Raw genomic sequence first — 288,358 nt, 5'->3', positions numbered from 1 at the left:
CTTTTTCTTCCTCATGATAAGAATAATGAGATTTTATCTATTTTTTACAATATTTAATGAGGTTGTTTATTCAATATTGGATGTGTTCATTACGGACAATAGAGTCCATCTAATTATAAGTAAATTCATTTTCTACTAGGATGCACTAATACATTCTGTCCTTTGACGTGTAATAGATGATGTTATCACTTCCATTTTTGAATTATAAATACACCCTGTTCTCTTTACTAACCTGTCGGCCTCTCGGAATTATATATGACATTTTATCCAAGGGTTTTAGCTTACTTATATTTTTCCAAGGCGACATATGAAATGTCTTGTGTATATACATAACCATAGCGCTAAATCTAGGCTTATCTAGTTACTCATTTACATATATATTTCCTACAAGTATTAAAACTAACTTTTTTGAATCCTAATGCTTTGTATTAGATTTACTAAACTCTCCACATTTTTTGCTTAGACATATGAGTGCTGTAAGCCTTACGTTGACCTTTGCCAAAACCACTATATCTATGGTGCCTTCCCACATATGTATTTATATATTTTGTTGGGATGCATTTGCCTAATTTATATGATGTGGTAGTTTTTTTGGAGTCCCTTTTCATTCTGTATAGTTTTCAAGTTGTAATGAATGTGTAAGGGTTATAGTTGCACGCAACTTATTGATACATTTCAAATAAATGGGATTTTTTCTTATTTATCAGTGGTCCATACATGGTTAACCATTCTCTAAATGCAAGCCTTCATGTATGCCCATAAACTATGTATAATTCCACTCTTTAACAGTTATGGTGAATCTTAGCTTGCATGTAAGATAGTTAACTAAGGTTGGCCCATGGTGGCACACTTGTAACTCTTTATGGTCTATACTTGAGCTGAGCCCACCTGACTAGTTGTACTTGATTTGATGTAATGGTGCAGAGTTTTTCATAATGATCTAAGGGTGGAGATCAGTTAGTGTTAGTCTAATAACCTCTCCCTATTCTCCTCACCATGATTTAAGTATTTGTTTAGCACCGGGATTTGACAAAGTAGGATGCTTTTTCTTCTCTAGGCATTATATGGTGAATTTTTCTCTCTTAAACTGTACCTTATTATTATTAATGTTATGAGGCTTACAATTTCATTTAGATCATCCTTACTGGAGCAAGTATGTCAAATTCATTGATGGTGACGATCTATTTCTCTTGTGCCCTTCGTTTTGTATGAAATAGTCTTTTTATTGAGACTTCAAATGTTTCCTTTCAGGGATGGTGGTCAAGGAAGCCATGATTTTAAACCAAAGAACTAAAGTAGAGGTACCTTGGGTTTTTTAATTGCTCCTCTACAAGAAATTACGACTCTATTTACTTTTTACTTTTTGGTCTAGGTTCTAGATTGTTGTGCATTTTTCATTTTCATTTGATGCCTCCATATTTTATGTAAGGTTTTTAGTGTCACTATCTCTTTTCAATTCCTTTCTATTTATCCTCGAAATATTCATGATATTAATAGCTTCTTTTCTTTCCTCAACATCCAATTTTAAGATAAATGGGTGATCTTACTCATTGTAGGTATATGGACTCTCAACGCATTCCCTCAATTATATCTCAACTCTTCTATTTTTTTTTATTAAAACCCCCTTGTGTAGGAAACATGAGAAATAATATTCCACTTGCAAGTATGCCCTTGAGGTTTACGAAAAGAAAAGTTATCAAAAGGCTTATGGATTCTTATTTTTTTCAACACCTTGACGTTTACTTCATTGTCTCTAGGTGAGTCTACTTACATTCCCCACTTTCATATGCCTAAGATTCAACCATGATAATTTGTAAGCCGGGTTTCAAAACCCTATACAAAGTTTCTTCTAAATAGGTTATTATCGGATTGTATTCAGTCCTATAATGGTTTTCCTGTTTTTACCAAAAGCATTATGATTTTAATTTCTTGGTTATGATTGAGATTTAAACCTTGATGAATTAATTGTAATGAATGGGATTTATTTTATTTTATTTTATATGTTCTCCCTGAACACATTCATAATTTGTTTGTTGTTTTTATAGTTTTTCTCTCTTCTAGTACATGTGTTAATTCTAGTACGATGCATGTAAAACCTTTTATACTCATCTATTACATGATTGGTAACAATTCTATATAGGAACAATTTATTATGAACTCAAGGTCTCTCTAAATATTTCCATGTTCTTTCATACTTCTACTAATCTCGGTATGCATTGGTTATAGTGGCATTTTCTATTAATTATTAAAACTTCTTTGGAATTCACAGTCCTTACTAGGTTAACTGTGTTATATAAATTCACGATATATTTTATGGTCAAAACTTTTCCATAAAATCCTTAACCATTTACCTATAAAATTGGTATGGTTGAATTGTACTGGCCCCATGCATATTCTTTTCCTATGATTTTTTTTTATTTATACTTTGCCCATTTTTGGTTTGCATTGTACCAGCTCACAAAAATATAGAAAAGATAGATGAATTCCTTAGAAATAAGCCTCTTCGAGGGGGCAACCTCCTTTACATTACACAAATGAAAAATTATTAGATGATACAAATGACAAGACCTCATTTCTATATATAGGAGTCTAAGGGGTCATAATATAATCAAAGCCGAAATAACAATAATAATTTAAGGGCACAATAATAACAATAATGGATTTCCATGGGGCACAATAACAGAAATATGGGAATACATGGGTACAACAATATAATAATGGGGTTGTAGTAATAATAATAATGGGTTACACTAGTAGTATAGGGGCCTTCATGCCCCTCTCCTTTAAAAGGTGTTGTCCTCAATGCTTGAGTAGTTATTGATGCTTCTGTATAAAATTGTTGTCCTCCCATGTGGAATCTTCAACGGGTAAGTCCTTCCACTTGATGAGATACTCTGAAGTTGATCGATTTTTTAGTTGTCGCTTTCTTGTTTCTATGACTGCTCCAGGTTCCAATATGATTTTTCCTTCCTCTTCAAGTTCTGGTAATATTGTTTGAATTGGGACCTTGTGCAACTTTTGAATGAGTGGCCACACTTGTTCATCCTTCTTCCATGCATCCCTTGTTCCGTTTATCTAATTTGGTTGGATAAGAGAAATATCACAAAACAATGCTTCCACATCCTCTTCCTTTCTTGAGAGTACATCTGCAACAAAATATTTCTTCCCTTTTCTGTAGATGATGTCAAAGTCATAACCCAAAAATTTGTGACCCATTTTTCAGTTCTTCTAAAGATAATATTTGTTCTAAAAAGTATTTAACACTATCATGATCCGTTTTTACCTTGAAGTGTCTTCCCATTGGGTAAGGTCATCATTTCTTAAGTGCATGTAGTATTGCCAACATTTCCTTCTCTTAATTAACTTGCTTGAGATGTAGTCGTAAAAAACCCTAATCACCTATATCAAAACTTTTCTCACTGCGATGTTGATCTACCTATTGTTTCATTCAATTCTGCACCAAAGTGGCATTATCCTTTAAAAGTTGGAGAACTTATTATTGACGCTTGATGTGATCTTTCACTACTTCAAGTTTTTTCTTCTTGATATGTCTTCTATCTTGAGAGTTTGAGGAGTGGTAATTTCTTCCAATGCTTTAGAAGATATGGTTGGATTCATTTCTTGATTCTTGATGTCATCTTTCACTTCCTGAACACTTCTCTTCTTGATATATCCTCATATCTTCATAGTTTGAGTTGTGGTAATTGTGGCCAATGCATTACAAGCTATGGTTGGATTCATTTCTTCTTTCTTGATGTGATCCTTCACTTCTTGAAACCTTGTCTTTTTGATATTTCCTTCTATCTTGAGAGTTTGAGGAGTGGTAATTCTTGCCAATGCTTTACGAGATATGGTTGGATTCATTTCTTCTTTCTCTGCGGTTGGTTCCTGGTGTATATCCTCTTCTTTCGATGTTTCTTGATCATTTTCTTGCTCCTCTTCATAATCTATGCAAAATAATTTCTTCTGAGCACACTTATGACCTTTAGTGCATTTGCTATCACAATTGTAACAAAGCCCTTTTTCCCTTTTTTCTTCCAACTTTTGTGGTGTAAACCTTGTAGTTTATGGAAGGCTAGGAGAAAAACACTTCCATAATTATAGTCATGGGTGGTGGGATTCCTTGTGTCCATAATTTCGCTTTCAATTTTTCTTGCCCACCTGAATGCGTTCTCCAATGAATCAAGTTCCCAAAGGTGAACCTCATGTTGAATGTTATCCTTTAGAGTACTTATGAAGACATCAATCCTTTGCTTCTCTAGAACATCATTTACCCTTATATTCAATTTTTGAAAGTCCTCAATGTGCTCTTCCATTGAACACTTTTGTTTGGGATTTACTAATTGGCTAAAGAAGGTGTTTCTCTTTGTATCCTCATAATGTGCTACCATTTCCTCCATGAAAATTGACCACGTAACAAGTGGTTTATGAGAACAAAGCCCTTTGTACCATAAAAATGGATCTAGTTCTAAATGTGAAGATCCAATACATACCTTTTGTAAAAGTTTCACCTCATGTAGATCAAAATATTGCTCCATCTGTAGTATCAAATTTACCGGATCCTTGCATCAAACTTCCTCATATTTCCTTTTCTTTATTTTAGGAGCTTGATCCTAAAACGACTGTAACTCTATAATTTTGGATCTTCCATTTCTGAAATTGCGACCTGTAGTATCCCTCTATGTCCTCTTTCTAAGGCCACCAATCTGATTGAAATTGGATTCTCGAAGAAAGCGTTATGAACAATCTCCCAAGATGACCTGATTATATACCTTTTCAGAAGAGAAAACTTTTATGAAGTGCCACGTGTCACTTTTTTGACCTTCAGATCTGAAAAATATAAACAGGAAACAAAAGTCTATCCTCTTTCTATAACTTCTTATGAAATTTTAATCTGATGCTCAGAGAGACAGTTATGACGATTTTCCAAAGGTCAACTATTTAGGATGTAACTCGGGAACCTGCGGAAACCCTAAATGTCTCAGATTATATCTCGGAACATATAGCGAGACAAGATCTGAAATTCAGACCCAAGCTTCACCACGATATTTTTCAAATTGGTTTTATTTTCAGAGTTTTAACCTTCATAGAATAGATATTATAGCCACAATGCCACGATTACCTATTTGAGATGAAATTCTGGAGCTTGCAAAAACCCTAAATTCCTTAGATCATATCTCCAAAAATATAGCGAGACAAGATTTTATATTCAAAAAAGTTATAGCAAAAATTCCACGCTGACCTCTTTGAAGTAGAAAAGCCCTAGAATCCATAGCTCTGATACCAAATGTTATGAAACCAGCTCACAAAAATATAGAAAAGATAGATGAATGCCTTAGAAATAAGCCTCTTCGAGGGGGAAACCTCCTTTACTTTACACAAATGAACATTTCTTAGATGATACAAATGAAAAGACCTCCTTTCTATATATAGCAGACTAAGGGGTCATAATATAATCAGAGCCAACATAACAATAATAATGTAAGGGCACAATAATAACAATAGTGGGATTCTATGGGGCACAATAATAACAATATGGGAATACATGGGTACACAATATAATAAGGGGTTTGTACTAATAACAATAAGGAGTTACACTAGTAGTATAGGGGCCTAACATTTCAGCAATGGTGGTCAAGGAAGCCATGATTTTAAACCAGAGAACTGAAGTAGAGGTACTTTGGGTTTTTTAATTGCTCATGTACAGGCAATTATGACTCTATTTATTTTTTATTCTTTGGTCTGGGTTCTAGATTGTTGTGAGTCTTTTTTTTTTTCTTTTGATGCCTCCATATCTTATGTAAGGATTTTAGTGTCACTTTCCCTTTTAAATTCCTTTCTATTTATCCTCGAAATATTCATGATATTAATGGCTTATTTCCTTTCCTCTGCATCCAGTTTTGAGATAAAGGGGTGATGTTAGTCATTGCAGCTATGTGGACTCTAAATGCATTCCGTCAATTTTATCTCAACTCTTTTATTTTTGTCTATTAAAACCCCCTTTTGTGGGAAATGTGAGAAATAATATTTTACTCGCAAGTATGGACTTGATGTTTACGAAAAGAAATGTTATCAGAAGGCTTATGGATTCTTCTTTTTTTCAACACCATGATGTTTAGTCCAGTGTCTCTAGGTGAGTCTACTTACATTCCCCAATTTCATATGCCTAAGATTCAACCATGATAATTTGTAAGCATGGTTTCAAAACCCTATACAAAGTTTCTTCTAAATAGGTTATTACTAGATTGTATTCAATCCTATAAGGTTTTTCTTGTTTTTACCAAAAACATCATGATTGTAACTTCTTGGTTATGATTGAGATTTAAACCTTGATACATTAACTAAAATGAATGGGATTTTTTTTTATTTTATATGTTCTCCCTTAATACATTCATAATTTGTTTGTCGTTTTTATAGTTTTTTTCTCTTCTAGTACATGCATTAATTCTAGTAAAATGCTTGTAAAACTTTGTATAGGCATCTATTACATGATTGGTAACATTTCTATATAGGAACTATTCATTATGAACTTGAGTCTCTCTAAACATTTCCATGTTCTTTCCCAATGCTACTAATCTAGGTATGCATTGGTTATAGTGGCATTTTCTATTAATTTTTAAAACTTCTTTGGAATTCGTAGTCCTTACTAGGTTAACTGTGTTATATAAATTCAGAGTATCTTTTATGGTCAAAAATTTGCCATAAAATCCTTAACCATTAACCTATAAAATTGGTATGGTTGAATTGTACTCGCCCCATGCATATTCTTTTCCTATGAAGATTTTTATTTATTCTTTTTCCATTTTTGGCTCGCATTGTATATATATATATATATATATATATATATATTACATTATGAAAAAGAAACTAGTTTTAAATCGTAGTTCTTGCTTGATTTGTGACACTGCCTATCACACTGACTATTTATTTTAATATTAGTTGTATACCTAGTGAAATTACCTTATTAGTATAATTAACGTATCCTTTCATTTTGTGCCCTTTTATTTTTGTAGAAAAATGGGAGCTCTACAAATTTTCAAGGGTCTCAATATACCATTAAAAACTCATACTACCATAATATACCTTTTGTCTGCTTGATTGGTGGCACACTTACCTTTATCCACATAAAGGTTATCTCGTTATAAGACAATGTTCATGTTCCTAGTACTCTTTAGAATATGTGTACTTTAATACATTTTTGCTTTAGTATCTAAAAGATATCCAATAAAAGAATTTTATATGTACTTTGTACTGTTTACCCTTATTATCACCAATCGCATAACTTCATTTCATTTCTCTTATACTATTACTCTTAATATATCTCTTTAATTTTGAAGGATGTATGACTGCTCAAATCTATACTCCGTGTAATTCAGTAAAAGGATACATGAAATATAAAACAACACTTTTCTTTATTGGCTTATCTAGCTATGATTTACAAATATAACCATATAACAGATTAAGGAGTAAGAAGTTGATGGAATTATCTAGGTTTCCTTTTTAGAAATAAATGGTTCCATCTTGGATATACATATTCCATTCATATATCTTGAGTGAAATTCTTAAATAATCTAGTTTTATGAACTAACTACTAACTTGTTATAATTCTTTGTTTTTCTAGGTGTAGCATATTTGTTCACATTGATTATTTTTCTAGTAGAAATAACCCCATCATAAAAATAAGTATGGTTTCCTAAAATATTCTAGACTTTAGCTCTCAGCCCTTACTTTCATTTTATGCATGCTTTCAATCCTTTTGTTATATTCATGATTAGATTAAAATGTTAATAAGACAATTATCTCTAATACTCATATTTGTGCATACTTATTTATACGAGCTAAATCCTTTCATATGAGTTAACAACAATCCAGTACCCTAGTTAGTTTGTATATGGAATAGTTCAATGGCTATAAGTCTTTCATGCATGCACATCCCATCTTCAATTATGATTTGAATACACAATAGATTTATACAATTTTGATACGTTCATGCATACTTTAGTTGTGATACCATTGACCATTTTCTTCTTATTCATCTATTCATTCCATACCCAATAAACATCATTAGGTTTATATATATATATCCAATTTTGAATATTGTTAATGGTGCTCGACCTGCCAACATGTCACCGGATCTCCGTGGTAAGTAGTCCCAACTAGACCTCAGACTGTTTGGGCTAGGAGTCTCAATAGTGGGAAGTAAAGTAATGCCTTGACTGTGATAACATGCAAAGGTAAGTGTGATATCTTTTTCTGAAGAAAGTGTGTGATCTTACAGCGAGTGAAAATCCTGTACTAGTACGTAGCCTGAAAGGAACACACAAGATCAATGACATCACAAGCTGAAAACAGATAGTTCACAATCCAAAGTGACGAGTTAAACTAGAAACACGAATTCAACAAGATTTATACAATTGTATACAAGATAGTTCATACAAATATGTGTGATTTAAACAACATACATTGCTAAAGTAACCAGAATAGTCAAACTACAAGAACACCATTGACAACCACTAGCCCCAATAGTGGAACATTACAGTCAACACCACCTACTCCTCCAAAGGGATGTACTCACTCTATGCTATGGAGAAGACAAGGACCATCACAATACCCTCCAAGCCCCCTCTAAGCAATTCCTAGCCAAAATTTTGGCTCCAAAAAAATGTTCCACGAGTTATGAGGTTCTATTTATAATAAAATGTGGGGTGACCATTGACATTCCCCTTTGTGACTCTAGCACTACCCTCATAACTCTTCAACTTCCTTACATATAACTCTCCACATTACATATCATTTTTTTTATTCCACTAATGACACTTTGAATTTCACTTTACATCATGTTTAAAATAATAATACATTTTCGACATATAGCCATGTGGGACAAAAATAGGCTTGAATTAGCTAGATAAAACAAGACTAAGACTCGGACAATTGTGGAAATACAAACTTATCAACATCCTCTTGTGATATTTGGTGATGAACTGATGCCAAGCTTGGTAGTACGCAATGGTGTTCATGTGTTGTTTGATGATGTCTTTCTGGAAATGAACTCCTTCCTCCATTGTGTCGGGGTATACTAATCTGGAACCTATGTCCAATTCATCTTGTAACATGTGCATCTTAGTCCTAAGGATGGCCAGACGGGTGACATATGTCTGCATGTTCTCTATGTTGATCAATTTGTGTTGGTGTCCATGTGCATCGACTCATCAAAGTACTTATTGAGCTACAATTGGACTTGGTTATTCTCTTAGGCTTTGTTGAGTGTTCCAATGGATGGGGTGTCATAATTTCTCACCACAACATCCAAACTCCTGAACAACCATGTGTACGAAGCCTCAACATTGGTGATGAGTAACAGGAGTTCCTCATTCTTCCATATCAGACTCCCGATGCCTGCTTTTTCCAATTCTACCCTTGGCTTAATCATCTTGTGCAAGTGAAGTGGGGCTCCCTAGTACCTCATTGTCTATGTCTGTACATGACCAATAGCGGCATGTATATCTGTGAGTGTGCACGCCATCTCGATGTAAAATTGTTGATGACCATTTAGATGGAAAACTACATTATTCATAGTGATGAACCTATAATAGAGTCTCTGCATGACTGTCTCAAAATCCGACATTTCAGTGAGTATCGGTTTCTTCATCTCTTCTCTGGAGGATCCTGGTGACTATTCCTCTCTCGTTTTCATGCTTGCAATTCCTTATCCATGTACTCATTTTCTATTATCCAAAACTTCACACTTGAACTCATGGCTTTAGCTTAAACATTTATAGCATCACCCAAGGTAGTTGGATGTCGTCGCACATCTGACACAATCACCTGTTCTTCAAAGTGCACATGTGATGCATACTCACATGAGATGTGCACTCTACGTGCATGTACAACTTTGTGTTGTAACTCATCAAAGGCTATGTTGTACACATTTGTTAAAGGATGATCCTCAAGGAGAACATTCTCTCCTTATTCACTTGGGACTTTCTCTGTTGCAGGAGCTAGTGAAGTGTGTGGGGTGACCTCAATTTCTTTTTCACAAGGTTAGTATCCTGATCCTATTCTAGCTGAACCATTTCCATGTCTGTCATTTCTACTATCGATTCGTCATGCAGATAAAGTTCCTATTCCTATGGCTGCTCACCTTATTCATCATCTTTGAATGGTGGATCTGAGTCTTCAATCTTTATTGGCACAATTTGCATTGTCTGAGAGCCTTGCAGTTCCTCCTTTTCCTATTCTTGTTCCTATCCCTGTTGTGCTTCTTTCTCTCTTCTATGTATCTCTTATTCTTCTTTTATCTTTTTCTTTACTTCCTAAAACTTCCTCTCCATCTCTTTCAATCTTTTCTTATCTCTTCTCTTATGTGTTCCTCTCTTGTCGCATTGTCACCTCTTTTCTTGTATCTCCAGAGATACTCTCTCAACAAGTTGATCTTCCGTAAACTTGTATCTTTGCTCCGCATCTACACTTTCAGAAACTTTCCTCTTTCCTTTGTCTTGCACATGTTTCTTGGTTGGTGTTGCTGCCTTGAGTGCTACTAGCCACTCTACTTCCATGTTGACCGTTTCATTGAGCCTAGAAGAGTTACAACAATAGATTCTCCAAGGCTCCTCCTCTAGCAAATGACACAAACCGCGCATCTAAGGATAATAAACCCTCATACAATGGTCCCTGCGTAAGCCATGCAAACCATAGGGATTGAAAATCTTGATGCTAAACTTAAACTTCTTAAAGTCCTCAACCTCAACATCCACTTATTTCGAACTCTTGATTGCATACAACCCAATTCGCAAAGGAAGCATAGGCCATGGTGCCTTCTACTTCGTGTGTATTCCAGATGATAACCCCGTCGATATGTGGTATGTGACCTCCTACATGACCAGCGTGTAGATGAAAAAATTCAACAACAAATTCAGAGCCTTCTCTGCATTGTACATCATGATTAAGGTGTGATCGAGTGAGGTGTACCAATATATGATGTTCAACAACATGTCCATTTCTCCTTGTGACATGCAAGGCAGATCTTATTCAAAGGTCATCATGTATAAAGTGGAAACAAAGTAGTTAGGTAGTCTAGCCATGACTCCTCAATAGTTGCACTCTAAGAGAAACTTGCAATATATGTTCAGAACATTGTTTGAAGATGTCCATGCCCAACCCATGATAGGAAACTATTGACGACCACAAACTGCATCAAGAAGGTAGGTAGACATGAAGAATCATTCTTTCTGACCCTTGGTTAGACTTCGATAATTCAATACATTCACTTTCAGCTAAAGAGCCAACATTTCGAACTAGTTGAAAGGCTTTTCTTCACTTATGATATGATCCAATAGGACCACCCAACTATACGAGAATGTCTCCATACTCTCTTGGCCATATAGGTGACATGTGAGTATGACCAAGATTTGGTAATCCTTCCTAAGTGTCTTTGTCTTTTATATCTAGTTGGGTGTCATCCTGAATTTTGATTTTGCCTTACCCGATGCTTCAAGATGTCTCTAGTGTTCGTGATGTTATTGGAGTGTGTTATGAAACCAGCTCACAAAAAGATAGAAAAGAAAGACCAATGCCTTAGAATTTAGCCTCTTCGAGGGGGAAACCTACTTTACATTACACAAATGAACAATTATTGGATGATACAAATGACAAGACCTCCTTTCAATATATAGGAATCTAAGGGGTTATAATATAATCAGATCCGACATAACAATAATAATGTAAGGGCACAATAATAACAATAGTTGTCTTTTATGGCGCATAATAATAAAAATATGGGTACTACATGGGCACAACAATATAATAAGGGGGTTGTACTAACAACAATAAGGGGTTACACTAGTAGTATAGGAACCTAACATGCTCCTCTCCTTCAAAAAGTGTTGTCCTCAACGCTGCGGTAGTTCTTGATGCTTCTGTATAAAATTCTTGTCCTCCCATGTGTAATCTTCAGTGGGTAAGTTCTTCCACTTGATGAGATACAATGAAATTGATTGATTTCATAGCTATCGGGTTCTTGTTTTTGTGACTGCTCTAGGCTCCAATATGATTTTTCCTTCCTCGTCAAGTTCTAGTAATATTGTTTGAACTAGGACCTTCTCCAACTTTTGAATGAGTGACCACACTTCTTTGTCCTTCTTCCATTCATCCCTTGCTTTGTTTATCCAATTTGTTTGGATAATAGAAATAGCACAAACCAATGCTGAAACATCCTCATGCCTATATTGAGAGTGCATCTGCAACAACATTTTGATTCCCATTTTTGTAGATGATTTCAAGGTCATAACCCAACATATTTGTGACCGATTTTTTTTTGTTCTTCTAAAGATAATATTTTTATTAAAAAGTATTTAAATCTATCATGATCCATTTTTACCTTGAAGTGTCTTCCCATTAGGTAAATTCGTCATTGCTTAAGTGCATGCAGTATTGCCAACATTTCCCTTTCATAAATAGATTCCTTGAGATGTAGCCGTAAAAATACCTAATTGTTTACACCAAAACTTCTTTCACAGCGATGTTGATCTGCCCATTGTTTCATTCGATTCTACACCAAAGTGGCATTATCCTTTAAAAGTTGGAGAACTTATTGTTGATGCTGGATGTGATCTTTCACTACTTGAATCTTTTTCTTCTTGATATGTCCTTCTATATTGAGAGTTTGAGGAGTCATAATTTCTTCCAATGCATTACAAGATATGGTTGCATTCATTTCTTGATGCTCTATGTGATCTTTCACTTATTGAACATTTTTCTTCTTTATATGTCATTGTAACTTGATAGTGTAAGGTGTGATAATTCCGGCCAATGCATTACAAGATACATCGGATTCATTTCTTGCTTCTCGAAGTGATCTTTCACTTCTTGAACCCTTTTCTTCTTCATATGTCATTCTATCTTGTGAGTTTGAGGAGTGGTAATTCTTGCCAATGCTTTACAAGATATGGTCAGATTCATTTCTTCTTTCTCTGGGGTTCGTTCCTAGTGTACATCCTCTTCTTTTGATGTTTATTCATCCTTTACTTCCTCCTCTTCATAATATATGTAAAATAATTTCTTCTTACCACACATATGACCTTTAGTGTATTTTCTATCGCAATTGTAACAAAGCCCTTTTTCTCTTTTTTTCTTCCAATTGTTGTAATGTAAACCTTGTAGGTTGTGGAAGGCTATGAGAAAAAAAACTTCCATAATTATATTTGTGAGTGGTGGGATTCCTTATTTCCATAAATTCGTTTTCAATTTTTCTTGCCAACCTAAATGCCTTCTCCAATGAATCAGGTTCCCAAAGACGAACCTCATGTTGAATCTTATCCTTTACAATCCCTATGAAGACATCAATCATTTTCTTCTATGGAATATCATTTACCCTTATATTCAAATTTTGAAAGTCCTCAATGTGCTCAGCCATTGAACCCTTTTTTTGAGATTTATCAATTGGCTAAAGAAGGTGTTACTCTTTCTATCCTCATAATGTGCTATCATTTCTTCCGTGAAAATTAACCAAGTGACAAGTGCTTTACGAGAAGAAAGCCTTTTATATCATAAAAATTGATTTGGTTCTAAATATAAAGATGTAATATGTACCTCTTGTAACAGTTGAAACTCATGTAGATCAAAATATTGCTCAATCTATAGTATGCAATTTACTAGATCCTTGCCATCAAACTTCCTCATATCACCTTTTCTTGATTTTAGGATCTTGATCTTGAAACGACTGTAACTCGGTAATTTCATATCTCCAAGTTTTCAAATTGCATCCTGTAGTAGCCCTATGAGTCCTCTTTCTAACCCCACAAGTATGATTAGAATTTGATTCTCCAAGAAAGAGTTATGCCCAATCTCCTAAGATGACCTGATTATATAATGTTTTAGTAGAGTGAACTTGTATGATGTAAGACATGTCACTTTTTTGACCTTAGGATCTGAAAAATATACACAAAAAACAACATCTTGTCATATTTCTATAACTTCTTATGAAATTTCAATTTCTTTCTTAAAGAGAAAGTTTGAGTCTGTAAAAAGCCTAACTTCCTCATATTATATCTATGAAAATATAGCGAGAAAAGATCTGTGAATTGGACCCAAGATTCACCATGATTTAGGCTCAAATGGTGTTTAATTTCAGAGTTTGAACCTTTGTAGAAACATTATTATAGCGAAAATATGCCACTCAACCAGACACTTCAAAGGTTGAGATACGTTCTCCAAGACTTCTCTTCCACTCTCCTTTTCCATATTCTACCTGGCTCAAATAGGGAAGCAGACACAAAAGAAAAGCTGGCATGCCTCCTACCACAAGGAGCCTTAAGCAAGAATGATGAAGTACACCGACATGGAACCCGATCCCATAATCTGAAGTAAATCTACACCTATGTAAGGAAAGAAGAGTTGCAACTAAAAGGAATTCTAAATATTGTAATGATGGTTGCTTTGGTTTCGACCCAACCAATTTTACATAATTAATATAACCATATATATATATATATATATATATATATATATATATATATATATATATATATATCATCAAAGGAAACCATACAATAAAGAAATGGAATGGGGAAGCTCTTTTCTTTGTTACACTCCTATTAGATCATAAAGAAAAACAATGGATTAGAAGCAAGTGGGAAGGTGAAGTAGGTGGATTAGAGACTAGTAGTGAAGTGGATTGGAGAAAATCTTTGTGTTAGTTTCCATGGTAGATGGTGTGTCAAATAGCCACCATGAACATGGAATAAGGAGAACATCAAAGAGCTACTCTTAGCATTGGGACGCCATTTAATATCAAAATTTGGTTAAAGGTTTCTCACTTTTATATGATTTAATAGATAAGACATCAAAATTTGGTTAAAGTTTTGGTTGAATTTTATATCTATTAATAGACGAGATATCAAATTTTAACCAAAATTAAGTACATTCCTACACTTTCTTTTGACTTTTAAAGTTTTGATATAAAAGCTTCAGATATCTAATGTTGCCTCGAGACATGTTAGGTCTCAAATAAGAGGTCGAATTCAAAACTGTGGTTAAAATTTTGGTGAAGCCAAATTACCAGCATAAACTTTGTTTAAAATTTCATATGAAGGAGAAATGTTTGGTCAAATAAAGGATTAATTGATATCTAATTCTCTAGCGATCACTAGAGTGCTTGTAGTAATGAAAGAAGGGAATAATAAATGGGAATTGGACTTATTTTATCAGTTGTTCATACACAATTAAATTTTCTCTAAATGAAAGCCTTCATGTATACCCATTGATTATGTATAATTTCACTCTTTGAAATTTATGGTGAATCTTAGCTTGTGTGTAGGATAATTTACTAAGGGTTTCCCATGGTGGCACACTTGTCACTCCTTATGGAGGCTACTCGAGCTAAGCCCGTGTCACCAATCATACTTGATTTTATGCAATGGTGGATATATTTTCAGAATGATATAAGGGTGGAGGTCAATTACGGTTAGTCTAATCGACTCTCCCTATTCCTTTCACTGTTATTTTCGGTATTTGTTTTGTGGTGGGGTTTGAAAAGTAGCAGGGTTTTTTTTTTATTTAGGCATTATATGGAAATTTTTCCTCTATTAAACTATAACTTTTTATTATTGAATGCTATCAACCTTATGATTTCATTTATATCATCCTTACTGGTGCAGGTATGTCAAAAGTTTTTATGGTTGTGATCTATTTGTCATGTGCCCTTCTTTTCCTATGAATTGGTATTTTTATTGAGACTTTGAATGTTTCCATTCAATGATGATGGTGAAGGTGACTATGATTTTAAACCAGATAAATCTAGTAAAGGCACTTTGTGTTTTTTAAATGCCTGTATGTAGGTAATTGTGACTCTATTTATTTTTTTCTCTTCTGGTATCTCTTCGAGATTGTGGTATGTTTTTTTTTTTCATTATATCCCTCCATGTCTTATGTAGGGTTTTCTATTGTCACTTTTCTTTATCAATCCCTTTTGATTTATCCTTGGAATTTTTATACTCTCAATAACTTCTTTGCTTGCCTCTTCGTGCAGTGTTGAAATAAAGGTCGGACCTTATTCATTACAGGTATATGGACTACAAACACATTCCCTCCATTTTAGCTCAGATCTTTTGTTTTTGTTTATAAAATCCCCTGGTGTGTGAAACCAAAGAAAGAATGTTTACTCGTAGGTAAGGCCTTGGGGTTTACCAAAGGAAAAGTTATAAAATGGTTATGGATTTTGTTTTCAACACCTTCATGTTTACTTCGGCGTCTCCGCGTTGGCCTACTTTCATTCCCCACTTTCATATGCCTACGCTTCAATGTTGCTAATTCAAAAGAAGGGTTTGATAACCCTAAAAAAATTTCTTCTAAATAGGCTATTACTGGATTACATTCAATCCTCTAAGTTTTTTCTTTTTTTGACCAAAACCACCATGGTTGTAACTTATTTTTTATGAACAATATTTCGACATTGACCCATTAAATATAATGTATGGGATTTTGCTTACTTTCTATCTTGTCCCTTAACACATTAATAATTTTTTTGTTATTTTTATTGTTTATTATCTCTTATAGAACATGCGCTCATTGTATTACAATGTATGTAAAACACTTTATACTCATTTATTACATTATTGGAAATATTTCTATAGACGAACTAGTTATTATGAGTTCAAGGTCTCTCTCAATCTCACCATGTTCTTCCATGCTTATCCTAATATAGGTATGCATTGGTTATAGTGGAATTTTCTTCTAATTTGTAAAAATTCGCTAGAATTTGTAGTCCTTACCAGGTTAACTTCATTATATAAATTCACGATATATTTTGTGGTCAAAACTTTGCCATAAAATCCTTAAAAAATTACCCATTAAATTTATATGGTTGAGTTGTAGTGGGCCCATGAGTATTCTTTCCCCGAAGAATCTTTTTTATTTCTACTCTGTCAATTTTTGGCTCGCATTGTGTACACACACACACAAACAAGAAAACATATATATATATATATTACACTATGAAAAAGAACTACTTGTCATTTGTAGTTGTTTCTTGATTTGCAAAACTAACCATCACACTCACTATTTTATTTTAATATTAGTATTATTTATAGAACTAGTGAAATTACCCTATTAGTGTAATGATTCTATTCTTTTATTTTGTGCCCTTTATTTTTGTAGAAAAATTGGCGTTCTACAAATTCTGAAGGGTTTCAATATACCATTAACAATTCATACAACCATAATATAACTTATGTCCATTTGATTGGTGGTACACTTACCTTTATTAGCGTAAATATTATCTCATTATAAGTCAATGTTCTTGTTCCCAGTACTCTCAAGACTATTTATAGTTCAATGCACTTCTACTTTAGTATCTAAAAAAAAATCCAATAATATAATTTTAAATCTACTACGTACTATTTACCCTTATTATCACTAGTTTCCTAACTTTATTTCATCCCCCTTATGCCACTTCTCTTAGTATACCTCTCTAATTATGAAGGATGTAAGGCTATTGGAATCTATACTCTATGTAATTTAGTACAAGGAATAAATGAAATATAAAAGTTATCTTTTGTTTATTGACTTATCTAGCTATGCTTTACAACTAGAACCGTATAATAGACTAAGGAATAAGAATTTCATGGAATTCTCTAGGTTTCATTTTCAAAAGGAAATGGTTCCATATTAGGTATACATATTCCATTCGTAGATCTTGAGTGAAATTATGACATAATATAGTCTGATGGATTAACTACCAACTTTTTATAATTATTTTCTTTTTGAATTGTAGTATACATGTTCACAGTAATAAAGTTTCCAATAGAAATAACCCCATCATAACAATAAATAATGTTTCATGAAATATTCTTATGAGAGTTTAGCTCTCGGTCCTTACTTCCATTCTATGTGTGGCTTCATTCATTTCCTGTTATTCATGATTAGATTACAATGTTAATGCATACAGTTATCTCTAATCCGTCAATTTGTTCATACTTCCTTCACTCAAGTAAATTATTTCATATGGGTTAACAACAATCCATTAGTTAATTTAAATATATGGAATAATTCATTGGCTGATAACTCTTTCATGTGTGCATATTCCATATTCAATTCTGACTTGAGTACACAATATATTTATAGAGACTTGATACATGTATGTGTACGTTAGTTGTGATACCATTAACTATTTTTGTCATATATATATATATATATATATATATATATATATATATATATATATATATATATATATAGATATAGATATAGATATAGATATAGATATAGATATATAGATATTTCCCCCGAGGAAAAACCATAATTTTCATTAATATGGTGATGAACACTACATGTTGTATGAGTAGAATATCATGCCAAAAATGATTGTTGATTATATCAATAATCATCATAATGTCTATCAAACTGTACTGAGATACATATACATATAAAGAGAAAAAATATGATAAACTAAAATTCCACGAAGTGTATTCATGAGATGAGATGCATCTGTAATGTGCCAAGTACTAATATGTGATGAGTCACATAAGAAAAGAGCCAAAATAATTTCACTGTGAATCTTCCATATCCAATGTTGAAAAGTCAGATAAGAAAAAAATAAAAAATATGTCACTATGTAGCTGTTGTATCCAGTATAGTGTCAGTGAAAGGGAAATGATAATAGTGATGATGATTTTTCCCGCGATGTTATCTCACATGCCATACACCGAACGCCTGTTACAATCCATCTTTGGATAGCCTATATAAAAGAGTGTTATGCTTCCTGTAAATATGTTGGTAGGAAATGGAATCAAAATGAGATTTGAGAAACATAACTCCATCCAAAATTCCTTTGTGTGTGTCTGTGTGACATGTAGAAATCTGATTAAACCAATCAACTGCCACCATTGAGTCACCAAAAAACTATAGGTGAGAACAACGTTTTTCAATAGAGAATAGGAGGAATAACTTTAAACTAAAAAATTGTGCATAATTATTTGTGCCCTGACCCAGGCCTGCCTTAATTTCAACATGATGAGAGTCATTTAGGTGTATAACAATGCCCCCTCGACATCTTCCATTTTGTGAAGAACCATAAAATTATTCCCAGCAATATGAATTATTAATAGTCTCTACAGTGATGGTGTGAGGTCCATGATTATGCACTTGATTGGGAAGGAGGTTATATGTTTCTAGAATTTGTGTTGTGGTTAGCTCAAGAGAGAAGATATTATCTAGGAAAATATTCTAGTTCTGCCATATCCATATGCCCTAGCATGTAATTAGAGGTATATTACAAACCATTTTTGGTGTTGCGTCGTTCAACCATCTCTACGAATCCTAAGAGATATTCCCCCCTTCCATCTAATGTTTATAGATATACCTTGATATGTCAACATCCATACTTTATGGGCTAATTAACATGTTAAAAATAAGTGTTCTATAGATTCCTCATATTCTCTACATAAAGCACACCAAGAAGGGCCATGCAAGGATCACCTTTTTAGTTTATCGTCAGTAGGTAATTTATTCGTGAGCATGCACCATAGTAGCATACTTTCCTTGGTTGAACTCTTTGATTTTTAGAGGTTCTTCCACCACCAATTTTGTATATCAGGATCCTTTGAGGAAATGATGAATCAATAACTAGATTTGGGTGAATATGAGCCATGCTTAGCGTGAGTCCACAATAAATCATCTTTCTCATCTAATATTGTGATGTGAGATGTAGCCAACACCTCTATGTAGTTATCCCAAGGTTGGTGCCATTGATCTAGGTTTTCTAGAGATCTTGCAGAAAGCTAATGCTGACCCCATATATAGTATATTCGACGTCCATAATCTCATTTAGACATTCGATCATGCATGAAGATCAGAAGGAAACTAGATCCAAGGGGAGGATATGTTGATTTCCACATCTATACCATGGGTCAATCCCAACAAAGACACGGCTGCCTAAGCCAAATCCTTAGGAAAGCCATAAAGCTATAATATTGAGTGATTTTAGGACTTCTTTCTAAATAGTAGATATTTTAGGTATTTGTTTATTCTGTAACATAATCAAATATTTTGTAGATAGGGGATATATGTTTATTGGTCACAACTTCTATCCAGAGACTATGAGTCGTGATTAGTCTCCATCCTAAATTGGCATCCAGGGTTTGTGAGGAACATAACACGTCTTTTATGCCCCAACCACCCCATTTTTTGGGAAGAGAAATTATTTCCCATCCAACTCATTCAAATTTTCCTCCTTCCATCATACCATGCCAAAGGAAACCACCAAAATACCTATGAATGTTATCAATATTTATTTAGGAATCCAAGATAAAGACATCCAAAATAGTGTTGTGGCTTCTAGTACTGATTCAATAAAAACCAGTCTTCGAGCTTTGGACAGCCACTTGTGACAGCAATATTTTTGTATCTTCTCAATTTTTTCCACAAGCCACATCCAATCACATTTTTTATAGTCATTTGGTTTTAGCTGAAACCCCATATATTTGATTCCTTCATAAAGGATCTTAATTTGGAACGGAAAAAAATTGTGAGCAAATGTTATTTCAAGCTCCGAACATTCATTAATTTTGAGGGTAGATTTCAAACTATTTGGTGTCATACATCTTTCCTTGTATAATAAGTTTGAGATATATTTGAATTATGTCAGGTCACTATGCGATCCATCTAGGAAGATCAGTAAATCATCAATGAAAAGTAGGTGTGACAAGAGGATTTCCCTTAACAAAATGTCCTCGTAAGAGATACTCTGCATTTAACTTTTGATAATAGTATGCTAAAACTCTCCATAATCATAGGAATAATAAGGGGGACAACTGGTAGCCTTGACGAAGACCCCTTTCAGCATGGAAGAAATTTCTAGCAGCTTCATTGATTAGGACTGCAAATGATGTAGATGTGATACAAGACATAAACCAGTTAATAAAGGATATGTTGAAACCTTAATGGGTAAGCATCAATTCGATGTAGATCCAACTAGCTCTGTCAAATGATTTTGAAATGTTTATTTTAAGAATCATGCAATTCAGTATTTTTTTCCTTAGACTATGAAGCCCCTTCTGAGCCACCCCAATGGATTCATTTATCTAACGGTTCTCCAAGAAGGTGAATTGTTACTGTGAAATGTGGTGAGATAGGATCGACTTGATTTTTTTGGCTACGTTTTTTACTATGATATTGTATATGACATTACATAATGAGATCATTCTGTAGTTGTCAAATGTAGCCAGGTGACATGACCTAGGAATAAGTTCCATGGAGGTAGATTTGAAGCCTTCATACATTTGATCATAATTTTGACATTCCTCCACTACTTTCAATAGATTACGACCAAGTAGATCATATAAACTCAGGTAGAATTCTATAGGCCACCCATCGGGTCTTAGAATTTTATACTTTTTGAACCATTGTAAGACAACCTCCAACTCCCCACTAGATACAGGTTTCAATAAGTATTCATTATCCTCCTCGCTAGAAAATATAAGTCTTGGTAAATATTCATCATTTCTGCTATAGGAGATTCCCTAAGAGCTGAGTAGAGGGATTGGAAGTGTTGAACTCCCATCATGGCCAAATCTATAAATTTTTATCTTGTATTTCCAACAACATATTTGAGGGACCAAATAATATTAATGGCTTTCCTTCCCTCACATATTTAAAAAAAAAATAGTATTTTCATCCCATTCCAATAGCCATATCACCCTACTTTTAGGCCTCCAAGATTCTTCTTTGGGTTACAGTAATCTCCTTCTTGTCATTTCTAATTGTATAAGGTGTAATTTTGATTCAAATGATGAATATCCCCTCCTCTAGGATTTTCCAACTATTCCAATTCAACTTCAATTTTATTTAGAGTTTCCTTAACTCCAATTTTTTCATCTTTAAATTACAAAGATTCTCGTTAAATTGTGAGGAAATCGATCTGTCGTCCCTAAATTCATAGGAGCACCAATTATCTAAAACCAAATTCCTGAATTCCTCCTCTTTAATCCATGTCACATTCAATTTTATGGGGGATTTAGGCTTATCGAAGTGAATTTATAGCTAGATATAGATAAGGTAATGATCAGATTGATCCCCCAATCCAACCCATTGTTTGAACATGGTGAATTGGTTTAGGAGACTTTCCTTAATCAAGAAATGGTCCACTCTTCTAACGAACATATCCTCTCCTACTTGGTGATTTCTCTATGTAAGTAGTGTCCTAGCCATATCTATGTCAATACAATGGTGGGATTCCAGTAAGTGGGAGAATTAATCAGAGAGTGAATCCACTGGATCATGATTTTCCTAGTGTTCATCCCTTCCAATAGATAAATTAATATCCCCCTAATAGTCAGTCTATCATTTTTCATGAAAGATTTGTCCATAAGATCATTCCATAAGGAGACTTGATTTTGGCAAGGTCCATATTTATTAACAAGCTTAATTTAAATGGAAAATATGTTAGTTGCAACATAATTGTGATTTCCCGATACATTAATATTATTCACTTATTCATAACTGATAAAAATTGCAACCCCCAGAGCAACCCCTCACGTCAAGAACAAAGAAATTCCAATTCCTAAACAAACCATCCATGATATGTTCAACATCTAAGAAAGAACCCAATTTTTTTTAAAGAAATATGATATCAAGACTGTATGACAAGATCAGGTGTTTGAGCACTAGATTCTTGGAGGGGCTAGGTAACCCTCGAAAATTATAATAGATCCACTTCATTAGTGAACCACAGGCAGGGCATTCCTTGCTCTAAGAATTCCTTCTGGTTATAATTGTCTTCCAACAACAATGACAAGGTAAGCCATATTCATGGCTTTGGATATATCTGATTGTCTCCCACGAGTGATTTTAGGAACACTAGAGGGGGAGACATGACCCAAACCAAACCCATGGTCAGAAATAGCTACATGTCAAATATAGGATTTATCAGGGATTAGAGGTTGTATCTATGCCCCTTCTCAGACCCCAAAGAGGTGTCATTAAGAGCAAGTGAGGTAGGTCATTGTACTAGGAAACAAACAGGGATAGTATTGACTAGGTAGGACAAAACCCCAAAATTATTTATTAGAATATTAAAGCGAGTAGAAGAGGAAATAATAGAAGAGGGCATATAGGAAAAAACCAAAGATAAAATTTTGCAAGCATGAGGTAGGTGAAAGAGTAATAGTACCCGAAATAGTGGCAGTTTTAGGTTTGCCCATGCTCAAATTTTCTCCACCCTTGTGCAACCAAGACACAATGTTCAACGAACTCCATCCTTTTGCAGTGCAATCTCTGGTCATTAGAGTTGACCGAAGCTCTACAAACTTTCCAAGGGGACATCCCTCTATTAGCGCTGAGCCCCCAACTGACTGATTTCTGTACCTGTCCTTGAATTCATTTCAGTTGTCCTTAAAAAGTAGTGGGCATTGTTTTCATACATTCCCAACCTCATGACACCAATGACATCTAAAAGGGAAGCCCTCGTAATCAATTATTTAATTGTGAACAACCCTTCTATAACGAAGAATTGGGTTCTCTAGCATACCTCCTGTGCGTGGGAAATTCGGTTGGTCTCTAGATAGGATTAGTCATAGTCCTACTACCCTAAATATTCTCCAATGAATTGAAAAATGTCTTCCATCCAAGGGTGAAGGGGTAGGCCATCCAATCTGACCCAAATGGGACCAACACCCAGTTGCTCTCTCTCTAGGTCGAACATTGGGGATCATCGCCTCAATAAAACGAATGCCGTCTTAATGTTTCAGTAGCATGAGAGTACCCATCTCACGTGTTATTCTCTGTTGAAACTGAAATCGAACAATCCATTTGGCATAGTGAAAGTTGTAGGAAGAGTCTCTAAGACTTGTCCTGAAATTTCATGTGTCCATTTCTTGAGCTAGGAGGAGGAGTAGTTCCTACCGCTAACATTACCAACCAAAACCTTGTCATTCATGTCCATTATATCATCGATTATGATGCCTTCTCCCAAAATAAGAGCCTTGTTTTTATCCTTTACCTTAGGGAATTTTGTTTTCTTGGAATTCTTCTTTTATCCCCCCTCCTTGTCTCGAGAAGTAGTTATACCTTCATCTTGTAGCTTCTCCTCATCAGTATGAAGTGTTAGAGTGGGTATATAGTTGTTGTCCCTATTATACACACCAGCAAAATAAGGACCCTCTTCCCCACCACTATGGTTTGTGGGTTTCAGCTTATTTTTGATGGTCACTAATTGTTGTAGTGTGATGGGAGCCCCATCCTTAAGTATTGTCTTCAAATGGAATACTAACACATTATCCTATGACTTCTCGCTAACCTCACTAGATTGCGTTGTGCACCGAGTCCCTTGAAATTGCATAGTGTAATATTGGCTACTAGGGTTTAAATGAGTCTGACAAAATTTTAGGGATTCTATTGAAAACTCATCTGAGCTTGCTAGCTTTTCCCAAGGTGTCAACCATCCTACATTAGGGTTTTCATGGAGCACCTCATCTCCAGGTTTAGTGCAAGCCAATGTAAAATCTAGCAATCAAGGGGGGAATGGGAAACTAGTTCAATATAATTGATAGAAAATAAAATATTCCCATGTTTGGGAATCCAGATGTTCGTTCCATCATCATCCCCTGATGTTGATATGGAGGGCTTATCTAGATGCAAATATTTATGGATGGAACCTCTCATTTTTCCATCAACTCTTCCTGCATGTTGAATATCCACTCTATCACTGTATAGATAATTCTTTGAAAAAAAAAACTTTTCTTGAGTTGTCAACCGTTTGATAAACTGTGTTATGTTAGTGAATATAGTATCGAAAGCAACATGTCATCATGTGAATCATAATCCCCTCGTAGTTTTAACATTCTCTGCATTTTGAGAACTTCACAAAGTAACATCCCAGGCAGGTATTTCTGATGTGAACAGTGCAAAGGCAAACCCTAACCCTCATCTTATAATGGCCTTAGGTATGGTAATGCAAACCGTGGAGCCATTTTCCCTAAACAACATCGTTCCCCTATTTCTATGAATATATATATATATATATATATATATATATATATATATATATATATATAGATAGATAGATAGATATCCAATTTCGCATACATATAACTCTTAACTCTTGTCGCAAGAGAAAAATTACTATATGTGTGCTCGTGCATAATAAAAAAATAAATAGAATGCTATGATTTTCATCCTCATACTGTAATTTAACTGTAACAATACTACAAGAATTTCACTACCCATGCATGGACATAAATAATATTTCAACTAACAATAAATAATTTCTTAGTGAATATTTAGGAATCTGTGCACGTTCCATCTAACCATGAATTGTCTTCATTAGTTCCCCTTGATCCAAGGTCTTATTACGTTCAGGGATCAACAACCATTTATTCCTTGGTGGTTTATTTTACAAGATTTCTTCCCAATAGATTTTAGCACCATCTTGCTTTTGGGTCTGCCAACCCTTTTTCCTAGGCCTTTACTTTTATTTTTTTCAAAAAAGGTCATTACCTTTTTCCTTAAATCCTTGCTTCCCCCCCACAATTATTTATTCCATTGTCACTTAATATCTTTATCAACCTAAGTGATTTAATATGAACTTTATCTCCAACCATATTAAATCCATTTATTTCTAATTATTTCTCCCATCGATTTTTAGGATATTTTTAGGAAGGGTACATATTGGATTTGACCACCGTCAACTTCTTCTAAGTTGGGAATAAGTCTTCTAAAGTCCAGTTCCATTTCCTGAATAATTCAAAGAACTCAATTTATTAACTCAATTAATAATACAATAACTACATTATGACATAAGTCTCATGAGGGTTTCCATCGCCATTAACCCTCTTAGGGTCCAACCCTAACCCCTTTATTTATGTAATAGGGATGAGCCATATTTATAGTTAGATAAAGAATCAATAAAGACTTTATTAATAATTGTAAGTGGTTGACACGCATTTAAGAAAGTGACCACAGTTAGTTGCAAATGGGCGATGGTATTAGATAGATGGTATTAAGAGAACCATGGTAATGACCCATGGTATTGTATGTATGAATACTATATAAAGGATAGAGACTCACCATTGATGGATATCGAGTCTTATTTTGTAATCAAGCTCTACCCTACTAGAGGTTTCCCCCTCAAAGAGGCAAGGGAACATTGCTTTCATATCTGAATAATAAATTACTTGTTTTTTTTCCCATTTTTTCTGTGTTCTCGGTTGTATCTCTTCGGATGTTTGGTATTCTGGAATTTCTCGTAGGTCAAGACCATAACAAGTGGTATCAGAGCACCTTCCAAGGCTGGTGGTACCTCCATTTTTTCCAGATTCATTTTTAGGCTAGAGACGTGTTCCGGCATCTTTAAACCATGGGATCTGTGATTGAGTTCATAAACCTACAAATTTGGTAAAGCATGCACACAGGAAATACAAGAGGTGATCATGTTTTTTGGACTCCCTTGTAACACCTGTGGGTACCCCTTCGAGTAGTAGTGAATTACATAGAACCGCACACAAAATGCATTCCACATACCCTCTGGGTATATCGTAAGCCCCCTAGGCTCACCTGAAACCTCACTTTAGATAAACCATCGGCCATCTTGCTGCTATAGTACACCAAGAGTAGCACTCGGGGAGATTACTCTCGTGTACGATAGGGTAGTCAGGTAGTACTCCTAAGGGTACAGTTGATCCTCCTTAGTTAGGGCCCTAAAATATTGGGTCAAGTACTATTGTTGGACCCTTACATATATTGCGATCTGTAGCACCTAACACTTCTTTGAGACCATAGTTCCCTCGAATCTCAGAAGATCACCCATTATCTTATTTGCGAGATCAGATCTAGCAGTTGGGGTTTTCTCACTGTCGCAACAATCAGATCCACTGGTTCAGGTTCTACCGCCATAGTACCATTCAGATCTAGCAGTTGGGGTTTTGTTGCTAACGCAGTCCAACTCACATTCAACAGTTGGGGTTTCGCGGACAGATTGGACCATTTGTACAGTGAGGCTTCTACTCCTATAGCTTGGAGCGATTCTCGCGGGACATTGGGTAGGATCAAGTTTTCTGGAATTTGGCCACTACAGGACATTGGGCAAGATTGACATTAGTTTTTCATTGTGCACTTAATTCTCTTCCTAAGAAATTACACACATATGATTTTATTATCAGTGAATCACATTCCTCTTGAATATTAATTACTCTGTGTAATTTGTAACCACAAATTCTTCAATATTTATTCTATTCCTACTCTGGTTATACCGCATTTTCTTTTTTGTACTCTATAATTTAGGGTGCACCACCTAGTAATGTATGAAATTTCAATTTTAAACTTACCTATTGTAATTACTAGGTGCTTGTTCTACACAAGTTTTGTTTCTTGTATTGCATTCTTTGTTATCCAGCTTATGTTACCACTTACTTCATTTACACAATATTAAGTAGGAACTTACTTGTTGTAATGTTTCGTATAACTTTTTTAACGCTTTTAGAACTCGAAGCTATAAAAAAATTATACATCTACATCCTTGTTTAGGGAAATTTATACTCCTCATCATTTATTTGTATCAGCCTTGGATTTATAAAATATTATATTTGTCATATGACTTCCTTGATTATAAGGCATACAAGCCTTATATAATGATAATAGCATGTGAATTCCCATAAACTCTTTTATATAACAAAATAGTCGAGAGAGGGATTTTCACTGTACGCATATCTCTATTTTACATCAGATAGAACAATTTCCCATAATATTGTATATAATAGCAGTCCTTAGGGAATTTATTGCTTACACACTACTAGATACTTGATTTGTAACAAAATAATTGATGGCCCTTATTTATCCACCTTCGTTTAGAGTCCACGTTTAATTCATTCAGTAATCTATTATCTTTGGACAAACTCAATTCCCCTCTTACTTCTATTTAAATCTAACAGGGATATATATACAAATAATTTTATTTTTTATTGTTTTGGTATCATTCCTAGATTTAAGTTAGGGACATTGCTCCTTTTGGCACAACTATCACTAATAAGTTTCTTCACAACTAGACTCAACTTAATTTTCTTAGTGTATCTCACCCTACTAAGGGTATTTTTGGAAAACCAACACTTGAATTCCTAGTACAATTTATTTTAAACAGTGATACATGACGCTTCCCACTTGTGCATCTCACCCCTTATTTATAGCAATAGAAATAATATATTTTCTGCTATCTCTCCTTGTTACACAATAATTTGTCACTGCCTTCATCCCAGTCTTCCTACTGTGTCGTGAGTCCAAATCATTCATGCTCATGCTCTCTGATGTTTCCAAATGACAACCTTTGCCAATGTTTCTACATCATCGCGACTGTTGTCAAAATAGACACGCTGATGAGCGCTCCAAAACAAACCATACGTGGTGTCATCGCAGAAGTACACGTGATTCCCGCGATGGTCAAATTTCATGAGACAACGCGACTGTTACTTCTATTTTATCGCGATGACATGACCTTCTCCATTATGTAGTAGCGACGTCAGTGCGCCAGTACAGCTATGTACCCGCGATGATCCAGTTTGGGCGAGTTTGTTCTAACAGCTAGCCTTCCAGATGACTCCAGACCTGGTTGTTGGCCTTGTTTATGTCGCCCTCCCTTCTCTGGAATGAGTGTTACGTCATTTGTGCTACCTTCCTTGGAGATAAGCTCATCTTCCCACCATTCATGGAGACTCCTTCTCCTATTTAAGCTTTCACCATTGCTATGAGCTGCTAGTTTTTTGGATAGTTTGGAATTCTTAGTCTTTGGAGTGTTGCTGATAGTGTTGTGAGCTTGATAGGTAGCTCATGTGACAAGTGTGGGATTGTTTGAGGGCTTGAGGAAGGTTGTGAAGTGCTTTTGATCTTGTGTGAAACTTGTGGGTGAGAGAGACTTGTATTGGGAGATCCATCTTCAAGGGTGAATGCTTGAGGAACATGCTGGCTGCACCCTCCTGAGAAGGCTTGTGATGTCAAGACCTGGGTTGTAAGCTTACTCTATTTTCATATTTAATACAATCGATGATGTTTTATTATGTCTTGTTTGCAATGTACTAGATAGCTCATGATTTCTTGACATTATGGGTAAATAGTTCTTGTTGTATACGGTTATGTGCTTTGTTGTATTTCCTTGCTTTGTTTCAGGTTGATTACTCTCTAGGAGAAAGAAGCAGAAGCTAGAGCAGCGCAACGTAACTTCATCGACCACTGGTTGAGGTAGGCCTCTAACTCGAACTATTTAAGGAGAATTGTTGTTGATTTGTCCTTGTTTGTGACTAGACCCATTCTAGGGCTAGAGGTGTTGTCTCTGTCCGCAGAGGGAACACTTTCCTGCTTAAAAAAATGGCGACTCCACTGGGGAGCTGGCCTTTGTCCCTTTTTATTTGTTCTTGCCTTGATTTTTTTGTTTCGGTCGCTTTTCAAAAATTTGGGGATTAGTTGTCTATTTCTGGGTTTCCTAGTTTGGTCTGGGAGATGCTTTGTTTGTTTAAAGATTGACTGTCTTGGTTTGGGAGTTTTTGGCTCGACTGTGTGTTGTTGGGAAAAGTATCCAATACGGAATGACCCTATCCCACTCTAAGGGTGATAGTACCTCAACAACAACTGAATGCAAAGCTATTCAAGATTACTTCTTTATGAGATGAGAAAGAGAAGAGATAAAGGATCCACTAACCATTATCTTGCGCTAATGGTTGATACAATCTTCCCTCTTTGCTGCTTGCTCCCAGCTCCTTGCTCTTTCACCCGACCAGCTACACAAAGATCCTGTAAAAGCACAAGAAAAGGAAACTACAAGAAGCATACATCCATAACTGATTCAAGGATTAGAATAAATCAAATATACAAGCATCAATTCACCATAGAGACACATGCATATAGAAGAACCTCAAATACTTTATTAATAGAAGAAGTAAAGTTCTGAGAGTGTTACAACCATAATAGGCCCAATCCAGCAACACCTCCCAGCAGAAAGAAATCTCCTCTTCCCCTCCTTCAAAGCAATCACCCAATAGTTCTATACTCAAACCAACAACACTTCCTTACTTGCCCAAAATTCCAGCCTCCCTAGACCTCATGAGAGAGATCTATATATAGGGTTTTGGAGAAAGGATGAGTCATCTTGAGACTGGCATGAAGCTGACTAGTGTCCTCTCCCACTTTAGTTATTCTTCAGTTCTTGAGTCCACTTGGAGATTCTTGCTTCCACTTGGAGATCAAGACCCTCTTACTTATCACAAGGCGAATTCCTTGACCTAAGTGTCAGTTTGGAAGCTTCCTGGGCAATTGACACCTTGCAGAATGACTGTGCCACTTGGCCAATCTCGCCCAGCGCAGGTAGCCTTCATTAGATTTGACATTCAGCGTAGGTACAGAGTGGAGCAGTTGACATTCAGCGCAGATGCTCAGTGGAGCAGCTGACATGATCCAGAAATAGCCTGTTTTTGAGTGTTTTCAGGTGGATAATTGATTTTTAGTGCTGTGGTTTGCTGACCTTGTTCCTCTAGGGGTAAGAACAACATGTTTAGGGACTTTGGATCCCTCAGATTATTGACATTTCATGCTTCATGCTGTTAGGCACAAAAATGTCTATAACAATTGCCCCCTAAAGTATGAGGTCGTTTATCGGGTGAAATGCTTTATCAGGAGGATCCGAAGTTCATTCAATCGCTGAGAGGTGCCCTGTAATAAAATACAATACAATACATTATTTTTCATTCTGCTTTCATGATCTAGCTGAGGCGGGCATTCCCATGCTCAGCTTTATAAATTCATTTTGGTACATAGAACAGACGATCGTCTGATGGTAGACTGATAATTCTCTGCTGAAATTATCATCCTTTGAGTAGGATGATCATCTGTTGCAATGATGTACATATTAAATGTCTTTATATCTTGAATATATATCGCAGCTCGGATGGATGAAACTAGATCCGGGGTCTTCAAAACTCGTTCGATCTTCACTCTAAGTACAAGTCGATCCATGTGAGAATTGCGTTGAAGTCGAACATGGAAAGTCATCGCTTGATTACCGGTCAATAATGTAAACCGTTAACAAGCGCGAGAGGAATCACCGATAATGATGATGACCCTCAAGGTACTATAGTACGATTCACGTGGTGTGAATATAGGACTTGGCGTCGAACACCACGCAAACTCTTCTGGTCGAAGGTCATTGATGTATACCTATCGCCGGAAGTGAGAAACTTGCCATTGAGGCATGCAAGCTTCAAAGTACTGGGGGGTTTGTTCCTAGACCAACTTCTTGGATAATGAGCTAAAGTCGACAAGAAGCGATCCGTCAAAGGAGGGCCTTAATGAATCCCACATCAATGACACGGAACGGAGCTAATGATTTCAGTGGAGGTGAAAACAATCTGTGAAATATGATTGAGGGTGGCGATCATGGGTGGATGAAGGATAATGTATGGCAGTGGATGGGACCTGGTTGACTCTTTCTGAACACATCTCTTGAACATATAACGACAATGATGTGATGGATCGGTAGAATTACGCCAAATGTGGATGGTTTGGCGAGGACCATGGTGATGAGACCGGTGAATGAAACAACCCAACCCGATGTGATACGGAGGACAAAGTGTCATGTTCAAGAGCGACTTGCTACCATTAAAGCTTTGAGGTTCTCCCAATTTTTCCCTAGTCATTTCTGACCAGTACCTCTTTATTTTTGTCAAGCTTGAGGAGGATAACATATGCTTGTTCGATAACCTACCCTTCGGGCAATCTGTTACACTAAAAAATGTCACCATGACTATTTACAGTTAGGATGACTCTATCAACAGTCATGCTACCCTCTTAGGCAAGTCTTATGCCTTTGCTTTCCATGTCAAACTCCAAAAAAGAGAGAAAGTCTTTCTAAATGTATTTATCTCTGGGGACGCAGGTTCTCTCAACCTTAGCTGCGGGGACGCACCCAATGTTCACAAAAGCTGCGTCTTTGGACACTTAGTATGTAAAGGTGTAGGTGCGTCCCCCTGAAAAGGTTAAAATGCACAAGTTTCATCTTTAAAAAGTCACTTGTGGTCATTTCTAGAGCATTCTAGAAGGTTGTTTGACGTGTATTGAGCGCCTCCAGATGGTTCATGCACTCCTACCAAAGAGGAACTTATCCCATCAATAGGGGAGCTATCCCATCCAAAGAGGGGATTATCCCATTGATGGTGGACCTGATTAACTTCCTCTTGAGCACTATAAATACAGACATTGGGCCAGAAGGAGGGGAGGTTGAAAGCTATACATTCCTAAGAGTAAATGCTACAGGAATTAGGACTCCCATTTAGAAGCTTGTGAGGAGAGATTGCCATCTTTGCTTGTTCTATTTGGAAGTGGGTGAGCTTTGTCAAAGTAGAGGAAGACTCTTGTGGACCCTGGAAGGAGCTTGCACAACACCAAGGCTCAGGTTGGAATGGTTCCTTTTGATTACCTTTAATGCAAATTAGTCCATTCTTCTCAATAACTTGTTGTTTATGAGTTATTTCATGTACTCCTTGGTCTATATGTTGAATATGATTTGTTTTATGTTATAATCAGGTGCTATTTAATGGTTTGACTGTTGGTGATTGCAGGTTTTGGAGAAAGGGAGGAGCTCATCCAGATCAACAAAGCTTGGACTTCTACAACAACGTTTGGACAAAGGTAAGAACAAAACACTTGATTTCTCATATCATAATGCATGTTTAGAGAAGGATAGCTCTAGTTTGTTTTGTTTGTCATTAGAATGTCTTAGACTTCTAGGAAGGTCGGTTGTGTCCGCACTATTGACTGATTCCGTGTGACAAATTGGCGACTCAACTAGATGCATCACCTCAACAAAGTTCACCATCTCAACATCACCAACCTTCTGTTGACCCTTTACCTTCTTCGCCTAATTTTTCTTCCTCCATTTCTTCCTCTTCGCCTGGTAAAATCCTTGATGCTAGTAACCAGGAGGCTAAGAAGAAGAAGAAAGGGAAGAAGAAGAAGAAGAAGAAGAAGCAAGATAAGAAAGAAGTCAACCAACCAACCACGACTGTAAGTGTTAGTGGTGTTGAGGAAAACTCCGACATGCATCGTAAACCCAAGTACCCTTGCAAGCTTTGTAAGGGTGACCACTTCCTTGTCAATTGTCCTGGTATTCTAAAGGTCTTGGAAGTATGGTCAGAAAAATCTCATCAACTTTCCATTGATCCATCAACCAGTGACAGTCAGGTTTCTGGGAAAAAGGGTAAAGTTAGGTTTCCTTGTAAGTTATGCAAAGGGAGTCATCAAACTCACATTTGCCCTCACATGGATGAAGCCTCAACATTGTTGGAAAACCTTACTGTTCCACAACAAGAATTTCCAACTGGTTACCGTAAACTTTCTCCCAACCTACCGTCAACTGACTGAGTGATTGATCTAAATTCAAGTACAGTCGATCACACTCTCCCATTGGAGAGTGAAACTCATGTCACTCAGGTTGATGATCCGTTAGTTGATCAAGTGGTCGATTTAATTTCACATTCGGTCGATCCCACTTTCCCTTTAGAAAGTGAACTTCATGCCGCTCAGGTTCTTCTTGTTACATCAGATTCTTCTACGCCGGGGGGTATTTCACCTATTTCTACAGAACCCCCTCCGAGCACTGAGGTCTTTTCCTTTGATTGGAATAGACTGACAGAACCTCGTCTTCCTTCCTCCATCCCTTTCCAAATCATTGTCAAGGCTGGTGGTAGGGACATACATCGTACTCAGGTAGATGAAGGTGCTTCTGTTAGTATTTTATCCTCAACTGTTTGGAAAGCTTTGGGTTCCCCTCAGCAGACGCCTATTACGCAGAATCTGAAAGCTTTTAACAGAACCATTAGTGAACCTTTAGGGATCCTTCCTAAGTTTTCTATTACCTTGGAAGGTAAAACTGTCTGTATTGATCTTATGGTAGTTTGAGGTCCCTTTTATTTCAATTTACTCCTTGGGCGAGACTATGTTTATGCAATGAAAGTTGTCGTATCGACACTCTTTCGCGTGATGTATTTCCCTCACAATGGAAGTATTGTGACTGTAGGCCAGCTTTCGTTCCCTAGTCTTGTTTCGGCTACCAATAATATGACAACCCTAAATGTTCCTGATTCTTAAGTGGTATCTACCCTGCCACGGGTTAATTATGTGGCAACTGGTCCCATGTTTTCAGTTACCGATGTAAGTGAGCCTCTCACTGTTGATTTAGATCCGGTAATTGGCATGGAAAACTCTATGGGATTACTTGAACACGATGTTCTTATCCCTTTTGAGTCCCTTGACATGTGTTCCTTCCAGAGAACTATTCTTCCTTCTGATGAAGACCTCTTGGAAGCCATGATCAAGGTGTGTCCATTGACATGTCTTTCTTCCAGTCAGAAGCCATGATCAGTGTGTACGAGGATAGTTTTTTCCTGTATCAACCTCGTTAAAAAATGAAATAGGCTGCCTCGAGGAGAGTTCCTTTTACTGTGTCAACCTCGTTAAAAAATGAATCAGTGAGTGTGAGGAAAGTTCCTTTTACTGTGTCAACCTCGTTAAAAAATGAATCAGGTACGAGGATAGTTTTTTCTTGTATCAACCTCGTTAAAAAATGAAACAGGATAGCATGAGGATAGTTCTTTTAACGAGTCAACCTCATTAAAAAATGAATCAGGTAGATTTTAGGATATTTAGGTAGATTGTAGAAAGTAGGATTTTGAGGATAGTTCCTGTTACTGAGTCAACCTCGTTAAAAAATGAATCAGGTATGAGGATAGTTCTTTTCTTGTGTCAACCTCCTTAAAAATGAAACAACTCCCTTTTCAAGTTAAATATTGAAAGTAAACCTTCATTTCATCCAGCCGGTTGAATGCAATGAAGCCTGGGAGGCATTTACCTCGTTTTGCGTCATTATGCTGGGGGCATGCGAACTTTTTGAGCATAGTTCCTTGTCTTGTGTCAAGCTCATTAAAAAATGAAACAAGGGTAGGTTAAGTAGGTAGATTGTAGAGAGTATTCATGAGCATAGTTCCTTGTCTTGTGTCAAGCTCATTAAAAAATGAATCAAGGATTTTAGAGCATAGTTCCTTGTCTTGTGTCAAGCTCGTTAAAAAATGAATCAAGGTTTTTAGAGCATAGTTCCTTGTCTTGTGTCAAGCTCGTTAAAAAATGAATCAAGGTTTTTTAGAGTAGAGTTTTTTGTTAGGTAGATTGTAGAGAGTAGTTACGAGCAAAGTTCCTTATCTTGTGTCAAGCTCGTTTAAAAAATGAAACAAGGGTTTTGAGGATAGTTATTTTCCTGTGTCAACCTCACTAAAAAATGAAACAGCTCCCACAAGTCTTTCCAAGATCTTGAAAGTAAAGCTTCATTCCATCCACCTCATTGAATGCAATGAAGCTTGGGGGGCATGTACCTTGGTTTGCATCTTTATGCTGGGGGCATGTGAACTTATAACAAGCATAGTTTTTCGTTTCAAGCTTGAGTAAACATGAAACCGAATCCGAGCATAGTTCTTTTCCTGTGTCAAGCTCGTTAAAAAATGAAGCAAATCCTCCTCTACTTGAGTCGAGAGATTGACTAGATCTCGTAAATGTTAAGTTGTATATTTAGGTTAGTTATTTCAGTTTTTTGCATAATTTTCTTACAGTTTAGGTCGAGTTTTTCAAATGATCTCGTAACTCAACCTTCATTTCATCCAACTGGTTGAATGAAATGAAGTTGGGGAGGCATGCGCTCTAGCAGTTACACTTAGGGGGCATCAAGCACAGTTTTCTCTCTGTTTCAAGCTTGTGAAAAAATGAAACTACTTTGAAGCATAGTTTTTATTTGTTTCAAGCTTTTGTAAAAATGAAACCTATTTCGAGTCAATTTCAGTTATTTTCAAGACTCGTTAAACTCATGAAAATACCGAGATTATTTTGCTATCTTTCATTCTCGTAAAACAAATGAAAATGTCGAGTTCTTTCCGTCTTTTCCTGCTCGTAAATTAAATTGAAAGTCGGCCATATGAGTACATTTTTATCATTTTTTCCAACTCATTAAAACTTACGAAAAAGTGAAAACCATTAGTACATTTTTATCCCTTTTTCGAACTCGTTAAAACTTACGAAAAAGTGAAACCTCAGAGTCATCTTTTAAGCCCTTTTCTGACTCCTAAAATATGAAAAGATTGCCGAGCGTTTCTTTTACACTCGTTAAAACGGAATTAAAAGACGATCCCCTTATAGCTCTTTTCTGACCGTAAAATCAGGAAAAGATTGCCGGGTTTTTGTCATTTCAAACTCGATACGGAAATAAAACGATGTGTCCTTGATCGCTTTTTACTTTTCAGGTCAGTGACACTAATTATGAAAGTACTCCTTGGTCGCAAGATCAAGCGGTTCCCCCAGGTATTATTTTATACTTTTTCGGGCTTGAGGGACACAAATCTACGAAAAAGTTCAACTTGGAGTCTTCTTAAGTTTTTCAGACTCTCTAAAAATTGAAAAAATCCGAGTTTCTCCTATACTAGGCTCGTTAAACATTTCACAGTAAAGGACCTGTTCAATTACAAACAGGAACGAACCACTCCTTCCTAGGGTCCGAATCAAAACTAGGTTGGACTCATCCGAAGGATGAGCTTATAATCAAGCATATGTTATCCTCCTCAAGCTTGTTAAAAATAAAGAGGTACTTGCCAGAAATGGTGGGGGAAAAGAGAGAAGAATGAGCCTATTTGTTACCTTTTGTCTTAGAAGAAGCTTTATTACCACTCTTGAACACGACACTTTTCATTCACCTGGGTTGGGAAATCCTTTACTTCACAGTTGATCAAACCACTTTGAAAGTCTTCAGCCGGGTTCCGAGGATTAACTTTGAGTCGTTTATCACCAAGCCATCTGTTGTGTCGTTATGTGTTCAAGAGGTCTGCAAGCAAAACTTTCATCTGCAAAATACTTGTCATCCATTTGACCATCCCTGAGTCAGTCCTTACAGCAACATTTCTTCAACTTGAACAATGATTTCGTGTTGCGGGCTTGCCTGCAACGTGTCGCTTTCTATCGACATCAGCACATCATCTAGAGAGATGACTTAGAAATTGTCAGTACCTTGAAGTCTGCATGCACCAATGGCAGGTTTCTCGCCTTTGACGTTAGTTTACATCATTGACTTTCGATCGAAGGATTCCGTCAAATGTTCGACGTCAACTCATTCATTCACATCTCATGGATTGTACTGAGTACTTTGGGAACCATTGACATTACTGGTGGTCTCTCTCACACTTGTTAACAGTTTACATCATCGACTGGTAATCAAGTGGTTTCTACCATGTTCGACATCGACTCATTTATTCGCATGGCTAGAATCGTACCAATTCGGGAAGTAGAAACGAAGACCCTGGATCTCATTTCCACCATCCAGGCTGCGAGGAGTTTTGTATTCATTATCTAAGTAGACTAATCATAAACAGATGGCTGCGCCCATACTGTGTCTACAAAAGTCTATGATTATGATGTGCTGCAAGATCATTCCTGTATCAGAGTAGTTAGTGTATTAGTTAAAGTTTTAATCTGAGTATGGGAATGCCTACCTCAGTGATGATATAATCTTATACATGTATTTTGTGTTGAAAATTGCAGGTTCTGACCAGGCTCTCCATGAGATAATCCTTGAAATGATAAAGCGCTTCACCCTTCCTAGATAATACAAAACCCTAATCTATTTCAGGCTTCGCACTTTAGGGGGCAATCTGTTACACTAAAAAATGTCACCATGACTATTTACAGTTAGGATGACTCTATCAACAGTCATGCTACCCTCTTAGGCAAGTCTTATGCCTCTGCTTTCCATGTCAAACTCCAAAAAAGAGAGAAAGTCTTTTTAAATGTATTTATCTCTGGGGACGCAGGTTCTCTCAACCTTAGCTGCGGGGACGCACCCAATGTTCACAAAAGCTGCGTCTTTAGATGCTCTGTATGTAAAGGTGCACGTGCGTCCCCCTGAAAAGGTTAAAATGCGCAAGTTTCATCTTTAAAAAGTCACTTGTGGTCATTTCTAGAGAATTCTAGAAGGTTGTTCGACGTGTATTGAGCGCCTCCAGATGGTTCATGCACTCCTACCAAAGAGGAACTTATCCCATCAATAGGGGAGCTATCCCATCCAAAGAGGGGATTATCCCATTGATGGTGGACCTGATTAACTTCCTCTTGAGCACTATAAATACAGACATTGGGCTAGAAGGAGGGGAGGTTGAAAGCTATACATTTCTAAGGGTAAATGCTGTAGGAATTAGGACTCCCATTTAGAAGCTTGTGAGGAGAGATTGCCATCTTTGCTTGTTCTATTTGGAAGTGGGTGAGCTTTGTCAAAGTAGAGGAAGACTCTTGTGGACACTGGAAGGAGCTTGCACAACACCAAGGCTCAGGTTTCAATGGTTCCTTTTGATTACCTTTAATGCAAATTAGTCCATTCTTCTCAATAACTTGTTGTTTATGAGTTATTTCATGTACTCCTTGGTCTATATGTTGAATATGCTTTGTTTTATGTTATAATCAGGTGCTATTTAATGGTTTGACTGTTGGTGATTGCAGGTTTTGGAGAAAGGGAGGAGCTCATCCAGATCAACAAATCTTGGACTTCTACAACAGCGTTTGGACAAAGGTAAGAACAAAACACTTGATTTCTCATATCATAATGCATGTTTAGAGAAGGATAGCTCTAGTTTGTTTTGTTTGTCATTAGAATGTCTTAGACTTCTAGGAAGGTCGGTTGTGTCCGCACTATTGACTGATTCCGTGTGACACATACTGCCCCCCATATGGTACCAATCCGGAGCTCAGAGGGATTGTCAGTCCTTGAGGACTAGATGGCCCAAATTGACCTCCTTGAGGATCAATCTGTTGAGTTTCAACATAAGAATTACCGGGTATTAATCCGGATGAACAAACTGGAACAGACCATACTGTCGAAATAGTCCCTTGGTGAACTCCTTCTAGCTGTTGAGAGCTAGTCGGGACAGCTGGTATGCCGGCAAACATCGTTGGGGTGATGGCAGGGGCTTCTGCTGTCACTGTGTCATTTGACACAGTCCTAGATGATGACGGTTGTTCAGACATTTTAAGTCTATCCAATAGATTGCCTAGCAATTCTAAAGGGACTTCCACTTGTGGTGGATTAACTTCTGATGAAGGAAATAGAGTGACCCCGACTCCAAAATGAGTTGGAGTACTTGCTTGCGGATCCTCTCCAATTTCCTCTATCGCAATCAAACCTGGTGGAAGAGGAAGACCGTCAGGTCCGTAAAATATTTCTGGTGCCGAAGAAGTGGTTGCTTCGACAGCGACAGTTGTTTGGGGAACAAAATTTTCTGGACCGGTTACAGATGGAACTGGTTCAGTTACACAAGTATTTGCCCCCAGACTAGGATTAGTATTACTATCCTTCTGTGGCTGTTGAACTTCTTCTATAGAGGCAAGGTTTCCAGAAATGTAAGGAGTAACCGGAACCTCAGATTCATTTGGAACACTTGTTCTAACTTTCAAAGGGGATTTTGAACCGGTTAAACGAGTTCGCTTTGCCTGTACTGTTTTCGATTTCGGGGACAAAGACGGTTGATTCGTAAGCCTCCGCGAACGACGGGGTTTCAATTGACTTTCTTCCATGATTGCGGATTACTCGATCAACTAAAATATTAAAAGGGGAAATTAGTGTTTCCGAATTGAATGAATTTTATTAGACGCTTTTTAGACACAACTTGCTTTTTCACCTTTTAAGAGTCGAGAAAAAGCTAAAGATGACTCTAGTCTCCTTCGATGTATTAACGAGCCTGAAGTGACAAATGCTCGGATGGAATTTTTCAGTTATAGAGTTTGAAAAAGGCCAAGAGAAACTGCTATGGAGATCTAGGGAGAGGGTGTGCCAAACCTTTCGCAAAACCACAGAATACGTTTTACGGTACGAGTGGTCGATCTTCGTGAATGTTGTGTTCACTGCATTGCGATCAGTAGGGCGGCCGACACGGTTTCCTATTGGATAAAGGCTTTATTCCTATAGGGGTCTCCCAATATATACGCGACGGTACGTGGGAGCACAAGTCCGTATTAGTGCCACCGACTCTCAGGAGGAATCACCCACCTTCGTCAAGATCGACAGTCACTACATTTAACGACGCCGAAACACGTCTCTATCTTAGACCTCTAGATGTTTGCGTTATGTTTCAAAGCGTTGTTAGGTTCATTCAATATATTTTAAGTTGATCTTTTTAAAGTTTGCCTTTCAAGGTTCACCACGAGATGTATTGATACAAATTCCTAAATGCAGTCTAAGATGAGAAGCAAGCTTTTTCAATCTTTTCAACTTATGAAAATCTTAACTACTGAGGGAAAAGAGAGACAAAATCTTTTCACACAGATCAAAGAGCACTCACTAATGCACTTTTTCCCTAAATCAACATACAAACTTATATGCAAAATGAAAAGATGCAGGTATTTCTTTTCTCTTTCTTAATGTTGGTCTAATGCAAAAAGAAAGCTGTTGTATAATTTTGAATTCAATTTCAAGTGAAAGCAAACAAGCTTGTCCAAAATCAAAAGACACCTTAAGATTTACTTGTTTCGACACTAGAAATATATGAATTCAAACCATATGACGAAAGCAAAAGCTTAATCAGCTATGAACAGCAAACAAACTACCTCTTAAGATCAAAACGACACTTTATCACAGGTCTAGATCTAAGAGGCCACAGCAAGACTAGTTCACTTTCGTTATGGGAAACTGTAAATGTACAAGAAATACACAAAGAACAAACACAGTTTCTTTATACAACGGAGTCGGAATAGTGACAAGGAAAGTTGGTTTCAGATAGGCCTATTGACTGGTAACAAACAACAAAAAACAAGAGTGAAAACAGGGCAAGACACAGCAGGAAACCCCAGTAGCACAAGGCAAGACTGGTCCAGCGCAGGTGGGACACTTCCTGTTTGACCTTCAGCGCAGGTAGCCCCTTCGGGAACTGCGCTGAAATGTAGACAGCCTTTGTACAGCTTGCACTGAAGAACGAAACTTTCGTTTCTCTTGGTTTCCGGGTCACAGATTGCTCAAAAATTCACAGTTTTTGCTCAAATCAGAAGCTATCAGTCAAGGACACACTAAGGGATGGAAAGGAGGATGAAAAGCTATCACTAAGAGCTTATTAGAGTCCTTGTGGATCAGCTCTTCAAATCATAAACTTGCCCAGAAACTGAGCTAGAGTAGCTGCCCTCTACTTTGTATTTGATAGATCCAAATACAGTTCGGTTCGGTACTCCCTTTGTTTATGAAATGAATAGCAAAAACACAAACAACCAACAAGATACGATCCCCAGCGGAGTCGCCAATTTGTTGTTGGGAAAAGTATCCAATACAGAATGACCCTATCCCACTCTAAGGGTGATAGTACCTCACCAACAACTGAATGCAAAGCTATTCAAGATTACTTCTTTATGAGATGAGAAAGAGAAGAGATAGAGGATCCACTAACCGTTATCTTGCGCTAATGGTTGATCCAATCTTCCCTCTTTGCTGCTTGCTCCCAGCTCCTTGCTCTTTCACCGGCCCAGCTACACAAAGATCCTATAAAAGCACAAGAAAAGGAAACTACAAGAAGCATACATCCATAACTGATTCAAGGATTAGAATAAATCAAATATACAAGCATCAATTCACCATAGAGACACATGCATATAGAAGAACCTCAAATACTTTATTAATAGAAGAAGTAAAGTTCTGAGAGTGTTACAACCATAATAGGCCCAATCTAGAAACACCTCCCAGCAGAAAGAAATCTCCTCTTCCCCTCCTTCAAAGCAATCACCCAATAGTTTTATACTCAAACCAACAACACTTCCTTACTTGCACAAAATTCCAGCCTCCCTAGACCTCATGAGAGAGATCTATATATAGGGTTTTGGAGAAAGGATGAGTCATCTTGAGACTGGCATAAAGCTGACTAGTGTCCTCTACCACTTTAGTTATTCTTCAGTTCTTGAGTCCACTTGGAGATTCTTGCTTCCACTTGGAGATCAAGACCCTCTTACTCATCACAAGGCGAATTCCTTGACCCAAGTGTCAGTTTGGAAGCTTCCTGGGCAATTGAAACCTTGCAGAATGACTCTGCCACTTGGCCAACCTCGCCCAGCGCAGGTAGCCTTCATTAGATTTGACATTCAACGCAGGTACAGAGTGGAGCAGTTGAAATTCAGCGCAGATGCTCAGTGGAGCAACTGACATGATCCAGAAATAGCCTGTTTTTGAGTGTTTTCAGGTGGAGAACTGATTTTTAGTGCTGTGGTTTGCTGACCTTGTTCCTCTAGGGGTAAGAACAACATGTTTAGGGACTTTGGATCCCTCAGATTATTGACATTTCATGCTTCATGCTGTTAGGCACAAAAATGTCTATAACACTGTGGCTATCTTTGAACATCATCACGTTTTTTAATTAAACAGTCGCGTTGTCATCGCGCCACCCTTTTTGTAATTTCCTGTCCATCGCGTTATTACACCTAATAGACACGACAGTTCTGTAAATGGACCATCGCGGAAAAGGCGTGTACTTCCGCGCTGACATCGCATTGTTGCTACGCGTCGTTCTTTATCAGCGCTTTGTTGTTGTGTATCACCCGCGTTGATTGTTGTAGAATTGAATTTCTTCAATTATGCCTCCTGAATCTGTTAGTCTTGCTATCACCTGCTGTTCTCACTTGGTTTATGACTTGTTTTTCACTGTCTGGAGGTTGAAGCACTCTCTTGTGAGTTTTGCTGAGCGAATCTTGCCTTTTTGCTTTTTAACCTAGTTTTATTGTTCCAAGTTTTGTTGGAGCAGCTTTGCTTGGTTTCTTGTTCGCAAAGATTCGTTTGCTGCTTGCTGTTGGTTTGATTGAGCCTTCCCCTTTGCTTGCTTTTGGTTGATTATCTAAGTGATCATTGTTGAACCAATCTTGGCATTGTTTCGATTTTTGTTCACTACCCTTACATAGATTACAATTGTTTGGGGTCAACCGGTTTTCCACATTTGTTTGTTGCTTACTGATTTCTTTAGATTAAAGGCATCAAAATAAAAAAATTGCATCTCATTTAGCATGCGAAAGTGAAAGAAAATTTGCATTTCAAGTTGCATATTGAAAAGCAAATGTTTAGATCTCTCATTAGTAGTATTCATGCATTTTAGGAATTGACGTCTGCTTGCATTGGGTGACTGTGTGTTTCCTTGGTTTTCTTGGTTTGGGAATGATCTATTTACCCTCCTGTAGCTAGGTGTTCATCGAAGAAAAAGGATACTTCATTCATTTTAGCTGCATCCTAGGCTTTGAGACATTACATACGGTAAGGCCTGAAAACTGAAACATAATCCAAGATCAACTTTCAAATGAACTGAATGAACCTAACAACGCATTGGAACATAACACACACATTTAGAGGTCTAGGCTAGAGACGTGCTCTGGCGTCGTTAAACCTAGTCACTTTTGTTTCACTCAAGGTTGGGTGATTCCTCCTTCTGTGACGCAATAGTGGTCTAGTACGAGTTTGAGCTCCCATGTACCATCGAGTATATGGGGAGACCCCACTAGGTTATCATCCTTTATCCATAGGAAGTCGTGTCTACCGTCTTACAAGCCGTAACGCACCCAACACAGCATTCGGGAAGATTGACTACCGTACGGAAAGTCCCTGGTTTTCATATGACTGCCAAGGTGTATATGCAATTTTATGTATTTGTTTCGTAAACCTTTTTGCCTAGCTCTCGAGAGTAGTCGCTTTCGTTCCTTTTCAGACTCCCTAAAGGAAGAGGTCCATCTGAGAACTTGTCACTTCAGGCTTATTAAACATTCGAAGGCAACTAGAGTCATCTTTTTGTCCTTTTCTTGACTCTTAAAAAATGAAAAGGTCAAGTTATGTCCTTGCGTCTTAAAACTTATTCGGCCACGATTCAAATTTACCTGGTTAGATCTTGTTTGTGTTAGTTTGAGTAGGGTTCTTTCTCGTTTTTGATGGCAACCTTCTCAGAGTTTACCAACCCAGGCATCCCCGCTCATGGGAATCCTGGTCATTTCCGTCCTTTTGGAAATGTTGGTGGTCCTTACATGGCAACGTTGTCCTTTCCTAGGCTAACTGTTGGGATGCCTATTTGGTTGTTCTCAACCTCTCTGGTCCCTACCGTCTTAATTGTTGGTCAATCAGTTCCTCCACCCTAACAACATCATGTTGCTTCCAAGGTGGACCTCTCCCCTTCTTCGCCCGTTTCTACGTCGTCATCTTCTACTTCGCCTGGTGAAAGTCTGGATTCAAGTAACCAGGGGGCTAAGAAGAAGAAGAAGAAGACGAAGAAGAAGAAGTCTCCTAAGCGAGAGGTTAAAAGTACAACTCAAGCCGAGCCACCTTTTGCTCCTCCGCGGAAGGTCAAATTTCCTTGTAGATTGTGCAAGGATGACCACCTTCTTCGTGATTGTCCTGGCATTCCTGGGATTCTAGAAGTATGGTCTCATGATCCGGCTCACCCCTCATCATCCTTTGAAGCTCATGGCGATGCTACTTTCTCAACTCACAAAATTAAATAGAAAGGGAAGATTCAAATCCCCTGTAGACTATGTGAAGGCAATCATCCCCTTCACCTTTTTCCGCTCATGGATAAAGCTTCCGCTGTTTTGGAAAGTCTTACAGCTTCTTCACCCCAACTTCCTGTTGGTTATCAGAAGCTCTCTTCTGACCCCCTCCTTGTTGACAAAGAGATAGATTTAGATTCTTCTCTTGTCCAGGCTCCTCCTCCCGAACCTGGCTGTGCCAAGCCTGCTCCAAACCAACCATTGGTCGGAGGGAGTGCTGACTTGGGTTCACCACCTGTTAATTACTCTATTTCGAAGGAGCATCGTGATTCTACTGCTCATGTTCTTCTTGTCTCATCAAATTCTCCTGAGTCTCAGAACGACCCTCCTATCCTTGCTGATCAAGAGGGTCCGTCTTCGTCTCCTATAGTGTAGGGGGGAAATCATACGATTCCCCCACCAAGCAGTTCAGTCATTTCCTTGGACTGGAGTCATTTGAATACATTCTTCCTTCCATCCCAAGTGCCTTTCCAGATTACAGTACATGCCTATGATAAGGCAGTACCTGGCACTATCTTGGATGAGGGTGCATCTGTCAGTCTCATGCCTTTCACTATTTGGCAAGCTTTGGGCTCCCCACAACTTGTGCCAATCGCACAGAATCTGTTGGCGTTTGACGGAGGAACCAGTCAACCATTAGGGATCCTCCCGAAGTTTCCTGTTACTTTTGGAAGAAAAACTCTCTATATAGACATACTGGTTACCTAAGGTGGTCCAGATTTAAGTCTTCTCCTTGGCCGTGACTATGTTTATGCCATGGGGACCCTTGTCTCTTTGCTTTTCCGTGTGGTTTGTTTTCCACACGATGGAAGAATTGTGACTGTAGATCAGTTATCATTCTTTAGTCCCTCGGTGCCTCCTACGCAGTTGTCATCCCCTCCTGGTTTTTATCCACCAGTTGTATCTGCCCCACCACAGATCAACTACGTGGCTACTTATCCTGTACCTATATCCAGTGATGCCGGCGTCATCCATAGTGTCCTAGGGGCATTGGGTTTTGACTTTCGAGATGTTGACCTTCCACCGGGAGTGGCACTCTTGGAAGCCCTGACTTCCTGTTCCTTATGATGAAGTTTGGGCGGAGCATAGTTCCTTCCCTGTGTCAAGCTCCTTAACAAATGAAACTAGGTGCCCGAGGATAGTTTTGATCTTGTGATGACCTCGTTAAAAAACAAAACAAGGTGTCCGAGGATAGTTTTGATCTTGTGTCAACCTCGTTAAAAAATCAAACAAGGTGTTCGAGGATAGTTCTAATCTTGTGTCGACCTCGTTAAAAAATGAAACAAGGAGTCTTTAGGATAGTTCTTTCACTGCGTCAACCTCGTTAAAAAACGAAACAACTCCCTTTTCAAATCGAGTCTTTGATTAAGATCTCGTAAAATACAAGTCGAGTCTTTCATAGATCTCGAGAGTGAACCTTCATTCCATCCACTTTGTTGAATGCAGTGAAGCTTGGGGGGCATGTACCTCATTTTGCGTCATTATGTTGGGGGCATGCGAACTTATAACAAGCATAGTTTTTCGTTTTAAGCTTGTGTAAACAAGAAACAAAATCCAAGAAGAGTTCTCCATGGAACAAGCTTGTGTAAAAAATGAACCCATAGCCGATTTACATCTTGTGATTGTCGTTTATCTGCTAAATTTTGCTAGATGAGCCTTGGTTGTTTCATTCCATCACCACCATCTCTTTGGCCAATCATTTGCTTTCAATTGGTTGTTTTTCCTTTCCTGAGGAACCGTAGCGATGAGTGGTTTTATTAGCCAGCCTCTTGACCATTACATGTTTTGAGCAGTTCCACCATTACCGGAACTAGTTGCTACCCTTTATTCCACTCGTTCCTCTAGGACGAGTCTCCTTTAAGCTCTTTTATGACTCATAAAAGATGAAAAGGTTACCGAGTATTTTTCCCTTTTTGACTCATTAAAGAGAATAAAAAATGGAGGTCCGCTTTTAGCTCTTTCCTGACCATCTAAACATTAAAAGATGGCCGAGTTTCCCTCTTGAATCGTTAAAAGAAACGAGAGGCGATCACCTTTAAGCTCTTTTTTCGACCGTTTAAACTTAAAAAGATCGCCGGGTTTTTGTTGTTTCAGACTCGTTATTGGTTATGAAAGGACATGCTTCTGACCGAATTTTTACTTTTTCGGGTAGAAGTTACTACTTACGAAAAGTACTCCTCGATCATATTGGTCAGGCGGTTCTTTCGAGTATTGTTTTATACTTTTTCGAGCTCGAGAGACACAACTCTACGAAAAAGGGCCCCCCTGGAGTTTTCTTTTCCGTGTCTTTTTCAAACTCTCTAAACATGAAAAAGACTTCGAGTTTCACCTATGTCGTACTCGTTAAACCCTGACGACATTGGAGTCGTCACCATGACGAGACTCGAGCTTCTCCTTCCTAGGGCTCGTTAAACTATTACTAGGTTGGATTCAAAAACAGGTTTATCATTGATTGTCTATGGTAGCTCGTCACTCTTGAACATCGACACTTTTCCTTTTTGTCGGGTTGGGTCATCCATACATCGTCATTTGGCCTTCTGTGGGTTTGGGTTGTCATTCTAGCCTCATTCCATTCGATTCATGCCATCTCCTTTGAGCGTCTGATCCATTGATGCTTGAATGCTGCCAACACCCCCTTCCATAGTCGTGTCACTGATATGTTCAAGAGTATAATCCCTCTATAGTTTACACCCTTGCCTCCTCCTTTGGTACTCTGCTCCACCATCTACCACTTGTTCCTTATCTCGTGTCGTTGATGAGTGAAACATTATGGCCCTCCTACGACGGGTCGTCTCCTGTCAACATCAACTCGTTATCCAGGAGATTGACCTAGAGATCCCCTTTGGTACCTTAGAGTTTGCATGCCTCAATGGTAATTTCTTCGCACCTGATGGTCGGCTTTCATCATTGGTCGTCGATAAGGTGATTCCACGAGTGTTCGATTTCAGCTCCCTCTCTCACACTTCGCGGATTGTACTGGACAGTACCTTGAGAGCCATTGGCATTATTGGTGGTTTCTCTCGTGCTTGTTAACGGTTTTCATCATTGACTGGTAATCAAGCGATATTCTATCATGCTCGACCTCAGTACCTCTATTCGCCTGGCAGGATCTGTACTATGATAGGATGGGTTCAAGACCTCCAACTGAGCTTACACGCGTTCGGGCTCTGTGGATTGGTTTTATGATTACATGACTCATTGATGTATGGCTGCGACCATACCTGAGTCTTCATGGATGGCTGTGACCATACCTTTATTATCATCATGGTCTCATTAGCTGGGTGGCTAGATTCATACCACATACCTATTTCATATGACTTTTGGATGGTTGTGCCCATGCCTAGACTACATGTAATTAATTATCATAGATATCAGTTGTACTTGTGTGTAGGTTCTTCCTGATGGTGTTCCAAGTCAGTCAGTTTCGTAAAGCATTTCACCCCTCCCACTCTCTCGGGCTTCATACTTTAGGGGGTATCTGTTACACAATAATCTTTCACTGCCTTCATCCTAGTCTTCCTACTATGTCATGAGTCCAAATCATTCATGCTAATGCTCTCTGATGTTGCCAAATGACCCACTTTGTCAAAGTTTCTGCATCATCACAACTGTTGTCAAAATAAACGCACTGATGAGTGCTCCAAAATAGGCCATACGCGCTGTCATCGCGGAAGTACACATGATTCCCGCGATGGTCTAATTTCATGATGCAGCGTGACTGTTACTTCTATTTTATCACGATGACATGACCTTCTCCGTTATGCAGTAGCGATGTCAGCACGTGCAGTACAGTTATGTACCCGTGATGATCCAGTTTGGGCAAGTTTATTCTAATAGTCGGCCTTCCAGATGACTCCAGACCTAGTTGTTGGCCTTGTTTACATCGCCCTCCCTTCTCTGGCATGACTATTCCATCATTTGTGCTACCTTCCTTGGAGATAAGCTCATCTTCCCACTATTCATGGAGACTCCTTCTCCTATTTAAGCTTTCACCATTGCTATGAGATGCTAGTTTTTTGGATAGTTTAGAATTCTTAGTCTTTGGAGTGTTGTTGATAGTGTTGTGAGCTTGATAGGTAGCTGGTGTGACAAGTGTGGGATTGCTTGAGGTCTTGTGGGAGGTTGTGAAGTGCTTTTCATCTTGTGTGAAACTTGGGAGTGAGAGAGACTTGTATTGGGAGATCCATCTTCAAGGGTGAATGCTTGAGGAACATGCTTGTTGGACCCTCCTGAGAAGGCTTGTGACATCAAGAACTGGGTTGTAAGCTTACTCTATTTTCATATTTAATACAATCGATGATGTTTTCTTATGTCTCGTATGCAATGTACTAGATAGCTCATGATTTCTTGACTTTATGGGTAAATAGTTCTTTGTTGTATCCAGTTATGTGCTTTGTTGTATTTCCTTACTTCGTTTCAGGTTGATTACTCTCTAGGAGAAAGAAGCGTAATCTAGAGCATCGCAACAGAACTTCATCGACCACCGGTTGAGGTAAGCCTCTAACTCGAACTATTTAAGGAGAATTTTTGTTGATTTGTCCTTATTTGTGACTAGACCCACTCTAGGGCTAGAGGGGTTGCCTCAGTCCACAGAGGGAACACTTTCCTGCTTCGCATTCCTCCTCAACATATTCTCTATTATTTTATTACTAGTTGGTTCCAGTTCTGTGCTCCTCACAATTAGGTTGTTCATCTTCAATTCGCACTTATATCTGATTTATTTGATGCTAATGCATATCTCACAACTGACGGTTGGTGAATAGGCCTACATATTGAACCTACAACTCTGATACCATATGTAACATACCTTGTTTTATATACCAATTTTTTTATGTAAGAATAGTAACATTATATATATTTTTTACAATCTTTAATGAGATTGTTTATTAAATATTGCATGAGTTCATTACGAACTCTAGACTCCATCTGATTATAATTAAAGTATTATTCATTTTCTTCCAAGGAGCACTAATAAGTATAATCCTTTGATGTGTAAAAGATGATGTTATCACTTCCATTTATTATAAAGACACTTTTCTCTCTTTACTAACCCTTCAGTCTTTTAGAATTATATATGAAATTTTATTTAAGGGATTTATCTTACTTATAGTTTTCGAAGGTTACATATGAAATGACGTGTATTACATAGCCATAGCGCTAAAGCTAGGCTTATATGGTTACTCATTTACGTATATATTTCCTACAACTATTAAAACTAAGGTTTTTGAATCATAGTTCTTTGTATTAGCTTTAGTAAACTCTCCACATTTTTAACTTATACACATGAGTGGTAATAATCCTTACGTCGCCTTTGTCAGAACGACTATACGTACGATGCTGCTCCCATATATGTATTTATATATTTCATTGGGATTCATTTGTCCAATTTATATGATGAGGTAGTTTTTTTGGAGTCCCTTTGCATTTTCTATAGTTTTCAAGTTGTAATGAATGTGGAAGGGTTATACTCCCATGTAACTTATTCATGCATTTCAAATAAATGGGATTTTTTCTTATTTTATCAATGGTTCATACATGTTTAATTATTCTCTTAATGCAAGCCTTCACATACGCCCATTGACTATGTATAATTCCAATATTTGACATTTATGGCGAATCTTAGCTTGCATGTAGGATAATTGACTATGGTTTGCCCATGGTGGCACACTTGTCACTCCTTATGGAAGCTACTTGAGCTCAGCCCACATGACCAGTTGTACCTGATTTTATGCAATGGTGGAGATATTTATAGAAATATCTAATGGTGGAAAACACTTAGGGTTAGTTTAATCATCTCTCCCTATTCCTCCCACAACTATTTTGGGTAATTATTTAGCATTGGGTTTGACATAGTAGCATGGTTTTTCTTCTCTAGGAATTCTATGGTGAATTTTCCTCTCTTAAATGGTAACTTATTATTATTTAACATTGGGAACCTTAGGATTTCATTTAAATCATCCTTACTAGAGAAAATATGTCAATTTTTTCTATGGTGATGATATATTTTTCTCGTGCCTTTCTTTCCCTACGATCTAGTATTTTTATTGAGACTTCAAAATTTTCCTTTGAGGCATGTTTTTGAAGGCAACATTGATTTTAAACTAGAGAACTCAAGTAGAGGTACTTTGGTTTTTCAAATGATTCTCTATAGTTAATTATGACTCTATTTATTGTTTTACTTTTTGGTCTTGGTTATAGATTTTGGTGAGTGTTTTTTTCTATTTGGTGCCTGGATATCTTATGTCGGGTTTTTAGTGTCACTTTTCTTTGTGACTTCCTTTCGATTTATCCTTGAAATGTTAATGCTATTAATGGCTTGTGTTCTTTCCTTTGCATCCGATATTGAAATAAAGGCATGACCTTACTCATTTCAGGTATATGGACTATGAACACATTCCCTAAATTTTATCTCAATTCTTTTATTTTTGTTTATTAAAACCCCCTAGTTTGTGAAACCTTAGCAATAATATTTTACTCACAAGCATGGCCTTGAGGTTTAGGAAAATCAAATTTATCACAAGGCTTATGGATTATTCTTTTTTCAACACCATGATGTTTACTTCGGTTTCTCTAGGGTAGTCCACTTTCATTCCCCACTTTCATATGCATGAGCTTCAACCATGATAATTTTGAAGCGAGGTTCCAGAACCCATATACAAAGTTTCTTCTAAATATGTTATTACTGGAGTGTATTCAATCCTATAAGGGTTTTCTTGTTTTTACCAAAAACACCATGACCCTAACTTATATTTTATGATTGATATTTTGGCCTTGACCCACTAGCTATAATGAATGATATTTTGTTTATTTTCTATGTTCTCCCTTAACATCTTCATAATTTGTTTGTTATTTTTGTACATTTTTCTCTCTTCTAGTACATGCACTAATTCCAATACAATGCATGTAAAACATTATTACATTATTGGTAACATTTCTATATAGGAACTAGTTATTATAAACTCAAGGGCTCTCTGAATATTTCCATGTTCTTTCATACTTCTTCTAATCTAGGTATGCATTGGTTATAGTGGAATTTTCTATTAATTTGTAAAAATTGTCTTGAATTTGGGGTCCTTACTTGGTTAAATGTGTTATATAAATTCACATTATATTTTTTTGTCAAAACGATTCCATAAAAGCCTTAACTCTTTACTTTTAAATTTGTATGGTTGAATTGTACTGGCCCCATGAATACTCTTTTTCCCTAGGAATTTTTTTATTTATACTCTGTCCATTTTTTTCTCTCATTGTTTATATATGTTACATTATGAAAAAGAAACTACTTTTAAATGTTATTTCTTACTTGATTTGTGACACTGGCCATCACACTGACTATTTTTTTTTAATATTAGTTATAGACCTAGTGAAATTACCCTATTAGTATAACTAGTATATCCTCTTCTTTTGTGCCCTTTATTTCTATAGCAAAATGGGCACTCTACAAATTCTGAAGGGTTTCAATATATCATTAAAAACTAATACTACCATAATATAGCTTTTTTCTATTTGATTGGTGGTCCACTTACCTTTATCACGATAAAGGTTATCACGTTATAAGACAATTTTCTTTTTCCTACTACTCCCTTGACTATGTGTAGTTCAATATAGATCTGCTTTAGTATCTAAAAAAAATCCAATAATGGAATTTTAGATCTACTTTGTACTACTCACCACTATAATTTATTATCACCAGTTTCCTAACTTCATTTCATTTCTCTTATACATTTAATCTTAGTATACCTCTTTAATTATGAGGGATGTAAGCCTGTTGGAATCTATACTCCATGTAATTTAGTAGAAGGAAATCATGAAATATAAAATTGCTCTTTGCTTTATTGACTTATCTAGCTAGGCTTTGTAAATATAACCATATAATAGATTAATTATTAAGAAGTTCATGGAATTCTGAGGGTTTCCCTTTTCAGAATAAATGGTTCCATCTTGGATATACATATTCCATTCATAGATCCTGATTGAAATTCTAACATAATCTAGTTTCATGAATTAACTACTAACTTGTTATAATTCTTTGTTTTTCAAGCTGTTGCATACTTGTTTGCACTAATCATTTTTCTAGTAGAAATAACCCCAATATAAATAAGGTTTCATGAAATCTTCTTATGAGACTTTAGCTCTTGGTCCTTACTTTCATTCTATGCACACCTTCATTCCATTCATATTATTCATGATTAGATTACAATGTTCATTTATACAATTATCTCTAATCCTTCTATTTATGCGTACTTCTTTCTTTGAGCTAAATTCTTTTGATATGAGTTAACAAAATCCATTACTCTAATTAGTTTATATATGGAATAGTTCATTGCCTATAACCCTTTCATGCATGCATATTCCATCTTCAACTCTGATTTGAATACATAATAGATTTATAAAAATTTGATATATGCATGCTTCTATTTTTTTGATACCATTAACTATTTTTTTCATATTCATATATTCATTCAAGACCCATTAAACGTCATTAGGTTTATATATATATATATATATATATATATATATATATATATATATATATATATATATATATATATATATATATATATATATATATATATATATATATATATATATATCGAATATATATAATTCTTAACTCTTATCTCAAGACATAGATTAATATATGTGTACATTCATAATCAAAACATAAATATAATGTTATGATTTTCATCCTCATAATCTAATTTAATTGTAATAATCCTAAAACAATTTCTCTACCCATGTGTGAAAAAAATTAAAATTTTAGCTAATCATTAAGAATTTCTTAGGGAATATCACGGAATTCGTGCATGGTCGACCCAACCATGAACTATCCTCGGTAGTTTCCTCCAAGCCAATATCTTCTTACCTTTAGGAATCAACAACCATTGATTCCTTGGTGGTTTACTTTATAATATTTCTTCCCAATATATTTTAGTGGCATCCCACTTTTTTATTTGCCAATACATTTTCCGAGGCCCTTTTTTTAAAAGGTTCTTCCTTTCTTCTTTAAAGTGTGCATTTATACCACAATGATTTATTTGACCCTGACTTAGTATATTTCTCCAATTAATTTATTTAATATGATATTTCTATCCCATCATATTAAACCCACATATTTCTAATTATTTATCCTATGGATTTTTAGGATATTTTTATAGAAGATACATCTTGGATGACCACCAAAAAATTTTTCTAAGCATGAAAGAAATATTCTAAACTTTAGTGCTCTTTCTAGATATTTCCAAGAAATTTATTTATTAACTCAGTCAATAATACAATAATTACATCATCACATAAGTCTCATCATGGTTTCCATTGTCAGTAACTCCAATAATTGTTCAATGTATAAAAATAGTAGCTATTTAAAAAGCAGATCCATAGGGGTGTTACATAAAACAATTTAAGAAACACATTTTCCTCTTCAATGCGTGATATGAATATCATCTTATGTAGTATATATGCTAAAATACCAGGGCGTTGCAAGTCAGAAGTTTCAATTTTTTGCTCGAAGGATCGTATTTCTATAATAAAACGCGTTGAATGGAACCAGGTCGAAGTGAAAAGCGGGAGATGCAATATGAACGCGAGTCCATCGACATAGAACCAGCGCTAGAAGACCTTATTGCTTGCTGGGGTCTTGCTATGTCCAAGAAAAATCTGCAACATTTCTTTCTGAATAGCGCAATGAACCCATGTTTACTTGACGAGGCGGTGGGAGAAGGGGGTTTGAAAATAGGAGCAAAGGAAAAAGGTCTGTGAAGGAAACCTTAATTTGAAGGGGCTGCTCCCCAGATTGTCGAGGTCTACGTCAATGAAGAGGTAGGAGGGGGAGCCAAAAGGATCTGGAGAAGAGGGACAAGTGTGAAGACTGGCCTCAGCCTCTGACGTTGGGGAAAAAGAATGGTTGTAATGCAGCTAAAGGCAACAATGACCCTGTTGGTGTTAGGATATTCCGACACATAGGATATAGTTAAGTTCAACTTGGTCTATCATAGAGTTAGGTTAGAGTTAGGTAAAGTGTGTTTCTTTACCGTTGTACATTTTGTAACTTACAATCTGACGGTCACGATATGTAGTGATCCGACGGTTCACTCTCACCTCGGTATTACCGACACTTGATCCGTGGCTTGACACCCGATTGGTCCATGAGTTCTATTTAAAGCGCATGGAGGGTCATTGTTCGGGTAATCCGTGCATGAGAGAAGCTTATGTAAATTTTCATTCTTTGATTAATAAATTGCCTGTAGTACCCACGTTGGGACAGGCCGTGGACTGTTTCCCTCCTTGCACTCTGAGGGTTTTAACCACGTCAAAAATACTGGTGTATTGATTTGAGATCTGGTTGTGAGCGGTGTCCTTTTGGTATTCTTTCTGTGGAACTTACCCTGTAAATTCCTACATGGTATCGGAGCTATTTGAGGGCCGCGTCCGTTGGTGATCCAAATCTGAAGCCTGTAGAACTGCATGCGGCTGTCGTTTCCTAGATCTGTTGTTTCTGACTGCTTTCGGGCCGAGAGGACTGCTCTGTTGCGTTCGGAGCATCTGTTCCAGTGAGGAACCCCTTTCGTTTCATGCGAAAAGGTTTCCGGTAGCCCTAGCTGTGTCATTTTTCAGATCGGGAGGTATACCGTGTTTTTTTTTGCAGTTTACTGTTAATTTCTCTCTGCTTATTTCTGTCTCAGTTTATTTAACCTTTTTTTTAACCGGATCTATACCCTTCATTTCTGCGTATGCTCTTTGCCCTGCGACTCTGTGCGATCTGGGCAAATCTGAAACAAAAAGGAAGGATTTTTCTCATGCGTATGCTCTTTTCCCTGCACCTTAGTGTGATCTCGGAAAATCAGAAACATTGAGAAAAATATTTAGTTTTTCGGCTAAAGCTAACCTTGAGTTTTTTTTTTAAATTTCTAGTTTTTTGGCTAAAGCTAACTTCGAGCCGCAAGGTTCATTTTTCTTTGCATATTCGTGTTGGGTTTTGTGTTTTGTGTTTTGTAGGGAAAAAGAGCTTTCTCAAGGCAAGCACGCAAACCGAGCCCCCCCCCCCCCCGCTCTCTCTCTCTCTCTCTCTCAAATTTTTTGTATAGATCAATTGGTTCAAAGCTATTTTTAGAGAGTAGAGGTCTTGGGTTCAAGTCTCCATTTTGTGGGGGCGGATTTTTTCATTCGCGCACTTTGCCGGCAACGTCAACAAGTTTTTTTTCAAAAAGCCATAACTTCTTCATCCGGAAGCCTTTTTCAGAGCCGTTTTTTTTAAAACCGCCTTTTTTTTCGAGATCTATCCGTTGGTACACTTACTTTCAGCATCTTCAGCTTCAGTTTTAAAAAAAAATGGAAAGTCCATGCCAAGTCATTCTTGACAGCACTAACTACTTCCAATGGGTAGAATACATGGAAGATTTACTTAGAAGTAAAGGTCTCTTCAGAATAGCCACAAACCAAGAGAAGAAACCAATAGATGAAGACAAGGCGGCAAAATGGGAAAATAGACAAGATCAAGCACGTGGTTTGATAGGGATGTCTATTTCTCCTGATCTTAGATTCCACATTGCAGGACTTGAGACTCCTCATGAAGCATTAGAAAAACTTGCTAAAGTTTTTGGGATTAAAAATGAAATTAGATCCCATCAACTTGAAAATGAGCTACTTACTTTGGATCCTAATAATTTTTCTTGCATTGAAGATTTCTTGTCCAAATTCAAGACCCTTAGATATCTCTTGGAAGGTGTTAAAGTTAAGAAAGATGATGGTAACCTTATTTATTCCATCCTTACTAAGTTAGGACCAGCCTACTCTGTATTTGTTTCCACTTTCCATTCTACAAGGGAAGCTTTCATTTGTCAAGGACAAGACTACAAGGCCCCTTCCTTTGACTCCTTTTGTGATTCCTTAATAAGAGAACAAGAAAAACTCTTACACCTTGGTCTTCTTAATCTTGGAAACTCTTCCACGAAATCGTTAGCCGCCTAGCAGCACCCAAATTCAAAGAATCCTAAGAAGTCATATCCTCAAAAGAATGGTCCTAAACCATCTCAGCCTCAAAATGAAAGATCATTTCAGCAAAATGATAAGACCAATAAAAACAAATGGAAGAAGACTGATAGACATTGTAACTTTTGTAATCGAGATGGCCACTTAGAATCTAAATGCTTTAAGAAGATGGAAGCCTTGGAAGCCGCAATGAAGAAACATAACATCCATCTGGAGCCTACTTCAACTTCAACTTCCGGAACGGCACTTTCTGCATGTCATCGTCAATCATCTCAGTCTGGTTATGCATTAAATGTATCTTCTTCTTCTTCTCATTCTCATGAGTGGCTCATTGATTCTGGAGCCTCTTGTCACATGGCCAAAACCAAGCCATGTTTTCTTCTTTGAATGATTGTAACACCAAAAATATATATATTGGTGATGATAGATCTCTTAATGTTGTAGGGACTGGAACTGTTCATCTAGACAATGGTCAGTTCAATGATGTATTATGTGTTCCAAACTTATCCTGCAACCTTCTATCTGTCTATCAGATAACTCATTCAGGTGAAGGTAAAATTGTTGAATTTTCACCTCATGATGTTGTAATCAAGGATCTAAAAGATCCTAAACAGATTCTAGCTACTGGTCTTGCTGATGATTCCAAAAGGTTGTATAAGTTTCACAACTTTGGGTCATCCCATCTTCCCTCAGTATTTGTTGCTCATAATGATGAAGTGAGCAAACTTTGGCATGAGCGGTTTGGTCACTTAAACTATCGCTCCCTTCAGCATCTATGTAAAGAAAATATGGTGACAGGTCTTCCTATGGTATCTTGCAAAGATGGTGTTTGTTCCGGATGTGTACTCGGAAAACATCATCGGGACAGTTTTGACAAACATGCCTCTTGGCACGCCTCAGCCCCTTTACAGCTTGTGCACAGTGATTTATGTGGTCCTCTTCCTGTTGCTTCATTCTCTGGCTGCAAGTACTTCTTAACTTTCATTGATGATTTCTCCAGACGCACTTGGGTATACTTCTTAAAACTCAAGAGCGAAGTATTTACCACTTTTTTGGCCTTCAAAGCATTTGTTGAAAAACAATCTGGACATCAAATTCTTAAGCTAAGAACTGATAATGGTGGAGAATATGTTAAAAACGCATTCATCAACTTTTGCACCGAAAATGGAATTCAAATGCAACATACTGTTCCATACACTCCACAACAAAATGGTGTAGCTGAAAGGAAAAATCGCACCTTAAAGGAAATGGCTAATTGTATGCTGCAATCTAAAGGACTCAGTCTTAGTTTTTGGGCCGAAGCAATTAATTGTGCAAATTATATAATCAATCGTACTCCTACTAAGGTTCTAGAGAATATCACTCCAGAAGAAGCTTGGAGTTCCATTAAACCAGATGTAAGTCACTTTTGTGTGTTTGGCAGTGAAGCATGGGCCCATATTCCAGATGAAAAGCATAAAGCTTTAGAACCTAAGAGTGAGAAATGTACTTTTGTTGGATATTCTGAAGATGTAAAAGGTTATAGACTTATTCCATTTAAGTCCAAAAATGTTATCATTAGAAGAGATGTAAAATTTGATGAAAATAAATCGGCCTGCGAGCCTAGTCCGGCGGATGTGCCACCTCTTCCTATCTCTTCTATCTTTGAAAACATTTCTTCTTCTGATGATGAAAGCGAGGATGATAATCCTCCCCCACCTTCTCAGGATCCTCAACTTCCAAGATGGGTCCGTGCTACTCGGGATGCAGCAGGTGATCTTGCCGGTGATCCTACAGATCAGCGACGTACACGTTCTCAGTTTGAAAGAGCCTCTTCTTTACTGGCTCAAGCTCCAGTAAATCATGATCCTGACACTTTTGCAGAAGCTTCAGGCCATCCACATTGGGAAGCAGCTATGAATGAAGAATATCATTCATTGATGACAAATGATACATGGGATCTTGTTCCTCTACCAAAGGGACGCAAACTTGTTAGATGCAAATGGGTTTACAGAACCAAGTATGGACCAGATGGGAAAATTGATAAACATAAAGCTCGTCTAGTTGCTAAGGGCTTTTCACAGGTTGAAGGCATTGACTACACTGAAACCTTCTCTCCAGTTTCCAAAATGAACTCTATCCGCCTTGTTCTTTCCCTTGCTGCCTCTTTAAAATGGGAAGTCCATCAAATGGATGTTAAATCTGCCTTCTTGCATGGGGACTTGCAGGAAGAAATCTATATGGAACAACCCATTGGCTTCATACAAACAGACTCCAGCCTCGTTTGTCGACTTAAGAAATCCCTTTATGGCCTCAAGCAAGCTCCTCGGGCTTGGTATGCCAAAATGGATAGCTTTCTTTTAGAATCTGGCTTTTCTATGTGTCATTCTGACAATACTGTCTACACCAAGAAAGTGGGCAACTCTCTTATCATCCTTGTTATTTATGTTGATGATCTTATTCTTACTGGTAGTGATCCCAACCTTATAAACCATGTGAAGTCCAGCCTTAAAAAGAAATTTGAAATGACAGACTTAGGACACTTACACTATTTTCTCGGTCTTCAAGTCTTGCAATCCCAAGAGGGTATTTTCCTTTCCCAGTCCAAGTATGCTTGTGATATTCTTCGTCATTTTCACATGGAAGACTGTAAGCCAGCCCCTTCTCCCTTTCAGTCTGGAGTCAAACTTTCAGTCTCTTGTACTTCTCCTGAAGTTGATGCTACCTTATACCGTCAACTTGTCGGAAAACTCTTGTATTTAACCCATACTCGTCCTGATCTTTCCTTTGTTGTTGGCCTTGTTGCTCGTTTTATGCAAAACCCCCGTGAAAGTCATTGGAAAGCAGCTAAAAGAATACTTCGTTATGTTCGAGGTACAGTACAGTTTGGGATTCATTACAGTGCCAAAGCAGCTCCTCTGTTAGTTGGTTTCACTGATTCTGATTGGGCTGGTGACCTTGATGATCGGAAGTCTACTGCCGGTTATGTCTTCACTCTTGGTTCAGGACCTATTACATGGGCTTGTAAGAAACAGGCTGCCATTTCTCTTTCGTCAGCAGAAGCAGAGTATCGTGGTGCCATGGAAGCTAGTAAGGAAGCCTTGTGGCTTCGTCAGATCCTATCAGAGTTTGGCTTTGTGCAGCAGCATCCAACCACACTTTGGTGTGATAATCAAAGTGCCATTCAGCTATGCAAAGATCCAGTCCAGCATCAGCGCAGCAAACACATTGAACTACACATGCACTTCATCAGAAAGCTCATTCATGACCATGTCCTTGAAGTGCAATATTGTCCAACAGATGATCAGGTTGCAGACATCTTCACAAAGGCTCTCACAGAGGCGAAGTTCACTAAACTTCGATATATGCTTGGAGTTCAGGAAGTTGTCACTAAGGGGGGATAGGCTCTAGTGCCTCCTTCCTTCTCCTATTGTGTCATATTTGTAAATCCTTCAATCCTATCCCAAGTTGTTCTTAAGGGGGGATGTTAGGATATTCCGACACATAGGATATAGTTAAGTTCAACTTGGTCTAGCATAGAGTTAGGTTAGAGTTAGGTAAAGTGTGTTTCTTTACCGTTGTACATTTTGTAACTTACAATCCGACGGTCACGATATGTAGTGATCCGACGGTTCACTCTCACCTCGGTATTACCGACACTTGATCCGTGGCTTGACACCCGATTGGTCCATGAGTTCTATTTAAAGCGCATGGAGGGTCATTGTTCGGGTAATCCGTGCATGAGAGAAGCTTATGTAAATTTTCATTCTTTGATTAATAAATTGCCTGTAGTACCCACGTTGGGACAGGCCGTGGACTGTTTCCCTCATTTCACTCTGAGGGTTTTAACCACGTCAAAAATACTGGTGTATTGATTTGAGATCTGGTTGTGAGCGGTGTCCTTTTGGTATTCTTTCTGTGGAACTTACCCTGTAAATTCCTACAGTTGGAAGGCGAACTGAGCTACTTGGGGTAGAGAGGCAGATGCTCATGTTAATAAGAAGCCAGGAGAGGGAGAAGCCAAGAAGGAGGTTTTGGGTGGGAAGCGAAAGAAGGACAAACCTATCAGAAAAAGGGAGGTGCACCCTAGCTGCATTTTTGGAGTGGATTTTCGCATAGATTAGGTGATGGAAGCCTCAGAAACCTTTTTAGTTGGAAGAGTTTGTGGAAGAAAGTTCTCGGTCAACTACACCAAGGTTTTGGCTCATTTAGAATGGAAAGAAGCACCAGGTTAGCCAGAAGAGATCAAGAATCTGGACAGAGGTTTGTTTTGCATTCGATTTGGGCAAAAGGAGCATGTTGAATGGGTGCTAGGAAAAAATTGGAGCTTCGGGAAGAGGCCAATTTTATTCAGAAGATGGACACCCCTGTTTGATGCCGAGAAAGAAAAAATGGTGGAGTCTCCAGTCTGGGTCAAATTAACAGGTGTCCCTATGCAATTCTAGACTGACTCGGCCTTCACTTCGATTGGTAGCATCCTGGGGAAGTTTCTCGACATAGATAGATCATATTTATGAATGCATGATTTGAGTGTTGTTCATATATTGGCAAGTATAAACCCCAGAGAAGGCTTGGCAGATGCTATGATCTTGAAGTATCGAGGTCTAGAGTTTATTCAAACATTGGAATATGAAAACCTCCCTTTCAGATGCCATCGTTGCCATATCTATAGACATCTGGCCTGAGAGTGTCCTCTTGGACACCGTCATCTTCGAAGACAAAGGAGAAGTGGAAAAAATCGGGAGGCAAATCATGAGGTGTTCACACAAGAAGAAGGGGCTTAGACCAAGGACAGCGATCTTAAGGAAAATGCTCAGGGGTTTGGTTGCAGGGCAAGTGGAGGAAGATGAACAGAATCAACCTGGGTTTGCAGCAAGTGAGTCTATCTCAACCTTGCTGCCTTTCTTGGGACGCTCAGTAGGCTCTGAAAAGGCAGGGGCGGCTGAGGCGAGTTTGCTTCTATACCATTCCTTCTCCTCATGCTCTTCTATTGCTTTATTTCAATCATGCTATGATGAGTCTGGTCCTTTCAAGTAGCTCTTGAATGATTTGTTAGACCTGAGGAAGGGTCAAGCATCTTTTGACAGTGTTATCATGGCCATTCCATCCTCTCCTAAGTTGACCTCTATTCCCATGGATGGTATCTCATCTATCCCTCCTATTGTCTGGAGCCCCGAACCACCCTATAATCTTAGACCTTTGGCCAACAAAAAGGGGAAAGGGCTTGTTGTGGGAGGTCTGGAGCTGGACATGGTGTCAGCAGGCCCGAGGAAGCTAAGAGGAAGGAAATCTAATCTGTTGAAGGCAGAGTTGAAGGTTGCCATTGATATTGCTGACGGGAAGCAGATGTCTCTACCAGGGGTGCTTAGAGCAAAGCGGACACCCCCTGATATTTCTCGATGATCATCTTATCCTACAATTGTAGGGGTCTAGCTAGTCTACCCAAAATGCTAGCTCTAAAGGAACTGGTTAGGTCCAATAAACGTGATATTATTCTACTTCAAGAAACTCTGGGGAAGGGGGAAGAAGTTTCAGGTTGCCTCGTAAGGCTTCTTTTGGGCTGGAGCTTCCATGCCTTAGATGCTAATGGGCATTCGGGAGGGGTGGCATTGGGCTTCAACGCGAAGGTACTTCGAGAGATCTCCTCTTGGGGATCAGAAAATGCCTTGGCTGTGGAGCTTTAATCCAATGAACTAAGCATCCCTTTTCTTATTCTTAATGTCTATGGACCTGTTTTGGATCGGGAGACGTTCTGGAACCCCTTCTTTGCTAAATTCAATTTGACACACCGAAATCTTATAATTAGAGGAGATCTTAATTTTTCTTTGGGGATGACAGATTCTCGGGGGATCAGAGCGAGGGCAGATCCCCTTTCTAATTTCCTTCTAAATAAATTGGCCTCTTCTCTTCTACTGGATGTCTCCCCGCTCAAGTTGTGCCCGACATGGAGGAACTGAAGAATAGGAGAAGAATGGATTGGGAAGAAACTTAATCGATTCCTTCTCTGTGAATCACTGGTTGAATCTTTACAGGCTTTTAGACGTTGGGTTGGGGAAGGTGGTCTCTCGGATCATTTCCCTGTCTGCCTGGAAGTGAAGGGAGCTTTCACTAAAATGGGCACTCATTTTAAATTTAATGCCTCTTGGCTCTCGGATGCATATTATATTAGCCTTTTCCATAATACTTGGAGGAAAGATGATGTCAATGAAGATGAGAGTCACAACAAGGTTTTTATGGATAATTTAACAAGGATGAAGGTTGCCTCAAAGCATTGGGCCCTCCAAAAGAAATTGAAGGAAGTAGAAACCATAGAAAATGTTAACTCTGAGATTTCCCTCCTTGAAGACCTAGGTGGTAATGGCTATGGAATAGTAGAGTCTTGGGCTAGACTTCAAGAGTTGGAGAAGGAAAGGAGGAGAATCCTCCAACTGAGAGAGGAAAGTTGGCGCTTAAAAAGTAGAGCGATTTGGTTGTAGGCGGGGATGATAACACCAAGTTTTTTCAGAATTATGCTAAAGGAAGGAAAAACTCTAATACAATTTGGGAAATTAAGAAAGCCAATGGTGAACTAGGTCGCTCTTTTGAAGAGTTGGCCTCATTAGGGGTAAATTATTTCAAGAATCTATTCAAAGTGCCAGAGGAAGTTTCTATTGCAGAAGTTATAAGAGTCGCCCAGTTCTTTCCTAGGTTCATAGAGGAGGAAGGAAATGACCCCATCATGGAACCTGTTTCTAAGGAGGAGGTAGAAGACATTGTCAGTTCCATGCAAAATGACAAAAGCGCTGGCCCAGATGGCTGGTCTATTGAATTTTTCCACCACTTCTTTGAATTCTTTGGAGATGAGTTAGTGGCAGTTGTGGAAGATTCTAGGCCTACAGGAGCAATCTATCAACCATTCAGTGCCACCTTTCTAGCCCCCATCCCCAAATATGATCTCTCGGGCTCTTTTGATGAATTCAGGCCCATTTCGCTGTGCACCTATGTTTAAAAAATTATTGCAAAAGTTATTGCCTCCAGGACAAAACCTTTCCTCTCCAGAAACATTTCCCCCAAGAAATTTGGCTTTTTAGATGGCAGACAAATTCATGAAGTAGTAGGAGTTTCTCAAGAAACTCTTCATAGTCCAAAAATTGGGAAAAAAAGAGGAGCCGTTGTGAAAATTGATTTTTCAAAGGCTTATGACAGAATCAGTTGGATGTACCTTACGTGTTTGTTAACTCATCTGGGTTTCAGGTATGATTTTGTGAGATGGGTTATGAACTGTGTTTCTTCATCATCCATAGCTGTACTGATTAATGGAGCAGCTCCTCTAGTTTTTTTAGTCCTGAACACGGCTTGCGTCAAGGTTGCCCACTCTCTCCCCTTTTGTATTTGCTGGTAGCAGATGGCATCAGTCTTATGATTCATGAAACAAAAATGCAGGGGACTCTCAAGGGTATTGAAGGAGCTGATAATTTTTGGGTCACTCACCTCCTCTTCGTGGATGACATAATTATGTTCAGCAATGAAAGTCTCATGGACTGTAGGACGCTCAAGAGGATCTTGGACCTATTCTTGAAGGCTACTGGTCTCTGCATAAACGAGAGAAAATCCATACTCACATGCACAGGTTTGTCCAGAGAGCTGGTGCAGAGAGTGGAGTTGGTCCTAAATTTTGAAGTCAAATCGCTGGAGGATTCTTTTAAATATCTAGGGTTCTTCCTAAATCCTGATAATTACCGGATCAAAGATTGGAAATGGATCCTTGCAAAAGGCGAATCCAAATTGAAACAATGGAGTTTCAAGTGGCTTTCCAGGGCACGTAGGCTAGTGTTAATAAAATTTGTTCTGATGGCAGTTCTGGTCTATTGGGCTAGTCTGACATGGGTGCCCAAGGGAATTTTATCCTCAATTGATAAATTATGCAGCAGGTTTCTGTGGGTGGGGTCTAAGTCAGAGAAAGTTACCCCTTGGATTACCTGGGATAAAGTGGAATGTCCTAAAGAGTGGGGAGGCTGGGGTATAAAAAATCTTGCATGCTTCTCCCAATATTTAGCAGCAAAGCTCGCCTAGAGGCTCATTTCTTTTGAGAACCTGTGGACCTCTGTTACTAAAAGAAAATATATTAATCCTCTATCATCGCTAGATTGGATTAGATTGCCGCATAAGACTTCCAAAAACTCCTTGGTGGTTTGGGAAGCTGTGGTCACTTCTGTCAAAGTTATAGAGAAGAGTTTGGCTTCGAGTGTGGGCGATGGAACTCAGATCATGCTGGGTAGAGACCCCTGGATAGGATGTACAGAGAGTTTCTCTGTATCTCAGGGGCTGGTTTCGGCTTTAAAAGATAGGGGACTAATCTCTTTAAACTAGGTGGCGGATCACTGAGCTTCCACCATATGGATTCGAGGGTGGATTCAGGGAAGATATTTACATTTGGATGAAGAATGGCTAGAGGAATGGGACTTTTATAGAAGGGACCTCCTTAACTCTTCAGTCAGGCTCTCTAACTCTCCGGAAGAACTTAGATTGGTCTCTACCTATAATGGGCTTTACTCCCAAAAGATGGGGTATAAATGGTTGATGTCTCAAAATGGGTGGGAGAATCCGGCTTGGTGGGTTAAACTACTTTGGAAGTTAAAATGACTAGCTAAAACAAAAGTGTTTTTCTGGTGTGTCCTGCTTTAGAAAGTCCCTACTTGGGATTTTCTTCAAAGAAGAGGGAGGATTCGTCCTGGCTGGTTCCCCCTTTGTAAAGATAGTATCGAATCAGCACAACACCTGTTCCTTTTCTGCCCTTTTAACACTAGCCTATGGGCAAAAATGTTAAGGTTGCTAAAAATTCCTTTTATATGGGAAGGGCAGGGGTTATTGGAAGCTTGGCAGAGGTGGTGGAATGAAGCTTCAAATGAGAGAGATAGATTCATTCCGCTTCTCATATCTTGGGGGACATGGCTTGCTAGGAACCAGGCCATTTTTAAAGATTCTATCTTCCCGATTGGAAGACTGGCTGCAGAAGGAGCTGCTATCTATGATAGTATCCCTGTTTCGTAAGCTCCTCCTACTATCAGAGAGGTTCTTCAAGAATCTATTAGATATTCAATTCTGTGGGCCTACCTTGACGGGGCCTCTGACATCAATGGTTGTTGTGGGGCTGGCTTGATTATTCATTTATCAAAGGAATAGAGTGTTAAAGCTTCTGTTGGTCTTGGCCAGGGTTACAATAATTTTGTTGAGTTGAAAGCCTTACACTTCCTTCTATGTTGGCTTATCCTTAGGAGTTTGAGAGAAGTCCAGATTTTTGGGGATTCAATGAATGTTGTGAAATGGTTCAATGGGACTCAACATTGCAAAAATTTCATGTTGCTTCCTTTGCTTAAAGAAGCTTCTCGTATTAAATGTCATTTCATGGAGATTTCAGTTTGCAATATCTACAAGGAAAGGAACTATGAAGATGATCGCCTTTCTAAAAAGGGTGTTGAACAAGATATGGGATCGCGGACAGTTTTGGAGGAAGAAAATGGGGTGTTTTGATCACTCAAACAACCCAGTTTTGTTTAAGTTTTTGTTTAACAGAAAATTGTTATTGGGTTTGTACATAGTTTGTAACTGTTTCATTTTGCTTTTTTTCTATAATTTTTAAAGATCTTCTACAGGTCTCCTGGGCTATTTTCCTTTAAAAAGGAAGCTCGAGCCGCTGTGGTTTTTCTCAACGGTTTTTCTTATGTTTGAGAATCCTTCTAGTGCTTACTGTGGATTCTCTGAGGACGTTGATTGCCTCGTAGATATTTTGGACTCTCAGCGTTCGTTTGTCTTCATCCCTCTCCTGCGTGTTATCCCCTTTTGGATCCCGGGAGGTATGCGTGGCCAGGACGGGTCATTCTACTTGTTTTCATGGTGAAACTGGTGAGCAGATATGTCACATACAAGTAAAGTCAACTAGTTGAGACTTTTTTTCTCCCTGTTATAAGGCGAAAAATGAGTCCTTCCGAAATGCTCTGCATTTGCTTTGTAACTCTCTGTTTTTAATAGATGGTTCGCTTTTTTCCTGTGGAATATATATATATATATATATATATATATATATATATATATATATATATATATATATATATATATATAAAGTATTTTTATATAGGTTAAATATTATAAATAAGCTATATTTACATAGGTTAAATAAGTTAAATAGCTAAAAAACTATTTATATAAATGTAAAAAAGGGGTTCTTTGAGGCAATATATTAATGTAAAAAATAAAAATAAAATACTACACATAATATTTTCAGAGTGGATTATTTCCAAACGACTCGCTATGCTCTTTAAAAACAAATATTAAACAAATTTGACATTAATCCATGGATCAATATAGTTATTAATCTTAAGGATAATATGAACAATCTTATCACTTCGTGTCTATCATATATAATAACTATTGGATTATGTAACTGCAAATGCGTACTAGGAAAATACAACGTATCTTAAGACATGTGAGACCACATTGATCTTACCCAACTCTTAAGTCTCTAAATATCCTAACATCCCCTCTTAAGAATTATTTGGGTTAGGATTGAAGGATTTAAAAGGTAGAATGGTAGAAGAAATTGAGAAATAAAGTATATTCCATATTGATGAAAATTTCATGGACTCCTAACATAGGTTGATGATTGAAAGCTTTAGTCCCTTAAGAGATTATGAAAATGTTTACAACTTTATCATTTTCAAGGAAAAACAACATTTCAAGAATGAGATCATGAATAAGCTTTATGTTTCACTACATGCATAGCTTAATATCTTTGTTGCAATGGTGTTGAATTAGTTCATTGGTGAGTTCGATGGCACTTTAATTGTCACACGATAGTGTAGTCAAATGTTGTTATTGGAATCCAAATTTTAAGATATTTATCAAATATATAATGATTTTTTACTTGCATTAAATGTTTCTCAATACTCTACTTTTACTTAAGAAAAATCAATATCTTGTTCTTTCTCAAAATCCAAAGTGACAGACTAAAAGAATATATTAAAACATAACTAATAATATACTTTTGGTCATCAAGGTCACTAGCCCAACAAAAATAGTGAAAACAACCAACAAAGGAGTCTCTCCTAAATTGTATTTCGTTCCAACAAAATAATAAACCATTTATATTGGAATATAATATTTAATTCTCTCCAGTGGTTCCCATGAGTTGTTTGTATATACTAGGAAACAAGACTGACAACATATGAAATATCACGATGGATATGAATCATGCTTATGGAAGTCTCGAGGTAAATAAAGGCCCTTAAAACAAAAAAATATATTATTGAAATCAACATAAAGGTAATCAATAATACTAGAGATTATTATGTCAAACATAACGGTACATATTTTTGAAAGGAATGGAAGAAAAACTATTTCTTAACAACTATCTCCTTATAAGATTATTATAATTTCAAGCATAAGCACTCATTATGTGCAAAATCAAATTCTACATCCAACGAGCACTCACACCAAATACTTTTGATAGACCCATAGTGAGATAAAATAAAAATACATGAAAAAATGTGATTATCTTAGATGAATACCCACTCTACATACTTTTGATGGACGAATGGTGAGATAGATTAGAAATAAACATAAATAATGTGTTTCCTTGAAAAGAAACAAATTTATTCATGTATTTCTATTTTAACTCCTATGTCTATCAAAAGTGTGCAAATTATGTACTTATTGGGTGATAATCTCATTCTGCAGCTAATGAGTCATACACTTGAAATTTGAGTAAATCTATAAGTGCATAAGTTGAAAGTATGATTTTAAAAAGTGGTTTTCCGGTAGGAAATATTACATGGATATCTTATTGCTAGTTAAATAATACCTATAACACATGAATTGAGCGATCATTTTGTGGCTTTGTAATTGAGAATAATTGTGCATTTAGGCTTATAGGGAATTAAAAATGGGTGAATAACCAATCCTAGGTGACAAATAAGTGGTAGGTTTGTTCTTGGTGAACATTAATGTTGTTCCAATTTGTTTTGATTCCACCATGTTGTTCAGGTCCCTAGTTATGGAGACTGTTTCTTTTGAGGCACAAGGCATTTGGTAGATTGGCAAAGAGGTTAGGATTATTTCTCACATTTAAAAATTATTAGAACTCCATAACAACGAGATGTATCCATTAAAGTTGAATTGAAACACACTACATATATTCATTATAGAGAAGGGGTCCTTTGTCAAAATACCTTTGATTTGTAATTTATGTTTGGTAGAAACTAGCAAGCTTCTAGTGTCTCTTTTGGAATGATAATTTGTTTTCTTTCTAATCATTGAAAAAAGGAAGAATCACAAACTTTTAACAACTATATTATAATACCTTATCCTTCGAGTAAGTAAATTTTATTCCTCCTCATCTTTATTTTCTCTAAGACATTCCTCCTTATTTACCTTGGCTACTATATATTAAAAGCTCCCTCAACATAAGGCTTATCTGCGTTCTATGACCTCTAGAGAACATACAAGTGTTGTTCATAATAGTAACAAGTAAGCACATAGTAAGGAAGTAAATAATTAGTGTAATTATTATTAAAAAAGGTAACTTGATTTCCTTTTGAAATATTTGAAAATTTTGATAAAATAGCTTGAAATAAATTCTTTTGAAATAGAAACAAATCTCATGTCTCATGGTTAGTCATGGAGGAAATTTTTTTCTACACATGACCACTAATGATATATTAATAATTTGTTGAAACTTGCTTAGAAAAGTTTGGTATACATCAAGTATTTAAAGGAGCTACCAAACAAAACCTTGAATTAGAGGGAGTGCCACTTTTTTTTTTAGACTCAAGATTTTATATTGAAGTGCTACTTCATATTACGATATATTATGTATATAAGATAAATTCTATATAGTTTGTTTTATATTTTGTTGCTTCAAGGTCTGAATATTAGGCTACGCTTATAGTGTCGTGAAGGATGTTGATTTCACACATCTAACTATATGAATAGGAATTTGTTAAATATTAAATGAAGCAACATGGATAATGGATTCAGTAATACCATTGACTATGTAATTTATGTCTTACCATATACTCCTTCATTAGACTTTACGTCAGCTAGTTATATTGATTTTCCCTTGTGTTTTCATCTATTAGCATGCTTTACTAATAAAATATATACGGATTTTCAAGCTTTGAGAAACTCTTTCAACTGTTGCCTAAATCTCCCAATAAGTTGCAGGTTTCGAATGACTTGGAGTGGTGTAATCTATTATTAACATAGATAAGGAAAAACTAGGTTCAAAGGCCAAGGGAATGGCTCTCTAGACTATCTGCACAAGCTAGCGAGCAGGGCACAAGTATGGTTTCTAAGAAGTGGAAATTCATTTACGTGACATTCCTCTATCTTACACAAAGTACAACACACATTATCATGTAATCCTTACTAACTTATTTCATGTTTTCTAAAAAGTATACTATGTTCCCCATTGGCATTGAAGACAAATATATATATGATTTCACATCAATTTGAATGACTTCAAGCTAAGTCATCTTGATTCTAACAAAAAAAATGTATATTTATCCACTTAGACATTAGTTATTTAATTCAATGGTTATTTGAGAAAACAATGATTTAGATAAAAAAAATCCTCTATTAATTAATAATTAATTCACTCTTGGGAGCTATAAAAGATTAATCTCCTCGAATTTTTAATAGGGTGATCGAGAGAGAATTTGGAAGCATGGATGGATGGTATCACTAGGTTTTTTGTGCTTAATGAATATACCTCCACCTCCAACACAAACATCACTATATATAGCTAAGGCAAAATGAATTTATTTGGTGGGGAAATCTAGAATATTAGTTACATCTCAAACCTGACAATATTCCCTTGGAATTGTTCCAGGAAAGATTTTGTTACTTGCCACCATACTTTCAATCATATCAGGTTATATCCTTCCACACATTAGTCTAAGGTAACAAAATAGTGGAGGAATATGAAATGAGGTTTATGGAACTCATAAAACATGTCCCCTATTTAGATATTGATGAATGCCAAGCTGAGAATTTCATGAATGGATCAAACCCTTGAATCAGGGCCATGGTCAGAATGTAGAGACCATCATTAGTAGTGGAAGGAGTTAAATGTTCTTGTTTTGTAAAGGAGAACCTATGGATCAAAAGGGAGATCAAGCTCACAAGGCCCCCATAATAAGGATTTCTAGCAAAAGCTCCCCAAAACTTCTTCAAGGGAAGTAGTTCGAGGCCACCACCTTATGGTGGTAGGTTTAATCCAAGGGGAGTAGGAAAATGGACTCTAGTGGCATATAATGTTGGATATCCTCTTAGGTCCGTATAATACTAGTGCATCCCCCTTATTGTTATTATTTTTCCTATGTAGCCCGCATATTATTATTGTTGTGCCCCATAGAAGCCCACTATTTTTATTTTTGTGCCCTTACAATATTATTTTTATGTATGATATGATAATATTATGACCCCTTAGACCCCTATATATATACAGAGGAGGTCTTTTCATTTGTATCATCCAAAAAATTTTCATTTATATAATGTAAATGAGTTTTTCCCCTCGAAGAGGATAATTTTTAATTCGTTGGTCTATCATTTTGTGATTTGGTTGCATAAAATTTGGTATGAGACCTTTGGATTATAGGGTTTTCCTTCTTTGAACAACTTATCTTGGAATTTTCGCTAGACTTAAGAAGCTATCATTTTTACCATGTAGTGCTGAAATTTCATAGAATTTTGTGTAAATATTTTAGGTCTTTGTTCTATATATTTTTAGATATATGTTCTAAGGAAGTTAAGGTTTTTGTGGGCTCAAGAATTCTCTCTCAAATAGGTGGCCTAGGGAAAATCATCATAACTTTTGTTTTAGTCATCGGATTTGAATTCTATAAAAAATGGCAGAAAGTGCATGGAATGTAGGTTTTCGTGTAGAAATTTTAGGGCTGAAGGTTGAAACAAAGACATGTGGTATCTCAAACAAATTCGCTCTACTGAACGGGTCCATAATTAGGTCATCATGGGATATTTGACATAACTCTTTCTTGAAGAATCCAATCTTGATTAGATTGTTGTAAAATGTAACTAGGTTAGGCCTTCATAATGAAATATAATTATGATCTATGTAAATGATGGAAAGAAGGAAATAAAATTATTTTTGTAATACCTTACTTCATGGGTTTCATGGGCAAGAGCTTTATTTTAGATGGATCCCATTGAGACCCTTAGGATTTGTCAAAGGGTCAATGTCATGTATAAAGATATGTCAAACGCATCCTAGTAAAATAGCCCTCCAAAGACAAGCACATTACTCGTCTTCCTTTTCATGTCACCTTCAAGTCATAGCAACTAACTCATGTGGGCTTGTTATATAGAGATGCGTTGGTTCATAAAATAATTTTGGCTTATATATGAAAGACAAACTGATATAAATAGAAACCTCGACCAAGTTCAAAAAGACAAAAACTCAAACATAGTTTCTCTAATTTTTTCAAATGAATGTAATGGAAGACAAGTTTGGGGTATCTCTGATTCGCATACCATTTGAGTGAAGGCCAAAATTCAGTGAAGAATACAGTTTAATAATTCGTAAGGGAACTCAAATCCCTCTCACATTAAGGTCATAGTGAAAGAGAATAGGTGAAAAGTTAGGATGCCATGTTCAGATAGAAAATGGAAGGACTGCGAGGAATAAAGGAAGGTACATTAAGGATGATCTCAGTCAATAGAAGCTTAGAACTCTTTTTGAGTTTCATATGGGTGCATTACAATGAAAAGAAGAGAAGTAAGTTCGAATCACAGTGTCAAGGATTCATTACTATCACAAGAAAGAAGGTCTTGATGAAGAGTAGTGACTTTGTTTTAGGACTAGCGGGCATTGATAAAGGATAAAACTCGGTTTGCTTGACAAAACACAGTGACCATAGTTCGATGTCAAATGGTGTGAAATTTGAAGTAGAACGAACCGAGGAAGAGGACTTGTGTCTTCGTCTTGGAGTGGCTAATAGGTCAAGGGTCTTGGTCTTGGTATTATTCAATTGGAATCTCTATAAGAAGAATTTTTCTGGGTTTTCCTCTGAAAATGTGAGAGGTTCTCGCCGTGGCTTATAGCCTACATTCTCTGTCTCTTGTCTATTTATGTTTGTTCGTTGGTTACTGTTAGAAGAAGAAGAACACTAATACTCTAAGGCAAATAAATATTCTAACCTAATGAAGTAAAAATAATTAAGAAGTTACTAATATAAGATAAATCACTTCATGTTATGCCCTAATCAAAGACACACACAAGGATCGCGTTTCACAAAATGCATCAATGAAAAGAGAAGGAAATCTACTTAGGAAGTCTTAGGATCATCAGATAAAATATATCTACAAATCAAAGAAACTAAAAATCTACAGTAGCAAGAGTGTTGGATCTTTGAATCCTTAGAAAAAGACCACCAAGTCCCTCATCAAGATATCTACAAAGAAAGGTAGCTCAAAGTAATTTAAAGTCAAATATCACATCATTTTGAAGAAATTTTAAATCCTATAAGCATATCTGATCTGCACTGTGAGGATTCCCTGCTTATCCTTGAAGAAGACCATCTAAGGAAGCATCAATACATATTCTTCAACCACCATCAAAGTGATCAAGTTGAAGATTTCATCTTCACTTGTTAAGTAGGTATCTTTCTTTCTATAATCAAATTGGGTAAAATGACTTCATTGTTCAAGGAGATCTATAAGTTGGTTGGGTCATAGAAATTCCTTGAATAAGGAGGATAGGCACAGTCCTCAAAGAAGGTGAATTCATTGAACATATCAATGGAAAGGTCTCCTAGTAATACAAGTAAAGGGATTCTTATGAAAGGTCCCCTCATATAGAAATATTGGATACATCTAAGATATATATATGATAAGATGATAGAACTATTCTCTGAATACGATAAGCAAGGTCATGACCTACACAAATTGAAGGTATTAAAGGTTAAAGGGTTGTGTTCATAATAGGATAAGATAATCCTCATTGTTCTAAATACACTAACTCATGAACAGGGTAATAGCTTATATGAGGATAAGAAATCTATCCCATTCTACAACTAGTGATTTCTATTCAAGATAAAACAAGATTGATTGAGGATAGAAAGTATTCAGACATTTGTCAAAAGGAAAAGAAGAACATAGCTAATATTCAATGCTATGAGCATTACAGGGAAGATTTTCCTAAGCTTGAGTAGGAAAATAACAAGAAATATAGAGAAGAAGTCCATTTTTCGGAAGAAGTGGAGGAAGCTGAAAGAAGAAAGTCCAAGGAAGAGGAAAAGAATTAGAAGCAAGTGCTTGCAGGAAAAACAGAACAAAATCTATGACAATCAACTTTTTTCTCTTGGTGACCTCATTGAAAGATCAAAGGAAGAAGTCATCTAGGACAAGTCTCATCATCAGTCAAAAGGGAAACATTTACTAGATAAAAACATGCTTATCCTCAAGATTCTATGATGGAATCCTCATAGGAGGATTCACTGATCTACCGAGAAAGAAAATGTTTCATTAGGAACTACAACTTGTGAAATTCATGGATGATGGTGGGATGACATAAAATATGAAGCAAATCTAAGGGTTCAAGCTCTCTTGAAGCTCTCTTCAATCAATGACTGCTGTTGAAAGAAGCCTAGATGGCCTAACGGTAAATGAGCTATGTATGCTTGTATTAATTATTACAAAGCCATGTTGTATGGTTGCAGGTATCATGAATCATACAAATATTAAACATTAGAATGCTGAAAAATTTGTGTCGTCCTACTTGTGCTGGAAGCGGCATCGGCATTTCCCACACTGAAACAGATGCTCTGCAAAGCCCACATCGCCCCACATACAACACTCCATCATGGTTTCTCCTTTGCTTCGTACATAGATTTGTATTTGAGAAATAATTGGGAGTTGAGATTAGATTGATAAAATAATGCGTGGCTTCGATATTTGTTAACGCGCTTTCCTATGTTTCTTCCGAAATGAAAATGAAACATTCGGCCATTCTAGACGTTGATACCTTCGTTTTCGACCGAATAAGTAATTCATTTTATTGTCAACGTTGTCAATTAAAGGTATTATAGTTTTGTACAATTTGACAGATTTAAAAAGTTTGATATAATATTTGTACAATTTGACAGATTTAAAAAGATGTAACCAGACAATTCGTAACAATCCAAACTCTGAGGTAGACCTATTGACAAATTCTAACATTGCATACTATGCTCCTCTAACGTTTACAATGGTCACTGTTGAAATTGGGCCGTAACCATCCGTTAACTTCAGAGTAGTAGCTGATATGGTGTACAACATTTTCTAAGTGATTTCGGGGAAGTTTACAAAGGAGGGGATCGCATTTGCTTAAGAGCGAGACGTCAAACTCAATTAAATAGTAATTTAAAGTTGTTGTTTTTTAGAGAAATATAAATAATGGTAAATTAAAAAAAAAAAGGTTAATATTGTGAAATGCCTATTTTTATATTTTTAGTACATTAATTACTGAAGAGAAGAAGTGGGTGGGCTCAATCTTAACTGAATTTGAAAAATGAGGAATTGACTCTTATACTGTGCTTAAGGACAATTATAAATAATCAAATAAATTTGTATGATTTTTATTGAAGATTGTTGTTGCTCAATGTATCTATATGATTTTTATTGAAGATTGTTGTTGCTCAATGTATCTATATGATTTTTATTGAAGATTGTTGTTGCTTAACGTATCTATAATGATAATATTGATTAGTATGGGGAAGTGTAATAATACGTTAGCATTAATGAAATTTATTTTAAAAAAACTAAATATAAAGATATTTTTGGAATTCACAATCAAACACATATTAAGGTAGTGAGCATACTAGGTGATATCTATGTAGGCAATGGGATATGAAAGGCATTATTACTGTTCCAACTTCACACATACTAACCATAACATATGGCTCACATTTTGAACCTTTTTAGAAATTACCTTGAAAATTAGCTGGGGATAATAGCTCAATATGCATGTGGTTTGTTCAATGATATTTCATGGTGATGATGAAACCTAGGTTAGTGCATATTCCACGTAGGGATCTTTTATCAATTCTTGTTATTGTTTTGGAGTCTCTAATCACTGTATTAGGCTTCAGTGGTTTTCATCTATTCATTAGACATATAAAATTTGATTTTGTGCTCTAGTTTCATGTATCTTCTACATAAGGATCCCTTATCAATTATTGTTATTTCTTTGGAGTCCCTAATTAGTGCATGAGCCTTCACTGGTTTTCATGTATTGATTAGACATAAAAAAAAATTGTGCTCTAATGGTATGCTTATGCTAGTGTTGAGTGTCTAGGGTCATGGTTTTCTTTTGGGTTCTCTTTGCTTGGAGGTTTCATTTATTAGTGGGGTTTCAAATTATGTGGTCTAGTTGTCTTCATTCACCCCATTCTATTATCTTTGGTGCAATCATCTCGCTACATTGGTAATTCTCTTAGGTCTACAATCTATTTCTAAGCAATTTCAGCTCTAATATTTGGGAATTGCTCTTATCCTAATATAATCGGAAAGATACAAAGGTCCTAAATATGACATACATAAAATTTTACTAAATATATAGAGAACATTACAAGCTTGAGGGATTTATAAATACTATTAAAACATCGACCACTATGATCATAACAATGAACATTAATGCATGACAAAAAAAACATTGGTCATGTGCCTTCTCATACATCATAACATGTAAATTCATGTTTTAAAAGTTAAATGTTCCATATTAACAAACATGGTTTGAAATGTCATTAAAATGTCATAGTAGCTCATGGTAGCCAACTTCCATTAATAAATTCAACCTAAAAAATAAAAAAGAATAAAACACTATGAGTTAAATGAGAGAAGATAAAGACACCCACATGTAAGAATCTCATTCTACCAAAATTAAACACTATGAAACTAACAATAACTATGTTATTCATTAACTTCTATGTTAGGTAAAATACTACTTATTTTAGATTTGTTTAAAGAATATATAACAATAAAAATTTATTGGAATGCCAAAAAATGTGACTTGAATTCTCTTCACAATATATGGTCTACTCTCATCACAAATTTTTTTCATAACTCTATTTTTTTACTTTATTGCTAATAAACTTAGCTACAACTTTTCTGTATTCTATTATATTGTGTTTTGAGAATAATTGAAAACTCAATATAGTATTTTTTAATAAATCACTAACAATGTATAAAAATAAAGTTCAATTTATTAATTCTTAACCTAAATTCATAAATCCTTAATATGATTATTAAAAGAGCTCATAATTCATGTCTTTTTGGAGGCATAATTTATATTTAATATTTAATTATGGTGATAATTAATGTTTGATTTATCAAAAATTAAAATTGGTTTATCAATGTTAAATAAGAGATTATTTATAGCTTTGTGTAATTTTATTTATTTGATTGGAAAAAAATGAAAAGAAATATTCTAAAATCACTATAGCTTTAATAACTTTAAAAATTATAAAGCATGTATTTCATATTAATAAGTTATGAGTTCAAATTCAAAAAATAGAATTTATAGATTTTTATAGATTTTAGTTCTAAAAATAAATTTTAATTAAAAATATATTTTTCCCATAAAAAAAATAAATTATTTATAATAAAAATTTATCAAATTAAAAATATATCTAATATAATATAACAAACAATTTAATAAACATGAAATCAAATGTAATATACCTAGTTTTATATATCAATTTTTTTTATATTCTTTTGATAAGAATATGACATTTTTTCTACTTGGTCTTGGATAGACATAGTGCTTTGTTATATCAGTTTTTTTTTATTCCTCAGCCTTATAAGAATAATGACATTTTGTCTAGTGGTCTTGGATAGACATTATTAGGTGCTTTGTTAAGACACTCCTTCATATGAAATCAATTTTTTTTTCTTCCTCAGCCTTATAAAAATAATAACATTTTGTCTACAAAACTTGGATAAATCATAATCTGTTACTTTATTAAAACATTCTTTCATATCAAATCACTAATTCAATTACCTATCTTAATCAAAGTGATATATTAAACATGATAAAAATATAATAAGTCAAAATTTACAAAAAGAAAAAAAAAAAAAAAAAAAAAAAAAAATTATCCCCTAACCTTGTTTCTTAAATCTTCCGTGAGTTCATCAGGGAGACAACCGTGCATATGGTTATAATTAAAGTATTATTCATTTTGTACTCGCACACACTAATAAGTTTGCTCCTTTGCCGTGTAAGAGATGATGTTATCGCTGTCATTTTTAAATTACAAAGATTCCATTGCTCTCTTTACTGACCATTCGGTCTTTCAGAATTATATTTTTCCAAAGTTGACATGGGAAACGACTTGTGTATATACGTAACCATATCGCTAAAGCTAGGCTTATAAGGTTACTGATTTACGTTTATATTTCCTACAACTATTAAAACTAAGGTTTTTTCATCCAAATGTTTTGTATTAGCTTTACCAATTTCTCCACATTTTTAACTTATACACGAGTGGCAATAAGGCTTACGTTGCCCTTTGTCAGAACCACTATATCTACGATGCCGCTCCGATATATGTATTTATATATTTCATTGGAATGCATTTGTCCAATTTATATGATGTGGCGGTTTTCTTTTTGGAGTCACTTTGCAATTTTGGTAGTTGTCGAGTTTTAGTGAATGTAGAAGGGCTATACCCACTATTATATAGCACGGCTAATTTTAAGATATTTTTTTAAGACATAAAAAATTATTTTTTATTTTATTTATTTTACAAATTTAATATTAATCAAATTATCTTAAATAAGAGTCAAAAATAGGTTGAGATAAAAATATTTTAAGACACTTTTATTTAAGACAAAAATATTTTACGACAAAAATGGTTAGAGACAAAAATATTTTAAGACAAAACTTTATTTAAGACAAAAATAATTTAAGACGAAAATATTTTAAGACAATACTTTATATTTAAGACAAAAATAATTTAAGACGAAAATATTTTGAGACAAAATTTTATATTTAAGACAAAAGTAGTTTGACACAAAAATTTAAAGACAAAAATTTATATTTAAGACGAATAGTGTAAGACAATTATTTTAAGACATAAACAATTTAAGACAAAATTTTATATTTAAGACAAAAGCAATTTGAGACAAAAATACTTTAAGACAAACTTTATATTTAATACAATGACCACTTTAGATCAAACATATGTTTAATACAATTAACAATTAAGACACAAACATATCAATTTAAGATGATATTATCTATTTACAACTAAAAAAGTGACTGTGACAGTGTGCCCTAAGTCGGTCACCCTATAAAGAACTATTGTCTTCCGCCTATACTGAGGTTGTTATTTTACTTACCATTCATATTATCTTATATAAAGACAACGATTTTTTGGGCTCTTTTTTTTGTGGGGTAGTCGACTAAGAAGAACACGACAAGTTTTACTGACAAGATTTCTCGGACATCAATTCCTCTTCTGTCCCTTTCATATATGCTGATACGATTAGAGACAAATTGTCTATTATTGCATTCGACACTACTACATGGAGGGGGACTTTAAGACAATTCTTTAAGAGAAAAGAAATAATTTGTCTTCAAAATCTCAATATGAGGCGATAGTAAAAAAGGTAAAGGTAAAGGATTCGGGGTCTGTCTACTAGCATTCAGTCAATGGTTGGTTTACCATAGTTGTGAAGTGATAGTCAACAAAGGAAAAGCATTCCTAAAACACATAGCCACGGGGTAGGTGACACAGATCAAGGTTCATGTGAAGAACCTTTATAAGCTAGATGTGCAAGAATGTGCTACATTAAGCACTAAGGCGGAGAAAGTGAAGGTCGCGATGTCGATGAACTTTGGCACAAAATACTTGGTCATTTCTATCATGGTACCTCGAATATTATAGAAAAAATAACCACTCACCTCTCTCAAGAAGCACTTAAGCAATATGATATATGAAAAGGATGTACATTACAAAAATACATAAAATCCACATTCCATGATCAGGACAACAAAGCACATGCAGTCCTAGAAAATATCCACTATGATGTTTATGGACCTTTCTCGACAACCTACACTGTCACACAAAAATATTTTGTCATTTTTATTGATGACTTCTCACGGAAATGTTGGATCTTCTTCACGTGGAACAAAGATGAGACATTCTCTGAGTTCGTAGAATTCAAGACACTAGTTGAAAACAAAGCTAGGAAGAAGGTGAAGGCTCTGTTGTAGAGGCTGCAACACCCTACAAAATTCTGGCCTGCACTTAAATTTCAGAGCCTACTATGGATATTGTGATCAATTGTTCCTTATTCACTTATTAGTAAGTTGATGATCTTAAGCTCCCCTTTTTGATCTTAAGAGTCATTCATGCTTTTATCTTTACATAGAATGTGTCATCTTTGGGCATGGGGGTAATCGCTTGTCATGCAAAGGGAGGTTTGTTTTGCTTCATAGGGAAATATTTATGAGAATGGGTTGTCCTCACCACATAGACATGTTTAACACTCATTTTACACACTCTTACACGAGTGTCGCCTTTATCCTCCCAAAGTCTATAATCGGAGCCGCACTTGTTGTAAGCTGCCACAAAGGTTGTCGTATTAAGTGAAGTATGTGTTATATGTTTTGGATGGTCTATGTTGTATTGATAAGTTTTCAAGTGTGTGATCATACTGAAGTTTTATCATTATTCACATAAGTTCCATTGATCATACACTTAGCTAAATTTCGGAGTTTCCATAGCAACCTAGCCTCATCCAACTTTCTTGAACTACACACTTCACATATGTAACCCTCAAGCTTTTATGTTGCTTGTTCGAACCGTGCAATGCGCAGAAATCCCAACCTCCCTTACCATTCAAAAATGCGCAGTGGTTTCCTCCAATGTCCTTCCCTCAGCCAGAACCCACTGCCACCAAAAACTGTGTAGTTTTGTCCCTTGACTACCCAGTCTACCTTCCATCCTGAAATTGCATAGATGTGTCCTCCCAGGGCCTCGTCCCATAGTAGTGCCTTACATCCTAAAACTGTGTAAATGTGTCCTCCCAAGGCCTCTTCCCGTAATAGTCACTGCCCATTGAAACTACACAATTATGTCTCTCACGGGCCACGAAGAAAGATGACATGATAGATGAATCTCAAGGAGCTGAGGAGAAAAATAAGTAGACCAAGAAACCAAAGGTATGATAGAATATTAGGACCACATGAAGATTCCATCTGATGCATAACCCTATGTATGCTAGGTATGGAAAACAAAGCACATCTTTTGAAATACACCTCTTAATGTAGATTAAAAGTTTGCTTATCATTGTCGTATCATTCTGTCTTCAATGACATTTATGGTTGCAAGAACTGAAAGTCATTCCATGTGTTTTCTCTACGTGTCTTTCTCCCTTTCACTTGTTTATTACATAGCTTAGAAGATGAAGAGTATTACCACTTGTTTATTTAAGCTACTGAGATTGTGACCAACATGATCTTATGACTAACCAGGCACGATGCAAGGCATCTTAAGTGGGATGAAAGATGTTTGATAATATGTATGTAGTCAATACACTCCTCTGCATTACTCCTTTGCATTAACCCTTACTTTGTATCTTGCATGTACCCTCACCGCTTGTCAGATTTGGCTACTTGCTACCAATAGTCTCTTAGCTCTTTCATGACAAAGCAGGTGAAGGAATTTCCTTCAACCTGATTTCTTCAAGGTTCTTCATAGAAATTATAGAGCTAACAGAAGGAGATGTGGAATCTCACTATCAAACTCTTGAAAATAATTTGCATGTTCGATCATATCTAAACAATTAAGTTACCACTCGACAACATTGTCAATCTTGGAAGACGCAAGAAAGATCACATCTCTAGATATTATAAACTTCTTATTCACTTCATCATAGAGATGGTATGCTTTGGAGGTATGAGTCTCCAAAGAAGATATATTTTTGACTCCTTGCACTGAGTTTTTTTATCTGTTCCTTACGTATGAAGGCATAATATGAGGAACCAGAAACCCTGAGATGCCTCACTGAAGGAATGTGGCCATACAACATTTCATAGGGAGTCTTGTTTCTAATAGCAAGAGTTGGACACCTATTATTTATATACACAACACATAGAACCACATCAGCCCAAAACCTTATGAGCTTAACATGTGAACTATGCCAAGTTCATAGTGAAAGTAATACATTCCAATGAACTATCTGTTGAAAAATGCAACAAGAAATTCTCAATTTGATTTTTCCTTGATTAAATTGAAAATATTCAAATTTACACATCACGAGACAACTTGGATGATGTTAACTTGTGTGAAATGGCTTGTGTCACCTAGTTTACTCAATAAATTCGAGTTGGAGGAGTTAGAGTTTACTTCTGCATATGTGATTGCTAACTTGTAGCAATAAAGGTCAAGTATCTGAGGTTTTTGTTAGTTAAACTAGTTCTAACTTTTGGAGGAACTAGTGGAAGGTCATTTAAGCAGTGGGACTTTAGTCAAACTCGGTGATCATCTAGTTAACTAATCAATCAACCCAAAATAGGTGGAGAATGAAGAGAGGTCAAGTTCCCTAAGATTGGTGGAGATTCGAAGGTAGTTTTAATTTCTTGTAGCTCACACAGTTGCAAGAACTTGCTATAACCATAGTGGAGGAGGTAGCTTGATTAGGAGCTTCTTGTGAAATTAGAGAGGGAATGATTGTTGGTAGCATTAATAGCCTACCAACAATTTGTTTTGCACCACACTTCAATGTTTTTGGCATGGTTTTTGAGGGTGGATAATTTTTTTTATGCTTTTTGGTCATGCACGTCCTCACTAAGTATCTTGGGAGGTCTGTAATAGTTCCTTGCATGCACATCCTCACTAAATATATTTTGGGATGTCTGTACTAGGTCCTTGTAAATTTCTGTTTGCCAAGGCTTAACTACTTATGATTTTAGGCGCTCACAAGAATTTGACAATTTATGGCACTTTCCAAATCACCATTCCTAAAAGGATCCAACAAGACGACTTCAGAGGAAGATGAGAAGGGAAAACCGTTATTCGAACTAGCCTAGAACTAGTGGAATTGGTTGGTCCCAATGGTTTTAGAGTTGTACTAGTCTAGTTTGGTGGTTGATATTAGCTAAGGTTGGTCTTGTATTGAGCTAACCTTAAAACACCAAGTTGACTAGTTCTCTAATAAACTGATAAATTTTGAAGAATGTAGTGCAACATAGCTAATGACCACCAAATAATATTTTTTTTGTAAAAAATACTCAAAAGGAAAGGAAAATTATTAACTCGAGGGCCCTATAAAACCTAACCCTAGTAATTAATGGTAATATTTAATTTTTAAAGTTAAAGTAAAAGTTGACATTCTCCTTAACTTTCCTTTTTGAAAAGGAAAGATAAGGATAATGTCAACTTTTACTTAAATTTTTAATATTAACACTAATTGTTTCGAGTTGTTTCAGAGTGGTTCCAACTTCATTCAATTTTGAGAAATTCACATTTTAGATCCCATTCAAAACTTAGTGGTTATTGTTTGAACTGCTTCTTTATAATGAGTCCTAGACTTTGACTTCCAATTTTTCAGGTGCAATTATTGCATAATCATATTCCTAGTGAGACTTTGCAGCAGAAGTTGATCTTTAATCCATTGCAAGATCTTGACCTAGCTTACGGAACCATTAGCTACCCCTCCCAATTTGCTCCTGAACGTTGAAATTTTCTTTTTCAGTAGACATTCATTTTATCCATTAGATCATTTCTTCCACTATGACCGTCCAACAACACTCGTGCCAGCATATGCTTAACAATCAATCTCATCTTTATTGCCACCTTATAAACACTCTTAAATATTGTGTCTCCAATATAAAAGAGGAAGAACCAAAAAGGGCCTTCTTGACCCTCTTCACAACCCACAATATGTTTAGCTTCTCTCTTGTGCTTACACTCTAGTCTTCTCACAGCTTCAGAATGGTGAATCTTAAACACAGTCTCTTGATGTCCATTCAGGGAAGCATAATTCACCCTTTCTTTGAACCAAATTACCCCCCTAACATTCCCTTTACCTTTACATGGAGGCATATATTTTCCTTTTAGATGACTGTTAAGCTTCACATCTCTATTTCACCTCCCTCTCCTACCCTCATGAACCTGATAAGCTGGATTTAAGCAATCTCAATGTATCTAAGATAAGAAATCCATCCAACTGGGTATATTGAGTTGAGAGCCTTTTAGAAACTAAATCCATCCCTCCACAATGATATATCCCTCCCCAACAATGTCATCATGCTGTGTTCGAGATCTATCATTCCTGTGATCACTATAAATTTTTGAGTCCTTCGCTTACATATTTGGTAACATCATCATTCAGATCACTTATACATTGTTGTGTTGTCTCTCGCGTTATGATTCCATGTAATGGAAATATCTCCCTAGTAGGCATGAGTAGCCAAATTCAGGTTCTTATTGAACTCTTGCGTTAACATACTTAATTTTCATTTTGACCTATTTGGTTTCAAATTCTTGTGTGGTTGGTTTACTGGTTGACAACTAGCATTCACTAAGTGGTTATTGATGATCATAGTTAGTCTAGAGTGAACTTTGGAGTTTGACTTGAAAACCAAACCCCAAGAATAAGCAATTATCATGGAACATTTCAGAGCCCATACTAGTGGAAGACCAATTGTGTAGTGGGACTTTAGTCAAACTCAGTGATCATCCATTTAATTGATCAATCAACCCAAAATATCTAGTGCATGGAGAATTCGAGTTACCCAAATATGGTGGAGATTCCAAGGCAATGTAACATCAATTGTAGACTAGCCTTGAGTGTACAGATGTTGCATGTAGTCACATGATCAACCTTGGGAATTTCACAATCCATTTTGTAAAAATTCCTAAATAATAGTGGCCTAATTTCTCAAGGAATTGCGTAAGGAAATATGGGCTCAAACCGAGATACAAATTTACTAAGTTTGGGTTATAGCTTCTTAGTGAGATGAGAGATAGGTTATTCAATTGCAAGTTGTGCTCAGTTGAGCAAATAAATTGCAATACATTTCTATTCATCATATTAATGCAAGCAGAGATTGGGTTTTTTAGCATATTTCTTTCCTCGGGAAAAATTATGTGTGCATGTGTGTTATTTCTTATTGCATGTATGAAATTTTTGTTCTAAATTGTGAATTAACTTTGAGAGAGCAATAGAGTAGGTTTGTGTCATGTAATTTTGATTAAAACTTCATAAGTAGTTGCAACTCTACACCATAATTTCTACAAGGATGGTGGAGGCAAATTACAACATATTTGTTAGTAGACAAGATCCCTACTTAAAAGTATATATGACAACTTTTGTGAGAAGAAGACGTTGAGTATAAAATATTGGATTGTGGAAGAATTAGTCACAAAATTGACAAGGGCAATAATTTTGGTTGCAAGTGTGGAGGTAGATGGATTAAATGTGATTGTGTAGGTAGACGAGTCACAACTACTCCTTTGATATTTGTCAATGATGTGTTAATATTTGGTAGATTGACCTCTTTTGATCGTTATTTGCACTCATGAATAATAATAAATCTCATACGATTTCTTCTTACTGAGAAGATGCATTGGTACTAGAGATTTATCATATTTTTGGTGTTATCTCCAATGCATTGGATGCAAAGTTTGAAAATCTTAGATTTCTGCTCCAACCTAATTGTTATGGAATTAAGGATTGGAGTTGACTTATAGGGAAAATCCACTGTAAACATTTATCATGGGTAGAAAGGTGGCTCTCCCTAGGAGGCAAGTTGATTCTAGTTTGAGCAATCCTTCAGAGAATCTCTATATATTTCCTTCATATTTTTGCTCTGCTTAAGAATATCAGTAAATGTATATTTTTGGCTTCATCTTGGCATGAGACAATGTGTTGTAAAGGACAGAGTGGGCTTGGTTGTTGTTTACTATGTATAGAGGGGATATATAGCCAGACTCATCTATTTCTTTGATTTTCCTCAGAAAAACCATTTTGGAATGGTGTATTTAATTTGTTGAATTTACAGGAATATTATAACTACTCTTTTGTGGTTGATTGTAGACTGGATTATTGAATATAAAACATTTGGACCACTTCCAATATACATTGGGGTTTTGACACAAAGAATGCATTATTGTCCTGAGCTCCTTTTTTGTGATACATACACGTACATCCTTGTCAAAAAAAGCTAAAAGCCTCCCTGAACTTAGACATAACCTCCATCCCATATTCCTTTAGTAGATAAAACGCTTCTCTCATTTTTTGACCATGCCAATCTACCCTCCATCGCATATTCACTCATGAGCCCTGTGTAAACCACCATTTCATTCAAGGATGGGGAATTTGATGCGTACTCTAACCATATCTGTTAGATACTTTCCCCTTTTCTTACTTATGGTTTCTTGCTTATTCATTCATTGCCAAACACTATACCACTAGTTCTAAGAATCTTGTGGATACTAACACCACAATAAATGTATATTTTATTTTATAGGAGACCGGAATTGTATATTTACCTTTGGGACACTCCAAAAATATTTTCATGCACCTCTATGGCCTTTATGACTCTATGACCTTAATTCCCATTCCATGTTCATCCATGTGGATGCACTTTATGATGTTCTACGACAACCTAATGTCCTTGTCAACTTCCTCTCATCTTCCTTGTCATATTTTCAGGGCTTGTGTATCCAACAAGAAATTTGGGAGATGAATGCCATCAAGGTAGAAAATCAAGGGGGTTTCAAGTCATTTATTTAGGGCTCCCACTAGCATAGTCCGACCATGTGATCCACCCAATCCCTAAGTTGTGGTCTACTGCTATTTCAATTAATTATTAGATGATCATGGTGGGCCATAATTCCAGGTTAAATATTACGACTCTTCATATAATATTATTGGAGATACTTGAGGAGACATCTTTTTGGCTAAATGGTTAAGGGAGGATTTTGACTTCAATATCAAACCATCAACCATATCCTTAACATATCTAATCAAAAATCAAGAAGACAACTGAGGTAAAGCATGGGCATCCTCTCTTGCCCACGTTGTTCAGGATATATATCAACCTATGAATGCCTCTACACTCCACCAACTATGCATCAATAAAATTTTGGGTTTCCCCACTGTCCTCCAAGATGGATACATGTTGTCCCTGCATTGTGCCTTTGATTACAGAGTGGCTAATAATCATAGTTTATCGTGGATGATTGTCATTGTACATAACATCCATGGTCCAATTCATTTGTTTGGTGCCCAATGTTGGTGAATCATTATATTGCATCATGGTAGCATATATTTCCTTTTTTAAAGCAAAAATATATTGAAAATAAATTAAGTTATGTATCATGCAAATGTTCAATATTGTTGTGTTGTGAGTGCTTTGCATATTATATGTATCATATATCTATAATCACGTATTTAAAGCCTACTTTAAGAACTAAAGGAAGAGGTGCAAGCCCTTGCCATAAGGACTGCCACCAACTCCTCTTCGCGTAGAAAATTTTCAAACATTAGCCCATAAATCAAATACATGCCCTTGTTTCCCTAGTTTGGAAACCCTTGGATGTTTCTGACAATGAACTCCTCCCAACCACTACTTTAACCATCTATTGAATGCCTTTGATTGGTATGTGTAAATTATTTTGATTGATTCTTGGAGAGGTGTGAAATCTAATTTTGCATGACATGATACAAACACCAAATTTAACCCGTGGTAGCCAAAATTTTAGCCTTACAACTCTTTCATCCAATATTACATACTTCACTAATTATTCAATGGGTAATCTACTTAACAATATATTAAATATTAGAAGGATTGATATTAATAGAAAAAATAAGAATAGTATTTAATATTAAGTTATAATGCAGGTAATTGCCAAGTTGACATATTCTCTGCCTTGGAATGTGAGTAGTCAGCTTGAGTTAATGTCCGATGTTAGTTTTAAAACAATTAATATAAAATTGTTTAAGAGAACTCACATAGATATATAAGTGCTGAGATGAGAAATATGATGCAAAAATTTACTCAAAAGTTCACATTGTAAAAGAGGTTTTCACTTATAGTAATATGACCCCATTCCTCCCTTGATAGATCCATGGTTAGTATATTTGTCCCAATATAATAAATGTGTTTCTCTTTTATATTATTGAATTAGGTTTCTTCAATAATCATGTCCTTATTGTTAAGGGGAGATTGTCTTAATGTAATTGTTGTCATAAGTAGTGTGATAGAAGTAACAATGGGAAACTATATCTATATATTTTTAATACATGTGAAAAAGTAACCCCTAATTTATCTATGTCCATGGTAGTGAAAATCTATTTGTTATAGTGGTAGCTCAATTATTTGTCATGTTAGTATGAGTAGTGGTACCTTTTGGTCATTGAATTATGTTTAGTGGATATAGTAATAAATGTTGTAATTTAAAAATATTAATTTTAGACTACATTTACATCACAATGTGATACTCTATAATTGTACCAAAACTTAATAGTGAAGACATGATAAGTAACTAGATGTATTCAACAAAATTTTAATGCTTATCACTAAGTATTTGAATAATATTTATAGTGCTAGCTAAATTGGGTAGTATTGACTTACTTTTAAGATTCACATAGATATCATCATAACCCATTGGTTTCGATACTTGATTATTTGAAAATAAATGCTAGTTAAATTAGGTAGTATTGACTTAGCTTTCCAATATATATACATAAGAACATTACTCATTGGTTTGATACCTTAATTAATTTGGTTTTGGCAATTTGTATTCATAAGCATATACAAGAACATAGAGGGATTCAAGGAATAGTGAGGGTTTCTGCAAGGAACAAAGGAATGAAAAAGATTGAGAAATTTTTGCAGATTCATGAAGATGGTGACAGTGCCACACCAATGCCACTTTGTTTTTGTTGTGCTAAAAGATGGATAGAGAATTGCCTCGATTTTTTCTAGAGGGATTCTCTAGACGGCATGAGAAATTTGGCTTTTGGGAGGAATTGATGGAACACAATCTAGTGGTGGGCCTAGCAGAACTACTCCATTCTCTACTTGATTCCTACCATGACTTTCCATTATGAATCCACTGGAAAATGGTGTTGCATCTTCATCAACCAAACCTTCCTCCACACTGCAATGAACCAACACCTTTGCTTCTACAACCAAACCTTCCTCCGAGTTCTGTTGTGCACTCCGTGGCATGGCAAGATATTTTTAACCCCACACTGTACCCTTTGTCCCCACTCACACACACAAATTGAACTGGACAGACATCGAGAATCACAAAATGATACCCTTGTCGATCCCTTTATCCGCGCCCTCCATTCATTCCCATTGCTTAAATCGGATGCCTTCCCTCCTATAAACGTACAGGCATGGGAAGTGGCCAAGCACAGCACAGCATCACTACTCTTAGAGGCTCTATACCTGGTTCCAAGCTTCGAGAATTTGGGGCTTTAGTGGCTGATACACCAGGTAAGTGCATGCCCTATTTTCATTTTGCTATTCTTCTTCATTTAATGCTAGTTGCTTTTTCTTCAGCTGAGGAATTTAAATCTCATGACTGTTGTGGGGGCACTTGCTGCGGGATCCTGTGTTAAGATATTTGTCCGGGATCAGTTTTTTAGCCGAGATTTATCTTAACATTGCGTGGATGGCCTGTGTTGGAAACCCTAGGCTGTTAAAGTTTTGAAGTTTGATCTGTTTTGTTTCGAATGGGTGGATCTTACATGGAAGGAATGCTATCTTAGGATTCTGTAATGATCTTTGCAAGTTATATTTTTTGTCGTTGTTTCAGAGCTTTCTGTCGAGAGGGCTCTTTAATGTTTTTTTCCTATTGTAATGAAGTCAGTTTACTCTTGCGGGATAGGTTGTATTGTAAATCTTATGAGGTCTTTGTATTGGGAATTTGAGTACATATTTAGTCTAAGATTTTGTCTGATTTGATGGGTTTGTGTAAGGAGTTCAGAGAAACAAGGTGCAGACATTCTTTATATCAGGATTTGGTGTATAAACAGTGTGTATATGTCCATCCATTTTATGTGGCGCAGAGGAATGGATGTATGCGCATCATTTAATGTTGTTGTCTGATTCGATGAAGTTGTGTGAAAAGTTTGTGGAAACAAGGTGCACACATCTTTTATCGCGATTTGGCATATACTCAATGTGTATACTTCTGTCCATTTTATCTTGCACTGAGTGGATGTATGCCCAGGGTGTCTTTCTATCCTATTTTTATGTTTCATTGCAATTCCTGTATACATGTTGTACATCCACCATTGTTTATTGATGCGGGAGCATCTAGCCCAAAGGGAAATTATTGTAAATAATAGACATAGGGGTCATGCATTAGTTTCCTAAACTCCAAGTTAATTAGATATTCTCAAAATAAATAAAACTAGGAGAGCTTTTAGGCATAAAGAAGTGGATATGGACTTTAAGTGATAAGGGTAGCTTTTCTATTTTAGAACAGGGAAAAAGATAAAAATATGCTTTTGCCATATGTATGCATTGCATGAGCTTTAGTTGAGTGATTTTTAGATCATGCTAAGTTAATAAATTAAGAAGCCTCAAAGGCATTGGGTAAGGAAGGAAAGTGTGAGTGTGAGGAGTGAAGAAGTGAGCAAGGATTCTCCTTGGGAGACTTCAGGCAGTTTGTAAAAGGGCCATAGATTTGTATATCTGGCCATGAATGTAAACCTCTTGTGAATATTTGTTTTATGTGAATATAAGTATGATTTGCATGGACATGATTGTGGTTAGTGAATTCTGAGATATGGCATCATTGAATTTCCTTTGGTATATGTTTAACTCGGTGGGCAGACAACGTTTAGATGTTTAATTCTTGTATTGAATGGTGGATATCGTATTTTTCCATACGTAATTACTAGGTGTGTTAACTGTATTTTGCGGTGGCACATTGGCCCTCTTGGTATGGCGAGAGCGCATGTAGTTTCGGTAAGCATCGGATGCCTTGCTGAGACTTCTTAGCCGAAGGCGCATGCTATGTTGGCCAGGTCCATATTAGCAATCGAAATTATAGTCTGTCTCTGCCCAAGACCCATCTGCGTTGAAAGATCTTTTAAAATCTCTGGACGACGTTCCCTTTACAAAGGTTCTTTTAGAAATGAGGGGTAGCAGAGTAAGGAGCGATTCCGGATTGAGAGCAACCTTATAAACCGCATATCTATATCGTATAGTCCGGTAATTAATAAGTTGGGAGCGTACCAAGGACCAAGCAATTTAGGAGCTAAGTATTTTAAGGACGGCTCGGAAGCGCGAATTCCTTCGGCGATTGCGTGTGTTTGTTTCTCAGAGCCGAACAGTAGATTCGTCAACCTGCGATTGCAATTTTAAGATTTTCATCGATCCATTTGTTTCCTGATGTTCAAAGTTGCGTTTCGGTCCTCAAATAATGTGATCTATGACTGTTTAACGGTGCATATCGAAGGTGGATAATTCATTAATAGAACCGACACGGAACTGGTGACATATATCTGTTGAGAAGTCATAACTGAAAGTGCTGACATATTTGGCCACGAATGTAAACCTCTTGTGAATATTTGTTTTATGTGAATATAAGTATGATTTACATGGACATGATTGTGGTTAGTGAATTCTAAGATATGGCATCATTGAATTTCCTTTGATATATGATTAAATGAATGGGTGGACAACGAATTCAACGTTGTATATGCATGTTAAAATGTTTGACTTATCCGCGCCTTATTCAAAGCTACTACAATCCTATGATTATTCTGTGTGCGTGGTAGAGGCCCGCACACCACAGCAACAAAACTCCAATTTGCTGGCCATATAGTCTGAGTTGCAACTTGTAACAGCTGACTGTTATATACATATATAGTTCGATTGCAGGATTAAGGCGTGGGAATATTGGAGGCGAATATATAGAGTGACTAGTCCTTGAGAGTTGCGCCCATTTCAACATTATCGTATATCTTTAGTGATATTGCTGACTTCTTGCATGAGTGGACGCAGATGAAGAGCATACAATTTAACATATGTGTAGTTTTAAATCTGTTATTTACGACGTTGGGCTGAGGATTTATTGGCCAACATCGTATCGTTTGGATAGCCGACAATGCTATCGATGTGGTTGTGGAGTTTTGTAACGATTCAAGGGCATCTTCTCTCGCATTGAATGTAGATCGATGACTATATTGCATTATTGGCATTTAAATGTGGTTGAATGAGAACAGTAAGGTGCACTCTATTAAAGAGGTCTGTTTGTTTGGCGACTGCACATTATGCAGATTGCGTGCGTTGACCAGAACTGTATGACAGAGGCATGGTAAGCCGATACATGGTATATGCATGGTGCCCCATCTTTTATTTAAAATTAAAGGCGATATCAAAGCAAGGGTCAGATTTATTTCTTTTAAGAATTGTGTGAAGAGCCTACGTATTAACCAAGAATGAGTTTTATAAATCATGAAGGTTACATTATCATGAAACAAGCTTTTATATGCATGATGGGAAAAAGATCCTGGTAGTAGCGGCTTGGGAGTGGCCTGGGCTGCATTAGGTGGTATCAGAGCTAGAATAGAATAGTTATGGTTGAAGATTCAAGTTTTTTTAGTTAAGTTAATTGCATGTGATGAATGAATGTTGGATTTTGGAACTGATGAATATTGCAGCACAGAGATGCAGTGCGGATGAGGAAGTGAAACAAGATCAACAGGATCTTGAAAGGTGAGCTGACAGGTAATAATTGTCTCTGGTTTAAAGGTTATGCTTGATAATTTGATTTACAGGCATAGGGAAGAAATCTCAGCAGGAAGAAGCAGATCACAGCTGGAGTGCACTGATAAAGGAGTCGAGCAAAGGATTCTAAGTGAATGTGGCACAACCTAAAGATTCAACGGAGGTTGAGTAAAGTTGCAGATGAGAGAAGCTTACAGGAGCAGTAGAGGATGCTCGGAAGGTTCCAGCAGAGGACCAATGACTACCAAAAGACCAGATCCGGAGGGAGGGATTGGTGAGGTAAGTGGCAGCAAGAGAGTTTGCTGTGGTAGAAGCTTCATGCAACTCATAGGTGAGGAACTTATGGCGAAGGAGATGACTACTAAAGGAGAGAGCAGAGGTTCAGAAAGAGGCCACAGAAACAAAGAGAAGAAATATGCCAAGGCGAATGGCATAAGACAACAGTTGACTCAGGAAGAGTATGAGAAAGAGAAAGCTGAGATAACAGTTCATCTTGAGCTATTGATGGAGTTGTTACGGGAAAATGAGAAAGACCAGAGATATGTTTTACTGATGAGCAAGAGAGTGAAGTGGCAGAGGCTACAACAGAGAAGAGATTTACAGATAAGCATGCAGTTAACAGAGGAGAAGATCATTGATGATTTCTTGAGTTAGTGGGTAAAGCCAAACCAGCTGGATAATGTAGTTGATACTTTTGATATGGTTACGGGAGCTGAGGAGGATGTGCAACCTTGTGCAACTGTTACAGCACAAGAGGAAGTTCGTGTGGATGCAGAAGAAGCGGATCAGTCTGTAGCGTGGATAAGTAAAGCAACAGTTGAGGCTGTTGAACTCTGTGATTTTCAAACTGACAGATTGTGTGTGAATGTAGGGACTGTAAGTGATGATGAGATGCTGCAACAATGCCATAGAGAAATTGCATTGTTAGAGTACTGGTTGGAAAATCCAAGATATGAAAAGGAGATTGCAGCATAAGAAAGAATTCAGTACAGTGAACGAGAGCAGAAAGATATCCTGGAGGTAGATGGTAAGAAGGCGAGACTAGCTGACAGTCTCATGGTAAATGCGAATCAGCATACTGATGTGCTGACAGAGAAGTTAGGAAGAAACTCAGAGAAGCATATTGAAGTGTTGCCAGAGAAAGCCGAGGAAAAAGTTGCTGATGAAATTGCAGATGAACTTGCAGGTGACAAGCAAATGAATGTTGCAGGGGGACAGGAAGTTTGGGAGGCAGCAACATTCATAGAAACGGCTAGAGCAACATGTGGAGCGACACTAGCAGCAAAGGAGGCACTGATGCCTTATATTTTTTATTCTAACAATTGTTTTGTGAGTACAGGTCTTACTGAAGAAGTTGGAGAAAATCTACTGGACAAAGAAATTGAAATGATGAGGCGGATGATGATGAAGGAATTCCGGAAGAGACCAGCAGCAGTGAAACAAAAGAGAAGCAGCAAGAGGAAGACAACAGAAGATTGCAAGAGTACAGCTAGTGGAGCAAAGCAGCATAAAGTGTGGAGACCTGGAGAAGAAAACATACAGAAGCAGCGGCAAGTGCAAAGTTACAACACAAGATATGGGATCCAGGCAAACATGGAGCTGAACACATGATCAGGAGATCATGAAATTTTTCTACCTTGGGAGTATGATGCGGGAGCATCTAGCCCAAAGGGAAATTATTGTAAATAATAGACATAGGGGTCATGCATTAGTTTCCTAAAATCCAAGTTAATTAGATATTCTCAAAATAAATAAAACTAGGAGAGCTTTTAGGCATAAAGAAGTGGATATGGACTTTAAGTGATAAGGATAGCTTTTCTATTTTAGAACAGGGAAAAAGATAAAAAGATGCTTTTGCCATATGTATGCATTGCATGAGCTTTAGTTGAGTGATTTTTAGATCATGCTAAGTTAATAAATTAAGAAGCCTCAAAGGCATTGGGTAAGGAAGGAAAGTGTGAGTGTGAGGAGTGAAGAAGTGAGCAAGGATTCTCCTCGGGAGACTTCGGGCAGTTTGTAAAAGGGCCATAGATTTGCATATCTGGCCATGAATGTAAACCTCTTGTGAATATTTGTTTTATGTGAATATAAGTATGATTTGCATGGACATGATTGTGGTTAGTGAATTCTGAGATATGGCATCATTGAATTTCCTTTGATATATGATTAACTGAATGGGTGGACAACGAATTCAACGCTGTATATGCATGCTAAATTGTTTGACTTATCCGGGCCTTCTTCAAAGCTACTACAATCCTATGATTATTCTGTGTGCATGGTAGAGGCCCGCCCACCACAACAACAGAACTCTAATTTGTTGGCCATATAGTCTGAGTTGCAACTTGTAACAGTTGACTGTTATATACATATATAGTTCGATTGCATGATTAAGGCGTGGGAATATTGGAGGCGAATATATAGAGCGACTAGTCCTTGAGAGCTGCGCCCATTTCAACATTATCGTATATCTTTAGTGATATTGTTGACTTCTTGCACGAGTGGATGCAGATGAAGAGCATACAATTTAACGTATGTGTAGTTTTAAATCGGTTATTTACGACGTTGGGCTGAGGATTTATTGGCCAACATCGTATCGTTTGGATAGCCGACAATGCTATCGATGTGGTTGTGGAGTTTTGTAACGATTCAAGGGCGTCTTCTCTTGCATTTAATGTAGATCGGTGACTATATTGCGTTATTGGCATTTGAATGTGGTTGAATGAGAACAGTAAGGTGCGCTCTATTAAAGAGGTCTGTTTGTTTGGCGACTGCGCGTTATGCAGATTGCGTGCATTGACCAGAACTATATGACAGAGGCATGGTAAGTCGATACATGGTATATGCATGGTGCCCCATCTTTTATTTAAAATTAAAGGCGATATCAAAGCAAGGGTCAGATTTGTTTCTTTTAAGAATTCTGTGAAGAGCCTGCGTATTAACCAAGCATGAGTTTTATAAATCATGAAGGTTACATTATCATGAAACAAGCTTTTATATGCATGATGGGAAAAAGATCCTGGTAGTAGCGGCTTGGGAGTGGCCTGGGCTGCATCATTTACATCTAGCATGCAACGGGGTTACTGGTCATCCCTTTTGTTCAGGAGTTGGAGCATACAAAACACATGCATCTATTTTAGTTAGTCTTTAGCGAATGTCAAAGTCTCTTCATACAAATGCCCTCACCATTGCTTTATTGAGGCTCACAAGTGATGATGATCAATATTTTTTTCTATTAATCTTAGACTACCATCATTTCGAAACATTTTTGAGGTGCTACACGTCTAATCCATGAAATTGTATATATTCGTATCGTTGATTTTGCTAGAAATCTAAGGTTGCTAGCATTTCCATGCAATTTTGATTCTACTACAATTCTAATTCATGTATACGTTGTATATATACACCATTTTTGACATCCAACTCGGTAATAGGTATATACAATTGTTACACATTCGTTCTTTTTATGAGATGGAGCATGCACAACATATGCACTCATCTATTTCCTATCATCGTTTTCTAATGCTCGAGTCTTTTCATACAAATGCCCGTGCTATTGTTTTATGAAGATCCATAATGATGTATGATCAATGTCTTGCTAGAAATGTAAGGCTACTGGCCATTTAAGCTTGTTAGCTTTAGATAGTAGAACATTGAATATCTCAAAACTCTCTGGACTTACTAGGCAGCAGGGTATGACACTGATACAGACCATATATTCACTTTTTCCAAATATGCAACACCTCCCATCTTGCAAGGAAGTACTGCTACAATTTGATTATCTTCTTAAAAGAATTTTCTGGAGTTAATATCAGTTTTTCCTGCTCCTGACATTATCTAAAATAAGTTGTCAGGTTTTTATTTACCATGGATCATGTGTTTAATTTCCATTGATTTCATTCCATGCATATGCAATGCAGGCCTTTAAAGTAATGCCTACATTGGTTTTTCTCTTGGGATTATGTGTAAAATAAGTTTCCAGATGCACCTGTTTGTTCTGAACTGTTTGTTGCTCCTTTTTTTGTGAAAACCTGGTTGTTCAGAACTAAGTGCACATGAAAGTTTTTGTGTGCTTAATTTGCCCAATTTTTCACATCAAAATCCTTAAATTACCCTTGAAGGCCTGATTTTCTAGTCTTGCAAATGCTACAAAAATCAGACTTCGCAGTTGGCAGGGGTAAAAATTTATACAATGTTTTGCATTATACGTTTGCACCTGTGGTACTGCTAAAAAAGGCTTCACAAGTTATATGATGCCAACTTTTTCTCATAGCAGTTTTGCAAATGGTTTTTATTATTCTGGATTGAAATGAAAAAGTAAACCTCTGGCTCATGTACCTACTTTTTATTTGGCTCTGCTTTTACAGATCAATGTCTTACAATGTTTCCAGTTAGCCTACTCTGTTTTCATTTATCAATTTCTTATGCTTTGTCCAGTTATTATTTGGTTGCTTTCATATATGTCCTTGAAATATTCTTGGATTTTTATCTCATATACAAACATAAGTTTTTTGTTTTGATCATTTGTGTAATTCACCCAATTGTAGGTCTAGTCAACTGTAATATGGCAAGGGTCAACTGGTAGGCCTGTTACACATTTAGTTGAAGCGAAAACACTTGTTTCACTATATTCAAACATGACTCCACCTAGTGCTGATGGTCTAGCAAAGATACATGTTCCACCTAGTGCTAAAGGTCCAAGAAATGGAGGAGAATCACACTTTCCTCATCCACCTCTGAATGAAAGGATTCTTTCATCTCTATCACGTAGATTTGTTGCTGCACATCCTTGGCATGATCTTGAGATTGGTAAGTGCTAAGAACCTTTTTTGCCTCATTGTTTGTTTTGTTGATAATGGCCATGATGTGGTGTCATTTGTAACTTTATAATGATCACTCTGGATATAGCTTATTTATGTAACATTCAACTGTAGGGGGTACTTGCACACATAACAAAAATACATTGATTATACATTATATTGATCATCAGGAGGTGTCTTCAATACTTAAGTGGTTTACAGAAAAGCTAGCACACCTATCCTTGCATGCAATCTGTCAGTAATTATTATTTGGTTCTGAAAAGAAATTTATCCATAAATGCCTTTATCTTGTGATTTATTGACTCTTTACCAGTTCAATGATAGATTACACTATACTAATGTCTCTGATGCCCATGCAATGTAGTAATAATTAGTCTCCTAGATTTTTTCTTTGGTTTTTATTTGGGTTGGTTGATATAAATGTGAAATTCAATGTCTGGCTGCAGGACCTGGAGCTCCTTCGGTGTTCAATTGTGTAAGTACCTAGTATCCCTCTTTGATTTTTATAGAATGTGTTCCTTGCTTTGAAGGATAGGATAAAGCCTAAGGTGTGATCACATCAATCATGCTATGTTTTTTTTTTGTTCCCTTTTTAACTAGAGCTTGCTTCTAGGATCTAACACCTATGTGCCTTTGAAAAACATGATTGTCTCCTGTCTGTCATATTCACACTCTCAAGCATGAGCTGGGAATATTTTTATAAACATGGTGGAACAAGTAATCAGCTCCTTACTAAACTCATAGTAAAATGTTGTCTATATAGGAAAAACCTAGTGGGCAGCTTGAAAGGCATATCGCATTCAAATAGTAGAAATGTGTGATCACATCAATCATGCTTTTTTTTGGTTCCCTTTTTTAACTAGAGCTTGCTTCTAGGATCTAACGCCTCTGCGTCTTTGAAAATATGATTGTCTCTTGTCTGTCATATTCACACTCTCAAGCATGAGCTGGGAATGTTTTTATAAACATGGTGGAACAAGTAATTGGCTCCTTACTAAACTCGTAGTAAAATGTTGTCTATATAGGAAAAACCCAGTGGGCCACTTGAAAGGCATATCACATTCAAATAGTAGAAACATGTTATCAATTTACCACATTTGAATAAGCTCATATCTCTTATCCAATTTACCTATTTTAACATCTTTGTTTCGTCATTTCACCTATAATCATGCACTTGGCAGAGTTATTATCTATTATCTGATTTACCTATTTTAACATCTTTGTTTGGTCAGTTCACCTATAATCATGCACTTGGCAGAGTTTTTATCTGCTTGTAAGATGATATCAAATATTGTTTTGTAGCTCATCCACAACTTCTTTTACTCCCAAGCGCTTAGTTAGGAGCCATTACTAACAATGATGCTGCTACAACTGTTGTTTTAGTGCTTACTTGATTGCAATTAGGGAAGCTTGTCTAAATCTTTCCTTGTTCTCGCAATAGGCTATCATTGTTTTATATTTTCATGTAGAAATTATAAAATGTATTAGATCTTCATCTTACATAGATAAAAGGTGGTTGGGCATTACATTGATTGGCCTCCTTGGATATGTAGCTTTTTTGTTATTAAAATTGTATCTGGGACGAGCATTTTGTTATCTCATTATTTTTCTGCTCTTGATAGTGTGCCCAAAAGTATGCCCTTCATATCTCTATCCCTGATACTTTGCTTTTGTGCTTACTATCGCTGGCCTTTCCTCACAGAGCCCTTAGATTAACCCTTTGCACAGTGTTTCAACTTTTCATTGCTAAGCTTGATAGAATATGGTTTCTGATGTCCTAGACAATGAGCTTCTTATAGGTATGGATAATTATCTCTGTTATCTCATACATAATCAAGATTAGAAATTATATTTTATAAGGATTCCAAGGACCACAATTAGGCATGATCATACATGCTATTATCCAATCCATGATTTCATTTCACTTATCATTTTTTGTTATTTTTCGATACTCAGGTTGTGGAAATTGGGAAGGGGAGTAAGGTGAAATATGAGCTGGACAAAAAAACTGATCTGATCAAGGTAAGCTTTATTTATTTTGAGCCTTTGAAATAAGTGTTGTTTTTGTAAGTAGTTTTATTGGGTACCATATTTTAGGTTAATCTTTAATTACGTTTTTATTCTGTAATCTATAAATGCAGGTAGATCAAATTTTGTACTCATTAGTTTATCGCCATGTGCAGTAGAGAGTTCTAGAATCTTGAATTGTCAAAGGGAGAACTTAGAAGTTGGAAATTAAATGACCACAGCCATTCCGAAAGACCATGTGAAAATAAGGTTTTCCACAAACCAATTAACTCTTCTAGAAAAATTCAACAATTCCAATTTAATAATCCTATAGGCCTCTCTTTGTACCTTTTGGGACAATTGCTAGTAAATATAAGCTAGAGGCATTCCATGCCCTTTCATCGGCTCACCTTCTGAGGTTTCACATCTCGCAGGCATTGCAAGCCTTTGTATTGTTCAAGCCTCCTCTTGGTTTTTTAATAGAATTTGATCAGATTGGTTTTTCTTTTTTTGTGAGTATCAGACCTTGTGAGGTTTGATAAGAAATTGCAAGAAATGGAGAATATCCATTCTGGTGTAAATCATGTTTCATCAAAGGGTCTTTGGAGATTTGTGCAGATAGCTTTCTTCATGATCAGAAAAGGCCTCACCTCCAAGTGCAAGATGCTCATGGACATGCATCTGATGATGGAGAGAGGCAAAGTCTATGGAAAAGCTTGAGGAATTTGGTGTTCCACCATTCCAAAGACAGTAGCAACCAGAGTGGCTTTGGGCTTCAAGAATATGAATTCTCCTGTAGCAATAGCCCTGCCATCTTCAACATGGCCAAGAGAAAACATCACTACTTTCCCACACATATGCTTCACTTTCCATGCATTCATCCACATCAATTTGAAGAAAAGGAAGAGCCTAACACTATTGTTCTTCCCAAGTTGGATCACAACAATGAATACTTCAGCAAGGATTGCCTTGATCATAACAAGTTGCCTGCTCTTCAGAGGCTGAGCCCTTTGTTGTCTCCGATGTGTCGAAGGATCTCGAACTCGTTCAGTGAAGATAATGACCATCAGGTTGACAGGCATGCTGAGGAATTCATTGCTAAATTCTATGAGCAACTGAAGATGCAGAACAGGATGTCTTTGCTGCAATACCAGGAGATGCTTGACAGAGGCACAAGTTAATTACTTTATTAATGAAATTCTTCAATACAAGGAATATAGAAACGAATAAGTAGTTTTTCTTTTTCATTAACCTGTGCTGGATTTACGTACCACTACTTAATTATAATGATGGCTTTGGTTATACCTTAATTACAATGTTGATTTTGATTATTGTGATACACTTGGTTTGGTTATTCTCTAATTATAACTTTGGTTTTGATTATTGTGATGTGCATCTTATTGGTTCATCGTCAGGACAAGTTGAAGAACCAATCCGGATTACTGATTTAGAGTGTGCAGAGACTCCAACGGCTATATTGCCAACGGCTAATTTGACCTTGTAACATTTCTATTAGCTAAAACAATTAAATTATATCTAAGATTAAAATCATTTAATCATATGAGTATTAAATATAATGGTCATATATTTATTAGATGATCTATAATTATTATTATTCTACTATTATTTAAGTATAAATAAACGATACTCTTAGAATTTAGTTATCTTAAGTAAAATTATGTTAATCTTAGAATTTAGTTATCTTCGGTCACCTATGTTTATTAATGAATCCATATTTATTTAATAATTCATAATACCAATAATAAATAGAGTAGAATAAAGGGAATAACAATATTATTGCATATATATATTTATTTATACTACTATCTAATTCTCTTTTCTAATGGTCATTGGGAAACAATGTCTCCTTTAATATATAAATAACCGAATTATATTTATTAAATACTCAATATATACTCAATATTCTATTATTAGGTAAATATACTATTACTTATAAGGTTTAAAATAGACATTAGTCATATGTAATCAAATAATGGAACCAAAAATCTAATCTAATAAATCCAATATTATCATAAACGGGACAAGGTTAATACCCTAAAACTAGGACTAATCCTCATTTAGGGAAAATCCTCATTTTAGGGAAAATCCTCATTTTCCCTAAAATCCTCATTTAGGGAAAATCCCATATGATTGTTGAGTATTAATGTTGATTGAGATTCTGCAAGTTTTAGTCAGAGATTTTGTTCACTCTTCTAATAAGAGTTTTCAAATACTTCCCATCCCACTACAGAGAAAAATAGGTGATGTACTTTCATTTTAAAAGGGTTTGAAACTTACCTAGTATTTTCACTAGTATTCACGACATTTTTGGGCTTTGATTGGGAACAAACAGTGCTACCAACCAAAAATAGAGATGGTATCATCATTAAAATTTATGCTTATATTAAAGAGTATATTGGTTTTGTTTTTGATCCATTTTTATATTGAGAGTTTAATAAGTTTGCAGAATCTTATTTTTATTTCAATTATTAATTATTATAAAGATGGTAGGGGTTTTTATTATAAAAAAAAATAAAATGACTCTACTATTGCATTTGCAGGTGCTCCGAGGAATCATGCAAGGCAAGGCAAGTGATAATGAAGAAATACTAAGAGTGCACACATTTCTATTTCAAGTATACACTACATTTATTTTATTTTATTTCAGTAAGTAGCTCTCTTGGAAATGGTTGAGAAATGGTATAAAACTTGCCTTACAGGAATTTATTATTTTATTCTTAACAGGAAGAAGGATGGGTGGTTTGGTGTGCCTCCAAGAAATGATTAAGCATCGAAAAAACATCTAGTGATAAAGACGTTTCTACAACTTTAGCTTGTTATGAAGTTGATGATACTAGTTCATTACCCGAATTAGATTCATTCAATATGAAGCTTCCTCGAGAACTATATCACCACCAATTTGGATACCAATCGCTGCAATTCTTGGGCTATAACAGGAGATGGAGCCAACTAGAATTTTGAAAGCCAATAGTGGAGAAGATAATTATGTAGGTCACCAATAGATTGAGAATTGGCTTATATCATGTTGCCAGGACCTATGTCAATTTTTCATCTTTTGTAAAACCTTCATGAAGATAGAATTTCCAATCGATTGTAAATTCAAATTCATATACCTTATTACAATTCTTCTTCATCAACGAAGCCAATTCCAATTATACAAGGGTATTGAAATTGTGGTTTAACAACTAGATATGAATTTAATTTCCACCATTTAATGTGATTGAAGCTTTGAATTTCTATGATAGAGAGTAAACCCTTTTGTATGATGGAGAAATCTAGAACATTTCTTTTTTGAATCATACTATGTCCTAAAATGAAGTTTCAACTGAGGATCCTGCATGTTCAAATGGCGTGAATGAATTTTTAGAAAATATAAGTGTTTTTCCTTATTATTTCATTGTTGCCTTGTTATTTTCATTTAGATTTAAAATTACTTTGTTGTTAGCGTTGAAAATAATGGATTTATATATTTTTTATTCTGTTGGTATCCATAAACAACAAAGATTTAATGTAATTAAAATCACTATTTGTGAACTTTGAATGTGAAACTACTTTGAAAGAACATTCAAAATGATTTTATTTATTTTTTTTAAATATTTTTTTTATATTGTCTCTAGAGAGACAATAGTTTGAATTATGGACATATAGTCTCTATAGAGACAATAATTTTTTAATCTCAGCTATTGTCTCTAAAAAGAAAAAGATGTAATTGTATCTAAAGAGACAGAAATGGATTTGTCTCTAGAGATACAACTGAAATTGTCTCTAGAGAGACAAATCAAATTGTCTCTTAATAGATAATAATTATTTTCTTTATAGAGACAATAATAATATGTGTTCTATATTGTCTTTATAGAAACAATTTTTTAAGATATTATATTTTAAGACACCCGCTTAAAGACAATATTTAAGACAATACACAAGTTTCTTTTTGTCTTAAGTTAAGGCAATTGACTCAAATATTGTCTTAAAACACCCCTTCATGTAGTAGTGATCCCACGCGGTGGTAGTACCTGCCGAATAGAAAAGTAAATTTGCTGGTATTAGAGTAGTACACTAAAAATCTTAATTTACGGTATTTAATTTATATTTGAATTAATAATAGTTTTTTATGTTTATAATTTTTTATTAAAAATATATATTAATTTTTTAATTGAAGATAATCAAGCTTATTGTATAGTAGAAAATAAAATTGTGATTACCTTATGTAATTATCAATGTAATTATATGGAAGTTTTCATGTGTTCTCTAGTTATGCTGATAGGTGTCTTCTTATTGTAATTGGGCACTTTCATCATTTTATTAAAAAAATTGATTAGACGGTTTAAGTTTAAAAATGTGTGTATATTCTCGTCATTGTTACAATACCAATGGATTGAATTCACACCACTAACTTTACTGCACATCTAAATCACATGATTAAACCTTGTTTAAATTATTTTTTTACAAAGCTTGATTAAAATTTTACCATGCCATTTGTTGATTGACACCTATTAGGTTTAATGAGAATGGGAAGAATACACACGTTACACACAGGTACCATAACAACAATATGATGATTACAAAACCTTACACATACACTTGTCATATTAGTGGAAAGATATTTCAGAATAAGATGATTATTCGTTTCCAATTCCAAATAACAGGTGTATGTCAGTTTCATCAACCTATCTATCAATTTCACCCTTTCGTGTAACCGTAACCTGAATAAAACAATTTTTTATCCAAATAAATTCATTTTTTCATTCAATATTTATAAATTTAAAATTAAAAATGTAGTACCATGCAAAATTCTTTTATCTACTTTAAAACATTGTAATAAATGTGAAAAAATGTAATATTCTAATTTTTATTGGACGAAATGTGTCTTTCTTCTTCCTCAGATGTTTCCAACAATCATTGCACAACTCTCGACAAGGAGAAATGTTTGTTCACATGTAGAGAAGGAGCAATAGCTTTTATACTCCATAGTTGTTGGCCTGTAGAGAAGGAATAATATTTTCCGGGTTTTTCATTACGTATTTTTATCAAAAATCATTTAAACTTGAACTCATTTCGAAATTTTATTATGAATAAAAAATATCAAATACTTTCTTATAAATTAGAGATTATAGTAGCATTGCCTTACACAGAATCGAAAAATCAATGTTACTGCCACATTTCCTTGGATAGAATCAACAAATCAATTGTCTATAGGTGAATATACCTAAAAGAAATTAGAAGATCCTACAATGGTGTACTACAAAATTATAATATATTGTGTAAGTCGATCAGAGAATGACAATATATTTAGTTGCAATGTTGTCGTGGGCTAAATTTGTAATAGATAAATTCTAAAATACCCAAGAAACAAGAAGGACAAAATGTAAGAAGTGACTGAGAGCTTCATGTGTCGTGCGTGAAAGAACACAAGGATAATTTAACATCGGTGGCCTATGTAATATTTTTGTTTGGGTTTTTTGGTTTTAATATTCAATTAAGGTCAGATTGGTTGGTAAAGATGTGCATGTAAAAGTTTAAACCATATTCATAGGATTATATTTATTTTTATTCTTATAACATTTAAATATTTTTAGTTAAATACATATTAAATTATCCTTGTGCTTCATCTAACCCTTCCTTCCCTGCGAAAGTCTACAACAAATGACAAAATAAAAACTCACTATAAAAAATATTTGATAATGTTACTTTTAAAAATTGATATATGTCAACTGCGAGATGATACCCATTTTTGATCTTCCCAGAATCAATAAATTTGTGAACTATTCCTTATAACTATTGGGAATGGTTCATGCATGGTCTGTGAAGCTTTCAGTTAGTTGTTACATTCTCTCATGCTTCTTTGTATAAGTTAGGTATTGATTCTAAACTTAAATGAAATCAAGAAATGATTATTTCTATTGAGTTAGTGCAAGTTCCTAGGTTTCCATTAGATGTTGTTTCAAATTAATGTATCATAATATTCTCTATACTTTTAAGTGAATTATTAGCTAGATATTAGTTTTAATGTTTATATTAAACCTATCATTGATCGAGATTGTCTTTCAATGTAACAAGAGGAAATAATAATTTTAAATAATACCATTCAATGTAATAATTTATATAACTATGGGAGGAACTCTATTGTTTGATTTTAAAAACATGTATAGATATTTTTGTTTCGAGGTGTAGTTCGGCAATGTGTAATTCTAAGGTTTTGTTTCCCCTGATATTTTTTAGGTTTTATGAAAAATCTCAAAGACAAACTTCTATTAATTAGATTTGATATAACAAACTTTCAAAAATATTGATATGCAAACAATTTTTTATTGATCTTGAGTTAATAGCTCCAAAATTATGATGGGACCAGCCCTGATCACTTACGACATATAATTATTTTGTGATTGCGTGGATGATTTTTATGGTTGATTGGTTTTATGGTGCGGTTATGGTGAGTTAATGTTCTGAGTCTTAGATGTATGCTGGTCTCTTGTTTTTCACAGTTATATGGCTCAGTTGTGGCTGTGATGCCCCTCTATTTATCAGTCGTGTGTATTGATTCATAGCTTGGCATCATTGACATGAAACCCTCGACTTCTACAAGGTACTCCACTCGTCTATGGGTCTTGTGTTGGTCGCCTACCTTGTGCCTCTCCAGACACTACTTTGGCTATACTCTTGGGTTGCCTCGGCTCTGTAAATTCGTTTGTCATTGTGTGGTCTCGATTATACTTTTATCTTCAAGGCTTTCACCTCGCTGTTTAACTATAAGCTTGACATTTCGCTGCAAGTCATGGTCATGGGGTCGCTCGAACCTCAACTCTCATCTAGGATTCGAACAGAGGTAATCTCTCCTTCCATGGTTTATGGTTCTACTTAATTTGCTATTGTTACTAATTCTTCTCATTCCTTGTGAGAAGTAGGCGCTCTAGCGACTGTGACCTTCGTCCGTGGCTTCCTTCCTCCATTTGCAAGGGCTCGGCTCCTCTGGTAAGTGAGCTCTCACTAAAACCTTGTCCCTGTTTTCAATTTATTTTTATGGTTTTATTTCTTGAATTCTTATGACCTCGTTTGGTGGCCACTATAGGTGAATGACTGGGCTCATCAGTCGTTGATCTCTTGCCCTGACACCTACGCTCTTGTATCGGGTAGGGTTGTGCCTCGTCTTTTCTCTGTCTATATGTTTCGAAGTGTTTGCTATTTGTAGTATTTACTTGGTCTATTGTCGAGGGTTGTGGCTTTCGCCTCACTGTTTTATGGTTCTGTGTATTTATACCTCTGGGATGTTAACTTATGAAATTGTAATTATGTGGGCTTTGTGGTTAACTTATGAACTCGTAGTTATATTCGGCACTGTTATGGATGACCTCTGTTTCATTTTTTGGTCCTGTAGCTTGTTTGTGACTTTATATTTGTATCTTCGACTGTAATTTTTTTTTGGTATCTATATATACACATATATTTTGAAAAGAAAATAGTAAATGTTAATGATACAAGTTTGTTGCTACCTATAGATGCTTGTTTCTTTCATTGTTGGTAATTGTACTCGACTCTTCTGCAAACCATCTCTGTTGATTTATGGAACTCAGTCACGTTTTCTTCTTGCCTATATGATAATTTCTCACTCTCTGTCACTGTTATGAAATGGGTAGATGAACTTAATTAATTAAATTTGGAGGAAAAAAAAAAGAAATAACTTTAGGTTGCAATGGACTCATATTTTTTTTCTTCTCAAAATGATTGCGTGCTTCTTTTTACTCAATACTATGATGGATCATTACAGAGGATTTTTCCTTCCTTCCTAAAGATCATTTTACAATTATATCAATGTAAACTTTAAAACAGGAATTATAAACTCAAAATGGGAACTCTGGCCAAAAAATCCCAAAAAAACATCAAAAACGGTGCTAAAAACGAAAACTGTGTATACTGGAATGAAGATTTTATTTTTTAGGGGTCAATTTTGAACATGTTTTAAAAATGGTAGTGACTACAAAATTTATATAAAATTTTCGAGCAAAATATAGCTTCAAAATGAAAAAGTGATGATACTAGAAGGATGATTTTTTTTTAGGGTCAATTTTCAAACTTTTTAAAAAATGCTAGTAAAACCAAATTTTTATGTGCCGAACGAAGTTGTTTATGAGGAAAAAAACACATTAATGTTTTTGGTAGAATATCATTTTTCTTTCCTAAGTATAAATTCAACATGTTTTCAACCATTACATGCCATGGTTATTACACCTAAACATAGATGGACAAATTTACCATATCACATCAAGCACATTTTCCTGATTATTCTTATTTTAATTTTGAGCATGAAAATTCATAGGAGGCCAGGATTTCGCTAAAAATAGGAATTGGAGTCAGATTAGATTGAATCTCCTCTAATGACCCTCGCTAAACTTTGCACCCTATCCATAAAATATGTTCACAAAAGGTTCACAAGGAATCCCAGAAGCAAGTTTCATTTTTCTAAAGCAACTCAATTACACCTAAAGAACCTTATTACTCCCTCATAAATGTGTTCCCAATAAATGAAGGTAGGATAACTTCATTTTCTATCAATAAATCCCAAACCTAGATGCCAGAGTATTTTCTCTCAAGAATGAAATAATTGGAAAAACAAGCAAGTTCCCAAAAGATAACTCTAGTGTCAATCACAATCCTAATAATGCATCATCAGTTAAATCATACCCCACATGTAGGGAGAATATGATGAGCTACCTATGACCACTCAATTTACTTTGATTAGAGTATCTAAAGCCATAATAATAATATATTTTAATTTCTTTCCAAACCTTTAAAGGAAGGTCACTGTCACTGTCACATTATGAACCACAACAATAACTTTGATGGCGTTTTAAATATAGTTACATGGTATTTTGTGTTTATCTTATTTTGTTGCAGGTGACTCATGAGGAGAACATGGATGCTAATACGACAATGGGAAACACAACCAAAATCAGAAAACTAAGTTTGGATCTCCATTAACATAAATTACCACTGAGAAAGGATTGCGTTTATCAAATTCACTTGGAATATCTTAACAACAGCATAAAAACATCTTCCTTGGCAACAATTCTCAAATGTCAATTAGGTCAAGAATTTACACCCAATATAAGGAGACACCCCTATTAATATGGTTATTCAGTGTGTTGCTTCCCCCACTATTATCAATTAGATGTTACCCATCCTCATATCTAAATAAAAGAAAAGGGAGAAATAAAATAAATGAAAAGCACCCCAATGGGGGAAGTAACGAGGGATATAAAAACCTTTTATGGGACTATGAACATCTAGTTGGTAGTAAATGCTTATTATTTCATTGTGGTGATTACACTGTAGACATAGAAACTCATTAATATTGGAAGAATACTTTTAGAAATCCTTGAGTCATATTTAAGGAGTCAATAATAACCCTAATGACTTCACAACACAGCCTATTACCAACTATCTTATATCTGACATTTAGTCATTAATTTGATCTTATATCTATCATTTAGTCATTAATTTGATTATTTTCTTATTATTCAGTTATATAATCATATCATATTATGTTTGATCCTAAATCAAATATTTATCTGAGTGAGGAAAAGATACTCCAAACTATACTCACCAGAAACTACAATAAATAAATGGGAAACCTACATGAATAAAACAAAACTACAATGCAATTTAATTGATCAAAATAAAATAAAACTACAATGCAATTTAACTCATCAAAATAAAACAAAACTACCTTGCAATTAGATTGAGACTACACTTACTGAGAAATCAGTAGGTGTATGTGTAATCTTTAAAATATCCAAATCAATTTCCCATGTTGTATAATCTATGGGTTTATCCATGAAATTCTCACCATATTCCAAAATCGACAAAGAATGGATTTACGAGACTAATAAATCATATTGTGTTTCATTGATTTATTGTATCTAGCTTCCTTTTAAGATGCTTATGGGCTCTTCAAATTCTTTTCTCTTGAATAAATAAATATTTGACATTTTCACCATTTATGACAATCAAATTTCTGCCCTCCTCTATTCTTATTTCATTACCTTCTTTTTGAATCTTGAACATTGGTTTTGTCCCATCCTCTTTTTTCTCCTTAGATATTAGCACTTCTAGGTTTTCTTAGGCTTCCACCCCCTTATTTTATCATACCCATATTTCCTTATTTTCGCAATACACCTCTTAAAATATTGTGCCATGGAATATCAATCATCTAAAAGGAACTTTCCAATAGTCCAAATGTTGATTGAATATTTATTTTCCCCATTACATGGATATGTCCTTTGGATGCGTAATATTTTCCCCATTATGTCTATGCGTAATACGTGGGTTGTATACATCGAATTGTGTTGAACATCGTGAATCTGGTTAACAACATTGAAAACTTAAACCCTACATTGATTTCATTTAGTTGCGTGGAGGTATGTACACTAGTGTTGAAGTGTTACTTGGAATGGAGCGTTGACATAGTGGTATGCATTGTGAAGTTTTTGTATCCCAGTTGTTGTCAATTAAAACTCTATAGTTGTTGTCAAAATCTGTATATACAATTGAAGCCGTAGTATATATGTGCAACGGAGATATATACTATATGCAATGTGTTGTATTGAGTGAGTGTGTCATGCGTCTGTTGGCTTATTTGCATACAACTCCAAAATTATTCACTTTAGTATGTTGATTCATTATATTATGGTGTGTGCGTTGGAGGGTTTGGAGTCATGCCATCTGTGCGGACAGCGTATTCTTGTTTGATGGTCAAAGTTCTTTGTGCATGTATACAACATTTCAAAAGATGAGCTCAGCACACCCATTTCTTGTTCTCTTTTCTTCTACTTTGAGGCGAGTTGCTTGGGCTATTAGAGTATTCGAGCAATCGGGTGGTGGGGCAATTCTGAGAATCGCCCCGCCATCGCCCCGCCACCACCACTGGCATGTTTTAAATCTGAAATATTGAAAAGATATTATTAATACTTTTAAGTTCAGTTATATTTATATAATATCTAAAAAAATTGTAATGTATTTTATATTTTTTTTATATAACATGTAAGAATATTATAATGCCTGAGTAAAATATATAATATATAAAAATACTATAATGTAATGAGACAAATAATTGATTGTAAATTGGTATTTTTAGTAAATGAAAAACGTTTTTCAAAAAAAATTTAATGATGGGATTTAAAAGATAATGGTTTTGAGGTATTTATAAATTTTAATCAATAATAATAATTAGTATAGCCAGATAAATTAAATGGTTGGTAAATGTCTAATCCAGGTGGATGTTGGTGGCCACCCACCTATCCCATTTGGACCCCCACAACTGTATCTTTCAGTTTTTCATTTCCCTAAATTATAGCACAGTTTACTATTTTTAGCAGTTTTTCGGGTCCTGAACTTTCGGAGCCATTTTGAGGCCCTAAACGACGTTTTTTTGGGAATCTGGGGCAACATGGGTCCATGGACATATGTTGCCTCCCAAAGTGGTAGTGCTCGGATAGATCTTTCTAACTAGCTATTGTACGCGTCAAACAGAGATTGTATGCCAAAGTTACGACCCCGGGAAATTGATGTACCAATTTGCCCAAATGGGGCCCACAATTTGGCGTTTCATTTTCTAGGGTTAGATTTTGGAATGCTAAAGGTTTTCCATTGTTTCTCAACAATAAATAGGCCTTCGAGCCTCATTGTAACATAGCTCGGAACAGTTCAGAGGCATGCAGCCACCACATCTCTTCTCAGAGATAAGCTATCATCGCCCTAGCTGGTTTATTTCCATTTCTGGTTGTAAGCATATTTCAGTATTTTCCATTAATGAAATGAAGTATTATTTCCACTGCAACTTTGTGTATATGGTTATCTCTGTAATTTGTTGCGTTCCTATTTAAATCTGGATCAGTGGTATCAGAGTGGTCTACTTTTTCTCTGTTTTTCTTTGCATGTCCCCAACGAGGTCGGGATATAAGGAGTTAGGTCTGGAACTGGTCGAACCTTTGCAAGACCAGCCTCGCAAATCTCGACGGCCTCCCACGGCGGATGAGAGGAAAGAGGAGGGAGCAGGAGATCCCATCAAAATCTTGCTCGAAGAAGCCCTCGAGCGATAACGAAACGCGATGATGGACATCTTTGCCCAGATCCTTCAGCGGCTACCCAGAAGCGATGCATCGGCTTCCAGCAGCTACTCTGGAAATGCCACACCCTTTAAGGTACAAGTTAATTTTGAAATCCCCATCTTCAAGGGTCAAATAGACGCAGATTCTGTAGATAAATGGTTAAATCTGCTAGATGGGTATTTTTCTGTTCATGAATTTTCAAATCGGGAAAAGATTGTTTTCGCTCTTCTCAAAGCAGCCCCCCACGTCAAGGACTGGTGGGAAACCTACTGCGAGCAGAAGGGTGAAAGTACAGGCTCACTATTTTCAGTCGCACCCACTTGGAATGACTTCCGGGATGCCATCAAGGAGGAGTACTACCCTGTCGGAAGCTATGAGGATAAATACATCAAATGGACCACACTGCGGTAGGGACGAGACCAAGATGTGCTGGAGTTCACAAACATTTTTCATACCCTTCGCACACAATTGGGTATCAAAGATTCTGCGCTGCATCTGGTACTCAAATACCGCGACTACCTACACAGATACATCCAGGAAGAGATGGGGTTCTTGAACATCTCCTCACTCGGCACAACATACCGATATGCTGTCAAAATCAAGAAAAAGTTCAAACAGAAGAAGCGAGACTTTGGATCTGCAAATCTGAAGCCCAAAGGACAAAGCCAAGGCGAGGTGACCCAAGACAACCCTTCGAAGCTGCAAGAAAAGAACAACACCACGAAGCCAAAGAGGGACAGAGGGAAGTGGTGTGAGTTCCACAAGAGTCCCACTCATAACACAAGTGAGTGTCGGACCAAGCAGTCGTTGGTGGCCGAGTTGAAGGCTTTCGAATTAGATGCATGTTATGACCCTGAGCCAGAACCCGACAAGGGGAATGGCAAAGGGAAGTAGATCATTGATGCGGATCCCAGCGCCACTGTTGCCACCGCTAAGATCTAGAAAGATTAGCCCAAAAATCTAGAGGAAGGGGAGCGCCTTTTCCACTCACATATGTGGGTGAAGGGTTTACCACTATAATTCATTGTCGATAGTGGCAGCCAAAACATCCTCGTTTTAGTAGAGGTCATGAAGCGGTTGGGCCTACCGACTACACCACACCCACAACCGTATAGTATCGGATGGCTTCATGAAGGACGAGATCTCAAATTTCACTAGCAGTGCCGCCTTCCCTACAGCATCAAGCCCTTCACAGACGAGGTATTGTGTGATGTTACATGTCAGGATGTTTGTGATGTATTATTAGGCCAACCATACTTGTGGAGGCGGCTGTGTATGAGTCAAGGCCTCGTGCTGTCATTATTTCTTTAAATAATTCATTATATAGGATACCGGAGGTAGCCCCACCTATTTCCACATCTTTGATCACTACCAAGAAAGGCAGCAAGCTCATATCACAGACCAGGAAATTCATCTGTCTGGTTCACTCCCAAAGGGGAAAATCATTGCTACATCCATGACCCCTGCAAAGGCTTCCTCCACGCAGCAGCAACAGCAAAGGGATACTTGTCCTCACCCACAGGGGTACCACACAAGTTTCAGGTGGGTAACAAAGTCTGGTTGCATCAACAAAAAGAATGCCTTACCCGAACCCATCAAAAGCTCAGACCACTCCGACATGGTCCTTCCAGGAGTACCAAGGCTACAGGAAACAACGCTTTGAAGCACAACATTCCTCCATTCCTTCGCTTGCAACGAGTGTTCAATGTGGACCATCGTCGACTATGCTTCCCACCATTTCTAGTCACAGCAGAGATTGCAGAACAGCTCACTAGAGACCCAGCTCAACAGAAGCTTCCTCATCTTAGGGAGGAACTCAACGCAATGGGGACCATTGCTTCCTAAGTGGGGAGGAATGATCCACGTGGATGTTGGTGGCCACCCACCTATCCCATTTGGACCCCCACAACTGTATCTTTCAGTTTTTCAGTTCCCTAAATTATAGCACAGTTTACTATTTTTAGCAGTTTTTTGGGTCCTGAACTTCCGGAGCCATTTTGAGGCCTTAAACGATGTTTTTTTGGGAATCTGGGGAAACATTGGTCCATTGAACGATGTTGCCTCCCAAAGTGGTAGTGCTCGGATAGATCTTTTTAACGAGCTATTGTACGCGTCAAACGGAGATTGTATGCCAAAGTTATGACCCCGGGAAATTGATGTACCAATTTACCCAAACGGGGCCCACAATTTGGCGTTTCATCTTCTAGGGTTAGATTTCGGAATGTTAAGGGTTTTCCATTGTTTCTCAACAATAAATAGGCCTTCGAGCCGCATTGTAACACAGTCCGGAATAGTTCAGAGGCATGTAGCCACCACATCTCTTCTCAGAGATAAGCTACCATCACCCTAGCTGGTTTATTTCCATTTTTGGTTGTAAGCATCTTTCAGTATTTTCCATTAATGAAATGAAGCATTATTTCCGCTGCATCTTTGTGTATATCGTTATCTCTATAATTTGTTGTGTTCATGTTTAAATCCGGATCAATGTCAATAAACATTAAAATATACATCTCAGATTGCTAAAATTAAAAAAAATCATAAAAATTACGAAAAAAATTATAATTTTATAGAAATTTGACAATATACATTTATATATTGAACTTTTCTTTAATATTACCAAACTTCATACTATCTTCTTGTCCATAAACTTACTACAACCTATTTATTTATGAGTTTTTCATTTCATTAAATACATGACCCTAGATTTTAATCTAAATGATAAAAATACTTTATAAATATAGTTGATCCCATTTCACTACTCATAAATACAATTAATCCCATTTCACTAATAACAAACCAGCATACTAGCTGGCTCACTTTAATAATAATTAAGGCACACTTACCAAACCTCAAACTAACCTCTTATCCATGAACTTACTACTCCCTCCTAATCTCACAGCTTCATTTGTAAACTTACCACTTTCTGCGATACACAATCTTAAATTTTAATCTAAATCAACAAAATAATTTAAAATACAGTTGATCCTCGGAGAAAAAGAAATGAAATAAATTCGGAAAGGTTGAAGTTCTGGCTGGCTCATTGTTTTATTAAAGGACGTTAAATAATATTGTTGGACGCGAAAATGTTCTCTGGCTACCTTCATTTGTAAGTTTTTCGTTTCCCTACATCAACCACATTAGATTTCCATGGAAAGCATGGAAATACTGTAAAACACATTGGATGTTATTTCGCTTATAGGGCTACAAGAATACGACAATGCCGAGTATATTTTCTGTTTTATATCATCTCACTATTTTTTTCTTTTATATCTCGCTATCAATTTGTAAAACCCATGAATGCTTAAAATGTTACCTAACCATTTTTTTTATCTAAAATAAATCATCATCCGCTGCAACAACCCTTTACTACGGCAACATCCCGTGATCTGGGTCAATCAAACTAGAATTCACCTGTTACAGTTTCATTAATATAACAATTAATTTAACCTAAACTTGAACAGAAAATGAACAGAGTAGGAAAGAAAGAGGAATGATAACTATGCATTTTTAACCTAACATGAAAGAAAGAGTAGCAGCATCTTTAGCAGAGCTAACTTTTACCTGATAGCAGCGCCGATTCTTTTGCTCCATTGCTACATCTTTAATCAATTGTCACAACAGTGCACACACTTCAAAAATAGAAAAGAGGAATGATAACTATAGCCTTTTAACAGGAAAGAAAGAGGATCGGCAGTTTAGCAGAGCTGAATTTGACCTGACGGCAGAGCCGAATCTTTTGCTCCATTGCCAGGTCTTTAATCAATTTTCACAAGAGTACTAGAGAATAAATTCAAAAATAGTTAAAACAGGGGAAAAATAGTACAGGCAGCAAATTGATTTAGTTTAAAGTACCACATACCCATTATCAACGTCGTTTGTATTTAAAATCGATTACATTCCACTGCAAAAACCCTTTGCTACAACAACACCTATCAGAGTATTCGAGCAATCGGGTTGTGGGGAAATTCTAGGAATCGCCTCGCCACCGCCCCGCCACCAAAAAATTGTTAAAATAAGGGAAAAATAGTATAGGCAGCCAATTGATTTAGTTTAAAGTACCACATACCCATTTATCAGTGTCGTTTGTATTTCAAATCGATTACATTCCACTGCAAAAACCCTTTGCTATAGAAGCACCTATTAGAGTATTCGAACAATCGGGTTGTGGGGCGATTCTGAGAATTGCCCCGCCACCAAAAGATAGTTAAAACAGGGGAAAAGTAGTATAGGCAGCCAATTGATTTAGTTTAAGGTACCACATACCCATTTATCAACATCATTTGTATTTAAAATCGATTACATTCCACTGCAAAAACCCTTTGCTACAGCAGCACCTATTAGTGTATTCGAGCAATTGGGTTGTGGGGTGATTCTAAGAATCGCCCCGCCACCAGTGGTGGTGGTGGCGAGGCGATTCTCAGAATCGCCCCACCACCTTAGTTTTTTAAATTGACAATAGGATTATCCATTAATTCAATGTGCAGTTCAGAATCCATTTCCTAATACCTAATTCCATTTACAAGTTTGACATGGAATTGAATGACTCTTTTTAATGCTCTGAGATTGCATCTGGATTGGGCTAGGCACTTGCAAGTTCCAGCTTCGAGGTTCGATCTCTTTGGAGGCTCTGAAAATCTAAAAAACCTTCGATGTTTTAGCTTGAATCTCATCTCAAATCTCAGTTAAAATGGTGGACGTATTCAGCGGCAATGAGACTGCTCCATTCTTCGGCTTCCTTGGGCTCGCCGTAGCACTCGTGTTTCCCTGCATGGGAGCTGCATATGGAACTAGGAAGAGTGGCATGGGTGTGGCCTCCATGGGTGTGATGAGGTCGGAGCTTGTGATGAAATCGATTGTTCCAGTGGTCATGGCTGGAGTGTTGGGTGTTTATGTTTTCATTATTGTTGTGATTATCAACATAGAAATTAACCCCAAGGCAAAGTCCTATTATCTATTTGATGGTTACGCGCATCTGTCATCGGGACTGGCTTGCGGGCTCTTAGGTCTTGCTGCGGGAATGGCTATTGGTATTGTTGGTGATGCCGGTGTTAGAGCAATGCACAACAGCCAAAGCTCTTTGTTGGTATGATCCTCATATTGATCTTTGCAGAAGAACTTGCACTATACGGCCTTATAGTTGGTATTATACTTTCTTCTCGAGCTGGCCAGCCACGAGCAGATTAAAGAAGTTGCAGTTGGTCTTCTGTTTACTTGGTTCATTTGTCGGTTTTTTAGCAAGACTGTTGTCTTCTGCAGTGGAAATGTGATTGTTGTTTTCAGTAGGAGATAATATTTTGCTCAAGATTCATTATTATTATCTTGGTTTGGAATTTTAGACTTAAGAATTTAGTGATCAATTTGAAAGCTAATTACAATGTGGAAATTGAACTAGTTAACAAGTGCACATTACTGCTCATGACATTTGGCACGTTATGAATTTGAAATCAAATGGTATGGAATTGAATGACGAAAGCTAATACTTAACAATCATAGGCCTGCTGTGGGAAAGGGTGATTGAGGTGGATATTTTGTAGTGTGTGCCTTTAAATTTGAGGCAGAAATGGTATCATATCTATAATATTGGGGAAATGCCATGGAATTTTTAAGCATAAAGTTGAGGCATAAATGGTATCACAGTAATAATATTCGGGAAATGACATGGTAGTATGTGGCCGGAAATTTGATTGTTTTTGGATATAATTGTTTGTATGTTTTTTTCATATTAATACTGACAATGACGTTCAATGAGAAAAGAGATGAGGTGTGATACATCTTACGGTGTGTCCGTTCAGCAAGATAAGACTCCCATAGATCTTGTACATATTCTTCTCACAATTCACCACTTGTTGTAGGTACTTCTGCCAAGTTTTTCTTTACGGAAAGTGCGAATGAATATTAAGCGTAAGTCAATTTAAAAAACTAAGTAATATATCTTTTACTGACCAATTTTCCTCACTCTGATAAATATTTGATTTAGGATCAAACATAATATGATATAATTATATAACTGAATAATAAGAAAATAATCAAATTAATGACTAAATGATAGATATAAGATCAAATTACTGACTAAATGTCAGATATAAGATAGTTGGTAATAGGGTGTGTTGTGAAGTCATTAGGGTTAGAGTCATATTCATTTTCGTCATGGTATTGATGGGCTTAGCCTCTCCGGCACCAGCACTGACATCGCCCCCTGTTGCAATAACACCCAAGGCGACCCCAGTTCAATTCCCAGCAGTGCCATCACCGCAGATCTTTCGCAGGGCTAGGATTTCTCCACTTAATATCGTATTGGATGCCCAATAAGCATTGTTTGGGGCGATTTGTAGCAGATGGGGCGATTATGAGAATCGCCGGGTGGTGGGGCGATGGCGGGGCGATTCTGAGAATCCCCCCACCACCCGGCGATTCTCAGAATCACCCCATGTGCTACGAATCACCCCAAACAATGCTTACTGGGCATCCAATATGATATTAAGCGGATTTCAGAGGGAATTTTGATGTTAATTAATTTTGGCAGGAACAAACAAAATAGTTTTTTAGTAAAAGCTCAGTTTTGATCCGGAGTGAAGAGCAGATCGCTCCAATGCGGGAGGCGTTTAGCCTATTCGACACCGACCGTGATGGGTACATTATGGTGGCCGAACTGTTATGTGATCCTTGGGGGAGAATCCCACTTAGGCAGAGCTTAAAGAGATCATTAAAGGTGAAGAGATCAGCAGCACCATCGACTTACCTCGCTTCATGGACGTGATGAAACAGAACTTGAAGGGAGGTAGCTTCCATGTTCAACTGAGAGATGCCTTTAATGCCCTCGATAAAGAGGGCACTGGCAAGATTTCTTCCAGGGAACTCCGTCATATTCTTACTAGCGTCGGGGAGAAGCTGGAGCCGTCAGAATGCGATGAGTGTATTCGAGAAATTAAGGTCGATTATGATGGAAACATCTACTACAAGATCGAGTTTTAAACACAACAATATATTTTGGTTTTACATTTGATTAATAATCAAAGTAGTCAGCCCTGGATTTTTGGAGCTTTGTAAAATATTCTTATATGTTATGTTATATAAAAAATAAACATAGGGAAAATTGATACATAAATTATAAATTTTGAAGTAAACAACTTTTGATAGATTAAACATAATGGAAGACACAACTTTTTGGTAAATTGATCGTAATAGATGACTTTAATTTGAGCAATTATGTTCTGATGAGATAAAATAGTTTATATTTTTCATTTGCAAATCTGTAATTTGCAATTTGCAATTCTTCGTTGATTGCATAAAATAGTTTGCATTTTCGATTTGCAAATCTATAAATAATCACAAATGAATTCGTTGCTCTCTTTGGCTAAGAAAATTCTTATAAACCAAATCAAGTTCAAACGTACGCAAGCAATGTTTGGTAAATGAAGGCAACCAAGTGCTTCAAGACTTGAGATATAGGGTGAGGGTCTTTCGACTATTTTAGTTAATGACTTGAAGTTGGAATGTGATCATGCTATGTTAGTTAGGGTTTGTTAGGCTGAGTCAACAACTCACTTAATCCATTTTGTTTAGGGTCTGTTAGGCTCATTTTTTTGAATGCATGAGGTTAAAACAATCATTTTTGGGAGATTTGGGATCGTTTTGACTAGATTGGTGTTAATAAATAAAAATTTCAATAATTTTTAATAAATTGATATTGTTTAATTCCACACATCATTATTAAATTGATAAATAGACAAATCACTTGGTGGAAATAAAAATGTTTTTCGAAGAAGCTTATCTTTTATCTCTTTGCATAGATAAGATTTGTTTTCGCTGATAATTCTGTTGAGATGAATTGATTAAAAGGGAAACAAATGTGTAAGCAAGTCTTAATCATATAAATGAATTTCACATGTAGACTTGAACATATATAATTTTTATTTTTTTTAATAAATATAAAATTAATTGTGTTTGGATGAATTATAGTGTTTTTTTCTTCACTTCGTTAACATTGGTAGTGGATGATATGTAGTGAGTTCTTTTTATATATTACAATTCACCATTATTAAATTAGTTGAGTTTGTTTTATTAATTTTGAAATCTGGTATAAAATTGATATAAAATGTTTTAAAGTGATTTCATGTTTGTGAAAATATTGAATTTTGATAAAAATGAATTTTGAGTAGAATAATAAATACATTCTATTTTATAAAAGTGACATGGGCGTTGAGGAGGTGACATGGGCATTGAGTATGTGCTTGCATTACCATATTTTCTTAAATGGTATTTGAAATAGTTATTCAAGAAAATTTCTAAACATTTCAGCCTTTCATTCAACAAAGAATTAATGCTCTTCAATTTCTTCCAGATGCAATGCAAGAAATTGGGTCCAAGAAAGGGGACTTTAGTGAATCACGTGTGGCAAAAAAGGCAAAGGAACCCCAACCACTATTACATGGAATGTTTGGAAAGACATACATTGGGAGATTCACAGACATCAAAGACCCATTAGAAGAGGAAAATGAGCAAAAGGAAATAGAAAATATTGTGGAAGAAGACAATGATGAAACTTTAGAGGACGAAGAGTTTGGATTACGTGACATTGTTGATTAAATTTAAGTTATGCTTGGAAATCAAGCTTTGCAATGTTTTGACTTTGACATTTTATGAGAAGAATAAACACTCAATTAGGGTTGTTATACATTCAATATTTGTAATATGTGATTTTCGCATTGATTTTTAAGTTAATCATTATATTTTGAAAAAAAAAGTGATTATTATTATTTTTTGACATGAAATTCATAAAAAAAACTATTATTTAACCATTTTTAGTTAAAATTATTGCATAAAAATTGTGATTTTGACATGTCAATTCTAGCAAAAAATTATCAAAATGTGTAGTTTTTTAGTTATATTTATGTTAAAAATGGTTATTTTTATGTCCATTGTTAAAAAATATTGTTTTTTAGAAACAATTATTTCATGTGGAGCGAAAAAATAATTAAGGATGTATAAATATGTAGAATATTGAAAATTCTAAATATCGACCTCCTAATTTAAAAATGCAAAACAATAAAAACCTCACTAAAAAAAAGTTAAAATTAAAATAAAAAACAAGAAAATGTGAAGAAAATGACCACTTCAAAAATGATCAAATTTACAAAATAATTATTTACATTTTATACATTAGAAAATTTAAAGCCAAAAAACAGGTCTTTTAAAAAAAGTGGGTGATGCAGAATACTCACTTTTTTAAATCAGCATGAAAATCACTACCATTCAAAAATGTAATTTAGATAAAACTATCCTTCCCATGACATTCCTTCCAAAAACTATGCTCTAAAAAAGACATGTTCGTTCTGCATCACCCCTTTTCAAAATCAGGTCACTTTTTTGCTATCTCTACGAAACGCATAACAATATCAGTTCCCGTTTCAAAGTTTACATTCTTTTATTTTAACTGTCAGTAGTTACATTTTCGTTATTCATTGATAAGTTCTGTTCATTTTTCTCTATATTTTAAGTTGAAACAATAAATTAAAAATAAAAAGAACAGTAAATAAAAATAAACAGTGGGCTGGGATAGCCTTAAACTTAGTGTAAAGTCCTAAATGCTGTTAACTAGAAATTTAAATGGAACTTAAAAAAACTAATTGAAACTCCTTTCGGTCTGTAAAGACAAATACTCCAACCATGACCTCCCTTAGCTAGATGCTCCTGCATCAGGCTTCCATGGTAGATGAAAATTCACGGCTCTTGTCCATGAGCTCCTCGATAGAATACCCTGCATGTTGTATCTCATCTGCGTCAAGCCACGAACTGTCCTCAATGGGACGATTCTTCCACTTTATGAGGCATTATACGTACTCCTTTATTCAAGTCTGCTTGGCCACCTATCTATTGAGGATTCCTTCAATCTCAAGTGGTTGAGCTAAAGGCATTTGTCTCATCCATGAACTACTCTCTTCCAGGGTACCCCGATTTTGTTGTGCCCAACTGTCCCCTTCAGGACTGGCCGTGTATGGGAATAAATCTGCCAGATTAAATATGGGCAATATTCATATACCTGGAGGCAATTGCATCTCATATGCAATTGCAGAAAACTTGTGGAGAATTTCGCAAGGTCCAATTTTCTTAAACTTTAACTTATTGTATTCGCCCTTAGGGAATCTTTCTTTGCGTAGATGCGCTAGGACTTGATCCCATACGTTAAATTGTACCTCCCATCTTTTCAAGTATTCTTTCTATTTATAGCTTTGATTGTTGTCATGTAATTTTGACTTCACCTACTCATGTAGGTCATTAATTGCTCTTGCGAAATCTTCCCCGTCAGTACTCCTTCTTTCTAACTGTCCCAAATCTCATAATTCATGCACTCCTCGAGGATGCATTCCGTACAATATCTGGAAAGGACTACTTCTCGTGCTTCTATTTGTTGAATCATTGTAAGAAAATTTTGCTTGGGTAAGTACACGATCCCACGTCCATGAATTTTCCCCAACTAGACTCTGTAGCAAGTTTCATAAACTCCTTTTCACCACCTTTGTCTTCCCATCGGTCTGTGGGTGATAAGCGGAGCTAAAGTTTAATTTTGTGTCCATCTTTTTCCACAAGGTGCACTAGAAATGTACTATGAATTTCACATCCATGTCGGAAACAATGGACTTGGGTAAGCCGTGCAGTCTGAGAATTTCAGTGAAAAAAAAGTGCGCTACATGGGTGGTGTCACTGGTTTTCCTAGGAGGGATGAAGTGTTCCATCTTGGAGAAATGACCCACCACCACCATGATGGAGTCAAAACCCCACTATTTTTTTGGCAGACCCAAGACAAACTCCATACTGACTGAGTCCCATGGTCTGTTTGGAATAGGCAAGGGTGTATACAACCCCGTGTTCTGATTATGCCCTTTCGCCAACTAACACACTTTAAACCTGGTTACCTATCGTTGCATGTCTCTTCACATCTTCAGCCAGTAGTAAAAATGACTTAGCTGATCCATGATCTTATCAATGCCGAAATGTCCAGCTAGACCTCCACTATGTTTTTCCTGAATGATATTGTCCCTCATCGAACATTCTAGAATACACAGATTTCCTCCCTTGAATAGCAGTTCTTCTTGTAAGCTATAGTCCAGCCATGGACTATTATTCCTCAACAAAGGATTTTTGTAGGCTTCATAATCCTCCTTGAAATCAACATCAATTTGATACAAGTCCTTCAGGTATTTAGAACCCAACACTTGTATCGTGCTCTCCTATAAGAGTAAAACACTACTGCTTAGTGCATCTGCTACCTTGTTGGCTTGACCACTGATATGCTTCAATACGAATGTAAAAATCTACAAGTACTCAAACCATTTTGCGTGTTTATGATTCAACTTATGTTGTTTCATAACATACTGTAATTCAAAATTATCAAAAACCAAGACAAGCTCATTACCTAACAAATAATGTCTCCAATGCTTCAATGCTTGGACAACGACATAAAAATCCTTGACTTAATACAAGCATTTTTACCTACTTTCATTTAATTTTTCACTGAATTAAGCTATTGGTTTGTCTTCCTGGCTGAGTATGACTCCAATGGCTATACCATTGGCATCACAACAAACTTGGAAAAGTTTGTTAAAATTAGGAAATCTTAAAATTGGCCTTTCAGTAATCTTCCTCTTCAATATCTAGAAACGTTTCTCTGCAGATTCAGACCAATGGAAAGGCTAACTTGCCTTATTGATGTTGTCCAACATGGGTGCACAGATTCCACTAAAATTCTTTATAAACTTGTGATAGAAACTTCCCAACCCTTGAAAACTCCGAACTTTGAACAGACTCTTAGGGAATGGCCAGCTGATTATAGCTACAACTTTTTCTGGTTCCATTTTCAACTCATTTTCTGAAATCACAAAACCCAAATAGACTAATTCCTTCTAAAAGAATTTTTTTTTTTTAAATTTATCAGCAACTTATTTTGATGTAACTTCTCCAAAACATATCTAACGTGTCAAAAATGTTCTTCCTTGGTCTTACTGAAAATCAATATATCGTCAAGATATTCAGTCATGAATTTTCCAAAAACCTCCTTCAAAATCTTGTTCATTAGGCGCATGAAAGTGTTAGGGGGGTTACTCAACCCAAATGGAATCACCAGCCATTCATACAAACCTTCATTGGTTTTGAAAGTTGTTTTCCGTTCGTCTCCTTCTCTTATTCTAATCTCGTGGTATCTGCTCTTTAGATCTATTTTCAAAAAATATGCTATTCCACTCAAGAATTCCATCATGTTATCCATTTGTGGCAATGGAAACCTGTAACTGATAGTAATTTTTTTATTTCTCTTGAATCAGTACACATCCGCCACTATCCTCCTTTCTTGGGTGCTAAAACTGTCGGAACGACATAGGGACTTAAATTTTCCCATATCAATCTTTTGTCCAAAAATTCCTGTACTTGCTTCTTAATCTCTTCGTTGTCCTTAGGACTCATCCGGTAAGCAACTTTGTTTGGTAAACTAGCTCTGGGAAAGAAATTTATGTGATTACTAATAGTTTGCTTTAGTGGCAACTTATCTGGTAAATCTTGGATTTATTCAGGTAAGTCAAAAATTTCAATATGCAACAACACTGCTCTTGGTCTCCTTACAACGGCATACTTTACCTCATTATCTTCAATCTGTTTTAAAAATGCTTTTCCCCCCATGAGCAATGCTTTTGTCCCACTAGTCTTTGTTGTTTCTTTTCCTTGATGGGTACTAGTGTATGCTTAATCCCATCCTTGAAAAACTTGTAGCAGTTTGTCTTTCAGTCATGAACCACTTTTTGGTCATACTGCCATGGTCTACCTAGAAAAATATGACACACATCCATAGGCATTATATCACAAGTCACCTTGTCCCTATACTTGCCAATATGGAGTTCCACCTCACGCTGCTCGTCAACTAGAAGTTGATGTCCTTTCTGTAACCAAGACACCTTATAGGGAGTTGGGTGCTTTAACCTTTTCAAACCCAATTTCTCCACCATCTTTGTAGCAACCATATTATCAGTGCTTCCATTGTCTATAATCAGTTTGTAGCATTTTCCATGTGACTTACACATAGTCTAGAATAATTCCTTTCTCTATGTTTGGTCAGCTCTCCCCTTTGCCGGTTTCAATAGTACCTTATTTTAAGACTAAGGCCTCTCCTGTCTCTGATACATTCTCTACCTCTTGAGGTGGTGCCTTTGCTTCCTCTGTTTGAGCAACATATGATCCTCTTTGTCCAACATGCTCACCTTCTGGACACTCAAAGGACCTGTGCCCCCACTTGTGGCACTTGTAACACTGGTAGGTAGCTCCTCTGCCTTTGCCATTACCCCTTCTTCACTGGAATGGCCTTCCTCCGCTAGTGCTACCTTTCTTTTTTTGTTGTCCCTGAGGTCTTTGAACTGCCACCTTCTTCATTTTTGTTGCTAGTCCTACCTCTGCCAAAGGATTATCCTTTCCCTCTGTCAAATCTGCATCCTCTTCTGGCGTTCTGCTTCGTAGTGATATTTTCTTCTACCTTCAAGGCACGCTGGTATGATTCCTCTATGGTTTTTGGAGAAAGAATACTTATCTCGTCCAATATCTCTAGCTTTAGGCAATTTACAAACCTTCTTGTTTTTTCTGGGGTGTCTTAAATGTAACCTGCTCTCAGATTCACCCGATAAAACTATTCGGTATATTCATTCACGCTCATTCCTCTCTGTTTCAAATTCTACACCTGCCGATACAAAGAAATCTGGTGATCTTTGGCAAAAAACTTACCTTTCATTTTGGAAGCCATTTTGGTGCACTGTTTAATCAGTGGATTATTTTATCTTCTCCACTCTGCTTGGACATTGTCCCACCATAAGGCCGCATGTCCTTTCAACATGGTGGCGACGAATTTAACTTTTCTATCTTCGTTGATCTCCTCACATTCAAATTATTTGTCTAACTCATTGATCCAGTCCAACAGCACTTTTGTGGACAAAATACCATCATAGTTTGAAATCTCAAGCTTTTGCTTACTGCTACCCAATAAAGTTGACCTTAACAATTTGATTTTAGGTCCTTCCTCATCTAATCCATCTGTCGTAACTGCAACTTCTTCCTCACTGTCATCCCCTCCTTCTAGATCCCTTCTCCTTCCCACTTCTACTACTATCAAACAGGTGCTCATGACCCTAATCTCTTCTCTCAATCCTTCATCTTCTACTCTTTGAATAGCTCTACCACAACCTCTTCTTCCCACTTTCATTTTGTACAAAAAAAAAAAAAAAACCCTAACCTGCTCTGATACCAAAATTGATGGGACTAGCCCTGATCACTTACGGAATATAATTAATGTGTGATTGCGTGGATGATTTTTATGGTTGATTGCTTTTATGGCACGGTACTAGTGAGTTAATGTTTTGAGTCTTAGTTTTACGTTGGTCTCTTATTTTTCTTGGTTGTATGGCTCGGATGTTGCTGTGATGCTCCTCTGTTTATCGGTATTGTGTATTGATTCGAAGCTCGTCTTCATGAGCATGAAACCCTTGCCTTATGCAAGATACTCCACCTGTCTATGGGTCTTGTGTTGGCCACCTACCTTGTGGCTCTGTGAGCGCTACCTTGGCTATACTCCTGGGTTGCCTCGGCTCTATAAATTTCTTTTCTGTTGTGTGGTTTCGATTATACTTTTGTCTTTAAGGCTTTCGCATCATTGTTTGACTGTAAGCTTGATGTTTTGTTGTAGGTCATGGTCGTGCAATGGTTCGACTATCAGCTCTCATCCATCATTCGAATAGAGGTAAGCTCTCCTTCCATGGTTTATGGTTCTGCCTTGGTTGCTACTGTTACAAATTATTCTCGCTCCTTGTGAGTAGTGGGCCTTCTGGTGACCGTGACCTTGGTCCGCGGCTTCCTTCCTCTGTTTGCAAGTGCTCGGGTCCTCTGGTAAGTGAGCTCTCCTTAAACCCTCGTCCCTATTTTCAATTTCTTTTTATGGTTCTATTTCTTGGATTCTTATGACCTACTTTGGTGGCCACTGCAGGGGAATGACTGGGCCCACTGGCTGCTGATCTCTTGCCCTGACACCTATGCTCTTGTATCGGGTAGGGTCATGCCTCGTCATTTCTCTGTCCGTCTGTTTCGAAGTTTTTGTTGTTTGTAGTCTTTACTTGGTCTATTGTCGACGGTTGTGGCTTCGGCCTCACTATTTCATGGTTTTTTGTATTTATGCCCTCGGGCTGTTAACTAATGAAATTTTAATTATGTTGGCTATGTGGTTAACTTATGAACTCATAGTTATATTCAGCACTATTATGGATGACCTGTGTTTCATTGTTCGTTCCTGTAGCTTGTTTGTGATTTTATATTTGTATCTTTTATTGTAATTTTTTTTTGTATCTATATATACACAAAGATTTTGAAAAGAAAATAATAAATATGAATGATACAAGTTTTTTGGTACCTGTAGATGCTTGTTTCCTTCTTTGTTGGTAATTGTACTCGACTCTTCTAAAAACCCTCTCTGTTGATTTATAGAACTCGACCCCGTTGTCTTCTTGCCTTTGTGATAATTTCTCGCTCTGTGTCACTGATATGAAATGGGTAGATGAACTTAATTAATTAAGTTTGGAGGGAAAAAAAAGAAATAGCTTTAGGCTGCAATGGACTCATATTTTCTTTCTTCTCAAAATGATTGTGTGCTTCTTTTTATTCAATACTATGATGGATCATTACAGTAGCTTTTTCATTCCTTCTTAGAGATCATTGTACAGTTATTTAAACTCTCAGTAGTTACATTTTAGTTATTCATTAACAAATGTTCATCGTTTTGTGTATTCTAAAGTTAATTTGAAACAATAAATTAAAAATAGAAAGAACAGTAAATAAAAATAAACAGTGGGCTGGGACAGCCTTAAACTTAGTGTAAACTCCTAAATGTTGTTAACTAGAAATTCAAATGGAACTTAAAAAAAACTAACTGAAACTTCTTCCAGTTTGTAAAGACAAATACTGCAGCGATGACCTCCCTTAGTTGGATTCTCCTACATCAAATTAATTCAATAATAAATAACATCGAAAATTCTCCAATATCTTTGGAAGTTTGGAAAGCTAATTCAAGTATGGTTGAGCACTCTGTAATTCAAAGTTGTAATTCCACAAAGTAATGTTAATCAATTAGAGAAAATTAAAGTAGTTATTTTTAAACTTCAATTATGTTGTTATTTTTAAACCACAGTGGTTGGATTATCAACTCAATAGAAAATAATAAGTGTATTAACTTATTAAACTTCGAAAATTAACTCAACACTAAATAGCATAGAAATTTCCTCAATACCTTTGAAACACTGGAAAGAAAAATCAAGTGTGTAATTCAGAAATGCTCAAAAAAATTGAAATATAATAATCAAAGTCATTAGTACCATTCCATGTGTAGATTGTTTTTCAAATCTAAATATCTAGTTAACTTTAAAACTTAGGTCACTTTGAAACTTGCTATCATTTGCAGATTATGATATGGAAACAACTATAGTTTTCTATTTTTTATTTTTCAAATTATGAAAACTTAATGATTGTAATAAATTTTGAATTCTTTGAAAAAAATAAAAGTAAAATTAAATGATGATGACGATGACAATGATGATGATGATAGTGGTTAACGTCCACGGAGACCAAATTGGTCTATCACACCTATAATTTTCTTAGTGTTTAATTGTCTCGCTCCTCGTCTTTCTTGGAAAGATTGATGTTATATCTTTCTTTTTTTTCTCTACGGTCTTCCAACTTCTTTTATCTTGCATCTCCTTCATCTCTTCTAGTTCTTGGGACATTGGTGTCTTAGCTTCGTGATCTATTGTGTTCATGCTCTTGAAGATAGTTGGAGAAGAAGTTTGGTCTAAGAGATCTGCATTTCTATTAAATGAAGTTATTTTGTGTAGTGTTCGAATCCTCATAACTGTTAATGCTTGAGGGGTTGTCGAGTCCACTTTTTTGTTGCTAGGCGGGGCTTTCTCCCTGCTTGTATTGAGAATTGTTTCTCTCTTGCCTGATTTCTTGTGATTCAGAGTTTTCTCTAGAGTATTCTTCTTTGATGATAATGTAGTGTTCTTTTTGTGCTCCTTCCCACCATGTAGATCTGTGGTGGTTTTTTCTAGCAGAATTTTTCTCGGAGGCTTTTGGGCAATTTTTCGCTAGATGGCCCATCTCAAAGGAGGATCAACATATGAAGAGGACACTTTCATAATCATTTTTTTGGTTCCACACATAGTCTTTACTTGTGCTGGGAAACCGACACTGAAATCCATTTCCACAAAGGTGCGTGCATAGGTGGTTCTTGCATATTCCTATATTTCTGAGCACCTGCAGTAAAATTTTCCAATTGCATTTGCAATGGCTTTTAGCGAGGAGAGATTCTAGAGATTCAAGGGTAGGCTTGGCAATCTCACCCAAACTAGTGCTGAGGTTATGACTATTGTTGAAGGATCGAATGATGGGCTCGATGGCTTCATGAATAGGCCTGAGTTTTCCCAAAACCAATGGCTGTAATCTATAATACATTGTCTTCTTTCAAGATTTTCAAAATCTACTGTAAAGAAACCCCTAGCATAAGGGTAGATATTAATTTCATCAGAAATAACAGGGTTCCATACCTCCAAGTTCCAATTGTGGAGAACTCTCAGCTACCGCCAAATTATGGGTATATAGTTTTTCATAATTCCTTAAAATTTAAACACAATAACAATCTATGAATTGAAAATATCATTGGTGAAAATGATGGTTATCTCTATTTCCATCCATATAAATTAATAACCATCCATATAAAATTACAGTAATTTAATCATAGATTTTTATTATTTTTAAGTTCCGAGGGAAATTTTAATGTGTAATCGTTGAATATACATCACATACTAATAGTGGTAGCTCAATATTTATTTGAAGTATGAAACATTGTATCCCGATTTTATAAAATAGGTTTATAAATTTGAAATATGAAACATTGAAACATTGTATTCTTATTTTGTGTATTCTTATTTAACGAAATAAGTTTATAAATTATATTTTAGTTTTTTTTTAATAATTACTACTCGTTTTAGTTTTTAAGTATTACATTTTTCATATTAAGATTTAGGTGGTAATAGTGTTTTTTAAGTTTTTTATTTACGTATTACATTATTGGTTTATATTAAGTTTCATAATAATATATTCAATTTAAAATATATTAGAGTTTAATAATATATTAAATTTAATTATTTTAATATATATTAAATAAATTATTAATAACAACATTATTATTTATTATTTTTTATATTTTAATATTAAATATTATTAATATTAAGATTAATGTCTATATAAACTATTATATAATATTAATAATAATTATTCAAAACATTAATATTAATAAATATTAATATTAATAATGATAATAATAACTTTCAAATTAATATTCAAAATAATAGTATTAATAACATTATTAATATAAAATTAATGAGGTAAAAAAATGATATTATAATATTATTAATCATAATAAATTTTAAAATTATTAAGATAATAGAATTAGTTTATCGATGAAAAATGATTATAATATTAATCACATAGTTTAATTATTAATATAATAATAATAATTTAATATTATATTTATATTAGTAGTTTAATTATATTATATTACATTATTATTATATTAATTATGATAGTTTAACTATATTATATTATAGTTAAATTAATATGGCTATTTTTTTGGGTTTTTAGTATTAATATTGTAAGATTATTATTCTCATAGGTTTATAATATCAATTCCTTTGGTTTATTAATCCAAGAGTTCATATTCCTAGGATGTAATATTATTCATAGAGTTTATAATATAAAAATCCATTCGGTTTAATTAATTAACAATAATTAATATAAATGAGAGTATATATATATATATATATATATATATATTATTTTTAATAAATAGTAATAATGACAAGAACTTAATTATTGTTAATTCATTAATGATACTGAATTTAATTAAAAATAAAATTAATAATAATAATAAAATAAATAAAATGATTATAACAATAATTTACTAACATTGTAATTAAATTTTAATATAAATTATTAATTATTTTTAATCATAATAATCATCATATTTTAATTATAATATTTATTTTTTAATATTATTGTTATTTTTATTATTATATACTTATTAACATGAAATTAATTTTATGCTTAATATTCAATTTATATCATTAACACTTATCGATGTTTTTCAACCACATTCGCTAATGTGGTTGGGTTTATAATATTAACAATATCTAGGGTTTATTAATCGCTCGGGGTTTATATACCTTGGGTTTATAATATATATCCCTTAGGTTTAATAATATTCCCTTGGATTTATAATATCAATCCCTTCGCTTTATTAATCCAAGGTTTCTTATTCATAAGGTATAATATTATTCATAGGATTTATAATATTAATCCTTGGGTCTAATAAAAATCCCCTTGGTTTATAATCACAGTCATCCATGCTTGAATGCCACATTGTGAGAAATATTTTCTTAATATGAAAATCAAACATGGTCCAATGTCACATTGTGACAAAGATTGTCTCCATATGAAAACCATTAATGGTCAAACATGGTCAAATATTTTCAACCATGGTGCAATGTCACACTGTGAAAAAGATTGCATCAATATGCAAATCAACCATGGTCAACCATGGTCAAATGTCGCATTCTCACAAAGATTGTCTTAGTGGTAAATATTATTCATAGGGTTTATAATATTACTCCTACTATTTAATATAAATCCCTTAGGTTTATAATCATGGTCAACAATGTTCCAATGTCACATTGTGACAAAAATTGTCTTAATATGAAAATCAAGCATTGTTAACCATGGTCAACCATGGTTCAACATCACATTGTGACAAAGATTGTTTCAATATGAAAATTAACCATGGTGAGCCATGATAATTCTAGGGTTTGCAATATTTCTCTTAGGGTTTATAAACCTTGGGTTGATAATATTAATCCCTTGGGTGTAATATTATTCCCTTTGGTTTATAATCCCTTGGGTTTGTTATTCTCGTTGGTTAATAATATCAATCCCTTAGGTTTGTTAATCTACAGGTTCATATTCCTACGGTCTAATATTATTCATTATGTGTATTAATGCTTATTAGTGTTTTTCGACCACATTTACTAATGTGGTTGGGTTTATAATATTAACAATACCTAGGGCTTATTAATCCCTTGGGGTTTATAATATCAATCCCTTGGATTTATTAATCCAAGATTTCTTATTCCTAAGGTATAATATTATTCATATGGTTTATAACATTAACCCTTAGGTCTAATAAAAATCCCCTTGGTTTATAATCATGGTCATCCATGGTCGAATGTCACATTATGACAAAGATTTTCTTAATAAATATCAAACATGGTCCAATGTCGAATTGTAACAAAGATTGTCTCCATATGAAAATCATCCATTGTCAAACAAGGTCAACCATGGTGCAATGTCACATTGTGACAAAGATTGCCTCAATATGCAAATCCACCATGGTCGAATGTCACATTATGACAAAGATTGTCTTAGTGCTAAATATTATTCATAGGGTTTATAATATTACTCCTATTGTTTAATATAAATCCCTTAGGTTTATAACCATGGCCAACCTTGTTCCAATGTCACATTGTGACAAATATTGTCTCAATATAAAAATCAAGCATTGTTAACCATGTTCACCATGGTTCAATGTCGCATTGTGACAAAGGTTGTTTCAATATGAAAATCAACCATGGTGAGCTGTGATAATTCTAGGGTTTTAAATATTTATATTAGGGTTTATATACGTTGAGTTGATAATATTAACCGCTTGTGTGTAATATTATTCTCTTTGGTTTATAATCCCGTGCGTTTTTAGTATTAATCGCTTGGGTTTGTTATTCTCATTGGTTAATAATATCAATCCCTTAGGTTTATTAATATACGGGTTCATATTCTTGTGGTGTAATATAATTTATAACGTTTATTAATGCTTATCAGTGTTTTCCAACCACATTTACTAATGTGGTTGGGTTTATATACCATGGGTTTATAGTATTTATCCATTGGGTTTAATATTATTCCCTTGGGTCTTCAGTATGAATCCTTTTGATTTATTATTTCCTTCGGTTATAATATCAATCCTTTAGGGTTATTAATCTAAAGGTTATTATTCCTAGGGTATAATATATATTTAGTTTATATTATGATGGTACATCATCACTTTGTGCTAAATATTGTATCAAGATGAGAATAAACCATGACTAGATATCGACTAACATGTTTATTAGGTGGTGTATAAAAAAATTCTTGGGGTTTATATACCTTGATTTTATAATATGTATCCCTGGGGTTTAATATTTTCCCTTGGGTTTATATCATTAACACATATTGATGTTTTTCAACCAAATTTACCAATGTGGTTAGGTTTATAATATTAACAATCCCCAGGGTTTATTAATCCCTTCGTGTTTTTATACCTTGGGTTTATAATATTTGTCCCTTGGGTTTAATATTATTCCCTTGAGTTTATAATATTTTTGGGTTTTCGTATTAATCCTTTTGGTTTTTTAATCCCTTGAGTTTATAATATCAATCCCTTGGGTTTATTAATATAAGGGTTCTTATTTCTAAGGTATAATGTTATTCATAATATTTATAATATTAATCCTTGGATCTAATATAAATTGCCTTGGTTTATAATCATGGTCATCCATGGTCGAACATCACCTTGTGACAAATATGTTTTCAACATGAAAATCAAACGTGGTCCAATGTCACATTTTGACAAAGATTGTCTCGATATGAAAATCATTCATGGTCAACCATGGTGAAACATCACACTATGACAAAGATTGTCTCAATATGAAAATCAGCCATGGTCAACCATGGTCCAATGTCGTATTGTGACAAATATTGTCTCAGTGAGAAATATGATTCATAGGGTTTATAATATTTAAATCCTGTGTTTTAATATAAATCCCTTTGGTTTATAATCATGACCAACCATGTTCGAATGTCACTTTCTAGTAAATATTGTCTCAATATGAAAATCGAACATTGTTAACCATGTTCAACCATGGTTCAACGTCGCATTGTGACAAATATTGTTTTCAATATGAAAATAAACTATGGTTGACAATGAGAATTCTATTGATTGAAATATTTATCTTAGTGTTTATATACCTTGGGTTTATAATATTAATCCCTTGGGTGTAATATTATTCCCTTGGGTTTTTATTATTAATTGTTTGGTTTTATTATTCTCATTGGTTTATAATATTCAACATGTTGGAGACAGCGAGACTTATCCGGTCACGAATGTTTATGGCCCACAAAGAATGGATGACAAACTAAGATTTGTAGATTCTCTTGTAGAACTAAGAGATAGGGATGCAGGAGTTCCATGTATCATGGGTGGGGACTTCAACATGATCAAATCGCTGACAAAAAAAGGGGGGGAACAATAACTTTAAGTAAAGATTCTACAACTTTTCAAACTTGTATAGATAATATGAAGCTAGTTGACACTGAAATGAATAATGCCCTCGTTACTTGGAACAACAAGAGAGGAGGGGAGTCTCAGGTAGCTTCAAAGTTAGACAAATCCATTATTTCATAGGACCTTATGTTCACAGACAAGGAAATGATAGTGAGAATTCCCCCCTTTGCAGGCTGGGACCATTGGCCTATTCAAATGGAGGTACAAGGTATTAGAACCCCAAAGAATAGACCTATCAGATTTGAGAATATATGGCTTACCCACCCAAATTTTATCGGCAACATAGCAAGATGGTGGAAAGAAGATCTGAATATTAGGGGAACAAGAATGTTTCTGCTCCACAAAAGACTAAAATACATCAAGCTCTGACTCAAAGGCTGGAACAAGAATGAATTTGGCAACATTTTTGCAGAGAAAAAAGAGGTTGAAGATAAAATGCAGACACTCAATCGAACTCTTATTACAGAGGATTTTGATAGAGGTAGAGGTGAAAAAGTCACCAAACTTCATCAAGGCTGGGAGAACTTATGTAAACAAGAGGAAATATATTGGAGACAAAAATCTAGAGTCCAATGGCTAAAAGAAGGGGAATGAAACACCAGTTTTTTCCATAGACCCACCATGGAAAATAGACCCCACAATAGGATCTCTTCAATCAAGGACGAGGAAGGTCATATTCACAATTCCATGAAGAGATTGAAATTATGTTAGTACAACACTTTCAAGGTATAGCAAAGGAAACCAATGCATACAAAGATCATTTTATCGGAGACTTAACTAGGCATATCCCTAGAGTAGCTTCAAGAGAGGACAATTTCAATGTCAACAAGCTAGTGATTGAAGAGGAGGTAAGTGAGGCAGTTAAGGAGATGCAGAATGGAAAAGCGCCAGACCCTGATGGTTTTAATGTGGATTTATTTAAAACATGTTGGAGCATTGTTAAACAAGATATTGTGAAATTAGTGGAGGATTCTAGTTGGATAAAACCATTCTGAAGGTACTCAATACTTCTTTCAACTCCTTGATCCCCAAACAGGATAATTCTCTGACTCCAGATAGATTCAGACCCATAGATTTTTGCAATGTGGTGCATAAAACAATATCCAAATTTGTTTCCAATAGACTAGAACCCCTTCTTCCTACTCTAGTTTTTGTGGAGCAGTCAGGTTATGTGGAGGGTAGACAAATTCTCAACAACATCATTCAAGCACATGAAGTGGTACATTCATTGTTAAGGAATAGGAAGGCGAGAATCATAATGAAATTGGACCTTTCCAAAGTGTATGATAAATTGAATTGGAACTATATTATGAAAGTCCTTCTAGCCTTTGGCTTTGATCATAACTGGGTGAGATGGGTCATGGCATTGGTCACTTCCTCTAGCTCTTCCATTTTGGTCAGTGGTTCTCCTTCCAAGACCTTTACTCCTTCAAGAGGTCTCAAACAAGGAGATCTGATCTCTCCCTTTCTCTTTATCCTCATGATGGAAGGACTTGGGAAATCTATCACGCATGTTAAAGAAGGGGGTAACATCAAGGGTATCCAACTTTATGAAACTGGAAGTGATTTGTCCCATCAACAATTTGTTGATGACACTATGTTGTAGGGAATCCCCATGGTAAAAGAAGCTCTTTCTTATAAAAAAATCCCGTGAGACTTTGCCATGGCCACAGGTAGGGAGGTAAATCTATCCAAATCTAAGATTTTTTTCTTTAATACTAATGTCATTATTCAGAGAAATATCTCTAGAATTCAAGGTTTTCAAAGGGAGGTCCTTCCTTCCATGTACCTAGGAGTCCATCTACTGATAAACCCTTGCACAAAAGCATGTGGGAGCTGGTAATTAATAAGGTTCATAACAAAATAAGAAAGTGGACTATCAGATCTTTAAACTTGGCGGGTCGGTTCGTGCTTACAAAAGAAGCTTTGCAATCAATCCCCATCTTTATGCTTTCATCGCTTCCAGCTCTAAAGGGAGTTTTACATCAATTCAGAACCATTCAAAGAGACTTTCTTTGGGGTAAGGGGGAGGAGAGAAAGAAATTGGCCTTAGTAGCCCGGGATAAGGTTTGCAAACCGAAAGCCCATGGTGGTCTTGGACTGGATGATCCAGATGTACTCAGCAAGGCTCTAGGAGCAAAATTATGGTGGCATTGGGTGAAAGAACCAAAGGCTCAGTGGGCTAGTGTTTGGAAGGAGAAATATGCTAGCACTTCGCAAGATAATGATCACATAAGGATGACGGTAACATAAAATGGTCCCACATTTGCAATAAGGTATCGGAGAATAGAGACTTAGTGAAAAAAAAACAGTTTCTAGGAGATCAAAGAAGGAGATCCGACTTTGTTTTGGGAAGATAAATGGCAACAAGAACCTACACTATTAAGAGAGGACGTTTTGGACCTTAAGAGAGAAACTAACACCAAAGGGCTTTTAAGGGTTAGATATTTTTGGAAAAAAACCAGTACAGAAGACAAATGGAGAACCTGGAAGAATTTAGAATTTGGGAATTATAACCCCTTGAAAGCAAAAGAAGATGCACTAGTGACTATTTTGGAACAAAGAAAGGTTCTTGTTTCAGAAGGGCATGAACAACTTAGATGGGTCAATAACAAATAAGGCCACTTCAATATTAAGCTGGCTGAAAGGATATTGCTTGAGCGGGATTCCAATGCACCGGAAAAAGTGTGGTAGAACCTGTGGAGGCAGGAAGTTTGGGTGAAAATCAAACTCTTCATGTGGTTGGTGCATCATAAAAAAAATCTGACTTGGGACAATATTAGAAAGAGGGGTGTTATGGGACCTTCTAGATGCCAGCTCTGTGAAGCTCAAGATGAGACAATGGAGCACCTTCTCAATGATTACATCTTTACCTCTAGGTTGTGGGACACCTTTGCCACAACTTTTCAACAAACGGATAGGGACAGAGCAAGTGTTTGCAATACCCTAAATAACTAGAGACGAAACTTCTTTGAGTATGATTTTCTTTGCCTAGCTTGGGTTTTAATTCCATGCTTCATAACTTGGATTGTTTGGAAACAAAGGAATAATAGAATTTTTAAAAATGTTCACAGCACCACCCATCTCATTTTTTAGAGGATCTTAAGAAAAATCAAAGAGACGGTGAGCAATATTGTGCAAAACTCCCTAAAAAACACTCCTTCTGAAACAGGCATGTAGATTTTGGATCGGTTGGGGATACAGGGGCTTATTCCACAAGGGATGGTCAGTAAGGTTATGAATCATGCTAATAAGCCAGATTATTGGCATCCTCCCCCTCATGGTTTTCTGAAATTCAACATTGGTTGGGCCTCAAAGGGCAACCCAGGTCTTGCTAGTTTTGGAGGATTGCTACGAGATGAGAATAGATGTATTCTCTTTATCCTCCATTTCCATCTGGGAGGAGCTACAAATAATATGGCTAAATTAATGGCTCTTGAACAGATTTTAGATTTCCTGAAGCAAGATAACCTCCAGAACACTATTATTGATGCTGATTCTGAGTTCATAATTAACTCGGTTAAGAGAATATGTTGTGGAACAGAGCTGAATAAAGTCTCTAGTCATTGGAGGCTAATCCAGGTCTTTCAAAGGATCCAAATTCACCTCCAAGATCTTCGCACAGTGAGTGTCACTCATGTCTGAAGGACAACCAATAAATTGGCAGACATTATGGCCAATCAAGGAGTTGTATGCACTAAAAACAAGGTCAAGTTGATATGGTGAGAGATGTCTTAAAACAAATTAAAGGAGCATTGTTGTGTTCAGGCAGAAGAGGACAATAAGATTCTCTGAAACAGGGCCATGGAAACAGGACCTGATTGACTTTTTTGCAGTATTATGACATTTGTAAGAATGCTTTTGGAGTGCAGGTATTTGAATGGCAACAACATACCAAAAATGTTAGGGAGTTGGCCAGAAAAAGGGAGCTTCATCTTCCTTTGGTTGGGCACCAGAATCCAGTCATCCACAGCAGCAGCAAAACCAAATTTTATTTTGGCGGTGACTTTGCCACCCTTGAAGCGGTTTCTGATGTATCACACCGCTTTCAGGCTGGAAGTGGTCTTTTCATTTTGGTGTGATTCCACTCACCACGCAACACGTGGCAGAGAATGGTGAGGAAATACCACCCCTCATCACACAGTAAACTTCAGTGGGTTAGGGCAAACCAATATGATTTGCAACCGTTGGATCAATCATGATCAAACTACGACTAGGATTAATCGAGCTAGTTGGTGGGTTCGTTTTGGGGGTTAATGCTCGAGCTGTTTGGTTGTACCATTTGGAATCACGCGCATTCGATGGATTTTAGGAGGAAGAACTGAATGATAGTTATGTGAAAAATGGACCCGATGTATTTATAAATTAAGATCTATTCACTCCATCGGGTCTGTTTTACTTGGAAAACAGTGTGCTTGTTAGCCACTCGATTTGTTTCTCCGCCGCTGGATCTTTCGATCCAGATCTAATGGCTAGTTTTGGGCTTAAGCCTTTTGTATACTATTTATTTTTTATCAAATTGAATAGAAGGATCCGCTCTTGCCTTAGCAAAATATCAATTCATTTTGTTTATTAATCTATGCGTTCATATTCCTAGGGTGTAATATTATTCATAAGGACTATTAACGCTTATCAATTATTTTCAACCACATTTACTTATGTGGTTGGGTTTATAATATTAAAAATCCCTATGGTTTATTAATCCCTTGGGTTTATAATATCAATCCCTTATGGTTATTAATATAAAATTTCGTATTCCTAGCATATAATATACATTCAATTTATATTATGATGGTACATCACCCCTTTGTGAAAAATATTGTATCAAAATGAAAATCAACCACGGTGAGACATCAATTAACATGTTTATTAGCTGGTGTATAATAATTTTTTTGGAATTTATATACATACAATTTATATTATTTGATACAGTTTAATATTTTTCACTTCGGTTAGATATTTTTCCCATGCATTTATAATCTATTATGTTTCCTATATTAATGTTTATCTTTGGGTTTATATACGTTGAGTTTGTAACATTTATCCCTTGGGTTTAATATTGTTCCCATGGGGTTATAATCCCTTGGGTTTTTATTATTAGTCATTTTGGTTTATTATTCCCCTCGATTTATAATGCCAATCCCTTGGGTTTATTAATGTGAGGTTTCTTATTCCTAAGGTGTATAATATTAATCCTTGGGTCAAATATAAATCCACATAGTTTATATATGTTGTCAACCATGGCCCAATGTCCCATTGTTACAAATATTTTTTCAGTATGAAAATCAACTATGGTCCAACATCACGTTGTGACAAAAATTGTCTCCATATGAAAAAATCAATCATGATAAACCATGGTACAACATCACATTGTGACAAATATTGTCTCAATATGAAAATGAACCATTGGAAACCATGGCCAACCATGGTCCAACATTGCATTTTTACAAAGATTATCTTAGTACAAAATATTATTCTTTGATATAAACCCCTTGGGTTAATAATCATGGTCAACCATGTTCCAATATCACATTGTCACACATATTGTCTCAATATGAAAATCAAGCATTATTAACCATGGTCCAACGTCAGATTGTGAAAAAAATTGTTTCAATAGGAAGATCAACTGTGGTCAATAATGCACAACAATGATAATTCTAGGGTTTACAATATCTATGTCAGGTTTTATATACCTTTGGTTTATAATATTAATCCCTTGGGTTAAATATTTTTCCCTTGGTATTTTAGTATTAATCCCTTCGGTTTATAATATTTATGTTAGGTTTTATATACCTTGGTTTTATAATATTAATCCCTTGGGTTTAACATTATTCCCTTGGGTTTTTAGTATTAATCCCTTAAGTTTATTATTCTCATGGGTTTATAATATCAATCCCTTTGGTTTATTAATCTAAGTTTTCATATTGTGAGGGTGTCATATTATTCATAAGGTTTATAATATTAATTCTTGAGTTTAATTAATCCACAATAATTAATATAAATTTAAAAAAACAACAACATTTTATATATTTTTTAAATAGTAATAATATTAACAAATTAATTATTGTTAATTAATTAATTACTATTATTGTTTAATGAATAATGATATTAAATTTAGTTAACAATAAAAGTAATAATATTAACTAAATAATAATAATAATAATAATAATGATGATGATAAGAATATTAAATAATAATTAGTAATAACAATAATTATTTTAAAATGATTATAATAATTATTTATTAACATTAATATAAACTAATAATTATTTTTAATTATAATAATAACAATATTTTTATTATAATAGTTATTTTTTAATATTATTGTTATTTTTATTATTATATATTTATTAACATGAATATTACTTTTATGATTAATATTATATTTATACCATTAACGCTTATTGGCGTTTTTCAACCACATTTACTAATGTGGTCTCGTTTATAATATTTAAAATTCCTAGGTTTTTTAAACCCTTGGAGTATATGTACCTTGGATTTATAATATCAATCCCTTGGGTTTATTAATCTAAGGGTAATTATTCCTTAGGTACAATATTATTCATAGGGTTTATAATATTAATAGTTGGGTCTAATATAAATCCCGTTATTTTATAATCATGGTCATGCATGGTCTGATGTCACATTGTGACAAAGATTTCCTCAATATGGAAATCAACTATGGTCCAACATCGCATTGTCACAAAGATTGTCTCCATATGAAAATCATTCATGCTCAACCATGGTCCATTGCCACACTGTGACAAAGATTGTCTCATTATGAAATATTATTCATAAGGTTTATAATCTTACTCTTATAGTTTAATATAAATCCATTGGGTTTATAATCATGGTCAACCATGTTCCAATGTCACATTGTGACAAAAATTGTCTCAATATGAAAACCAAACATTGTTAACCATGGTCAACCATGGCTCAACATCGTGTTGTGACATAGATTGTTTCAATATGAAAATCAACCATGGTCAACTATGATAATTCTAGGGTTTGGAATATTGATCTTAGATTTTATATACCTTGGATTTATAATATTAATCCATTGGGTGTAATATTATTCCCTTGGGTTTATAATCCCTCGGGATTTTCATACTAATCCCTTGGGTTTATTATTCCCATGGGTTTATAATCCTTTGGGTTTATATATTAATTGGGTTTAATATATTAATTGTTAGCGTTTATTAATATATTAATTGTTAGGGCTTATTAATTCAACAATGCTTATTTTAGTATTTTTATTATTTAACTTACGGTTTTGATACCTTGGGTTTATAATATTAGTCCATTTTGTTTAACAGTAAGTTCATAATACCTTGGGATTTTAGTATTAATTCCTTGGTTTTATTGTTCTTTTCGTTTATAATATCAATCTCTTGGGCTTATTATTCCCGAGTGAACCATGGTTTATTATGATGTCAACCATTGTCCAGCATGGAATTGTGAAAATGATTGTCTCAATATCAAAATCAACGATGGTAAATCATGTTTATTTTAGTGTTTATAATATTTATCTTAGGGTTTATATAAGTTGGGTTTATAATGTAAGGACTCTGGACACCACATATCTCCACAATGGTATGATATTGTCCACTTTGGGCCTAAGCCCTCATGGATTTGCTTTTGGACTTACCCGAAAAGGCCTCATACCAATGGAGATATTTGTCCATCCTTATATATCCATGATCCTACCCACCTCTAGTCAATGTGGGACTTTGGTCGTATACCGAACAATCCTCCCCTCGAACAAAGGACCATCGAGCCTCCCCTCAAACGATTATCCATCCGTCCACTCTCTACCAACCAGGATTCTCCGCTCCAATGCGTTGGAATCACACGCCTTACATGGAGCATCACCTACCTCGAGAGCTTGCTCTATCCCAGGTCAACTCCTCTTCACCGTGTTGGGGCCAGGACATGTCCATGAAGAATCCGGAGCACACCGCCTGTCTAACCGAGCTCATCCACGGATCCCATCGTGATATTACCGGGCCCACCACCTTCGTTCGGTATTTGAGGATTCATCCACTTGGCTAACTTTGGGGCATGGGTCTGATACCACTTGTAAGGACTCTGGACACCACATATCTCCACAATGGTATGATATTGTCCACTTTGGGCCTAAGCCCTCATGGATTTGCTTTTGGACTTACCCCAAAAGGCCTCATACCAATGGAGATATTTGTCCATCCTTATATATCCATGATCCTCCCCACCTCTAGTCAATGTGGGACTTTGGTTGTATACCCAACATATAATATTAGTCCCCTCAGTTTAATATTATTCCCTTGAGTTCATAATCCCTTAGGTTTTTAGTATTAATTTGTTGGGTTTATTATTCCTTTGGGTTTTTGATATCAATCCCTTGGGTTTATTATTCCCTTAGGTTTATAATATCGATCATGGTCAACCATTGTCAATAATAGCCAACCATGGTCAACCATGGTTGGATGTCACATTGTGACAAGGATCGTCTCACCATGAAAATAAACCATATTTATTTTAGTGTTTGTAATATTTATATTTGGGTTTATGAATGTTGGTTTTGGGTGTGTTATGCCCCTAGGTTTATAATATCAATCATGGACAACCATTGTCAATGATAGCCAACCATGGTCAACCATCTTTAAATGTCGCATTTTGACGAGGATTGCCTAACCACCAAAATAAACCATGTTTATTTTAGTGTTTGTAGTATTTATGTTTGGGTTTACCAATGTTGGGTTTATAATATTAGTCTCATGGGTTTAATATTATTCCTTTGAGTTCAAATTCCCTTGGGGCTTTCATATTAATCCCTTAGTTTTATTATTCCTTTGGGTTTACGAATGTTGGGTTTCTAATATTAGTCCCTTGTGTTTAATATTATTCCCTTGGGTTCATAATCCTTTGGGTTTATTAATAAATTGGTTTATAATATCAATCATGGTCAATCATAACCAACCATGGTCAATTGTGGTCAATCATAGTCCGATCTCACATTATGAAACAAATTGTCTCCACTTAGCATTTATAAACCTTTGTTTTTTAATATTATCCCCTTGAATTTAATATTATTCCCTTAGGTTCATAATCCCTTAGGGTTTTAGTATTAATCCCTTGGGTTTATCTTTCCTTTGTGTTTATAATATCAATCGCTTTGGTTTATTATTCCATTGTCAACCATAGTCAACCATGGTCCAACATATAATTGTGATAACAATTGTCTCAATATGAAAATCAATGATGGTAAATCATGTTTGTTTTAGTGTTTATAACATCTGTCTTATGCTTTATATACGTTGGGTTTATAATATTAGTCCCTTGGGCTTAATAATATTCCATGAGGTGCATAATCCCTTGGGGTATTAGTATTAATCCCTTAGGCTTATTATTCCTTTGGGTTTATAATATTAATCGCTTGGGTCTATTATTCCCTTAGGTTTATAATATCAATCATGTTCAACCATTGACAATCATAGTTAACCATGGTTAGCAATGTTTGAATGTCACATTGTGACAAGGATTGTCTCACCATGAAAATAAACCATGTTTATTTTAGTCTTTTTAATTTTTATATTAGAGTTTACCAATGTTGGGTTTATGATATTAGTCCCTTGTGTTCAATATTATTTCCTTGGGTTCATAATCCTTTTGGGTCTTAATATTAATCCTTAGGGTTTATTATTAACTTGGGTTTATAATATCGATCAAGGTAAGCTTTATTAATCTCTTGTGTTTGTAATATCAATCCCTTGTGCTTCTTGATCACTTAGGTTCTTAATATTTAGCCCTTCGGTTTATAATATTAAACGGTTGGGTTTATTAGTTCCTTGGGTTTATAATGTTAATCCCTTTTTTTTAATGGTATTCCCTTAGGTCCATAATTCATTGGGTAATAATATATAATATTATTATGATAATAATACAAAATAATTGTTATTATTATTATAGTAATAATATAATATATTTATTATATTATTATTATAATTATTAGTATTATTATTATTCCGCAGTCAACCATAGTCAACCATGGTCCAACACGGAATTGTGATAATGATTGTCTCGATATGAAAATCAATGATGGTCAATCATTTTTATTTTAGTGTTTATAATATTTATCGTAGGGTTTAGATATGTTGGATTTATAATATTAGTCCCTTAGGTTTAATATTATTCCCTGGGGTTCATAATCCCTTGGGGTTTTACCATTAATCCCTCAGGTTTATTATTCCTTTGGGTTTGTAATATCAATCACCTTGGGTTTATTATTCTCTTAGGTTTATAATATCAATGATGGTCAACCATTGACAATCATAGCCAACCATGCTTATAAGCCATGTTTGAATGTCACATTGTGACAAGGATTGTCTCACCATGAAAATAAACCATGTTTATTTTAGTCTTTCTAATATCTATATTATATTTTACCAATGTTGGGTTTATAATATTAGTCCGTTGGGTTGATAATCACTTGGAGTTTTAATCCTTTGGGTTTATTGTTAACTTGGGTTTATAATATCAATCATGGTGAGCTTTATTAATCTCTTGTGTTTGTAATATCAATCCCTTGTGCTTCTTGATCCCTTAGGTTTTTAATATTTATCACTTGGGTTCACTAATTCCTTTGGTTTATAATATTAGTCCCTTTTGTTTAATATTAAACAAAAGGGACTAATATTATAAACTCAATGTACACAAACCCTAAGATAAATATTAAAAATACTAAAATAAACATGGTTGAATTAATAAAGCCTATGAATTATATTATTATTATTATTATTATTATTATTATGAGTTTATTTTATGTAATAATATTAATATAATAATCATAAATGTATAAATATATAAGAATATCGTTGTCATGATCTATATAGTTATTAATAATCATAAATAGTTGGCCTTTAAAAAATTACACATAATAATTCCCTTATCACAATTCTAATTATTATTGGATCATGGATGTTATTATAACTTATATTATTATTATAATAATAATTCAATATAATTGTGATTATTGTTATTAATATTATTTTATACTATTGTTATAATAAGATAATAATAATCATAATATATTATTATATTGTTATATATTATTTTATATTATTGTTATATTAATATAATACTAAACATAATATATTATTATAATAATAATCATTATTATTTATGAAAAATCTTTCAATAGAAATCACATAAGAGGATTTTTTTGCCGACGCGTCTCGAACCAACAAGTGTGGTTCATCATCAAGACCAGATGAAGAGGTAAACTATGGCAAAGGCTTAAATAGAGAGCAATGTAGAGACATAATTTCAAGTAATGGATATATTTGAACAATAATAGTTAAATTATAATATTAGTTTATTAATATATCAAAAAAAAAATATTATTCAGTAACAGCTATATTAAATGGCTAGTTTTTGAAAAAAATATTTAAATAATAATATTATTTCATTAATTTATTAAAAATATTAATAGGTAAGGGCTATATTAAATGGTTAGTTTTTGAAAAATAATATTTAAATAATGATATTAGTTTATTAATTTATTAAAATATTAATATGTAATGGCTATATTAAATAGCTAGTTTTTGAAAAATAGTATTTAAATTAATTTGTTAAAACCAAATTTTACCTGTTTTTGAAAAATAATATTTAAATTGTGATATTAGTTTATTAATGTATTAAAAACAAATATTAATAAGTTACCACTATATTGTTTTTTCTAAATTTGTCTACTCCTATATTGATAGAAAAATATTTTTACAAAGAGGTAGTGGCCTCGAGAAGTCTAGCCGAGAGATGCAGCATGCTCACATTACATAGCTGAACAATGACCAAAAGGACTTGCTGAAGACTGACCAGAAGAGCTTCTAGGACCATGACCCTTACTAGTTCATAGAAATAAAATACGCCAATATCGAAACTGAAGACTTACCAGAGGTAATTCAAAGACCAAAACAGGTTGACTGGGCCCATACAAATAAACAGGGAAGTGCTGCCCAATTTAAAACTGAAATCTGACCCATTAGACAAATGTAACCATAACTGAGACCCAAAGACACAGTCAAAAGAATGTTTCCCACGCAGGGGAAAGTAGCAATTTAACTTTAGAAAAAATGTCTAAGCATGAGAACTGTAGAGCATATAATGACTATAAAACGGGACGGAACTGAGCACCTTTGAGCAACAGAGAATAAAAAGCCATTGAACGCAGACGTGATTAAACTTCATGAGAGGTGGAAGGCGACTCTTCAACGATGCAACACCCATATTTTTAGGGATGGCCCTCTTTTCCCGAAGAACCGCCACTAGTAGGGACGCTCGGACCAGCTTAAATGTTCATGTCCTCGGTTGTAGTGCCACCATGATCCTTACTCTGCTTGTTGTCAATCTGAGAAGTTCCATGCTTATCTTCTGTCCTCATCTCCAGAGTCACTGCTGTTGTCACAACAACAAGACCATAAGTATCCTCTCGAAGCTCAATGGTGACTGAAGCTATGAAGGAGAAATTACTGAGTGTATAGGGAAACTGAAAACGAGCAGTGTGAGATTGAGAATTATGAGAGGGTGCTGCTGAATTACGCTGCGCTCGACCCCATCCATGACCACTCCTGGTAATGAGATAGCAGTCATAGCAGAAGTCTGAGGAATAAGACGAGGATTCCGAAGTAGAGGAGGAGGGATGGCAGATAACTCGCCCACGGGAACTTCGCCTCCTATAGCGCATTCTCTGGCACAATCTAGGCATAATGAAAAGAGCAAGAGGTGTTGAATAGGCAGCAGTACTGTGAAGGCAAGGGGGAACTGAAAGGGGCCTAGCGTTAGCTCGTAGAGGAGCACTGGGAATTACTAAGGATGAGCGACAACTGAATTTGCAGAATGGGCTTTGTGAAACATGAAATCCCAATGATAAATCAACACAACATTCCAGAGAACAAGATTTCCCTCGGCTGGTCTGAGGGCAAGGCTTTACGGCAGCAAGGGAACAACACGAGCGTAGGGGAGGAGCATGAATGAATTCTTGGAGGGGCGCCATGGCAGATGAACTTGCAGGCTGGAGTGGAGGGACGAGCTGCATTAACGTAGCATTGAAGATGTTAGCAGAAGACTTAAAGACTAGCATCACATGAGGCCGGATGGTGGTGGTAATAAGCCATGCACCAATCCACTTAGCCGCCCACGTACAGAACGCAATGTTACACACCCGAATCTAAGAGAGATAGATCTTGTTGCACCAACAGAGTGCAGTCTTGTTTGAGTTGTGCATCATTAGAACTGCTCAGTGGACCAGAGAAGAATGGGAGCTGCTGATCGACGGCTTGATTAGCCAATCTGTCTACTACCTTGTTAGCTGTATGTCGAATGTGCTTGAAGTTAATGTTGCGGGATGCCCTGAGCCATTCTTCAATTTGTTCCAATTTGCTTAGAAGCCGCCAGCTCGAGGCGATCTTTGCTACTGAGGTGCCTGAATGAATCCGAATAGCTGCCTCTATTAAGATTTGAGAATCCCCTTCTACCTCTAGAGGGAAAATTTTTTTATGTTTCTGTTATACAAATGCCCTTCCATAAGGCTTCAAGCTTGGCAGCATTGTTGGTGTCTCTTCCAAGTGAACCACAATATATGTGCAGAGCAGAGCCTATAGCATCTCTGAAAATACCACTGTAACCAGCCAACCCAGGATTGCCCTTAGTAGCTCCGTCGAAGTTCAGTTTGTAAGAGTGGGTTGCAGGAGGAGACAAAAATTGGGGAGAATCAGTATGGATGGAGGAGCTGGGCTTGACTTGAGCTAAAAATGTGAGGTCCAGGTTCCAATTTTTTCAGAATGAGGCATTCCTGGGGTGAAGCTAGCAAATCCGAGTCTTGCCAGTGTCTTAGAGCTAGAGTTTCTTGAAGGTTTTGTTTGAGAAGTAGCCATAGGGTGTCAAGGGGCGCAGTGTGATTTTTAAAGATCCTGTTATTTCTCTATGTCTAGATGATCCAATAGATAAAGCCTGGTAAGAGGTTCTAGAGGGAACTGAGTAGTAGAATTTGGAGAGGATGTCGAGGCCAGTTCTTGATGGTGTTTAAAATAACTCCCACACATCTGCGTATTCTTCTGTTGCACTGTGAAGTTGTCTCCCAATGTTGTGCTGCTAATGGGCAAGTGTCCAAGAGATGCAAGGTGGTCTCTGTGTGAAGATTGCAATTGCGACATCTAGAAGGCCTAGTAAATCCACGCTTTTGTAGATTGTCCCAAGTGAGGATCCATTGTTTGCTTAATAGCCAAAGGAAAGTAGAGACCTTAGGCTAGATGCCTGGTTTCCAAACCTGATCCCATAGCTGATCCTTTATTATCTGCGTGGGTCGATAGAGAAGTTGGTATGCTTCCTTGGTAGTGAACATACCTTTAGGTGTATATCCCCATCGCAATTTGTCCTTTTGATCAGAGAGTTTAATTTTCCTAAGTTTGAGCCCTTGATCAATCTCTTCATAAGTTTCCTCCTCCAAGTTAGCCTACCAAGTGCCCGCTAATCTCCAAAGTTGAAAATCTTGAGGGGATTGCTACTGCCGAAACTGATGGACATGGATTTGATCATTGTGCTGCATAGTAGCTTGCCACTTGGGTTTGTGGAACAGAGAGGCAAGTTTGGGAAGTTGTTACCAAGAGTTCTCCGAAAATCTTATTGTGGTATCTGAATGGATTTCCCAGAAGCTATGCGCTTGAATAAAGGAACTATGTTGCTTGACATCATTCCAAATCAGTGAGCTAGGGGTGGTCGTGCTGATGCATATGAGATCCTCCAGTGGACTGCCTAGAGCATATTTGGCCTACTAGAGACGTGCCCAAGGAGTATGCAATTCGGAGATCCAATTCCACAAGATGCGGGTGCCCATGGTGTTATTGTTGTGGAGGGGATCCCTTAGACCATGCCCACCAACTGACTTAAGAAGACAAACCTCAGTCCATTTGACAAGAGCCCATTTTCTATTGAGGCTTGAGGAACCCCAAAGAAAGTTTCCTTGAGGATTACGAATTTTTTTAAGAACCCATTTAGGGGCTGCCAATATAGAAAATAAGTATAGAGGCATGACTTGGAGAACGGATTTGATTAGGATAAGCCTGCTAGCAATGTTGAGCGAGCGGTAGGTCCAAGAAGAGAGCCTGGTTTCTAAATTGTCAAGGAGGGATCTCAAGGAAGCATGTTTGATGGCTGAGTCAAACATGGGAGCTCCAAGATATTTTCGAAGGAAGCACAGCTATCGGGAAACCCTAAATCCTAGCTATATTTCTCTAAGTGAAAATGTGAGTGTGGAAGAAGAAGAGTTGGGATTTGGAAGCATTGATGGTGGTGCTAGAAGCTTCTGAGAAGAGATTGAGCAGCAACTTGAAGGCAGAGGCCTCTTGAACCGACGTATGGTTGAAAAGAATATTGTCATCAACAAACTGTTGGTGATAGATGGGGGTTGACCATGAAGAGAAATTCCCTTTAAGGAGTGTGAAGAGATAGCAGATTGAAGAAGGCAACCAAGGCCTTCGGCCATGAGAACAAAAAGGAATGGGGAGAGAGGGTCACCTTGATGAATACCCCAGAGGGAAGGAGAAACCATTAATAAGGATAGAGAAATAGGGGTGGGAGATAAGATTCATAAGCCAACGTGTCCAAGTAGCACAAAAGCCAAATGCTAATAACATTTGAGTAATATAGGTCTAGCTGAGTTTATCGAAAGCTTTAGAAAGATCTAACTTGAGAATCATACCTGGCTTTTTAGAGTCTTGAGTGAATGGATCAATTCATGTGAGAGAATGATACCGTCCAGAATCTGGTGCCCTTCTACATAGCCTGTCTGCTCTAGCAAAATTAGGAGAGTGAGAAGGGGTTTGAGCCTGTTTGCTAGGACTTTAGATATGAGTTTGTAGATTACAGTGCAGAGTGCGATGGGCCTATATTTATCAATTGTATTGGATTCTTCCACTTTAGGTACTAGCGTTATGAAGTTTGTGTTAAGGGAAGGAAGGATCCAATGCATCGATCGCGATTCTTCCATGATCTCCGAGGCCTCTATTTTGATATGCTCCCAGAAAGCATGAAAGAAATTGGTTGTGAAGCCATCAAGGGGCAGGTGCTTTGCCATTATTAACTTGGGCCATAGCGTCCTCCACTTCCTGCATAAAGATAGGCTAGAGAAGCATAATGTTGTGGTCCGCCATGATGATTTTTGGAATATGCTGCGTAATATATCGAATGGCCTAATTTCTACAGCTCGGAGGCTCCCAAACAATGTCCTTAAAGTACTCTTTGAATTCCTGTTCCACTTCTTCATGCACCTCCAGTCGCTCCCCTTTCCGATTATTAATGAAGGCAATGTTATTGTGCATTCTCCTTTGAATAGTAGACCTATGAAAAAATTTGGTATTTTTCTCCCCATCCTTAATCCATCTAACCCTGGATTTTTGACGCCATAGGGTCTCTTCTTGTTGCCTTCGTGCTTCAATATTGGTCAAGAGGGCCTTCTCCTGTTGCGCATAGTCTTCCATTCTTCCCTCAGAGATAATACATTGTTTTAATGTATTCATTCGCTGCTCCAACACTTTCTGATGGTCAAAAATGTTACCAAACTAAGTATGATTCCATGATTTGAGAGCTTGTTTGAGGTGTTTTAACCTTTGTTGAAACTGGAACATCTTGGCTCCTTTAGGGGAAGTGAAGGATTTCCATGCATCGTTAACTAATTCTTTGAAGTTAGGATGTGAAAACCAAAATGATTCGAAGCGAAAAGGTCTATTACACCTAGAGCCAGGACGTGACCACTGTAGCATTATGGGCCAGTGATCTGAGCCCACTTGAGGCATGATAGAGGCATGAAAGTCCCCACCCAGGTGAATGGCATTATCCGAAATAAGGAATCGAACTAGCCTAGAGGCTATCTATTGTGGTCACATTCTTTTATTGGTCCATGTATACATACCATTAGAAGTCTATAGATCCATTAACTAATTTTTGTGGATGAAGTCTTTGAAGCCGATGTTGTCTCCTTCTAGCCTCAATCTTCCTCGTGATTCTTCGTCCAAAGTTGTGATGATGTTGAAGTCACCACTGCAAATCCAAAGGGGAAAGCTCTTGACCGAGTTGAGAGCTATGAGAGTGTCCAACAGATCCAACTTCTTTTGCAAATCTTGTGGGAAATACACATTATAGAGATGACCATGGATATTGGTCTTGATTAGGTGGAAAGTTGTTTGAATAAAGTAGTGTGAGGTGTGAAAATCATGAAGGGAGAGAACTTGAGGGTTCCACAGGATTTCTAGCCCTCTTGAAGCCCCTGAAGCATCCACTGAGACTGAACGACATCTAGACTAGGCTTTATTAGGATCTTTTCCAGTGCAGTGCTATTGCATTTTATTTCTTGTAGATAGACTAATGAAGGCTTATCTTGCTAGATCATGTTTTTAACATTCTTTGTTTTGCAAGGTTGTTAAGACCTCTCATGTTCCATGAGATGAGCTTCATGAGGAATAGTGGGGAAGAGATTTGAAAAACTTCGTCAGCTTGGGAAATCTACCAGATTCCACCAACATTTCTCCAATAATAATGGTCCTTTGCAGATCCATTTTACGCCCACGTTTCTTCGATTCTTTCAGTATTTTTTTTCCATCCCAAGGACTCCCTGCCTGAATACCAAGACATTTGTTATGCTGTGCTCTGGCTAAAACTACTTCAAGACTTTCGATTTTCCAGGGGGGTATAGCATTGAAATCTTTCTATTGACACATTGTTTCCAGGCTGAGAATGTCCAGATCTCCGAGATCTATACACTCTGGTTCCTCATCCATGTGTATCGATATGCTCTGTTCTTTCTTGTTTGGCTTTTAATGGATACTGAGAGCTAGAGCTACATCTATCTCCATGTTGGATTTTTGAAGGGTTGTATCTTGATCTTTATTATCGAAGGAGGTAGAGGCGGGGATGATGGTGAGATCAGAGGCTGAGAGCAGAGTTGAAGATTTTGGACGAGGGGGAGAAGAAGTAGGAGGTGGATCTGAAGAAGAAGGGATAGAAAGGTGATCCTCCAAGTTATTTTGAGAGGTCAATATTTCGAAGCTGTTTCATATTTTAGGTTTCTTGAGATTATCTGGGGTAACTGGAGATTTCTTGGCATGTTTTGTTTGACTGGTGACTTTTGTGAATGCCTCAACATCTTTGCTAGTCACAGTGACAAGGGCTTTACACTGAAGATTCAGTGGGCAATCCTTGAATAGGTGGCCATGTTCATGGCATTTCCTGCAACAAAATGGAACATGCTCGTAGTCTATTATTTGAACCCATTCAAAATCGTCATGAAATAGACTTACTGAGTCCATGAGTGCTTTGGCTAGATGCATGTGTACATAGATCCTAGCATAGGAGGTGTATCTTCGGTGTTTAGTTTCCTCAGTGACTTTGATAAAAACCCCCAGGCCATTGCTTATGTCCTTTAAGGTCTCCTCATCCCAGTATTCCAGGGGAAGAGAGTGCATACAGATCCATACTGGTGCCCAGTTGAAATATTCTTTGTCTGGATTGAATCTCTCTATGCAGTCATGAAGGTACAAGCCTGCAGAGTTGAAGAAGTATAGGCCTCCCTCAAAGATATGAGTTCTATCCTCCAGACAGTTGAAAATAGCAGTGAAGAAGGCTTTCTAACCAAGCTGCAGGGTAACTTGTCCTTTAGGCTTCCATTTGGAAGCGATCCATCCTTGCAAGGACTTTTTAGTAGGCCAGAGTCCTAAGAACTTGCCTATGAGGGCATGATCCCTCATATATTGGATTTGGTCATTGATTTAGTGTCTGGGGAGATATATTTTGGTTCTTTCGGAAGTATTGGGGATGCATGTATCAAAGGACGCCTTTGGCAGTGACGTCGAGGCACTCTGGTCTATGCCTTTGTCTTTAGCGGCCACGGAGCCTACAACAGTGTTGCCAGCATTGTCGATAGTGGGATCAATAACATGGGCGACCAGTGGGGTGGAGCGAGGACTGGAATTTGTGCTTGTACTTGCAAAGTTGTCATAAGAGGAAACGTTGGGGGGAGGGGGGGTTGTGCCCACCCCTCTGGAGGGCGGATTCATGGAGTAAGAGTCAGCAGAGAAGCCCGAGGCACCGAGCTTCGATACAGTGTGCACAGAGGATTAGGGCATCAGAGTTTGCACAGGAACCCTAGCAGGTGTAGCATCGCTAATCCTAACCGTTTGACCAGCTTCCTTCAACCTTAAGTTACCGCTATATTAAACAACTGGTTTTTGAAAAATAATATTTAAAAAAAAAAAATCAAACTTTAAAGGGCAGGAGTCAAAAATTATAAAAACAAGTGAAGATCCTATTCAAGACAAGATCATTTGATAAATAAAATAATTTATGGAAATAAAATATAACTCATTATGTATCATAGAAGCTTGACTAAAAAATTATTATCATTATTAATATAATAGTTATTATATTATTATTATAATAATATAATAATAATTATATTATTATATTATTATAATAATATAATGACAATCCAATATCATTATGAGTTATTCTTATTATTAATTAATATTACTAATATTATTATGAGATTATATTATTATTATAATATTAATATAATAATCATATAATAATATATATAAATATTTATGTTGTTGTTATTATTTATATAGTTATAATAATCATAAATAGTTGGTGTTTAAAAAGATACCCATAATAATTATTCATGTGGTTCATATAAGCCTATCGGCATATATCAACCACATTGGAAAATGTGGCTGTATATATTTTTCATGTACGCCTATCGACGTATATCAACCACGTTGTTAAAGGTGGTTGTGCTAGTTATCAACGCAATGGTATGGAAGTTTTCATCTGTTCTTATATACTTTTGACTTAATCAATAATTCCTATTATATTTTTCAATATATTATCTTAGTTAAAGGAAATTTTATCGATATACTTATACTGACTAAGGTCTTTGCAATTTTGCTTTTTATTTAAAAATGTAGAATTAGGATGGAGAGTATGAACAATTAATAGATATTTTATAAATATAATTATATTTAATAAGTACTTTGTAATTTTGTTTTTTATTTGAATATGCATAATGTGCAGAAACACAAGATGTGATAGAGATTAGGAATTATTATGGGGATAATATTTTCAAATTCATTATCTTTTTAGAAAACTAACTATATCATGATCCTCAAGAAATTCATCTTAAACATTTGAATTCTTATCATTCAATTTAATCTGGAAGTTAGACTAGTGTTTTTGTTCAAACACTTTGTCTCATAGAGCAACAAAACCATAATGAAGTTTTGAAGTATACTCACTAACATCTAAATAATTATTAAAAAAAGAAAATGTCAATCTTCTACTAAGAATTATGTTCCACAATTAACCCACTACATTTCATGGTCTGCAAAACGTTGTCAAAATATTATACTCTTCTTTGGTCTCACACTATCATAAATGAACTTGACATGGACAGTTTCTATGTGATGATCAAATAATAATTTTGGAGATTCAATCGAGATTAATTAATGAAAATCACTTAAAATATCTCTATGTTTATCTTACAAAGTCAAAGTATTTGTGTCGATATAATTTGTGTTGTATCTTATACTTAGAGAAAATTTTATTGACCACACATGACACTGTTTTCTTCCTTCATGTGAAGTGATATTAGTGTTCTTCATCACTTGAAATGGTTAAGAAGGAACAAATCATAAGCTTGCAATTACTAAATAAGATAGTGGTGCTAATACCAAATTAGCAGAAATGAAAAACGTTAATAAAAATTACAATAATACAAGAGTTGACCACAAAGAACATAGTTCTTTTCCTTTCATGACAAGTGATATTGTCGTTGGCCAAGCAACTTGATTTGGTTAAAGGAGCAAACCATAATAGTGTAATTAATGATGATATTGTTGCAGAAAAACAACTTGAATTGGTTAACAAGGAGAAAATTATAATCTTGCAATCACTGAATAAGATAGGGATTTTAATATCAAAATATCATAAACGAAAAACTTTAATTAAAATTGCAATAATATAAGTTTTTTCATGAGAAGTTCAAGTAATATATTTATTTAAAGTAGCATATTTAGTTGAAAAATAACCAAAAAAATAATTTGAAGAACAAAGTACAAACCAAAACAAAATATTGCTTTAAAAAAAGATAACACACTTAAAGTAATATAATTCCTAAACCAACAAAAGTTAATAATAACAATCATTGTACCTCTTCATTTTCATGTTCCAACCATATTTCATTTTATCATTTTTTAGATATACAACTCTGGTTGAGGCCTAATTACTTCCCCTTGTTCCCTGAAACCATTTTCAGTGTTATAGTGACATTTAGAACAGGGTTCTTGCAAGTCTCGGAGTGGGTGTAGCCAAAGCATCAGGTGTAGCAAAAGGAGGAAAACTAGACTTCATTATCTGCTATGCATGTTAAAAATCTAGTTTGATACATGGGAATATAGCAAGTGCAATGTTTTCTAACATATTTCTCAATTCTTGGTTAGAACGAAAAAAAAATCAATGAGCATGAACCAAACAAACCACTATGATGTGCTTAAGAATGTACTCAATAAAGCGAAATATGTCGTTCATACTTTTTAAAAGGCCATAACAACCTTGTCACAACAAAATACAACAAAAAATATTACATTTATTTCCCATGGGTCCTCCTTCTATACTCCCAAAGACTTGGGCATTCTCCTTCCTGATTTACTCAATATGGTTACTAAATACATTGAGAAGAAGGCGTATTATCAGTTGATATTGCCTATCATTTTTTAGTTATTTCTTAGACCAAATCCTCTTCCATGTAATTTCATATTGCATTCTTTGATATAAATAGTCTTTTAACTCACTTTTTCAGTATACAACAATTTGATGTTTAAAAAAAAAGTTATGACAATGTAAATTTAGTTGGTTCATACCTCAATTTTTAGTTTGTCTATGCTAGTATTTGTCTTAACTTTCAAAAAATATCCAAATTAGCAAATCCGACATACCACAACATACCACCCAAATCATATTCTCAAATAAATAATGAATTCCATACACAGAGAAAGGACCAACGTTGCAAAAATGACATTTTATATTTCCCTTTGGAAAAAACATGCTCTTAAGAACTTAGAGAACGTGTCAACATTGCAGAAACTATATTTAAATTTGCCTTTGGACCAATGGCTATACAATCAGGTTAAAGGAGAAGAGATTCAAATACTATTTTTGGATCAATGCTTATTCAAATACTATTTTTAGATCAATGCCTATACAATCAGGTTAAAAGAAGAGATTTAAATACTATTTTATTTCAATTACTAGCTCTACTAGAATCAAAAATCATATAATAGTGGAAATGGATAAAGGACAATCACGTTAAAATAGAAGACATTCAAATACTATTTTTCGATCAATTCCTATACAATCAGGTTAAAAGAGGAGATTTAAATACTATTTTATTTCAATTACTACCTCTACTAGATTAATAAATCACATAGTGGAAGGGCTTACACTATTTGAACACTTAGATATAGGAAACATGCATATACAAAATTGAAATTTTTTCTATACCTTGAAGGAAAGTGGAATAGACACATGTCTCACATGTAACAAGTTGGTACGGTCTATTTTCAATTACTTGTTTATATATATTATTTTTATAAATTTACATGTGATTTTATTTAGTTATTTATTTAAATAAATATAAATGATAATTGAAAAAAAATATAAGAAAAGGTAAAAGAGTATTTTGAATAAAAAAGGTTAAAGAACATTTTGGATAGCATGTATAGCATTAATGAATTACTTGCTCACTCCAAGTGAAATCTATACCATGTATCCTATGTGCCCTTCTGGGAAGTGAAAGAGAAACTTGTTTGCTTCAAGTCGGTTTTGTACTAGCTTTGGTAATACTTTCCTAGGAAGTCTTTTGCAATGTACTTCCAGAACCTAGTTTTAGCCATGAACCCAACCTCATGATCAATATCTAGATTTCATTTTATGCAATCTCAAAATATGGTGGACAACTTTTGATGTTGGAAGCTACTCAACCCTATTCTTCTGATAATTGAAATAACAGACGGTGTAGACCTAGCTGAAGAAGCTGAGCTCATTTTCATTTATCTTTAGAATTCCATGATTTTTCCATCCATATATTGTAGACCAAATTTTGACTCTCCTATTCACGGCTTCAATTATGTTTTCTCAAAATGTATCACTTACTTTGCTATAACAACATTTGTAGAGTGCTCAAAATCCAGTCACAAAGACTTGTGGTATGGATAATTATTGCATGGACAAGTTCTAATCTAATTTTCCTTCGTATAATTTTCAGTTTTGGGTTTCAGTTAGGGTTTTGGTTGTTTATTGTTGATGTCAACCTCCGTAGATTCAAGAGTCCCTTCTCCAATCTAGTCATTGGTGTTGCTAACATTGACCTTTTTCATAATACTCTTGCTTCATATTTTTGCTTGTGAGGATGACAGTGACGCGGAGACTGAAACAAAATTTTCTTAGGATGGTTGATCTAGAAACTTGGCTCCCTATTCTGATGGTGTTATTGATGGTAGAAATCTATATATCATGGTTAATCTATATATCATTGTTCATGGGAGAGAGCTCTGTTGAAATAATTTTAACTTGAATGGATGCCTCCACAATACATAAGATTGGAGGCTCTTCCTTGGGGATCGACACCTTCCTCCTCATGCTCATTATCATCATATTTCTTAGTTGTCTCTTTTACCTCATTTTGAATGAATTGCTAGTGTTCAAATTCAAATTTATGGATTTCTTACTTCATCCTCTCATGGGAATTTCTAATAATACAAGAAAAATTCCATGATAGCAATGAAATTGAAATGAAAAAGATGCATAAATGGTTTTCATCAAATACAGATGAAATGAGAAAAATCCAAGTGAAGTTTTGAGGGTTCAAGTTTCTTGTAAATTTCAAACTGAAAAGTACAGGGATAAAAACATTATTTTTATATAATTTGGTCAATAACTTTCCTCCACTTTTCACTAGCAGAATACAACAAAAATTCCATGACATGCAGTGCAATTCAAATGAAAAATGTGCTTATCTGGTTTGCATCAAATATGGATGAAATAATAAATATTCAAGTGAATTTTTTAGGATTCACCTTTCTTTTAAATTTCAAATTGAAAAGTACAGGGATAAAAAAATTGTGTTGTATATAATTTGGTCACTAACTTACCTCAATTTTTTGCTAGTTTTTGCTTGTCTTTGTCTCAATTTTTCACCTCTTTATACCTGTAATTATATTTCACTTCTTTCCACTACCTGTATTTGTCTCAATTTACAGTTATTTATTCGCAATTATTTAATGCCTTTGAATAAATGAAATATATCTATAGATGAGAAGGAAAATGAACGGATTATTCTTAACTTACCAATTTATTCTCTAAATGTATTTGAATCAATGAACTATTGTAGAAATAAATTATGTGTATAGACTAGAATGAAAATATATAACTATCCTAACTTAACAATTACTCTATGCCTAATTTACATATCAATTTCTCAAAATTTATAGATTATGTTAATTTACTTATCAATTTATGTTTCAGAGTTTATGAACTATGCTAACTTACCAATTTTATTTTGTGAAACAATTTGATAGGGTCTTATTTCTTCTCTAGTATCATTTCTTCTTTGGAGTTGTCATTCTTTGGTACATGGTAATTAATGGTTCTTTTCCTGGTTACACTACTATTGACATATCAAACGAAACTATAAAATAAAGAAATGGAATAGGGAAGTTATCCGTTTTGTTCCACTCCTATCAAACCATAAAGTAAAATAGTGGATTAGAAGCATGTGCAAAGGTGAAGTAGGTGGATTAGAGACTAGTGGTGAAGTGGGTTGACAATTCTTGTGTCATTTTCCATGGAAGATGGCGTGTCAAAGAGCCACCGTGAACATTGAAGAAGGAGAACATGTAAGAGCTCCTCTCAGCACTCGGAAACCATTTAATATGAAACTTTTGGTAAAGTTTCCTTGCTTTTATATGAATTAATAGATAGGGCATCAAACTTTGGTTAAAGTTTATATTTATTAATAAACAATGTATCAAACTTTAAACAAAATTAATTACCTTCCTGCACTTTTGATATGTGATGTTTCCTTGGGACACGTGAGGTCTCTAATAAGAGGTCGAATTCAAAACCTTGGTTAACATTTTTGTGAAGCCAAAATGCCATCAGAAACTTTGGTTAAATTTTGGTAAGAAGGAGAAATATTTGGTCAAAGAAACGGTTAATTGACAGTCAATGCTCTAGCGATCGCTAGAGTATTTGTAGTGCCGAGGTTGGGGAATAATAAATGGGAATTTTTCTTATTTTATTTGCGTATCATACATCATTAATCGTTCTCTAAATGCAAGCCTTCACGTATACCCATCAATTATGTATAATTTCACTATTTGACATCTATGGTCAATCTTAGCTTGTCTACAGGATAAATGACTAAGGTTGGCCCATGATGACATGCTTGTCACTTCTTATGGAGGCTAGTTGAGTTAGGCTTGTGTCAACATTCGTACTTTATTTTATGCAATGGTAGACATATTTTTATAATTATATAAGGGTGGGTATCGATTACGGTTTTTCTATTAAACTCTCTTTATTCCTCTCACCATTATTTTCGGTAATTTTTTTTGTGTTGGGGTTTGATAAATTAGCATGTTTTTCTTATTTAGGAATTCAATGGCGAATTTGCCTCTCCTAAATTGTAACATGTTATTATTGAATGCTGACATCATTAGGATTTCATTTAGATCATTCTTACTAGTGGAATTATGTCAAAACTTTTTATGGTGACGATCTATTTATCATGTGCCCTTATTTTCTTAATGAACTAGTGTTTTTATTGATACTTTCAATGTTTCCTTCTAGGGATAGTGGTAAAGGCGACTATTATTTTAAACTAGAGAACTCTAGTAGAGGCACTTTGGGTTTTTCAAATGCCTCTCTATAGGTAATTGTGGCGCTATTTATTTTCTCTCTTTTGGTATTAGTTCAAGATTGTGGTGTGTGTTTTTTTTTCATTTAATGCCTCCATACCTTATGCATGGTTTTTTATTGTCACTTTCCTTTGTAAATCCCTTTCGATTTATCCTTGGAATGTTTATGATATTAATAACTTCCTTGCTTGCCTGTACATGCAGTGTTCAAATAAATGTGTGACCTCAGTCATTGCAGGTATATCGACTACAAACACATTGCCTCCATTTTATCTCAACTCTTTTATTTTTTTTTATTAAAACCCCCTGGTGTGCAAGACCTGAGAAATAATATTTCACTCACAGTTAAAGCTTCTTGGTTTACCAAAGGAAAAATTATCAAATAGCTGTGGATATTTTTTTTTCAACACCTTGATGTTACCTTGGTGTCTCCAAGTTGGCCTACTTTCATTCCCTAGTTTCATATGCCTGAGCTTCAACCATGATAATTCAGAAGAAAATTTTCAGAACCCTAAACAAATTTTCTTCTAAATTAGTTATTACTGGATTATACTCAATCCTACAAGGGTTTTGACCAAAAACACCATGGTTGTAACTTCTTTGTTATGAACGATATTTCAGCATTGACCCATTAACTATAACGAATGGGATTTTGTTTATTTTATATGTTCTCCCTTAACACCTTAATCATTTGTTTGTTATTTTTATAATTTCTTCTCTCTTATAGAACATGTGCTCATTATAGAACAATACATGTAAAACATTGTATACTTGTCTATTACATTATTGGTGGTAAAATTTCTATATATGAACTAGTTATTATGAACTCAAGGTCTCTCTCAATATTGTCATGTTATTGCATGCTTCTCCTAATCTAGGTATGCATTCGTTATATTGGAATTTTCTATTAATTTTTTAAAAAATATATGGAATTTGTAGTCCTTAATAGGTTAAATGAATTATATAAATTCACAATATCTTTTTTGTTGAAAACTTTTCCATAAATTCCTTAACCATTTACCCATAAAATTTGGATGGTTTAATTGTAGTGGCCCCATGAATATTAATTTTTATTTCTACTCGTCCATTTTTCGCTCACATTGTGTGTGTGTGTGTATCTATCTATCTATCTATATATATATATATATATATGAGGTGGAGAGAGATGGGAAGGGTTTCAAGCATTTTACGTAAGGGTTTAGGGTAAAACCCTAGAGCTTTTACTACAGATTACTGCAGACATATGGAGCTATGTACCCGTAACCGACAGTTAGCCTGTCGTTTCCGTTTCACCTTGTCAGTCACTTTCGGCTGTCGATTTCTGGGTTGGAACATGGGGGATACAATGGAAGTAGAAGTGCTCGATTATTTCGAGGAGCCCTATCCGGACCGTGTCATCCTTGGTAATCCTAGCTTCACCTCGCTGGCATCTGGCCCTAATTTTTTACCCGAACCTACTCCGCCTATTTCGTCACCAGTGGTCTCTTTTTCTAGGCACTGTTCTACACCTCCTCACATTGGGTCACTCTCGATTGACTCCTCTGCCTTGGATTGTCCTCCTTTATCACCTAGTACCCTGCAAATTTTGACTATGAATACTCCCCGATCGCCCCCTTTTGATCCTCATCCGTCTATTTCGACATTTTTCACCACACCGCCTCCTGAATTCCATACATCGAAGGCTCAAAACCCTCCCTCATCTGATCACTTGCTGTCAGGTTGTTTTGAGACCCCTGTAGTCAAGGTAAAGTCCACTAAAAATTTTCCTCTAGAGGGAACCCTTGATCCATTGGTGGACCACCCATCTGCACCTCGTACAGGCAAGAGAAAGACCAAGTGCATGAAGGCAACCTCCAAGGACATCACCATCTGATTCGGCGAGACCTCTGCAATTGGGGAGGCAACATACATGGCTAGTATGGTGCTTGTTGGGCATGTCCGCGGTAGAGTGTACTCGGCTAACATACTGACTTTGGGTCAAGGAGATATGGGGTGGATTTTTGAAGGAATTGCCTGAGGTACAGATCCTTCCCACGGGGTGGTTTTCTCTTCACTTTGCAAAAGAAAACTATATGGATTTGGTTCTCACCCGGTATTGGCATATCAAGATGGCCCCAGACCTTCTCAAGTGATGGAGCCCCTTGTTTGACCCTAAGTGAGAGCAAACTGGGGCTAGACCCCTCTGCATACGCTTGCCTGAGCTTCCATTACTGTACTGGTGTGAGGAAGTATTTATTAGAATTTGTAATGCTCTCGGTACCTATTTGGACCATGATCAAACATCTGTGGAATCGAAGAATAGAACCCTCTTTCACATACTGGTCCACTTAGACACTCGTGAGGGTTTGGAGGAAAAGATTACATTACAATGGGGGGAGTTCATTAGGGTCCAGATCATGGACTATGAAGGGGTTTCGTTCCACTGCTGGTGATGCCACAAGGTGGGTCATATCTTCAAAGATTTCCCTCTAATCAAAAAGTCAGAGGACTCCTCAATGGCATCACCTTCACCATATAGGATTGACTCGCCAGCCATTTTGCACCCTCCTGCTTTGGGTCCTACTCCTTCGTCAAGCACTCCCTTACATAAGGGGGTGGATGTTGTGCAAAGATCAATCTCACCGCCGCTCACCAGGTCTCGAGCAGCTGCTGAAACTGAAAAAGCTTCGGGTACTCCTCTGACCTCTTCTACCTCATCTATTGCTTATTGTTCATTTATTGTTTCATCTTCCATTTACACATCTATGGCACATTGCACTATGTCGTCTCCACCCTTAATTGCCACTATCGCCCCCTCTCTGCATTCGCTCTCTACATCCTCCACCTCTCCATCATCTTCCAGGGTTTCCCCATCTCATAAGTATTATCTTCATTCCTGAACCCTAGCTAGTGGTACCCCGGCTCGACATGTTGGACTAGGTCTTACTCTACCCGGTTCGATACCTTTGACATCTCAGAGGAGGAAGTCTGATCTCTCCAAATCCATCAAGCGTGTTGGGGTTGAAGTAGCCTCTCGTAATCAATCCACTCTCAATGGGGTTCTTAGAGCTTTGAACACCTCGAGTGGAGTTCCCCCATGAAGTGTCTATCTTTTAACTAGAGAGGCATGGCTAGTGACTCTAAGAAACTGACCCTGCAGAGACTATTTGAGGTTGATCCTCTTGATATCGTCTTGCTTCAAGAAACCCTAGGTTCGGCTGATCACATTACCAACTCTCTGCAATATCTTTCCTTGGGTTGGACCTTTTTGGCAATGGATGTTGTGGGGAGATCTAGAGGACTTTCCATTGGCTACAACCCTTGCACCATCAAGGTTTCTGCATCATGGGGAGGCCACAGATTCATGGGTATAGATTTATTCTTGGTTGAGCTTCGAACCAACCTTCAGGTTGTCAATATTTATGGACCCTGTCAACAAAGGGAGAATTTTTGGCAGAATTTGCTAAGCCTCACGATCTTTTCTTTTGATCAGATCATCATAGGAGGAGGTCTAAACTTTTTCTTGGGTTTCTATGAATCTTGGGGGTTTATGGCACAAGTGGATTCAATCTCAGGCTTTATGGCAAACCTTCTATAGCAGTTCAATTTTGCGGACGTCCCCATGAATAAACCCCTTCCTACTTGGAGGAATAGAAGGGTGGGTGCAGCTGCACTCGTGCGTAGACTTGATAGATTTCTAATGAAGGGCCCCTTTTTACAGCATTTACATCACTACAAAAAAACGGTTGGTCTAGGGGGCATTTCAGATCATTCCCCAATCCATCTGGAGGTTCTGGGCCCTCATCCTAAAGCAAAAGCCCACTTTAAATTCAACCATGTTTGGTTACAGGACCTTGCCTACATTTGCTTGGTTACGGACTTCTGGGCTGCCAGCCTAGTTAATAGATCGGATTCCTTGGCTAAAGTGTTCTGTAATAATCTGTCCAAGCTCAAGCATTTTTTCTGTTAATTGGGATAGAGAGAAGTATCTGAGGGAGAACTTGCTTCTAGCCCATGTTGAATCTGAGCTGAGCTCTTTCCTTGATGAGAGAATCTTGGGGTTTATTTCAGTTGAAGACAAATTGCACCTGATTGAGCTAGAGAACTGGAAGGCTCAAATTCTAAAGGAGAGAGAGGAATCCATGAGATTAAGGAGTAGGGCCATATGGTTAAAAGCCAAGGATGACAACACTAGATTCTTTCAAAACTATGCTAAAGGAAGAAAGGTATCAAACACCATATGTAATCTTTCACTACCTGAGGGAGGAGTTGTTGACTCTTTCAATAAACTCTCCCATATTGTCTCTACACATTTTAGGAATCTATATAAAAGCCCTCCTGGTTTGAATCTTGCTGACATCATAAATGTGGCTCGACATTCCTCTAGATTTGTTAATGAGGATGAGGCAGAGGAGCTATATGCACTACTGACTATGAGTGAAATTGAAAGTACATTAAAATGGTTCAAGAAGGACAAGAGTCCGAGCCCGAATGGCTGGACCATAGAATTCTATCTTGCATTTTATGAGCTTCTGGGATAGGATCTAATGAAAGTTGTTGAAGAATGAAGATTAACCGGATCGTTGTAGAATGTCGTCAATTCGACTTTCATTGCTCTCATTCCAAAATATGATACTCCATCCTCCTTCAATGATTAGAGGCCTATTTCTTTTTGCAGTTGTTTGTATGAAATTATCTCCAAGATCATTGCCAACAGACTCAGGCCTATTCTCTCCCGTGATATTTCCCCTCAGAAATTTTCCTTTCTTGAACACCAACAAATTAACGAAGCCATTAGATCGGCATAAGAAGCACTTCATTCTATCTAAACTAGACATCATAAGGGCATTATCCTCAAGATAGATCTAGAAAAATCCTTTGATCGGATCAACTGGCTTTACATTAAGATGCTCCTTATCCATTTGGGCTTCCGTCATCACTTGGATTATGGCCTGCATTACATCCCATACCTTTAGTGTCCTCATTAACTGCTCTGCTTCTCATTTCTTCCATTTAAAAAGGGAGCTTAGACAAGGCTACCCACTCTCTCTCCTCCTTTTTTTGATTGTCATGGATGGACTTAGTCGCTTTATTGCATCGGCTAAGCGGGATGGAGATCTCTGTGGTCTTAAGATATCAGATGATTGCTTTCTTAGACACCTCTTATTTGTGGATGATGTTCTCATCTTCCTATATGGTAGCATACGAGACTCTCGTACCTTCTCCAAAATCCTCCTCCTTTTCTCGACTGCTACTAGGATGTTAGCCAGCCAATCAAAATCTACCATCACCTTTGCCTGAACCTCCATTCAGGAGTGCCACCTTCCTCGTCAACTCTTTCCTTACTGTATCCATCTACTGGACAGGGGTCTTAAATACTTGGGATTTTGGATAAAGGCTATTAGTCAGAAGATTGCAGATTAGGTTTGGCTAGTTATAAAATTGGAAAAAAGGTTGTCCATCTAGAGTCATAGATATTTATCTGGGGCTAGCAGGCTCGTTCTTATCAAATTTGTTCCGGAGGCCACGCCAGTATTCTAGATGGAACTTGAATGGATACCCAGGAATATCTTAGCTCGTATACAACAACTCTCCAACAGATATCTCTAGAATGGGAATTAGGACAAAAGAATTTTTTGCATGGGTAAGCTAGAATAAGATTACATTGCCTAAGAAATGGGGCAGTTGGGGTCTAAAAGATCTCCCTTTATTTATGCAAGCCCTTGTTGCAAAAATGGGTTGGACCCTGCTGACAGGACAGAACCTTTGCACTACCATTTCTTATCATAATTATATCTGGTCTTAACACATCATGGACTGGGTCTGATTACCATGTTGGCCAAAATCAGGAATCTCAACAGTCTGGAGGGCACTCCTACACTCTCTCCCTCATATCAGGGACAATCTTGTTTGGCGAATCAATGATGGTTCAAAGGCTCGCATTGGCTTAGATTAATGGACTGGAGGAGGAGGAAGATATCAGATGTCTAGAGATCTCATACAACATCTACACTCCCATGAGATCAAGGTGATTGAAAATATTATAGATCATCAAAACACTTGTATTTTTCCAAGCATGGAAAACTGCAAGGAAGCTTGAATTACCTCCATGTCGGCACTAGGAATGGCATGAATATATCTCTGCACTATCTAAATCACATATCAGGATTAAAGAGGGCCCTGATGAACTTATCTGGTGTTAAGCGGAGAATGGTATCTACTGTCCAAAGTTAGGGTATCTATCCTTGATCTCCCACAAAAAACCGAATCAGATTACATCTTGGTGGAAGTACGTTTGGAAACTTACAACTCCTCCTTAGACCAGATTATTTTTCTAGTGTATTCTTAGATATAAAGTACCTACGGGAGAGCACCTCACACATAGATCTTTTCATCATCCTAATTGGTGCACCTTATGCAAAATCTCATCTGAATCGACTTCACATCCTTTTTTGAATTTCTTTGCCCTGATTACTCTCTAGCATAACTTATATTCATCTATATATTTTTTCGGGCATTGGGCTGGCAATAATCTATGAAGTGCATGGGATGATTGGTTTTGTCAACATAAGGGATCCAAACATCAAATCCTCCCTTTTATTTTTAGCTGGTATGTCTGGCTGGCCCGTAACCACTCTATCTTCCGCAACAGGCCGGTGTGTTGGCCTCACATTGCAACATGTATTGTATCAGCATATAATGAGATGCCCAATCCACTGCAACATAAAGTCCGTAGACCTCGTGCACCTCCTCTCACTGATAAAAACACACCTTGGGCGTATTTCAATGGTGCATCAAATCAGCAGGGATGTGGTGGCAGTTTTATCCTATTCTTAAGTGATCAGCACTACTATAAAGTGAAGATAGGTTTAGGAGCTAGAACTAATAATTTCGTTGAACTAATTACCCTTCGACACCTCCTGCATTTCTCTTTGGGACATCATTGCATGAACATAAACATTTTTGGCGACTCAAAGATCATCATAAATTGGTTCAATATTATTACTGCTTGTCACATACACACACTTAGTAATATATTGGACGAAGTTAATATTTTCAAGGCTCAGTTTAATAACATCACTTTCAATCATATCTACAGGGAACATAACAACAGTGCTGACGGGCTATCCAAGGAGGCCATGACACTTCCCAGAGGAGAGTGGATGATTCAAGAACAGCAGGGGACAAATGAATACCGCCACTAACATCACCCATATATAGATCAACACTATCACAGGGTAGAGAGCCCTTGATCATTGGTTTTTATGTCCATATTTGAGAAATTTAAATTTTGACTTTGTATATAATTTTATTTCAAAGACATATGTGTGGATATTAAATGCCCTGTGTGGCATATGTATAGGTTTATAACAGGCTCCTCTTACAGTTTTTGGAAGATCACCCTGCGTGGTGAATCTGAAAGGTACTTTGATTTTTGCTGAATTTTTGAATTAAGTCCTCAGAGGCTAGGATGATACAGCATATGCAATTGCATCTACAATATGTAATTTTTCTAAGATTAATGAAAAATTACGATTTTTCTTGTGGAATATATATATATATATATATATATATATATATATATATATATATATATATATAAATTACACTATGAAAAATAAATTACTTGTCAATTGCAGTTCTTGCTTGATTTGTGAAACTGGCCATCACACTCACTACTTTATTTTAATATCAGTATTAGTTGTAGACCTAATGAAATTTCCATTATAGTATAATCATTGTATTATTTTCTATTGTGCCCTTTATTTGTGTAGTGTAATGGGCATTCTACAATTCTAAATGGTTTCAATATACCATTAAAAACTCATAATACCATAATATAACTTATATCCATTTGATTGGTGGTAGAATTACCTTTATCGTCCTAAAGGTTATCTCATTATAATTATATGTTCTTGTTCCTAGTACTCTCTAGGCTATCTGTAGTTTAATACACTTCTTCTTTAGTATTTAGAAAAAATACAATAATATAATTTCATATCTATTGTGTACTATTTATCCTTATTATCACCAGTTTCATAACTTCATTTTGTTTCCCTTATACTATTTCTCTTAGTATACATATCTAATTATGAAGCATGTAAGGCTATTGGAATCTATACTCCATGTAATTTAGTACAAGGAATACATGGAATATAAGAGTTCTCTTTGCTTTATTGACTTCTCTAGCTATGCTTTACAACCGGAATTGTATAATAGACGAAGGAATGAGAAGTTCATGTAATTCTCTACATCTCATTTTTAGATGTTAATGGTTCCATCGTGGATATACATATTCGATTTATAGTTCTTGAGTGAAATTATGAATTAACTATTAACTTATTATAATTCATTTCTCTTCAAATTGTAGTATACTTGTTCACAGTGATAAATTTTCCAGTAGAAATAACCCCATCATAACAATAAATAAGGTATCATGAAATCTTCTTATGAGACTTTAGCTCTCGATCCTTACGTTCATTCTACACACGCCTTCATTCCTTTCCTATTATTCATGATTAGATTACAATGTTATTGAACATAATTATCTCTAGTCCTTGAATTTTTTTCATACTTCTTTATTTGAGGTAAATCCTTTCATATGAGTTAAAAACAATTTAATGCTAAAGTTAGTTTATATATGGAATAGTTCATTGGCTATAACAATTTCATTTGTGCATATTACATCTTCAATTATGATTTGAATACACAGTAGCTTTATAGAGATTTGGTACATGCATGTGTTGTTTAGTTGTGATACAATTTACTATTTTCTTCATATCTATATCTCTCTCTCTCTCTCTCTCTCTCTCTCTCTCTATATATATATATATATATATATATATATATATATATATATATATATATATATAGATATAGATATAGATATATATATATATATAGAGAGAGAGAGTCCATGAAGTGTATTGATGAGCTGATATGCACCTGTAATGTGCCTAGTATTGATATGCAGTGAGTCATATAAGCAAAGAGCCAAAGTGATGTCACTATGAATCTTCCATATCCAGTGTTGATGAGTAAGAAAAAATTAAAATAGATGTCACTTTGTACATGCTATATCCATTATAACCTCAATGAAAGGGAAATGATAATATTGATAATGATCTATCCCTTGATGTTATGTCACATGCCATACATCAAATTCTTGTTGTGAGCCCTCTTTGGATAGCCTGTCTCGAAGAGTGTTCTCCTCCCTATAAATATGTTGACAAGAAATGGAATCAAAATTATATTTGAGAAACATAACTTCATCTGGAATGCCTTTAAGTTTGTGTGTGTGCGTGTGACATGTATAAATCTGATTAAATTAATCAATTATCACCATTGAGTCACCAAAACCATGTAGGTGCTAAAAACTCCTTTCAATAGAGAATAGGAGGAGTATCTTTAAACTGAACAATTGTGCATAATTATTTGTGCCCTCGCCGAAGGCCTGCTCTAATTTCAACATGATGAGAGTCATTTAGGTGTACAACAATGCCCTCTCAACTTCTTCCTTGTTGCGAAGAACCATAAAATTATGCTCAAGGATATGAGCGGTTAATAGTCTCTGTAGTGATGGTGTGAGGTACATGATTATGCACTTCATCAAGAAGGAGGTTATATATTGCTAGAATTTGTGTTGTGGTTAGTTTAGGAGAGAAGATATTATTTTGGAAAATCTTCGAGTTCCTCCCTATCCATATGCCCTAGCATGTAATGAGAGGTATATTCCAAACCTTTTTTAGTGCTGCATTGTTCCACCATCTCTGCCAAGCCTAAGAGATATTTTCCCCTTGTCATCTAATGTTTATAGATGGACATTGATATATGAAGGTCCATACCTAACGGGCCAATTAACAAGTTAAAAATAAGTGTTCTGTAGATTCGTCGAATGCTCTACATAAAGCACGCCAAGAAGGGCCATGCAAGGATCAATCTTTTAGATTATCATCAGTGTGTAATTTATTCTCTAGTATGCACCATAGTAGAATTATTTCCTTGGATGAACTCTTCAATTTACAAAGGTGCTTCCAATACAAATGTTTTATATCAAGTTCCTTTGAGGCAATGATGAATAAATAGTCATATTTGGGTGAATATGAGCCATGATTATAGTGAACCTACAATAATGAATCTTCCTAGCCTAATATTGTGATGTGAGATGTAGCCATCGTCTCTCTATAGTTATCCCAAGTTCGTGCCATTGATCTAGGATTTGTAAAGCTCTGGTAGAAATACAATGTTGGCCCCATATAATAGTATGTTCGAAGTCTGCAATCTCATTTAGATGTTTTATTTGTGTGAAGAGAGTAAGGAAACTATATCCGTGGGAGGATATGATGATTATCACATATATATCATTGGTTAATTCCAACATGGACACGACTTCCTAAGACAACTCACTAAGAAATACCTGAAGTTTTAGTATTGAAGGATTTTACAATATCTTTCCCAATAGTAGATATGTTATGGATTTGTTTATTTTGTAACTCAATCAAATATTATGTAGATAGGGTATGTATGTATTTCTTAGTCACAACATTTGTCTAGAGATCGTGAGTTGTGATTAGTCTCCATCCTACCTTGCTAGGCAGGGCTTTTGAGAAAAAAATAGGTCTTCTATGCCCCAGCCATGCCATACTTTGGGAAGAGAAATTATTTCCCATCTAGCCCATTCAAATGTTTTTCCTTCCTTCATGCCATGCAAAAGGAAACCACAACAATACCTCTGAATGATAGTCAATATGTCTTTAGGAATCGAGGATAAATACATCCAAAAGAGTGGTGTGGGTTCTAGTATCGATTTGATAAACAACAATCTTCCAACTCTAGACAACCACTTGTGACACCAAATTTTTATTCTCTTCTAAATTTTTGCCACAAGGGACATTGAATCACCTTTTCTATAGTCATTTGGTTTCAGTTGAAACCCCAGATATATTATTCCTTCAAATTATTTTGTGTCATAGATGTTTCCTTGTAGAATAGTCCAAGATATATTTGAATTTTTCCAAGCCACTATGTGATCCATCCAGGAATATCAGTACATCATCAACAAATGATAGGTGTAAGAGGAGGATTTCTATTGCAATAGGTGTCCACCTAAGAGATACTTTGAATTTCACTTTGGATAATAGTCTGCTCAGACCCTCCATAATTAATAGGAATAATAAGGGGGATAGTGGGTAGCCTTGACGAAGCCCCCTTTTAGCGTCGAATAAATTTGTATCATCTCCATTAGTCATGACTGCAAATGATGCAAATGTGATACATCACATAATCCAATTAATAGAGGAGATGTTTAAAACTAGATGGGTAAGCATCAATTTGATGTAGAGCCAACTAGCTCCATCAAATTCTTTTGAATGGTCTATTTTAAGAATCATTCCATTCATTTCTTTTATCTTTAAACTATGAAGCCCCTCCCAAGCCACTCCAATCGCTTCATGTATCTGACGATTCTCCAAGATGGTGAATTTTTCTTGTGAAATGTGATGAGATAGGATCGATCGAATTGATTCTATTGGATATGCTTTTTACGATGATCTTGTATATGAAGTCACATAATGAGATTGTTTTATAGTTACCAAATTTATTCGAGTCATCTGATTTAGGAATAAGTGCCATGAAGGTAGATTTGAATGCTTGATACATCTGTCTGGAAGTTTGACATTCCTACACAACTTTCAATAGATCAGGATGAAGTATATCATTGAAACTAAGGTACAATTCTACAGGCCACCCATTGATTCTTGTACTTTTATACTTTTTGAACCATTGTAAGACAACCTCCAACTCTCGAGTAGAGACAGGCTCGAATAAGTCTTCATTATCCTCCTAAATAGAAAATTTAGGGAAGGCTTGGGAAATATTCATGATTTCCCCTATAGAATCCTCCCCAGGAGTTGAGTAGAGGGATTAGAACTGTTGAACTCCCATTTTTTCTAGATCTCTAAATTTTGATCCCCTAGTTCCAACAACATCTTTAAGTGACCAAATAATATTAATGGCTTTCCTATCATTTGCATATTGTTGAAAAAATTCAATATTAACATCCCATTCCTGTACCTATATTGCACTAATTTTAATCTCCAAAATGCTTCTCTGCCTTCCACTAGTCCCCTTCTTGTAATTTCTAATTGTATAAGGTGTAATTTTGATTCAATTGATGAATACCCCCATCCTCTAAGATTTTCCAACTATTCCAATTCACTTCAATTTCATTTAGAGCTTCCTCATATCTCTATCTTTTTTCTTTTAGCACTCTAATTTTTTCTCTTTAAATTAAAAATATTCTCATTAAAATGCGAGGTAATCGATCTGTCATCCCTAAATTCAAAGGGGTACGAATTATCTAAAACCGAAATCCTGAATTCCTCCTCTTTAATCCATGTCTCATTAAATTTTAAGGGGGATCTAAGCTTAACAAAGTTACATGGCATTTAGATAATGACAGGGTAATGATTATATTGACCCCCCGATCCAGCCCGTTGTTTGAATAGGGTGAATTGGTCCAGGAGAGTTTCATTAATAAATAAATGTTCTAGTATTCTAGTTAACAGATCCTCCCATACTCGGTGATTTCTCCAAGGTGGTAGTGTCCTAGACATATCTATGTCAATAATATGGAGGGATTCAAGTAAGTGGGAGAAGTAATCCGAGAGTGAATCCACTTGAGCATTATTTCCCCAGCATTCAACCCTTACAATAGAGAAATGAAGATCCCCCCCAGTGATCAATTTATGATTGTTCATGGAAGATATTTCCATAAGATCATTCTAGAAGGAGAATCGATTTTGGCAAGGTCCATATTTATTAACACGCCTGATTTGAAATCTAAATTATTTGGAAAAGTTCTTAGTTGCAACATAATTGTGATTTCCCCATACATTAATAATCTTCAATTATTTACAACTAATACCAATTTCCTCCCCCAAAGTGACGCCTTGTGTCAACAATAAAGAAATTTCCATTCTTAATTAAACCATCTAGGTTATGTACAACATCAAAGCAGGAGCCTAGTGTTTCTTTAAGAAATATGATATCGAGACCATCTAACAATATTAGGTGTTTGAATGATTTCTTGTTGGAGGGGATATCTAACCCTCGACAGTTACAATAGAGCCACTTCATTGTGAATCAAAGATGGGTAATTCCTTTCTCTATAAACCCCTTCCAATGATAATTGTCTTCCAGCAGCAATAACAAGATAAGTCCTATTTATGTCTTTAGATATATATGATTGTCTCCCACAAGTGATTTGAGGAACCATAGAGGGGGAGAGAGGCCCAAACCAAACCCATGGCCGGAAATAGCTACAAGTCGAATATAGGATTTTTCAGTGTTCAAAGGTTGTATATATGCCCCTTGTTTGACCTTGAAGAGGTGTCACCAGTAGCAAGTAAGGTAGGTGATGGTCCCAGGAAAAAACAAGGATAATGTTGACCAGGCAGGACAGAACCTCAAAAGTATTTAATGGAATATTATAGTGAGTAGAAGACAAAACAATAGAATAGGGAAAATATGAAAAAACTAAAGATAGAATGTTGCAAGCATGAGGGGGGTTAAATAGTAATAGTACCCAAAATAGCGGCAATTACAAGTTGGACCACGATAGAATTTTCTTTGTCGTTATGGAGCTGAGACAAAGTGTTCCACGGACTCCCTCCTCTTGTAGTGGAAAACCCTATCGATTGTATCCATTATATCATCGATTCTGATGCCTTCTCCTAGAAAAATAACCCTATTTTTATCCTTGAACTTAGGGAATTTTTCTTTCTTGAGATTCTTCTTTTGACCCCCCTCCTTCTGTCAACAAGTAGCTATACCTTCATCTTGTAGCTACTCCTCATCTAGGGCATCGTCACTATGCAGTGTCAGAGTGGGTATATAGTTGTCAGACCTAATATGTTCTACATGCCCACAAAATAAGGACCTCCTTCCCCACCACTAGGATTTGTGGGTGTTAGAGTATTTTTGATGGTCACCGATTGTTGTAGTGTGACGGGAGACCCATCCTCAAGTATTTCCTTCAAATGGAAGACTATTGAATTGTTATTTGACTTTTCGCCAGCCTGACCAACCTGTAATGTGACCTCAGTCCTTTAAAATTCCACAATATGATATGGATGCCTAGGGTTAAAGTAGGTCTCAACAAATTTTAGGGCTTCTATTGGGAAATTATCTGAGCTAACTATTTTCTCGAAAGGTTTTGACCATCCTAAACTAGGGTTTTAATGGAGCACCACATCTTCATGCTGAGTGTAAGCTTGTGTAAAATCTACCGATCGAGGGAGGAATGGAGTGGGAATGGGAGACCCATCTAATATATTTGATAGTAAAGCAAATATTCCCATGTTTTGGATCCATATGTGAATTCCACCACCATCCCCTGATGTTGATGTGTAGGATTTTCTACATGGAATTATTCGTGGAGACATCCTTTGAGTAGTCTACAAACTCTTCCTCCATGCTAAATTTCCACTCTGTCACTGTATAGATAATTCTCCAAAAAACAAAAAATATCACTCGAGTTGTCAACTGCAGGACAAACCACATCATGTCTGTGAATATAGTATCTAAAACAACCCATTGTTGTGTGATACATTAATCCCCTTATTTTTTTAACATTCATCGCATTCCGAGAACTTCACAAAGTAATGTCTCAGGCAGGTCTTCCTAGTTTGAATAGTGTAAAGGCAAACCCAAACCCTCGTCTTGTAACGGCCTTAGATGGTAATGAAAACCTCAAAGCCATTTTCCTTGGAGATTACACTTCTCTTCTTTCTTTATATATATATATAGATAGATAGATAGATAGATAGATATATCCAATTTTGCATGCATATAATTCTTAGCTCTTATCGAAGGAGACAGATTGATATATGTTTGCACGTGCATAATGAAAACATAAATAGAATGCTATAATTTTCATCATCATACTGTAGTTTAACTATAACAATACTAAAACAATTTCACTACCCATGCATGGACATAAAAAAAAATCAACTAACCATAAAGAATTTCTTCCGTAATATCTAAGAAACCGCAGATGTTCCACCTAACCATGAATTCCCTTCATAAGTTCCCCATGATCCAAGATCTTCTTATCTTCAAGAATCAACAACCATTGATTCCTTGGTGGTTTATTTTATAATATTTATTCCAACAAATTTTAGCAGCATCGGACTTTCTGGCCTGCCAACCCTTTTTCCTATGCCTTAATATATATATATTTTTTAAAGGGTTCTTTCCTTTTTCCTTAAATCCTTCCTTTTTATCCTGCAATTCTTTATTCCATCCTCACTTAATAGATCTCTCCAACTAAGTGATTTAATATGATATTCCTCTCCAATCATATTAAATCCATTTATCTCTAATTATTTCTACTATGGATTTTTAGGATATTTTTAGGGAAGGTCCATCTTGGACTTGACCACTGACAACATCTTCTAAGATGGAAAGAGGTCTTATAAAATCCAGTGCTCTTTCCTTAATATTTCCAAACAATCTATTTATTAACTCAATTAATAATACAATAATTACATCATCACATGAGTCTCATGATGGCTTACATTTCCATTAACCCCAATAAGAGTTCAATGTCTAAAAATATTAACTGATTAAAAATCGGAGCCATAGGGGTGTTGCATCTCCCCACCCTTTTAATAAACATTGTCCTCATTGTTTCCTTAATTATATAATATGGGAAGGAAATACCTCCTCCATTTCTTCTTTCCTTCCTACAACAATCTCTCTCGTGTTAAATTGTCTTTCGTTTCATTTTATTTTGAGCGATGTTTCAGTTTCAAGGTAAAACATACTATTACCTTCATTTTTATCTCATTCCCTAGCATGTTTTCATGCATATTAAACATATTCCTTCCATTTTCCTTTTTCCATCCCACCAAAGGATCCTCAACCTGTGCCCAACAAAGCTACACACATGTACCCTCAAAAGGTCAACAACATTCATATAACATCATGACAATAAAATAAGTTCTTTTGTATATTTATTTATAGTTGTGCCAGTGACAGTGGTGCCACTTAATGTGAAATTCAAAATATGGAATTGCCAAATTCCTTTCATATCACTTACAAAAAGGCACTAAAAATTAAAGGACTAATTGTAGCATTCTATTTTATATTGTTATCCATTCCACTCTTAAGTGAACTTAGTCAAGTCCATCCTACTTACTTTACCATTCTTTTCCATACCTTTTTATAAGCCCACAAAAGTATGAGGAGAAGAAATAAGGAATTCACAATACCAACACAAATATTGGATCTTTACAGATCCTTAACACTCGTTTTTCATTTTAAAACTTATCCACTACATTTCTTTAACTCACTCTCTTGATTTACATATTTTTTTAATATTTTGTTAGGCTACTCCAAGAATTTCAATCAATATTGTTAATTTATCCAGATGCATCATTTCCAATTGAACACCTTGGTCATTCCGGCTTAATAAAAATATAATTTGTGAAGTTTCTAATTAAGCAACAATACCAATCTCTAATCCAATACAAATTTGAGGTCCTCTTATTCTTAAGATTAATTCCAATCGAGGGTTTCTTTACCCTTGTTAGTGTTTATTACAATTCTACTTGGGTTTTTATATTTTCACTCCTTATTTTAGATTTGATCACTTTTATTCTTATCCATTTCTGCATAAGGCTTGATAGTTTCTGTATCTTCTCTACACTACCTCTGGGTACATATGTGTTTCCTAGTTCTTGGGAAGTTAAAATCCCATTATTACTATTATTGTCAACTTAATAGTCTCGAGTTAGTTTACATAATTTTTTACTTTCGTGATGGAATTTACGGTGATATTCTACCCCGTCCATATTTTCAACCCTCTTGTTGTCAACCAATTCCTTTGGTTACAATTTATTTACCTTATATTCCATGTAGATTTGAGGACCATTTAATTCTTCATGTTTTCAAGTCAAGAATTTATTTTCCCTTTTTAGGGCCACTGTAATTCCCCCTTAAATATTTTCATATGTGTGTGTGTGTGTGTGTGTGTGTGTTCCCTTGCTTGGAACTTTCATGACTCACAACTTGTGCTCCCATTTTTTAGGGTATTCAATTATCTAAACATAAAATTTATATTCCACAAGGGAACTAATTTCTAAGAATATTTAGCTGAGGAGGTGACAAAATTATTTACCTATTTCGTTTGTAAGATTTTTATCAGTTCCTTCATAGAATTTATTAGTCCTACAAAGAATTGATGTTCCGAACATTCACGGTGGTTGGAATTAACGTCTATTTCCTTGATAAATATGTTTCAGTGGTGCCAATATTAATATTATGTATGCTTAAGAAAACTCTTTTTTTTAGTACTGTTATATTGTGCTACACTGCATTTGTAAGATTCTATCTCTTAATCCCTCTTTCAATCCACTTATGGTCAATATTTATATACCTAACAATGTCTTATATTTTATGTATGCACTGCATACTCCTAGTTCCTAGGGTCAAAAACCTTTCTTATATGGTTGCATACCCATTTGAGTCTCAACAGTGTGTGTGCACAACTCCATTTTGAGATACTTTATACCTAAGAATAACTGGTATTCTCCATTCATAATTTATGGTCTTGCATCCTTATATTATTTCTCACACACACACTTTAATTTATGTATATTTACTCATGTATATGTTCTTATCACATTATTCCAATTTTTGCTAGAAGATTACTCCTATTACACCAGAATTTGTTCGGAATAATTTATTTGTATGGAATATTTTGTTATAATGTTTTTGCATCACTTTACTCCATCTTATTATCCTATAGAAATTTCCTGCACATATTTTTTGAAATGAGGCAAACTACTATGTTTCCCTTCCACTATATCTTCTTATTGAATAAATGTGTAGTACACCTCTTGATTACATTCAATTTTTCCTATTACTTTCATACAATTATAAACACATGCTTATCTATTTTAGCTTCTTTTCGACATTCTTTTGTCATTGTGCACTTAATTCTATCCTTGAGTAATTAAAAAAATCTGATTTTATTATCAGGGAACCACATTCCTCTTAAATATTAATTACATTTTGTAGCTTGTAACCACTAATTCTTCAATATTTATTCTATTCTTACTTTGGTTATACTGCATTTTATTTTCTATACTCTATAATCTAGGGTGCACCACCTAGTAATGTATGCACCACTTATGTTACCACTTACTTCATTTACACAATATCATGCAAGAACTTACTTGTTTTAATATCCTATAAAACTTTTTTAACACTTTTACAACTCGATGTCATACAAATAATATACATCTAGGTTTATGTTTAGGTAAATTTATTCCCCGCATCATTTCTTTGTATTGGTCTTGGATTTACAAATATTATCTTTCTCATATCACTTCCTTGATTATAAGGCATACATGCCTTACATAATGATAATAACTTTTCAAAGCCCATAGATTCTTTTATATAACAAAATAGTTGAAAGAGGGATTGTCATTGTATCCATATCTCTCTATACTACTGTATATAATAGTAGTCCTTAAGTAATTTCTAGCTTACACACTACTAGATACTTCAGTTGTACCAAACTTATTTATAACTCTTATTTTTTCACCATGTTTAGAGTTTAGGTGTATTTCATTCAGTAATCTATCATCTTTGGACAATCTCAATTTCCCTATTACATCTATTTAAATCTAATAATGATATATATATAATAAAAATAAAATTAAAAAAGAAAATTGTCGTCGTATCATTCCTAGATTTAGACTAGGGACATTGCTCCTTTCGTCACAACTCAGTCACCCATACTTTTCTTCACAAGTAGCCTAAATTTATTTTTCTTAATGTATCTCACCCTACTAAGGGTATTTTTAGAATACCTACACTTGAATTCCTAGTACATTTTATTTTAAACAATCATACCTAATGCTTCCTACTAATGCATCTCACCCCTTATTTGTAGCAATATAAATATGATATTTTTGTTAACTCTCCTCCTCAACCTATTCTCGAATTATTTTATTACTAGTAGGTTCCAATTTTATACTCATTCCAAAAATTAGGTTGTTCATATTCCATTCACACATACAACTGATTTAGCTGTTGCTCATTCTTATCTTACAACTACGGTTGGCCAATAGGCCTAGATATTGAACCTACAACTCTCATACCATATGTAACATACCCAGTGTTATATACCAATTTCCTTTTTCTTCCTCCCTCTGATAAGAATAATGACATTTTATCTATTTTTTACAATATTTAATGAGGTTGTTTCTTCACTATTTTATGTGTTCATTAGGGACTCTAGAGTCCATCTGATTATAATTAATGTATTATTCATTTTCTACTAGGATGCACTAATACATTTTTTCCTTAGACGTGTAATAGATGATGTTATCGCTTCCATTTTTGAATTATAAATGCACCTTGCTCTCTTTACTAACCCGTCGGTCTCTCAGAATTATATATGACATTTTATCCAAGGGCTTTCTCTTATGTATATTTTTCCTAGGCGACGTACGAAATGTGTTATGTATATACGTAACCATAGTGTTAAAGCTAGGCTTACATGGTTACTCATTTACATGTATATTTCCTACAACTATTAAAACTAAGTTTTTTGTATCCTAATGCTTTGTATTAGCTTTACTAAACTCTCCACATTTTTAACTTAGACATATGAGTGTTAATATGCCTTACGTTTAACTTTGTCAAAACCACTATATCTATGGTGCCTCTCCCATATATGTATTTATATATTTCATTGGGATGCATTTTTCTAATTAATATGATGGGGTAGTTTTTTGGGAGTCCCTTTTCATTTTGTATAGTTTTCAAGTTGTAATGAATGTCTAAGGGTTATAGTCCCACGTAAATTATTCATACATTTCAAACCAGTGGGATTTTTTCTTATTTTATCAGTGGTTCATACATTGTTAACCATTCTCTAAATGCAAGCCTTCACGTATTCCCATAAAATATGTATAACTCCACTCTTTGACATTTATGGTGAATCTTAGCTTGCATGTAGGATAATTAACTAAGGTTGGCCCATGGTGGCACACTTTTCACTCCTTACAGACTATACTTGAGCTTAGCCCACATGACCAGTTGTACCTTATTTTATGTAATGGTGCAGAGTTTTTCATAATGATCTAAGGGTGGAGATCAGTTAGGGATAGTGTAATCACATCTCCCTATTCTTCTCACCACTATTCTAAGTACTTGTTTAGCACTGGGATTTGACAAAGTAGCATGGTTTTTCTTCTCTAGGCAATATATGATGAATTTTTCTCTCTTAAATTGTACCTTATTATTATTAACGTTAGGATCCTTAGGATTTCATTTAGATCATCCTCACTAGATTAAGTATGTCAAATTTATTTATGGTGACGATCTATTTGTCCCATGCCATTTTTTTCTATGAAATAGTCTTTTAATTGAGACTTCAAATGTTTCCTTTCAAGGATGGTGGTCAATAAAGCCATGATTTTAAACCATAGAACTAAAGTAGAGGTACTTTGGGATTTTGAATTGCTTCTCTACAAGCAATTACGACTCTATTTACTTTTTACTTTTTGGTTTGGGTTCTAGATTGTTGCGAGTGTTTTATTTTCATTTGATGCCTCTAGATCTTATGTAAGGTTTTTAGTGTAACTTTCCCTTTTCAATTCCTTTCTATTTATCCTCAAAATATTCATGATACTAATGGCTTCTTTGCTTTCCTCTGCATCTAGTTTTGAGATAAAGGGGTGATCTCACTCACTGCAGGTATATGGACTCTGAATGCATTCCCTCAATTTTATCTCAACTCTTTTATTTTTGTTTATTAAAATGCCTTGGTGTGGAAAACATGAGAAATAATATTTTACTAACAAGTATGGAATTTAGGTTTATGAAAAGAGAGGTTATCAAAAGGCTTATGGATTCTTGTTTTTTTCAACACCTTGACGTTTACTTCAATGTCTCTAGGTGAGTCTACTTATAGTCCCCACTTTCATATGCCTAAGATTCAACCATGATATTTCATAAGAAGGGTTTCAAAACCCTATACAAAGTTTCTTCTAAATAGGTTATTACTCGATTGTATTCAATCCTATAAGGGTTTTCTTCTTTTTACCAAAAACATCATGATTGTAACTTCTTGGTTATGATTGAGATTTCAACCTTGATGCATTAACTATAATGAATGGGATTTTTTTTTTTTTTATATGTTCTCCCTTAACACATTAATAATTTCTTTGTTGTTTTTATAGTTTTTCTCTCTTCTTGTACATGCACTAATTCTACTACAATGCATGTAAAACTTTGTATACTCATATTTTACATGATTGGTAACATTTCTATATAGGAACTATTTATTATGAACTCAAAGTCTCTCTAAATATTTCAATGTTCTTTCATACTTCTACTAATCTCGGTATGCATTGGTTATAGTGGCACTTTCTATTAATTTTTAACACTTCTCTCGAATTCGCAATCCTTACTAGGTTAACTGCGTTATATAAATTCACAGTATCTTTTGTGGTCAAAACTTTGACATAAAATCATTAACCATTTACCTATAAAATTTTTATGGTTTAATTGTACTAGCCCCATGCATAATATTTTCCTATGAAGTTTTTTATTTATACTCTGTCCATTTTTGGCTTGCATTGTATATCTATCTATCTATCTATCTATCTATCTATAACATTATGAAAAAGAAACTAGTTTTCAATCGCATCTCTTGTTTGATTTGTGACACTACCTATCACACTCACTATTTTGTTTTAATATTAGTTTTAGACAAAGTGAAATTACACTATTAGTATAATTAACGTATCCTTTTCTTTTCTGCCCTTTTATTTCTGTAGCAAAATGGGAGCTCTACAAATGTTGAAGGGTCTCAATATATCATTAAAAACTCATACTACCATAATATACGTTTTGTCTATTTGATTGGGGCACACTTACCTTTATCAACATAAAGTTTATCTCATTATAAGATAATGTTCATGTTCCCGATACTCTTTAGAATATGTGTAGTTTAATACACTTTTGCTTTAGTATCTAAAAGATATCCAATAATGGAATTTTATATCTACTTTGTACTATATACCCTTATTATCACCAGTCGCCTAACTTCATTTCATCTCTCTTATACTGTTACTCTTAATATATCTCTTTAATTATGAAGGATGTACAACTACTCGAATCTGTACTCTACGTAATTCAGTAAAAGGATACATGAAATATAAAACAAGTCTTTTCTTTATTGACTTATCTAGCTAGGATTTACAAATATAACCATATAATAGATTAAGAAGTAAGAAGTTGATCGAATTATCTAAGTTTCATTTTAAGAAATAAATGGTTCCAGCTTGGATATACATATTCCATTCATATATCTTGAGTAAAATTATGACATAATCTATTTTTATGACTTAACTACCAACTTGTTATAATTCTTTGTTTGTCTAGTTGTAGCATATTTGTTCACATTAATCATTTTTCTAGTAGAAATAACCCCATCATAAAAATAAGTATGGTTTCCTAAAATATTATTATGATAATTTAGCTCTCAGCCCTTACTTTCATTTTATGCATGCCTTCATTCCGTTTATTGTATTCATGAATAGATTAAAATGTTAATAATACAATTATCTCTAATACTTGTATTTTTTGCATATTTCTTTATACGAGCTAAATCCTTTCATATGAGTTAACAACAATCCATTACTCTAGTTATTTTATATATGGAATAGTTCAATGGCTATAAGTCTTTCATGCATGCATATTCCATCTTCAATTATGATCTCAATACACAATAGATTTATACAAATTTGATATGTTCATGCATACTATAGTTGTGATACCATTGACCATTTTCTTCTTATTTATCTATTCATTCCATACACATTAAACGTCATTAGGTTTATATAAATTCTAATTTTGAATATTGTTAATGGTGTTGGATCCGCCAACATGTCAGCAAATGTCCCTAGTAAGAAGTCCAACTAGACCTCAGACTGTTTGGAGTAGGAGTGTCAACAATGGGTAGTAAAGCAATTCCTTGACTACGATAGCGTGTAGAGGTAAGTGTGATATCTTTTTCTAAAGAAATTTTTTGATCTTATAGCGATCCAAGTGAGATGCATGGGTGTTCTAACACATGCAGGGGAAAAGGAAGTGTACCCCTTAGAATATTGTACTAGTACATAGCCTAAAAGGGACACATGAACTCAATTACATCACAAGCTGGAAAGCAGATAGTTCACAATCAAAAGTGATGAGTTAAACTAGAAACACGAATTCAACAAGATTCATACAATTATATACAAGATACTTCATACATACATTGCTAAAGTAACCAGAATAGTCGAACTACAATAACAACATATGCATGAATATGTGTTGGCTCTATATATATATATATATATATATATATATATATATATATATATATATATATATATATATATATAAAGTGAAAGTTCCATCCATATATAAACCATTGATAGCCACTAGCCCCAATAGTGGAACATTACAGTAACCAACACCTACTACTCCAAAGAGATGTACTCACTCTATGTTGTGGAGAAGCCAAGGCTTGCCACAATACCCTCCAAGCCCCCTCTAAGTAATGTCTAGCCAAAAGCTTGGCTCCCAAAAACATGTTCCATGAGTTATGAGGTTCTATTTATAACAAAGGGTGGGGTGACCCTTGACATTTCCCTTTGTGACTCTTGGACTACCCTCATGACTCTTAAACTTCATTACATATCATTATTTTGATTCCACTAGTGACACTTAGAATTTCACTTTACATCATGTTTACAATAATAATAGATTTTGCACATATAGCCATGTGGGACAAAAATAGGCTTGAGTTAGCTATATAATACAACACTAAGACTCAGACAGTTGTGGAAATACCAACTTCTCAACATCCTCTTATGATATTTGGTGAGGAACTGATGCCAAGCTTGGTAGTTCGCAATGGTGTTCGTGTACTGTTTGATGATGTCTTTCTAGAAATGAACTCTTTCCTCCATCACTTCTGGGTATATTGATCTTGAAGCTATGTCCAACACATCTTGTAACATGCACACCTTAGTCCTAAGGATGGCCAGACCCATGACATATCTCTGCATGTTCTCTATGTTTATCTGTAAATTTGTGTTGGTGTCCATCTGCATCAACTCATCAAAGTACGTGTTGAGCCCAATTGGACTTGGTTATTCTCTTAGGCTTTGGTGAGTGTTCCAATGGACAGAGTGTCATACTTTCTTACCACAACATCCAAACTCCTAAAAAACCGTGTGTATGAAGCCTCAACATTGGTGATGAGTAGCAAGAGTTCCTCATTGTTCTATATCAGACTCTTGATGCATGCTTTGTCCAACACTACCCTTGGCTTCATCATCTTGTGCAAGTGAAGTGGGGCTCCATAGTACCTTATTGTCTATGTATGTACAAGATAAACAGCGGCATGTATATCTGTGAGTGTGCATGCTATCTTGATGTAGTATTATTGATGAACATGTAGATGGACAACTACCTTATGCACAATGATGAACCTATAATAGAGTCTCTGCATGACTATCTCAAGGTCCGACACTTCATTGAGTATTGGTTTCTTCATCTCTTCTCTAGAGGATCCTGTTGATTATTCCTCTCTCTTCTTGGTGCTTGGAATTCCTTATCCATGTGCTCGTTTTCTGCTATCCAAAACTTCACACTTGAACTCATGGATTTAGCATAATAATTTATAGCATCGCCCAAGGTAGATGGATGTCGTCGCACATCTGACACAATCACCCATTCTTCAAAGTACACATGTGATGCATGCTCATATGAGATGTGCACTCTGCATGCCTGTACAACTTTGTGTTGTGACTCATCAAAGGCTATTTTGTACACATATGTTCCCGGATCATCCTTGAGGAGAACACTCTTTTGTTGGTCACTAGCGACTTTCTCTACTACTCGAGTTGGCGAAGTGTGTCGGGTCACCTCGATTTATTTTTTCATAAGGTCAGTATCCTAATCCTATTCTAGTTGTACCATCTCCATATCCATTAGTTCTACTATCAGTTCATCATGCAGAGAAAGTTCTTATTCCTCCAGCTGCTCACCATGTTCATCATCTTTTAATGCTGGATCTGACTCTTCAATCTATATTGGCATAGTTTGTGTTCTCTGAGCACCTTGCACTTCCTCCTATTCCTATTTATGTTCTTGTTCCTGCTCCTATCCCTGTTGCACCTTTTTCTCTCTTATGTGCAGTTCTTATTCTTCTTTGAGCTTTTTCTCTACTTCCTACAACTTTCTCTTCGTCTCTTTCTGTCTTTGCCTATCTCTTATTTTCTGTAGTCCTCTCTTACCACATTGTCACCTCCTTTCCTCTATCTCCAAAGATACTCTCTCAAAAAGTGGATCTTCCTTAAACTTGTATCTTTTCTTCGCCTCTGCACTTTCAGAAATCTTCCTCTTCCCTTTGTCTTACATAAGTTTGTTGGTTCTTGTTGTTGCCTTGAGTGCTGCTAGCCACTCTGCTTCCATGTTGACCATTTCATTGAGCCTAGAAGAGTTATAACAATATCTCAAAGGCTCTTTCTCTAGCAAATGACATGGCACGTGCATCCAAGGATAATAAACCCTCGTATAGTGGTCACTGCATAAGCCTTGACAATCATAGGGATTGTAAATCTTGATGCTAAACTTAAACTTGTTGAAGTCCTCAACCTCGACATCCACTTATTTCAAACTCTGGATTGCTTACAACCCAATTCACAAACAATGCATAGGCCATGGTGCCTTCTACTTCCTATGTAGTTCAGCCGATAACCCTGTCAAGATGTGGTATGCGACCTTCTGCATGAACAGCTTGTCTGTGGAAAACTTCAACAAAAAATGCAGAGCATTCTCTGCATTGTACATCATGATGAAGGTGAGATCGAGTGAGGCATACTAATATATAATTTTCAACAACATGTCATTTCTCCCTGGGACATGCAAGGCGAATCTTGTTCAAATATCATCATGTATAAAGGGGAAACAAAGTAGTCAGGTAGTCTAGCCATGACTCCTCAATAGTTGCAATCTAAGATAAACATGAAATATATGTTCCCAACATTCTTTGAAGGTGTCCATGCCCAACCCATGACAGGAAACTATTGATAAGCACAAAATGCATTGAGAAGGTAGGTAGGCATGGAGAATCGGTCTTTCTAACCCCTGGTTGGAATCTGATAATTCGATACATGCACTTTCAGCTGAAGAGCCAACATGTTGGACTAGTTGAATGGCGTTTCTTCACTTTCCATGTGATCCAATATAACCACCCAACTCTACGGGAAGGTCTCTCTACTCTATTTTCCATATAGGCGACATGCGAAGCTGAACAAGAGCTAGTAAGCCTTCTTGAGCGTCTTTGTCTTGTATATCTAGTTGGTTGTCATCCTAAACTTTGATTTCTCGCTTACTCGACACTTCAAGATGTCTCTAGTGCTTGCGATGTTATTAGGAGTGTGTTATGAAACTAGCTCACAAAAAGATAGAAAAGAAAGATCAATGCCTTATAATTCAGCCTCTTTGAGGGGGCAACCTCCTTTACATTACACAAATGAACAATTCTTGGGTGATACAAATGACAAGACATCCTTTCTATATATAGGAATCTAAGGGGTCATAATATAATCAAAGCCAACATAACAATAATAATGTAAGGGCACAATTATAAAAATAGTCGGCTTTTATGGGGCACAATAATAATAATACGGGGATTACATGGGCACAACAATTTAATAAGGGGGTTGTACTAATAACAATAAGGGGTTCCACTAGTAGTATAGGGACCTAACATGCCCCTCTCCTCCAAAAAGTGTTGTCCTCAATGCTTCCGTAGTTCTTGATGCTTCTATATAAAATTCTTGTCGTCCCATGTGGAATCTTCAATGGGTAAGTTATTCCACTTCATGAGGTACTCTAAATTTGGTCGATTTCATAGCTATTGAGTTCTTGTTTCTGTGACTACTCTAGGCTCCAATACGATTTTTCCTTCCTCGTCAAGTTCTGGCAATATTGTTTGAACTCGGATCTTCTGAAACTTTTGAATGAGTGTCCACACTTCTTCGTCCTTCTTCCATTCATCCCTCGCTTCATTTATCCAATCTAGTTGGATAATAGAAATATCACAAACCAATGCTTCCACATCCTCATCCTTTCTTGAGATGCATCTACAACTACATTTTTCTTCCTATTTTTGTAGATGATTTCAAAGTCATAACCCAACATATTTGTGACCCATTTTTTCTGTTCTTCTAAATATAATCTTTGTATTAAAAAGTATTTAACACTATCATGATCCATTTTTACCTTGAAGTGTCCTCCCATTAGGTAAAGTTGTCATTTGATAAGTGCACGTAGTATTGCCAACATTTCCTTCTCATAAATAGCTTCCTTGAGATGTAGCCGTAAAAATACCCAATCGCCTACAATGAAACTTATTTCACTACAATGTTGATCTTCTCATTGTTTCATTCAATTACGCACCAAAGTGGTATTATCCTTTAAAAGTTGAAGAACTTATTGTTGATGCTCGATGTGATGTTTCACTGCTTGAATCTTTTTCTTCTTGATATTTCATTCTATATTGAGAGTTTGAGGAGTCGTAATTTCTTCCAATGCATTACAAGATATGGTTGGATTCACTTCTTGATGGTCTATGTGATCTTTCACTTCTTGAACATTTTTCTTCTTGATATTTCCTTCTAACTTGATCATTTAAGGAGTGATAATTCTGGCCAATGCATTACAAGATATGGTCAGATTCATTTCTTATTTCTCGATGTGATCTTTCACTTCTTGAACCTTTTTCTTCTTGATATGTCCTTCTATCTTACGAGCTTGAGGAGTGGTAATTCTTGCCAATGCTTTACAAGATATGGTCGGATTCATTTATTCTTTTTCTGGGGTTGTTTCCTAGTGTATATCCTCTTCCTTTTATGTTTCTTCATCCTTTTCTTCCTCCCCTTCATAATCAATGTAAAATAATTTCCTCTCAGCACACTTATGACCTTTAGTGTATTTTCTATCACAATTGTAACAAAGCTCCTTTTCTCTTTTTTCTCTTCCAATTGTTGTCATGTAAGCCTTGTAGGTTGTGGAAGGCTAGGAGAAAAAAAAGTTCCATAATTATAGTCGTGAGTGGTGGGATTCCTTGTTTCCATAATTTCGCGTTCAAGTTTTCTTGCCAACCTAAATGCCTTCTCCAATTAATCAAGTTCCCAAAGACGAACCTCATGTTGAAGATTATCCTTTAAAGTCCCTATGAAGACATCAATCCTTTGCTACTCTGGAATATCGTTTACCTTTATATTCAATTTTTGTAATTCCTCAATGTGCTCTGCCATTGAACCGTTTTGTTCGAGATTTATCAATTGGCTAAAGAAGTTGTTACTCTTTGTATCCTCATAATGTGCTATCATTTCTTCCATGAGAATTAACCAAGTGACAAGTGCTTTATGAGAAAAAATCCCTTTATACCATAAAACATGATTTGGTTCTAAATATAAGGATGAAATATGTACCTTTTGCAACAGTTGAACCTCATGTAGATCATAATATTGCTCCATATGTAGTATCCAATTTACTGGATCATTTCCATCAAACTTCCTCATATCACCTTTTCTTGATTTTAGGAGCTTAATCTTGAAACGACTATAACTCGGTAATTTCTGATCTCTAAGTTCTGAAATTTCATCCTACAGTAACCCTATGAATCCTCTTTCTAACCTCACAAGTATGATTGCAATTTGATTCTCCAAGAAAGAGTTATGCCCAATCTCCTAATATGACCTAATTCTATAATGTTTCAGTAGATCGAACTTGTACAATGTGCCACATGTCACTTTTTCAACCTTAGGATCTGAACAATATACATAGAAAACTACAGTATATCATATTTCTATAACTTCTTATGAAATTTCAATTTCTTTCTTAGAGAGAAAGTTATGATGATTTTCCCAAGGTCACTTATTTAGAATGTAATTTGGGAGTCTGCAAAAACCCTAAATTCCTCATATTATATCTATGAAAATGTAGGGAGAAAAGATCAGAGATTCAGACCTGAGCTTCACCATGATTTCAGCTCAAATGGGTTTTAATTCCAGAGTTTGAACCTTTGTAGAAACAATATTATAGCGAACATTCCATGATAACCTATTTGAGATGAAATTCTGGAGCTTGCAAAAACCCTAACTTCCTCAAATCATATCTCCAAAAATATAGCGAGACAACATCTGAAATGTTGACTCGAGGTTCAGATCGATCCCTTCTAAAACGGGTTTGCTTTTTAGATTCTAAAACTGTGTAGCAAGAAAGTTATAGTGAAAATGCCATGATTGACCTGTTTGGAGCAGCGAAACCCTAGAATCCAAAGCTCTAATACCAAATGTTAGGAAACCATGTCAAAAGAAGATATAAAAGAAAGATCAACACCTTATAATTCAGAGTCTTCGAGGGGGCAACCTCCTTCACATTACACAAATGAAAAATTCTTGGATGATACAAATGGCAATACCTCCTTTCTATATATAGGAGTCTAAGGGGTCATAATATAATCAGAGCTGACATAACAATAAAAATATAAAGGCACAATAATAACAATAGTTGGCTTTTATGGGGCACAATAGTAACAATATGGGGACTACAAGGGCAGAACAATATAATAAGGAGTTTGTACTAATAACAATAATGGGTTACACTAGTAGTATAGGGACCTAGTAGTAGTATGCCAGGAAACAATTGACAGGCACAAATTTCATTGAGAAGGTAGGTAGACACGAAGAATTGTTATTTCTGACCCTTGGTTGGACTCCGATAATTCGACACATGCAATTTCAGTTGAAGAGCCAACATGTCGGACTAGTTGAAAGCATTTTCTTCACTTTCCATCTAATCCAATAGAACCATCCAACTCTACGGGAAGGTCTCTAGACTATCTTCAACATACAGGCAACATGAGAAGATGACCAAGAGTTGGTAAGCCTTCCTAGGTGTTTTTGTCTTGTATATCTAGTTGGGTGTCATCCTGAACTTTTATATATCTCTCACCCAATGCTTCAAGATGTATCTAGTGTTTGTGATGTTATTAGGAGTGTCGAATGTTGCTTCCATCATGTTCACTGGTTGCAGAAAATGATACATCTGTTGATAATCTTCCTACTTGAAGGTGGAAAGATCTACTCCACTAACACTGCTCAATATCATCATCTCAGGATTAGTGTATGAGATAATCCACTGGATCATGCTTGATCATAGGAAGTTGGGAATCTTGCATGCAACCTTGTACAATCCTCACTTATGAATGTTGACATAGACATGATGATCCTCTCAATTCTCCTCAAAATTGCCTGCAAATATAGTGTTGATGCTTTCCCATGTGATCTTGATATCTTTCTCAATGAACATATGTGTGTCTACATTAGTGGGCAAGCTCATAGACACATGTTCAACCACATCTCTAGTACAAATTTCAACTATTTCTTTTGATCCATATCTCTTGGAGGCCATGTTACTTGTACCGCTGAGAAGCTGCTCAACACCTATTGTACCTGGAGACAAAGAAGACACTCACGAAAAGCAAATGTTAGTTGAAAAACATAAAGCAACTCAGGAATCAATCATGCAACAAACTGGTTGACTGTTGGGCAGTATTATGGAGCATTGACTATGAGAGACTAGGAAACTATGAGCTAGAACTGCGTATTGTGCAGTCCCAGCTTCGAGTGAGGCTTGCTACTAACTGGAACTACATAGAGCATAGTTCAGAGAGGCTAAATGTGGAATGGAACTATGTAATGTGTAGTTAAGTCTAGTTGGGTTGCTGGTTGGAACTGCACATTGTCTGGTCCTAGTGGGTAGGACTGGGCACTATCTCCTAGAACTACACAAGCATAGGTGGGAGACAGTGTCTAACAACCTCTACGTAATTCCTGTAGGCAAGGTGAAGCCTTGACTTCAAGGAATGTGCAGTGCATGCCGGGAAAAGCAATATTTGGGCCAAGGCATCTCATATCTTTCCAAGGGGAACGTGATAACGAGGACTAAATGAGTGTGAAAAGACGGTGCATATTTGAGTGAATAGACATCCATGTAATCCAAGAAAGTGTAGAAACCAGTCAAATGGAAAAAAAACAAAGATGATGAAGAGAGTTGTTGCAACAACGATTATCAGTGAAAAAACATGGCCATGCATGAGACACTAAGGAAATGCACTATAAAACTTGAAACAAGACTTCTACAAGTCAAAATACATTGAAACACTAGCAATCATTCAATAAAACAAGGAAAACAACACTCACACATGCCAAGAAGTCAAAAGTGACAGAAAAGGCCGCAAAAAATATGAAAAACAAAACTTACTTCGAAAAGCTATTTTGATTCTGCTGAAGGTTCCTAGATGCCTCGAGAATGCTAGGGCTCCAATATCGAATGTGAAGAATGACCCCTAGGGTGTCCATTAAATAGATTTGTTAGATTTAGGGTTTATGATGCACGTGCCATAAATCTAGGAAAAAATGACACTTTGTAGGAAGTTTCTAAATCAGTTTTGCACGTAACTCTGAGTGCTAAAAATATATCCCTAAAATCTATTGATGCCTTTTCGCTTCTTGCTTTTATATTTTTCAGGAAAAGGTGCCATGCATGCAAGGAAGAATTGCATTATTCTGGAGGAAATCATGTAACCTTCTGACACATATAATAGACAGCCACTGAAAGAAAGCTTCTATGTTGTTTCTAGGCTGAGTTGCCCTCACTATCTCACAAGTTCTCTGTAATTTCCTAGAGAAATGCTAGATTTCTACTAAGTCGGCACAATTTTGAGCCTCACCTCACTGTCAAGATGGTCTATGCAGTTTTCTAGATCAAGGTGGGGCTGCCTAATTTACGCATATTCTAGGAGCCAAGTTGTTGGACTTCTCTGTTCAGTTTTATTGAGGGAAAGACAATTGTTGGGATATTTTCCGCAATTCCTAAGGGCAAGACAAACCACACTCTAGGATTATGTAGTATCCAAGACAACAGAAATACCAAATGTTAACAAGGTTTTTGGGTTAGCTTGTGGTTAGTCGATAGAACAAGTAAGTGAAAACAATATGTTAAGTGAAAGATAAATTCAAATGAAACACAATTACCCGAGCAGTAGAAGATCGTTGCTAATATTTCGAGGAGGGAGGCTCCAAAACAAAGTGAAGGAAACATTTTAGATGGTGGTTGTAGCCGCTACAACATTAGCGACACTCTAGTATAACTCTAGCTCTCTGTATGAACCTTATTTCATGCAAAGAAAGTATAACTCCTCTAGAAGTATAGTTTGATTCATTGATTGTCATGGCTTCACCATTAATATTGAGTTAAAGATATAGTCCAGGTCGTTCTCTTGATCAGTTAGCACAGATACCAAACCAAGTCAATTGAGTTGTTTCAATTGGGGATGAGGGTTATATTGGTGCACAAGTAATATAAATGTCACAGTCTTAGTTTCATCTCTCGTGTTGCTCTGTTTCTAGCAGGCCTGGATAGTACCTTGATGGAGTCACATAGGGACACAAGCATCGCTTCGTTTCTAGTGAGCTCGGTCAGTACGTCAGCGTAGTTACTTGCATAACCTCTATGTAGAGGCAACCTTTCACTTCTTTCACCTTGTTAATGTCAGTCTTGTCTGCTTGTCACTAGTGATCAAATATTATTTTACCAAGTTTCTTAGGGGACTCAAGGTTGTATTTTATCATGTCATTAGGTTTTCAGAGCAAAATTTGATCACTGGCTAGTTTGTCTATGAATGTCTCTATTCTCTTAAAAAATCTCACATGTTAGTTGATTACATCAATCATATGAGTGTATCACAATAAAGAGAATTTCTTCATCATATCAGTCATCATCATCACCATTTCACTCAGTTTAATGTTTTCATTATGTCATTAGGGTTTCAAGGTCCATCTTCACTACATGCATAAATCTGACATTGGATGAGTTGTGATCAGAAGCTCTTTGCAACGAAGTCTTTATGAAATTTAATAAGTGCTTCATGGTTATAATATCAAGATTCGAAAAGGAAGAAGTTTCACCGTTTAAAAAGATAAAAAGAAGTTTAGATTTTAAGTCTCCAAAGTGGCCAAGTTTAAAAAGGTGAAAGTCATGTTTCGAAAAGGTAGGTGGGGCCCATTTTCTCAAAATAAGATCATATTGTGCCTATAAAAGCCTAAAAAGCCCCAAACATGTTTTATTTGCATCCTTACGTCCTTTTTTCATCAATATATACACTCCTTTAGTGAAAAGACATGGTTTTTTTAGCTAAATTTGGAAACAATCTCCCAGTGCTACGGTTTTGTGAACTGCATTATGTGCTTCCAGGAACTGTGTTTCGCTTCTACTAACTATGTTGTGCTTGTGACAGAGTAGCCTGAAAAATGAAAAACTCGCCCAAACTTCAACTTTGAGCTTGAATTCCTACTTTTTGTTCTTCTAACATGATTCACAATTAGGCATCATCATCTAACTCACCTTTTCCCTTTGGAAAAGTAAATGCAAATGTGAGTTTTCTTCATCTAGGGTTTGTGAGAAATTCCATGTTGCAAGGATAGTGTAAATGATAGGTTTCGTTAGTTATGACATTGAAAAATTTTAAATTTGTCATTCTCATACCTCTTCACATGTATAAATCACTCTATCATTCACTAATCAACTCATTTACCCTCAAATTACCTCACCTTTACACAAACCCTAGTTTATACCTATCATTTTGGACAATTTCCTAGCACGATTATTTTTCAAATTATCCTACTCATCTCTCTCTCTCATTTCACTCAATTCAAGCTTCCTAATTCTCCTACAACCCATATCCATCTCCTAAAATTCCCCTACCACCATTTCCCTTTCCTAACCCCCTAATTTCATCATTTCGCTCTTTCCTCATTGTTTTTCCATTTTCCTATTATCTAGGGTTTTTATCAAAATGGAGGAATATTCTTCACCATTTTAAAGGAAAAAACATCATAAAGGAGGGAGAATCATGAGATATGAGCCAACCAACTGCAATGAATCAACTCATCACCATTCATCAAGCAGTGCTTTGAAGATGTCAGTTGTCTAGGGTTTTATCAAAGGGTAGGTGAAGTGGGTTTCCATGAACAGCTAACTGATTGGATTGCCACCAATATGAAAGGGGAAAAGGCTATCATAGCAGGGGTTGAATTTATATTTTCAGTAGCTTGCCTTTCTACTGCCACAGGAATACTTGATCATGGGGAGTATTGGTTCAAAGGCATGAGCCTATACCTTGAACACTACTGATCTTTCTTGAAATCACCCTACAGGGAGGCCCATACACAAATCATCCCATTTAAGTACCTGTTGGAAAAGTATGTGACATTGATGAAGGTTGTAATGAAAAATTTCACCTGTGAGGGAAGACTCGCCAGATTGTATGCATACCACGATAGGCTGCTAATCCATTTCACAACTCTAAAACCTCTCAACATGTGTAATTATTTATGTAGAAGCCTTATCAAAATGTCTATGAATGTACAATGAAAGGAAAAGAGCATCATCCTAGTCTTTTTCATCACAACTTGATAAATATTGTAGTTCTCCTTCAATTTGCAGAAAGGAACGTGACATGGGATTCTTTCATAAAAACATGTTTGTAGTGGCATGAAACTATTTTTTCAGTTCATCATAAAGACACATCAACACAGCAGGTGGATGTATGATCATTAAGAAAGTCAATGGAGGTTCCCAAGGCAACTAAACCTGAGGTGACCAGAATCTATGGGAGAGGAAAAAGGCTTGTGTTTACTTCACAAGTTGAGAAAAGGGCCAAGCCTTCTACATAAAAAAAACAAGGATCACATGTACAGGTGGAGACCTAATTGAACATGATTTTTAATTATCTGACTTAGAAGCAACAAATGAACCTTCAAACTTGCAACAAGTTATTAAAGAGAAGGATTCTCAAATCAAATATCTCATGGACAATATGGCAAGGGCATGGTTTTTCATTTCCTTCCTTGAACAAGAAAAAAATTAGCTTAAGGGTAATTTAGCTTGGGAAAGAAGTGTTGGAGCCTGGTGAACATGATCAACATGAAAAACAAGTTGGAAAAAGGAAGCCAAGGACCAAGGGACTCAAAAGGGCATTGAAAGAAGAGATATAACATAATCTACTAGATGAAGACCTACACATGGAAGAGATAATTGCTTTGGAGATAAATGAAGATAGAGAGTATTGGATAAGTAAGGTCAACATCCACATAGAACAACTTCTTGACAAAGCCAATAGGGATATTCAGCTATTGAGGCACATGGCCCATTATTATTAGACCAGAAACATGATTTGCAACATCAAGCTCAAGCAGTTGAAAAACAAGCTAAAGGAAACCCTAAAGGACAAAATGAGAGGGATAACTCGGATATGTGTGTTGAAGAATCCATTAGAGCATAACATACCTCATTTTTCACTTCATGAATAATTTCAAAGGTCTTTTGAGCAATTTTTGGTTTTTTGAGAATTTTGGTGCTAAATTCATAAATTGGGCTAATCACAGAAGGACTGTGCTTTTTCCTCAGGGCTCCAAATGACAAGTGTCTTACATTTTTGTAAATATTATGACCTCCTATAAAAACCAATTTCATCATATTTCTTAGACAGGGCTCATATTTTGAGAAAAAGGATAAAATGAGGTCCAAAAGAATCATTCTGCTAATAGTTTTGATAGGTGTTGTGCTTTTCGAGACACCTTGGCAGAATAAAATTCTGAAGACCTTCCAATGGGTAAATTTAAAAACATTAAGGTGTTCAGGAAACTAGATAAGCGAGGATAGTTGACCATTCTCTCGGATCTCAAATTTGACCTCAAGAAGGCACCTAAAAGTGGCGTCAACGTTGGTGCTGCACTTTTGGAAATTTCTGAGTTTTATTTAAAATTTTCACTATGTAATTTTCTAGTTTTTTAGTTTGAATTGGTCAAAGTTAAACTCATGAAGTAAATTCAATAGTTCAATAGTTCAAGGTTTAAAACTCAAATCAAAGTCTAAAAGAACAATTTGTAATTCACCTTCTCACCCTCGCTTGTTGGTTGAGAGAATCTTGGAAATAGTTCAACCACATAGGAATTTGACTTCTAAAGGTGCGGAAGTTGTTTGATTGAGTCAATATGTATCATTTCTCAATCAGAGGGAAGGCTTGTACTTTTGTGGAGACACATGTACCTTATGTTTTCATACAACTAATCAAGGATCAGTTGCAGTTATTTTTCAGGAATACTTGTTCAGTGTATTTGTGGTGTTATTTTCCTTTGATATCAGTTTCTTATTGATGAAATCATCACCCTTTACATTATTTTATTTCTTATTATGGTTTTCCTTACAACCATATAGGCATAATTCTCAGATTTAAAAGTTCTGTTTATGTGGAAAATCATGTTTGTGTTTCTCTTCTTTTAGATTAACGAATTCATGATAATACATGCTCATTATGATTTCTTAAACTCTCATACCTACAATACATTGAATAAATCTTAAGTTCACTAGAACACATTGTTATATAGCTCCTCTTTATGCATGTTACTACACACATGATATCTTCACCTAATTGCCTACTCTCATCCCTAGTCTAGCAAACCTAAAAAACCCTAAATTTTCAAATACTCAAACAAGACTTATACATATAGCCTAAAACCCATTTCTTTTCCAGTTATTCATTGAAAAATCCTTAGAGAGATCCCTCTCTAGTTTAGTAGGGCTAGCTACTGAACCGAAAGTGGTTCAAGGTTACCTCTTTCAATCTCCTCTTGAGCCTAGGACATTGTAAAGGATAACACACCTTATTTTTTTTCTTTTATCATTTTCTCATTTTCAAAGAATGTTTCATAAGCACTTATTTATTTTTCATGAGGAAAAATAGGGATCATGTCTTATTGAGAGCAGAATAGGTTGTCCCTTTGGCATAGTCGTTAATGTTTTCACCCTCACCTTACTCTACTTGACTGAGCTAACAACGATTAACCCAAAAACTAATTAGAGTAGGCAATACTAGTTAAAAGTGCAAGTGTTTTGTATTCAGCAAGACTCGCTCTGAAAAAAACATATTTTCCATCAGGGTATCATCGACTGAAGAAATAAATATATTCATAAAGAGAGAGGACAATAGATAAAAAGGTGTTATAGTTGTACAAGCCCTCTTGTACTTCTCGTTTCTTGTCTCGAGAGGCACACATGGTTTCATCTGAAACTAAACCTATGGGTGCATAATGAGCAAACAAACACACAAGAAAAGAGAAAAATTAAAAGAAAGCACACCAAGTAAGTAAGAAAGAAAGCAATACAAACAATAAAGAAAAGAAAACATGGAAACAAAGGGAAAAAAAAGCACTACTCCTACTCCTAAATTAAAGAGTGCATGGGCCTATTCACGTGAAGTGATATTTCCAATGCAACCATCGGTGCATTGATTTACCCAGGTTTGTGAAGGCCTGGTTACAAGAAAGATAGCATGTAAACCAGAAAAACAAGAAAGATAAAACATTAAACAACAACATGATCTAAGTTTAAAAGCATCCACATAAGAGAAGGAGTAAAAGCAAAAGATAAGAATTTTGCTGACATATCATAATGATGCAACACACTATGCGTAGATGATAAGCATGCACACTCATTTGACTTTGACAAATGAGAAGACATGGAAAAGGAATACCACTTATATTTTGCAGGAGTGATCATTGTGTATGATTCATGAATTGCATGAGTGATGGAAGCATGTGATTCAGGTGAAGGATGTGAAATTTATGGACTAGATTGATGTTCAATGTAACTAGGATAGTGATGAGGAGCTTGGGGTGGTTCAACAGATTTCCAATCGGAGGTGGAACTAACCTTAAGATATCGAGGACCTAACATAACCATCAGCTTAAGCTAAAGTGCCTAGATAGATTGAGGGGTTTCCACTTCATCATCGGGTAGATCATCAAATACTGATGGCTTAGAAATATCAACGGTGAATGCATCAACATCATGATTGAATGAATATGTAAAGAGATCATGAAAACCATGATCATAAAAAACGATATGTTCATCGTCATCCTCATGATTTGATGAATCATAGATAGGGGTTTATGAGAAACAAGAATGTTCACCATCTACATTTCTAGAAAGAAAAGATGATAGATTGGGAAGATTTGCAAAGAAATATTTGTCCTCTCCACAATCAAATGAAAATAATACATCCAGTGTGTGTTGTGAATGATCAGAAGTAAAAACATCTCAGGAAAGATTCTCATAAGGCAAACCAGAAATAGTACAATAAAAAAAGAAGTCAAGAAATAGCGAATGATGTACGGACAGAAGGAGGTCATCCTTCACTTCATGTTCTTCTTCAAATTCCCACACATGCTCATAATAAATGATAACGTATGTTGGTTTCTCAACACCAAATTCATCGACAATTTGATCCACATGAACAATGAATGTGGAGTCTAGAATGGGAGAACATAACACAGTCTAATCCGGAGGATCAATATAGGACAAAGGTTTAGAAAATGTGACATGATGACAACCAATACGTTTGCAAGCCAAATATGCGTAGATATCCAAAGCAAGTGGGATGGGAGGATGTGACATTTAAACAAATTTTCCTGCACCTTCTCCCACCTTGCATTGTGGAGCTATAGTTGTTTGCTAACAAGTACATAGAGGGTCACTTGTGACGCAACCTTGTCCATCTAATATTTGGCAGCTCTAAGATCAAGGTATGATGGGAGGGTTTCGAATGATTATAAGATATGTAGATTTTCAAATATGTGAAGAAGATACTTAAATCTTTCATCAAGAAATTTCCAATCAATTTCATCTTCAGGAATTTGAAATGTAAGATTACAAAAGTGTTTGTGAAATTTCTCAACAGATTCATCGGGTTCTTTTCGTAAATTTAGAATTTTCTTATTGAGTGCTCTATGATTATACAAATCTTATCAATTTATCAAAAGAGTGAATAAATGTTGCAGGAAATGTGACATGCCATAGTGTGTGCCCTCGAAATGTGAATGTGAACAGTGAGCAAGAAATGTGATCCTCATAGATTTAATTTCTTTCATAGAAATCCATGAAGGCAACATTGTGACAAAGCAAGGTTGCTCCATATTCACCATTGTATAAGTTACGAGACAAGTCATTCCAAAGGTCATCCTACACATAAAAATCATGTTCATGAGAAAGGCATTTCAGACATTGAATTGTAATGTTACTCTTGAAATATGCTTAGATATTCAAAATAGACTTTGAGGACTCAACTTGTCATTTGGCCCTCCTTATAGCACCAAAAATGTCGACGACATTGGACCCACCAACATGTGAGGGGATGTCCCTGGTAGGAAGTCCCAACTAGACCTCAGACCATTTGATGTAGGAGTCCCAACAATGGGTAGTAAAGCAATGCCTTGATTGAGATAACACACAAAGGTAAGTGTGATATATTTATTAGAAGCAAGTGTGTGACCTTGCAGTGAGTCAAGTGAGATTCATGGGGGTTCTAACACATGGAGGGGAAAAAGGAAGTATGCCCCTTAGAAGCCCGTAATAGTATGCAACCTTAAAGGAACACACTGTTAATGCCTAGATTGACCTTAGGCTGAAGGGACCACAAACCAAGCTTAGCCTCGTAGCTAGCCCTACCGGGTCAGGATAGGGCTCTCTCCTTGTGAATTTTAGTCAATATGACTGAATCAAATACGGATTTTAGGCTAGGTATAGTAGCTCAGAGAATTTGATTGGATTTGTTTTGGGTCGAAACAATAAGAGAAAGGATTATTTGGACTATGGAATCGATGTCAGTTTCTGCTGGCAAACCTAGGACAAACTAAGTGCCATGTTCAACCAAGTGAACATTTTAAATGTGAGAAGTATAAGGGAGAAAGCCCGCTGCCCTGGAGGCATCAGACAAAGGATGAATCTGCAACATCAAATTTAGATGAAAGAGAATGACGAGGTTGCTAAATAGAGCATCTAGCCAAGGATGAATTCTGTTAAGACAACCATTACAACTAATAGCAAAATCACCATGAAAGGAGCATCATTACAGATGAATTCCTAACACTTAGATAATTTTGTAGCAAGGTAGAAAAAACATAATGTGTAAATGAATTTATGAGAAAAAAAATACTAAACATTTAAGCACCATGATGAATCCCAGGCCTAAAGGGAAAAATTTTCTTTTATTAAAATGATATTCAAGAAAATTTTACAGAATTCCAAGCAGCCTCTCTACTACCAAAATCGAAGCTCTACACTATGAAATTCATAAAATATATACATTTTCTCATCCCTGTATTAAGGGAATTGAGCTCAACCATCTTCTTCAAAATAGAATCAATTACATTGAACTTGGACCAAATTTCTAAAAATATGTGTTGAGGTCATGTTGGAGAAAAACCTCTCTCATATTTTGGAAATTCGTTTCTAGTTGCTCGGAATCTGTGCCACAAAATCATCTCTAAAAAATAAAATCATTAAAAATTGTTGTTGCTCCTCCAAGGAGATGTACTCGCCCTATGCTGTCGAGAAGCCAAGGCTAGTTATGAGGTTTTATTAGTTATGAGGTTTTATTTATAACGAAGGGTGGGGTGACCCTTGACATTCCCCTTTGTGACTCTTGGACTACCCTCATGACTCTTCAACTTGATTACATATAAATATTTACATTACATATCATTGTTTGCATTCCACTAATGACACATGGAATTTCACTTTACATCATGTTTACAAATAATACATTTTCAACATATACCCATGTGGGAAAAAAATAGGATTCAGTTAGCTAGATAAGACAACACTATGACTTGGATGGCTATGGAAAGACCAACTCGTCGACATCCTCTCCATGATATTTGTTGATGAATTGATGCCAAGCTTGGTAGTGTGCAATGGTGTCTGGGTACCATTTGATGATTTATTTCTAGAAATGAACTATTTCCTCCATCGCTTCCAGGTATACTAATTTGGACCCTTTGTGCAACTCGTCCAATAACATGCGTAGATTAGTCCCAAGCATGGTTGGATTGGTGATATATCTTTGCATGTTATTTGTGTTGATCTGCAAATCTATTCTAGTGGCCATGTGCAGTGATTAATTAAATTACATGTCGAGCTGTAGTTGGACTTGGTTCTTCTCTTTGGCTTCGGTGAGTGTTCCAATTGATGGGGTGTGTTACTTTCCCACCACAACATCCAAAATACTAAACAACCATGCATATGAAGCCTCAACATTGGTGATGAGTGGTAGGAGTTCCTCATAGTTCCCGATTAGTCTCCAGATGCATGCTTTGTCCAAATCTATCTACAACTTCATCATATTTTGCAAGTCAAGTGGGGCTCCCTTGTACCTCATTGTCCATGTTTGTACAAGATCAATAACGATATGTATGTCTATGAGTGTGCACATTATCTTGATGCAGCACTGCTAATGATCATCCAATGGACAACTTCCTTCTTCATGGTGACAAACCTATCATACAGTGTCTGCATGACTTTATCAAGGGCTGACATTTCAACAAGTATCGCTTTCTTCATCTCTGCTTCAGCAGATCCTATTCATTATTTCTCTCTTTACCTGGATTATTGAAATTCCTTAGCCATGCACTCACTTTTTGCTATCAAGAATGTCACACACGAGCTCATGGCTTCGACAAAATCCTTCATAGCATCAGCTAAGAAAGTTAGATTTCTTCGCACATATGAAATAATCACCCATTCTTCAAAGTGCATAGGTGATGCATGAACATCCACGATGTGCTCTCTATGTGCATGTACAACTCTGTGTTTTGACTAATCTTTGTTCCTGGATAATCCTCAAGGAGAATGGTCTCTCCTTGTTCACTTGGGACTTGTTCTATTGCTGGAGCTAGTCAATGCTGTGGGGTGACCTCAATTTCTTTTGCCATGAGGTCAGTGTCCCAATCTTATTCTGGTTGTACCATCTCCTTGCCCATCGGTTCTACTATCAGTTCATCATCCAAAGAATGTTCCTATTCCTACAGATGCTCACCCTGTTCATCATTTGTTGCTACCAGATCTGAGTCTTCAACCTGTATCATCGTAGTTTGTGTTGTGAGTGACTTAGACTTCCTCCTGTTCTTGTTCTTTTTTCTGTCCCTGTTGCACTTCCTTCTCTCTTCTAGGAAACTCTTGTTCTTCTTTGAGATTTTGCTCTACTTCCTGCAACTTCCTCTTTGCCTCTTTTATTATTTTCTTATCTCTTATTTTCCGCACTCCTCTCCTATTGCATTGTTTCCTCTTCGCTTCTATCTCCAAAGATACTCTCTCAACAAGTCGATTTTCCTTAAACTTGTAGCCTTTCTTCGCCTCTATTCTTTCAACAATCTTCCTCTTTGCTTTTTCTTGCGTAGGTTTGGTTCCTGCTATTGTTGTGGTTGTTACTCCCAATGGTGTTGTTGCCTTAAGTGTTGCTAGCCACTCTACTACCATGCTGACCGGTTCATTGAACCTAGAGGAGTTATAGAAATATATCTAAGGGTCTTCCTCTGGCCAATGATACACCCTTTGGATCCAAGGATAGTACTCCTTTGTACAGTGGTCACTGCATAAGCCATGTAGATCGAATGGATGGAAACTCTTCCCACCGAACTTAAAATTATTGAAGTCCTTAACCTCGGCATGTACTTCTTTCAAACTCTGGATCATGTACAACCTAATTCGTAAAAGAATGATAGTCCATGGTACCTTCTTCTTCCTATGTAGTCGAGTTGATAACCCTATCGAGATGTGGCATGTAACCTCCTACATGACTAGCTTGTCCATGAAAAACTTTGGAAACAAATGCCGATCCTTCTCCACATTATACCTCCTAATGAAGGTGTCATTTGGTGAGGCATACCAATCTACAATTTTCAACAACGACTCCATTGCTGCCTAGGACATGCAAGGTGGATCTTGATCAAAGATCATTGTGTACAGAGGGGAAACAAAGTGTTCAGGTAATCTAGACATGACTTCTCGGTAGCTCCACTCTAAGAGAAACTTGCAGTATATGTTCACAACATTATCTGAAGGTGTCCATTCCAAACCCATGCCAAGAAACTATTGATAGGAACAGATGGAACTAAGTAGGTAGGCGGAAATGAAGAATCTTGCTTGCTAACCCTTGGACAGACTCTGGGCATTCTATACATGTACTTTTAGATAAAGAGCTAAAATGTTGGACCATTTGAAAGGGTTTCCTTCACTCACTAGTTGATCCAATGGAACCTTCCAACTCCGCGGGAAGGTCTCTGTACTCTATTGGCCATATAAGTGACATGCAAAGATGACCAAGAGTTGGTAAGCCTTCCTGAGTGTATTTTTCTTATATATCTAGTTGGTTGTCATCCCGAACTTTGATTGCTCCCTTACCCAATGCTTCGATATGTCTCTGGTGTTTTTCGTTGCTTTTGGGAGTGTATAACATCACATCCATCCTAATCAACAATTGTGACAAATGATACATCTACTGATAATATCCCACCCTGAAGGTAGCAAGCTCTACTCCACTAACACTGCTCAGTATCATCGTCTCAGGATCAGTGTGTGAGGCAATCCAGTTGATCAATCCTATGAACAGGAAGGTGGGGCACCTGCATGCAACCTTATATAATCTTGACTTATGAATGTTGAAATAGACATGATGTTCCTCCATATTCTCCTCAAAATTGTCTAAGAATATAGTGTTGATGTCTTTCCATGTGATCTTCATGTCATTGTCAATGAAAATATGTGTGTTTGCATAAGTGGGAAAGATCATAGGCACATGTTTAAGCACATCTCCAGTACTTATTTCAATTGTGTCCTTTGAGCTAGCTCTCTTTGAGGCCATGTTACATGTACTTCTAAGAAGCTAATCAACACCTATTGTACCTGGAGATAGAGAATACACTCATGGAAAGCCAATTTCAGGTGAAAAACAAAGCAAATCAAGAAACAATCATGGAACAAATTGGGTGATTGCTGGGCAAGATTATATAGCATTCACTCTAAGAGGCTGAGATAATGTCAGCTGGCACTACACATTGTGCAGTTCGAGCTGCCAGTGATGCCTGGTGTTGACTAGAATTGTGTAGAGGATAATCCAGAGAGGCTCATTGTGGATTGGAACTGCAAAATGTACAGTTCAGTCTAGTTGAGTTTCTCGATGGAAGTATGCATTACGTAATCCCAGTGGGTAGGACTAGGAACTGCCTCCCAAAACTGTGCAGAGCATAGCTAGGAGCCAGTGTCAAACAAGCTCTACACAATTCCTGCAGGCAAGTTAGAGCCTTGAATTCTGGGAATGTGTGGTGCATGCTAGGAGAGGAAAGATTTGGGCTAAGGCAGTCGAAATCTACCTAAGGGCAGCCTTGAAATGAGGACTAAATGATTGTTCAAATATGGTGGTGATCTGAGTGAATAGACATGCACGCAATTCAAGAAAGTTCAGAAATGAGTCAAATGGAAAGCAATGAAGCTTATGATGAGAGTCACCGCAATGACGACTGTTAGTGCATAAACAAGGCCATGCATGCGACGCAAAGGAAATGCAATGAAAAACTTGAAAAATCACTTCTACAAGCTAAAATGAATTGAAATGCCAGCGGTCATTCAATAAAACAAGGAAAACAACACACGTACAAGCCAATAAATCAAAAGTGATAGAAAAATGGCAAAAGACATGAAAAGTAAAACTTACCCGAAGTATTTGTGTTGACTATGTCGAAGGTTCCTATATGCCTCGGGAATGCTAAATCTCCAATATTGAATGTGAAGAATGAGATATGTGGCGTCCATTAAATAGATTTGTTAGATCTAGGGTTTATGATGCACATGCCGTAAATCTAGAAAAGAAAGACACTTAGCATGAAGTTTCTAAATCAGTTGTTCATGTAACTCCCAGTGCTCAAAATAGATCCCTAAAATCTAGGGATTCTTTTATGATTTTACCTTTTTTAATTTTTCGGGAAAATATCCCATTCATTCAGGGAAGAATTGTGTTGTTTTAGAAGCAACTGAGTAACCTATCGGCACATGCAAGAAAAAACCACCGAAGGGAAGCTTCTGCGTTGTTTCTGGGTTGAGTGGCCTAGAATACCTCACAAGTTCTATGCAATTACACATAGCAAGGTTGGTTTCTTGTCGTGTCAACGCAGTTTTGAGCCTCAACTCACTATTGGTATGGTCTGCCCAATTTTCGAGAGCAAGGCTTGGCTACCTGCTCTACACAATTTCTAGGAGCAAGGTTGATGTCCTGCTTTGCGTAGTTTTCCTGTGGGCAAGATAGCAGTTGGGCTAGTTCATGTAATTCCTAATAAAAATACAGACTTCCCTCTAGCATTGCATAGTTTTCCACATGGCACAAAGACTGGATGTGAACGAAGTTGTTGGATCAGCTTATGGTTAGTCGACAAAACAAGTGAACACAGGTTATGAAGTGAAAGATAAAATCAATTGAAACACAAGTACCTAAGCAGTACAATGTGGCTACTAAGATTTTGAGGAGGGGGGCTCCAAAACAAAGTGAAGGAAAAATTTTGGAGGGTGGTTGTAGCTGCTACAACTAATAAATATAATTCTTAACTCTTATCTCAAGAGACATATTAATATATGTGTGCACATGCATAATCAAAACATAAATAAAATTTTATGTTTTTCATCCTCATACTGTAATTTAAATGTAACAATCTTGAAAAAATTTAGCTACCCATGTGTTAACAAAAATAAAATTTCATCTAATCGTAAAGAATTACTTGGGGAATATCCAGGAATTTGTGCATGGACCACCCAGCCATTAACCATCCTCAACAGTTTCCCACAAGCCAAGATCTTCTTACCTTCAAGAATCAACAACCATTGATTCCTTGGTGGTTTATTTTATAACATTTCTTGCCAATAGATTTTAGAAGCATACCACTTTTGGGTTTGCCAACCCTTTTTCCTAGGCCTTTTATTTTTAGAAAATGGTTCTTTCCTTTTTATTTAAGGCCTGCATTTTTCTACCATAGTGCTTTATTCCACCCTAACTTACTATATTTCTCCAACTAAGTGATTTAATATGATCATTCTCTCCCATTATATTAAATCCACTTATTTCTAATTATTTCTCCTGGGGATTTTTAGGAGATTTTTAGGGAAGGTTCATGTTGGACTTGACCACCAACAACCTTTTCTAATCTGGAAAGAATACTTCTAAACTCTAGTGCTCTTTCCTGAATATTTCCAAGCAATTTATTTATTAACTCAGTTAATAATACAGTAATTAGATCATCATATAAGCCTCGTCATGGCTTCCATCGCCATTAACTCCAATAATAGTTCAATATATAAAAATAGTAATTGTTTAAAAATCATAGCCATAGGGGTGTTACATCAAACACTCTAATAAACATATCTTCCTCTTCAATGCATGATATGAATATAATCTTATGTGGTATATATGCTAAAATAGAATTATTTATTTTCTTTTTAAAATTTATATTTAATTTTCTATATATAAACTATATAGGTTAAATATTATAAATAATCTATATTTACATAAATTAAGAAACTTAAATAGTTAATAAATTATTTATATAAATAAATAAATTCATTATATATTAATATATTGTTTAGTTAATATCTTCAAATAAGAAATGGTTTATAAACATAGTCAAAGTGGTCTTCTTGAGGCAATATATTAATGTAAAAAATAAAAATAAAAAATTTCACATAATATTTTCACAATATCTTATTTTCCAAATGACTCGCTATGCTCTTTAAAAACAAATCTTGAACAAACGCGACGTTAATCCATAGATCAATATAGTTGTTAATGTTAAGTATAATATGAACAATCATTTCACTTTATGTCTAGAGCATATCATAGCTATTGGGTTATGTAACTAAGAAAATATAATGTATCATAAGATGCATCAGACCGCATTGATCTTATGCAATTCTCAAGTATCTAAATATCTTAACATCCCCTCTTAAGAACAACTTTGGTCAGGATTGAAGGATTTACAAGGTAGAATAGTAGAAGGAATTGAGAAGTAACATATATTCCACATTAACGAAATTTCATGGACTCCTAACATAGGTAGATGATCGAAAAATTTAGTCACTTAGGAGATTATGAAAACGTTTGCAACTTATTCATTTGCAAGGAAAACCAACATTTCAATAATGTGATCATGAATAAGCTTTATGTTGCAATACATGTCTGGCTTAATATATTTGTTTTAATGATGTTGAATTAGCTCTTTGGTGAGCTCGATGGCACTTTAATTTTCACACGATTGTGTAGTCAAATCTTGCTATTGGAATCCAAATTTTAAGATATTTATCAAATATATAATGCTTTTTGACATGCATTAAATGTTTCTCAATACTCTAGTTTTACTTAAGAAAAAACAATGTCTTTTTATTTCTCAAAAGCCGAAGTGGCAGACTGAAAAAGAAAAAAAATATTGAAACATAACTGATCATATACTTTTGATCATCCAGGTCACTAGCCTAACAAGAAATAGTGAAACAACCAACAAAGTAGACTTTCCTAAATTGTAATGCCTTCCAACCAAAATATATACAATTTATATTCGAATAGCATAATTGTTTCTCTCAATGGGTTCCCATGAGGTGTTTTGCATACACTAGGCAGCAAGACCAACAACATAGGAAATATCAAGATGGATATGAATCATGTTTATGTGAATTTGGAGGTAAAAAAAATTCCCTTAAAGAAAAAAAAATATACTACTGAAATCAGCTTAAAGAGAATCAATAATATTAGAGATGATGATGTCAAAGATAAGGGTACATATTTTTGAAAGGAATGTAAGAAAAACTATTTCTTAACAACTGTCTCCTTATAAGATTATTATAATTTCAAGCATAAGAACTCATTGTATGTATAATCAAATATTACATCCAGTGAGCACTCACAATACATACTTTTGATATACCCATAGTGAGATAAAAAAAAATGCATGAAAAAATATGATTATCCTAGATGAATACCCACTCTACATACTTTTTTATGGATGAATGGTGAGATAAATTAGAAATACACAAAAATAATGTGTTTCCTTCAAAAGAAACAATTTTATTCATGTATTTCTATGTACTTATTAGGTGATAATCTCATTCTACATCTAATTAGTATACACTTGACTTTTGAGTAAATCTATAAGTGCATAATTTGAAAGTATGATTTAAAAATATAGTTTTCCTTCACCCCTTTAAATTTTCATATTTTATTTGATTGTTTTAATTATTATTCTTTTATTTTCATTTGGCTACAAATTTTGGACCTTAAGTCTCCCCTAGTAGCATCAAATATTGCCAACTAACTAATGGTACAAATTTCAATAGAATTTGTGTAGCATAAGTGCCATATTTTTTGACTCTAAAATAGATAGGAGAAGGGGTTGGTTTACTATATTCCATATTAAATCAATAAAAAATGTCACATGCACTCTTAGAATAGGAAAGGGAAATTCATTCCTTGGTTTGAAATACTTAGAGTCTAAGGAAATAATTAAAGTAATCTAAGTTTGTTATTTTAAATTTATTATTAATGATAGTTTTCACATGTTTTAAAATATTGGGGACACTATAATGATCCCTCTCGAATTGCAAGCAACATAGAAATTTAGCATACATATGATAGCTACATATGCATGCATTGCATGCAATACACTAGTATACATACTAATTAATTATGAAGAATATCTATGCACAGGTAAATTAACTAATAATAAATTATAATTAAATGTCAAACCTAATTATAGAATCTAATTATAAACTCCTTAATTAAATAAGTTATTTATATATTAACTATTATGCAATTAATACAATTATTAATTACCAAACCTAATTATAAACTCATTAATTAATTACATCATTTTACTAAAATTATTTGTCAAACCTAATTGTCAATGTGTTAGTTAATGAATTAAGTTATTTAGAATAACTCATTATTAATTCCAAGGACCAACTCAATCAATCAATTAATGGTTATAAACACTAAAAAATTCAAAGGTCAATTAAATGAAGGATTACAATTATCTAACCACCGAATGAGCAGTGAAACAATGGTTATGATGTTTCAAACAAAAAAAGGGTGGATGAAAACTTGGAGTTGAAAAAACCATTTATCGTGTTATCAGGTGGGGACAACTGACAGAGTTGAGAAATAATTGTTAATGGAGAGGCGTTGGGGAGACTTTACGGAGAAGCGAAGAAATCTCTCCAATATAGGAGATCGTATAACAGTTTTCTCAGGGGAAGGTGGTATCCGGATGGAAGGATAACATGATGAGAGTTTCCTGTGATGGGAACAAATTTTAGTTTGAGGGACGCCCCTTGAGATTGATTTTGAATTGGATGTTGGGAAACTTGAGATGTTCTTAGATTTTTGGGCATGAGGGCCAGTGGAAATTCATCTTGAACTCTCTAGATCTGGGAACCGAAGAGGTTGATCCTATATAGGTAGGGAGGAAACAACCAGTTTGGGGATAAATGCCTAGGAATGAGAGCAATGACGTCCATCACATTGGATGGGAGAAACATGTATGTACCTATATTTATTTTTGTATATTATATGTAAAATCTTCTTCTATGTTGGAAATGAATTTGTAGGACCCTTACACATGGTATCAAAGCTAGTTACATATTCTAAGGCTGGGTAAAATGTTGTTATATTCTATGCTTTCCCTATTGATTATTCTATATTTAATATTTTGAATTGATATCACATGGTAGTAAATATTACATGACTATCTTGCTGCAAATTAATTATACCTATAACACATGAATTGAGAAATTATTTTGTGCTTTTGTAATTAGGAATCACTATGGATTTAGGCTTCTAGGGTAGTAAAAATGGGTGAATAACCACTCTTATGTGATATATTGATGGTAGGATTATTCTTGGTGAACATTAGGGATGTGCCAATTTGTTTTGCTTGCCACCATGTTGTTCAAGTCCCCAGTTATGAAATTTGTTTTGCTTGCCACCATGTTGTTCAAGTCCCCAGTTATGAAGTTTTTTCTTTTGAGGCATGGGGTGTTTGGTACATTGAGAGAGATGTCAATCTTATCTCTCGCATTTAAAAATTATTAGAAATAAGGAAGAAGGGAATTTATCCATTGACATTGAATTGAAACACACTACATATATTCATTATAGAGAAGGGGTCATTTATCAAAAGACCTTTAATTTTCATTTATGTTTCGCAGCAACTAGCAGGTTCCTAACGTCTCTTTTGGAATGATAGTTTTTTCTATATGATCATTGAAAAGTGAAAGAATCACAAAAATTAATAACTATATTATAATACCTTATCGTTTTGGTAAGTAAAGTTTTTCCTCGTTGTCCTTTATCAAGAAAGACATTCTTCCTTATTTTATCTTTGTTACTATCTTTTAGAAAATCCCTCAACATAAGGCTTCTCCACTTTCTATAACCCCTAGAAAACATACTAGCATCGTTCATAATAGTAACAAGTAATAACATAGTAAGGAATGAAATATTTAGCATAATTATTATAAAAAAAAAGGTAATTTGATTGTGTCCTTTAAAATATTTTTAAATTTTGATAAGATAACCCAAAAGAAATTCTTTTGAAATAGAAACAAATCTCCAATATCAAGGTTAGCCATGGAGGATTTTCTTTTTTTACACACAACCACTAATGATATATAAATAATTCGTTGTCGAAACTTTCTCAGAAAATTTTGGTCTAGATCAATTATTTAAATGAATTACCTAATGAAGCCTTGAATTAGAGGGAGTGCCACCTTTTTTTTATACTCAATATTTTAGATTTAAGTGTTACTTGATATTGTGATCTATTATGTATATAAGATCATGTCTATACATCTTAGTTGATAGGTGTTGTTTCGAGGTAGAAATATTTGGCTACACTTATAGTGTCGTCGAGAATGTTGATTTCACATGTCTATTATATGAATAGGGAATTTTTAAATATTAAATGAGAGCGATGTGGATAACAGATTCAATAAGGTTGTCACCTACGTAATTTATTTCTTACCATATACTAGATTATTAGAATTTACTTCAGTTAGTTATATTCATTTTCCCTTATGATTTCATTATTTATCATGCTTTACTAATAAAATATATAGGTATTTTCTCAGTTTCTCATCATGATTTGAGCAACTCTTTCAACTGCTACCTTAATCTCCCGACAAGTTCCATGTTTCGAATGACTTGGAGCAGTGTGATCTATTACTAACATAGATAAGGAAAAGTTAGGTTCAAAGGTGAGGGGAATGGCTCTCCCAACTATCTACCTAGGCTATCGAGCAAGGCACGAGTGTGGTTTCTAAGAACTGGGCACTATTTTCTGTGACATCCCTCTATCCTACACTAGGTACACCACACATTATCATGGAATGCTTATTAGCTTATTTCATATTTTCTAAAAGGTATACTATGTGACCCATTGGCAATGGACACAAATATATATACGATTTCACATCAATTTGAATGACTTCATCTTAATGTCATGTTGATTCTAAAAAAACAATATGCATATTTCTCCACATAGACATTAGTTATTTAATTCACTAGTTGTTTGAGAAAACAATGGCTTAGTTAAAAAAAAAAAAAAAAAAAAAAAATCCTTTATTAATTAATAATTAATGAACTATTGGGGGCTATACAAGATTGAGCTCCTATAATTTTTAGGAAGGTGATCTAGAGAGCATGTGGAATCATCGTTGGATGGTATCACTAGGTATTTTGTGCTAAATGAATATACCTCCACCTCTAACACAAATAGCACTATATTCTAGTTAAGGGGAAATGTTTTTATTTGGTGGGAAATATAGAAAACTAGTTACATCTCAAACCTAACAACATTCCCTGGGAATTATTTGAGGAAACGTTTCGCATAAATTACTTGCCACCCTACTTTAAATAACAATAGGTCATAGCCTTCCACACATTATTCTAAGGTAACAAAATAGTGGCAGAATATGAAATGGGGTTTATGTAACTCGTAAAATATGTCCCCTATTTATCTAATGATGAATGCCAAATTGAGCATTTCATGTGTGGATTAAACCCTTAAATCAGGGCCATGGTCAAAATGTGAATACCATCATTAGTATTGGATGGAATTAAATGTTTTTGTTATGCAAAGGAGAACCTTTGAATCAAAAGGAACATCATACTGACGGAACCCCCACAACAAGGATTTATAGGTAAAGCTCCCCAAATCTTCTTTAAGGGAAGTAGTTTGAAGCCACCTCCTTATGGTAGTAGGTTACTCCAAGTGGAGTAAGAACAAGGACTCCAGTGGCATCTAATGTTGCATATCCAGTATCATCAAGGTCTAGCATGAGACAATGGAACTCTCGAGGAACCTTTAGCAGAGGAAGAAGCACGTGAGGAAAGAACTATTTTCAACAAATTCAAATAGTGGCAGAAGGGTATCACCAAAGGTTAATTATTTGGGATGTCGGGGACTCATTTTTAGTGTGATTTTATAGATCCTTTGTTAAGTATGGTGCATAGGGAATGAAAATAGCCATCATTAATTATCAAAGGTGGTCATAGAAACCATGCAGTAGTCAACAAAAACCAAGAAAAACATAAATTCATTGTAGTGGAGTCAGCAGGTATGATTAACAACATAAAAATCAAAATATTATTTGATTCTAATGTCATTGGTAGTTTAATTTATTCATATGCATTAAATAAATGTGGGTTGAAAACATGCCAACAATACCATTCTAAACAGGTAGAAATGGCTTCAGGAGAACTACAATCTGTAGAGTCAAGTCATGAGGAATACATGGTTGATTTAGGGGTCTATTCGACTAAGTTAAAAGTATACTTCACTAACCTAGAAACTTAAGACCTAATCATGGTGATGGATTGGTTGGAAGCTCAAAAAGCTTGGGTGGATTGTTATGCGAAGAGATTCTCTACATAAATGATAAGAAAAGTCAATCCAAATAAAGGGTTTAAAAGGAAGGTATCTTTACGCTTCATCTCAACAATGCAAATGAAGCATTGCCTGAGAAAATATTGTCAAGTATATGTAGTAAGGGAAGTAAGCAAGGAAAAGGGGCCATCCCTAGAGAAATACCCTATGTTTCCCAAATTTATGGATGTTTTTTCCAATGAACTACTAGGATTAACTCCTCAAAGTTAGTTTGATTTCATAATAGGATTAAATCCTAGTACACAGCCAATCTCTAAAAAAACCTATAGAATGATGGCTCCAGAGCTGCAACGATTGAAAATATAGTTGAAGGAATTATTAGACCTAGGACTCATCTGACCCAATATCTCGCCTTATGGAGCACCTAATTTTCTTTTAAGAAGAAGAATGGTTCCTTGTAGCTATATAGAGACTATAAGGACATAAATCGAGTTACAATCAAGAATTGGAATCCAATGCCATGAATTGATGATATCTTCAACCAAATGAAATGGTATTATATCTTTTGAAAAATCAATTTATGGTTTTGTTATCATCAAACAAGAATTATGGATAGCATTGTTTCTAAGACTAAATTTTGAACACGCTTTGGGCATTACGAGTTGACATTGGTGTGATTTGGCTTAATCAATTAACCCATAATATTCATGAATCTTATGAATATTTTTTTCTATAGGTATCTTGATAGCTTTATACACGTCTTCCTAGATGATATTCTTATCTAATCCAAGAATGAGAAGAATCATGAATAACACTTGTGAATAGTACTATCATGCCTTAGGGAGCACTTATTATATGGAAATTTGTCGAAGTGTTCTTTCTTTCAAAAGGAGATTCATTATCTAGGTTACATCATATCCAAAGAAGTGATGTCAGTAGATCCTGAGAAAGTAGAAATAATCATGGATTGGCCGATACCAAAAGATGTGCATGAAGTGTGTAGTTTTATGGTTTTAGTAGGATACTACCAAAGGTTTGTAGAAGGGTTCCCAAAAATTGCAAAACCTATCATAACTCTCCAGAACAAAGGGTTTAGGTATGAGTGGACCGAGGCACATTCACTACGCTTAAAATATTGTTGACTACTGCACCAATATTGTGAGTACTTGTCATGGAAAAAGACTTTGTTGTATGTACCAATGCATGTTAATGAAAGACAAGGGAGTAGTAGAATATGCCTCAAGGAATTTAAAACCTCATGAGGTACTTTATCCCATGCATGATTTAGAGGATGTCTTTGTATTGATATCTTTAAAGATATGGAGGAACTGCCTTGTAAGGAGAAGGTTTGTGCTAAAAAGTGATCACCAAAGTTTGAAATTCTTAAGGAAGTTTTCGAGGCATTGCTAAACGAAATATAGTTGGAGCTCTTATGTCATGTAACAACTAAATTATGGGTGAAGTTAATAATTATGTGATGTGATAGTTGGAGTGCTTATGTAATAATGGGAGTAATTATGTTATGTAACAATTAATCAGTTAGTTAGTTTCTGTTTCAAATCTGTTAGTTAGTTTTTGTAACATTATAAATTATGCAGAGTATTTCTAATCAAATAGTTTTTGTAACATTGGAATTTAGTTAGTCAGTTAGTTATTTCTTGTAACATGCCAATTAGTTATTTTTGTAACATTATAGAAAATAAACCATACTTGAAATATATTGTATATTTAACTAATATATGAAACCATATGTTTGATTTTGAATTGTATCCAAACACACATTCGAATGTACATTGAAACAGACCAAAAAGGGATGGTAACTTCATCAATATTTCAATTTGGTTACAAACAAAAAATTTATGCCACCCCTATGCTTGATGGCTTCCATTTCTTGAATTTCCCAAAATTGTTGAACTACCTACATTAGCCAAGTTTGTGGCATATGCTTCAGTCTAGTTTACTCCTTGTAACCATGCAATTATTGAATAGCCAAATTGTCCACTTGTACTACTAAACCCAACACTAACTAGAGGTGGCCTATAATACATAGGATTTACCCCTACACGGGTAGGTGTATAGGGGGTGGGTATAATCCATGGCTGATAGTGGGGGTCTTGGATGTTAATTAGGTTCTGGTACAATATTTTATGATATTAAATGTGGTGCAAAGTGTCGGACATTATCCTATTTTTCTCCAGCTGAATTGCACCATACTCTTCCATGTCTGTAACCCCTTATTTTTCCGTCACTTGTTGATCCTTTCTTGCCTCCCTCTCTTACCTTGGAAACTGTTATTTATGTTCCTTATCTTCCCTCGTTTTTTGTCTTTCAAGCCTTTCCTTTGCTCAAGATATTTCTACTACAATCCTTGAAATTATCTTTTCCTTCGCCAACTCCTTCTTTCTTTGTTTAGATTCCTGAATTTTGAGTTTCTATGCTCATACTTGAATATTATGTTCATATATTCTTTAGAGGTGAGTAAATATGAACTCCTCTTTAACGAAAAATATTTTATTGTTGAATGTGTTGATGAGGCCTTCACTCTCTCTACTGTTAGCTTTAGGAACCTACCAAGTATTCATGGATTGACACTTTCCTTTCAACCTCAGGTAAATGTTACTGAACCCAATTGTTGTCCATGTGCAGTACTTCATTCTGAATAGAATCTTCTTCCAGTGATCTGTTTTCCTCAAAATAATGAACAAGTTCAGTGCTCAACCCTTCTGGTTGAGAAGGAATTTCCGTGCTTTCACCATTGGCAGATGACATATTTTTTTTTTTCATTCATCGTGGAATCTACCAACCATAATGGTGGTGTTACTTGGGTTTGCATGATCAATTAGTCATTGTTGATTCTTGTTACATTCTCATTTGAAACCACATTTGCATTTTAATTTTCATGATCAACAGCCTCATTTGGAATATCACATCCAGAATTAGTAGGTGCTTCAGTGGCTATGGGAGCCTCCATGTTATTGAAAATTGGTTCATTACTTAATTGTGTCTCACTTGCATATTCGTCATCATATAATTTCCCTTGAGAAAGGGATATCATACCTTTACCAAAAATAACTTCTTCCTACCAATCAACATCTTCTTGGGGATCAACTTGGTCATGTAAGCCCTTTAGTTATTTCCCTTCCATAACAAATTCCTAGCTGAAACTAGTATCATTAATAAGAGCATCAACATTCAGTGGCCAAATTCTAGGCCTCCTAAATCCAACCTTTATATTAGAAGGCGCTAGAGCCCTTTTAAATGCTTTACTTGCAATCTCAGCTAGCTAATTTTTTTTACCTCCACCCCTAGATTTGTTTCCATCCATGAAGCTCTCTCTACCCTGAAATAGTTCTTGAAAGGCCTAAACACATTCAAATCAAGTAGTTTCAATTTGTGAGTGGTATGAGTTGGTAGTGTTAATAGGTCAATGCCCAAATGGTTGGCCTCCTTGATTTTATGCACAGCCATGTGTCTTACATGGCCATATAAAATTAGTGGTTGTCTATTTTAAGGTGAGAAGCCACTTAGCATAGATGAAGCAAAGTGAAAAATCCAGTTCAAGAAGAGTTCCTTTGTCATCCATGCATGGGGATGTGTAGCCATGAATGCCCCTAGTTCACAATTTTGTATATAGATTTAAAGTTATGTTTTTCCTTTGAATAAATAAAAACCTAGGATTGAAGAACTAGTTGCATTGACACAAGAAAGTATAGTGGTCCACTCCCTGCTCCCAGGAAACAATTTCGGCACATTTCTGCTCCCTCTGTTGGAAATTACCTGCAAGCCATAATTCCTTCCAGCCTCTAAGCCTAGTTTGTCATAGTTCTGGATATGGTTTGGGGCATAAGAGTGTTCCTCATATGCACGTGAAAGGGTGTCATAGAACTTAAACACAATTGCAGGGAATTAATTTTAATCTATGTCTCTCTCAAGACCCTCCTTTGTTCGTAAGACAAGGTCTGGATGCCTTCTTTTAAACTCACTCCACCAAGATTTTCTAGGAAACCCATCTTTGAAGGGGCTTCACCTCGCCTGGAATACTTGAGCTACTATGGATTTCAGTTGTATCAACTCTAACCAATGTCCCATTTGGGCCATCTACTTACACCACAAAGCCATCTCAGCCTCCTCTCTTAAGTCATAATAGTACTAGGCTCTCTACACTTTGTATGAGTGAGCCCATTAGTCCAATAATTTATGCTTGAAGTTGTAATTCCATGATTTTTGCAGATGCACATACTGAACATCCATTGAACTCTATTTCAGCAATTGCACATGGAATGTCTTCGTTTTTCCACCTTCTTATGGCACTAATCTTATTGTGGTTTAGGGTGGCTCTGTGGTGGATGGTTGGACAGTAGGATCTGCCACCACATGGGCATTTTGAACATCACTGCATGGAGCATTGACAACATTTGCATCATTTATCATTTCCTCTTCCAATGAAGTGCATCGTAATTGGACACCCTTGGGTTCTCACCTCCTCGTGTTCTTTATACAATCTACGATTGAAACTCATGTCATGGATGAAACAACATGCATATGTTAATATTTGTTTCTATCAGGGGAAGTCGTTTCAACAATAGAAACTCAGTTTTATTTTAATAAGAAATTTAAATATGAAAAGAGTAATCAATAATTGTAACCTACATAATTAAAAATTAGTTTTATTTATTTCCTGAAATTTAAATATGAACAGGTTAATCAATACCTTCAACCTTCATATATTTGAATGATAAATTTATGTGTTTGCATTGACTTGAATCTCCATCCATAGATATGAAGACTTAGTTTGGTATAATTATCATGCCTAAATTTAGCTTGAACATAATCATGTATCCTGAGCACGAAATCGAATCCATAATATCCCAATTAATAAGTTCTTGTTAATTGAAATAAGTTTTAAATTCATTTGTTGTTAAGGTCACTAAAAAAGGTGACTAAAAGTTGAAATGTTTGATCGTATCTTAAAACACTTGAGTTCTCTACATTGTTAGCTACAACTACTTCCAATTATGCAATTGTGCCATGAGTTTATATGCTAACATGCTCACTCTCCCTTTGGAGAGATTGTAATGGAAATGTCCTTTGTGATTTAGAATAATTACTCTTCTAATAGATTGTAATGGAAATATCCTTTGATTTGATTCAGAATGATTAGTCTTCTAATATATTGTAATGGAAATATCCTTTGATTTGATTCAGAATGATTAGTCTTTAGAGATGTAGAATTTTTATAGGGGATACCCATAACAGTTGCCACCATGCCACCTTTAAAATGATAACTAAAGCTTTGACATCTTGTAATGGAAGAGGCTTATGATGCTCATACAAAATTGAATTCCTTAGCAATTGTGAAGATGTATCCTCCTTTGTAACTACCTTGTGTTCATTTTCCATTTATGTCTCAACTAACTGAAAACTAACATACCACAGTTTCATTTTAAAATAAACTAGAAACTTCCAAGCGATTTTGAAACAAATTTATTCATTTTTTCTTAGAGGCATGACATGACCAAACATCCACGTTATTGAATACAAGATTCCAAATTTTTGTGATTAAGAAATGATCAGGCCTATGTGTTTTGACTCAGATGCTCTGGTTTTTTTGTCTTTGTTCTCTTTGTTGTGCATGATTATTTTTTTTCTCTATGTTGACTCAGATGCTATGGTTTTTTGTCTACAGTTTCAAACACAGAAGTTATTTTTGCTTACAATTTCTAATTTATGGTATTCTCTAGCTTACGTTTGTTATGACGTAGCCTTAAAATTCCGGAAGAAAAAAAACACGAGAACAAATAAAAATTTTAAACATAGTTAAAAAAAAAAAAGCATAAAGAGAGTGAAGCAAGACTAAAAATAGTACCTATAAGCCCTAAAACCCTTAGTGTTTAGATGTTGTAACAATCACTGATATGAAACCATAGTTGATTGTTTCACTTTGAAACAATAAACCTTGGCAATATGTCAAGGTTATCATGCCATAGATATCCTTATCTTAGATTGTGGCTTGTAGTCATCGTGGGAGAGGAAAATGCATGGAGTGGAGAGAATGAGTGAATTTGGCACCTTTATTGGGTCACAGAGACAAACTTTCTAGTTTGAATATGTTGATGAAAAACACCTTTCAAAGATGATATAATCCATAATCACAATTCATCATGTATGGAACATATGACCCGTTTCACGACCTTATTCATTAGACATTCACATTATGGAAATACATCCTTATACATTAGAATTTCGCATTATGGCAAGATTGGACTTCAAAATTATTTTGACAAAAATAGCAAGACTATGTGTTTTGACTCAGATGTTCTAGTATTTATGTCTTTGTTGTCTTTGTTTGCCATGATTAAGTTTTTGTCTCTGTTGAATCAAATGCTATGGTTTTTCGTCTACAATTTCACACACAAAAGTAACTTAAATTTCATGTTGGGAATGATTAATTTGTTCTTTTTTGACTTAGATGCTATGGTCTTTTGTCTACAATTTTACACACAAAAGCTAAATTGCACACACATTTTTTTCATATGGTAAATTAATGGAAGATCTGGAAGACTAAACATAACTGAAAGAAATAAAGAAAAAAAAAGAATTTTATACTCTAAATTAATGGAAGATTTGAAAAAATAGAAAAAAATACATGAATTATTAAACATGATTAGAATCTGCACAATAGCAGAGGGAGTGAATCCAACTGCAGATGAGTAGAATGAACTTTTATGAAGCAATTGTGAGGTGGTTTATGGATTTTTGTTGTTGAATTTGATTGGAAGGGAGGATTGACATGGATTGTTTTTTCCAAATTCAAATGTGTGTTTTGTATTGATTCAGATGTCATCCAATGGCTAATAAACTCTTATTGTTGATCCTTGTGCTTTCCTTTCTGTTTTATTGTGTTTAATTCCTGAATCTTGTGTGTTGGTGTCATTTATTTCTTTTAGCAGGTTGCATTGATGAACATATATGCAGTTATGGATGACACATATATTCTCTATTCTTGTATAGGAATCAATGAACTTTGGTCATAGCTACTCCAGTTTATATTTGTTAGGGTTGGTCTTATGTGATATGTGTCTTGTTGGATAGTATGGGATGGAAATTTTTCTTGTTAATTTTGTCTTGTTTTCTAAATCAAATCTAGAGGTACTTGGGACAAGATTTCGTCTCAAATTGTGATACTAAAGGCTAGTGTTGGATAGTTGTAAGCCCAATCAATATATGGACCCATTTTGGACATATTTGAATAACTTATATAGCCTAATATTATGTATTTATGTTTTAATTATGATTTTTTTTTGTCATGTTTTGATGGTTGTGTGAGACCTATACTATAATATGTACTAGTCCCTACACAAAAAAAGAAGCCTCTCCCCTATACCCCACGTAACTTATTCATATATTTGAGACAAAAAGTGCACGCAGTGGCAGTCCCTGTGAGAAAGAAGAGTGAATGTAGGATGCTTGTATATGGATGTAAAACATCTTTGTTGATGTTATATTAGTACACTAAAAGTCTTGCTTTATGGTATTTAGTTATAGATATTCAATTTATATTTGAATTAGTGATAGTTTTTTTGGATTTATCATTTTTTATTAATAATATGTGTTAATTTTTTCATTGAAGATAAGCAAGCCTAATGTAGAGTAGAAAATAAATTCTTAATTTCATTTTGCAATTATCAATGCAACTAATTGGAAATTTTCCTGTGTTATACCGAAGCAATAGCTAGAAATGGGCTTTTGACTCAATCATATAGGTATTACAACTCTCAATATATTATTCTAGTTAACATAAATTTTATGCATAAAATTATACTGAGTAAGATATTTGTATTCTTGTTTTTGATCTGAATAAGTAGAATAGAGATGAAGGGTATGAACTTTTAACAAAAAATTTATGCATATAATTATATTGAATAAGAACTTTGTAATTTTTTTTTATCTGAAGATGCATAATGTGTAGAAACACCAAATGTGATAGGGATTAGGAATTAGTATATAATGTAAATCATTTTTTTTTCTTGCATATTTTTGTTTTTTTTATGTTTATAGTTTTTTGGGTTTTTTTAAATTGTATTTTTTCTTAACCATTATGGTGATAATATCTTCAAATTCATTAGTTTTTTATAAAATCAACTTAATCATGATAATAAATAAATCCATCTTCAACATATTTGAATTCCTATCATTCAATTTAATCTGCTAGTTAAAAACCAATGCTTTTGTTCAAACACTTTGTCTCATAGGGCAACAGAGTCAAAATTAAGTTTTGAAGTATACTAACTAACCACTAAATAATTACTAAAAAAATAAAATGTCAATCTTCTACTAAGAATTATGTTCCACAATTAACCCACTGCACCCTATGGTCTGTAGATACGTTGTCAAAATATTGTACTCTACTTGGGTCTCACACTATCAGAATCAAATATAAATTTCACATTGGCAGTTTCTATGTAATGATAAAAATAGTAATTCTAGAGATTCAATTGAGATTAATTTATGAAAATTATTTAAAATATCTCTTTTCCTTACTTACAAAGTCGAAGTATTCGTGTAAATATAATTTGTGTTATATTTTACACTTGGAGAAAAGCCAATTGACCACACAGAATACTCTTTTTTTCCTTCCATGAGAAGTGGTAATATTATTGTTGGCCAGGAAACTTGAATTGGTTAAAAAGGAATAAGTCATAAGCTTTCAATTACTAAATAAGATAAGGGTGCTAATACCAAATTAGTAGAAATGAAAAACGTTAATAAAAATTGCAATAATACAGCAGTTGACTACACATTTTTTTCTTTCATGACAAGTGATACTATTGCTAGCCAAGCAACCTGAATTGGTTAAAAGAGAAAATCTCAATATTACAATTACTAATGATATTTTTGTTTTCAAAGCAACTTGAATCGTTAAAGGAGAAAATCATAATCCTGATGATAGTGTTTCTAGCCAAACAATGTGAATTGGTTAACAAGGAGAAAAGCATAATCATGCAACTAATGAATAAGAAAGGGATGCTAATATCAAATTAGCATAAACCAAAATTTAATGAAAATTGTAATAATATAGGAATTTACATGAGACGTTCAAGTAATATATTTAGTTCAAGTAGTATACTTAGTCGAAAAATAACAAAAACATTATTTTGAAGAACAAAGCATAAACCAAAACAAAAATATTACTTTTAATCAAGTATAACACAAATAAATTAATGCAATTCCTAAACCAACAAAAGCTAATAATGGCAGCAACAAACCTTTTATCTCTTCATTCTCATGTTGCAAGTGTAACACACCCAAGTTAAAAGTTCATGTAATAAAACTTAATAAAGGAAAAATAAGACCACACTTAAGAGACACTTATTCGAAGGTGAATGTTGGGCAAAATATCCTAGTGGGCATAACTTGATGTGTTTATATCTAAGGGAAATTGGCAAAGGAAATGGAAAAGGATTTGCAAAGGCAAAGAGGCATTAATTGGAATTTATTTTATGAGAATAAAGGAAATTAGGAGAAAAGGGAGGTGAAAGGTCATAGATTGCATGTGAGGAGGAAATGGAAGGAAAATAATGAGATTGAAGAAATAGAGGCATGAATAATAAAAAGACAATAGAGCATTAATTTTTCGAGTTTCTCTCAGAAAGGAGAAGAGTACCAAGAGGAGATGGAAACCAAGAAATCCAAGGAAGGACAAGGAAAGAAAAGGAAATCAAGGATCAGGAAAGGAAAAGTTACATGAAGCAGCTTTAGTAGGAATACTTGCAGGTAACAGGTTTCATGTATGATTTCCTAGTTAGTTTTGACATGCATGCTATGTTCATGTTTGTATTTGGTCCTATTAAAGTCATTGGCATGGATTTTTCTGGTTTTCGACAATGGATTTTAGCCTAGCATTGTCATTTCCAGATAGCCACGGTGTGATGGGATTTTTCATCATTTTAAGCTTTGGATTGTCAGATGGTTTTGAAATCTAGGGTGAGTTCATCACAGGAAAATTCCCAAAGTGCTAAGAATCCCTTGACCGGTAATAGCGAGATACAGAGTAAAGCCTCAAGGATGGTGAAGGAATCTGGAGCCATCCAAGCTCTATTTGGTTTTGCAATCTTGAAACTAGTTTAGGTTAAATCAAGGTATGGTGATGGTGGAGGTGTTTTAACCTCTGGATTCCCTTAGTTTTTTATGGATTGGTCTATCCCATTAGATCCCACATTCATTCTTTGAATATGGCACGGGGGTGATTGGCTAAAACAAAGATATGGCTCATTCAATCAATGGTTGGGCAATTCAAGGAAGTCTTGAACTTGGTTGGCTTTTTCCTACGTTTAATAAAAACTAAGTTTCTCTCTCTTTGATGAGTAAATGTAGTTGCTATTTGGTGGATTTAATGGTTGTTTTGTCATTGTTACTTATTTGGGTATATGTTGGTTATAAGCATGCTTATATGACAGATCTTAGTCATGGATCTATTCATGTTTTTACTTGTAACTAAATGAATAATGGATGAAAGACCTAATTATGTTAAGAAACCTAATTTGAGAATGTAGAGACCCTTCTTGTTAAACCTAAGATATATTTTCATTACCTGTTGGTTGCATATCTACCAAGTATTTCACATAATGTTAGTCCTGGTTGGAGATGGTTAGGGAAAGTATTGGTTCCATTATTTGGTTTGCAAGCATTATCTTCATGTATTTTATGAGTTCTAGAAGATCCATGGTTTTCTGAGTAGAGACTAATGCCCAACCCTTGAAAATACCCTTAATTAGCCCAGTCGCTAGCACAACACTCTGAGTAAAAGGCTACATTCACACTGATGCAGGCCTATGGGAGCGAATGAGAACCCATATTCGCATTGAGGCCTTAGAAAGGGAGTGACTCAAACTATAGTTCAGTGAAAAGGTGAGTTGTCTCATGTTTTGGACACCTAAAGGGGTTGGGTTACTCCTAAAGGTCCTGTGGCACCTAAGTGAAGTGAAGAAGCGATTTTTGTGTCGACGCCATTTCCTTAAGGTCATCTATGAAGTTGAGTCATATCATAGTAGCCCGTCATCTCATGTCCACCCCTGGTAAGCAGGTAAAAGTGGGTAGATGTGAGAGGAGATGTGTTACAGGGTGGTATCAGAGTGGGTTTCACTATCTTAGGTAAAGTATGATTTTTTCGAGGTTATGGTTGTCATGCATGGGATTATGGAATATAGTTAGCATGGTCATGCATGATGTTGTTATGTTTTTTTATGGATATCCTAATGATTATACATGTACATCATAATGTGGACTGATCTTGTAGATGAGATAAGCCTCCCCTGAACATCACTAAGGTATGGATTTGATTTCAGTATCTCTTTGGTTTATCTGACATGGTACCATTTCAAGAAGAAGAGAATCAAATATGATGATAAAAATGGTATACTACAGTTTCGTGACTCTCCCTACAGATCAATTGAGCATCAAGGAGAAGATTATTCTCCTATTATACTAGATACATTGAGAAGCTTGACAGTAGAGATCAAAAGTTGCAAACCAGAAAATGACAGGTTAGTTGCGGCTCATGAAAGACTTTCAAGGGCTCAGGAAAAGTAGGTAAAGGTTAATACAACAATTCTTCATAACCTATTAGAGTTAGAGAGACAGGGACAACTGATGATTAGTCAAGAGTAGGAAGAGAAAATTAATGGAGCCTATGGTAGCAAGTCTTGGTCTGAATACAGGTTGGATAGAGGGGACATAGTTAGAGATGGTAGATCATTGGATACGACTAATAGGAGGACTAGTGTGTTTGGGCATCATTCTAGTTCTTCATATGGGAGACATCATCATAGTCATCACCATCATCATCCTTATACAAGGCGTGAGTATTTTCTTGAGGCATTCAAGAAATTCAAGCCTCTTACATTTGATGGAGAAATGAAGAAGTCAGAAGATGTAGAGGCATGGTTTATTTGGAGGAAGAAAATATTCAAATTGCACAGCTATTCAGAGAACATGAAAGCTAAGATAGCCACTGTTAGTCTTATAGGGAAAGAAAATATCTGGTGGGAGGATGTAAATAATTTCAAAGGTAATTGGGAGGATGACTTGATTTATGATGAGTTCGAGAAACTCTTCAAGAATAATTAATTGTTCGAGAGGTACTATGATGACAAAGCTAAGGCATTCTATGAGTGGAAGATGAGTTCCATGACATCTGATGAGTATATTGGCATGTTCCTGGAGCTATCGACGTATGTTCCTTATTTCAAGGATGAGAAGGATGAAATTAATATATTAATCAGTGGGCTGTCAGAAGCATACCGAGATCGATTTGAGTTTCATGAGCCTAGATTGTTAGAGGAGACCATATAGAATTTTAAGCATTGTTATGATCAGTCAAAGCACAAATTTGAGCCTAAGAATAACTTAAAAGGAAATTATGAATTCAAAGGAATATGGCCACCAAAGCATTGAATACCTTGGGAACCAGGTGTGAAATAAAATGTGGTTCATTAAAAGAAGTTTAATATAACTGAGAAGGGGCATGGGTCGTAGCCTGGAGAGCAGTAAGCTAGAGGTGATGGTAGAGGACCATTGCAGTGTTGGATATGTGGAAAACATCAACAAAAGAAGGATTATCAACTATAATAGGGAGGTAGGCCTCAAATATATAGTGCTCAAGAGGCACTGACAATTGGGGATGTTGGTCATAGTATTCCTCAGATATATGCAACTATGGACAAGAAGTAGGCATATCACCAGGAATCCATTATCAAAATGGATAACAAGCTTTGTGATCAAGTTGTTTCTATTTTGATTGATCCTAGATCTAGTTATAGTTATGTTAATCCTGAACTGGTGGATAAGTGTGACTTGAGTAAAGAAGTGCATGCAGAGTCTTGGTTGGTGCAATTGGATACAAGTAATAATAAGATAGTGCATCACTAGGTAAGAGCTTATGCATTCAATTTGAATGGTATGCCTAAAACAACACATTTGATGCATTCCCATTGGGATAATACAATGTTCTTTACATGTGTGTCATTTGTACTTCTACTTTACAATACATTTCAATATAATAAACATGTTACATAATATTGATGTGGTATATGACCACTCATGACATGACATGACATGAAACTACTCAAATGGACTTTCAGGTGATGTGGCAATGTTAAGTCACTATTGTTGTTGAGTGTTGAATGTCTTCTTGGATATGCTTTGTCTTCACCTCTGCATTAATGAGGTGAAGTCTTCAAATGATATTTAGTTTTTGATGGTAGTTGCAAACTTGTGTCCCTTTACCTCTTCTTTAATGATCCACATGTGAATTCAGTTGCAAAAGAGACTTTAAGCATGGTTCCTTCCTTCTTCTCCTTCTTCATTATCTCACCATGATTTGATATTCTACATGTTCCTGCAATTCACTCATGACAAGATGACATCAATCTGAAAAACTCCTAGTCTAAGATGATGCCTTCTTATCCATGAACTGAGGCCAGGATAAGTTACATGCTAGGGAAAGGGGCCCACTGACTACACACTGCACATTTCTATTAGACAAGGGGAGAGCTTGGGCTTTGGGACTACACAATGTGCAACTCAAGGAGGCTTTAAAGACACATTTTTTTCAGTTTCTAGAGGAAATGGGTTCTGACTGAGGGAAATGTCACTAGAGGAAGCATCTGTGCATTTTTGGGGTGAAGGGAGTACGGGTTTTGTGCACTGCATCATTCCAAAAAGTAAGGAAAAGGCTTGAGGGTTGAATATGTGAAGTCACAAGTGCACGGTTCAAGGTAGACTAGTAGACACAACTGTGCAAATTATGGAGGTCAAGATTGGGAGTTGGACTTAGGAATTGCGCCAAGCAATAGTCCTAGAGGACAAGGATTGTGCACTATGCAGTTACAAGTAGAAAGGTCACAACATAGAGGGCTAATACTATGTAGTGCACATTTTAGTCAAGGTCGACTGAAGATAAGTTTCCCAGTAGAGAAGATTTTCCAAAAATGGCTAAGTGTAGGATGGGTGATGGTCTTGTCATGAACCTTGACTGAGAACATACACTTAGAATAATTGGATGACATGACAACATATATCATTGGAACATATAAAAAAAAAACATTTCCCTTTGTGTGACTTCCTCATGACAAGATACGAGAAGTGTGACACTAAAGATAGGCTTAAGGATGACCGTGATAACACTTGTGCGACAATGCTCAAGACTCTGTGTATGGATGTGACAAATTTTTACATGGTTGGAACAACTCAAATACATACAGACAGGTCTTCAAAACCATTAAAAAAGAATCGCAAACATTATAGGGAAGTCAAACATGAAAAAATACAATAGTTAGTCTAATATGCAAAAGGGACCAAAGAACTTTGAGAAATCTCATAAAATGAGCTATAGTGTTTGCAAAAAAAAATGAAAATACAAAAGGCTCCTAGATTTTAGTGCAAGCCGCAATTCTCAAGGGTGTTGTAGAAGCTAGAATGCTTGGCAACACAATGGTTGAACTATAGCTTCTCTATCTTTCTTAACATCTTTTGTGGAGGGTCTTTGTTCTTTAAGGACTAGTGATTCACCATGTAGATTAATTTTTCCTACCCACTTACCCCATGAACAGACATGGGCCCCTCTATTCATTCTTAGTTGAACACAACATAAGATTCAACATAATCATGATGATTCAAGTTGGGAAGGTTAGTGTAGCTCGCGAGTTTAAGATTTTCAGAGTATAACTTTTCATCTCTGGTGCTTCTCTATTGCCAAAAGGCCTGGACATTACCCCAACAGAGTCACGCAGGAAAAAAACATTTCTTCACTGCTAGGGACCTAGGACAATACCCCAATGGAGTTTCTTACTTCACCTCTCTGTGCAGGAAGCCTTTCTTTACTTTCACCTCTATTTATTTATTTAAAGAGAACTATGTATTGGCACTTATTTATTTTGGTGCAGAAAAAGGATCTTGACTTATTGAGAGCATAAGAGGTTGTTCCTTGAGACAAACATATAGATATCTATAATTTAGGTTTGCTACTTTAGATTCCCCCCTTCTTCATTTCTACTAGTTGGATAGGCTTGAGAACACCAAAGAAGAAAAATCGAGTATAGGCACGAGGTTTCTATACTGGACATGGGTTCATGGTTGGACCAAAAATCTCCTTAAAAATGCATCATATTTTCTGTCAGAAATTCATCAGCCAAAAGGTGTAACCAGCACAAGGAGGACGGAAAAAATGCTCGCTAAATGTTGAAGTGTCACAAGAATCCTTACATTTTATACACATACATACTTAAATGCCACAACATATGCATGAATCTTATTCCCATAATGAGAACCAAAACAAAATTAAAGCAAGAAAACAAACAAAACGCTATGTACATGGTGTAGGGAACAACCTCTTATTTTCATTTAAAGTATTCTTTTAAGTCTTGTCCATTGACAGGGAGAGATTCAATCTTATTGTCAATTGATTGAACACGATATGTGTGTTGGCCAAGCTTTTCATGTACTATGAATGGCCCAATCCACAGGTCTGAAACTTAGTGTGTTTTCCTTTGTCATCATGGTCTTTACCCCATTTAAGACCAATTCACCCACACTAAAGTTGTTTTTACCTGCAGACTTCTTGTCAAACCACCTCTTGATACAACTCTGGTGAACTAAAAAAAATTATTTCGCTCTCAACCTTTCTTCCTTTAGGATGTGAAGATTTTCCATCCTATGTTGAACGAATGTATATGGCTTGCCTTTGGACTCTTGTGATAGTTGGAGAGAGGGCAAGTAGATATTTGGTGAGAGGATAGATTCTCTTTCATAGACAAAGAATTAATGGGACGTGTTCAAGGAAGGTTTTGGCGTGACTCGGTCAGCCCATTGGGAATTCAACAAGGTAGAGTGACATTTTTGTTGTTCACATAATATGGTATTTTTGACGATGTAGATAAGGTTCGTGTTCATGGATTCAGCAAGACCATTTACCTACTAATAGTAATTATATAAATTCTTCAATGTGATACCATTTTCCAATAAAAAATAATAAATTATTAACAATGAGAATTATGTTGCATTGTCAAAAAAAGGTGACATAGGAATGCCAAACATGAAAATGGTGTTCTGCTGTAAAATTTAATGACTTCTTGATCATTCACCTGTTTGAGTGGAACGGGTTCTCTCCACCACGTGAAATAATTTGTAGTTGTTAAGATGTAATGATGTTGCTTTGATGAGGTCTAAAAATTTTCCCTAGTAATGTCCAAGCCCCACTATTGAAAAGTTTCTTCCACTCCAATGTGATGTAGCAGGGCTGCTGACTTCTTGTTTCTGCTCGCACACCTTTGACAGACTAGACAATTGTGGGAATAACCATGGGAATATATGACTAATGTGGGTCTGTAAAAGCCATCTTGTATAGCCTTATGAAATATAGTGTTTCCTGAAAGGTGTCCCCCATCTAGTCCATTATGGATATCACACAATAGCTCTTTTGAATCATGTGTTTCGAAACACCTGAGCAGTACTGTATTTTGGTGCTTTCTGAAAAATACCCCATGCATCAACTAATAAGATAATGCCTTAAGTCTGAGTCCCCTCTTCTTCTATGCAAAAAGTGAGTGGGAATTGTGTTGTGCTCAACATATTGACGCACATCCATGTACCAAGAGTTTATGCTTATAGTGGGGGAGGATCACTCAACATTAAAAATGTCAATCTCTTGCTCCCATCCTGCAAGCTCTTCTTCTTCCTCTTTCACATTTATTACTTCTGATGCTCACTAGAAAATACCATGACCCTTGATGTGTGAACTAGCTTGATTTCTAGATCATACTCTTGTAACCTGGTCATCCAGTTCACTCTCCTTTCACCCAATTCTTGTTGAACAAGCAGTGACCTGAATGATGGGAGTGGAACAAAGGTAAAAAAATGGTTATTCAAAAAATAGGGCCTAAAGTGATTTACTGCCGTATACACAGCATACGCCTTTTTCTCCATAGTGGGGTAATTAAGCTCTGGTCCTTGCAAACTTTCGCTTATGAAGGAGATAGGTCGTTCATTGTTCAATTCATCCTTTTGAGTGAGTATAGTAGGAGAGGTATCATAAGCAAAATTTTCAAGCAACAAGCCTTTAGCGAAGTCCGGGCTATACAATGTGAGCGCTTCTGTTATAGCATGTTCGATACAGGAAAATGCATCATTTTCACTTTTATCCCATTTGTAGATTGCATCCTTCTTCATCATCTCCTATATTGGTTTGAAAACCTGGGCATAGTTGGAGATGAACTTGAAAAGGAAGTTTATTTTCCCAATAAATACTCCATGGCTTTCTTATTCACTGGGAATGGAATCTGCTTGATTATCCTAACTCTATTCGAGTCTAATTTAATCCCACTCTTACAAATGATGTGGCCAAAGAGATTACCCTCAAACACTACAAATATAATTTTCTTAGTATTCAAGGATATCCTATACGTTTGACATTGCTAAAAAATATTCTTCAAGTGGAGTAGGTGGTCTGACCTCTATTTGGAGAATATTGTTACATCATTAAGATAGACTACCATGCTCTATCTAATGATTTTTTGGAAGGCGATTTCCATATCATGTTGGAAAGTTGCACCAACGTTTATTAACCCAAACAACGTTCATCGTAACAAGAACGTGCCCCACCTAATTTTGAATTTTGTCTTGAGTCTATCAAGCTCTGCAACTAGAACCTAGTTATATGCAGAATTTCCATCTAATAGAGAAAACATTTTAGACCCTAGTACTATTTGTAGTATTTTCTTCATGGATGACATGGGGTAGGTTTTTTTGTCCAAGTAATAGTTGATATTGTAGAAATATACACACAGGTGGATCTCCCTTGACTTCTTCCTCACAAGAACCAAATTTGACACCGACGTCAAGTTTTGTACTATGTATATGATCTAAGCATCCAACAAATTTCTCAACTATTTCTATATGAGAGGCTCAAGCATTGGATGTAATTTCCTCAACTTTTTTTGGAATGGCTTGGACCCTTCCTTAATCGGTAACACATACTGGATTTCTCACACGTCATATGTGTTGAGTTCATCGTGCATCCACATGAAGACATCATGCTACTACATGAATAATTGGATGAAGGCTTTCCTCGCTTATGGTGTGCAGCAAGTATTGATATTAAAACATTTCAGATCCTTATCAGATCCAAAGTTGATATGTTTGTGCAATAGAGTAGAACTATGGGTCTTGGCATTTAGTGGTCCTTAAAAGCGGTTCTGCAAATAATACAAATTTTACAATGATACCACACCCTTGGGGATGAGGTTTCCTTTATTTTCATTAGATATATCCTGCACTTCCTTTTTTTTCTTGTGCTCATCGATTCTTTCTTCTTTGAATACATTAGCATTCACCATAAAACACATTATCTATTGGTCGTCGTAAAAAATGTGTAAATTAGTGATATTATCTGGAATGGAAGGTTTATAAATAATTTCAATATAAAAACCATCCCTCAATGGTGACATCCTAGCAGCAACACTTGATAATGCATTCATGACTACATTACGCATTCTTTGAATAGAAATAATATTAAAAGCTTGGAAATGTGAGATAAGATTGCATACCTCTTGTTGATAACTTTTAAGATGAGGTGACACACAGTGTATGGTATTATCTGCTTGTCACACCATAATTTCTGAGTCCCCTACCACTTTTAAGATGGTAACGTTGAGGTCAGTGGCCTTTTTCAAGCTGAAGATGAGTAATTTGTACTCTTTCGTGTTGTTCGTGCACTCAAATTTCAAGCGGCTAGAGATCAAATTATTTCTCTACAACAAGTTTATTAAAATTCAACCATCTCTAGAGCCCACATGCATTTTGGAACCATTGAAGTACATAGTCCAAACATCATATATATAGGGATTGTGAACTACTTTATTTCTACCACTACCACTACTAACTATATGAAGTTCATTATTGCCAGTTGGACAAGGAAGGAAATTAAACTGTGCGTGTGGTGGAACTCAGGATGGTTGTGTACTATACAACCCCAACTGAGTTTCAAGAAAGTAATGGTCGAAAATTAATTCTGCGAAAGCCATTGGTCCATTATGACCATTCAAGAGAGTGGTAGTGTGATTTATATCCCTTTGGTTCTACCTTGATCTGGTTATTTCTTCCCTTGTACAGAAGCCATAAGTGTGACTAGTCCTTGGAAATATAGCCTTGTAGCTTGTTATACCAGTCTCTGCTCAACAACATTTTTATTCTTCCGGAATTTCCATAATCACTATGTTCATACATTGGTGGACTCGTCCATTATATGATAAGTGGCTGATGACATCTCTGAGTTAACCAATTGCTTGGACATGAGTCCTATCCAGCTAAATAATTTCTGCATCTGTCCTTTTCCATTTAGCATTGATCTTCTTGGCAATAGATAATGGCATGATGTTCACTGATGCACTAGAATCAACCAAGAAAATATGTACATTCAAATTGAAGATTTTGAAATTTAACAAGTGCTGAAAGGTGTCACTAGGTCTGGTATTCATAATGACATGTAATTATGATTTTATGTAAAGAGATGAAATAAGAAAATGAAATTATTATATTTACTTGCTTCATGGGTTTCATGACCAAGGGATTTTATTTTTGAATCAAGACTCCCATTTAGATTCTTTGTGGTTTAGTCATCTATACATAAAAGATTCATTGTCATGTAAATGAAGTCATGTTACACTTTGTAATAGGTCAATATTTTCTATGTAAAGTATCCTCCAAGAACTTCTCACCAAACTCCATCAAGTCGGCTTACAAGCCATGAAGAAAATGCAATATGAGGTCGGCATAAAATCCAAATGTCAAGTTGGCCTAAAGGGTAGCGAAGAAAGGTATAAATAGCCCTACTCAACCACATTTGGAGGCACATAATTCATAGAAGAATTCAGTGGAAAAGTGCAAAGAGAATGCCAAAGAAAGAGTGCTAAAAAGAGACCAAAGAAGGAGCAGCAAAAGAGAAGCGCGAAGAATATTTTGGGACATCATATTCTTGGTATAGCGAATATTCTTATGGTAAGTGTGAAGTCTGGGTAGCAGATTCTTCTTGGCAGTGTGAATTCTCAGCAGAAGATTCTTCTGGGAAGTGTGAACTTTTGGTAACATATTCTTTTGGGTAGTGTGAAATTAAAAAATTGAAATTATTGTAGGGTAGTAAGAGAGACTCTACCAAGTGATCAAAGTAGAGACCGAGGTTCTCTCTACCAAACCTAGAGACTGAGGTTCTCTAGGGAGCTTTTGAAGGTGCAATATAAGAGATAGAGACAGGTTTTCCCGAGGAGGAATGGTAAAGTAAGGAAGAGACAGAACATCAAGGTGGGTGACAAGGTTCTTGGGAGGATACTATAGTCAAGGATCTGTGTCATGGTCTTGGTACTTATCAATTGAAGATCTGGGAGAAGAATTTTATTAGGTTTTCCTCTAAAGAGGTGAGAGGTTTTGGCTCTAGTTGGAGAAGCCTATATACTATGTCACTTGTCTTTATTTATTGGTAATTGTCTTGATGAAAATAAAACACTAAGAATATAATAAATAAAGATCATAATTTCATAATTAAAAACATACCACAAGCAATTATCAAACAGAGAAATTGTTAGCATTGAATGCTCGATATTTCTCAACATGGTATCACAGCTAAGGTGCTCAAGACAAGAAGGGGCATTCAGAACATGTTGACACACTGAGAATCATCTTTAAGAAGGAAGAATAAACCCTAGAAGCACTTCACATATCATCACATCATCAAAGGAATTGGAAGCTAATCAATTCTAACGAAGATTGAATCAAAAGTTGATCCTCTCTCTTGAAGCAAAAGGAAGTTCTCCCTGACCACAATATTTCAAGAAAGAAGAAAAAAATTCAACATAAAAGTTGAATATTTTATCTTCACAAGTATTTAGCTCTTATTATAATACAATCTAGGAAAATGACTTCATGTTTTAAGGAAGATCAAAAGCTATTTGGGGTATCAAACTTCCTTGTTTGGAGAATAAGGATAGACATTGTTGTCAAAGTAAATTAAGTCATTGATCATGTTCATGGGAACGTATCCAGGACATCCAAATAAATAGTATTATATTAATATATGGAAAAGGATATCAAGGCTCAAGAGATACTCAAGGAGTCCTTCAAATATTCACTTATTTCCTATGTATCAAATCTAGAGACATCTAAAGAAATATATGATAGGTTGGAAGAAATTTTCTCTAGAAGAATGGTAGAAAAGGTCTTCACACTTAGATCTAAACTTCATAAATTGAAAGTATCAAAGGATGAAGGGCTATCATCATACCTCTCTAAGGAATCTCAAATAAATGAACAACTGAAGGATCTGGCAGACAAAGTATCGTTTAACAAAATACTCTATGCTATTATAAATGCATTAATTGATGAAGAAGGTAACCTCATGGCCACTAGGGAAGATGAGGCTATCCCATTCATTAGTTTATCATCTCTCTAAAAGGAAGAATAATAAAGGATGAATAATGGAAGTGACGTAAGATCAAAAAGAAGGAAACAAGTATTGTCAAAATGAAAATAAATATTTGGAAAGTTTGGTACTCCAAAGAAGAGAAAGAAGAACATGGATAAAGTAAGATGCTATGATTTTCACAATTTTGGAAACTACACAATAGACTTTCCTAATCACACGAGGGACAAGGAAGAAGACTATTCTACTAAGGAAGTAAAAGAACCTAAGACAAATAAGCTAAAGAAGGAATAAGCTTAAAGATGATCTTCTTCATTAGAAGGTTTCTTTCACTTGTAAGTTATAGATATCAAGAGATGTAAAACAAATAGGATGCATTATAAAGAAGCATCGTAATAAAATCATTAGAGATAAGAGCTCATGACGTGAGAAGCAAAAATTACATCTGGTACAAATCATATTGATTTCAAAAATAGGAAGCTCGTAGGAAACCTTATTAATACTTATAGAAGCAGAGTTCATCATCATCTGGATCATCATAGAAGAAAACATCTGCGGAATGAGGATATGAAACATCCTTGAGTTCCTCTAACAAAATTATCATCAAAGGATTCACTAATAAATAAAGGAATCAAAAGGTTTTCATCGGGAATTCAAACTTGTGGGACTCAAAGGATGATGGTATGAGGACACAACAAGAAAGTGGGTCTAAAGGATAAATTCCTTTCAAATAAATGTACTACAAGAAGTCTAGATGATTGAAAGAAAAATATGAGGTATGTATGCTCACATAGATTATGGTAAAAATTCATGTCAGATGGTTATGGATCACTATTTCCATCCTAGGAAATATGATCAAGAGAATAAAGAGTCTCCTCCCTCAAAGAATTGCAGAACAACATAAGTCACACTAAATGAAATCAACATATTATATGAATCATGAGGAGTTGACTGCAATCAATGTAATATGATGGAAAGATCCTGGGAATGAAGTGTGTAAGAGTGTTAGGGTCCAACACAACCCCCCTTATTTATGCAATAGGGTCGAGTCATAGTTATAGTTAATTAAAGATTCAATGAAGCCCATATTAATAATTTTAATTGGTTGACCCACATTTAAAGAAGGGACCATAGTTAGTTGCAAATGGGCCATGGTATTAGATATATGGTATTAATAAGAACCATGGTACTGAACCATGGTATTGGATGTATGAATCCGATATAAAGGGTAGAAACTCCCCTCTAGGAGTGTCGTGTCTTATTTTGTAATTGAGCACAGCTCTATTGGAGGTTTCCCCCTAAAAGAGGCAAGTGAACATTGCTTTCCTTCTTAATAACAAAATACATACTGTTATCTGTTATTGCTCTATGTTCTGGGTATATTTCTTTGCATATTTGGTATTCTGCTATCTTCTCGCAGGGCAAGAGAATAAAAAAGAGAAGGGAGGAAGAGATCATGATAATACACAATGATGGTAGAAGCCATTCAACATCCGAAGTGAAAGAAATTTTGACTAGAATATCTCTCAAAAGGGTGTGAAGGCTTTGATGGAAGTTGGAAAAAGATAGAGACCCTTGTCACTGAATATATGTGGGTGATGTGTCAATCTGCATGTAGGATGTCGATAATTACAAGAAGATGTCATGGTGAAATGTCATCACAAAGGTAACTCTTATTTTAAGTGTTCATTGATTATTTTTGAACTAAAATCTAGATGGGCTTATGTACGATTGTCAAAGGGAATATCTATGAATGACTTACAACTATATGATATATAAGGATATAATGTCCTTTCAAAAATATTGCATGAAAGTAGAATGACATAAAAAAAAAAAAAATCTAGATGGAAATTGTAATAGATCACTTTTTGATGAGTTGAGGACATGACTCACTCATGAACAAAAGTGATAAATGATCTATGACCTATATATATAAGTTCCCGAAGGATGAAGACTCCTTATCATAGAAGAAAATTCATGACATTGAAGAAAGGATCTCTTCATGTAGTTGATTGTTTTAAAATCTTGTTGTACTATGTAACAACCTTGCCCCCATTTATAGGGATAAATAGTTAGTATTTGACATATAAATGTGGACCCTTTTAAATTTTTATCTTTTGAAAATAAGTGATAACTCTAAAACTTGCCTTGAACCTTTAGAATGCAACCCATACTTAAACTTTCATCATTGCAAATCGCATCTCGCAGTTTTCCATGTGACAATTATAAACATCCTAAAGAAAATCACGAAATGTGATATGTGATAAAGCCTCCACTACAACTTTTTGATCACTTTGCAAGTCAAAATTCAATAAAGCATGTCATTTTGTTATCCCTTAAAAATTGCGAAATGCGATATTATGATGTTTTGCAATCACATTTCGCATTATCTATGAATATCTCTATGTTGCAACATTTGAAAGTCGGGATGCGGAAATTAGGCATAAAGTGTGGGAAGTTATTGAGATTTTAATGAAATATCGAGTGGGATAATAGGGCAATTTTTTTTAGCAACTCGAGGAGAGAATTTACTATTTCAAGTCATGGTTAGTTAATGTATAGATTACATTGGAATATTCCCATGATTCAAGTCACTTCAAAGAGCTCTTCAGCCTTAATTTCCCTCTATTGTTTACACTAATATATCTCTCTTTCATTTTAGGAAAGATGCAAAAGAGATGTCCTTACAGAAAGTAATGAAAAAACAAAAGCAATAGAGTGTTTCAAAATAGGAGGTTACAAAGATGTCACCCATATTTTCTGATACGATTTGCACTGTTGATGGAGGAGAAACCACGACAGAAGTTATCTATAATGGACTTGAAGATGAGCGGCCAAAAGTTACTATTACCAAGGAAAAAACAAACCCAATACAACCCTCGGAAGTTCAATTCAATGATGTTGCTTGCTCTTTTCTTCACAAAATAGGAGAAAGTGCAAAGATGCTACCATACACGGATATGGATAGATGTGTGGTGGAGAATGTTAATATTGAAGATAGACAATTCAACAATCCAAAGATGGAACTGATGGGATCATTTAAAGCCAAAGATTTGAAACAAATGTATCATCTTCCCAACCCTCAGGATATATATGATAGATCATTCCTGGCCAAGTTTGTGAAGCAAAATAAAGAACCCTTCAAGATGATTCAGGGGTGGAGGATCCTAGAAAACAAATTCAAATATGATAAAATGGGTATGTACCCAATAGCTTCTTTAGAAAATCCCCATAACTATGCAGCCTCTATGATATGTAGATTGTATGGAATTCCTAATAATACCAAGTTCTCTATAGAATGGGTCCCTTTAATTGATGCATGTATCAATTCTCATATAATGAATTGGGCTACTATCCTATCTGATAACTTAGTTATGACTATTTCTGAATATTGCCAAAAGAGACCCAACTCTGCAGAAAACTTTCCTCCATTTTATATGAGTGCTTATATCATGGACTCTATCTTCATATGTACTTAGTTTCCAATTATGGGTTGGAAATGGACCTTGCAAGACCCATACACCATCCATCTCAGTCACAAACAAATGTGGGAGTGTCATTTTATACCCCATTTTTACAAGATATGCCACGGTGTTATTCTACAATTGCATCAAATTATTTTTTATAAAAAGCCCCTGATATTTTCTAAGGAAGCCACGACAAACGTTCTTGTAGTAGGCAACTACTTTGCTAAGCAATGGTTCACATATATTAGAGTTTATGGAAGTAGAGTAGAACCACATGTACTTCCTTTGTATGTCCCCAACAAGCTGTTAGCCAGAGAATAGCTCACCAAACTGTTGGAAAAGGCTTAACCAAGACTTTGAAAGATAGAAAAAAATCACTATGGCCATGTCGAACGGAATGAGTCGATCTTGTGGACAAGATAGACCTTCCTAGGATCTAAAGAAGACCTAATGACAAGCAAACCAACCAGACACTATCTTTCTCTAAATATGCCTCAATAAACAATAGCAAACAAGTGTTTTTAGGGCCTACCTTTGGTCCAATGCAAGCTTGTGGATGCCCTCACTCCTTTGATCCAAATGAGCTCCTTTTCGCGAATCTGCAAGCAAAAACAAGGCAAACAAATTAAATAGCACCAGAAAAACCAATTGCATAAAACATATTTAACATGAAAGTCAAGGAGTCCATGAAACAAATAACATAAGATACTTGTTGAGAAAAATGAGTTTGATTGTATTAATTCAAAAGAAGAAGAACCTTACAACCTTTGTCTTGACACTGTACAAGCTCCTCCCAGGGTCCAACAAGATGTCTCCTCTACTTTGACAAGTTTCACTCACTCTCCAATGAAACCAAGAGGTATGTGATCTCTCCTCTCAAGCTCAACCAAAGAGTCTTAATTTCACCAGCATTTACCCTCAAAATTTTCAACTTCTAACCTCTCTAGTCCTCACCCCAATGCCTGTATTTATAGTGCAATGGAGGGAAGTTACTAGGTCCTCCTTCAAAGGGATAAAGCCCTCCTTCAAAGGGATAGCTCCTTTAGTCAAGGGATTAGCTCCTTCTCTTTTGGGATGCATGAACCACCTCAAAGCGAACAATCCACGTCAAAATTCCTTCTAGAAAACTCTAGAATTAACCCAAAGTTAGTTTTTTAAGATAAAACTTGCGCCATTTGACTTTCACAGGGGTCCGCACCTACACCGTTAGGAACAGAGTGGGTAGGTACACAGCTTTTGTACACATAAGGTGCGGGACCGCAGGTGACCATGAGAGAAAGTGTGGAACCAGAGTTACATTGATATTTAATGTCTTTCTCCCACTTCTAAAGCTTGATTTGAAGAGCTGAGGTCTTATACTTGCTTAGGAGGACAGTACAAGTGATGATAGACCCATACTGACTGCAAATAATCATGGTGACGATATTTGTGTGTAACAGATTGCCCCTAAAGTGCGAAGTCTGTAGTAGATGAGGATTTCATTTATCATATAGGAAGAGTGAAGTACTTTACTAGTTCGAGGATCATCTTATGGAGAGCCTGGTCGGAACCTGTAAAAACATTCAATGCAAGATATGTATATGAGATCATATCATCGCTGAGGTAGGCATTCCCATACTCAGATGAAAACTAACTAGAAAACTATCTACTGCTCTGATATAGGAATGATCTTGTAAAACATCATAAGTATAGACTCGTGTGAACACAGTCTGGACGCAGCCATCTGTTTATAAATAGTCCACAACATAATGAATGAAAAAAATTCCTCGCAGCCTGGATGGTGGAAACTAGATCCAAGGTCTTCATTTCTACTTCCCGAAAAAGTATGATTCTATCCATGCGAATAAATGTGTTGATGTCGAACATGGTAGAAACCACTTGATTACCAGTCAATGATGTAAACTGTTAACAAGTGTGAAAGAAACCACCAGTGATGTCAATGGCTCTCAAAGTACCCAGTACAATCCATGAGATGCGAGTAAATGTGTTGATGTCGAACATATCATGGAATCCTTCGATCGAAATTCAATGATGTAAACTGTCGTCGAAGGCGAGAAACCTGCCATTGAGTCATGCAGATCTCAAGGTACTGACGATTTCTAGATCATCTTTCTAGATAATGAGCTGATGTCGATAGAAAGTGATCCGTCGTAGGCAAGCCCACAACACGAAATCATAGATCAAGTTGAAGAAATTTAGTTGCAAGGACTGACTCAGGGATGGTCAAGATGGATGACAGATGTTTTGTAGATGAATGGCTTATTGGCAGTGACCTCTTGAACACATAACAACACGACAGATGGCTTGGTGACGATTGACCCAAAGTTAATACCCAGAAACCGACTGAAGACTTTCAATGTGGTTTGATCAACTGTTTGGCAAAGGATTTCCCAACCCATGTGAATAAAAGTGTCGTGTTCAAGAGTGGTTACAAAGTATGACAAATAGACTCATTTTCCTCTCTTTCCCCCCATCATTTCTGGTAAGTACCTCTTTATTTTCGACAAGCTTGAGGACGATAACATTTGCTTGATTATAAGCTCATCCTTCGGATGAGTCCAACTTAGTTTAGATTCGAAACCTAAGAAGGAGTGGTTCATTCCTGTTTGTAATTGAACAGGTCCTTTACTGTGAAATTTTAACGAGTCCAGTATAGGAGAAACTCGGCGTTTTTCAATTTTAGAGAGTCTGAAAAAACTTAAGAAGACTCCAGGGTTGACCTTTTTCGTAAATTTGTGTCTCCCAAGCCCGAAAAAGTATAAAAATAATACTTGAGAGAACCAGTTGATCTTTTACAACCAAGGAGTACTTTTCGTTATTAGTGTCACTGATCCGAAAAAGTAAAAAAGCGATCAACGACATCTCATTTTATAACCAATATCGAATTTGAAATGACAAAAATCCGGCAATCTTTTCATGTTTTTACGGTCGGAAAAGAGCTGTAAGGGGACCGTCTTTTAATTCTAGTTTAACGAGTGTAAAAGAAATGCTCGGCAATCTTTTCATATTTTTAGGAGTCAGAAAAGTGCTTAAAGATGACTCTACTTGTTTTTCGATTGAAAATGATAGATTTCTCCTGAATAATCCTTTATTCTACACAAACATTACTCATACCTGTTTGAAATGGATAAAAGCGTTGCAAAATACCTTTTCAAAGTGAAACATAAACAAATTTGCGATTTATTTACTCAAAAAACTTATAAAAAGGGCCTTTGTCAATTCATTTTTACCGTTCGAGTTTGGGTGAGAAAATAGTGCTTTTGCTTAGAAAACTTCCCATGAAGATTGTGGAAAATCCAACCGTCGGAATCAAGCACCGTCTTCTCCAGGTAATCCACATCATCCTACTCTTCATTTTCAACCGTTTAGTTTTTTGATTTAGTCCTTCATTTCATTTTTTGTGAGGGTTTTTAGACGCAAAACCCGTGCGCGGGGGTCCGAAGGTTTACCATTGCGGACCCGCGGACCCCGAATTTTTCTCCATTGGGAAAAAACTCGGGGTCCGCACTTTCCATGTAGACAAAGTGCATACCCCGCCACAAGGGTTTTGAACTCAAAATTTCTCAAAAATGAACCAATCAAAATGTTTTCTAGCAATTTAATTAATCTTTATACTTGATGCAGAGTGTATATCATGCTAGATTTGCGTGAACGAGAGCATGAGGACGTGGATACTGCCACATGGAATCATTAGCCTTCACTTGATGCTTTGAGGGCGTGCGGATTGTACAAATTCTGGACCATTCCTGGCATGAGGGCTCAGGTGGATTTCTTACAGTGGTTGGTTGACAGATGGAGCATACAGGACTAATGTTTTTTCATTGGCGGGCACTGGCTCGAAATCGAGCTGGAGGACATTTATTTCTTTACTGGTTTGCCTAAGAGAGGCGAAGACTTGACTCTATTCGGGACTAGGCCAGGTGGCCAATCTGTCGATAGCCTCCGGCTAGAGTACTGCAACAGTCAGGCTAAAGACAAAGGGATATACATAAAGACTATATCCCATCCTGAGCTCATGGTGATTGCGTTTACTGCCACCAGACTTCGCGGAGCTGCCGCATTACATGTTGCCACCGGATCCCAGATGCGTATGGCAGTTGATTGCTTTCAAGGCACCATCTTCAATTGGTGTAATGTTGTGCTGGCCAATGTGAAAGGCCAACTGACCAAGACCAAGAGCGGATGACTAAAGACCTTTGGTTATGGGGATTTGGTCGTGAGTTTTGGCCTGGAGAGGGTTCCTATGCTGATCCCACAGCACCTTACTGTTGGAGCTGGGCTTCCTCGAGAGCCCAAACTGATGCGATGGGTCGCAGTCATGGCCCGTCACCCGGACGAGAGGACAGAAGTTGCTCGGTTCAAACCTGAGTATTTCCAATGGTTGGAAAACTAGGTCTTTTCCATTCAGGATTTCCCTTACGCTGGGATAGATTTCTGTGGTGACCCAAGCATGGCTCTTCCTCCAGGAGAGCAGTGGGACGAGTTAGGTAAAATCCTTTTCAACTTTTCCTATTTTAATTTTTTTTTTTTTCATCGTCTCAAAACTGATAGTAAAAATTTTCAAATGCAGATGTGGGTCCACAGCGACCAGCCGCTCTCCGGCCTTTCGAGAGGAGGCAACCAGTTGCACCCGCGGTAGCCCCACAGACGAATCAGCAGAGGTTTTGGCCGAGTTGGAGGGTCATCTTGAGCGCTTGACAGGGGATATTCCTGAGACCACTATAGACGACATTCCTCGTCGACTTCAGCGCTATGTGATTGGAGTCCCGGGACCTTTTAGGAGGTTCCTTTGCAAGGTGGCCTGGGCAGTGGTTTCTTATAGAGATCATCACCAGTGATAGGATGATCGCCTTTTTTGGGCACATGCGACATTTTTGTTTTTTGTACTTATCATTTTTGCCGACCATAAGGTGTTTTTCAACCTATGATCGAAGATGATGTATTTTTTGACACACTCCTATATATATATCACTATTCCTGGCTTATCTTGTAAATCATGTTATGAAATGGTTTTAAATTTACATGTATGATTATTGCAAATGTCTATTTAACATTCGAGAAGCAATTGCATTTGCTAATGTATTTAAAGACCTTGGAATATGTTGATATTCAGTGTAATCAAACTCACGTTCTAAGAGACGCACTCTCAAAAATAATCTTAATAACACTGGATTTCGAATGGCATACACTCTATTAAGCTGTAACACAATGAGTTCAGAATCTAACCTCACTATCAAACTCTGAATCCCAAATGAAATAGATTCAGACAATAACTCAATCACTGCACTGTACTCTGCAATGTTGTTTGTTGTTTGACCGAGGCTTACCCCATGCATAGAAACTAACTCGTCAGAGGGCGAATAGATAACCCAAGCTGCGGCAGAGATGTTCCGTGTATTACGACAAGCACCATCAGCAAATCCAATGTCTGTTTGGAGAGGCATCGACATCTGCAATATCAAGAGTAAAACCAAGATAAGCAGGAATAATGATGGAAAAACACTCTCGAAGCTACGAACACTTTGTAAACTAAAACACACCAGCTAGAAAGAAAAACTATCCTAACTAAAAATCTCCATACCCCATTCTTTTAAGCATAGTACCTCTTCAAGTAAAGGCCATTTCTAGGTTTACCCAAAGAGTCCCCATCAAAGTCTACCAATTCATAGGCCCCTTTTGCTAACTTTCGCTTAACAATATAGGGACCATGCCACATAGGAACGAATTTCCCAGTGCCTAATTTATCATTAGCTTGATCATACAATAACACTAGGTCTCCTTCCGAAAAATTTCGAGGGGTCACATTCCGATCATACTGAGCTTTCATACGTTTTGCGTGAGTCTCGATCGCCAATGTAGCATCACGTCGATTCTCATCTAATTGAGCTAAGTATAACAAATGCTTTTCCTCTTCGGAATTAGCTGGAAGTAACTCGATGGCCATTTGCAGTGACGGGATTTCGCACTCAATGGGTAACACAGCTTCCAAACCATAGACTAGTTGGAAAGGAGTGAACCTTGTTGATGTTTTTACTGAAGTTCGGTATGCCCAAAGCGCTGAAAATAGCATGTTGTGCCAATTTGACCGATGAATCCCAATGATTCATTGGATCATGATAACTAAAACTTTGTTGATGGACTCAACCAGACCATTCGATTGTGGATAATAAGGAGTTGAACTATCGTGACGTAAACCAAGCTGGCCTGTAAGTTCGGTCATCATAACGTTTCGAAAATGACACCCATGATCAGTGATTATCGTTTGTGGGACACCAAACCTAGCAATTATATGATTGAACACGAAAATTGCAGCTGTCTCGCCATTTGCCTCGAATGTAGGCATCGCCTCAGCCCACTTAGTAAAATAATCTACCGCAAGGATGATATACGCATGCCCCCCGGCCGAGTGAGGGTTACATGTAATAAAATCGATACCCCATTTGGAAAAAGGACCAACTGTAATTATAGGGTGGAGAGGAGCAGGTGGAGCGCGCATCTTACGATAAAAAATCTGGCATTTGTGGCATTTTCGGACCGTCGTAATACAATCTTTAAACAAGGACGGCCAGAAATAGCCAGCGCGCAATATCTTTTGGGTTGTGGCATACCCAGACATATGACCGCCACATGCTCTAGAGTGACAGTCATTTATAACCCTTTGAGCCTCTTTGTGAGTTAAGCAATGTCGAAAAATAGAATCCACCCCACGGCGATAAAGAGTATCTCCAATAATTTTCAATTGTTGGGACTGGAAGCGAATTTTCCAACATTCCGACCTTGAAATTTTTGGCCAAAAGGATTGGGTCTGGAGATAGACGATGATATCCCCATACCACGGATCTAAAGTGCTGATTAGAAACAAGGATTCGTCTGCAGTGGGCTCCTCCGCCACAGTTTCCGTGTCAGCACGCGGGAAGTCACACATTAACTCTGCAAAAACTAAAGATTTCTTAGACTTAGATTTCTCAAACTCCAAGTCGAACTCCTGCAGGATAACGATCCATTTAGAGTACTTGCCCCCTAGCAATTGTTTGGTCAAAATGTAGATCATAGGGTTGTAATCCGAAATTTTTACATAGTAAAATGTAGTGACGAAAACGTTGGACAGCTTGAACGGCTGCCAATGCCAATTTCTCCACATGTGAGTATTTTAGCTCAGTTGGATTTAACGTTCGACTAAGGTAATATATCACATGTTCCATTCTGAATTCATCTTCCTCAACTAAGACCATTCCAATGGTGGAATGGGAGGCGGCGAGATACAAAAAGTAATCCTGGTTGTAGTTGGGAGGATGCAACAACGGTGCATGGGTCAACACGTGTTTGAGTGCATCAAAGGATTTATGAGCTATCTAATCCCAAGAGGATTGAGTGTTCTGTTTCAACAACTGCGTAAAACCCTTTGTAACCTTGGCGTAGTTAGGAATGAATCGTCGTAAAAAGTTTGCTTTCCCCTGCAAACTTTGGAGTTGGCGAAGACTCGAAGGAGGAGGCAAATTGATAATAGCTTCGACCTTCGAGGGATCAACGCGAATGCCGGCTTTCGAAACTACAAATCCCATAAATCAACCCGTTTCTATACACAAGAAACATTTGTGTGGGTTCAACCGAATATGATAATGCCTACACCTCATAAAGATTGCTAGTAAATGGACGAGGTGATCAGCTCGATGTAATGAATGAGCAGGCAAGTCATTGAGATAGAGTTGCACAATGTGCTTGATGTCATGAAACGCATAAGACATCGCCCTCTGAAAAGTTGCTCCGGTATTCTTAAGCCCAAAAGGTAATTTGCAATAAGAAAACGTCCCCCATGGACAAATGAAAGCCGTTTTTGGTTGATCGGCAGGTAGAATGTTGATTTTATTGTATCCGGAAAAACCGTCCATAAAGGAAAATATTTCGAAATTATATATTACGGAGCAATGGAACACATAAAATATTGCAGAAATATAAACACAGAAAACGCACAAAACAAGAAAGACACAGATATATGTGGTTCACCCAGTTTGGGCTACGTCCACCCCGAACAGCCAGTCCTTCCTTTCTATTATCCAGCAAAATGAAGAGATACAACCTACAACAAAACCGCTGTAATATCCTCTGTTTTCTCTCACAGTCTCACCTCTATGTTTCTTGCTCACCGAATACACATCTATCTCACAGCCTCAAATACAATGCCCTCATATAAAGAGAGGGGTTTCCTTCTAGCGCAAAAAACCTTAAACTAAACATAAGTTCTACCGTCAGATCATCCGCCTAATGAACGGCCCAAATTGACTAGAAATTATTATGCTTTTACAAGTTAATTTTACAGCTGTTTTTAGCTTCGGGGGCGCTGCCCCCGAAACCCCCCGCCAGGGGGGGGCTCCCAAAAGACGTTGCTGCCCCCCCCTAGACCCCCCACGGCAGCGATTATTTTACGGGCGGCGTTGCCGCCCCATTTTGAACTGGGGTCCAATATGCCGGTACTATAGAAGATAATCAGGCTCCACACCCAACAATCTCCCACTTGGAGACTGATTGTAGCAACTCCACCGCTGCTCCATTTGCTGGACAATGACTCCTCTTTGGACTTGGTTGTTTCTCATCTTCATCGTCATCCTTGAAGACCAACTGAAACTGAGCATATTCTCAGTTTCTCCCTGGTTACAACTTTTGTTAGCATATCTGCAGGGTTCTGGCTAGTGTGTATCTTTTCCAGCTTCAACTCTCCATCTTCCAACATTGATCGTATGAAATGGTACTTGAGCTGTATGTGTTTTGTCCTGGAATGAAATGCTGAGTTCTTTGCAAGATGAATGGCACTTTGACTATCACTGTATAACGTGCCCATATCATGCTCCTTACCCAATTCACCCATAAACCTTTGTAACCAAATCATTTCTTTACTAGCCTCTGTAGCAGCAACATACTCTGCTTCTGTTGTTGAAAGTGCAACAACACTTTGGATTTTTGAAACCCAACTGATAGTTGTTCCTCCGACAGTAAATACATATCCTGTAGTGCTCCTCCTATTATTTCTGTCACCTGCCATATCTGCATCAACATATCCTTGTAGGGATATGTTTGAACCACCAAAGCATAATGCCTGATTTGTGGTACCTCTCAAATATCTGAGAATCCATTTCACTGCCATCCAATGTTCCTTTCCTGGATTGTTCATGTACCTTCTTACAACTCCCACTGCATGTGCAATATCAGGCCTTGTGCAGACCATTGCATACATTAAACTTCCAACTGCTGATGCATATGGAACTTTAGACATATAATCCATGTCTTCTTGTGTCTTTGGGAACATTTCTTTGCTAAGTTTGAAATGGCTAGCAAAAGGTGTACTAACTGGTTTTGCATTTTGCATGTTAAATCTTTTCAACACCTTTTGTATGTACTCATTCTGAGACAATGTTAATTTTCTATTTTTCCTGTCTCTAGTTATTCTCATTACAAGGATTTGTTTTGCAGCACCCAAATCCTTCATTGCAAATAAATTTGCCAATTTTCTTTTGAGCACATTTATTTCCTGCATGTTAGATCCTGCAACAAGCATGTCATCTACATACAATAACAATATAATATAGCTGCCATCATTTTGCTTTTTCAGATAAACACAATGATCAGAGTGACATCTAGTACAACCTTGTTCAGACATAAACTTGTCAAATTTTAGATACCATTGCCTTGGAGCCTGTTTTAAGCCATACAAGCTCTTCTTCAACCTGCACACAAGTTTCTCCTTCCCTTTCACCTCATATCCTTGTGGCTGCTGCATATATATCTCTTCCTCCAAATCCCCATGGAGAAAGGCTGTCTTTACATCTAACTGCTCAAGATGCAAATCTTCAGCTGCTACAAGACTTAAAATAGTTCTGATTGAAGTCATTTTAACAACAGGAGAAAACATTTCATCAAAATCAATACCTTTCTTCTGTGCAAACCCCTTCACCACAAGTCTAGCTTTGTACCTTTTCTTTCCTCCATCCTCTTCCTTCAGCCTGTAAACCCATTTATTCTTCAATGTAGTTTTTCCTGCAGGCAACCTGACTAAATCCCAAGTTTGGTTATGCATTAAGGAGTCCATCTCTTCTTCCATGGCTACCTCCCACTTCTTCTTGCTTTCAACCTGCATTGCTTCTTCATAACATTCAGGTTCACCGGAATCAGTCAACAATAAATAATATAATGAAGGAGAGTATCGTTCAAGAGGTCTACTTGTCCTGGTAGATCTTCTAACACCACTTTCAGGTGTTTGGGGTGCCTGTTGTTGTTGTGATGGTTGTTGTTGTTGTGGTTGTTGATTATTATTATTTTCAGGCACCTTTACGTTTTCAGTAATTTCTTCAAGAACTGCGTATTCCTTGTTTTCTTTTTCTTGTTTCTTTTCCTGCAACTGATTCTTATACAAGACCTTTTCATTGAATATTACATCTCTGCTCCGAATGATTTTGTGATTTTCATAATCATATAAGCGATAACCAAAATCATTAACACCATATCCAATAAAGGTACATTTCTTTGACTTTGCCTCAAGCTTTGTTCTATTTTCTTTATCAATATGGACAAAGGCCTCACAACCAAAAGGCTTTAAAATAGAGTAGTTTACCTTTTTCCCTGTCCATGCTTCCTCTGGAACACCACCATCCAAGGAACTTGAAGGTCCTCTGTTTATTAGATAAACAGCAGTATCTACAGCATCTGCCCAAAACTGTAAAGGCAATCCTGCATGCAATCTCATGCACCTTGCACGCTCCATGATTGTTCTGTTCATCCTTTCTGACACACCATTTTCTTGTGGTGTTCTTGGAACTGTCTTCTCTCTGCGAATTCCATGCTCTGAACAGTACCTATCAAACTCTTTGTTGCAATATTCACCTCCATTGTCTGATCTAAGACACTTCAATTTCTTTCCTGTCTCAATCTCAACCAAAGCTTTCCATTTCTTGAAAGTATCAAATACATCAGATTTATTCTTAATACAATAAATCCAAGTTTTTCTAGTTGCATCATCAATAAAAGTAACATAATAACGAGAGCCACCGAGAGATGATACCTGAGCAAGTCCCCATACGTCTGTATGCACAAGCTCTAATTTTTCGTTCTTCTTTTCTTTCCAAACTCTGAGAAATCTGACTCTCTTCTGTTTTCCATAAATGCAGTTCTCACAGAAGTCCAAATCAACATTCTTCAAACCCGGCAAAAAATTCCTTGAGTGAAGAATCTTCATCCCCTTTTCACTCATGTGTCTGAGCCTATGATGCCATAATGCTGCATCTACTCCTTTGGAAGTTAAAGCATTAACAGAGTTAGAAACACCATTGCATAAATACAATGTACCAACCTTTTCGCCTTTTGCTATTACCAGGGCTCCTTTAGTGACCTTCCAAGCTTTATCTGTGAAATTTGTCACACAACCTTCACCGCCTAACTGCCCTGTTGAAATCAGATTTTTCTTTAGATATGGAACATGCCTTACCTCCTTTAATATCCATTGGTTTCCATTCTGCTGTTTTACAAGAACCTTACCCATTCCAACGATTCTACAGGGTTTATCATCACCTAGACGAACTTGTCCAAAATCTCCTTGAACATAGTCATGAAAGTATTTCTTATCAGGTGTGGCATGGAATGAAACCCCTAAATCTACCACCCAGGAATCAATAATATTTTTGAAAGAAAGAATCAAAGCATCTTGTAACACCTCACCTGTCACATTTTCTTCATGATTATTTTCTCGCTGTGCACCTCCTTCTTTTCCCTTCCGAGATCTACAGTCTTTCTTTAGGTGTCCTTTCTTTCTACATTTCCAGCACACTATCCCCGATCTGGACTTGGATCTGCCTTTCCTTGATTTACTGCGATATCCTGAGCTCTTTCCTCTTTCCATTTTTCTTCCTCTAGACTCTGCACTCAAAGCATTTCCCAATGTCTCACCAGATCTTTTCCGTCGCATTTCCTCGCTAAGGATAGCACCGACAACATCATCAAACTTTAAAGTACTAGATCCAGAAACAGAGTTACTGATGGCCATTACCAAACCATTCCAGCTTTCTGGTAACGAGCATAAGAATAACAGAGCTCTAATTTCATCATCAAAGTTTACCCCTACAGAACTTAACTGACTTGTAACTGTATTAAAATCATTTAAATGGTCTGCAACAGATCCACCTTCCGACATCTTCATATTAAATAACCATTTCATAAGAAATACCTTGTTCTATGTCGAGGGTTTTTCATATAGTTTCGACAACGCCTCCATCAAACCTGCTGTTGTGGTTTCCTTCGAAATGTTGAAAGCGACTGACGCGGCAAGGCAGAGCTGTATTGTTCCGAGTGCCTTTCTATCGAGAAGGTTCCATTCTTTGTCTTTCATACCCGTCGGCATCTTTGTTTTTCCGCCCAATGGTAGATATAGATCTTTCTGATAAAGATAATCTTCCATCTACATCTTCCACAACGAGAAGTTTTGGCCGTTAAATTTCTCGACCCTAAACTTACCATCTTCCACCATTGCTCCCACTCGAACCAGGAACGGAGCAACATCAGAAACGGAAAATCAGAGAAGCTTAAAGGAGTCTATAAAATAGACTGTTACTGAAAGAGCATGGCGCTGACATCAGGAATGGTAGAACTCGTACCTCAGCCTTGGCAGAGCACTCCTCGAAGACCAAACACCACATCTGCTTAGAAAGCGCATCAATTATCGCGAGAGAGGAGCAACATCAGAAACGGAAAATCAGAGAAGCTTAAAGGAGTCTATAAAATAGACTGTTACTGAAAGAGCATGGCGCTGACATCAGGAATGGTAGAACTCGTACCTCAGCCTTGGCAGAGCACTCCTCGAAGACCAAACACCACATCTGCTTAGAAAGCGCATCAATTATCGCGAGAGAGGAGCAACATCAGAAACGGAAAATCAGAGAAGCTTAAAGGAGTCTATAAATAGACTGTTACTGAAAGAGCATGGCGCTGACATCAGGAATGGTAGAACTCGTACCTCAGCCTTGGCAGAGCACTCCTCGAAGACCAAACACCACATCTGCTTAGAAAGCGCATCAATTATCGCGAGAGAGGAGCAACATCAGAAACGGAAAATCAGAGAAGCTTAAAGGAGTCTATAAAATAGACTGTTCATGTGGGAAATGCTACATAGGTGAAACCGGTCGCTCCCTCCAGACAAGACTGAAAGAGCATGGCGCTGACATCAGGAATGGTAGAACTCATACCTCAGCCTTGGCAGAGCACTCCTCGAAGACCAAACACCACATCTGCTTAGAAAGCGCATCAATTATCGCGAGAGAGGAGCAACATCAGAAACGGAAAATCAGAGAAGCTTAAAGGAGTCTATAAAATAGACTGTTCATGTGGGAAATGCTACATAGGTGAAACCGGTCGCTCCCTCCAGACAAGACTGAAAGAGCATGGCGCTGACATCAGGAATGGTAGAACTCGTACCTCAGCCTTGGCAGAGCACTCCTCGAAGACCAAACACCACATCTGCTTAGAAAGCGCATCAATTATCGCGAGAGAGAGGAGCAACATCAGAAACGGAAAATCAGAGAAGCCCTCGAGATCCTGAAGCATCCTTGTAATCTGAACAGAGATAGTGGTTTGGAGATTAGCGGAAGCTGGCTTCCCGTGATCAGTGAAATTAAGAATCGTCAGCCCGGCCCCAGGTAAGTTGTTGATCAGGTAAGATAGTTATCAATATATTTAACATTAGTCATTCCCCATTTAGCTTAAAGGAGTCTATAAAATAGACTGTTCATGTGGGAAATGCTACATAGGTGAAACCGGTCGCTCCCTCCAGACAAGACTGAAAGAGCATGGCGCTGACATCAGGAATGGTAGAACTCGTACCTCAGCCTTGGCAGAGCACTCCTCGAAGACCAAACACCACATCTGCTTAGAAAGCGCATCAATTATCGCGAGAGAGGAGCAACATCAGAAACGGAAAATCAGAGAAGCCCTCGAGATCCTGAAGCATCCTTGTAATCTGAACAGAGATAGTGGTTTGGAGATTAGCGGAAGCTGGCTTCCCGTGATCAGTGAAATTAAGAATCGTCAGCCCGGCCCCAGGTAAGTTGTTGATCAGGTAAGATAGTTATCAATATATTTAACATTAGTCATTCCCCCATTTAGCTTAAAGGAGTCTATAAAATAGACTGTTCATGTGGGAAATGCTACATAGGTGAAACCGGTCGCTCCCTCCAGACAAGACTGAAAGAGCATGGCGCTGACATCAGGAATGGTAGAACTCGTACCTCAGCCTTGGCAGAGCACTCCTCGAAGACCAAACACCACATCTGCTTAGAAAGCGCATCAATTATCGCGAGAGAGGAGCAACATCAGAAACGGAAAATCAGAGAAGCCCTCGAGATCCTGAAGCATCCTTGTAATCTGAACAGAGATAGTGGTTTGGAGATTAGCGGAAGCTGGCTTCCCGTGATCAGTGAAATTAAGAATCGTCAGCCCGGCCCCAGGTAAGTTGTTGATCAGGTAAGATAGTTATCAATATATTTAACATTAGTTCACATATTATTATAGATTTTAGCATAGTTCTGAGTCCAGTATTAAGTTGGTCATTAGGTTATTCATATTTTATTAAATCTCTAATAATTTTTATAACAGCTCAAGATTTTAATTTAGATATTTTTGTTTGTTTTTAAAATAGTTAAGACTTTAATATAGGATGAATTTAGAATTTAATATAAAATGAATATAGAATTGAAGTTATATTAATTAACTTATTTATTTATTAATATAGATATTAGGTTTTGTTAATATTAACACTATTATTTATATTAAGTTTTATAATGTTTTAGGTTATATATTGGTTAGGTAGGGATCAAGTTTTATAAATATATTAAGTTTTATTGTCTTTAGGTTATATAAAAATTAATATTATATAGGTTTTAGGGTTTAAGATATTAATGCTAATATTCATTTTAGTTTTCTAGATTTTAATATTAATTAAGATTTTATGTTATATATATAGGGTTAGGATATTAATAAATATTAATAAAAAAAAAAATTTAGTTTCTAGACATGGATATAGAGAAATTGCTCTAGTCTTATTATTCTATTTTTTATATTAAGTTATATATATTTTAGGTTATATAAATATTATATAAAAATTATATAAGTATTATGTTATTTAGTGAACATGTAAATATTAAATATTAGATTATATTATGATTTTAAAAGTCATATTTTATGATTTATGATGTTAATTTTAATATTTATATATGAGTTTTAGATATTATTATCAAAGATTTTAGGTTATATATTGTATTAATATTATATTTTTATATATTAGTTTTTAAAAATAAATATAAATATTAATTTAGATGTTAGTGTAATGTTTTTGGTTTTTTAGGGTTATTAAATAAGTGTTAGTATTAATTTTAAAAATTAAAAATAAAAATAAAAATTAAAAATTAAATAAATGATTTTATTTTTAAAATTAATATTAGGTTTCAATAAAAAATTTCTCTGGCCGACCTGTGCTGCTCCTTTAATATTCGTCCCTCATAAGTATTTATCCTCCATCTGGCTCTTCTTTTTCATCTTTCTCATCATCTTTCTCTTTACCCTGATGATGGATCCCATTTGGGATTTGAAACGTTGGTGTAAAAATTCTACTACTGTGGATTCTCCGGTCGAAAATTCAAGAAGCACAAACCACAGATCTCTGAAATCCAACAGGAACCCTCCTTTCCTGCGAGTTTATCAGCAAAATAGACCTTCGGCTCTGATACCACTTGTAAGGACTCTGGACACCACATATCTCCACAATGGTATGATATTGTCCACTTTGGGCCTAAGCCCTCATGGATTTGCTTTTGGACTTACCCCAAAAGGCCTCATACCAATGGAGATATTTGTCCATCCTTATATATCCATGATCCTCCCCACCTCTAGTCAATGTGGGACTTTGGTCGTATACCCAACAGCCGGCACAATCATCAATGATTTGATCGATATAGGGAGTTGGGTAGTTGTCCTTTGGACAGGCTCGATTAATGTCCCTATAGTCGATGCATATTCTTATTGTCCCCTGTTTTTTGTTAACCGGAACAATATTCGATACCCAATCCGTTAGCGGGATCGGATAAATGAAACCTGCTTTCAACAGTTTTTCAACTTCTGCTTTAATTGCAGCAGATTTTCGTGGGTGAATCTGACGCAAACGTTGCCGGACGGGCTTAGCGTCCGGGTAAGTCTTGATCTCATGAACAACAATCGCGGGATCAATTCCTAGCATTTCCTCATAGGACCAAGCAAACACATCGCAGAATTCTTGAAATAGTGCCTTATATAATTGAATTTCGTCATTTGTACACGAGGCACCTATATGAATGTTCGCAACAATTCCGAGCTTAACCGAAATGTCAATGGGAATAGTTCGAGAGATGTTTCCCAAATTTAACTCTAAATCGGGATGTTTCATTGGATTCTGAGGTTCTTTGACATATTTAGTCGTAAAGATTGATGAGAAATCATTTTCAAAACAATCATCCTCAGGCAAAAACGAAGATCTGTGATGGAGATCTTCCCATGGTAAATCATCTAGACATAGGATTTCACGAATTTGCTCATCAGAGTGAACAAGTTCAGAAAACGTAGTTAAATCCGAGGTTGATGTGAAAAGTGATTCCTCACGGACCACATTCATTAAGTTATTTTCGGTTGAACACGGGTCGGAAAAAGGCTGCACGGCTTCATAGGCAATTTCATATGGACTCAAAGGCATGGAATTACCAAATGAGTCTATTTCAGATTCAGAAGGAACGATCCAAGGATCGTCATAAAAATAGTGTCTGATGTAATCATATGAATGGTTGCAAATGAAGATGATGCGTTGATTGGAGGAAAAGGAAAAGTTCCCAGTAAACTGGCATCCTTAACTAATCCTACTCCAACATCCTTATATGGGATAGTTGTTTTACCGACATGCTGAATACTCTCCGAAGAGGCTGGGTCGGATGAAAAGTAAGCCAGCTGGTCTATTGTTACGATCTTTCCATTATGTGGGAACTTTATTACTCTAAAGACCGATGAAACGAACGCTGTCATAGCATAAGACCAACTTCGACCCAAGAGAAGGTTGTAGTCTAGAGGGGCATCAACCACCTCCACATCTAGACTAACAGTTTTTCCTTCAACCCCTATAGGCAAATCCTGTAGAATTCCAAAAGGATGAAACCCACGACCATCAAAGGCCTTAAGAATTGTCGGGGATTGATTTAGCGAAGGAGAACCAAGCGATCTCCAACACTGTATCGACATAATACACGTTGAGGCTCCCTCATCAATTACAGTCCGATGAATAGGCATGTTTTTGACTATCACTGGGATCTAGAAAGCCATTTGATGAGGTAAACATGGTGTAGTATTTTCCAGATCAAAGATTATTAAGTTCGGTTCCTGAACATCAACAGCTCCTATATCCGACAAAAGTAATTTACGTTGTGTTGGTCATGATTGCAGCACTTCCAAAGACGACATTGTTGAGGGTGAAACAGCTAAATCCTCAACAATGTTATAATTCTGAGCCGCTCTCGCATGTGGATTGAAAGCTGACTTTCGAAGTATACCCTTGGCGGGCGGTTTGATTACTAAGTCTGGATTAGGTTTCTCGATCTGTAGTGGATCGGAACCGGGAGCTGAGGTTGATGGATTAGAATGAGAAGATTCTGCTTCTTTGCCATCAACAGGACTTTTACTACCATAATCTTGCGACCGAGTCGCAATCCTTACATGGGACATCATCAATATGGGTTCTTCATTGGCACTCGAGGAAGAACCTATCATCTTACTGTCTTGACTTGGAAATGGATCCTTCAAGGCAGCAAGAGTTTGGGAACCTTTGACGATCTTTGCAACCTCTGCTTGATGAGGGCAGTCTCTTGTAAAATGTTCTTCGTCACAAATGAGACATGGATAACGAGGTTTGCGCTTTTCATCATTGGATCTCGTCTTTTCAGATTTCCCCTTTGAACTTTTGTCCGTTTTATTCTTCTTATTTCCTTTCTTCTTCCCACCGGATTTTGATTTAGCCGTAGATGACTCTACAACGTGAATATCAGCGGAAACCTCTGCAGAAGAATCTCCTGTCGAGGAATCAGGCAAGGTTATGATAGGAGAAGAATTCTTGGAAGACTTCTTCTTACTTTTAGTTTTAACCGTACCAATCATACCGTTAGCGGCATGGGATCCCGAAGGAGCTGCAGTGATTTGATTTGACTTGGGAAGATTAGGGATCTTTTCGTGTAACGTACCTGACTGAGTATAGACCAAGTCAAGGTACTGTGCTTGAGCAATCACTTGCTCCTCAGTAACAACTACGGATTTAGCAACATCTTCAGTGATCCTTGGCAACAAAGATTTTACAAACCACTCAGCCAAGATTTGATCCGGAATAAATACCTTCACTAAAAGTCGTCGACGTCTCCACTCATGAATATGATCTGAAATGTACATGGATGTCGATTTTTTTAGCGAAGTTAACAATTCCGTGCCATTTTCATATCTGACTGGAAACTGAAAATGAGTTAAAAACGATGTAGCTAACTGACTAAAATTATAAAAAGTGCCTCGCGGTAACTCAATGTACCACTTGGCCGCGAGACTAATTAGAGAACGCTAGAAAAATCTAAGATGGATCGAATCATCTGTGATGGAGTTAGACGCACACCAGAGGTGGTAAGTCATCACATGGTTCGACGAGTCCTCTCCAGATTTACCTTCGAACTTGGGAATGTCATTGGGCAACTTATTCGGCATTGGTAGCCAAAATGGAAGATAATTAATCGGATCGTTCGTTAGGCACGACAAATCAGGTAAGTCCAAAGTTATGATAAACGGTAACTGCCGATTAGGATCCCTAAAACTCTGGGTCATGAGACCAGCTCCAGGAGGAGGATATCCGGGATAGCTAGGAATAGAAATTGCGTTCGGGATATTGTATCCTCCCAGAAAACTAGGATTAACCGGACCATACTGGGTTTGTTGAGGTTGTTGATAAGTGTACCCAGGATACAGTTGATACTGATAAACTGGCTACTAGACAGCAGGACCGAATTGGTACTGTCCCTGGTACGGTTGATATGTGAATTGAGGTTGACTTGTGACAACCATACTTAATCGAGGTTGTCCTACAGGCATTTGAACCGTAGTTTGAATCATGGATCTAGACGGTGGTAAAGATGTCTGAGGAGTAGATACAGGAATAGTAGAAACCGGAGTTGTCGATACTCCAGAAGTAGGTGGGGTAGATTGAACAGATGTTGCGGCAGTTGCAGCAGTCGTTTGAGATGGAGTACGAGGCGCAGTAGGCCCAGACTGAGAAACTACCGAGGGTACAGAAGTTTGAATGTTAGACTGGACTGGTTGCTGGGGTGAACCAGAAACTAAGGGTTGTCCAGTTTGAGATGACAACTGTACACATGGCTGCAACACCTGTTGAGTTTGCGATGGATCCCACACTATGTTCATTCTGGGGTACTGACCCATAATAGGTTGAGAATATTGAGGACCATAACCGGGTTGAGGGTAGGATTGATAATTGAAAGGTACATTTCCCGTTCCTTGAACATAAGATTGACCTTGGGGTGGTTGGAAACCTTGGTTCGAGTACTGACCTTGGGGTAGATACCTCTGAGGCACGTACTGATACTGGGGTTGACCTTGAGGTATAAATTGATACTGGGGTTGACCTTAGGGTACATATTGAGTCTGGGGTTGACCTTGAGGAACGTATTGTACCGTAGGTACGTACTGTCCTTGAGGTTTCCCCCCAGATGCAATTTGTGTACCTTGAGGTTTCCCCCCAGGCGTTAATTGAGGCTGCCCCCCAGGCGGTAACTGGCCACCTTGAGGTTGAGAATTGGGAATAGAACCTGACATCATAAGAATGTCTTCTACACTCAACGGCTTTGCACCATTGCTTCCAGTGAATAACCCTTGTTCAATGGGTTGAGGAGATGCTCCCGAAAAAGTACCAGAAAGTGACTGATACCCAGAGGGAACAGAAGGACCGCCGTACAAAAATGATTCAGGCAATTGAGTAAACATGGATGAATGACCTGACATATTTACGGGAGTATAAAAACCTCTAGGATGATAAGGAGCACGAGGTGGTGAAAAACTTAACGTTGGGTTTTCCAAATAATTAGTCAAAGAAAGATACCAAGTAGTACTTCTAGGTGGACTGTAAAAAATTGATTCACGCTCCCTTAGATCAATAACAGGTTGATTTTCAGGGATTGGGATGCCTACTTCTTCTTCCGGAGCAAGTTCTTCAATAGCTATTAAACCAGAAGGAAGATTTTCGGTGATTACTCTTTCTACCCTATGTGAATTAGGAGCACTAGAAGTTGGAGAGACAAACCCCGATGTTGGAGTAACAGGTTCAGATATCTCAGGTTCTTCACCTATATCACTAGTAGATGAAAAGCTACCAGCAAGTTCGGAAACCGAAATAGATTCTGGATTATAACCTGTTACTAGAGTTTGGTAATCAGGATGTACAACCAATGAAGACTCTCCTTCCTCAGGTGACCCAACTTTACTACCACTAGGAGTTACGAGGACTTTCAAGCCTTAAAGCTGGCTCAGGACTTCTTCAGGAGGTTGCCCCGAAGTCTACGGGACTTCCTCAGTAAATCAGCCACGGTTACAAACTCAGGAGACTGGCACCAAAGTCTACGGGACTGTCTTAGTAATTCAGCCACAGTTAAAAACTTTTAACTACTTCACACGCAAAAAAAGTAAAATCTCAATGAAAACCACCTAAAGCCTCTAAAGAACCAAACAAATTTGAATCACACGCCTAAAGAATCTAGAGATCAAACACACACAAACAGTAACTTTCCGGACCGAAAACACTAGTTGGTGATGAAATCCAACGTCACAAAATTCAGTACAGAAATGGTGGTTGGAACAGTTACCCCGGAAACCTGCTTAATGAATAGACTGGACCAAGTTCCTCCACTTAACCGTCTCGAGTGAACTGAACCCCCCAGAAAATCCAAGTGAGTCTAGCCGACGTCTGCTCCAGGTACAGTGGGATCTTCCCACCACTGTCACCTTAGGAAGAATCCTAAAGAATATGGTCACTAAGGCTACCAACTGAGACAAATACACCTGGGGGAACAGTCTACGATCCGATACGGACGCAAGGGCAGAGTAGCAAGCTCAATCCCCTTGAAGGCTCCTTGACATAATCCAAGGTTTACCAACAAGTGACCCCAGGCTCCTCGACAATGGTTAATCCGAGGTTTACCATTTTTAATACGTGAATATCTAGCGTCATTCCCAATGAGGAAGGATTGATTCCCACACTAGTTCGGACACGATCTCGTGCTTCTCCTTTAAGAGGAGCTTTCCTAGAGCATAAATGCAACAATTGGATTTCTTCCTACCACAAGATACAGCTACTTGTTTGTTTTTACTGCCTTGGAGAGTTAATTACTCTCCTACTCCAAGACACTAGCCTAAGCTAAGTTGGTGTATTAGAGCCCTAGAAATAAAATTTTACTAGGTGAATTTTACTTTAAGCGTTAATTTTGGTGGTTTTTGTTTAAGTTAAGAGGTGGCGGAGATGAAACTCGTGGTGTAAAGACTCGACTCGAAATCACTAAAAAGATGCACCTAAGATGATTTAAACAATCTTTTCTCTTCGATGAACTTCTAAACTAAGAAAGAGTTTGAGAATGCAAATACTTTGTAAACACAAATCTTTCTCAATTAAACAAATTAAAAGAAGAGCTTTTCCTTTCCAAAGCACTCAAAATGAGACAACTAGCTATTTCACACAAATTTCCCTTTTCTTTTCAAAGCACTCAATCACTACACAAAAAAAAACAAACTTTTCCAGAAGAGATTTCTTTTTATATTTTGTAAATAAAACACTCAAAACTAATGAAAATGAATAACTTTGAGAGCTACAAACTATATAAAAAGCTACTTGAAGTGAAAGCCTACTAAAAGTCTTTTTGAGGATGTTTTACTTAGCTAAATGTGAGCTAACGACTAATTTATGCAGAATCACAATTAGTCAAAAAACAACCAATCTTTCGTTTCTTTTTTTTTAAATGAAAATTCCAAACTTTCAACTACAAGCTTTTCGAAATTTTGAAATGAGAAAACTCAAAGCAGATTCCTCAACAAGGGGAGATTTCATAAATGGTCAGACTCATAAGAAGACTGGTAGACACCAAGGTAATTTGAGGTCCCTACGGCTTCTAAGCTCAGAGCCACTACACAACCAAAAATGAAAAACAAACCCAACAAGCAAAATTCCTAGGAATTCCACCTAAAACCCTAATGCTAATGAAATTAAACCAAGGAAAGTTTTTGACAGGGAACAAGTAGGTCTGGGCAATGGCTAAAACCTATAAAAAAATTCTAAACTGATAAAAAAGAGAAAAAATTAAAATTTTTCAAATTTTTGACAGGGTACGCAGGCAACCTGTTTACACAGGTGCATCCACGCTCTGTGCACAAAGCAAAAGTGCGTACAGGTACGCACTGTGCTTAACTCAGAGGGTGCGTACCTCTCTCAAAACTATGAAAAATGAAAACTAACTCAACATTAACTAAATTCACCCAATCCCACAATCATCAAGTCAAAAACAGAAACAGAAAATACAGTTTCTCAAGTCAAAGTATAGACAAAGAAAACAAGCAAGTCCCCAGTGGAGTCGCCATTTTGTCGCACGGAATGAGTCGATCTTGCGGACAAGATAGACCTTCCTAGGATCTAAAGAAGACCTAACGACAAGCAAACCAACCAGACACTATCTTTCTCTAAATATGCTTCAATAAACAATAGCAAACAAGTGTTTTTAGGGCCTACCTTTGGTCCAAAGCAGGCTTGTGGATGCCCTCGCTCCTTTGATCCAAATGAGCTCCTTTTCGCGAATCTGCAAGCACAAACAAGGAAAACAAATTAAATAGCACCTGAAAAACCAATTGCATAAAACATATTTAACATGAAAGTCAAGGAGTCCATGAAACAAATAACATAAGATACTTGTTGAGAAAAATGAGTTTGATTGTATTAATTCAAAAGAAGAAGAACCTTACAACCTTTGTCTTGACGCTGTACAAGCTCCTCCCATGGTCCAACAAGATGTCTCCTCTACTTTGACAAGTTTCACTCACTCTCCAATGGAACCAAGAGGTATGTGATCTCTCCTCTCAAGCTCAACCAAAGAGTCTTAATTTCACCAGCATTTACCCTCAAAATGTTCAGCTTCTAACCTCTCTAGTCCTCACCCCAATGCCTGTATTTATAGTGCAATGGAGGGAAGTTACTAGGTCCTCCTTCAAAGGGATAAAGCCCTCCTTCAAAGGGATAGCTCCTTTAGTCAAGGGATTAGCTCCTTCTCTTTTGGGATGCATGAACCACCTAAGAGCGAACAATCCACGTCAAAATTCCTTCTAGAAAACTCTAGAATTAACCCAAAGTGAGTTTTTTAAGATAAAACTTGCGCCTTTTGACTTTCACAGGGTTCCGCACCTACACCGTTAGGAACAGAGCGGGTAGGTACGCAACTTTTGTACACAGAAGGTGTGGGACCGCAGGTGACCATGAGAGAAAGTGTGGAACCAGAGTTACATTGATATTTAATGTCTTTCTCCCACTTCTAAAGCTTGATTTGAAGAGCTGAGGTCTTAGACCTGCTTAGGTGGATAGTACAAGTGATGATAGACCCATACTGACCACAAATAATCATGGTGACGATATTTTTGTGTAACAGATTGCCACCCTTTCCCATCCAATGTGGTTCTTTTTCATTGGCAAACTTCAACCATGTAAACAAAGAATTATCGAGCATAGAGAGGCTCAGGCTAGCTACTCTACCAAAGAGGAAATTTGACCTAGAGAAAGTAGCACAAAATGTTACTACGACATTAAAGGTCAAACCCTTTATCCATGAAGATCATGAATTTGAAGATTTATTAAAATTAGCTGAGTCATTTGAACGAGAATTCAACTGGGCAAAGGTGAATTTGAATCGTCATGTCTTCAAAGGGTTTCAGGAATTTAGTAATCAGAGGCTTGAAATAGTCCCATTAGATTTGTTAAGAACTAATGATAAACCTATGCCTAGTGTGACCATTAACAACGAGGGACCAAATTCTCAAATAGAATCTCAGGTGAATGTAGCCCAGAACATAGGGAAGATACATTAAAGAGAGGCTATGGCAGAATCTAGCAAAAGGTCAACTGAGAAATAGGTCGAAACTGATCTAACTCAGGATACCGATCCCAAAGGCGAAAGAAGCGATATGGAGTAGGAATGGGGCTAGTTTAATAAAAAAACTCTAAGATACTTCCAAAGAAACAAATGTCTAAGAAAATACAGGATATCTTACTCCACAACAAACGCAGAAAGTTTTAGAGTCTAAGCCAATGAACGAGCAAGGGACAAATTCATAGAATGCATAAATTTTACCTACATTTCCGACATCTGAGATTATCCTAAAGGTTACACAAATACCTCCTTTAGATGTATTCTATAGCCCATTGCTTAACGATGTAGTAAGAAGATAGAGGAAGAGAAGAAGATTTGAAACACCTGAAATACCACCAGTGAATGAGCCAATGGATATAGTTTGTAAGGATATTCCTTCAAATCCAACTGAAAATTGAAACAGGTTGTCACAATTTGCAGGGGCATATGCTATAGCCACCATTGATAAGGCTACTCAAGTATTTGTTTTGCTAAGAAAAAGAGAATAAATGATAGCATAGCTTGAGCAACAGCTGGAAATTGAGAAACCAAAGGTGAACAAACAAGCCACAGAACAAATAGTCCAATTACAGAAAATTATGGAAGTACTTAGGATAAGCCATGAAGCAGACATCTCAGAAAAGAATATGCAAATCCAAGAGTTGCAAAATTCTATGGAAAAATATAAATATGTCCCACTATTGATGAGTTCATCAAAGAGGCATTCGAGCTAAAATCCATTCTGTCAAAATTGCAACATCTATTCTTCTAGAAAATGTCCTATATCACCCCTTATTTGGATACCAATGATCAATGAACAAATAAGGCAATTGATTAGAGAACTGAGTTTAATGGCTGATATAATAAGATCTCTGACTATATTGAATGGCAATAATATGAAGAAGGAAGAAGCAGTACTATGCTAGAGATTGAAGAGACTCATAAAGACATATTATTCACAGATTGGGATGTGCAGATCAAGCAAGCAGAATTGGCAGTAGCAAGAGCAGCAAGAGTGGAAAAGAATATAATAAAGGCATCCAACCATAGTTTGCACACCACAAAATTGATAAATGAAGGTGATCCCAAGCCACTTCTAGATTTGAAAGACTTGGATAAAAACTAGAAAGAAAAGATGAAAATCCAAAGAGAGGTAATCACTAAATTATCAAGCACTAACTCCGAGGCATTTTGGAAATTTCTTGTCAAACCTCACATCCAAATTATGACGTTGAATTGTTCACTCAATTCAACACAAAGAATGCTTCCACCTCTTACAGATGCCATCTTTGCTGGATAGGTCAAAACACAATTCAAAACACCTCCTCAAGTAAAACCAATGTGCGACATATGCGACCTCATGGAAAAGCTGGCAAATAGCAATACATTTTCATAGCCTCGAGTCATCAAATCAATTTTATTTTTAGAGTTAGTTACTAGTTAAGAGGAATGTTGTTTGAAACCTCCTGAGATATTTTTTATAAACTATTTTTAAAATTTAGTTAGATAGTATTTATACCCTTCTCATGCATTTAGAGAAAGGCCCACGATTTTATCAACAAAAAAAATTCAAAGAATGCACTTTTGTAAGTTTGTAGATGCCTTGATGAAATTATTGAACATGGTCATTAATTTTCAATGTCAAACTACTTTCTTTTGTTGATGCACTTCTGTATGCTTGGAGAATAATTTGATTGAAGAAAGGAGTTGATCTATGTCACTAGTCAAATGAGTAGAACCTCACACATATGGTACTTCTATCTTCTATGATCAATTCTATTTTATTAAATTATTGATAGCATTTCATTTCATGAGTTAGATATGGAATATGTTCTTTCTGTTATGTGTTAATTGCAGTATGGTATAATACTTATCTGAATTCATTTATTTTCATATATGATCATTAAATATATGAGATTTCATTTACACATTTCTTTGACTAACTGTTTAGTCAAATAAATTAGCTTTACATGTTATTATCTATGTTTAACACATGAATGATCTTTATTACCACATACTAAACATATATCTTTTTAAAATCGCATATCCAACAGAAAACCCCAGGTTTATATTAGATGAAGTTAATTAGAGATTTGCATGTCAAAATAGGTCATTTAGTTATCATTATTCTCATTACAACCACTTGAAAAACCACCCATCATCATTTTTAAACACACACTAGGAAATTGGTCCCATCATCCCCAGTCAGAGCCACCACACCAAATAGAAAAGGAGTTTCTTTCAAGGTCCGGATCGGGTGGTTATCCCCCATGTTGGAGAAAAAGAAATCTGAGGCTTCAACATTTTAGTGTGAGAAGGAGGGCCATCCGACTATGAATGGCATATAAATCTAAATATCAATTTAAAAACATTCATAAGAGTAGAAATCCCTCCACAACTTCTACATCTTCTGGATCTCGTTCAAAATCCCTGGATCATAAATAAGTTGTAGAAGCCTCTCCCTCATCTCCTGAAGTATGAAGACAGGAACCTTCTTCAGATTACACTCCTGAGTCCCTCAATGTTTAATCCTTAATATAAAAATTGGAAGAGATATCCATTTATGTTGAGAAACTTGAAAAGCCCAAAGCTTCGGAAGAAAGTGTCGCTTCCCTATTACGAGATACTTGTGTATTAACTCAACTACAAAGTGAAAGGCTTGGAGTAACCCATTTTTAGTTTCCCATTCATTCACGATGTAAGGAAGCTACCACATCAAAATATGAATCAGATACCATCGAGATCAGATCACCTTTCCCTCTATTTACACCCCCATTATCTTCTACTCAGTCCGCCTCTTCTCAATTATCCATTTTTTTGACTCAAACAATTAGTGTTGCTACCAGTAGTAAGTTCTTCACCATCCCTATTTAGTTCTAGATTTTCCTCCTCATCTTCGCAAACCTCAACACAAGTTATGGCCAATCAACATGCTCGACCTTGGACAAACCATGGTGTTGTACTGGTTGCTAATCCAAATTCTCTCCTAGCATACCCAGAAGAATGGTTACCTATGTATAATCTCAATGATGGTATTCTTGTTGAAGAACATCTAAATAACCTTACTTTATCCATGAACCTTAATGGAGTTGCGCATGAAGATGTTGTTATCATATTGTTTCCTTATACATTTGAGGGATCTGTAGGATCCTAGTACTTTTCCCTTCTAGCTAGCACAATAAGAACCTGGGAGACTTTTGAAGAAATATTTCTTGCAAAATTTGGTGATGATAGAACCGTGGCATCTTTAATCAATGATCTTTCCAACCTAAAAGCAAGTTTAGAAGAAAGGATCAAAGACTTCAACTCCAGATTCAACAAGTTACTGAACAAAATCCCAGCTACCTCTAGACCTACAGTAGATGTGCAAATAGAGTGGTGCATATCCTCCCTTCCCTCTAATATCACAGTTTTTTTAGATAGATCCAATAAGGTTACCCTTGTAGAAAACATGAAAGAAGTGTTATCTGTAGAAAGAAGAATTATTCCCTTAGAAAAGAGATCGCAAATAAAAGAAAGGAAATCAAAGAAAGTGACATTCAAGGAATATTCAAAAAACAAAGCTCCAAAGGACTCTTTGGACCTTGAAGGCCTTCAAAAGGTGCTAAAGACCATGTCAAATGAAATGGTCAAAATGAATAAACAAGTTACAGAATCATCTGCTCCCAAGAAAGGTTTTTGTCGATTCAAAAGAAATCCTTCTTCTACATCCCATCCACCAAATACTATTTCAAATGCTGAATCCAATCAAGAACCAAAAAAAGACTCAATAACAGAAGAAGAAACAGAAACTAAAGAAGAAGTTGAGTTAAATGGAATGTGGGATTTACTCTACCAATTGAAGAGGAAGCATAAGCTATTCTAGTAACTACAAGAATTAAAAGCTCTACTAATATGTCAACAACAAATTAGAAATAGAAAGTTGCTACTCCTGTAAAGGAAAAAACAGTATGTAAGAAATATAAGACTACTCAAACTGATTCTATTCCATTAGATCCTACAACTTCTTCTAAAACTTTAGTAATCTTAGATAAAATGGAATACAATATAGTCAAAGATATCAAAAGGAGGAGAGAAAATATATCATTACATAAATTGACTAAACTCAAACAACAACAAAAAATCTTACTTAGAGAATTAAAAGCAGTTCCTGTAGCTCCTTTACCAGCCATTGTAGTTACTCAAGTTGCTAAAGATATGAGAAATCCTCCTACATCTTCAAACAAAGTAAATCCCACAAACCTAGTTCTAATAGGTGATATATCTATCTCTCATACTCCTCCATTTCTTATTACTTATGAGATTTTCAACAAAAACATCCACAATTTCCTTATTGATTCAGGAGCCCCTTCAAACATCATGCCAAGAACTGTGTGCACTAATTAAATATCACAACACAAAAATCTGCTGTACACATAGTTCAACTAGATAGGACAAAAGTAGAGGTACTTGGAGAAATGATATCAGTTTCAATCAGGTTTTCCTCCAACCAAAAATTTTCACAGGTAATCAATATTCTAGTGGCTAATATCCCTAAATTCTATGATTTAATTTTATGTAGGGATCGGTCTGAAAAGTTACACGGATAGTTGCAATTTATTAGTTTCATATCTGGTTTCCATACAATGTTAAACCTAACCAAATCAGAGTAGACCATGAGACATTCATGAAGTACACAATCACTGATATCGAGGGGAGTAATGAACCAGTTTCCTTCATCAATAATATCATCGGAAAATACTCAACTCAGTCATTCTTGGGATCCTTTAACGCAAAAAATCTCCTTTTTCAGATAATGTTGTGGTATCCCAGATAGAAAATTTTTCGCAAACAGATGCTTCCAAGTGTATAGATGTAGTTGATAAACTTTTAGATAATTCATTATTCTGGACCCTTTAATTTGATGGTTCCAAGTTTGAAGATGGTGCAGGTGTTAGTTGTATCTTAATGAACCCATAAGGAGAGAAAACCATGTTAGCATGCAGTCCTTAATTTCAATGCATTAACAATACTGTAGAACATGAAGCATTAATTCAAGGGCTATATAAAGCCATTGGCCTTGATGTCAAGTATTTGCAAGTATATGGAGACCCTGAAATAGTTATTAAATAAGTAAGAAACAAAATCCATTGTGTGTCTGGGATCTCAAACATTATCAATCCCTAGCCCAGAATCTTACTTCTCACTTCACTACTTTTAAACATTTCTTCAATCCCCAAATTACAAAATGCAAATGCTGATTTATTTGCCAATGTAGCATCTAAGCTTATACCTTTAGAGGAATTTAGTCCAGATCAATTTTCTATATAGTTAAATTTTTAGACCATCCATTCTAGATAATGTAACAAATTGGAGAGTGTTTAATAATGATGTTGATATAATTGATTTCCTTACATCAGAAGGATCTTATGCAGAAAAAATCATATATGAACACGAACATGACTTTGAAATCAACCATAAACAAGATCAAAATCAAATTCCAAAGTCTATAGTCAAAATAGAAGATCCCTATGATTTGAAAGACATATTTAAAAATATTACCAACTCCAACACTCACAGTTCTACTTTGATATTTGATGTGGTAAACCTGGGCACACCTAAAAAACCTCAAAACATCAACCTAGTTCTTGGCTTATCATCTGAAGAAAGGATATCATCTATCAAATTTTTGAAAACATATAAAGGTGTCCTTTCCTGGGATTATTCAGATCTCAAGACCTATGATACCTTGGTATTTCAACACACTATACCAATGACCTCTAATGAGAAATAAGTTCAACAAAAGCATAGAAATATTCATCCAAATCTTGAAAGCCAAATCAAATCTGAATTAAACAAACCTTTGAAATAAAAAATAATCTTTCCCTTTACACACTCAAAATGGTTATCAAATATGGTTCCTGTTAGGAAAAATAATGGAGATATTATGATTTGTATTTATTTTAGGAACTTAAATAGAGCTTGTCAAAACAATAACTTTCCTTTGACTACCATGGAGAAAATATTGCAATCAGTTTCAGCCTCTGAGTTAATGCCTTTTCTAGATGGATTTTTAGGATACAATCAGATTCTTGTGCATCCAGATGATAGACTAAAGACAACATTCAGGACCAAGTGGGGGACATACACTTATCAGAATATGCCTTTTGGACTTATCAATGCAAGTTCTACATTTCAATGTGCCATGGATATTTCTTTTAAAGTTATGATTAATAAATAAGTTGTTATTTACCTAGATGACATTACAGTCTACTTTAGGAACAAAAAAAATCATTTGAATGACATAAATCGTATTTTTGAAAGATGCAAGAAATATGGAGTTTCTCTAAATCCCAAAAAATCATACTTTGCATTAGAAAAAGGTGAGATTCTCGGATTCACAGTGTCCAAGAAAGGAATTTATATTGATCCTGATAGAATCGAAGAAATTGAAAGTATTCCTCTCCTGCATAACAAAAAGACCATGAAATCATTCCTAGGCCAGATTAATTTTGTAAAAAGATGTGTTCCCGATTTTCCATAGATTGTTTTACCCCTTAAGTCAATGATAAGAAAGAATGCAATCTTCAAATGGGGTAAAAATGAAAGATAGTCATTTGAGTTAATAAAAAAAGCCATTATCAATGCTCCTTCTTTAACAACTCCATACTTTCTTAATCCTTTTGTATTATACACATTTTCTTTTGATACATCATATGCAAGAGTTTGAACACATCTAAATGATCAAAACATCGAGGAACTTATCTCTTTTTTCAATTCCAATTTATACGGTGTCGAGCCAAACTACTCCACTATTGAGAAACAAGATTTTGTTGTCGTTAAAACCTTAAAACATTTCAAACCTTTTCTCCTCAAAACTCATACAAAAATGGTAGTACCTTACCCTGCAGTAAGGCAATTATTGATTCAAAGAGAAGTGGGGAAGAAAATATAAAATTGGGTCACTACACTTCAAGAGTACAATGTAGAAATCCAACCAGCTAAAATTGTTAGGAGCTAAGGTTTTGGCAGAATGCTAATTGGAGCTTCCATTTATCAACAGTAGAAGACCAAGGTAATGAAGTGCAAATATCAGAGGTAAGCCTCAACGATGCACAATCACAGTATGTTGATTTGAAATTTTATTTAAATAATGGATATGATCCTATGCATCTCAATTACAAAAAAAAAGCGTTCTTTGAGGTTGAAATCAAATCAATATGAATTAATTGATGATGTATTATTTAGGAAAAATTATGATTCAGTATTATTAAGATTCCTAGAGAAAACTGAAGATGAAAAGGTTATGCGGGAGTGACATGATGGACCAGCTGGAGGTCACTTCGGAGGAAATACCACAACTCACAAAATCCTGCATGCAAGTTATTATTGGCTAATGTTATTCAAGAATACACATGACTATGGAAGAAAATGAAAACTTCTCAAACTGCAGTTGGAAGAGAAAAGCAACGAGCATTTCCTTTACAACAAGTGAATATACAACAACTATTTGAACAATGGGGATTAGATATAATTGGTGGGATTGTTCCTAAATCTTCCATGCAGCACAAGTACATCCTTACAACTACTGATTAGTTCACCAAATGGGTAGAAGCTATCCCACTAAAGTTAGCTAACATAGAAAGTATTACAGACTTTATTGATCAATACATAATCACTAGGTTTGGCTTACCTATAGATTTAATGTTTGATAATGCATATTATTTTTCTGGAAATACTATGGTATAATTTTCCTTAAAAAGTGGTTTCAAAATTAAGTATTCATACAACTATTATCCACAAGGTAATGTATTATCCGAAACAAAAAACAAAAACCTTATCAAAATCATCAAGTGAACTATAGACCAACTCATAGGAATTGGCACAAAAAATTCACATTTTCTGTTTGCGTAGATAGAATAACACAAAAGGCCATAATCAGTTCTTCTCCTTTTGCTTTAGTTTATGGAAAATAAGTAGCTCTCCCCAAAAAAATAGTAATCCCATCTCTCGCCCTAGTGCAATTTATTAATGAAAATCCTTCCTCTTTTATTCAAGCAAGACAATTTCAGATCCTTAAGCTTGAAGAAGAAAGAGAAAAAGCTAAATCCACCCATTCCCATCATCAATAATTAGTCATAGCTTCTTATGATACAACCTCTACCAGTCATAAAACCTTTGATGTAGATGATCTAGTTTTGAAATGGGACAAATCACATGAGGAAAGGGGAGAAAACTCCAAATTCGAAAGACTATGGCTTGGACCATTCCAAATCATTGAGAAAGTTGGTCCATCAACATTTCTTTTACAAGACTTGTCATGTAGAATAGATTCTTTGCCCATTAATGGGAAAATTTTGAAAAATTACTTTTCCTAGAAAATAACCTCTTCTAATTTTGTATAATATTGTCTTTAAGATTCTTAAGAAAAATAAAAGTTAAATAGTATTTACTTTTGGGTTCTCAAAATAAAGTTTCCGAGAATATCAATTTTTCACTTCTATAAATAGGAAAAGTTAAAGAAACAATTAGAGCATTTGAGTATCAAACTAAACCCTATTTCTTTGGAAAAGCTTGACCTTGCTAAAAGCACTTACTCCATGAACAAGATATTATATTTATAATATATATATGTTTTGTTATCAATCAAGAAAAGAATCTTTAACCTCGTAAGGATTCTATTCAGATGAGTATCTCAAAACTCTATTATTATCATCAATAAAATTTTAAAAAGAGCCAATGATTCACCCGATCTAATAAAATTTTCTTTTTTCAAAGTGTAATTCAAAAATATGCAAAACTTAAAAGATAATAAGTCTCATTACGAGCTTGTTTACCATGATCATAGGGGAATAATTAAACCAATATTACTAATATTGCATATCAAAACATGGTAATAGTCAATAATCTAATAAATCAAAGGACAAGGGATCTCATCAAGAGCCAACTTGTTTGTTTTAGTTACTACCAATGAATGGCATTGTAATTATTAGGTTACGAAGCCTCGACAATGTCTTTTAAGGAAATTAAAAAGAAAAATTACATAAAAGGAAAAAACAAGATCCAAATGAGAAAGAAAGCAAATGAATATCATTTTGAATTCTGAAAATTACTTCGGATGGGTCAATGAATCACTGTTGGTTAAAAGATGACCTTATTGAGGCTATGAATGCCTATTGGTAGTAGAGGCTCTATCTATGATAAATGAGTAAACAATAAAAACTAATACATAGAAGACAACTACTATATCTCTTTAAATCTTAGTATAGACTCATGCAAACATTTATATTTTTATCATTACAAGAGTAAAGTAGTTGAATGATTAAATTGAGTGAGTGATTATGATTTCAGAGAAGTGTTGTTTAGTTCGTAACTCGTGTAATTATTATTCCTATAACTCTTCTAATTTTGAAAGTTTTAAAGATTTCAGAAGACCAATCAGACATAGTTGGTTCTCCCAAGTGAATCGCCAATTATTGTACTATGTATAAACCCCCTATTTTATAGGGATGAATAGTTAGTATTTGACATATAAATGGGGACAGTTTTAAATTTTTATATTTTGAAATAAGCGCTAACTCTAAAAATTGTTGTAAACCTTTAGAATGCAACCCATACTTAAACTTTTATGATCGCAAATCGCATCACGCAGTTTTCCATGTGACAATGATAAACATCCTAAAGAAAATCCTGAAATATGATATGCGATAAAGCCTCCACTGCGATTTTCCACTCGCCATAAGAATATGCGATCGCACTTCACAAGTCACAATTTAATAAAGCATGCCATTGTGTTATCCCTTAAAAATTGTGAAATTGCGATATTGTGATGTTTCACAATCGCAATTCGAATTATCTACGAATAACGCTATGTTGCAACATTTGAAAGTCGTGATGCGGCAAATTAGGTATAAAGAGTGGGAATTTATTGAGATTTTAGTGAAATATCAAGTGGTCTAACAAAGAAAATATTGTTTAGCAACCCGAGGAGAGAAGTTAATATTTTCAAGTCATGGATAGTTAATATAGAGATTATGGTGAAATATTCCCATGATTCAAGTCATTTCAAAGAGCTCTTCAACCTTAATTTCCCTCTACTGTTTACGCTGATATAACTCTATTTCATTTCAAGAAAGCTTCAAAAGATATGTCCTTATGGAAAGTAATGCAAAAACAGAAGAAAGAATGTGTTTCAAAATCTGAGGTTACAAAGATGCTGCCCATATTTTCTGATACCATTTGCAAACGATGACGGAAGTTATCTATAATATACTTGAAGATGAGGGCCTGATGTGACCATTACCAAGGCATCAACAGATTCAATACAGCCCTTGGTAGTTCAATTCAAAGACGTTGCTTCCTCTTTTCTTCATAAAATATGAGAAAGAGACAAGATGCTACCATACACGGATATGGTTAGATGGGCGGTGGAGAATGTCAGTATTGAAGACAGATAATTCAAGAATTCAAAGATGGAGCTGATGGGATCATTTAAAGCCGAAGATTTGAAATAAATGTATCATCTTCCTGACCCTCAAGATATATATGATAGATCATTCATGGCCAAGTTCGTGAAGCAGAATGAAGAACCCTTCAATATGATTCAGGGATGGACAGTCCTAGAAAACAAATTCAAATATGATAATATGGGTATGTACCCCATAGTGTCTTTAGAAAATCCCCATAACTATGCAGCCTCTATGTTATGTAGATTGTATAGAATGCCTAATAATACTAAGTTCTCTATAGAATTGCTCCCTTTAGTCGATGCATGTATTAGATCTCATATAATGAATTGGGCTACTATACTATCTGACAACTCAGATAAGGCTATTTCTGAATATCGTCATAAGAGATCCACCTCCACAAAAAACTTTCCTCCATTTTATATGAGTGCTTATATCATGGAATCTATCTGCTTCTCTACTAAGCTTCGAATTATGGTTTGGAAGTGGACCTTGCAAGACCCATACGCCATCCATCTCAATCAAAAACAAATGTGGGAGTCCCATTTTATACCCCATTTTTACAAGATATTCCATGGTGTTATTCTACCATTACATCAAATGATTTTTGATAGAAAGGCCCCGAGATTTTCTAAGGAAGCCGCTACAGACCTTCTTGTAGTAGGAAAGAACTTTGTTGAGAAATGGTTCACATATATCAGAGCTTACGGCAGTACAATAGAACCATGTGTACTTCCTTTGTATGTCCCCGGCAAGTTGTTAGCCAAAGAAATATCCCACCAAACTATTGAAAACAGATTAACCGGGACTTTGAAAGATAAAAAAAAATCACTATGGCCGCCCTTTCCCATCCAATATGGTTCTTTTTCATTAGCGAACTTCAACCATGCAGACAAAGAATTACCAAACGTAAAGAGGCTTAGGCTGGCTACTCTGCCAAAGAGGCAATTTGACCCAGAGAAAGTAGCACAAAATGTTACTATGGCACTAAAGTTCAAATCCTTTATCCATGAAGATCATGAATTTTAAGAATTATTACAATAAACTGAGTCATTTGAACATGCATTCAACTGGGGAAAGATGAATTTGAATCATGTCGACTTCGAAAGGTTTGAGGAATTTAGAAATGAGACGCTTGAAACAATCCCATTGGATTTGCTAAGAACTAATGACAAACCTACGCCGAGTGTGACCATTAACAATGAGGGACCAAATTCCGCAATAGAATCTCATGTGAATGTAGCCCATAACACATGGAAGATACAAGAAATAGATGCTATAATAGAATCTAGTAAAAGGCTAGCTGAGAAACAGGTCAAAACTAACCTAACTCAGGATACCGGTCCCAAAGATGAAACCAGTGCTATGGAGTAGGAATGGGACCAGTTTAATAAAAAACCAAAAGATACTACCAAAGCAAAAGATGTCCAAGAAACTACATGATATCATACTCCACAACAAACTTATAAAGTTTCAGAGTCTTAGCCAATGAACGAGCAAGGGATAAATTCACAGAATGCATATTATACCTAGATTTCCAACATCTGAGATTATCCTAAAGGCTACATAAATACCTCCTTTAGATTTATTCTACAGCCGACTGCATAAGGCTGTAGTAAGAAGACAGAGTAAGAGAAGGAGAGTGGAAACACCTGAAATCCGACTAGGGAATGAACCAATGGATCTAGACTGGAAGGATATTCCTACAAATCCAATTGAAATTTAACTAGGCTGTCATAATTTGCAGGGGCATATGCTACTTCCACCATTGATAAGGTTACTGAAATATATATTTTGTTAAGAGAAAGAGAAGAAAGGATAACACAACATGAGCAAAAACTGAAAATTGAGAAAACAAATGTGAACAAACAAACTGCATAACAAATAGTCCAATTGTAGCAAAGTATGGAAGTAATTAGGATAAGCCATAGAGTAGACATCTCAGCAAAGAATATGCAAATCCAAGAGTTACAAGAGGCTATGGTGAAATATAAATATGTCCCCACTATTTGTGAGTTCATCAAAGAGGCATTGGAGCTAAACTCCATTCTTCCAAAACAACAAGATCTATTCTACCAAAAAATGTCCCATATCACCCCTTATTTGGATACCAGTCATCAATTAACAGATAAGGATATTGATCAAAGAACTAATTTTAATGACTTAAATACTAAGATCTATGACTATATTGAATGGAAAGAATTTGAATAAGGAAGAGGTGCTAATATGCCAGATATTGAAGAGACTTATAAAGACATATTATTCACAGATTGGGATGCACAGATCAAGCAAGCATAATTGGTAGTACCAAGAGCAGCAGGAGTGGCAAAGAATATAATAAAGGTAGTCAATCATATTTTGCACACCACCAACTTGATAAAAGAAGGTGATCCAAAGTCACTGCTAGATTTGAAATACTTGGATAAAATATGGAAATCAAAGATGAAAATACAAAGAGAGCCATTCACAAAATTATCAAACACTGACTGGGAGGCATATTGGCAATTTCTTGTCAAACTTCACAGGAAAATTATGACGTTGAATTGTTCACTTAATTCAACACAAAGAATGTCGCCACCTCTTATAGATGCCATCTTTGCAGGACAGGTCAGAACGCAACTTAGAGCACCTCCTCAACTAAAACCAATGTTTGACATATGTGACCTCAAGGAAAAGCTAGCAGATAGCAAGACATTTTCATAGCCTCAAGTCATCAAATCAGTTTTATTTTTAGAGTTAGTTACTAGTTAAGGGGAAGGTTGTTTGAAACCTCTTCAGATATTTTTTATAATCTATTTTTAAACTTTAGTTAGATAGTATTTATACCCTTCTCATGCATTTAGAGAAAGTTCCATGATTTTATAAAAAAAAAATGGAAAGAATGCACTTTTGTAAGTTTGTAGATGCCTTGATGAAATTATGGAAAATTGTCATTACCTTTTAATATCAAACTAATTTCTTTTGTTGAAGCACTTACATATGCTTGGAGAATAATTTGATTGAAGAATGGAGTTGATCTATGTCACTAGTCAAATGAGCATAACTTCACACATATGGCACTTTTATCTTGTATGATCAATTTTGTTTTATTAAATTAGTGATAATATTTCGTTTCATGAATTATATATGGAATATGTTCTTTCCAATATGTGTTAATTGTAGTATTCTATAATACTTAGCTGAAAGCGTTATTTTCATATATAATAATTAAATATATGCCATATAATTTACGCATTTCTTTGACTAACTATTTAGTCAAAGAAATTATATTTACATGTTATCATCTTTGTTTAACACGTGAATGATCTTTATTACCACATACCAAATATATATCATTTCCAGATCGCACATCGCATAGAACACCCCAGGTTTATATTAGATTAAGTTAATTAGATATTTTCATGTCAGAATAGGTAATTTAGTTATCATTATTATTATTGCAATCACCTGAAAAACCACCCATCGTCATTTTTTAACCCACACTATGAAATTGGTCCCATCATCCCCAGTCGGAGCCACAACACCAAATGGAAAAGGAGCTTCCTTCAAGGTCCAGACCGAGTGGTTATCCCTCATGTTGGAGCAACATAAATCTAAGGTTTCAACAGATCTCCACATAAAGAGCTACTATAAGTCCCTGGCTAAGATGGGGCCTGAGAAGAATTTTCTTGGAGGAATCTCAGAAATTCCTAAATCCGAAGCTTAGGTACATTCCTCTTTGATAGCAGTGAGTACATTCATTTAATAAAATAAAACCTCATGGTATACGAAGGAGCGATGGATATGTTTTATGCTTCCCCTGAGAATACGGAATGGAGGATTGTGTAATCATTTGGCATTTCATGCTCTTATGGGATGAGATACTGAACCCCATGAAAGAGTATTCATGGAGGATCGATATTCTTTTCGGGACTCAAGAGTCCAAGAAAACAATAGTGCTTTTGGAGCATATCTTGACAGAACTCGTGTGGGATATGTTCTGAGAGAGACAATGATGAGTGTGTCTATAAATCATTGGTCTCGCCAACATTGTGCTATGATATTATTGAGAGATAGAGTTGTTAGTCAAGGCCTTCTATATAAACGTTGGTTGGTATGATGCTATACAAATGAGTTACAAATCTGAATTCTTCTTATGAGAGATTCTTCATATTGAGAAATTCCAAGGTGCCATTATGAATACCTCCCTAGTTAAGAGGGAGTGTTCAAAGGTGTACCAGGTTTAGTCTTCATAATGAAATCTAGTTATGATTTTAAGCAAAGAGATGTAAATAAGAAAAATGAAATTATTATATTGAATTGCTTCATGGGTTTCGTGAGAAAGCATTTTTTTTTATATTTATTCAAGAATCCCATTAAGAGTCTTTAGAGTTTATTCATCTAGAAATAAAAGAGTCATTATCATGAAAATTAAGTCATGTTACACTTTGTAATAGGTTAATATTGTCATTTTAAAGTATCCTCCTGTTGAGGGCCCCGAAATCGGGTCAACAACAAGGGGGATACCCACCCGGTCGGGAACCTGGTTGGCGGCTCCGTGCCCGTTTGGTGTAGCGGGTCCGACTTGGGGAAATGGGACCAGTTTCCCAATATGAGGGGTGTGTGTGTGTGTAGAGTTTGATGGTATTGATTTAGGGGTATTTTAATCTAATTTAATTCTAACTTCTTAACTAACTCTATGCTATTGTAATCTAATGAAAAACAATACATCTAATCTACGCTAACCCAGGGTAGAATTCTTTCATTATGCGATCTAAAAAGATTTCGAACAATAGCTGGTAATAAAGATCATTCAACTATCATAAGAATATAAATCAATTAAGATGAACCATTCTCCATAAGAAGTTAGGCAAAACAGTTGTGAACAGCATATCGCATAATTAGTTATTCATATGTCAAGCACAAATAAATGACTCCACCATACAGAAGTGCCAAATGGTAATACACACATTCATACATTAACATATAAAGAACTCAACTGCATATCACTTTAGGAATACAAGCAGAAATTAGTCAAGAGATAAAAGTACCATTTATGACTGATTTCACTAATAAATTTCAAGCAATAACGATTTATTTCTACTTGCTCTAATATCTGCTATGAGTACAGAAGTGCAACATCAGTAACAAACATTAAAATGCAAACATAAATAAATCTCGATCCATCCATTCATCAAAAACCCCCTCCAAGGGTGCAAAAGTGCATGTTCTGAGGACAAGTTTTTTGACAGATTTCCGGACCCTTCTCCAAATGCCATGAGAAGGGTTAAATACTGCTAAACTAATTAATATTAATTACACAAATTTAGGGAACGGCTTCAAATGACCGCCCTTTTACTAAAAGCAAATTTATTTCTAAAAATCAAATCTAATTTCTAACCGTTTCTGTATCTGCTCCTTAGTGTTGTAAGCAATGCGCTGTTCACCCTGAAAGAGTCGGCTGGTTGTTCTTTCCTTTTGTTCGAGCTTGAAAATTAGAAATAACAAGAGATGGCACCTCTTTCTGACAGACTAGAAGATATTTTCGAAAACCTTTCTCTAGCTGGGTGTATTCACTGTGCGTATACTTAGTACAACCCAGGTTCCTTTCAAACTGATTTTGGTGTTGCTATTTCGGTTTCCGGTCGTGCGAATGACTCAACGAGTTAGGAGTCGCGTTGTATGGACAATCCCCTGTATCGAGAATTGCTTCCGTTCTTTGTTCCAGGCTTTTCTGGAGCGTCCTCCTTCTTTCGCGTTTCTCTTTTTGCTTTACCCAGTCTGAGCTTCAAGATCTTTTGCAAACACGCTGCTTTTGTGTGCCTTTGACTCTGAGTCTTAGATAGTCTATTTTCATCAGCGCCTGTTGGGTGATACTCTGGAATCCGCGGTCCTGCTGCATGCGGCATCCATTTGCGGAGGCATCTTCTCTCTGTTACCCCATTGGCGCTTTCCTCTTTTCCTTGGATGTTTCCTGCATATAGATTTATATCAGTTACATGTCTTGCAGTTTACGCAAAGAAGAAGAGAAATGACGAAAAGATTGACATGAAAGCATTAAATTCTAATGAATGCGTAATTCTGACACTCATCATGATTTGACTCTTCGAAAAACGCGATGCAATCATTCTTGGATACTGAAGCATGTGATCATTAATTTCCCTTAAGGTGCGCGCTCAATTTTGGGTTTACCGTTTATGTCGGAGAATTCTTGCGATGAGTCCTTTCTGCGATTGGAATCGCAGTATCGAGGACTGCGACGTCATTAAGTGTTATCGTAAATTGCCAATATCGCAGATTGCAGCTTTGTATGATCGCAGATCGCAAGATCCCAAGATCACAAGGTTTTCGCTTTATCACTCTATGTTGCTTATGCGACATTGCGACGTGCGACGTCGCATATCGGCCGTCTGCGATTCCTTAGGTTTTCCCTTTTTGAGTGTTTTTAATGCACGCAATGCGATGGGTTCTCGCGTCGCTCCTTTCCAGTGTATTTATGCGCTTTGGGAAAACGCTTCTCTCTATCTTTGCGACGCGATATAGCTCTTAGGGAGTTAATACAAACGATTTTTTTTAAACAAAATATTTTTTGGATTTTTGGTTAAGGGTCCCCCTTTGCTTGATGTTATTATTAATATCAAACAAAGAGGGGGGTTGTTGGTGAACACAATAATGGCGATTCACTGTGAAGAACCAGTTATCTCTGCTTTTCTATTGACCGTTCCCTTCCGAAACAACAAAATTTTTATATGTCTAAATTTTGTTATGGACAGATAGAGTAGATTACCCCTCACCTTGTCAACGATACTTTGTCTCAACCTTTTTATATCCCAATTGCTTGCTTCCTCAGGCTTTTTCTTGCATTCGCACCAGACATTACTTGGTCTTGATTAAAGATAAAATAAGGTCTTCTCTGCGTACTGGCTTAAAAGTATGCTCATTTGTCGTAGGTAGAGCCTCTGCTACCCGCAAGCGTCCATAGCCTCGACAGGGTTACCATGTTATCCAGCAATGATCCTTTTTCCTGCTTGAGGTTACTCGCAACATTCCAGAGAAAAAAAAATCCTTTTTGACACACTTTTCCTTTTTTAATTCTCTAAAGAACAATGTCTTGGTTTGGTGGCCAAATTATGACACAGTCATTCACTTGATTTACACTTTTGTTGAACAAGTCGGCTCGTGATGAGACCTCTTGTCTTTTGATTGCAACAATCTTAAGTCGTTGCCCTGTTTTGATAGACACTATTGGCAAAGTCAGCAAGCTATAATATCTGTGATCATGATAAGCCGGCTCGTGATGAGACCTCTTATTCCTTGAGATATAGTGTTTTCCTTGGATTGTTTCTCTGAATGCTGCAATTTCCTTTTAGCAGGGAGGAAGTCATTGTTTTTCCTTAAGAAAGCTCTGGACGACAATAATAGAGTTTTTGAAAACAACAGTTTTGCAGAGAATACTTGTTTCATTATTGATGATACCTTTCATTGTGCTGATACAAAACAATTCTTTACCAAAGGTTGCTTTCGTCAAAGTTTTTTTGAGGTTGAAACTAGTATCGTAATCAGGGTGAAGTTAACTCTATTTGTCAATAATAAAATTCATATTTTTCAAAAATTTTGCTATTTGTACAAGCGAAATCAAAATCTGATAGAGAATTGGCATGCTCTTTCATGAATCCTTTTAAATGATCATTTACCACCGGTTTTATTCATAAAAAGAGAAAAACAAAACAAAATAAAAACTAAAAATTAAATCTATCCTACAAAAATTAGAAGAATTCTCTTCTATGGAAAATACCTTTTGAGAATTTGTCCATTCACAGGCAGAGAATCTCTCTTGCCTGTTAAATCCTGCAACACAAAAGTCGATGGGCCTATGACCTCTACAATCTGAAAAGGACCAAGCCACAGCTTCTGGAATTTCGTATGTTTTCCCTTTTCTTCATGAGCCTTATCCCATTTTAAAACTAAATCTCCCATCTGAAAGTTTTTTCTGGTCATGATGCTTGAGTAAATAGAAGATTTTATTAGCGCTTGGTGATGAGCATGGGTTTTCCTAGCTTGTTCTCTTTGCTCTTCTAGTTTGGTTATTTCCATGTGTCTTAATCGTAAAGAGCAAGTAGGTACTTCATCAATGTATTGCACTAAAGACAAAGAGGGAATGACTAGGTGAGTCGAAAGAACCACTTCTCTCCCATAAACTAAATTAAAGGGAGAAGTGCCGATAGAAGCTTTCTTTGTAATTCTATCTGCCCATAAGGCGTTTACCAGCGCTTTGTGCCAATTCTTTTGGCTTTGGTCAACTGTCTTTTTAATAATCCTGATTAGGTTCTTGTTTTTTGATTCGGCCAACCCGTTACCTTGCGGATAGTAGTTGGCATAATACTTCATCTTGAACCCTCTTTTGAGCGCAAACTCAGTCATTGCATTTCCAGAAAAATATGATGCATTATCAAACATTAAGGTCGTTGGCAATCCAAACCTAGTGATGATAAACTGATCTATGAATTCAATAATGTTTTCAAAATTAGATATCTTGAGAGGAACTGCTTCTACCCATTTGGTAAAATAGTCAGTTGCCGTGAGGATATACCTATGCTGTTTAGAAGAGTGAGGAACGATCTCACCTATTATGTCCAGGCCCCATTGACTGAACGATTGCTCAATGTTAACCGTCTGCAGTGGCATGGATGACTTCTTTTGTTTCCCTGTAGCAGTCTGGCAGACTTGGCATCTCCTTACGTAGTTATATGAGTCTTTGAACAGCGTGGGCCAGTAATATCCTGCACGCAAGATTTTATGGGCGATGGCTTCTCCAGCATAGTGTCCACCTGCTGGTCCATCGTGAAGTTCCTGCAAAACCTTTTCGGCTTCATTTTTCTCAAGACATCTAAGAAGCACAGAATCGTAATTTCTTTTAAACAGAACATCATTTATTATCTGGTATTGTTTAGCTTTCAACCTCAGGGCTCTCTTCTTGGTGTGATCCAGATGAAATGGATCATACCCGTTCTTAAGAAAATAAATGGTGTCAGCATATAATGATTATGTGTCGTTTAGGCTTACCTCATATGTGTGTACCTCTTCAGACGAGTTCTCAGGAATTTGCGATGCTCCAGCTAACATCTTGCAGAAGCCTTGACCTCTCACGATGTGTGCTGGCTTGATCTCAAGATCGTATTCTTGTAAGGTGGTGATCCAATTCGCTCTCTTTTCGCCCACGTCCTTCTGTATCAGGAGGTTTCTTACCGTTGGGAACAGTACTATGACTTTTGTATGGGCTTTTAGCAAGAAAGGTCTGAAATATTTGATCGCTTTGAAAACGGCATATGCCTGTTTCTCTACGTCTGAGTAATTAAGTTCAACACCTTGTAAGTTCGAGCTAAAGAATGCGATTGGAGCTTCTACCTTTTCTTGATTCGCTTGAGTTAAAATCGCAGCATAGGATTTCTCCGAGGCAAACGTGTATAAGATAAAAGGTTCTGAAAAATTTGGGGTTGCTAGAGATGGAGCATTGATGATAGCTTGTTTGATTAAGTTGAATGCTTCGTGCTCGTCTAGACCCCATTTGAAATTTGAATTCTTTTTTATCATATTTTGTAAGGGAGAAATAATACGTGAAAAATCCGGGACAAATCTTTTGACAAAATTGATCTGTCCAAGGAAGGATTGCATGGCTTTCTTGTTATGGGGCATGGATATCTCGGAAATTTCCTTGATTCGGTTGGGTTCTATGTGAATACCAGATTTCGACACTATGAATCCGAGCAATTTCCCTTCACTTAATGCAAAGAAAGATTTCTTTGGGTTGAGCGAAATCCCATACCTCAAACACCTTTGAAAGATTTGCTTCAAATCTTTGAGATGGTTGGTTCGTTTTTTGGAGTACACTGTTATATCATCCAGGTAAATCACTACTGATTTATTGACTAACCCTTTAAATGCGATGTCCATGGCTCTCTGAAAGGTAGCTCTGCCATTGATCAGACCAAATGGAATCTTCTGATATGCATAAGTGCCCCATTTGGTTCGGAACGTAGTCTTTAACTGATCATCGGGATGCACTAGTACTTGATTGTATCCTGAAAATCCATCCAGGAAAGACATTAATTCTGAGCCTGCTACTGCCTGTAATATTTGTTCCATAGGTGGGAGGGGAAAGTTATCTTTCTGACAGGCTTTGTTGAGATTTCAGAAATTGTTACAGATTCTAATGTCTTTGTTTTTCTTCCTAACGGGTACCATATTGGACACCCATTTGGAATGCCTGACGGGGAAAATTATTCTGGCTCTCAACAACTTATTAAGCTCAGGTTTTATCTGATTTTCTAAGTTAGGGTGTATTTTTCTGAGCTTCTGCTGGACAGGTTTTTCATTGTCAATCATAGGGATAGTGTGTTGAATGATAGAAGTGTTGTAAGTCTTCAGCTCATCGTAATTCCAGGCAAAAACGTTTTTTTACTGTCTCAGAAGACGAATGTATGTTGATTTCTCTTCAGGGGCTAGGCTGTGGCCTAGGTTAACCTTTTGTGGCTTCTGATCGGTCCCTAGGTTCACCGATTCATAGTTCAGAGTTGAACTGTAGAGTTTGGCATTAGCTGACCTTTTGAACCGACTTTTCAAATCATATAATCTTCTAACCTGACCACTGATTTCGGTATAGCATTGTCAGTGCTACTTTGTTGTATTTGGAGATCATGATGGCCTTCGTTGATTATCTGATTTGAGTAGGATCCTTCAGAGGTGAGGAAACTTACGATGTCTGGATCGTCGTTGAATACTCTCCAGTTGGTGATGTTGTCAGGGATGGACGATCTAAAGATTAATTCTATTGAAAACCTATCAGGACTAAAATCTTCAGAAGGAATCAATCTAGAGGCTACGTTAGCTAACAGGTCTGTGCTCGCGTTTTGAATTCTTGGAATTGACGAGATGTTGAATTCTATGAAATGTGCAGTGAGATCTTGAACTAACGATTGATAGTGCTTTAAATGACTTGACAGGCAGTGTATGGTGTTATGTACCTGTTTTACGACGATCTCAGAATCTCCAAAGACTTGAAGATACTTAATGTTCAATCTGATTGCTTTGTATAGGCCTTGAACCGAGGCTTCGTACTCCGCTGTGTTGTTCGTGCAATCGAACTCAAGTCTACATGTGAGCATAATATTGTTCCCGTCCGGGCTGATCAGAACGCATCCTGCTCCTGCTCCCTCATTGGATTTAGACCCGTCAAAATATAATTTCCAAAATAAAGATGTATTTACAGAATTATCTAAAAAACTAAAACATTTTGAGTCATCAGTTTGGGAGAAATTTTCAACTTGGGATAAAACTGAATTCTCTAAGTAAGGTGAAATATGAGAATTGAAATTGCCGAGGAAAGAATCTACTGCGTAATTGCCTACAATGTTGCTATTGTATGTTATGGCCTCATTTTCTCCTTCCAGTTCTGTCACTATGTATTTTTGGTGCAACTCTCGTTCAACCTTTTTCTAATTTGGTTTACCATTGTATGGTAACCACATGTGCGACCAGTCGGTTGAGAAATATCCGTGGAGTTTCTCCGACCAATCCCTGCTAAGAATCAAACCATAGAACTCAGGGATATCAGCTACTAGAATGTCGATAACCTGACACACTTTTGGGTTAGACAACAATCTTATGGTCACCTGATCAAGTTCACCAATCACTTCGACTTGGGATCGATCAAGTTGAACTATACGTACTGCGGATTTTTGAGGTTGCACATTCAATTTGGTACATATTGACCTGGGTAAAATATTCGTTGAAGCACCAGAATCGACCAAGCAATTGTGCACTTTTTTATTGAAGATTTCACATGTGAGAAGAAAAGGAGGAGTATGAGATCTTGATCTTCCTCCAATCAAGGCGATGTCATTTGGATCAATCTTATTGATCGCGTTGGTTGGAGGCCTTCCCAGATTGTGGGAAGATACAGCTGTAGGTAAAGATGTAGTAGGCACAACATGTAATTCTTTCATCATTATTTTCTGCTGGTGTTTCAATTTACTCAATTCATAAAGAGTGATGTTAGCCCTAGTCTTCTTCATGTCATCAATGATGTTATACTCCATTTCATCCGACACTATCAGTGTTCTTGATGGAGGTGCTTGATCTGATTGGACTGGGCTAAACTGGGTCACTTTAGTAGTTGTCTTTTTTGCTGCGACCTTATCTTTTGTTGCAGGGCTTGCGCCCTTTTGTTTTGGGGTAGTTTGGGGAGGATCAAGTTGATTTCTGCTTCTCGTGCTAACAGGAAATGCTTCTTGATCCTCTTCTTGTGGGAGGATGAAATCCCGCATTCCTTGTAGTTCCACCACCTCTTCATCGTCGGTCTGCCCTTCAGTGGTATTCTCTTCTTCTTCTTCTTCAGATTCGACGTTTGAGACAACATTGGGTGGCTTCGTCTCCATGGGAGGGTTTCTTTTAAAAGCCCTGAAAGGCTTTCTTGAAGATGTTTCTGCTACTTGTTTTTTAATATCAATCATCTCATTGGACATGGCTTTCAACACTTTTTGTAATCCTTCCATATCGAAAGGATCTTTCGTTTGCTTCTTCTTGGTGTCTTCTTTGAAAGAGATCTTCTTAGATTTACGTTCTTCAATTGTAGATCTCTTTTCAAGGGCTACTACGCGTTTTTCAACTGCTAACTCCTCTGTCAAGTTGTCAACTAAGGTGGTCTTGTTTACCCTATCTACGAAGATAGCCAAGTTTGGAGGTAAAGCCGTGATGTACCATTCACATCTTACTTCCTCGCTGGGTTGTGAAGCAGCGGGGATTTTGTTGAGGATCTTATTGAACCGTAAGTTAAAATCTTTAATGGGTTCTCTAGCCTCAGCCTTAAGATTAGATAGGTCATTGATCAATGTCACCGTGGATCTGTCATCACCAAACTTGGTGACAAACTGACTTTGAAAAATGTCCCAGCTTGTGATGGATCCGGAAGGTAACGAAAAGTACCATGACCCGGCTGTTCCTTGCATTGTATAAGGGAAAAGTCGGACAACAACGTCTTCGTTAGTAACTCCGTTGAGATTAACAGAAAGCATGAAAATATTGATATGTTCCTCGACTAGCATGCCTGTTTCTGGATTGAATTTAGGTAGCCACTTCTCAGGATGGGTCGGTATAGGGCTCAGGGGTGGAGGCATTAAAACCGCCCCAGATTGTTCCATGGAGACTGGGCCATCGTTGAGCTGCTAGTCAATGGAAGTGCAGAAGATGATCTCTGATGCTGAGAAGATGGAGATATTATGATCTTCGATGATCGCGGAGGAAGGGTTGTGGAAGATGGATGAGTGATCTGGGGTGAAGATGTGGGTGGCTGACTTTGCGGTGAGGGAGTTGAAATGGACGAGGTAGATGAAAGAGTCTCTCTGTCAGACTCTGGAAGTGATTTCCTTGCTCTTTTCCTAGTGGGGAGAGGGATTTCAGTTGGCTGGATGCCAAACTTTTCACTCTTCAATCTGGTCAGGGGATGAGCAGGATTGTACTGCAAAATCACGCTGCCTTTAGATTTATCAGACCTCTGAGTAAAAATGGAGAATCCCTGGAATTTACGAATCAAAGTTTGAAGTTCAGGGGGATCAATGATAAGTTGGTCTGATATATTAGAGTGTGTAGCAGCGGTGGATGCCTGAGCGACTTCTAGCTCCGAGTTTAATCGTACTGGAGAAGTCGGGGGAGTTGGTGAGGGTGATTTGCTCTCAGAATGGTATTTAGATTTTGACTTATGCGCCTTTCATAGCTCGTGCCCTCCTTCTAGCGCCAAATATGTTGAGGGCCCCGAAATTGGGTCAACAACAAGGGGGATACCCACCCGGTCGGGAACCTGGTTGGCGGATCCATGCCCGTTTGGTGTAGCGGGTCTGACTGGGGGTAATGGGACCAGTTTCCCAATATGAGGGGTGTGTATGTGTGTAGAGTTTGATGGTATTGATTTAGGGGTATTTTAAGCTAATTTAGTTCTAATTTCTTAACTAACTCTATGCTATTGTAATCTAATGAAAAACAATACATCTAATCTACGCTAACCCGGGGTAGAATTCTTTCATTATGCGATCTAAAAAGATTTCGAACAATAGCTGGTAATAAAGATCATTCAGCTATCATAAGAATATAAATCAATTAAGATGAACCATTCTTCATAAGAAGTTAGGCAAAACAGTCGTGAACAACATATCGCATAATTAGTTATTCATATGTCAAGCACAAATAAATGACTCCACCTTACAGAAGTGCCAAATGGTAATACACACATTCATACATTAACATATAAAGAACTCAGCTGCATATCACTTTAGGAATACAAGCAGAAATTAGTCAAGAGATAAAAGTACCATTTATGACTGATTTCACTAATAAACTTCAAGCAATAACGATTTATTTCTAATTGTTCTAATATCTGCTAAGAGTACAAAAGTGAAACATCAGTAACAGACATTAAAATGCAAACATAAATAAATCTCGATCCATCCATTCATCAAAAACCCCCTCCGAGGGTGCAAAAGTGCATGTTCTGAGGACAATTTTTTTGACAGATTTCCGGACCCTTCTCAAAATGCCATGAGAAGGGTTAAATACTGCTAAACTAATTAATCTTAATTACACAAATTTAGGGAACGGCTTCAAATGACCGCCCTTTTACTAAAAGCAAATTTATTTCTAAAAATCAAATCTAATTTCTAACCGTTTCTGTATCTGCTCCTTAGTGCTGTAAGCAATGCGCTGTTTGCCCTGAAATAGTCGGTTGGTTGTTCTTTCCTTTTGTTCGAGCTTGAAAATTAGAAATAACAAGAGCTGGCACCTCTTTCTGACAGACTAGAAGATATTTTTGAAAACCTTTCTCTAGCTGGGTGTATTCGCTGTGCGTATACTTAGTACAACCCAGGTTCCTTTCGAACTGATTTTGCTGTTGCTATTTCAGTTTCCAGTCGTGCGAATGACTCAACGAGTTAGGAGTCGCATTGTATGGACAATCCCCTGTATCGAGAATTGCTTCCGTTCTTTGTTCCAGGCTTTTCTGGAGCGTCCTCCTTCTTTCGTGTTTCTCTTTTTGCTTTACCCAGTCTGAGCTTCAAGATCTTTTGCAAACACGCTGCTTTTTTGTGCCTTTGACTCTGAGTCTTAGATAATCTATTTTCATCAGCGCCTGTTGGGTGATACTCTGGAATCCGTGGTCCTGCTGCATGCGGCATCCATTTGCGGAGGCATCTTCTCTCTGCTACCCCATTGGCGCTTTCCTCTTTTCCTTGGATGTTTCCTGCATATAGATTTATATCAGTTATATGTCTTGCAGTTTACACAAAGAAGAAGAGAAATGACGAAAAGATTGACATGAAAGCATTAAGTTCTAATGAATGCGTAATTCTGACACTCATCATGATTTGACTCTTCGAAAAACGCGATGCAATCATTCTTGGATACTGAAGCATGCGATCATTAATTTCCCTTAAGGCGCGCGCTCAATTTTGGGTTTACCGTTTATGTCCGAGAATTCTTGTGATGAGTCCTTTCTGCGATTGGAATCGTAGTATCGAGGACTGCGACGTCATTAAGTGTTATCGTAAATTGCAAATATCGCAGATCGCAGATCACAAGATCGCAAGATCGCAAGGTTTTCGCTTTATCACTCTGTGCTGCTTATGCGACATTGCGACGTGCGACGTCGCATATCGGCCGTCGGCGATTCCTTAGGTTTTCCCTTTTTGAGCGTTTTTAATGCACGCGATGCGATGGGTTCTCGTGTCGCTCCTTTTTAGTGTATTTATGCGCTTTGGGAAAACGCTTCTCTCTATCTTTGCGACGCGATATAGCTCTTAGGGAGTTAATACAAACGATTTTTTTAAACAAAATATTTTTTGGATTTTTGGTTAAGGGTCCCCCTTTGCTTGATGTTATTACTAATATCAAACAAAGAGGGGGGTTGTTGGTGACCACAACACCTCCAAGAAATTTTCACCAAACCCCTTCAATTCGGCCTACAAACCATGAAGAAAATTCAAGATGAATACAGCCTAAACTCCAACTGTCAAGTCCGCCAAAAGGGAAGCGGAGAA

At 36.0% G+C, this 288,358-nt stretch overlaps 1 long non-coding RNA gene and 2 pseudogenes across 1 annotated transcript; all 3 read left to right on the top strand.

Annotated features, from left to right (window-relative positions):
* Nucleotides 1-96,935: 96,935 nt before the first annotated feature.
* Nucleotides 96,936-99,137, top strand: LOC149192138 (uncharacterized). Its single transcript, XR_016254867.1, has 3 exons — nucleotides 96,936-97,102; nucleotides 97,560-97,588; nucleotides 99,070-99,137. It is a non-coding gene; the product is annotated as an uncharacterized LOC149192138 (long non-coding RNA).
* A 523-nt stretch (nucleotides 99,138-99,660) lies between these two features.
* Nucleotides 99,661-100,409, top strand: LOC149192137 (uncharacterized; annotated as a pseudogene).
* Nucleotides 100,410-115,929: 15,520 nt separating this feature from the next.
* LOC149192136 (V-type proton ATPase 16 kDa proteolipid subunit pseudogene) lies at nucleotides 115,930-116,426 on the top strand (annotated as a pseudogene).
* The last annotated feature ends 171,932 nt before the right edge of the window (nucleotides 116,427-288,358 follow it).

Source organism: Pinus tabuliformis, chromosome 2_2, assembly GCF_031772625.1.
Source record: "Pinus tabuliformis cultivar Carrire ecotype Pingquan chromosome 2_2, CPIR1, whole genome shotgun sequence".
In the NCBI taxonomy this organism is placed as follows: Eukaryota; Viridiplantae; Streptophyta; class Pinopsida; order Pinales; family Pinaceae; genus Pinus; species Pinus tabuliformis.
This window is presented reverse-complemented; position numbering and strand designations above follow the sequence as displayed.